Source organism: Macrotis lagotis, chromosome 8 (assembly GCF_037893015.1).
Source record: "Macrotis lagotis isolate mMagLag1 chromosome 8, bilby.v1.9.chrom.fasta, whole genome shotgun sequence".
Taxonomy (NCBI): domain Eukaryota; kingdom Metazoa; phylum Chordata; class Mammalia; order Peramelemorphia; family Peramelidae; genus Macrotis; species Macrotis lagotis.
In genome coordinates, this window is record NC_133665.1 from 137,831,886 (window position 1) to 138,120,243 (window position 288,358).

The 288,358-nt window shown below is 39.2% G+C and overlaps 1 protein-coding gene across 1 annotated transcript; it reads right to left on the reverse strand.

The window, feature by feature from the left end:
- Positions 1-8,727: 8,727 nt before the first annotated feature.
- GRIP2 (glutamate receptor interacting protein 2) lies at positions 8,728-189,375 on the reverse strand. The gene is made up of 24 exons (XM_074196104.1): positions 189,279-189,375; positions 133,448-133,528; positions 117,622-117,757; positions 114,152-114,297; positions 111,723-111,809; positions 111,333-111,408; positions 105,570-105,715; positions 97,979-98,126; positions 97,174-97,343; positions 92,215-92,340; positions 89,440-89,592; positions 86,769-86,955; positions 80,715-80,860; positions 77,720-77,800; positions 61,990-62,056; positions 61,754-61,899; positions 60,322-60,466; positions 50,689-50,828; positions 47,807-47,986; positions 38,435-38,672; positions 33,147-33,309; positions 28,417-28,659; positions 21,685-21,831; positions 8,728-14,327 (listed from the first exon to the last, which is right to left on the reverse strand). Exons 1-24 carry the CDS (start codon positions 189,316-189,318, stop codon positions 14,130-14,132), a joined length of 3,390 nt encoding a protein of 1,129 aa, XP_074052205.1. The 5' UTR covers positions 189,319-189,375; the 3' UTR covers positions 8,728-14,129.
- Between the last annotated feature and the right edge of the window lie 98,983 nt (positions 189,376-288,358).

Consider the following 288,358-nt stretch of genomic DNA (forward strand, 5'->3'; position numbering starts at 1 on the left):
TTTAAATTAAAAAAATCCACAAGAGACTGTTCCGAACAGGAATATTTGTATTTGAACAAGAATTTTGGCATGTAATTCAGTCCTACAGTATACAAGCTTTGTGTATAAATGTTTGATGATATGAATCTTTGTTTGTACTTGGCAGGTTTTTTTTTCTGTTTTGCTTTTTAGATAATATGTATATCGATATTTTTAAGTCATCTTTGCTTTTCTTTTTTTTAGAGAAGTTTGTAATCACCTTATAACAGATAAAAATAAACCTTTCCTTTATAAATCCAATGAATCTTACAGTTATTTTTTTTAATGACAGAGTTTACTTTCACTGAAAATCGGATTTTTAATAAGATAGCTATCCCCAGAACTATAACTGGGGCAGGATAATTGGGGCTTTGCTCTAAGATGCTAATATTTAGAGGCTATTCACAGTATTTTCAGCCTTTCCCATTTATTTGTTTGATATAAGGATCTACTTTCTTCTGGAAGCAGCCCATTAAATGAGATTCCCCTCCTTTCTCCTTATCACTCTCCCTCCATTTCTCCCAATGCAATGTCTTATTGTAATAATTCCTAGCTCAAGGCCTTTTTTTTTTTTTTGCACAGAATCTTAGCCTAGGGAGGCAGCCTACTCCTCTGGTTGTTCTAGAACCACCAGAAACTTGAGAATCATAAGATGAATCCTACCTTAGCCACTTAAACTGATTTTACAACTCATTAAACTTTCATAAGGAAAGTAAAAAAAAACTTAACCTCCTCAGGACTCAGTTTCTTCTGAATAGTGAGAGTCTTGGGACTCCTTTTGAGACTCCATTCCTTTGACTATAATAATCTACAGTGTCTTAAGGTTTACAAAACATCCCTGTGATTTAGGTAAGATTTGGGGAGTGTTTAACCTGACCTTTACAGAAGAGGAAATTGACTTGCCCAAAGCCACACAGTAAGTCGACAGAGACCCAAACCCAATGATCTTTGGGACACGCTACCATTCTCAACTTTTGATGGGTGATGAATTAATAATTGTACATGCTTAAACAATTTTCTAAAAAAAAAATGGAATTGTTTTCATTTTGAGCCAAAGCCTCTTGATGGATCTAGTTTATATTAGGGACAGAAGGTTGTCATTTAGGAACTACAGCAGTGTGTATTCATGTATCTGTTTTGTTTATTCCAATGAAGCATTTTGGAAACCCGAGGCCACAGGATGTAGACTGATGTAACCCAGAAGCTGCCAATCTGCAAAAATAACACAGACTCCCATTTCTTTGCAGTCGTGTTCCTCCCCAAACTCCTCCTTAGTAGGTAGGACAAACTTCCCAATTGATGGATGAGGAAGCTGGGGCTTCCAGATCAGGGTCACAGCTAGTCAGGAGTTGGAGCCAGGATGCCTGCCCATGTCCAGTATCCTTTCCGTTACACTGAGCTCCCAAAGGCATCATGCCAATAATTGGGAAGAGCTTTCATACAATGGAAAATTATAATCTTGGTACATAAGCACACACCCACATCATCTTGCAGTGGCAATCAGATTGTCTTATAGGGACTACTAGGAGAAAGTAGACACAGCCATACAGTCCCAGGAGTGAGGGTCCAGGAGGGGGGAGAAGGCAGAGGGGGAGGAATTCTTACTCCTCTTGGTAATGGGGAGCATTCTAAGGGTAAGTGACTTAACCATGCTGTTCCTGCTTCTTCCCCTCCCCCCTAATTTATCTGTGAAACAGTGGAAAGACTATTTCTATAGTCAGGACTCGAGTTCAAATGCTAGACTAATCTGTTTTGACTTGATGGAATCCATTTAATTTTAGTGATTGCTGCTTCTGCTTCTGCCTTAGTCCCTTAGTTTCTCAGGACCTCAGTTTCCTCCAAAGGATTAGATATCTATTTTGAAGCTCTCTTCCAGAGCCAAAAATATGTCTTTCATAATTGATATTTCTAAAGGCACTTTAAGTTTGTAAATTGCTTTATATATTCATTTGAGCCACTAATCCTATGTGATAGGTCAATTTTTTTAACCAGAATGATGATTTCATTGCAATGAGGAAATTAATAATACACATATTATTCCGATTTTATATTGAAGAAACCGAGGCTGAGGTTAACTGAAATGTTTGTCACATATCTAGTAAGGATATGAGACAGAATTTGAAGCCAGATCTTCATGTTGTCAAATAATGACTGCCATCAATAAGACCCCTGTTGAGTCTTCAACAGTGCTGCTTGCAACCTGTAAAACCCTTAATATCAGCGGTTTATCATTTCCTTCTCTAGCTCATTTTTTAAATGAATCTACTAGGGTCAGCTAGGTGGTGCAGTGGAAGAACATTGGTCTTGGAGTCAGGAGGATGGGAGTTAGAATCCAGCCTCAGACATTTGATTCTTACTAGCTATATGACCGTGGGCAAGTCATTTAACCTTAATTGCATCCCAACCAGGGCTATCTCCTGTCATCTTGATTTACAACTGACCACTGGACCCAGATGACTCTGGGCTAGTGACTTAGTTCAGCCCCTCTCACTCAAATCTAATTCATGTGCTTGTCATGGTGTCACCTCCTTGATGTCATGGTCTTTGAAAATGAAGGACAAATATTATTATTAGATGAAGCAAACAGGGTTAAGTGATTGCCCAGAGTCACAAAGCTAGTATCTGCAGCCAGATTTGAACTCAGGAAGATAATTTAAAAAGACCAAGGTCTCCCACAGCATCCAGGGTCATCTCTAGGCATTCTGATCCATATCTATTCATCGGACCCAGTTGACTCTGGAAGAGAAAGAGAGGCTGGTGACTTTGCACAGCTAGCTCTCATTCTAAGTCCAGTTCACTTGCATGTCATGACATCATCTTCCTGATGTCATGGTCCTCTTAGAGAGTGAAGGACAAACCCTAACACTATATCCAAAGACTGCCTGTTCTAGAATTACTCTGATCCATCTTCTTTCTCTTCTTAATGTTGCTAATATCACTTTCTCTCCTTGAGACCTGGTGTCACTACTGAATATCTCAGTCCTTCCTAGCCCCCAACAATGTTGGCTTTCTTGGGAAAACTTGGGCATCACCTATACCACAATGCCTTGGACCTAGCCAAAAGTTCAGCTGTCAAAGCCACAATGACCTGAGAGTCATTATCTGCAAAGTAAGAATGAATAGCCATAAATAAGGATAAAGGGAGGCCTGGTCAGCTATTTCTGAAAGGTTGCCAAAGGTAGACTAGAACTTTGGGGGCCCTCGGGGACTCTAATTCCTTGATTCAGAGGAAAGAGCCTTTAAGAAGCAAAAGACCAGAGATAAAATGTTGACTCTCTACAAGGCCTCAGTCACACCATTTAGCCCAGGGATTTTTAGACTTTCTTCAATTCTGGACCCCTGTGGTCATCAGTCTGGTGAAGATTATAGACCCATTAGGTTTTTAGGTTGTTTTTTTTTTTTTGCAAGGCAAGCGGGGTTAAGTGGCTTGCCCAAGGCCACACAGCTAGGTAATTATTAAGTGTCTGAGACCGGATTTGAACCCAGGTACTCCTGACTCCGGGGCCGGTGCTTTATCCACTACACCACCTAGCTGCCCCTCATTAGGTTTTTAAATGCATAAAATATAAAAGATTGCAAAAAATTATATTGAATTAAGACTATCAAAATGGTGGGGCGGCTAGGTGGTACAGTGGATAGAGTACCAGCCCCAGAGTCAGGAGTACCTGGGTTCAAATCCGGCCTCAGACACTTAATAATTACCTAGCTGTGTGGTCTTGGACAAGCCACTTTAACCCTATTTGCCTTGCAAAAACCTAAAAAAAACCCCAAAAAAACCTTTTAAAAAGACTATCAAAATGTTAATAAAAAGGCAGGTCCACAGATCTCAAGTTAAAAAGACCTAGTCTTCTCTGATTTTCATAGAATGTCAGAGAAGGTACTTCAAAGGTACCTTCTAATTCATTCTAATTCATCCCTGCAAAACTCCCCACAACCACACATCTGATTTAATGGTTACCCTTTCTGATAATACTGACCTCTCTTTTTCTTGGTATCCTAAGATCTCTGTCCCACCCCATAGAGTAATGTCCTAGACTTAAAAACTTCTAGCAAGAGGCTATCTATGACCACTTGAAACATCCATTTCACTTTTGGATAGCTCTTCTTATTTCGAAGTTTTCCCTGATGTCAAACTTAAATTTGCCCCTCTGCAACTTGTGTCCATTGCATTTATTTCTGACTTCTCGGCCAAAGAGAAAAAAAATGGATCCCTCCTCTATGTGACAACAACTATTAGATCATTCCTTTATCTCCCTAATCTCCTATTCTCCAGGCTAAGCATCCGTGGTTCCTTCAACTAGTCTTCGCAGGACATGGATTCAAGGACCTTTGCTAACCTTCCTCTGAGCTTTCCTCAAGACGTTTTATAACAACATTTTATCAATAACATTTTTAAACTATGATGCCCAGAATGAAATATGGTACCCAAGATATGGTCTGATTAGTGGAAAGAGACTACTGACCCTTTGCCCCTAGTCTTAATCATTCCCTTCTAAATTGCTCACATTTTGCTGTGGGGTAGAATCTGGGTGGGAACATGAAGAGGATGAGCACAGGACCAGAGTGGAAGGACAGAGGAGTTCTTTTACTTCTTTTCCAGAATTATGATACCAGCATTTGTTGTTTGGGAAATGCTTCCCTTCACACACAGAAAGGAGTAAGGACTTTTCTCAAATGGTAACACTAAGCTTTCCCTTTATGAGATAATTTGGGGGGGGGGAGAAGGGTAGGAGAGAATGACATTCTGGAAGGTCTCTTCCAACTTTAATGGGAAATACCAAGTCTTTGTTTAATCCCTTACCTCAAATGCAGGATTACTGCTGTATTCCACCCTGGACTATCCAACATCCCATCATCTTACAGTAATATTAATGTCAGTAACAACAATAATTTTTATATTAGTGATAATCTCATTGAACCTTCAACATAATCTTGGAGGGAGGTGCTGTTATTCTCCCCATTTCACAGATGATCAGGGATTTACAAATTTATGGGATTCATAGATTTGATGATCAGATGTACAGATTACAGAAATCATAGATTTTTGAGCTCAAATGCCTTGTCGTTTGATCACCACATTTTATAGATGAAGAAACTGAGGTCTATGGGGCAGCTAGGTGGCACAGTGGATAAAGTACTGGCCCTGGAATCAGGAGTACCTGGGTTCAAATCCTGTCTCAGACACTTAATAATTAACTAGCTGTGTGGGCTTGGGCAAGCCACTTAACCCCCATTTGCCTTGCAAAAACCTAAAAAAAAAAAGGAAAAGAAACTGAGGTCTGGTGGAGGGGTGGGGATTTGTATAAGGTCATCCTGTTGACCCTTCACTGCTAGCACTCAGATTCATTTGACTTCCAATCCTGGTCTCTTTCCCCTACACTATGCCTCCTCAAGAAGTTGAGGTTGAGTGAGGACAGTCTCCATTGCAGTGGGTTCCTGGTACCCTGAGGTCTGTCTCACCCTCCCCAATTCCATCTAAAGTTGTCTTTTGTATCTCTTGCCCCAGAGTCGACATCTAATGAGAAATGGTTGTTGGCATGAAACATTTAGCAAGTCTTCTAGCAGGAATCTCCAACCTCTTCATGAGGAGGCTCTTTGGAAGCCCTCCTGCCCAACTACTGCAGGTATTAATGGACTGAATGGTGTGAAGGTGTGGACAACAGACTTGCTACTTCCAGAAGTTTTTGATCCAAGATTCCACTCCAACTGAAATATCTAGGGACATCTAGGGATACAATGGCGGGGAGTATGACCAAAAGCTAGCTGTCTGCTAGTCATTCAGCCACCTAACTTTTATGAACCACTTTTATGTATCAGATTCTGTGCTAAGGGCTGGCTCAAAGACAGTCCTTGTTCTCAAGGATCTCTTAGTCTCATGGAGGAGACAAGATACATAGAGGAGAAAATGGCAAAAATTCATGAGGGAAGGTGCTAAGATTAAAGATGACTAGGAAAGGCTTTGTGCAGAAAGTGGGATGTTAGCAGACACTTGAAGGAAACCAGGGAAGTCAGAAGGCGGAGATGAGGAGGGAGAGAGTGTTCCAGGCATGGGAAATAATCAGCAGAGAGGCTTGGAATATGGCACTATGTGCAAGGAATAGCATGGAGGTCAGTGTCACCAGATTCTACCACACTTGGGACCACAATGGATCACCATGGTGTCCACAATTGACACTGGGATCCATGATCAATGCAAGTCTGTTGATGTCTGTTCTTGCCCAGTTTGTCTCAGAAACTATGACTCAAGTTAGACAGTATGGGACAAGGCAACATTGGCAATGAAAGGTATGGTAGGAAGATCTGTGGATAAAAAGAGGGTCTGAATTCAAATCCTGACTTTGCCACTTTTGTGTTACTTCCATCTTTCTTCTATAAAACATGATTTTTGAATGAGAAACTGGTTGTCCACCTAAACTCTAAATCTTATTAAGTGGCTCCCCCTGCTGGTGTCATAGAAGACTTGAATTCCTACACTTAAAGTCAGCCTTTGACTTTGTCCTCTGGTGGGACTTTTTGTCCTTGCTCAGTTGATCTTTTATGCCTTCTTTCCTGCATAAGGTTAGCTTTGGCGTTTTCTTTAAATCTGATTTTATTGGAAGATATACATTATTGGTAAATATGTATCATAGTGGAAAGAGCACTGGATCTAGAACTCAGAGACCTGGGTTTGAATCCTGCTTCAGACATTTGACCCTAGACAAGTCACTTAACCTCTCTTTGCTTCTGTTTCCTCAAGTGAAAAATAGAAAATAAGAGTAGCATGTATATCTACATGCCAGGAGACCAAATGAGATAGCCTATGTAAAGCACTTTGAATAATTCACATATATGAATATACAAATGCTGTTCAAGGTTCCAAGATCTCTCCTAGCTTCAAGGTTCTAAGGTTCTTTCCAGCTTTAGCATTTCAGGTTCTAGGGCTCCATCTGGCTCAAACATTCTGGGTTCTAACACTGAATATGCTAAAATAACTTCCAATTTTAATATTCTAGATTCCAAGTATGGACTGCAGAGGATGGGACATGAGTATGCTGGCATTTAATATTGACCCTTCCACTGCTAGCACACTTCCTACATGATGCATGCCCAATGGTCACCACATTTTATATTCTAAGGCCTCTTCCAGCCCAGGCTTTCTAGATTTTAATGTCTCTTCCACCACTAAAGTTCTAGCTTCCAAGGTCCATCCTACACTAATATTCTAGGTTCTAAAATTAAGTTTTCTCAGATTCCTTCCAGTTCTTAGATTTTACAGGTTTAAATCTAAAACCTCCCAAATCTGGATGACACTGCTTCTTTGGTTTAGATCTGTCCTGGTTCTTCCCTCCACAAAGTTCAAATGATTAGTGCTTTTTTAATGTCCTGGAGCCTCAGGGATGTGCTTCTGAGAGCACAAGGACAGTACAAATCAGACTCTTGAGTGCTAGAGAGAAGCAGATCTGTAACTGGAAATTTTTCATCTGAAACAAGCAAGGACCCAAAGATGTGGCTACAGATAGAAGCACGGGTTGTGTTCTCCAGTGAGTAGGTGAGAAGAGAGAGGAGAGGGGAATTCAGGCCTTGGAATACAAAGTCCTAAGAGAGAAATACTTGGAAGACCACACAGAGAGGAAATCACTGGGGTGTAGTGACTGGGAGGAAACGTACCATCTCATTTTGTACCTTTGTATTTTAAATGATTATGTTTGCTTATTAGAGGGTACAAGGTTTCATTGTTCTGTTTCCTAAAGGAGTACAAGTGATATAGCATAGATATAGATATAGATAGTGTCCTATAAATGTTTGCAACTCAAGGCAAAGCTGAGATGACCCTACCCTAGTTATGTCTCTGGAAAGAAAACTCACTTAACGTACTGAGTAGTGGTCCATCTGCTCACTTTGGTGGCCCCCTCACTACCTCACTGCTCCCTGAAGAGCTAAAGCAGATTATTAGAGTCCTTTGGAGTATTTCTTAAACTTTAAGGTATCATGTAAGTATAACAGTAATGATCAGGGCAACCTCTTGTTATAAGTGTTGAGTTGATTATTCTTGTTCTTTGTTTTTTTGTTCTCTTTTGTTTTGGGGTAAGGCAATGGAGTTAAGTGACTTGCCCAAGGTCACACAGCTAGGTGAATTGTTAGATGTCTGAGGTCAGATTTGAACTCATGCCCTCCTGAATCCGGGATCAGTGCTCTATCCGTGGTCAATTATCCTTTCCTCAGTTACTGGTCCAGAAAATTGAAGGCCAGAGGGCAAGCAGTCTATGAACCATGTGCCTCAGCTGAAAGATAAACCCAAGTTAGAATGTGAACTCCTTCAGCACAAGGATCATATTTTTGTTTTTCTTCAATATCCCAAGTACTTAGCAAACAGTTTCAATACACAGTAAGTTCTTGATTGACTTCTGCCTCCATCTTGGTGGTCTTTCCACTGGCCTGCATGGCATAGGGAAACCCGATTGCTGAGTCCCAACTCTCTTCTGTTTTCCCTTACTCCCAGAGAAGCTATCCTGTGTAAGGAAGCCTGTAAGATTTATAAACCAGGGATCAGCTGCCAGGCTCCTTTGTTTGTTCTCTATTGGGCTCTGGAAGACCCTGCTCACTGGAAGAAGAAACCACCAACACCTAGGTCCACATTCATGATTTTATTTTATTTAAAAAAGAAAACCCAAACAAACTGATATTTTTCTCCCCTACCCCCACCCTTCCCCAAACTCCAAAGTCATGGCAGTCCCCTTTCAAGATTTACAAACTGGTTCAAAACAGAGCTAAAATTGCCTTGGTATCCCTGTCCCTTTAAAGTTTGTGCTTTCGGAGCGCTATAAGAAAACCCAACATAGAAAAATACTTTACAAGGAGTACACTCTACTCTTCTATGGATAAAAATACACATTTGAATAACTGCATTTCATTGGGACCTTATTCAAAATGCATAGGAAGGGAGAAGGAGGACAGATTTTTTGTTTGTTTTTAAAGCCTTTCATAAAACCCCAACCAGAAGCCACAGTGAACTGTCTACTGCCATGAATATTGCATATAAAAAGCCTCTGACCCCAGGTCAGGGCTGCCTGGACATCCCAGGCAAACCAAAGGGCAGCTGACTGGGGATAGTGGATTGCATACATTGGAGAAAAATGGCAGCAGCTTCGGTTAGCTGGATGGGATGGCAGATGATCACATCTCCCCCTTCATGCCCAAGGATGGGCTCTAGCTTCCAATTCCCCCCTCACTTTGAGGGAGCATCAAAATGGATGGGGAGCCCTCAAATTATTCCAGGTTGAAGTTCCAGACTCATAAAAAAATTCTAATTCTGGGAAGGACCTTAAAGATTAGGTAGTCCAACCCCTTCATTTTAGAGAGTAGAAACTGGGACCCAGATCAGACACCAAGTCATTGGTAGATTTGGGACTGGAGCTTTGGTCTCCTGATTCCCCAGTCCAAGGCTCTCTTGGGTCTTGACTTCAGTTCCTGAAACCTGAAATTTGGAGACATTTGGAGCCAATGCAAACACTCAGGCATCTTCTGATGGATCAGAAGGGTAAAGAAAAGGAAATACTAGGAGAGAATGCTAAATAATCCCTCCCCTTCTAAGAGAAACCCCAATGGAAAGTTACAAAGAGGAACCTAAATAAACAAAGCAACCACCAAACCTCCAGCCTCAACCAAAATAAAGTGCTACTCAAATTAGACCAGGTAAGGAGGGTGGTGGTCATTTGTTTGGTAAATTCATGGAAATCCCAAGGGGTGATTGTGTGACTGGCATTCTGGGGGGAGACTTCCTGGCTTTAGCTGTAGTTCTTGGTGTAGGCAAATCACAGAAACAAAAGAACAGATGGTCATGTGAATGGCTAGACCTTCATTTGAGAGGGTCATGATGGCAGTGAGAAGGGAGACCAAGAGGCTCCTGGAGGGGTTGGGCAAAAAGATCAGAAGGCATCCTGCTTACAAGCAATGGGGCAACCAGTCACCCAGAACCCACCAGGGGTAGATTCAACAAGTCTCAGGCAGAAGGGAGAGGTCCAATTCTTGTAATGGATTGTAAAGACCTTAAGTCTAGCAGAGATCTGAGGGGATCTGTTGTGCGGATGGTAGAAAGAATTTCACCTCTGGCCCTGGTTGATGAGGTCTGTGTTTGAATGGTCCCTTTCTGAGGCCATCCTATGATATCAATGAAAAGCAAAGTCAAAAGAGCAGCTTAGTCCCCTTCCCACCCTTTACCTCCAGTCTTCAGTGAGTGCAACCTATAAGGGGACAGAGATGGAGAGAATGGAGATAAGAAGAGGAGAGAAGGCTAGGAGGAATCAACCAAAAAATGAGAAAGGAAAATGGGATGAGAGCTAAGGGTTGGGGGGAAGCAGGAGGGTGAAAGTGGAAGAAGGGAAGAAAAATGGAGATTTAATTTTTGGACTTTGCCTATTAGGGACAAAATGATTGGGAACTGGGCCAAGATTTTTCCTATTTTCCTCCCACAGTGTTTAGCTCCAGGTTAGGCACATTGTAGGCACTCAGTACTTCTTGAGGAAAGAAGAGAGAAAGAGGAGGGCAGAAAGAAGGGAGGGAAGAAAAAAGGGCAAGAGAAAGGGCAGGAGGAAAAGAGGAAAAGGACAGAAGAAAAGGAAGGAGGAAAGAAAGAAAGAAAGAAGTGATAGGAGAAAAGAGGGATGGAGTAAGGGATGGAAGGCAGGAGGAAGAGAGAAAATGGGGCAGAAGGAAAGGTAGGGTAAGAAGAAAGGGATGAGAATAGGAGAGAGAGAGAGAGAGAGAGAGAGAGAGAGAGAGAGAGCAAAGACCACTCAGGTAGCTTGAATAATAAAATCAAAATGGGAAAAGGTGAGAGGTCTCTCTCTTCTGGAGAATTATTCATTTATAGCAGAGGTGGGGAGTCTTTAATCTGGAGGAATAGGGAAAATATTTGTCCACCTCAAAAAAAATCTACCAATATTAGTAAATGAGTTTGATTTCAGGGGTCTTGTCTCTCTTCACCCATTTGCCTTTTGTCTTCTCATACCCCATCTTCTCTCTCTGCTTCTCCTCCCTCTCTCTCTCTTTCCCTTTATTGGCCATGATGTAAGACTGAGGTAAATCTTAAAATATTTATTGATTAGAGTTTATGGCCTAAGTGAAGGCAAAATAACCCATTTACAACATCGAACATATAACATTTATCTCTCTCAAAAATAATAAATTTTCTTTTTTACTTATATGGCACTTGACTGACTCCCAACTTCTACTCCTCCAGTAACTCTAAAATTAAAACAAACAAACAAAAACCTTCTCCATCCTTATGACAAGTTGATCAAAGAAAGTTCTTTCTGAATTAACCAAGATTAACCACAGCCTTTAAGCTTCAGGGCAGTGCCACCTTTCAGAACACATAAGTAGATTGTAAACTCCTTGAGGGTAGGGAGTGTTTTGTTTCTTTTTCTTTTTTTTTGTCTTTTGTATTCCCAGTGCCTGGTAACTAGTAGAAGATAGGAAGTTTGGGCTAGGTCTTAACACAGAAGACTCAGTCTGTCCCTGATAATGGCGCAGAGGTCTCATCTATTACATTGGTTCCCAAAGGTGGCATTGGAACTTTGATGGGGGGAAAGTGGCTGAGGAATGCCAAGAGCCATCATATGTGACTATCTGACCAGTCCAAGGGGAACTACATCCTCATCTTCATATTTTTAATTGAATTCAAACTATAGAAACATAGACTCAATCCTAGACTCTTAAAGCCTATGAAATAGGTCCCAGAAGTCTCCTAGTTTTAACTTTTTAAAACTAGTTCAGAATCCCCACCAGAGGTTTTCTATCTTTTCCCCTAATTTTACTACATCCCTGACAGATAAATGGTTATCCAGTCTCTGTTCGAATACTCCCACTAATGAAAAATTTATTTCCTTAAGATATAACTAAAATTCTTATTGAATTGATTCAAGACCCTCCCTTGTTTAAGTAGCTCTGATTATAGGGAAGTTCTTCCTTATTTTGAACTGAAATTTGTCTCTAACTTTCACACATTGATCTTGTGTCTATCTTCTGCAGCTAAACCATGTTGAAACTCTTTTCATAGAAAGGTACTTCAGATATTTTAAGCCCCATCCTTACTTCCCTCCCCTGTTCCCCAGTCTTCTTCCCTTAATTGTGCTTGTGGTGTGGTTTCTACACCTTCTGCCATCTTGGACAAATTCTATGCCAGTTTGTCAATGTCTGTCTGAAACCTAGATCTAAGAGCTCCAACACCATGTTTTTTGGAAATAGAAGGGGCTCTTAGTCTGACCTCTAGAGAGCTGGCTGCTTTCCTAAAACCTTAAGCAACCAGGGCAACCAGATTAGGAAGATGATTATTTCAAAGACTTCAAATGACATCATTTCATTAAATCTGGAAATAAAAAAGAAGCTGGAGTGGGGGGAGTCACAGTTTAGAAGCTAGATCTGGTATTGAAGTATAAGGTCTGAGGTCCATATACTTATGTACCTTATACTTAAAGCAACCCTTTTCCCCTCAATTCCTAAACTTTTCTCCAGAACTTGGAGATGACTGTGACTAAAGACTCCACTAATTCCATTCCTTCCTTTTATTTCTTCCTTTCATTTCAAAACACAGAATCTCAGAGTTGAAAGGACTCTCAGAGATCAACTGATTCTTGCCTCAGTGTAAAGTCCCCCTACAATCTGCCTATCTTATCGAGCCTCTAAGTGAAGACTCTTTCACTGGAGTCCCAGACCTTAGGAAGACTATTTCACTCTTGAATGCTTGCAAGTATTGAAAGTTGAAATGAACTCTGATCAAGCAAAGGTCTATTGCCTCCTTCACCTACTAATCCTTCAAATACTTAAAGATGGTCATCATTTCCACCCCACCCTCACCCAAAAACCTTCTCTTCTAACAGGCTACACATTCCACATCCTATCAAATGATCCTTCTGTGGAATGGTTTTCACCTCTGGTTGATGAATAGGGACAGTGGGTGAGAACTGGGACCAAATAGCCTGTTCTGTTCATATCCTGCCCTTCACCTTGATGTGTTTAAAGTCAGACTGATTTTTCAACTATCCAGGCATCTTGTATTGTGTCTAGATGTCTTTTCAACAAGAGAGACAAGATTTTTCATACTCATTGACCAGTGTCTTTTTTCATCTTATCCTGGAGATATTACACAGAATGAAAAGACATTTCTGAGTGAGAGATAGCCAGAAATGAAAGCTTCCTTCACTTTCTCCTCCTGTACCTTGCTCAACTCTACTTAAAGAAAGGAACAAAAGTGCACAGATTGGCACCCATAGATAACTAGAACTCTTGCAATACTTGATAGCAGACTTCACATATAGTGAAAAGAAGGATGGGCTTGAGAGTTGGAATGTACTATCTGTGTGACCTTGGGTAAATAATTCCCCTTCTCTCAGATTCATTTCTAGATGATCTCTAAGTTTCCTTCCTCCAACTCTACCATTTTTAAGATCACTAACACTTCCAATATTTTACTATCTAATGTGGCTCTGATATTCTATATTTGAAGGTCCCTTTCATCTTTAATGCTCTAAGGCTGCACAACATGAAGACCCCAACACAATCCCTTAGCAAATAGAGTAGCCTTTGTTGCCAAAAAAGACAGGCCCCAGGAATAGGGAATATGGGAAGGGGGTTCAGGTCAGGCCACATTGGATGAAGGTGTTCAAATGACTGTTGATGCAGGGGAGGGAAAGAAAGGAGTCTGATGTCATGGCTACCTTGGAAATGACAAAGTAAGATCTTCACACAAATGCTGTCCGAGAAATATAGCACCGTGTGTGTATGAGTGTGTATGAGTGCAAATGCACATCTGGAGAGTGTGCAGACCCTCTGAGATGGGGTCAGAGGGGGAATGGACACTTCTACTCGATACCAGCTGGAGGGCATCCTGGGCAGAGGCAGGAAAGATGAATGGAGAGCCTAGGTCCTGAGCTTGGCTACTTCCCAGAAGCCCAGGGACCCAAGATATGGCTGAGGGGCCAGAAGGAACCATTTGGAGTGGTCTGACCTCTTTCAGAACCTTGACCCCTGCCTTCTCTTGCCCCAATTCCAACACTGGAGTGCAGAGGCACGGTCATGTTGAATGTCTCCAGTGCCTCTGTTGTAAGGGAGACTTTCAGGTTCAAGGTTGGGTTTCAGAGCATACGGGTGTTGTCCCTCATCTCCAGGCCCACAGAGGATGAACTGGGCATTACTCTGTTCTCTTCCTGCTGAGGGTTGTTGGAAATTGCCAAGGGGTTCCGGCTTATGACGAGGTCCAGCTTGTCTCCAGCCTCAGAGATGAGTGGCACAGTCAGACAGCAGTCAAAATCTCGAGTTCGGATGTGATTTACCTAAAGAGGAAGGAAGGAAAAATAAATTTAACCAGTGTTAAGCTAGGCTTTGAGTTTGGAGTAAAATTTCCCCAACAAATAACCCTAAACAGAAATAGCACTAGTTTCTTTCAAAAGAAGACCAGAGCTGCTTACTAAGTACATTTTCCAAAAAAAAAAAATGTATTAATGCTTTTTTGTTTTTTAAATCACATAATTGGTAGCAAAGCCAAGATGGTAGAGTAAAGGCAGAGAGTCCCACTAGCTCTTTTCCAAAGCACTTCAAATACCTTCAAGTAATGATCCCAACAAAATTCTAGAATGACAAAACCCACAAAAGGACTGAATGGCAAAATTTTCCAACCTAAGACAACTTGGAAGATGAGTGCAAAGGGTCTAACGCAACAGGGTCAAGAAGGATCCACAGTGTAGCCCTGGCTGAGTAGGCAGCTCCAGCCATCCAGGAATAGATCTCAGGGGCCTGGTCCCCTGAGGGTACCTGGGTCCATGGGAATGGTCTTGGTTTCCAGACCTCTCAGTCCAGGGATTGCCAAGGACAATTGGCAAGGTCAGCAGGAAATCTCTGTTACACCAGTGAGAGTGAGCCCAGTCCAGTGCAGGCCTTAATGTAGACCTAGCCCCAGGGATCAGGAGAAGAACTAGGGAGCCATCCATCAAGGAGCCACCCAGCAACTTCTTTCAGAGCACTGAGCCCACAGATGGCAAGGGGTCAGAAGAGAATGCAGAACTCTCTGCACTATTCTCGAGGCAGGACTCTGTTGCTTCACCTACACTCAGATCCAGATCACAGTCTGGGACCCCAGTCTCAGGAAAAGGAACAAAAACACAACAGAGTTTACTACTTGAAATAGAGCAGGGATTCCCCCCCAATGGTTCCAGGGCAGAAAGGCTTGTGGTCATTCAGACCTAGCACAGGATAGGAGAATAGACATAGCTTCTCATAAGACCTTGGAGGAATTGAGAATTTTCAGGTCCCTGAAGGGTATCTCTAAAAACAGCTGCAAAGCTTGGGACAGTGAGTCCTCCACCCTGGAAGAAGAGCCCCAGTTTAACAGAGTTAAAATCAAGTCATAGATTGGGAAAAAGAGCAAGCAACAGAAGGGGAAAAAATCTGATCAAAGACAATAATTTTGGTCCTATGGAGGATCAAAATAAATACTAAGAAAAAAGATTAAGTCCTGCATCCAATTCTACCAAGTAAAAATATGAATTTGTCAAAGACCATGGAAGAGCTCAAAAAAAGATTTTGAAAATCAAGTAAGGTGGGTAGAGGAAAAATTGGAAAGAGAAATGAGAGTGATGCAGGAAAATCATGAAAACTAAATCAGCAGCTTAGTGAAGGAGATGCGAAAAATATTGAAGAAAATAATAGCTTAAAAACAAGTTTGGATCAAATGGATAAATGGTCAATGAGAAGAATGCCTTAAAAAGCAGAATTGACCAAATGGAAAAGGAGATACAAAACCTCTCTGAATAAAATCATTCTTTAAAATGTAGACTGGGACTGGACCTAAGGAAAGCTGATGACTTTGTGAGAAATCAAGAAACAATAAAACAAAACCAAAAGAATGAAAAACTAGAAGAATGGAATATCTCATCAGAAAAATGACTGATCTGGAAAACAGATCAAGAAGAGAAAATTAAAAAATTATTGGACTACAAGAGTCATGACCAAAAGGAGCCTAGACATCATTTTTCAGGAAATTATCCAGGAAAACTGCCTTGATATCCTAGAAGAGGGTAAAATAGAAATCAAAAGAATCCACTGATCAACTCCTGAAAAAAGATACCCAAATGAAAACTGCCAGGAATTTCAGAGCTCCCTAGTTAAGGAGAAAATATTACAAGCACCCAGAAAGAAACAATTCAAACATTATGGAGCTACAATCAGCATAATACAAGATTTAGCAACTTCTACATTAAAGGATCATAGTACTTGGAATATGATATTGCAGAAGGCAAAAGAGCTTGGATTACAACAAAGAATCAACTACCCACTAAACTGAATGTACTCTTTCAGGGAAAAAGATGAACATTCACTGAAATAGGAAATTTTCAAACTTTCCTGATGAAACAACCAGAGCCCAACAGAAAGTTTGATCTTTAAGTATAAGACTCCATGAAACATAGAGAGGGTGGACAGGAAGGGCAAACCATGAAGGACTTAATGATGTTGAACTGCTTGCATTTCTACTTGGGAAGATGATACTAATAACTCATATGAACCTCATTTATTAGGGTAGTTAAAAAGAGCATATGTGGACAAGACACAGGAGGAAGCTAAATTTGAATATATAATATAATATATAATGCATACATAATTAATTATAATATAATATAATTAATATAATATATTGAATATATAATATATTGAAAAGATGGATTTAATAGGGGAGAAAGGAATATACTAGATAGAATGGGGTAATTTATTTTGGATAAAAGGGGCAAAAAAATCTTTTGTAGTGGAGTAGAAGAGGAGGAAGGTAAGGGGGAATGAGTGAACCTTTCTCATATCAGAATTGACTGGGAGAGGGGATAACATATACAGGCAATTGGATATAGGAATCTATCTCCTAGAGGAAAATAGGAGAGGAAGGAGGGGATGGGGATGTCAGCAATAGAAGGGAGGGAAAGTCGTGCAGAGTGTATTCAGATGCACCACATTTTTGAGGAAGGGCAAGGTAAAGGGAGAGAGAGAATAGAATAAATGGGGATGGGGGAACAGGATGGAGGAAATACAGATAGCAATAGCAACTATGGGAAAAATATTGGAACAAGTTACTCTGATAAAGACCTCATTTCACTAACAGAAATCTGAGTCAAATTTACAAAAAAATAAAAACCATTCCCCAGTTGATAAATGATCAAGAGATATGAAGAGTTTTCAGATGTGGTTATCAATATTATCTGTTTAATTATATTTTTAAATGTCCTACTTCACTATTGATAGGAGAAATACAATTTGAAACAATTCTGAGGTACTACCTTATACCAATTGAATTGATTAACAGAAGGAGAAAAAGACAACTGTTGGAAGGGATGTAGGAAATTCCGACATTGATACATTATAGGAGTTCTGCAATGATTCAACAGTTCTTTAGAGCAATTTGAAACTTTACCCAAAGGGCTAGAAAACCATGCTGACTTTTCAGTCTAGCAGTGCCACTTCTAGGTTTATGTTCCAGAAGAGATGAAATATGGGAAAAAAAGAATCTATATGTATAGGGATATTTATAGTATTTTTTTCCTCTGGTGGTGGGGAGTTGGAGATTGAGGGGATGCCCAGCAGTTGGGGAATGAACAAATTGTATATGTGATTCAGATGAAATGCTGTGTTTTTTTATGGGAAATGATGAACAGGATGCTCTCAGTTAAAAAAAAAACCCAAACCCCAAAACTTACATGAGCAGATGCAGTGGGAAATGTGCATTATACAAGGTAACAGCAATAAGGATGATCAGCTGTGAATGACCTACCTTTTCTCAGCAGTGCTGTGACCCAAGAGAACTCTGAAAGACTTATGATAAAGAATACCATCCATCCCAAAGACCAAGCTGATGGTGTCTGAATACAGACTAAAACAATATTTCTTTCTTCTTTCTTTCACTTTATTTTTCTTGAAGTTTTCTTTTTTTGTATGTGGGGGGTTATTTTTACAATATGACTATTACAGGAATATTTTTTCATCGCTACACATTTTTAACCCACACCAAGTAGCTTGCTTTCTAAATGAGAGGGAGTGGGGTGGGAGGAAGGGAGAGTATTTGAAACTCAAGGTTTTGCAAGTAAATGTTGAAACTTGTTTTTGCATATAGCTGGGAGGGAGAATTTAAAAATAAAACTACATTAAAGAAAAAAAGAGACAATAAAAATAAAATAAAATCTTAAAAATCACATAATCATAGTCATTTCTAGGTATACTATTTTCTCCCCCCCATCCTCCTTATAACACCTTCATTTATAACAACAATAAAAAATTAAGCAAAACAACCAACATACCAATTGTGCATGATAGTGTATACAATAATAAAAAGAGGGATTTCTTCATCTTTCTTTCTGGAGCCCTGATTTTTCATTACAATGCCACAGAATTTGACTTAATTTTGTTTAAAAATACATTTTGCAAAATGCTTTTCTCAAAGCAATCTGGTGAGGTAAGTAGCCTATTATTACTCTCATTTTACATATAAGAAGACTGTAATGGGGTGGCTAGGTGGTGCAATGGATAGAGCACCAGCCCTGGAGCCAGGAGCACCTGAGTTCAAATTCGACCTCAGACACTTAATAATGACCTAGCTGTGTGGCCTTGGGCAAGCCACTGAACCCCATTGCCGTGCAAAAAAAAAAACAACCCCCAAAAAAAAGACTGTAATTCAGGCAAGGGCACTGACATGCTCCCAGTAACAATAAGTAAGTAAGGTTCAGGGATAGGAATTGAATCTGACCTCTAGACCCCAGTGCCCATGCTTTTTCTCTCCTGTATATATTGACTGTCTATGAAGTTGACATGATGGAGAAGATGGGTTGACATACTATCACACTCAAAGAAATTACCCCACAGGTCTGAGTCACAGGGATATTCGCATCCTTTCCCTATCTGGTGGCATTTCTTTATAGAATTTTTGGAAGCTAATGACACCACAAGGAGGGGAGGAGTCTTTCATCAGCTGCCTGGATTCTCTCCCTTCTGGTCTCTGCCCTTTTCTTTATCCCAACTCTGCCAGCTTTCCCTGGATTCCAAATGAGGGTAGTAAAGAGGGAGGTTCTTCCTGCTAGGATTGACCCATCCCTGAGGACATTAAAGGCTGAATTTTCAGTCCTCTCAAAAGCCAACAAGAAAGACCAAGAGTCTAGCTTCCATGGAGATTGGTTTAATTGGTATAGCTTACTAAGCAGGACAGCAGTGACTTGAACTTCTTTATAAGAAAATAGGGAACAGAAGGGCATACTGGAAGATAGTCGTCAATTTATATTTCATGGTGGAGTTGGAGAAGGGTTCAAAATTCAGGTGCTTATTGTCTGGATGATATCAGGCAAGTTACTTAAGAGGGACAAAGAGGACAAACATTTATTAAGTAGCTACAAGGTACCAATCACTGTGTTGAGTGGTTTACAAAGAATTTGATCTTCACAACCACCCTGGGAAGTGGATTCTATTATTATCCTTATTTTATGATTGAGGGAAACTGAGGCAAACAGAACTCAGGAAGTCTCTGAGAACAGATTTGAATTCGAGTTTTCCTGACTCCAGCTTCATTGCTCTAATGAGTCACTTTTGTCTCAGTTTCTTCCTTTTGAAAAATGAGCAGGTTGAACTGTATGACCTCTAAGCTCTCTTCTAGTTCTGTGTCTAAGATCCTATGACCTCTCTGAGCCTTGATTTCCCCATTTAGAAAATGGAGATTGTAATAGACCTATTATAGAGAATTGTTGTGAGAAAAGTGTCCTGTCATTTTGCTATTTTTTATTCTGAACTTACAAATAACAAATGAAATGCAGATCTCCATAAACCAAATAGAACAGAAAAAAGGAAAATTCATGAAACTGTAGATCTGTTTTATATAGCTTACTTTTTCTTTTTAAATATAATAAATTCGACATGTAACTCTCAAAGCTGTCCTGCTTGTCTGCAGTTCTTCTGGCTTTCCTTCTGTTCTTTCCTGTGCATTTTCTGTTATTTGTAAAATATCACATAATCACATAATCTCAGGTTTGGATGGGGACTTAGGAAGCCATCTGGCCCAAGCTGAATCTAAACAGGAATCCCCATGACAACGTCCTTGATATCTGCTTATCCAGTTCCTGTGATGGGGAACATGCTACCTTCTGACATAGCTCTTGGTACTTTCCATTTCTGGACAGACAGGTTTGATTGTTAGGAAGGTTTTTGTTACATTGAGTTGACATCTATTCTTCAAATTTTCTCCATCATTCCTTGTTCTGTCTCCTTGGGAACCAAGAAAAATAAGCCTAATTCTTCTACATGTCAACCCTTCAAATACAAGAAAGCTAGCAGTTCCTCAAGGTAGTGGACTGTGTCAGTCCTGGAATAAAGAAGACTCATCTTTATGAGTTCGAATCTGGCCTCAGACATTACTAGTTGTGTGACCCTGGACAAGTCACCTAACCCTGTTTGCTTCAATTTTCTCATCTAGAAAATAGACTGGAGAATGAAATAGTAAAGCATTCCAGTATCTTTGTCAAGAAAACCCTAATGAGGTCATAAAGTGTCAGACACAACTGAAACAATAGAACATCAACCCACAATCTAAGGAGCCAACATCTTGAATGGGCCAAGAGATCCAAATACCAACCCTAGATCTTCGGGTTTGATATCTCCTTCTTTGGGCATTATTTGGGGGGGGGGGAGTGAATGAATAACCACAACATGACTTTCTCTCTGGAATGGTGATGTAAGGCAACTCTTTTCCTGTTGTCTACAGGAGGATACCTTTGTTCTGAGGCGATCCTCAATCTATCTTTTTTCTATTTTGTTTGTACATAATTGTTTGCATGCTGTCTGCCCCCTTTAGATTCCTGTGAGCTTCTTGAGATCAAGGGTTGGTTATTTTTTTTTAGGTTTTTTTTGCAAGGCAATGGGGTTAAGTGGCTTGCCCAACACCACACAGCTAGGTAATTATTAAGTATCTGAGGTCAGATTTGAACTCAGGTCCTCCTGACTCCAGGGCTGGTGCTCTATCCGCTGCGCCACCTAGCCACCCAAGGATTAGTTATTTTTGTTTTTATTTTTTGCCTTTCTTTGTAGCACAATGTGTGACAATTTGTAGGTGTTTAATAAATGATAGTTGACTAATCATGGACTCTGCAATCATTCCAAATTGCCCTACTTGCCCTTCCCTATACTAGAAATTCCATTTCATATTTTTATGACTTTGAAAAACCTGTTTCCTATGCCTGGAATGTTAACCTTCTTTACTACCCACCTCTTAGCTGTCTTTCAAGGCTCATCTCGAGGGCTATCTCCTACAGAAGGTCTTTCATTGATTTCTCCCAGTTTTTATGGGATAATAGATTTCCAGATCTATGTTATTAATTTCCCTCCTTGAAACTGTATTTATTTTGCTCTTTTCTGTATATCATGTTGTATCTGATATGTTTGTATGGCAATAAATTTCACTCATTAATCTCTAATGGCTTGAAGGAAGCACACAACCATCTCCCCTCTTCAGTAAAGGTGAGAGAGAGAGAGAGAGAGAGAGAGAGAGAGAGAGAGAGAGAGAGAGAGAAGGGAGGATGAAGAGAGTAGAGGAGAATGAGGGACAGAAATAGGAGAAATAGTGTCATATTTTTGTACCCTACTCCTAGGCCTCTGAGGGTCTGGACTGGGGAATATTACCTGAAGGACTCGGTCAAATGGCTTGAGGCCACAGTGATCAGCAGGTCCACCCGGGCGGATCATGTTGACATAAACACCCTTCTCTAATAAGCCATCAGAGACGCTGAAGCCAAAATCTTCACTCACTGGGTCCTTCCAAAGAGTCAACTAAAAAGAAATGAGAGTGGCAACCCAGGGATCAATCAAGTTCTGCTACAAGGAAAGATGGACGCTAATTTAGAGTTTCTATCCTAAATCTCACTGAATACAAAATATTATTTCCCCCTCCCTGTTCAAAAAGCTTTCGATGGCTCCGATTTATTAGAGAATAAAGTCGTTTTCTCTATTTTCTCCAAGCTGGTCTTAATTTCAAGGCTCGGTTTTCTATCCTGTTGTTCCTCAACAAGAATTTTCTGTTCTAGCATTGCCTCTTAATGAAACTTATTTTTGACCTCTGCGAGTTGGTTCATATAACCCGCGCCAGAACTTATTATCGCTAGCTAATTGTTGTTGTTGAGTCATTTTTTTTTTTCATTTGCATTTGACTCTTCATGATCCCTTTGCTGATTTTCTTGGAAAAGATACTGATTGGGGAAGTTAGGTGGCGGAGTGCATAGAGCACACTGGTCATGGAGTCAGGAGGACCTGAGTTCAAATCCGGCTTCAGACGCTTAATCATTACCTAGCTGTGTGACCTTAGTCCCACTGCCTTGCAAAAGAAAAAAAAAAGAAAAAAGAAAAGATACTGAAGTAGTTTGACATTTCTTTCTCCAGGTCATTTTCCAGATGGGGAAACTGAGATAAACAAGATTAGGTGATTTACACAGTGTCACACATCTAAGTGTGAAGTCAGATTTGAATTCAGGAAGATGAATCTTTCTGACTTCAGACCCTGCACACTATTCACATGCCATCTAGCTGTCCATCACTATCTAGATTATCAGCAATTTCAGAGTCTGGCACTAGAAGCTTGCCTTTTGCTATTCTCCACACTCTCAATAGGTGTAATTAGTCACTGCTGGATATCAATGAGCAATCTATCCATTGACCTGTTGTAATTTTCTACTTTTAGTAGGGGAAAGGTATTATACCATCACTACTTTGGACTGTAGTTCCTACTTACTGCCACTACTACAGTAGATGGTATGCATCCATTTTTTTTTTTTTAGGATTTTGGAAGGCAAATGGGGTTATGTGGCTTACCCAAGGCCACACAGCTAAGTCATTATTAAGCGTCTGAGTCCGGATTTGAACTCAGGTACTCCTGATTCCGGGACTGGTGCTCTATCCACTGTGCCACCTAGCCACCCCATGTATCCATTTTTTTAGAGGACCAACTCTCTAATTCCATCTATATAGAGACAAACCTCTATTATTTTTATAATTCAAAAAAATCTTTGATATTCTTAAGACTTCTTGACCATAGACCTTATACAATAAGCTTATTGGAAGAGGATTAGGGAGGAATTGGGAACTTCTCTTATCAAACTGTTCAAGTGTCCTCAATTTCAGAGCTCTTTTATTTAGGAGCCTCTTTCTTCAAATCCATGAAAACTTATGGTTACTTGCTCATGTCCCTAGCACTTGGGTGGCATAGTTCAGTTCATATAAGTGCCCTCCCATCTGATATTTTCCCAACCATTCTTCTCCATGTATTACACAAAATGGTTGGGTTAGTCATTCTCACTATCTAGAAGTAGGCTGACACCATACGATCATAGGACTAGACTGTATTTTATCATCTAGGAAACTAAGGATAGGAGAAATCAAATGACTTGCTATTTCAGCATTAGAAATGAAACTGGAGCCCAGGTTCCTTATCAGGACTCATCATTATTTTTGAATACTTAGTCTTCAATCTGATGTTAGAGGGAAGGAACTGTCCTCCAGCATATTTCTAGCCCCATTTCTGGGCCTGTTGACAATTGAGGTTGAATAATTCTGTTTCCTTTCTGTACAGCTCCATATGTGACCTTCCCTTGGGACCTCCAATGATGAATTAACAAGCAAAAAGAAGACTGCTTCTGGATTTATTCTTCTCTGTTCATGAAAGGATGAGTCTGCCCAGGCAGCTTTTTACATCCTCTTACAACCTATTCAAAATCAATTTATTTTTCATATAAATTTTGAATTGAGTTATATCCAAGACCCAGTTTTTAGACTTTCCTATACTCTATCTTTTGCTTTTTTATAAGAGTCTAATTCCCCTAGAGGTAAAAAGTAGTTTTGAGTTATCATCTTTGTAGGGTCTTGTTCATAACTATGGCAGTCTAATCTTCTAATTACTTGAATCAGGGTAACTTTCCAAAAGTTCATTGTGTTCTTTTTTTCCATAGAGATGAAGCTTTCATAGCAGGACACTATTTCCCGGGTTGGAATTATATCTGTTTCTCTCTAGACCTTTTTGGGCTAAATCCAAAAGAAGGCAGTAAGCCTTGGCCAAATGGCTCACATACAATTATGTTTCTCCAGACCTTCTCCTTCACTTAAAATGACAGGTCATTCTGAACTCCAGATTCTTGCCTAAATATCAATCTGTAAAGAGTAAAGAATTTATTAAGTGTCTACTCTGTGACTGACAGCAAGTTGGTACAATGGATAGAGCACCTTCCCTGGACTCAGGAAGACTCTTTCTTTTTTTCTTAGTTTTTTGTAAGACAATGGGGTTAAGTGGCTTGCCCAAGGCCATACTGCTAGGTCATTATTAAGTATCTGAGGTCATATTTGAACTCAGGTCCTCCTGACTCCAGGGTCGGTGCTCTATCCACTGTGCCTCCTAGCCGCCCCTAGACTCTTCTTCTTGAGTTCAAATTCAGCCTCAGACACTTACTGGCTGCATGACTTTGAACAAGTCACTGTTTGCCTCAGTTTCCTCCTCTGTAAAATGAATTAGAGAAGGAAATATCAAACCACTCCAATATTTTTGCCAAGAAAATTCCATATGGGATCATGAAAGTTGGATATGACTGGAAAAACCACTGAATAAGAAAACAAGTTAATAAGAGAAATTACTAATAAAAGAAAGGAAAACAATGATGAATTCACTGGAACATGTCTGTCTTTTCTTCCTTCCCATTCACATGAGCTTTTTTTGGTATCATTTTTAGAAGAGGTCTCTTTCCACCACTGACCTTGAATTTCTTTGGTCCTTAAGTATGACTGTAACTGAATGGTAATCTGAAGGAGAATTGTCATATCTCACATATGTTTAAGATCTGCCTTGTCTTAATCAGCCTCATTTTTGGTATCACTTGTGTATACCCTAGTGAATCACTCAGGACCCCATTGCATTGAATTCCCATTAGTTTTAACAACTTTCTGATGGTATATACCCTAACTGTGGTATTGGAGAAAGATCAAGAAATATGGAATTCCAGGACTTGGGTTTAAATGCTAACTTTGCTCTTTACAACATGCATGACCTTGGACAAGTCACTGTTTCTTCTGACCTCAGTGTCCTTTTCTGTAGAATGAGAGGTTTGGCCTATATGACCTCTAATTTCCATTTTCCATATCTCAGTCTATGATCTTAACCAAGGGAGTATTCATGTTCAGTCAGTCATAGCTACCGCAAGAACAAACAGATCAACATGTAGTTGTCTTGAGGACATGAGCCAGTCACTACCCCTTTGATCATTGCTTTTTTTTCCAATATCTTCCCTAATCTTTGTACAAAACTAGCGACCCTCTCACCCATTTGGGAAACAGAAAAGAATGAATGTGTCTTCAGGGATCTCTGTCCCACATGAAAAGGTACCGGCAAATATTAGAATACAACTATAGCAAGTATATCAAAGCATCTAGGACATCAAGTGTAGGTGGTTCCCTGAGGTTTTTCTAATAGACACCTCAGTTTTTCTAAATTGAGCACAAGTAAATTTTGAAAGCTCTCTGCAGCATGTTCTATTCACGGCTCAAAGGATAATATGAGAGAGTTTTTATTCAGGAAGTGGTCACTTTGCATTTCAATATGTAGCTCCTAGATAGCTGCAGTACCTCTGGCCCATTCTCCGGGGGAACAGCTTCTGGTAACTAGCTTCTAGATCTTTCCCTCCCCACATGAACTAACCCTATTTGTTTAGTGACCCAGGAAAATTCGGCAAACATTTTCAGGTAGCTTAGGCATTGGCAGCAGCAGCCTTAATTTCTCTTCAATGTTATACCCATTCCAAAGTCCACAGTAATTACTAAAAGTAATCTAGTCACAGTTCCCCTCTCCCATATTAATGAAGAAGTCTTGTCTATTAGTAAGCTGCCATTATGACTCACTCTCAACCTCAAGCATATACTAACAAGTTAAGTTCTTAGATTTGCTTTCCTTGTTGTTTCCAAGCAATGCTGGAACCTTTACTTTCTCCCCATCCCTCCTAAATTTAACCTTTGTATTAGTCTCCTTCTTGATGTGAGGAAACTGAATACCCCACAGGGATGATCTGAGGAATTTAATATCTTGCACTGTCCATAGGCACCAACTCCCCTTAAAAGCACATGGGCTCAAAATGCTTGGGATGCCATTTTATTCATAAGTTAATAAATAAATAAAGATTGGCAGTTAAATTTGCAAAAATGCATTATTTCCCTCCTCTGCCCTTTCCTTTAGGGTCCAGATCATTCCTTTCCCATATGAGTAAAAATTCTCTTTTGGAACTTAGAGTCTGGTAAAATTCCTTCCCTAATTTCCCCTATGTCCTGTTAGGATAGCTGGGATGGGTCTAGAAAGGAGAAGAAATGGTACCATGTAATTCCAGTTGTGTTGCTCTGATGCTGTTATCCTCATATCACATTCCCACATCCAAAGAATACTCTTCACCTATCCAAATCCTTTAAAACTCAGCTCAAACCCTTCTCCATCCATTGACAAAGTGTTTTGTATGCATCTCATTTGATCACCTAGATCAGCTCACTCATTTTACAGACAAGGACACTGAGGTCCATGAAATTACATGGCTTGCCTGTGTAGTATATGAGAGACTGGGATTTGAACCCAGTTTTCCTCATTACAAATCCATTCCTCCTATCATTACACTATGACTATTCTCGGAGTTCTTATAAGACTTACTATTTCATTTGTCATAAACGTGTGCTAATCTTAGTTTCATGTGACTTCAGACCTATTTCTCCAAGCAGGCTGGTGGTTCCCTGGGTAAAAGAATGAGATTTCATACTTTTCTGTTTCCTAGCTTTGGGACAAGCACATTGTCTGTGTCTAGAGTTCCAGAATCTCAGAGATGGGCAGGGTCCCAGAAGCTGCCTAACCTAACTCATACTTGGGCAACAAGCCCCTCTCTGACATGCCCAACAAGTGGTCATTCAAAATTTGCTTGAGTTGTCCAGAAGCAAGGAACCCCAGAACTCCTGAGGTAACCCATCTCACTCCTAGATCACCCTAATTTTAGGAAGTTTTTCATCATAGCATGTCTACATTTCCACCACTTCCATACATTGATCCTAGTTCAACCCTCTAGGGCCAAGCAAAAGAAGCTGCTCTAATACCCTCTTCCATACCACTGCCTTCAGTAAACTTGAAGATATCTATCATGTTTTCCTTTTTCTTGGACTAAGCTTTCTCAATTACTTTGGACAATTCTCATATGACATGGTTTAGGGGACCCTTTATTATTCTGGAGTGCCTCCTTTTGTTGCTCACCAACTTACCAATCTCCTTCCTATAATATGATCCTCAAATGAGGAAGCAATACTTTAGAGATGATCTAACCAGGACAGCATATGGTATTATATAGCAGATAGAATAATCCATTTCCTAGACCTGGGCACCATAACTCATTTGAGCCTAATATAGCAGCATTTTTTTGACTTCCACATAAAGCTGGTAGTTGGTAAAGTGAATAGAGTGTTGATCCTGGAGTCACAAAGACTTGAGATCAAATTTGGACTTAAGACCCTGAACTAACTGTGTGACCCTAGGCAAGTCATTTAACTTCTGCTAGAAGAACAGATACTAGAAGAACCTGATACCATTTCTTCTCCTTTCTAGACCCATCCCAGCTACCATAACAGAACAGAGGGGGAAATTAGGGAAGGAATTTTGTCAGACTCTAAGGTCCAACAGAGAATGTTGACCCAAATGGGAAATATTGAGATCAATTAATAAATTTTTCCTCCTTCTTCTGGACTCATGCTGAATTTATAGTCAATCAAAATTCCTAGGTCTTTTTCAGATTAATTACTATATAGCTATATCAATTTGTACTTGGTATATTGAATTTTTTTGAACTCTACATTAAGACTCTATATTTATTTCCTATTAAATTTTATCTTAATCTTGACCATAGGGTCTATTCCAGTCTATTGAGATTATTTTGAACCCTGACTCTGTCATCCAATGCATTAACCTCTCCTTCTATCTTAGAGTCATTACTTGTTTTACCTGGTGGTAGCTATTTTTTAATTCTCTTCCTGTTCCATCCTTGTTGGGTATTTTTTACTCTTCAGAGTATTCCATAGAAGTTCTGGTTGGAGTTTGAACTCAGATAACAACAAAAAAAGTGCTTCACAAATGCACTCTCATTTGATCCTCACAACAAGCTTAGGAGATACGTGGTGTTATCATTATCCTAATTTTACAGATGAGGAAACTGAGGCAAAAGGTTAAGTGACTACTTGCCCAGGGTCACACAGTTGGGAAGTGTCTGAGGTTGTAATTGAATTCAGGTCTTCCTGATTCCAGTCCAATATTCTACCCACTGTGTCATCTCAGTACCTGATGAATCTATACCAGGCCTAGAGACTCACCTTGTATAATTCGAGAGGAGTTGGTGACATGATTTCCAGAATTTCTTCCTTGACTGCTTGCATTTTCAAGCCTTCCTCAGCTGTCTTGGTGGGAACCACGTGGCCCTCACTTGGATCCCGGGTCCCCTGCTGGAAAGTTCCTTTCCACCAAGGGCTTCGTCCAGTTGACCCTGACGATGGGTCCAAGGTCACAGGGCTGCCATCTAAGCCCAAACTGTGCACATTCCCTGTCATGATCGAAGCCTGTAATAAGATAAGTGATATTGGAATAGTGTAAGTGACTGTACTGGGATATATCCAGATAGGGCAAAATGCAACTGAGGATTAGGGAGGAATGGGAAGGAATTCTTTGGAAAAAATAAGGGTGTCACTCAAAAGCTATGTGACCTTGGACAAGTCACCTTTCTAGGAATCAATTTCTACTCTTGTAAAATTATGGGGTTGAATAAATAATCTCTATGGTCCATTCCTGCTCTTGTATTCTGTTTTTTTTTTTTGTTTTTGTTTTTTAGGTTTTTGCAAGGCAATGGGGTTAAGTGACTTGCCCAAGGCCACACAGCTAGGTGATTATTAAGTGTCTGAGGCTGGATTTGAACTCATGTACTCCTGACTCCAGGGCCAGTGCTCTATCCACTACACCACCTAGCCACCTCCTGCTCTTGTATTCTGTGTCCAAAGTCTTAGAGAATAAATTCAGATATATTTACATTAGAAATATTGGTCAAGTTAATTAATACCAGATTCAGGACTTGTCTGAAGTATTCAAAGTATTTAGTCCCAAGTTTTGTGATTGAATGACCATTTGAAAAGTCCTCTGCCCAATAAGTTCTGCCTCCAAGTGCCCGCTATATTCTGCCTGGAGAGTTTCATTCATTTAGGGCCTTCAGGATTTTCAAACCATAATTAAGGGAACAATGAAATGATATCTGGAATTGAATTTTGTTTCTTTTTCTTACTACACAGAAGACCTTAGACAATAACTATCACATTACATAACCAACGCATTCACTTAATCCCTGGGACAACCCTGTGAAGAAATCATAATCATTATCCCTGTTTTACAGATTAAAAAAAAACCCAAAACAAAACAAAACAAAAAAAGAGGCACAGAGAATTTAAGTGACTTGCCTAGCAACACACAACTAGTAAGTATTTGAGGAAAGATTTGAACTTGGGTCTTCCTGGCTCTAAATCCAATGCTCTAGCTATTGGATTTCCCAGTTGTCCTTTAAATTCTGTTTGCTCATCTCTTACATAAAGGATTGGACTAAAAATTCCCCAAAGACCTTTGCAGTTTCAATAATCTGAGAATTGAAAATATAGCTCTCCCTGCTAGGAAAAAGTCTTTAAATTATTGTCAGTATTTAACCCCCTTAGCAGGTCAAGTTCTTCAGGGAATGAGAGTCTAGATGGGAAATAGGGGAACCCAAGGGTTCCTCATATTCCCTTCTCTTGACCACAAGATGGGTCCCAGAGGAGGTGATAATATGACTCACAGTAACCTGGAGAAGATGATTCACAGATCTAATCTGAGACTTGGCGCCATTCTGACAAATGTTTTTTGAGCCTCAGCATAGCCTCCATCCTCAAATAACCTTGATGAGTGAGTGCCCAGAAAGTTATAGCTAGATCTAGTCAGAGGAAACTCAGACTGAATTGCTGTAAGGCCAGTTCTCAACATGAGAAGCATGGCGTAGTGAATCCTTGGATCCAAGAAGTCACCTGAATTAAGCCCTGTCTCTAACTTGTCCTGATTGTATGACTTTGGGCCCAGAGTATAAGTAGTATTGGTAGAGAGGAGTTTCCCAACTGGAAATCACTATTCTGTTCTCTTCTAGTTCTAAGCCATCCTTCATGACTCACCTGACATCCTATTTTCCCCCTCAAAAATTTCTTTGGTGGCTACAGTCTACACTAATGTCCATTACCTTTGAATTGCATTTGTATTTGTAGTCTGCCTAGCACACTTAACTGGCCCCTAATATATGTGCTGGGGAAGCTAGATGGTGCAGAGGATAGAATGCAGGGCTTTAAGTCAGAAAGACTCATCTAGTCAGGAAGACTCATCTTTGTAAGTCCAAATCTGTCTTCAAATACTTACTAGTTGTAAGACCCTGGACAAGTCACTTAATCCTGGTTGCCTCAACCTTCTTATTTGTAAAATAAACTAGAGAAGGAAATGACAAATCACTCCAATATCTCTACCAAGAAAATCACAAATGGGATCACCAAGAGTTAGAAATGATTAAACAACAGCAACAAATATGTGTTATTCCCCCAGGAAAAGTATAATAATAAAAATAACTCTCATTTATGCAGTCTTAAGGTTGCAGTCCTCTTTATTCACAACAACTTTATGAGGTAGATAGCAAAAATATCATCGCCATTTCTCAGATGAGGAAATAGAGGTTCTTAGAGGTTGAGTGATTTGCCCAGGGTCACATAGCTAGTGAATGAGAAGTCATATTTGAAGTCAGTTTTCCTGACTCCAAGTCCAGTACTCTATCCAATGGACCAGCCCTCAGTCTTGAAATTCACTTGTTTCTTGGCTTTCATATCACTTCCTTCCCTCTTGGTTCGCTGTACATTAATGACCACTCTTCTGTTTTCTTTAATATCACATCTTCTACTTATCCCCTTAAATGTGAATGTTTCCGCAAGACTATGCCAACATTACGGTCTTCTCTCTCTTTCCAAGCCTCTTTTGAAAATTTTCATTTTCATGTTTTCAACATTCATTGGCAAAAGGTTTCCATATCTGGGTCACTGATCCTGTCCATCAACCTTCTATTTCCAACTTCTTTTGGGGCATCTCCTTTTGGATGTCTTGTAGTCACCTCAAACTCAACATAATGTAACCCAAACTCACCAACTTACCCCTAGAAATGAAATTTATTACTTTAATCTCTTTTAGCTGACCTACATCTGTCAATAGTATCACTACTCCTTACTTCCATTACACAAACTATATACATTGATTTTTAACTAGATATGGAGTATGAAGAAAGATTCAATCACCACATCACTAGTAACTGTTTTCAGGGCCAATTTAAAATTCCTTCCTCTCCAAAAAACTAGGGTCATTGCTTCATGGTCAAAACTTTCTTGGACCAAACTTAGAATTCTCCAGTTGGACCTTCGACTTTAGTCACAAGATTCAGCCCTGAATGGATTTGGTTCTCTGAAAAATAATTAAATCCACCCTCTAGGGGTTAAATTTGCTACTACTGGGAAAATTGAAAAGGATCATAAGATTTATAACTACCAAGGACCTTAGAGAGCAGGTATTTCAACAGTTTCATTTTATATATGTACCACAATAGAGGCTTAGAGATGTGAAGAGATTTGCTGAAAGGATGTAAGTAAGAGCTGGGAATCTAACCTAGATCTTCCAGTCCTAAAGCCCATTGGCCAGCTCACTGGCCACTATACCACACTGAACACTGAAGATTCTGAGAGATTGCCCATAACAGGAGGTCTCTCTATGGCTCAGGTGTCTCCTAAGGGTGATGGCACTTGGGAGAAAACAAAAGTTCTCATCTGCCCATATAAAGTTTAGCAGATCAAGTCACTTTTACCTAAAGTGTGTTTGTGTTGGGAGTGTGTTTATGCTTTAGTTCTATGGAACTTTAAAGAGCTATATTGCACACACACACACACACACACACACACACACACACACACACACACACACACACACACACACACACAGACCTGCACATGCTCATGCACCATCTTAGGTTTTAAAAGTGCAAATTACTTTCTTGAGAGATCATCTGAGCCTGAATTCCTCATTTCATAGAGGACAAAATTGAGGTCCAAACAGATAAGTACAAAAGTGATTGAAATCACAGTTTCAATCCAGTCTCTGCCCATTCTCTCCTTATGAGACCTAAAGTCAGTTAGGACTTGCTTCAGAATTCCCAGGTTGGACTAGAGGGTCATTGAGATCTCTTCTTGTTTTAAATTCTATAATTATATGTGTGTGTGTGTGTGTGTGTGTGTGTGTGTGTGTGTGTGTGTGTGTGTAATACTGCTCCCTCAGGATAAATCTATGGTGTGTTACATTAAATGACTTCCCAAGACCCTTCTAAACTCTGTGTCTATGTTCCTATGATCACACTGGTAACTAAAATGTGAATGCAGGCCTTCTGGGTTCCAATTCCAATTTTCTTTCTTCTTTTTTATTTCATTTTCTTTTTTATTCATTTGTTTATTGGTATTATATCTTGATTATATTTATTTATTGTTAACAAAGATCAAATTAAGTATTTCTAAGCACAAGGTTAGAACTGTATATGAAATTGTAAATCTGTTATATATTCCTTATTTTTCTTTTGAGTATATTGTTCTATATCACCTTGTTATTTATCTCCCTGACAATTGAAACTGCTTCCCTGAGGTTCACAATAACATCCTCATCACCAAATTTTCTTTATCCCTAGCTTCTTAGACTCTTAGGATCCTAGATCTAGACCAAGAAGGGATTTCAGAGGCAAATTTCTGACTTTTCTGCCATATAAAACATTCAACATACAACTTTCAAAGCTGTCCTGCTCATATATGCTCCCTTCTACCATCTTTTCCAGTGTTCTTTCCATGGTGTTATATAGCACCCACTTGTCTGTGATGTGTACTAATCCATCAATTCTTCCCCAGAGGACTCAGGTAGATCACCAGCCCATCACCTTTCGGCCCTCTGATGCCAGCTGTTAAATGCTCTGACTTACCTCAATCTCCCTCAGAAGCTCTGACTGGCCGCATGTTTCCAAGTCCTCCAGAGCTTCTCCAAAAACACGCCAAAAATTATCCTCGTGAGCAGGCTCCGGGCCGTTGTGGCGGCCGGGGAATCTGTTGTAACGTAGGAACCAAAGATTGTCAGCGCTCGCTCTTCTCGGGGAGGATGGAAGCCAGAAAGCCTAGCTCGCGGGGACCGCCAGCAAAGCAGAGACTTGAGGAGTCTTCATATACAAAAGCAAACAACATGAACTTTTCATCAGGCAAGGGAGTCCCAAATACAAAACCTTCATGCATTTACTACCAGGGCAACCGGCCCCTTCAGAGGATGCCTGAAGTTGGTGTGTAGCAATGTCAAGTTCAAGAGGGAAAAAAACAAAAATATGCCTGAAGGAACACTGGAGGTTTGGGAAGACGCTTTTTGGTGAAATAGAGAAGTGAAAAGGAAAAAAATGATGCATTATGGGTGAACCAGGAGCTTCAGAGACTGGTTAGTACAAGGGCGGATGAGACAGGGCTGAGAGCTGAGACACAGAACACCTGAGAAGAGAGAGAGAGAGAAAAACACAGAGGATACAGACAGGGTGAGAAAAATGGTAACTACATAGTAGGTCTCCAGACTCAATAACAGAAAAGATGTAATAGAAAATGGCGGTCTTTGACCGGACACACAAATTCTGAGTGTTTCAATAAAATGTATTCACAATGTGACTTAGACTCATAGAATGTAAAGGAGCCTTAGAACACAGTATGTCAGAGCTGAAATGGACCTTCAGAGCTAGAAGGGACCTTAGAACATAAAATGTCAGAGCTGGAAGGGGCCTTAGAACAGAGAATGTCAAGGTTGAAAGGGAGAACATAGAACACCAAAACTTCAAGGGATTTTAGAATATAGATAAAAACTGGATGGGACCTCAGAACACAAAATGTTAGAATTGGGAGGGACCCTAGAACGTATAGTATAAGGGCTAAAAATAAACTTTGAATACAGAATAGTAGAACTTGGAATGTTGGAGCTGGAAGGAACTTTAGAAATCATTTGGTCTAGCCTCTTCATTTTATAGATGGCTAAACATGAAATTCTCTGGAAATGAGAAATGATTTGTTCAATGTCAGGTTTTGGGGAAGTCAGGCTAGGACCCAAGTTTTTTAATTCTCAGTCCATCCCTCCTTCAACTACACCTTGCAAATACACATGGAAATTTAACCACCATCGTCCAGACTGTCATAGGGTAAGACCACTAGTTGGTTCTTTGTCTTGAGGGGCTGTCACATGATTACACTGTCTACAAAGTGAATTAAAAAAGAATTGAAGTTCAAAATTTCAGGAATCTTCTGGAGATTTTATAGTTTGAAACATGGAGGATATGACTGAAGACATGAAGACACTGGAGTCATGAACTTGAAGCTGAACTATAATATGTGTTTCATGGTTCTGTGATAATTATGTCGGAGGGATCCATGAGTGGGATGAAGAGAACGATCACTGAAGACCCATTTTGATGCCCAGGATAGGAACTAGTCACTTTAGTCCCAAGATAAACAGTACTAAATTTACCTGAGACAAATATACCATCAAATTAATTTTTTAAAGGGAAACTACATGGAAGGGAGTGGCAAGACATCATTTCATGGCAGAGAGATAAAGACCTAGAGACCTCCAGAGAAGAGACCATGGGATACTATAAATGAGATCAGGGAGCAACTCACCTTGGGTGTGGGAAGGTTATCATTGCCAGGGGTGACTTTCTGTTTTATCTGATTAACAGTATTTGACATCCTATAATAAAGTTCTGTTTGCTGTACCCTAGTTATATGCATCTTATGTCAAGGAGGTCTCAATGATGCATGAACTCTGCAAGTCTTTGAATAATTTTTAATATGAACTCAGTTTGGCATCAGCCTCATTAATCTTACGGTCTCACACCAAAAAGCTAGCCATTGGGTAATGAATGAATTCTTCTGGTCATGTTTACTCATTAGGACTGACATATACCCAGGTTATGATTTATGGGTGGAGGTGTTCTCATGCTGATGAAATCACAAATCTTTCAGAGTACTGAAATATTGCAAAAGTACTCCAGGATAAAGCACAAGTGTGTTGGGCTGCATGTTGTCTGAGTCATGACTAGGAGATCATGGCAAATATTTAAACATTTACATTTTAAGACACATACAGCAAATTAATATTATCATGAAATTGGTTACTAAAGTTATGAAAGCATGTATCTAGTTTATTGAAACATCCTGTCTATTTCTAATTCTATTTAGAATCAATAGTAGTAATGCCCATTGACTAAATTCCCTGGGAAATATTTTGGCCAAAAGTTGGATAGCATTGTCAACAAGGATAGCATGAATCTAGTCATGAGGAAGTTTGCTTCTGCCTCATGTTTTTATTTGTTATAAAGAAAGTTACTTCCTTAATCACCCTTGGGTTCTAGGTACTAGGTTCATTTTTCTCTAGGGGTACTGGAAGCAGGAGGTAGTAGTTTGGTGCTTTGAGGTCATGGATTCTACATTAGGAGGGACATTAAGCCAAAGGTCTCATTCTTGAGAAATTACTCATCAGGGACCTTTCCATCCACATGAAAAAATAAACAAGCCAAAAAACAACTATAAGAAAGGAATTGCCTTCTGTGACCGCTACTCCTGTAGGAAGCTGCTGAAGGAGCTTTCTTGGTTGAGGTGGCCAAAGGGACTTATCTTTCCCTCTCTGGTGCTAAACCCTGGGTCAAATTTCATTTCACTTTCAAAACATATAAGCTCTGCTTACACATATACTCTTTGTTCATTATGAAAGCTGCCAGGAGTTAGTCCTTCCTTGAGGTAACAGCTGGGTCTCATCAGATACCTAAAGGACACCAGAGGGTCCTGGCAACATCCATAATTAAGTTTCTGGTCCCAGATTTCTGGAAGAGAAACAACTTAGACTGGAGAAGCCAAAAATCAATCCCTTAGTGAAATAACATCTGGTTTGTGTTTTTCTATGGCTTTCACACAGCTCTTGGGAGGCATTGGTAGGACACTGCAGTGAACTGAAGGTGAACTTCCACCAGTCACTCTGTCCTGGAGTCATAATGGACACCTATTTCTTCTCTCTTAAAGTATGTATGTAGTGGGTACAAGGTGGCTGGCTTAGACTAACTTAGTCATCATCATGACTAAGGACTGTTTCATGCTATGAAACAATTATATTTTCATAGTGCTTTACAAAGCATTTGCCTCTCAATACAGTGGTGGAGGTAAAGAAGGAAGAGAAAGAAGGGTAGGTAGTGCAAATGTTTTATTGAAAAGGTAAACTGAGGCTTGACATGTAATCGCAGTTTCAGAATGTTTTGAAGGGGGTCTTAGCACAGGGAGCGTCAGCTCATCTGGTAAAATTCTCTCCTGAAATATGGAATAATTAAGGTCTTGTTGATACCAATAGTCATTGGTTTGTTTATGCATTTACCTCCCCCTGTTAATCCAATCATTTCTCCCTTCTTAACAAATAATAATTGGTCTGAATGGCACAGAGTTGGATGAAATAAAGCTGATATTTCCTTTTGGGGGAGGTAGTCTCTCTCTTATTCTTTTTATCAGGAAATAGGCTCAGATCTTATTAAAATCAAGAATTCTAGAAAGAAAGCTATCAGAGCCCCAAGGTTCGAGAACATGCTTGTCCCAAGAGAAGTCCCAGGCTGCCCAAATAAGGTTTTTTCATAAAGGGGAACACATACCCAAAGGACCTTACTTTTGATAGATGAGAATAAAAGGACACAAAATGAGAGTGATAGAGTCCTGGGGTGGAGGTGAGGGTGAAAGGAAAGGAAAGGAGCAGGAGATGGTCTGCCAACAGATGGGCTCCTACTGCTCTCAAAACAGGGAGAAGAGAAAGCCTTCCCATTGGAGATGCTGAAGTGTGAGTTTGGATCTCACATTTCTTCCTTGGTTTCCTATTCCATGTTGTGACTTTTTTTTGGAAACAACTTTTTAATTCAGTCAAACTTAACATCTGCACATGTCTAGTTTTCTTAGAGCAATGTGGTTTTTAACTTGGCGTCCATGAACCCTTTTTATTAAGTTCCTTTATTAAAAAAATCAATTTTTTATTTACTTGTAATTGTTCATTTTTTAACACAAAACATTTCCATTATGAACTTTTAAAAATATTTTAGCAGCTATTTTTCAATACAATTTATTTTCTTTGTAATCCTATGTATTTAAAAACATTATTCTGAGAAGAGATCTAAGTTCTGGTACAGTGGTACAGTGGGCCTGGGGTTAGGGAGACCTGAATTCAAATGGGCTGTGTGAGACCTGAGATAACAGAGTCTGTCTTTCAAGGTTATTGTGAGGTTCAGATGAGATAATATTTGCCCACCTTTAACTGATATATAAGTGCTAATACTAGCCAGCTAGCATTTTATACAATGCTTTAATAATAAGAATAATAACTCAATAAGTTCTTTTCAATTATTATCTCATTTGATCTTTATACCCACCCTGGGAGGTAAATGCTGCTATTATCCCTATTTTAGAGAAAAGGAAATTGAGGCAAATAGTTTAAATGACTTGTCTGAGAATCACAAAGCTAGTAAGTGTCTGGGGCAGGATTTGAACTGAGGTCTACCAGACTCCAGGTCCATTGCATTATCTACCTGCCTTTACTAATAGGGGCTAGTTATAATTAAAGGGCTCTAGGATACAAAACAAACAAACTCAGTTCTAGGGCAAAAAGATCGGAATGATGGTTCAAATCATGGAGGCCGTTTCCTCCTTCAATCTGGATCTATTCTTAGAAGGAAGCTAGCTTGAGTTGTTACAGTTCTTAACACAGACCTGACCTGGCTCTGGGACTGAGGCTATCAGCAGGTGAGGCTATCGGTAGCCTTCCTTACATCCCTCTCCTCTGAGTCATGGGGCACAAGGAAGCTGGAGGGTAGGGATGCCTCAGTGCCATCCTATCCCCAATAATGGTAAAATGCCCTCAAGGCAGTGGATTGGACCGCTAACAAGGAGCACACTTCATTCTTACTTCTCTGGTGGAGGAGTAATGGTTGTGTGGGGGAAGGGGGTGGGATACTAGAATTTGGAGGTCTAGACACTCAAGCCTTGGCAAGTAGGAGGGGAGAGGGAAGAAGGAGCAGAGGGAAGAGGGAACAGGGCTGGGTGACATCTTGCCACCCAAGTGGCCGAGTTTCCTGATGGAGGCTTTGGTGCTTCTTACACATAGGAGCATGGGGCTTGGAATTTGGACAGGAAAGAAAGAAACCTGTGCTCTTCTGCTTCATCCCACCCTCCCCCTGGCCTAATCCTAAGCAGACCCAAGAGAGTCAACGTCGATTTTCGCCCTCCCACTGTCTCATCCCCTACAGACCTAGTGGGTTTGTCCCATTCATCCTCAGGGAAGCTCCCATCCGGGTAGGGGTAGCTGGTCTTTCTGGGCTCCCCAGGAGGGGGGCTGCTCTTCACCCTGCTGGGCCGCCACTCCTGGGGGTGCAGGCTGATTCCTACAGCTGGAGGTACATACGTGCCTGTGGAGCGAGCAGAGAAAGGAAAAGCCGACAGCTCACGAGGCCTCTGGGATGGGGGGGGTGTCAGAGAACCCCAGCAAGTTTGCATCTCTATTTTTATTTATCCCCCTTCTTCTCCCTATCGGCCACCAGACCTACTCATTGGAAGTCCCCACTTTACACTAGATTGGCTCCCAATTTGAGATCTTTATCCTGGTTTTTCTGTTCTTCACCCACTCTCTTGGTTGTGCTGTCTTCACTGGTCCAATATCCGTTCATCTAGGGAGCCTTTCCTGCCTACCCTGGTCCACAGGAATCTGTCTCTCACTAGTTTCCTGCAGCATCTAAAATATATATGTATCACATGATTTAGTTTGGCTATGGCTCAGACATTCTATCCAGAGTGTCTTTTAGTAGCAATTAATGGTAATTATGCCTGGTGAGTGTGCTAGTTGTGCATCTGGGTGCTTACTTTTCTTCACAGATAGCCCTCTATTCCCGCATGGCTGGCTTCCCTATCTCTGACTCTTAGGAAAAACACACACACATGTGCTCATGAACACACACGTGCATGTGTGCATGCCACAAATGCAATATATGCATGCCTGCAAATACATGTACATACACACATGCATGGATGTCTCATGCGAAATGTATGGACATGTGTGTGATCATGCACACACCCAACACAGGTGATATACACACAGATACACCTTATATAATATAGTGTCTACACACTATATATTATATTTGCATATGCATAGGACATGGCTTTATGCCTACATGTGCACAGGTATAAACATATATGTGCAAATACAGGTGGCTTGTATAACATATAGATGACACATGCATGCATGCACACTGTACATTATGTATGTCTGTGTGCTTAGTGTATTTCTATACATGCATACACACATGTATAGATGTATAGATGCTTGATATAATGTGTGCAGGCATACAAACACATATGCTATATAGATGATGTATGTGTGTGCATGCACATGTATCTATGCATGTATACATGCATGTATGTGCACACTAAATAGAATATACACATTATGTTATATATTATATGCATACATTAAACATTACATATTATGTGTGTGTATACATAGTATCTCTATAAGCATTCACACATGCATATTTGCTGTGTGTGTGTGTGTGTATATATATAGGAGCAGCATATATAATATATGTGTATATTTATATATGCACAAATAGTATATGGGTGATATGTGCAGAGACACACAATCTGCCATGTGGCATATATACACTGTATATTAGATGTGTGCATGCAGTGTGACTATGTGTGCATGTATGTGCACTCACAGGTATAATGAATCCAACATGTGTGTAGACATGCACATGCATAATGTACAAGTGATGAGGTAATATATAGATCTATATCTATGCATATATGTATGACTATATATCTATACACTTTATATGTGTGTGGTATACTTCTCTGTGTGTGTGCAAGCATGTATATATGTATATATACATATATGTGTGTGTGTGTATATATATATATATATATATATCTGGCTTCCCTATATATATGCATTTATATATATGCGCATATATATATATATATATATATATATATATATATATATATATATATATATATATATATATATATATATATATATATATGATATATGTGCCTGGAACAGAGTGAGGGAGGGCTTCATTGATGCCCGTTGATGGATTACTTTCCTAAATATAATTTGTTAAGGTAAGCCCTATGCTATTATCCTCATTTCAAAAGAGAAAAGTGAGGCAGCTATTTGTTGGGGAGTCTATCTTTAACAAATCATACAACAGACCCGCCATTTAAGCTTAGGTTTTCTGACTCATAAGGGCTAGCCTTGTCTTTCCAACTAGAATTCTTCATTTTGATCCAATATAAATTAGGCACTTAATATGTGGAATACAGCACAGTACTAGGTCCTAGGATAAAAATTAATCCGTTCCTATCCCTCAGGAAGCTTTTAATTTAATTGAGGGATGAGTGTGTGCATATGTATGGGGGGGGAGGAGATCTAACACACCCATGGATAAACAAATAAAAATTCAGATAGGATCTGGGTTCTGATCAATATGAATAATGACTCCTATGAAGTGGTCACTTCTTTTCAACTTTCATTACATATTTCTATTAGGCTAGAACCAATGACCATATTTTACACAATTATACTTCAACTAATGCAAGTTCGAATAAAAGCACCATTTCACTATCTACACTGGGGTGAATAATTGAGGTCTCCTGTAATTTCAGGGGGGGAAAAAGCACTAATAACTAGAGATTGGGAAGGGCAATTGAGTGATGCAATGGATAGAGCATTGGGCTTGGAATTAGGAAAACTTCTCTTCCCGAGTTCAAATCTGGCATGTCACTTACTAATTGTATGGCTCTGAGCAAATCATTTAATCGTGTTTGCCTCAGTTTCCTCATCTGTAAAATGAGCTGGAGAAAGAAATAGCAAAACACTGCAGGATTTCTGTGAAGAAAGCCCCAAATGGGATCATGAAGATTCAAACACAACTGAAATGACTCAACAACAAAGGACTTCATGGAACAGGTAGTACCTGCACTGAGTTTTAAAGGAAATTTTTTAGAGATAGAGGCAAAGGAGCACATTCCAGACATGATGGAGTACCTATACAAAGGTATGAAGCTGGAAGACAAAGCTCTAAATTTGGGGAACGGGTTAGTTGATCAATTGTGCTGAAGAAGTCACAAAAAGAGCTAGTATGAAATCACTTTCTAAAGGTGGGTAGGCCCTATATTGTAGAGAACTTTAAGTGGCACTCTGAGGACTCTGGGTTTTTTCTTAGAGGTGATAAGGAGCTAGTGACAATTTTAAACAAGTAAGTGTCATGGTTAGATTTGTGTCTTAGGAACATGACCAATTGGAGAGGAATGGACTGGAAGCTAGAAGACCAAAATGGAGGCTAATGGACAAGAGATCTCAAGGGCCTGAATTAGGAAAGTAATTATGAAGATGGGGAAAAGGAATTGGAAAGAAATGATAGAATTAAGAGAACTTGATACCTGACTAGATGTAGGAGGTGAGAGTGAGGTAAGAGTCAAGGATAAGTCTCAGATGTGAACCTGAGGATCTGGAAGGGTGGAGGAACCTTGAAAAAAGTAGGCCAGATTTCAGCAGCAGTGACTTACAGAAGGGAAGATAATGACATCTATTTTGGACATGCTGACTCTGAGATACCAATGGAACATCCAAGGGGAGATGTCGAGCAGAAAGATACTGATATGGGACAGCTTTAGACAGAAATTAAGGCAGGAGAGTCATTTTCTTAGAGATGACAAGTGAACCCCTAAGTCCTGATAAGATCACCAGACACAGAAGAGAAAGGATCAGGGGAAAAAAGCCTTGTAGGCCACTTGATGAGCAAAAGGTAGATGCTGATCAACAGAAACGTTTGAGAAGTTATGGTCAGAGAACCAGGAGAGAATAGTGTCGTGCAGACCAAGAAAGTGAACTACAATGTCAAAAGGTCAGGTAGAATGAGGACTGAGAGAATGTCACTGAATTTATCTGTTGAGGGATTGATGGAACCTTGGAGAGAAAAAATGTTATTTGGGAAATATGCTAAGTCAGACTGAAAAGAGAAATAGGGTAGAAGCAAGTGAGGAAATGGAGTCAAACAAGTAAGCATGCTTCTTTCCAGGTTTGACTGGGAAAGGAATAGGAGATGAAATGAAGAGGTGGAAGAAGGGATTGAAGGGACAGCAGGGTGAAGGATAAGAAGATCTCTATATGTCTATGGCAACAGGAAAGAACCAATGGATACAAATATATAAAATGACAGAGAAACAGAGACAGAGAAAGAGAGATCAAGAAGATGTGCTCTCAGAGGGGAGAGAAGAAGGGTCAAGAGTAGGGAATAAGGATGGAATAATTTGACTTTGGCTTTTTCTTCAAGAATGGAGCAAAGAAAGAGGATAAAGGATAACTAAGAAGGCATTTGACTGAAGTATAAGAATAGAGGCAAGAGGCAACTAATGACCAATAGCCTCATTTTCTCAACAAGAGAAAGGATGAATTAGTTTTAGTTAGGTGATTGAGGTTGGATATTTGCAATGGGCCCAGTTGGCATGGTTGTGTGACGTTTTTTGTTGTTTCAGAATGCTGTTTCTCAACATTCAATAGAAGCAGAGTAGCCAGGTAACCCAGGCTAGATTTTAACTTAGCATGATCAATGATAGGGCAAGTAGCAAGAAATTCACAGGCAGAGAGGATGAGCTAGTCAATCATAGAGTCAAAATTGTGAATGGTAGAAAGTGAGTCCAGAAAAATAAGGAGGAAAGGATGGATTGGATATCATAGTGAGAATGAAAAATAGATTTAGGAGGAATGAGACAGAGGGAGAGATGGAAAGAGAGGAGGTTATGATTAGAGAAAATAATTTCAAGATTCTAGGTCATGGTGCTATGTTAGCTATAGGAGATGGTGCTAACCAATGTATGACCATCTCAAAGAGCAGCTGAAGAAGAATGAAGACTTAGTGGATGAAATGGGAGGTCCAAATATTCAAGGAAACATAAATGTATATGTCTAAGTCCCCAAATGGGAAGACAGAGGCTAGGATGGAGAGGAATACTGTGAGTTAGGTACTGAATTTCTTGAGAAGAGTTGATAACTTGGAGACTGTCAGGTGACTGAAACAAGACTTAGGCTTGATGATAGTAAGGGATGAGGACCACCTCAAAGGGAACATTATTGAATGAGGAGGGCAATGAGATAGCATGGAAGTGGCAAGGAGGAGCAACACATACCCCATCCTCCCCCTCTTTGCTTAGAGGGTTGGGGAGAACAAGAAAGAAAGCCTGGGGCATTGGACATGGGAGCTAAGGACTCAATATCCTTCTTGGGGAGACTGCTTGCAGAAAGATGGAAATTGTGATTTGAAGAGATCTAGGATGAAAGGAAATTTGTTATCACCGTTGGTAGTGGGGTTAAGGATAGTTCCTGGTCTAAGGAAACCAGGTGGTCTAGTGAATGGAGTGCTGGACCTGGAGTCAGGAAGATCTGAGTGTGAATCTGATCTCAGACATTCCTAGCTATATGTCTCTGGGTAAGTCATTTACTTTCTCTAGACTTTCATTTCTTCATCTGTAAAATGAGAGAGTCGGATCCAATGACGTTTAAGGTACCTTCTAACTTTCAATCTATGATCATTTGCATCACAATGGAATAGTAGGATAAAGGGGGATTAGAGATGTATTGTTGAGGCAGATAGGAATGAAGGTGTGGGGAGAGGGGTGGGTGGAGGGATGGAGAAGCTTCCAATGTAGATCAGGAGGTTGGAAGAAAACTTAGACCACAGAATCACAGCGCCACTTGGCAGAGACTAGAGATGACCTAGCCTTACCTTTCCATTTTGCAGATGACAAAAATAAGAGCCAGAGAAGGGAAGCTATTTGTACAATGAATGTCCGTTCTAGGCCAGACCTGTACTAGAACTCAAGCTTCAAAGGTAGGCTTTCCATGGTACGACGCTGCCTCCTGAAGGAACTGTTCTTTCAAGGAGAGGAGAGGAAAGGGAATCTTTTCCCTGGCAGGGTTTCCTCTACAGACAAAAGGAAATTATAACTCCTGGGAACAGACCAGGAAGGAGCCAATCCACTGAAGGGGGCCTGGAAAATGCCTGGAAAGCAATGAGAACCAGGGAGGTGGCGACATTCCCTCAAAGAAACCACAGAGGGGCTATTTGCAGAGCTGTCTGCAGAGGAAATCAGCCAACTCCCTCAGCCCAGGCTAAGCCTCCTCAGAGCCCCCCATTTCAGAGAAATCTCTGCAGCTCTTCCCAGAATTAAAAAAAAACAGAGGAAAGTATCACACACACATACACACTGCCATGTCTTCGCCATTGGAGTGACAGGAAGAGGTCAGACAGCATTTGATTACAAGCTCTCGACCTTCCTGGGAAAGGCTAAGCTAATAGCCCATGGTAGAAATGCCTGTGGACAATGCCATTCTTTGAAAATGTCAAGGTCTCCTTTTTTGCTCCCTCCCAGCCTGGGGCCTAGGCAGCTTCTCCAATGTTTCAAAGGTTAAAGAGTCCATCAGACACTCGGGAAGAGGGCCAGGCGCCCTGAAACAGATGGGATCAGTACCAGGCCTGGGAGGAAGGCCAAACCACTTTTCTCAGTCTTCCTCCTTAGGAGAAGAAATCCACAGAGGCTCTTAGGGACCTGGGAGGAGGAGGGGTATTACAACTGGTGAGGGGGTTGGGGGTTAGAAAGGGTGGAATGCATGCATTTCTTTCCAGGATCTCAAACGTTATTTGGAAGGGTTGAGAGGAAAGGAAGGTGGTCTAGGAATAAAAATTATTATTAGCATTATTGTTATGCATCCATTTCTATCTGGATATTCAAACTTAGTTGGAGGGGGTTCAGACAAAAGGCCCATTAGAGAGGACTGTGGTGGTCTAGAAATAATAATGATAATAATAATTATCATGTTTACTATTAACATCTAAATTATTAAAATAAGGATAATAAAAATAATGATCATTATTATGATTAACTAACAGAATATGTCTCCCATCTGATACATAACTGTTTATGTGGTCTCTGACATTCACTGTCTATATGAGCCTAGACAAGTCTCATCGTTATTATTTCTAGACCACCTTCCTTTCCTAGGTAACTCAGAGTTTCTTTTTTTTTTTTAGGTTGTTGCAAGGCAAATGGGGTTAAGTGGCTTGCCCAAGGCCACACAGCTAGGTAATTATTAAGTGTCTAGACTAGATTTGAACCCAGGTACTCCTGACTCCAGAGCCAGTGCTTTATCCACGGAGCCACCTAGCCGCCCCTACTCCCTACTCAGAGTTTCTTAACCTTAAACCATGGACAAGGGGTCAGTAGATCAATTTCAAGAGTGGTATATGAACCTGGATAGGAATTATATATATATATATATATATATATATATATATATATATATATTATATATATATATATATATATATATATATATTTCCTAACTTCTAACTGAAATTTAACATTTCATGTTATTTTATTTTATACATTAAAAAGAAAAATTGTAAAATTCAAAATAAATAAAATTTTTCTCAAAAAAAATTAAATTATAAGGAATCTATAGGTTTTTCCCGATGGCCAAAGGCGTCCACAGTCACCTAAAAGGGTCAGAACACCTATTTTCCTGCAGTGAAGACAGGGACCAATCTGAGCAGAAGGAAGTTCGCCCCCACATCCATAAAATCCCAAGTCTTGTCTCCCCAACCTTCTTATTTTATAGATGAGAAGCTGGGGCTCAGGGAAGATAAATGAGTAAATGACTTGGCCAGGGTCACTGTTTTTGACCCAGTCTTTTTTAAGTATTTACTATATAAGTGGCAGGGATTATGTTCTAAGTGCTGGAAAAATAGCAAAGGGCAAAATCAGCTCCTTTCCTCTAGGAGTTCACTTTTTTAATGTGTAGATAATCCCTGAATTCACAGAGGGGGGAAATCCTCTGAGGTCCAGGGAGTTTGGGTGATTTGTCCAACATCATAAAGTTAGCAATAATCATGGCTGAGACTTGATCCTCCTTATCCTTTGTCAGGAGATCCAAACCAGTTTTCTTCCCCTTTTATCCAGCACATTATTGCTAGAAATGGTAACTAACTAGCAGACCCTAAAGTGGTTAGGTGGCTTGATGAAGAAAGCACTGGGTTTTGGAGTCAGCAGGACCTGAGTTCAAATTCACCTCAGACACTTACTAGCTATGAGACCCTGGGCAAATCATTTAATCCTGTTTGCCTCAGTTTCTTCATCTGAAGAATGAGCTGAAGAAGGAAATGACAGAACCTCTCCATTATCTTTGCCAAGAAAACCTTACATGGAGTCCTGAAGACTTGGACAAGCTTCAACAACCACAAAGCAGCCCCTGAAAAGTCTAGGATTTCAGAGGATCATTAGTTAAGAATCAAAAAGGATAGTAAGGGTTATTTAATCCCTTCATTTTACAGATAAGGAAACACAGTGGCAGAGAGGTTCAATTCAATCAATAAACATTAATTAAGTGCCTACTATGTTTCCGGTTAAGTTCTGGTTAAGTGACACTCACCAAGTGTCTGAAGTAGGATTAGAAACCCAAGTCTTCCTGAAACCAAGTATATTGTTCTATCAGCTATAATCCAGGAAGATTATTTACTAGGAAGATCCCAATTTGACTCTAGGGAGAGAATGTTCCCAAGATGGAATCACGGATCTGTGGTCAAAATGAATAATACCAAAACCTTTTCACCCTTGCATGGTGATTTGGTAGTTCTCAGAAGTCTTTCTCATGCTTCATTTTATTTGAACCTCACAGCTCTGGGAAGCAATCTATCATCTCTATTTTATTGTACTAGCGTCAGAATTGAGGAAGTGTCATGACCCAAATGATCCAATTATGGTGGAACTGGGATTTGAACCCAGTTTATTGCTCTTTCATCTGCACTGATGAACAAATGACAGACTGCCACCACTACCTCTAGGTGCCATCAAACACAGTCTCAATTGGTGCATGGGTAGAGCTAAGGATCATCCTTGAATTCTATGATGCTCAATGGCTCTGGATATGAAAGAAATCTAAGTGATCATTTTGGCCAATTCATTTCAAAGACTAGGTCTAAGAAGTCTAAGTGGTTTGTTCATCACATTAGGAGGGATTTGAACACTCTTCCTCCTCCTCTTGTTCTTTCTCCTTCTCTTCTTCCTCTAGGGTCATTCCTCTCTGCTGTACAGAGCTGCCTAAAACTAGAACCCAGGGCCCCTTGATCCCAAGTAAATATTTTTTCCACTATATTGCAGTGTCAACTGTTCACCCTTGCATTTCTGGGAAGTGATTAGAAAATTCTAAAGCTGTCTATTGAGATTTATGAAAAACTCTAAATGTCTAATGACACCACATTGCTTTGTGATGAGTATTTCTACTTAGGGGTATCAGCAATCCCAAAGTGGCACGGTCCTATCCTTGTGCCCTCCACCCTTTAAATTCTTTCCCCTTTCTCATCCTCCCACAAGTAGGCAATTTTAATGTGAAACTAAAGGAAAAGGCTTCAAGCGACATTGTAGAGCAGGTTAGGGAGGAGGGGAGCCAGCACCCACTCAAGCACCCCAACTCAAGTAGCTTTACCTTGGCTCCCGTAGCCGCCCTCTGCCCCAGAGCCATCCCATGACTCCATGGCACTATCAATGCTGGGCACAGTGGTGGCGTAGATCTCAGCCAGTTTGCCAGGTTTCTGCACCTCACTAAGATCTTCTTCTGTGTCACTGGCTTCATTCAATCCTCCTGCCTTCTTAGGGTAGGAACCTCCTGAAAAATGAGAGAACAAGTTAGTCCTGCTGAAATTCAGGGGTTAATGAGGTCTTTGTCTGGACAAAAAAAGATCTCCCTATCTCCCCAACTTCTGCTAAATGCTGTAAAAATAAAGAGGAGAAGGGAGAAGGTGAAGAAGGAGAAAGAGGAGGAGGAAGCAAAAAACGAGGAAAAGAGGAAGAAGGAGGAGAAAGAGGAGAAGAAGAAGGAGGAGAAGAAGAAGGAGGAGGAGGAGGAAGAGGAGGAGGAGGAGGAGGAGAAGAAGAAGAAGAAGAAGAAGAAGAAGAAAGAAGGAGGAGGAGGAGGAGAAGAGGAGGATGGAAAGAATGAAAGGAAAGAAGAGAGAGAAAGGAAGGCTGGATGGAAGGAAAGGAAAAGGAAAAAAGAGAAGAGAAGAAAGGAGAGGAGGGAAGGAGGTGAGGGGAGGGGAGGGGAGGAGAGGAGAAGTAACTCAGGACGTCACACATCCAGATGGAGTCTGCTGCCTTCACACTCATGCCTCTCATAGGCCATGCCTGTTCAAATGAAGCTATCATCATCAATCTCACTTTTAATAGATAGAACCCTATAGAAGGGACCTTAGAGCATAGAATTACAGAAAGTCAGGGCTGGCAGGCCCATTAACTTGTAGTATGTTAGAGCTGGAAGGAACCTTATCATAGACTATTAGCTTAGCATGGAGCTATTCTTTATAATCCATATTAGTAGGGAGACTGAGACTGAAAGGTGAACCAGAAGTTCCAAGTGGCAGTAAAATAAATTGATTGGGTTTCTATACTAAATCTGGTATCAATATAGTAAAAGCCTAGGAGTGGGGGTAGGCAGGGGGGTGGTGGAGGGAAGGCATATGATTGCCTAAGGAGGAATGTCAGCTCTGGTCAAAGAGATTGTAGCCCTTTCATTCTGGATGAGATAGGAGACCCAGGCTTCAACTTCCTTTCTTTCCCTTTCCTTCCCCTCCCCATCCCATCTCATTCCTCCCTTCTCCAAAAAGAAAAAAAGAACACAGATTATTAAAATATCAAATCATTGAAAAACAAAGGGCATAGAACACAGGATTTTAGGTTTTGGAAGAATCACAGAGATCATTTTGTCCAACCTTGCACTATTGATGACAAAATTGAAGCAAAGAGAGGGGAGCTGAGGCCAGATTACATTCTAGATTCAGAGTCCCAGGACAATTAAATTCTTTTATACATGCACACACACAGGCATGTACACATATGTCACCTATATTAAAGATCTTATGACTTTCCTATGCTCCCCAAACCCAACTGCTAACACAATGAGGGAGTCAAGTCAGTTGATCTAGGTGTTCTCTTCCTCTTCCCCATCAAAGATAGTAGCTGATGCATACAACCCACAGAAAGGCTCCAGTTTCTCTTCAAGCCTTAACTGACTTCCCAGAGAAAACAGATAAAAGCAGGACTGGCTAATCTGAGCTGGTGGTAATTTAGCTGTGATTTTTGAAGGCTCATGAGCTGTCAGACAGGGGAGAACTTGATGTTAAGGGTCAGATTTCTTTGAGCTCTCCTGTATTGTGTGGCTAACTAGGAAAGTCAGAAGTCACTAAGAGAGGACCGCTCGGCCTCAGCACATCCTTCCTTATTTTCTCAAGTCCTCCTGTCTCAGAGTTGAACAGGCTCTGACAGAGTAGAAAAGAAATCTTCTGATTTAGAAGTTGCTAAATTCTATAGTTTTTTCTCAAGCCCAGTGGTGTGCTAAAACCATCTCAAATATGCTTACAAAAGCTGGTTGTGAAATTTTTTGTGTGAACATCTATACTTTAGAAATAGAAAACCATTGCAAATCAAGGCTTGAGTGATTATTTCGTTGATGTTTTTCGGGAAGAAAATTGATGCAGAAAAATCATATGGATTAAAGTTAAAAGTAGATCATACATATAATTTTTCCCTTAGGGGAGTTTATTGTTAAACATTTACCAACACATTTTTGTTTTAGCTCTTCTATTTACCAATGTAGTAGGCTTTGGATAGGAATCATTCTTTCCATTTTACAGATGGTACAACTGAGGCATAGGAAGATTAAGCAACTAGTCTAGAACCCCGTAGCAAGTCATTGTCATGGTCAAGATTATAACTTTTTTCTCCCTCTGGTATCTTTGCTAACTTCCATCTCTGCTTTAGAATAATCATGATTCTTTTTTAGATTTGTTCCTAGAAGGTCATTATAGTACCAGGCATAGGATGTATTGCCAGCATGCAAATGTTAGCATTTTACAGATGAGGAAAACATGACAAGGACAACGGAAAAGATTTGTCCCGGCTCACATACCAGTATTGGAATCAAATTAAAAATTAAGTCATCTCAATATAAACAAGAAATGACTTCTAGGGAACTGTGCAATGGTACTTCAATCCTCCCAGGAGTTTGTGGACTCATCCACGCCTGCCCATTTTATGTGATCCTTTTTTACGTGATAACATTTTATGCTTTCCTATACATTCATCAAAGGGACTGTCATTACCCCCACTCCCTTCCAGTCAAGCATGTTGGAAATCTTCCGGCACATTCCAAATGAGAGATGGAGTGCCTGGGTATGTGATAAAATTGAATGTGAATGGAAAGTAGGGAGTGTCTTTAATGTAGTAAATATCCCATTTCTAACTCCTAACCTTTGCCCTGAGCCCAGAAACCTCAACTACTTTTTACTTCGAGAGATATGTAGATATACTCACGCTCCATTTGCTTTTTGATCTTTAGGGTGACTGTCTCTCCTGCCATTTGGAGGAGGTGGATGGCTTCACTGAGGGGCTTGCCCTTAAGGCTCACATTATTGATGGCTAAGATCCGATCACCGATGTGGATGGCTCCCGTCCTGAGGAGATGGCACAAAGATACAGGGGCTGACATTAGATGCAGGAAACTGTCTCTGAGAGCCCATAGAGGATGAAGTATGAAAGGTCAGACTGATATCTTGCTTGTTATTCAAGGTCTCCCAATCTGGATAGGTAATCAGGAACCTGGCAGAGGCAAAAGTTTATCACTCTTGCTCAGGCTCAAGGTCCTATCTCTTACCTCTATGCCTTTGCATAAATGTTCTCCCATATCTGAAATGCATTTTCACTCCTATTTCTATAAAGTCTATATCTGTAAGATATATAAAATCTATATGATAGAATATATGGACTCTATATAAATAGCATATGAATAGAGAATACATATCCACAGAATATAGATAGAGAATATGTAGTAGTATCTATATAAATAGAATATAGAGAATATGTAGAATCTGTCAATAGATCACAGAGATATATAGAATCTATATCAATAGAATATTGTTGTTGTTTGTCCTTTAGAAAAGTGTAAGCTCCCTGAAGGAGCAGTTTCATTTTTTTCCTTCCTATTCCTAGTACCCAGAACAACAGGTACTCTAAATAATGTTTGCTCAATTGTTGAATTAAAGGATTCTCTTTGTATTAGAGTCTTCTCTTCCCATATTCCCTATTCTCTTCCTTCTCCTGGCTCACCCAGTCAACCACATTTGGGATAGTTCTTTGCACTCTCCCTCTTATGACTCTCCATTCCTCTTTCACAAGCATGGTCTTCTCTCTGCCTACTGCAACCCCACCCATCCTTTAAGGGGCATCATAAAGTACCAGTTTTTCCATGATAGCTTCCCCAGACCATTCCAGGTATCATATGAAAGGATATATTGGAATGTTCCCAGACAGCTTTTCAGATAATTAAAAACAGAACTTTATGTTATTTCCTGTATATAAGTTTTATCTAATGAGCTGTTAGACCAAATTATGTAAGGACTATGTAGTTCATTTTATCTGCAACCCCTGGGTGGCCAAAGACCTAGATCTTCTGTCTCAAGGTTTTCTTGGTCATTCCTTTTTTTTCTCTGATAAAGTTAACTAACCTTTGGCTATGAGTAGAGAACCTAAATGTGAAAGACTGCAGATTTTAGAAGCCAGAGCTGGAAGAGACTAGGGAATATGAAATGCTAGAACTCAGAAATCAGTTCCTTCTGCTTCTTTCCTTTATAGCTTAGGACTCTGAAGCCCTGAGGAGGGAAAGGTAAGTTGCCTGAAGTCACAAAGACAGATAGTGGAAATGTTGGGAAAGAAATAAGTTCTCCCAACTCAATGAACCATAATATTTTTTCTGTAGTATTCTGGAAAGAGTTCTAAATATGAAGGAAGAAGATGGGACATCACAGTCCAGGTCTGCCTCAGGTCTTGGCCACATAGAGTACATTGGGTAGGTGAAATGACCCTCATTTCAGGTCCCCTTTGGTCTTATGATCTCCCATACTGTTTCCCTAAACACCAAATCCTCAGCTGTTTCAGAACCATTCATCGATTCCTTCTCTTCCCAGAAGATACAGAATCTTGGCATTTTGGATCTGTCTGCACACAGGGGTCACCTGGCCCAAACCATCACTAAAAACAATTCTTTCTTCACAACACCGGACTCTTGATCATTTAGCCTTTGCCTGAAGTTTTCACAGAAGGGCGTCTCTGGTCCCTTCCACAGGCAGCCCATTCTGTTTTGGGGAAGAATGGATCTAATGATCTCTAATGAGATAGCTGATAACATGCAGCCTAAGTCAATCTCTTCAGTTTTCTTCCACTGCTCCTTGTTCTTCCTTGGGGGGAGATAAGCAGAATGAACCTAATGCCTCCCTTCATGGGATAGTCTTTAAATACATGAAGCTCTGTAAGGCTTCTCTGTTCTAGATTCCCTTGACCAGTCCTCATATATCAGAAACTCAAGGACTTTCACCATTTCCTAGCTGCCAACCAGATACTCCTCCATTTTTCAATGTGTTTCCTAAACTCTGGAACCCCAGACTCATCACAGATGGGATCTGATCAGGGCAGAATGGAGAAGTCTATGAGATCTCGCCTCCTAGACAAGATGCCTCTTAGGAGACCACCAGGTGGCACCATCGTGAAGGCATCCTGGACAGCAGCCGCCAAGGAGCTCCATTTCAGCTTCAGGTACTTTGAACTGTAGGAGCAAGTTATTTCAGCTGTCTGACCCAGTTTACTCACCTGTGAAAGGGGGACAGTAATAGGCATTAACCTCCCAGGGGTTGTGGTGAGGATCAAATAAGATACCATGTCAAGTGCTTTGGCATTTAATGCTCTATTCTCAAGTCCTTTCTTTCTGTTAGCTCTAACCTACCTTTTTTTTCTGAGATCACTTCCAGTCCTGTTATTATTTATCCTAAGGGGTGCTCCTGTGTCTTATATACTTTGTCCTATGATCCCTCCTTTTTCTGATTGATACAGAGTGAAATGAAAGAAACCCGGAGGATTTATGTTCTATTATCATATTAAAGAAATAATTTTAAAGACTTAAGAACTCTGATAGCAATGTTTGGGCACAATTTCAAAGGACTGATCATGAAAAGTGCTTCCGCTTCTCAATAGAGTAATGGACATACATTTTTGGACATGGCTAATAGTGCTTAACTATGATTATTTTTTAAACGTGTTTTATTTTTGTTTAGTGGTTAGGATTAAAAATATTAAAAATCGGGAGAAAATTGGACAATGAAATTTAACTAAGAATAAAATGAGAAATTAGATTAGATAATCTGTAAGGTCCTTTCAAATCTAAATATGTGATCTGTGATGATCTACCTCAGTCTGTTCTTGAATGATGTTTTCTATGGACTTCTAGGCATAATTCTGAACTATAGAAAAGGCATATTTTAAAGAATCATGAATCTTGAACTTGAAGAACCTCTGAGTCCAACACTCTCATTTTAAAGAGGCAAAGAGAAATCAGTGACCTGCCCAAGGTCATACAAATAATAAGTTGGAGAGATCTCACCTCTGACTCTAGAGACTAACCTTAAAGGCAGAACGAAGTAGCTGCAATGCTGCAAGTGTCCACTAGGGGCCAGCACTGTCTTCCCTGTTCCTCCCCAGCCTTCTACAAAAGTCATAAGGGAAATCCATCCCACTCAACAGAGAATGTTTCTCTTTTAAAGAATCATTTGTGGGGTTTTATGAAGCTAATGGCAGAACCCATCTGGCTCCAAAGTGGTCAATTAACTCTGAGAAGTTTCAAGGCTGACATTTTTCTTGCTCTTGCTGTTTAACTAGACTGGTTACCATGATAGAACAAAAGGAAATAACTAATTGATTTCTCTCCTTCATATAGCTTATTTACATTCCAACTCTCCAGTGAGAAGAACATGGAACTAGGAGGCAGGAGTCCCGAGTTCATCCCAACTTTGCAACCATGTCACTATTTATTCCTCTAAGTTTCTGGGAGCTAGAACTCAGGAAAACCAACATGTATCCAAGATTTACTTTGGTGCTACTAATGAAGACATGGACAGGGCAAGCAAGATAATAAAAGGCATGTTCAACTTATTCAAGAGAAAAATATTTTCCATTCCTTCAGCAACATCCACTACTATGTAGAAATATGAATATAGTAACTGTAGACCACCCACAACTCTTCACTGGAGCAACGTGCTTAGGGGTGTCTATTTGAAAATATGTGGTTTTCATAGAGTCACAGCTGGAAGTGTTCTCAATGGCCAACTTGTCCAATCCATAATGGAAAACAAATTTCTCTACAAGATAAATGAAAAGTGGCCATCCATCCTCTTTCAGAATATCTACTAGGAAGCAAAAGTCATTGCTTCTCAATATAACCCACTCCTTACTTTGAGATCTACTTGCTTTGATTTTTTTCCTTTCATCAAACTTAAATTCCTCCTTGCAATTTTCACCCACTGTGAACCAAATAAATCTAATTCTTCTCATGACATTCCTTCATAAAACTTAAAGATAGCGCTCATATTTCTCTATCTCTCTTCAGCCCAAAATCTAGGCTGCAAGAATCCTTTGGAATCTTGACTGTCTCCTCCAGGGAGGTGATTATTCCTCCTAGCTTTATGTCATCTTCAGATTTGAAAAGGAAGTCATCCTATACTTTTATCTACCCCCACAACACAACCCAAGAGAGCTCCAATAATGACTGCTCCTTGGATCTGGCCCTTCAAATTAACTCTATGTACAGCATACTGTCTAGCACCTAAAGTCCATTAGGTGGTGCAGTGGATTGAGTGCTGACTATGGAGTCAGAAAGACTTGAATTCAAAACCTGTCTGAGACTTTTCTAGTTGTGTGACCCTGGATAAGTCACCTAACTACTCTTGGTTTCAGCATCTTCTTCTGTAAAATGGGGATAAATAACAGTAGCTATATTTTAGAATTGAGTAAAACACTTTGTAATCCTTATGCTATTTTGTTGAGAGGAAGTTTGGCATTCTGAATAATTTAAATGAATGAAAAATGATTTATTATTTACTGTGAATAAGTGGAAGGAGGATTGGACCTAAAATCAAAAAAGCCCTTTGTTTTAATTCTGCCTTAAATACTTACTAGTTGTGTGACCGTGGGCAAGTCATTTAATTCTATAAACCCCAGTTTCCCCATCTGTCAAAAAGGGGATCTCTTCCCAGGAGTGTTGTGAGGCTCAAATAAGATATAAACAATAAGTACTTTGCAAAAACCTTAAAGTACTCTATAAATGCCAGTTATGATGATATTATTAATTGTTAATACTAGTATTATTAGCCTCCAGTCTGGTGATGGCTTCATTCCTGAGGTTCCTTTTGTATTCCTACTGAATCGAGACACTCTTCAAAGAGCAATGCTTCAGTCATGTGGCATCCTTGTTTGTATGGAACCCTAGGAACTGTTAGCAGGACTTTTAAATGTGACCCAGGGTCACTCAAAAAAGATGGACTTTTGTCACACACACACACACAAAAGTAAAACCAAGTCAAGAAGAAGCACAATGAAAAATGGCTGGGTGTGACAGCCCATTGAGCTAGCCCATGAACTCATACATCTGGGCCAGATGCAGAAGGACAAGAACTAGGCATAGAATTGAGTGGAAAGAAGGGAAGGGAGATGACTTGAATCTGGGAAATGACACAGGGTTTTCAGCCCTCCCCACCTAAGCTTTTGTTTTTGGTATCAATTTTTGGCACCATGTGACATGTCTTTTTTTGTATCCCCAGAGCTCAGCATCAGGACTGGTATACAGTAAGCACTTAATACATGCTTCCTGACTGCGAGTCATGGAATTCTGTGATCTCCCAATACTTCCAAAGGTTCACAGATGAACCTGAAAGTCATCAGAGAAAGAGGCATAGGGTGTCTAAGTCAGCTGCTGCATACTGCCAATGATAACTTACAAGAAATGGCTTATAAGGAACCATGAATGGTGGCAAAAGGAGGTGGGCTGGTTCTGTATCCAAAGACTGAGAAAGAATTGGGTAGCCTAGTGCTTTTTTTTATCTGAAAAATCATTAAAAGAATCAGAGAAAAGTCTTCAGCATAGGTAGGACATTCTCTGTGGAGGATTTAGGGAAAACTTTGGGCATGGAGATGTCTGGGTGGAGACAAAGACAAATCCCAGAGTAAAGAGTGGACACATTGACGTGGGTAAAGGTGTGTGGCTGGAGTTGTGTGTCTCCAGGCCCTTTCAGGACATCTCCAGCCATGCACCTTCACCTGGACCAATGTCTCCACTCTGCCCTCTGGACTTTGGTCTTGTCTCCAAACCCTCCCAGACAGCTTCAGCCTTGCCACTCCACATGTACATTGTATCCCCTTCATTTTCCATTCCACTGTATTTGTCTTTCTTATTAGAATGTAAACTCCTAGAGGGCAGAGACTATCTTTCTTTTAGCTTATAATGCATTTGTATTCTCACTACCTATTACATAGTACTGGTACATAGTAAACACTTAATAAATGTCTCTATGTCTGTCCTGTGAAGCACATAAAAGGTTGGAAAAGATTTCAGAGGCCATCCAGCACAACTCTACCAATTTTGGCTGTTTCTCTCTCTCTCTCTCTCTCTCTCTCTCTCTCTCTCTCTCTCTCTCTCTCTCTCTCTCTCTCTCTCTCTCCCCCTCCCTCTCTCTCTCTCCCTCTCTCTCTCCTCCATCTTCCTAATCAATTTTGTCTATTTGAACTGGACCAAAACTGAAGACCAGAGAAGGGAAATGATTTGCCTTAGGTTCCTTAGTAAGTTAGAGACAGTTTCAGAATTAGGACCTAGATCTCCAGACTCCAGGTCAGTTCTCCTTTCATTGCAACAGAGCTGTCTTTGGGGACTCAAACTCACTAACAAAACTTATTACGTGATCTACTAAGAAGAAAAAAGCTACAACCAAACACTAGATTTGGAATCAAATGACTTAACTTCAAATCTTAACTCTGATACTCTATGGATGACCCTGAGAAAGTTTCTTAACTTCCCAGATGCTGAGTTTAATCATCTATCACAGGAGGGGCTTAGACTACTGAGGGTCCTTCCAGTTCTAGAACCATGATCTCATGGAAAGTTCCTTCAGGATGTAAGAGACTTATTTCACCTCCCAGTGTACCAGTGTGTAAGCTCTGAGTGCTGGTCAGAGGAGATAAAAAAAGAGGTTAGAATAGATGCCTCTTTCTTCCCTCCTTTGGTCAGTGCCCTTTCCAGGTCATTCATTCATTCTAAAGAAAACCAGCAGCTAGGTGGTGCAGTGGACAGAGCACTGGCCCTGGAGTCAGGAGGACCTGAGTTCAAATGTACCCTTAAACCCTTAATAATTTTTTAACTGTGTGGCCTTGGGCAAGTCACTTAAGCCCATTGCTTTACCAACTGCCCTCCAAAAAAAAAAACAAACACAAAAAAAGAAAACCAACATTTAGAAGGATATTATTCAAAGGATCAGATGGGACTGAAGTTTAGATATCTATAAACTATAACAAAGCCATAGACTCATAAAGGGAATCTATGCCACCTGGGCAACACAGAAACCCTCTTTCCAACACTCCCCCCATATCTGCTTGAATAGGTGTTAGTAGGAAGAATGCTGATTTTGGAACTGGAAAACCTGGGCTCAAATTCCACTCCTGATGATCCATATACCATCGGGCAAATCATATCATTTCTCTGGGCCTCAACTTCCTCATCTGGAAAAAGTTCCCTTCCAGCTCTAGATGTGTGATCTTATGTCTTCCAATAATGGGGATCCATTCACTACAAAGGCACTTGGTTCCTTTGTGGGTTAGATGTTGTATTTAAGATACACTTGCTTCTGTTGTTTTGATTTGTCTTTCCATGCAAAGCTCCTCGGGTTTTTTCCTTAAAGAGCTATGAAGATAAAAGTACTTGTCACACATGGCTACTCTCTGGATAATTGGAGAGATCATGCACTCATTATATTCTCTTACACTATCTGAATATACCCAAGTCTTTTGAAGCAACTCATATTTCTTATTCACTTACTATGGGCTTTCCCAGTGGAAGAGACTAAATCTATAACACACTTTGCAAAAGAATTCAGGGAAGCCTCAAGATCTGGAGCTCCCATTTGTCACACTACTCCATATCCTCACCACTAGTCAAAAGAAGACTTGCCACTCTGTGGTCCAAGTTCCTATAAATAATATGTATCAGAAATAAGGATTTGATTCCAAGACAGTATTAAAATCCATCAACACTTTACTGATAGCATATCCCTTCTCCCATGTTCCACCAATAAAATCAGTAAAATGCACAGAATTTTGGAGAGAATATAACCATCTCAAGAATGTCTTTAGGGAACAGATAGTTGAGAATGTATCCCTTCACAGGAATGTCTAGAAATTCTCTTCAGCAAATAGAATGAATATCCGGAGGTGGAACCTTCTTGAGTACCAATCATTTGGAGAAAATGTATGAAATAAATATGAAATAAAATGAATTTAAAATAAATGGGAATTTGAGCTACCTAGAATCTATCCATTGAAAAAGCTTTATTCGTTGCCTTCTCCTCACACTCATTAACTGAAGGCTGTTTTTTCAGGTGATGGCAATTTCCATGAATACAACATATTTTGCATATTGTCAACACCTGTATTTTTGCAGAAAGCTCAGACTGATTGATGGTCACTCATGATGTCTCAATGGTAAAAAGAACCAGTCCAACTACCAAACTCCAGGACTGTCTCCATTAAGCGAACTCATCTCAAAAATGGAAAGACACCTTGGTTTCATCTACTTTTGGATCCAAAGCTTTTGATACTCAAGATAAGAGAGGATCTGATGCCAGAGAATGTCATGTATGTATTTTGTAGGAGATGTGCCCACATCCCTTAGCACTTCAGAGAGAATCTTCTCCGTAAATTTTAGGTTTTACAATCTGAGATCTTAGATTAATGAAATCTCAATGTGTACTTTAGAATTGAAAAGGACCTTGGTGATGACTTGATCCAACTTGAGTTGAGTCCCTGCTTCCCATTTCTGTTCCCTTTTACAAGTTGTATGACTTTGAATGAGCTAAAAGAAAGAAAAGTAAATACATATATACTTTGATCCTGAGATTCCACTGTTAAGGCATCATGAGAAGATCACTGGACCTGGAATCAGAAGACCTGATATGTGTGTTACCTTATTGTGTCACTTGACCTTTGCCTCAATTTCCTCAACCATAAATAAAGTTAAAAAAAACACCTACCTACCTAGAATTATTCTGAGGATCAAATGTTAAGTATTTATCATTGTGCTTGGCATACAGTAGGCACTTAATAATTGCTTAAGTCCTTGTTTTCTTTCACAAGGAGGTCAATGACAGAAAAGAAAATTTCATCCACAAATACACCAAAATATTGACGGCAGCTCAAATTTTTTAAAAAAGAACTAGGAAACAACAAAAATTCCTGTTGATTGGGAAATGTTTAAACAAGTTGTGGTAAATGAATGCAAGTGTATTACTGTGCTGTTAGACATAGTGAATATGATGAATGCAGAAAAGCATGGAAAGACATAATGATGCAAATTAAAGTAAGCAGAGTTGCACAAACAACAGACACAATGAGTATAGTGATGGGAATGGAAAGAACACAGTAAGTCAGTCAAAATAAAATGCTGCAAAATTCTGATGACCAAGTTTCAGTCCAAGGAAGAGATACAAAAAGGCAGCACCTCTCCTTGTATTCTTACAGAAGTGGAGGGTGAAGAACTTGGAAAATGTCATGTAAGGTCAGAATTTCTCAGTGTATTGGTATGATTTTCCTCTTCTTTTTTCCCCATGTCATTATGAATTGATCTTGGGGAGGGTAGGTATCATCTATACTGGAAAATATAGATGAATATAAAAACAGTAATAAAATTTTACTTGAAAAGTTTTAAAATTATAGATGAGAATTATTATTATTATTATCATCATCATCATCATCATCATCATCACTACTACTACCCATCTCTACCCCAAGCAACTCCTCATTCTGCTATCCTTTAAATCACCTGCTCTCCCAGATCTCTGGACCTGAGTGGGGCCCAGACCTCACCTCTCTGCCAGTCCTCGTTTGGTCAATCCTGAGATGACAATTGGATCGAAAGGCTCCTCGGTCCCTGAGATAGTTATACCCAGTGGGCCCCCGTACCTCTTCAACTCCACTGTGTAAATGATGGCGCCTGTTGTTTCCTGTTCATCTGAAATGAGAAGAGGGAGGGAAGCTCTAGAGAAATAGACTCATTGGGAGGAGGTGATGAGGGAGGTGGAGATAGGAAGGAGGGGGGAAGGCAGTCAGTTTTGGAAGCAGAAATTTCAGGCACATAATGAATGCTGACCTTGAAAGAGGACATCTGTCCTCTTGCTGAATTGGGAATCAAAGGAAAGGTGTCATAGCTCTATAACTGGGGGGGGGGGGGTTGACACAGTAGGTGTGCCAGCTGCTGAAGGTTTCTTTATCAGCCACTATAAAGTAGCAGTTGGCTCTGGAGTCAGGGAACCTGGGTTCAAATCCTCTCTCTCATTTCTTGTGTGACCTTGGAAAAGTCACTTAACATTTTAGGGTTCTGTTTCCTTAAATATAAAAAGAGGGGGTTTGACTCAATGGCTTGTGAGGTTCCTTCCAGGTCTATGATGCCAGATGAATATAGTTACTACTCAGAATGTATTGTATTTAGTTGAAACATTTGAAAAACCCTATATAATTCATTGAGTTAAATTGAATCAATTTGTCAAAAAAAGAAAAAATATATTTGCACAATTTTAGAATAACTTTTTTCTTTGTACCTTTGATGCCCATTATAGAATAGTATACATACTAGGTGCTTAATAAATGCTTTCTGATTGATTGACAGATACCCTAACTTTTTTTTCTTTTTTCCTGTTTGCATACATTCTGGTCATCATACTCATCTCTCCTCATTGCAACTTTGGATTCAGCTCTAGGATTACCTGAATGATAACCAATGCTCTGTCATTCCATGTATACCATTCCTTCTCCCATAATTAATGAATTAATGAATGCATGTATGTTAGAATGTAAGTCCTCCACTGAGTGGTGGTTGTCTTGCTTGCTTACTGGTGCTTAACACAGTGCCTGGCCCACATGTTCACTTAATGTAATGCTTCATCTATTTATAAATCAATCTGTTCTGATTCTATGATATTGTATCTTTAGCTCTTCTGAAACTCTCCAAACCCCAAGCCCTCCCCATGATCAGCCAGACTGTGGAAGCTGTTTGGCAGAAATAACACCAATTCATAGAAGTTCAGACCAAACTAGGTCCCTCTAAACTTTATATACAGTGAATTTTCCTTCAGAGACCAAGGAGGAAATAGTTCACTTGCATGTGTGTATGTGTATGTAACATTGAATCTACCCAGGCATCACCTAGCTGACATACCAAGACCCCTGTCAAAGCTCTGGGCACATTTGTGACCTGCGATCAGGGCCAGAGACTAGAATGCTTTAGGGAACAATTGCTTACCTGAGTTGTCCTCATCCTTCCTAATCTTCAGTTTCACCAGGTCTTCACATTGCCTCAGAATCTGCACAGCATCCTCCATGGAGCAGTTGTCCAGTCGGATGTTGTCAATGGCCAGCAGCTTGTCCCCTGGCTCCAGTGTACCTGTCCTGATGGGGAAGAAAAGGTCGATATGAAGGGAGCAAGGACATGGGAGCTGGTCATCCTTCCTCCTGTCCCTGGGGCCCCAGTACACTAACCTGTGTGCCACGCTTCCCTTCTTGATGTCAGAGATAATCAATGGCTCTCCAGGCTTCCTGCTTGCAGCTAGGGTTGGGGTGTAAGGAAGAGAGGAAAGTAGAATGGATCAGGCTTCTTCAGTCTACTACAAGAAAATCAGAAGCTATAAAGAGAACGGTCATTCTAAAGGGAAAAAAAAAAAAACAAGTGAAAGCATCCCTGGTCAAGATGGCATTCTCTTCTACAGCTTCCTGACCTTTCATTCTAAAGGGTTGACCTTTAATGTTGGTCTTCATGGTATGATTTTTTAAATATTTTATTTGAATTTTACAATTTTCCCCCAATCTTACTTCCCTCCCCCACCCCCCACCCCCACAGAAGGCAATCTATCACTCTTTATTTTGTTTTCATGTTGTACATTAATCCAAATTGAGTGTGATGAGAGAGAAATCACATCCTTAAGGAAGAAACAAAAGGCATAAGAGATAACAAGATCAGACAATAAGATACCTGTTTTTTTCCCTAAATTAAAGGGAATAGTCCTTGAACTTTGTTCAAACTCCACAGTTCTTTATCTGGATACAGATGGTATTCTTCATTGCAGACAGCCCAAAATTGTCCCTGGTTGTTGCATGGATGGAACATGCAAGTCCATTAAGGTTGAATATCACCCTCATGATATGATTTTTTTTTTAGGTTTTTGCAAGGCAAATGGGGTTAAGTGGCTTGCCCAAGGCCACACAGCTAGGTAATTATTAAGTGTCTGAGACTGGATTTGAACCCAGGTACTCCTGACTCCAGGGCCAGTGCTTTATCCACTATGCCACCTAGCCACCCCTCACGGTATGATTTTTGAGGGTATTAGAAAGGCTTTCCTGGTTCCTATATTTTCTCCCAACTCCTGCCTGGTGACTGAAATTCTAACATTAAAACGTTTTGTTTTAATTTACTTTTTTTTTACAGTGAACTTAACAATGCAACAGTCACAGACATTTTAAGATATACAAAAAAAAACCCCAAGAGAGATGAGTATTTAAAAAATAATTTTTCCTAGGTCTAATTGCAGAGAGCAAGCCTTAAAGGCCCAAAGGCTATAAGTGAAGATTTTCAGTGAAAACTCCAGAAATTATATTTAATTAAAAAAACAGATGATTAAAAATAATATTGACTATCTTAAGTCACTTTGAAAAGGAGATATACACAAGCACTGGAATTTTAGAAAGTTGTCTTTGAGTCTGATGATCTGAATCCAACTGGGAGACTAATTATATCAAAACAAGAGTCATTAAAAATGTTGATAGGTGCTATAATCATCATGACTAGATGCATTCTCATGTGGTATTTGAAAGAAAAGAGAACTTTTCAAGACCTTCATACAATACTATTCACTTTGCTGTTGTAAAAACCATAGGAGGAAGCTTTTAGGGAATCCCCCAAAGATAAGCATCAAGCACTACTCTGGCAAAAGTACCTTGGGACAGCTTTTGGCTAACCATAGAAGGACCTGATAAGAGTGGGACTCAACTCTTTTCAATAACATGAATTCTTTGGGCAATCTGGTGAAGCCTATGAACCCCTTTTCAGAATACAGTTCTCAAATATACAACAAAACCCATAGGATTACAAAGGAAATCAATCATAATAAATACATATATATTTATATAGAAATATGTATCTGTGCATAAATGAATGGGGGTAAAAGTGAAGTTTATATATGAAGTGTATGTATGTATGTATTATATGAAGTATCTGTGTGATTTCACACACACATACATACGGGCAAGTCCTTATATCCAAGTTTAAGAGCTCCTGTGTTAAAAGATACCTAAATGGTTCAATGGATAGAACTTGGAGTCAGAAAAATCTAAGTTAAAAAAAAAAATCTTACTTCACACTTATTAGCTATGCAATTCTGGGCACTTAATCTCTCTGGGCATTTAATTGGTTTCCTAATCTGTAAATGAGAACAAAAATGGTAACTACCCCCACAGTATTGTTGTGAGGATTATCATATAAAGCATGTAGTAAATCTTAAAATGCTCTATAAATGCTATTAGCTCTCTCTCTCTCTCTCTCTCTCTCTCTCTATATATATATATATATATATATATATAATTGGAATAGTAAGAAAAGAAAAAAATCACATCATACCATCAGATTATGTCAGTCATCTATCATCTCATCTCATAATACCATACCATAATATACATTTTTATTATTATTATTACTATTATTATTTTATTATTATTATTGCTCTTGTTTTCAGACAGCATCTTGGTGGTCCATATAGCAGAAATTGAAGAAAAGTGTCTAGAAAGCAAAAGGCTATACAGATTTCTGATTCCCCTAATCAGCAACTGAAAGCAAAAGAGCAAAAGGATGAGGCGATAGGAAGTAACACAAAAAATAACAAAAGCAATTTAACATCCATCACAAGACTCCAAAGGTTTGAGCTGCAAAAGTGAGGAAGAACTGTCAAAGAAGGAGGATGTAGAAAAATTCTGGTTATCTCTATGGTTAAATGAACAAAAGAATGAACATTTATCAAGTGTTTAATGTGCAAAGCACTATGTATAACTAAGCTTTGGGAATATAAAGAGAAAAGTCAGACAGTCTTTGCTTCCCAGGAGTTCCTATTCTAATGGTGAACACAAGACCAAGGGAAGTTTCATCTACAAACAAGATGGAAAAGTCTAGTACTTAGGAGGAAGCTACAAAGCAGATGATAATGCTTCTTCTTTACTGTCATTTCCACTGGTAAAATTAGATCAGTTTTTGATGTTGAGCCATTGGACAGCGCCAAGGACTTTAGTGATAAGAGCTTTCTTTTCTGGGTGTTTTAATAGCTGTATTGTGCCAGGCTGCACTGCTGTTCCCAAGACAGTTGGGGTCAGGATCCTGGGCTGTCTTCATTAAGGTTGAAAGAACAACAAAATGAACAACACAACAAAAATGAAGGTTGGATGAAATGGCAAACAGAATGTGGGGATCCTGTCAATATAATGAAAGAGAGAACGGTTGCATCTAGTAAGGTAACCAAAATTCCAGCTTCTCTGCAAAATGGAAGAAGATGGGACTATATAAGAAACATTTTTGTCAAAATGTTTCACAGTAGTACATTAATTACTAGCAAAGTACTTTACCCATTTCTTATCAATCTCATGCCAGATCCCACCTTTCCCAAACACAAGGTATGAATGTATTTATTACTAAAAGATGAGATTAGTGATCTCTCCAATTAGAAACTGTATACATGCTGTTATACTTTTTATATATAGTTTTTACAGCATGTATCACTAAATTAATTTATAAGCACTTATAAACAAATAATTTATTCTCTGAGAAGTCAAAAAGAGCAGGCCAAAAAGTTCCAGGCAGATAAAGAACAATTTATCAACTTGGTAGTTATTAAGTAAGCTGCTCCAAAATGATATAATGTTTGTGCTGCCTTTGATGATTATCTCAAAGTCTTTGACTCAATTCTGTACTCATGGCTTATTCATGTACTGCGGATATTATGAAAACACAATAATGTCAAGAATAATTGGTAAACAGAGCATTTTGTTCATGCACACAGTTTGGTCTTTTTGTGATTCCGCTTAGGCTTAAAGTCATTATTATCTTTCCTAAATGGAACTAAGCACAGTTTCCAAAACAATGCACTAACCACTTCTTGTACATGGATGATGTCAAGCTATATAACTTTACAGAAAAACACATTAAGCAGTGCTTTCTTCTTATAGAAACTCTGCAGTGCTATAAAGTACCATTTGGACTTGGTAAATGTATACTTCTTAATGTATGAAGATTTAGGCTTGACTTAAGATTCTGAACTTGAATTCAGAAATTATACTGAGCCAATGAATAAAGGTGATACCTAAAAATATCTTGGACTCTTCCAGTCAAGTTTCAATAAACATAAAAATATCAATGGAAAGGTTGTGTCTGAATATGTTAAGAGACTTATCAGTATCCTGAAAACAAAATTGTGAAGTAAAGAACAGGTTTAAGCCAATTAACATGTATATAATATGTCTTTATATACTATTCCAGAAGAATAGGTTACAATAATAGGTTACAAAGTAGCCTAGACAAAACCTCCAAAAAGAAGGAAAAGGACTGCTAACCATTCTTAGACTACAAGAAAAACAAATAAAAAAACTCACAAAAATACTTTTGGAACAAATAGATATCATTTCACCAATAAACAATAAAAGTCAATGAATCGTCTATACCATTGGATATGTTGAATGAAACCAAAAAGTGATTTCCCTTTATATGAAATCTTTGAAACTGTCAGGTTTTATGAATGGGATCCATTTGCATGGGTAACATCTTCTTGATGTTACTTGATGAACTTGACCAACAATATGTTGTCAATGAAACATCAATCAAATGACTGAAGCATGCATCTGTGTTTGTGGAAACAGAGGGTAAATATAATGGTAAGTCATAACATGATCGCTGTCAGAAAGTATTGAAGAATTAAACTTATGGAATCCAGATTCAGTTGCTTATGTTAGGAAATGGTAGAATTTGTGTAAAACAATGCTATAGGCTACAAAAAATAAACATCTAACAAAAGTCTAGCAAGATACATTAGAAGTGAAGATGGTGGCGTGGAGGCAGGAATTCCCAGATGTTCTCTTCAAGAACACTCTAAATATCTTAAAATTATGACTCTGACCAAATTCTAGAGTGGCAGAACCCATAGAAAGATAAAGTGAAACAATTTATTGAGCCCAAGATAACTTGAGAGATCCACAGGAAGTCTCTGTTCCACTAGGTTGGAAGGGACAGCAGTGCAACTAGGGTTATGCCAAGCCAGGGCAAATGAGTTCCAGCCATGGACCATCTGGGTCCTTGGGAATGCCTGGGTTTGAGGAAGCTGGGGCAGTTTCCAGAATTCCAAACTTAGGAATCACCAAGGACAACTTGGAAGGTCAGAAGGAAAACCCTGACAGAGTGAGCACAGAGCCCAGTGCAGCCCTTGGTGCAGCCCTGGCCAGGAACCCAAAGCAGACCTGTGGAGTCACCCAGCAGGGAACCACACTGCTTCTAGAATGCTCAGCCTACTGACATTAAGGAGATGGGGAGAGATTGTTGAGGTCTCTATGCTATCCCTGGGACAGGACTCTGTTGCCTTGTATATACTCAGATTCTGTTCAGTCTGGGGCCACCTATTGCCATAGTGGAGCAGGGACCCTCCTTACAGATCCAGGGCAGAGGGGAATGCTTGTGGTCATCCACAGACTAGAGCACAGGCAGGAGAGCAGTCAGAGCCTTTCATAAAACCTTGAAGAAATTGAAGTCCTTGGGGGGTGGGGTGTCTCCAAAAACACTCAAAAACTTGGAAAGTACATTAAAACCAGATCATAGATTGGGGAGATGAGTAAACAAAAAAAATCTGACTATGGATAATTACTTCGGTGCCATGGCGGATCAAAACACACACTCAGAAGATGACAAAGTCAAAGTTTCTACATCCAAAACCTCAAGAAAAATAAGAATTGGTCTTAGACTATGGAAGAACTCAAAAGAGATGTTGAAAATCAATTAAGGGAGGGAGAGGAAAAATTGGGAAGAGAACTCAGAGTGATGTGGGAAAATCATGAAAACCAAGTCAGCAGTTTGGTCAAGGGGATACCAAAAATTACCAAAGAAAGCAATGTCTTAAAAACCAGTTTAGGTCAAATAGAAAAAGCAGTCCAAAAAAATCAATGAGGAGAAGAATGCCTTAAAAAGCAGAACTGACCAGATGGAAAAGGAAATAAGAAAACTCTTTGAAAAAAAAATAACTCCTTCAAATGTAGAATGGAGCTAAAGGAAGCTGATGAATTTGTGAGAAATCAAGAAACAATAAAACAAAACCAAAAGAATGAAAAACTAAAAGAAAATGTGAAATGTCTCATTGGATAAACAACTGCCCTGGAAGAGAGATCCAAGAGATATAATTTTAAAATTACTGAGCTACTTGAAAACTATGACCAGGAAAAGAGCCTAGACTTCATTTTTAAAGAATTTTTCCTAGGCAATTTGCCCTGACATCCTAAAAATAGAGGGTAAGATAGAAATTGAGGGAATCTACCAATTACCTCCTAAAAAGATTCCCCCTCCCCCCAGAAAAACTTCTTGGGATTATTATAGCCAAGTCAAATAGTCAAGTCAACAAGAAAATATTACAAGCAGCCAGAAAGAAGCAATACAAATATCATGGTGCTACAGTCAGGATTACACAGGACTTAGCAGCATCTACACTAAGGGCTTGTATAGCTTGGAATATGATATTCCAGAAGGCAAAAGAGCTTGGATTCTAATAAAAAATCAACTACCCAGTAAAACTGAACATCCTCTTTAGGGGAAAAGATGGACACTCAATGAAATAGGGGAATTTCAAACTTTCCTATTGAAACAAAACAACCAGAGCTGAACAGAAAGTTTGATCACCAAGTATAGGACTCAGGTGAAGCATAGAGAGAGGGTGAACTGGAAGGACAAATTAGGAGAGATTTAATAATGTTGACCTCCTGGTATTCCTGCAAGGAAAAATTATACTAATAACTCATATGAAGCTTCTCATTTATTAGAGGAGTTAGAAAGAGTATACATAAGACAAGGCACAGGAGTGAGCTGAATATGATGGTCTAATATAAAGATGGAGTCAATGGGTGAAAAAGGAATGTACAGGGGGAAAAGGAAAGGAGAGGTAGTATGGGCTAAGACATTTCATGTAAAAGAGTCAAGGAAATGTTTTTGGAATGGAATGGAAGGGGGGAAGGTGTGGGGGAATGAGTGAGTCTTCATTCTCCTTGAAAATGGCTCAGAGAAGAAACAACATACACATTCAATAGGTTTAGAAATCTATTTTACCCTAGAGGAAAAAGGAGAGGAAGGAGATGGGAGAAAGGAGAAAGGGGGAGGAGATGAGAGGGATAGAGGAGAGGAAAGACCACAGGAGTGCTAGTCAAATACAATACCCTTCTTTTGCAAGGTGGTAGGATTGGGTGGCTTGCTCAGGGTCACACAACTGGGTAATTGTTGGGTTCAGGTCCTTCTAGTTCCAGGGCTGGTGCTCTGTCCACTGAGCCACTTGACCACCCCACAACATACTTTTGAGGACAGACAAAGTGAAAGGAGAGGGAGAATAGAATAAATGGGAGTGGGGAGGAGTAGAGTGAAGGAAATACAGTTAGCAATAGCAACTGTGGGAAAAAAATGTTGAAGTAACTTCTCTGAAGGACTTCTGTTGGAGAATGTGATCCATCCCAGATTCAGGGCTGATAATTCTGAACACAGACTGAAGTACATTTTTTTCCTCTTTTTCTCTCACTGTATTTTTCGTGAGGTTTCTCTATCTTTGTGGGGGGGGGTAGGGGAGTTATGTTTACTTTTTACAACAAAACTATTGTAGTAATATGTAAATAAATAAATTTTTAAAAAGATACATCAGAACTCACTGTCCTTCATGGATCATCATTTGACAAATAAGCACACTACAAATACAGATCTCTAAATAATGATAGAGGACTCAATCAATAAAGGGTACTGAATCTGAACCATTATCACAGATTGAAATGTTGTTTGCATTCAAACATAACATTGATCCACAAAAATTTTTCTTGGAAAGACTTGCATGAACTGATGCTGAGTGAAGTGAGCAGAACCAGAAGAACATTATACACATGAACAGCAACATTGTGTGATGATCAACTGTGATGCATTTACTCATCTCAGCAGTAAAGCAGTACAATAATCAAAGACAATTCTAAAAGACTTGTGATGGAAAATACCATCCACATCCAGAGAAGGAAATAAAGAGTCTGAATGTAGACCAAAGGTTATTATTTTCAATTTTTTTTAGTTTTGCTAGGCAGTGGGGTTAAGTGGCTTACCCAAGGCCACAGAGCTACATAATTATTAAGTGTCTGAGACTGGATTTGAACCCAGGTACTCCTGACTCCAGGGCCAGTGCTTTATCCACTGCACCACCTAGCCACCCCTTTCAATAGGCTTTTATAGGGAAGGGACTATAGCTATCACCAAAGTAGTCAAATCTGTCTAACAAGGACACTGGGCATTGCTTCTCTGAATTCTCCATGCTACCTTGAAACATCCCACAGTTTTAGAATTATTAAGGGGAGAGAGTTGTGTTTCTTTTCCACTGCATGTTAATTATATGTTGAGAAAGTAGTGATTTAAAAACCAATTTAAAAGTTCCCAGATGTGCAAACATTTAGTAATCGATAGTTCTACAATCCATAATTGCTCTATTACCTTTAAAGCTAATATTGCAGATGAGATTTGGGAAAGGAGTAATAAAGGGTAGGTAAAAGAATTGTATTACAGTGGAAAGAAGGTCAAATTAAGGTTCTTTCTGATGTTGCCAAGTTATATGACTTTCAGCAAATTAATCTTCTCATCACTTTCTTTCACTGTAAAAATGAAGGATTTCTTTTAGTTAAAGAGGAAATTGGGGTTAAGTGACTTGCCCAGGGTCACACAGCTATTAAGTGTCTGATGCATTTGAACTCAGGTCTTCCTGACTCCAGGGCTTTGTTCTATCTACTGCACCCAATGCCCCCCAAAATGAAGGATTTCAAATAGATGATCTCTAACACTCCTCATAGCTCTGATATTCCATATTCCAAGGTATCTCACAGCTATAAAATTCAATGTCCTAAGGGACTTTCCAGCCCTGACCATCTATTAGTCTATGATTCTCAAACTGTTCCATTATGCTAAGACAGCTGACACAGTAAATAGAATACTGGGTCTAGAGACAAAAAATCTGAATTCAAATCCAGTGTCAAACATTTCCTGAATATGTGATTCTGGGCAAGTCACCTAGCCTGTTTGCCTTGGTTTTTCAATTTTAAAATGGGAATACAAATAATAATGCCTACCTCCCAAGATTGTTGTGAGGAACAGTTAAGAGATATTATTTGTGTAGTGCTTGATACATTTCCTGAGGTGTTAAGTGAGATGCTTATTTCCTTTATGCTTTTTTTTTTATGCTGAAGTCAGGAAAAGATAACAGAATATCATGCGTAATAGACAGAATAGGTGCATAGAATAAAGCCTTATTCATATGGAGTTGACTGATTAGAGATTTGAGATTCATTCTAGGAGGATAATTTCATTTTGAGCCAGGAGCTCTTAACTTTTTTGTAGGCTTTAAACCCCTTTGAAAGTCAATTATAGTGAAAAGCAATAATCAAAGTATTTTTTTTAATCCAGCAACCAAGTTCAAGGTCTCCTTGGGAAAAACTGTTATTCTGCTGTCTTTGGGAGGAAAAGAAGTTTACTAAGAAAATCCATAATAGAAGGTTAATTCTATGATATGTATAATCTCCTAAAGAACATAAAAGCATTTTCAAATATAATGATCACTATTTGCAGATAAGGAATCATAAAGCTTATTAAAAATTAATTCTTTCTCCTCATTAAAATAGATCCAACTACCATTCTATGATGGCGGAATGGCCATACATTTCTTTTTTATTCTATTGACTGATATGTGACCTCAAGTAAGTCACTCCATTACTCAGACTCAAGACTTTCTTATCAATAAATTGGGTTGAACAATTTCTGTCCTAACAATGATAATAAAATGTAATCTATAATGCTCTACTTGTAAGGAGAAAGGACCAAGTGATGGACATCATGGTTACTTTGTGGTTTCCAGAATACCCACTTTATTTTTTTCTTGACATATATATATTTCCAACTCTAGATAGTTTTCAATAATCATTCTTTTGTAAGGTTTTGAGTTTTATATTTTTCTCCCTCCTTCCCTTCCTCCTTCCCTGACAGAAATCAATCTAATATAAATTATATGTATATAATTATGTTAAACCTATACCATATTAATCATGTTGTAGCACACCCATTTAAAAAGGGCAATGGGAATCTATAGAATGAAGTGAGAGGTGGAAACCATAGGATGAACCAGGGGTCCCAGAAAGGAAGTTAATGTTATGAATGGGGGAGCTGCCAATTTATTCATTCATTCATTAGTTTGTTTGTTTATTCATTCATTCATTTGTTTGCTTATTTGTTTGTTTGTTTATTTATTCATTCATTTATTTGTTTGTTTATTTTAGGTTTTTGCAAGGCAAATGGGGTTAAGTGGCTTGCCCAAGGCCACTCAGCTAGGTAATTATTAAGTGTCTGAGGCCGGATTTGAACCCAGGTACTCCTGACTCCAGGGCTGGTGTTTTATCCACTATGCCACCTAGCTGCCCCATGAGCTGTCAATTTAAAAGGAATATTTGATGGCATGACAAGTAGCCAGACTCTGGAGGAGGGAGTCAGAGAAAGCACCACCACCCTGGTCCTAATCTTCAGAGGTCTTTGTTTGAGTACACAAACTTTGCTTAGGTATTAGAGGGCACAACCTGTAGATTCTGTTCAAACATTTTGTTATTGGTCTTGGAGCAACAGATTGTGGTTTCCCCTTAGACAATGGAACTTCAAATATCAGTATCATGTCAAGAAATCTTGGAGGATGCTCATACTTTTATTTGGGAGACAGCCCTTAACCGAGTAGAAACAACACATTTTTAAGAAATGTGGAAATATGGGGAAAAGACATTCATTTCATTTCCATCTTTTTTCTGGGTCATTGGCTTCAGCTCTCCATGTCATAGGTCTCTTCCATACTGCCAGCTGTCCCTCTCATTACACTGGTTTCCTCTTCCAAAATCATATTCTTTTCCTTCTAACAATTCAAACTTTTTCTAACAATTCAAACTTTTCCCTGAGAGATTCCTCTCCTATTACTCTCCCCGCTCCTGTAGGAGCTCCATCAGTGAGCGTGATAGGTTCACTTACTTATGTCCAGGCTTCTGGGGAGGCAGGGGTGGGAAGATATAGTTTCTCTTTCTTTCTTTCTTTCTTTCTTTCTTTCTTTCTTTCTTTCTTTCTTTCTTTCTTTCTTTCTTTCTTTCTTTTTTTGCAAGGCAAATGGGGTTAAGTGGCTTGCCCAAGGCCATACAGCTAAGTAATTATTAAGTGTCTGAGGCTGGATTTGAACTCAGGTACTCTTGACTCCAGGGCCAGTGCTCTATCCACTGTGCCACCTAGCTGCCCTGAAGATATAGTTTCTAAAATTAAAGACAGCATCTTTCCATGGAAGTGTCACTTAAAACCTTTTATTTATGCTTTTACCAAGCATTCTCATATTCTGCGTTCTGTTGGATTTGTAGCCACATAATGCAACCACTTACTGGATTAAAAACTCCATGAGGGCAGGGATCATGATGACTTTTATCTTTGTATACTCCACTGTGCCTTTCACAGACTCTTGTATATAATTTCTATATATAGTTACTAAATCAAACTCAGTTATATTTTAGAAACAATCATAAATCAGTACTTGTTAAGAGGGGAGAAAGTCATACTTGAGGAATGTGTGGGTTGGCAGGATGGTGGTGGACAGACCAAAGATGAACAATGCCACCATTTACTCTTTCTAAATTGCTTCCCAGCTCATCACCCCATCCTATTTGAGATCTGGATGCCCTCTGAATGGCACCATGATGGATGAAGGAATTCCAAAGGCCAATCTGTTTGGGGACTTTAATTGGAAGCCTAGTGTCAGCAACAGAGAAATTATTTTCCTCAGAGGAGTTACATACCACAATTCATTTGCACCAATGATTCTGTGGGTACAGAAGTATCTCTTTATTGATTGAGATAAAGCATTTGGCTGAAATGTAATTAAGGCAAATACTCTAAAACCCGACTCACAAAAGTAAACATTTCTAAGAGAGAGTGAGAACAATTCTTCTGAGCCAGGAGGATGACAAAGGATTCACTTCACAAACAAAGAGGAGAATTGGATTGGCAACTGATGACATCTATACCAAAGGTGGTATTCAGATTGAATCTTAGTGGCATGGACCACTTGGTTCTACCACATCCTTCCACCTGCTCATACCTGTGAACATTGTCACTTCACCTAATAGAATTGGCACTGTAGTATTTCCCCACCTATCCCATCCCCCTCTTTATCATGTTGATGACTCCAGAAATGGTCTTAGAAGGAACCTTAAAGAACATTTTACAGAAGGATGCCCTCAGTTTACAGAAAATAAAAAAAAACCGTCCACAGAGGGTGAAATGAGTTGGCCAAGGTTTTAGAGGGTAGGCTTTATTCCCAGATTTGTCTATTCCAAATCCAGAGTTTTTACCCCACACCATATGGCTTCCCTTTCAAGTCATGCCATGTAGATTCTTCCAGAATTATTTTTTCATCTATTCCCAAGTAAACATGTAGCATCATAGAAAGAGGACTCATTTTAGAATTTAAAGATCTCAGATAGAAGACCCTTTCTTTTTTCCTTACAATTCTCAGGATCTCCCCACCACTATAAAATAAAAGGACTGGTGAAAAAAAAAAAAGGGACCTCAAAAATCCTGTCCCTACTAACCTGTATCTAGGCAATTCTGTCCTCAATGGGGCTGTAGAGGTTTTGCAAAGGGAGTGGCTTGTTTTGACCACTGCATTGCAAAAGATGACTCTGGCATCTGTGTGGAGGGTGATTTGCAGAAGAAAGAAACTGGAAATAGGGTTACAATTATGGAAGGCTTTCATGATGCTCTAGACAAGAGGGGATGAAAGCCTGAACTAGGATTGTGACCAGTGTGAGTAGAGCAGAGAAATATTATGGATATAAAATCAATTAATAATTAATATAACAATAAAAATAATAATGTAATAATAAAACAGTTGAAAATAAAATTGGCAACTAGTTAGATATAGAGAGGGAGAGAGAGGAATCTAAGTTAAGATCTCATTTGATCCTTACAACAACCTAGGGAAATAGGTGCTGCTATGAGTCCCATTTGGATAGACTGAGACAGAAAGAGGTTAAGTGACTTGCCCAGAATAATACAGCTAGTAAACTTCTGAGACCAGATTTGGACTTTGGCCTGACTTGGGCTTTGTGGTCCCATCTAGCTGCTTCAAAGGGTCAAAGGTATTGGAGAGATTTTAATTCTAAGATGCTATCCACACAAAGGAAGAAGTTAGGAGGAAGGTAGTTTTTGAAGGGAAGACCATGACTACAGATTCAGATAGGTTAAAAAGAAAATGGCACAGTGCAATGAAGATTTCCTGTGGAATTAGAAGATCTGAGTTCAAATCCTCTTTGGGTCTCTGTCTCTTCATTTGAAAAACAAGGAGCTTTGAGCTTATGAGTCTCCTTATTGGATCTAAAAAAGCAAAGAAATCTTGGAGGATGCTCATACTTTTATTTGGGAGACAGCCCTTAACAGAGTAGAAACAACCCATTTTTTAAGAAATGTGGAAATATGGGGAAAAAAGACATTCATTTCTAGAAACATAAATCCTTATAATCACACATGGTAGGCAACAACCTGATACTGGAGGAAGAGATAGAAAAACTACAAAAATCAAACTCAAATATAAAAGCATTGTAACCTGGGGCTACTTAAGTCAGTGCTCATCTCAGCAGTAAATCCTAGTTCAATCACTGAAGTGCCTAACAAATGACTAGGAGTTCTTCAGAAAAAAAATGTTTCATTATGGTCAATATCCTCTGCAATTAATGATGATGATGACGACAACTAACAGTTAAACAGCTCTTTTTATATGCCTGCATTTTGCTAAGTGCTTTATAATTATGATCTCATTTGATCCCCAATAATAGTAGGAAGATAGATAGATTATTATCCCCATTTTACAGTTGAGGAGACTTGAGGAAAAGAGAGGTCAAGTGACTCATCCAGGGTCACACAGTTGGTAAATGTTTGAAACTAGATTTGAGCTCAGGTCTTCCTGACTGCAAAGTCTATCACTCCATCTATTGTGTCACATAGCTATTCTAATGATGATTTATGAAGTTTGTTTCAACTCTATGGAATGAAATGTCACTGTCCTTGTGCATTAAGGTGAACCCACATTCCGAATGTCATCTTTAATAAGCGAATCTCATAACTGGTCCTTGGCTCCTCTGACCCATGAAATCTGAATGAGGAAAACAAACTCCTCTATCTGATCAGTCATTCCTCTGGCTCAGAGTGAAGTTAATAAATTTTCTGCAGACTGGATATTGACTCTGAGATATAATGGGGAGATCATTTGATTTTGTCAGAGTTCTGCTGCTTGAACCAAGTCAGGAAATGGGGAGGGGGAGGAGGGCTGCTACATGGAAGGTAGCCCAATTCCATTGCAAGACTTTTCTAAGGCCTAGGGATACTCTAGGTCAACCTGGGTAGGACCCATGAACTTTTGTTTTAATATTTTGATTACCACATTTAATATGATTTGTTTTACTCTTCCATCTTATGTTTTTAATTTTCTGCATTTAAAAATATCCTGAGAAAGGTTTATTAGGCTTCAGCAGGCTGTCAATGAGATCCATGATATGAAAAAGGTTAAAAACCCTTGCATCACAGGAAAAGCTATTAGCAGCTGAGGGGGGGCAGGGTATGGACCTGGGAATAGACTCCTTCAGAAGGTATTGTTTGAGCTGAGTCTTGAAAAAAGCCAGAAATTCTAAAAGAGAACATTCTAGGCACCATGCCTTGGCCTGTCAGACCAAAGACACAGATTATGGGAGAAGGAGAGTTCATTCATTCATTCATTCATTCAAACATACATACATACATACATTTATTTTAAGAATCTAGTGAGGATTAAGTGCTGACTTAGGCACTGGAAAAAAATAAAAATATTGGATGGTCCCTATCGTTGCGGAGTTTACATAAGGCAGGTTGTACCCAGGAGAACTGAAAGAAATAAGGAGATTAGGAAAGACAGCAAGTTTCCAACAAGAAACAGGGTTGGGGGCAAGCCAGGGAAGGGACTGAATCTCTCCTCTTCCTCCTGCCTCCCGAATTGCCACATCCTAGTCCTGCCATTGCTGCTGCACCTGGAGTGCAGCACCTCTCTGCTTTCCTGAATCCAATGAAGTCTTTCCCTTTCCTTTGATAAAACAGGAGGTAGGGGACTTGCTTTCTGTGTGAGTTCATAGTCTCTAAGGAGGAAAAAAATCAATCAAGGGACAAGCTTAAGAGTTTTTAATGCAAGTTTGGGGACAGGTTTGAAGGGATTTCTTTTTCTCCCTTTCTACTGAAAATAATAAATGATTTAACTCATCAAAACCCTAAGAAATTTAAAATGGTCCTTCAAGGATATTACCAATACTTTAAGAAATATTACTTTTCAACATCATGGCTGGTCAGGGCAGAGAATAAATGAGCAAACGAAGGCAGTGGAAGGGGAAGGGGAAAGGAAAGAAGTAGAGAGAAATACCTAGTGAGAAGGGAAGAGATATAGGCTTAGGGAGAGGAAAGAGAAAAGAGAGAGACTAAAATAGAGAGAGGCAGATACATGAGACAAAAAAAGGAAAAATGAAAGAAAAGAAGAGGGGACAATAGAGGGAGAGAGGTAGAGTGAAAGAAAGAGAGAGGTAAAGGAAAAAAAAATACCGGGAGATGAAAGGAGGTTGAGATTCTGGAGTAAATTCTCTTTTTTATATTCTGATGAACATCCACAATCTTCCAAGTGGATTGTCATTCCTGTCTATTGAAATTCTAATTTGCTGATTGTTTTTCTGGCAGTTTTCCAACTTCTTTTTATCCCTGAATCTTTCAGAAGTTTTGAATGAGATAACTAAAGAATCCTTTCAAGAAGCTAGATTTAGTCTTTTGAAAAGAGGTAACTGACTCCAGTTTATATCAAACCACTTCTGTAGGGAAAAAAGGATAAGTGATACTCACAACTTATGGTTATCCCCAGCTCTACACCTCTCTTCTTGGGTAGCTTTACATGAAATGTGCCACTACTTGGGATAACTGATTCTGGAAAACAAAGACACAGATGCATCTATGTGTCAGAACAATTTGAATGCTCATTAAAAATCATTTGGGACCAGTGTTGACCTCTGCTAGTAAGATCCCTTTATCCCTTCTATTCAATATTTCAGCCTTTGGGTGTGAGGACTCTGAAAATAGAATGTAGGAGTCATAAACTATTTCCATCTCCTTTCCTTCAATCCCATCCAATACCAATCCCATCCCAAATCCAGTGAATCTGAACTGGATATTCTAGATCCTTCTCCCAAGTTGTCTGACCTACATTGACACTGCTATAGATCTACAGATATAATACTACTAGAATCACCCATAACTAATTGAAAATTTCCTCCACCTTAACTCCAGCTAGTGACCATCCTGTCTTTGCTTACAGACCACTATAAAAACCATTCATTTTATCACTGGACAAATCTGATTACTAGGAAGTTTAAGCTAAAATCTGTCTCCCTGTCATTCTTTTTCTGCACCTAATCATCTTGGTTCCATCTTTTGTAACTACATAGATAAAAATGCTCCCACTACCATATTTTAAGACAGGAACCAGACTTTACCAAGAAGTTTTATCTTCTCTAGTCAAATAATTCTTCCCTCTTGTAGTTTTCAGATTCCTCACTTTCCTTCTAATATTTCCTTTTCTTATGGTATATATAGCCTTGCACTTTTTGTTCATTTAGGGTTAGGAAAGCAACTGCCAGTAATACTGGGACAATTAATATTCATAAGAAGATTAATGGTAAACACATGGGCTTTATTTCTTTGTCAATATCTTTTTCAGAATATAGTCTTAGAGCAGGACATACTAATCAGAAAACATGACACCAGTGAAGAGCACAGTGGGGCAACATTATATGGTTAGCCTAAGATGGATTTAGTTTTTTTAAAAAGTTAAGTATCTACCTCACACAATAGCTGATACTGAAACTGTGGGCAACTAAAATCCCTAAATCCTTTTTTCCACATGAATTGTTATCAAACCATATTTCTGACCTTCTATGATTGAACAAATTGATTTCTTGAGCCCAAATGTAGGAGTTTACATTTATTCTGACTAAATTTCAGTTTATTGTTTTGGAGTCCATCTTTCTAAAAATCTCAGAATCAAAGAATTTCAGAAGGGAAGAAGGATTTCAGTAGCCATTTAATTTAATTCATAAGTCTCAAAGAATCTCCTTTTACATACCTAAAAAGTGACCACCCAGTCTCTCTCTGAAAATTTCCAATGATGGATAATCTATTATTGTGTGGCCACCCATTTAGCTCCTTGATCACTTTCAAGATTAGGAAGTTTTTGCTTATAATCTATCATCCTTTCTCATATATTCTCTCTAATTGTTGTCATTTGCATATATGGCATATTCTCTGAAGGAGGGGAAACTTTGGGTTTACCCCACTCTAGATTCATGGAGAATATACCACATTCTTTGTGGGAAGAAATTCGTATTTTAGTCAAACTGTTCTGTTCATTGTCTCTGTACAGGACATTCTATCTTCCATCTGTATGCCTTACAAAGATAATGCTCCTTACTTCATATTCATCTCTTGGAATCCTTAACTACTTTCAGATCTCAGCTCCAACACCGCTTATCCTGATAGTCCTCCTCTCCCCATTGCTAATCTTCTCCTTGTACTTCATATAAAATAAACTTTGCATTTATCTGTATATGCGCTGTTTCCTACTTAAGTAGACTATAAGTTGCTTGAGGAAAGACTATTTAATTTTGTTTTTGTATCTCCATATCTAGAACAATACATGATACATAGTAAATACATATAAATTTTTGCTAAATGAATGAATGAAAGTTGGAGTATTAGAGAGCTCAAAGGTCCTTCAAGGTTCACCTATAGGTAAGGCCCTCATCTACTCCCTCAAGATATTTACAGGTATACTAACATGCAGGCTAGTGACCCCTCTGTGGCCATAAGATGGCCCACCGTTTCCTAGTTATCAAGTGATCCCAAGGGAACTGAGCTGACACGGAATCTACCCAGCCTAATAATAACCACTCAGAGGCCTCACCAGCTGTTAGGTTAAGAGGCTATATTAAGCCCTGGAAGGCTGGGGTCTAGAATGCTATGAGCATCAAGAATGTATCTTCAACTCAAGGGAGAGCACCACCCCAAGAGGATGACAGTATGATTTGGCATGGCTCTTCAACAGATAAGATGTTCAACACCTCTTTTTCTAACACTCCCTTTTGTACAGAAATGGTCTTATTTTATGTAACAGAGTAGAACTATAAATACTCCTTTGGGCTAGACAGCTAGATGGCTCAGTGGCTAGAAAGCTAGACCTGAAGTCAGGAAGACCTAAGTTCAAATCTAACTTCAGATACTTCCTCACTTTGTAACCCTTGAAAATCATTTAACCTCTCTTCACCTCAGTTTTCTTATCTGTCAAATGGAGATAATAACAGTACCTTCCACATAAGGTTGTTGTGAGGATGAAGTGAGAAAATATTTGTGTAGCAATTAGCACACACACTGCCTGAAAGATAGTAGGCACTAAATAATGCTTATTCTCCCCATTCCTGCCATTTTCTTAGATCAGTTCACATTTATTTCTAATGTACTTTCACATTCATTATTACTAGGGAGTTAGACAGGCAGAATTTGCTTATCCCTAATTTACAGATGAGGAAAGTTAAGTTCAAAGAGATTTTGTGATATGTCCAAAGTCAACTGGATAGCAAGTAACAGAGCTAGAAACTAGAATGTAGTTTTCTTAGCTACTCTTTTATTATTTTTTTTTATTATACCATGGTCTCCTTTTGGGGAATACCTGAGAGCACTTTTGGAGGCATCATGGAATGAGGAAAAGGAAAATTGTATCCTCCTTCTGAATTCTAATCTAGTAGGCCTACTTTTGGAAGCATGCTTAAAGTATAAAGGGTCTGGTTACCTGCTACATCAAACTCAATCTCTAGGGAGACTTTGTTTGAGAGAGCTGCATCCCGCAGGAGCTGGTTGGTTTCCTCCATGGTGCCATCTTCCGTGGCAATGCTGTTGATGGACAGTACTCTGTCTCCAACCTGCAGCAGGCCACATCTGGAATCCCAAAGAGAAGGATGGGGGCATTCAGGGTTGGGGAAAAGGAGAGTAGGGAAGGGGGGAGACAAAGAACATGGGATGGGATCAACTTTTCACAGCTGGAAAAGACTCAAGAGGTCCTTCCATTCCAACCCCATATTGTGACTAGGATCCAGCTGAAGTCCAGGAAGGGGCCTTTATGGGGGCAAAATATAGGTACACAACCATGCAGAATATGGACGAGAGTTGGATTGAGAAGTCAGGACTCCCACATCCCAGCCCAGGGCTTTCTCCAACTATGGGCTCCTAAGACAACATTTCAGTCCATAAAAAGTTACTGAGAAAGAATGTACAATGAGGATAATAAGAACATTTAGTCATAAATCAAATTTGGTTTTGACTCTCAAGAGCACATAACTCTGTGGGGCAATGAAACCCAGAGACAAATACAAAGCATAAGAATTTGACAACTACCCAAGACAGATATGGACCTTAACTGGAATTCAGAGGGGCAAGTAACCACTGTGAGCTGAGAAGGTTAGTGAAAATTCATACACTTGGACTGGGTATAATAAAATAATAATGATGATGATGATGATGATGATGATAATAATAAATTAATAATAATAGCCAGTATTAGGGTTATCAGAAGCAGAATTAGAATTAGGATATCATTTGGTATTACAATAAGTTTGTGGGATCAGTGATAATATCTGCATTTTTTAAAGTTTTTTTTTTGCAAGGCAAATGGGGTTAAGTGGCTTGCCCAAGGCCACATGGCTAGGTAATTATTAAGTGTCTGAGACCGGATTTGAACCCAGGTACTCCTGACTCCAGGGCTGGTGCTTTATTCACTGCACCACCTAGCTGCCCCGATAATATCTACATTTTACAGATGAGAAAATTGAGGTTGGGATAGATGAAGTGACTTGCCCAGGGTTACATAGCTAAAAAAGTATCTAAGGTGGAATTTGAATTCAGAACTTCCTGATTTCAATCTGAGCAATCTAGTCACCACCCCATTTAATTAATGGCCTTTAGAACTTGAAGGATCAATAAGAATTCAATTCAAATGGGGAAGAGGGAAATTTGGGAAAGGCAAAAATGTGAGTGAAAATTCAGAGGTATTATGAAAGATCAAAGGATAACAGATTTAGAATGAGAAGGGAGGCCATTAAGCCAACCTTGCTCGTTTTCTAGGAAATTGATATTCAGAATATCTAGAGAGCTCCCCCAGGAACCCAGGGAGGCCCCAGGTCCTCTGACTCCAGAATAATTTCTCTTCTTACTGTTCCATGCTAGCTTTTATCAAAATACGTTAGGAAGAAGTTGAAAAGATAGTGTGGAGAAAAGTCATCTTATTCACATTTAGATAATTCCCATTGGCTTATATCTCTACTTTGATTGATGATAAGTTTTGTCTTGATACACAGTTAACAACTGCAGTTGGGATGATGTCAGTCAAATAACATTTATTAAATGCCTACTATGAGCCAGCTTTGTACTAAGTGCTGAGGATGCAAAAAAAAAAAAACAGTTGTCATTCTCAAGGAGTCACAGTCTAATAGCTGGTAGTGGGCAATCAGTCCTGATGATCTTCCCTCAAAGACTAGACGATTTCTCAAGCAGAGAACATTTCCAGATTAAATGGCCTCTGAAATTCTTCAACCATAAGACTTGATTGGAACAGGACAAATGCTGATGTCAAAGGTTGACTAGACCCATCAGGTCATGTTGGTTTGGGGTTTCTCTATGACAGTTATCTGAGCCTGGAAAATGAGATCACTGTTATTGCTGTTTTTTGTTTTTTGTTTTTTTTTGCAAGGCAATGGGGTTAAGTGACTTTCCCAAGGCCACATAGCTAGGTATTGTCTGAGGCCGAATTTGAAATCAGGTACTCCTGACTCCAGGGCCGGTGCTCTATCCACTGCACAACCTAGCTGCCCCTATTTCTGTTTTTAAAGTGTCCTTTTCTTTTTCTTTTTTTAAGAGTTGTAAAGGATCTTAAAGACAATGTAGTCCAACCATTTTAATGATGAGGAAACTGAGTCCTGGGGTGGTGAAGTGATCTGCTCTAGGATCATACAGACTGAAAGATAATGGCAGGACTTAAACTCATATCCTCTCCCTATCAAGCTTGTACTACTTTCACTGTGTACAAACCAAATTTAGGGCATGTTTTAAGGGTCACAGAACAAAGACAATGGAGAAAACATATGCCCGGCCTTTCTGGCACATTGATGCTTAACAGAGTGTTGGGTCAGTTCCCTTTGTGACTTGAGGATCAGGGGAGGATTGTGACATTCTGGCTTGTTACCATGGACAAGAGAGACAAAACAATTTTCAGTCTATAGGCCCCTGTTCTTCTTAATACCAACAAAGCTGAAAAGATTTGAAAAATAGATCTAGTGACCAGTCATGTATCTCTTCCTAGGACAGGTTGGCTAGGTTTGGAGAGGATTCTTACCATCTTGGCTGCAGGATATGAACTGCTTTGGTAATGGTAACTGCGGACTCTCTATTGAATTACTGAAGATTTGAGATCTCCAGGACTAAAGGGAGATTCAATGAATGAAATTACAGATTGCTGAAGAATCCAAGCCTGAAGACCAGGACATCATCATACTAGGAGGAAACTTGGCCTATCATAAAATAGGGATCATAATAGAACTTACCTCACAAAGTTGTTTTGAACCTCAAATGAATCAGGATATGCAAATTGTTTTGTAAATCTTAAAACAATATATGAATCCTAGCTATCATCAACATCATCATCATCTGGGGTAAATCATTTAGCTTCTCAGTTCTTTAATTTCTTCCTATATAAAATGAGGGTAATAAAAGCCCTCACTTCCCTTAAGCCAGATAATAAATATAAAGCACGTTGCAGATCTTGAAGTATGACATTAATGTTATCTAGTGTAGCCCTTTACTTCATTTTTACTTTCCTACTTTAGATCTGGAAGAAACATTGGTGGGCATCATCCAAATTCTCCATTTTTCATATAAGGAAATTGAGACAAGAGAAGAAACTTAGTTCTGTCAAAAGTATCCAGTCCTGTAGGTCTCCTGATTGTTTTTTTTTTTTAACAAAGCTATTCCTTTTCAAAATAATTTTTTTCATTTATTTAAGGCAATGGGGTTAAGTGACTTGCCCAAGGTCACACAGCAAGACAATTATTAAGTGTCTGAGGTTAGAATTGAATTCAGGTCCTCCTTACTCTAGGACTGGTGCTCCATCCATTGTCCCACCTAACTGCCCCCTGACTGTGTGGTTAATTCCCTTTTCATTATTGTACTCTTGAAAACAAGACCCTTCCTCAATACTTTTTAATGCATCATGGTCTGCAATAAAGATCCAGGAGCTCAGACTCTTACATGTCCATGTCAGATAGTAACTCAATGGGTCCTCTTTAAATGATATCCAACATCTAGTGGTTAGAGTAAAAAGTCTTAAACTTCTAAAGGTAATTTCTTTTCCCTACCTCCCAACCACACACACACACACACACACACACACACACACACACTCAAAAAGACCTAGATTCCCTAAAGGTTCAGGGGTCCCAGAAATAGACTATTTGGCCCATTGGACTCCACCTGCAATCATGAAAGTCAAAGACTTGGACTCAATAACTTCCAAGGGATTTCTTTCAGGTTTAAATCTATGACTTTAAGGCCCTAGAGTATAGAAGAGTACTAGCATTCAGAATAGATCATTTTGCCCAATACCCATGCTTTACAAGTTAGGAAACTGAGGATTCCCCCAAACACTCCCCCCCAAAGAGGAAATGACTTGCCTAGGAATCATACACGTAGCACCAGAATTTGAAATCAAGTCTTTTGATTCACATGTTAGAGATTGGAGACAGTCAAGTGCCCTTCTGCAGTATCGCAGAGGCTTCTCAGAATTGTCCTAAGTTAGCTCTCACAGTAAGTCTGATTTCCTACACTGCCTGGAGAATTTGATATCTTTATGTGCAGCCTGTATGGTGTGGCATATTGGTAATAGGTCACATCTTTCAGGGTAATGACCCATGAGTCTGCAGAGATGGAATAGGTCTAACATAACCTAGTATAAGTATAGCGCCAGCCCTCATCTGTTTAGTCTTGGACTTAGCATAGTTCCCTCATCTTTCACGATTTTTAGTATTTTGTCATGGTCCTTTGGGTACCGATCTGGAGAAGAGTGTGGCTTCCTCCCAGAGTTCCTCACTGCTGCAGTGACTTCACAGCAAGGTATTTGGCATATTGCATGGAAAAAAGGGCCATGGTGCAGGAGGACTTGCCAAGTCTCAGTTATACTCTCTTAGGGAGGTGACTGCTGTAAACAGGAAGACATAAATCCCCAAAGTCCTGGTCTCTGGCATAACTCCTTTAGCTTCTTCAAAAATTCAAAAGATGACAACTGGTTAAGACTGAAGAGGGACAGCTAGGTGGTACAGTAGATAGAGCACTGACCTGGAGTCAGACAGACCTGAGTTCAAATCCAACCTCAGACACTTGATAATTACTTAGCTGTTTGACCTTGGGCAAGTCACTTAACCCCATTGCCTTGCAAAAACAAACAAACAAAGACTGAAGAACTAAGTCCTGACCTGGATTTCAAGTCCTTCCATAATCTGTCTGGTCAATCTCTAGACTATCAGAGACACAGACATCAGAGGCAAACAGACTTACCAACAGACACACTCAGAAGCACACCAAAAAAAGTATACAGTACAAACAGGCATATTTTTACAAACACAGACACAGACCTCCCTTTTCTCTGGCAAGTTAACTTAATAATTCTATCTTACAGACTGACTTGCCCCAAGAACTTGGGGAGTTGACATTCCCCAATAGAAAACATCTCTGAAAGATTTTGGGACCTCCTTCATGTAGTATAATTTTTTTTATTCATTGAAAGAGAAAAACTCATTATAATTACAAATTAGAGCTAAAACCAAAAGACTTCCTATAGCTTAAGTTTTTGTTTTAGTGAATCTTGCTGGCAGGGTTGTGGTGTGAAGAAAGGCCTGGCTCTTTAGTACTTACTGGGCCAAGCCCCAAATTCTCACTCAAAGTTCTGAACTAAATCTGTCTCTCTTTGGAGGCAACTGGCACTAAGTGTCTTGCTTTGATTTCAAGGCTGTTGCTCTATCTCCTATGCCACCTAGATGCCCCTTCAAACCTATTTAACTTAATTATCTCTCAATTACCCTATATCCATCCTCTGCTCCAATCTGGATGGTTTCCACGCAGATCTATAACTATTTCTCACATCCATACCTTTGCTCAGATCATTAGTCTTATCTATTGTGCCTTTCCTTCTTCTCCATCTAATTAAATTCTAGGCAGTATTAAAGGCCCAACTGGAGAATTTCCTCCTTCAGGAAACTTTCACTGCCTACTTCAGGCCACATTGATTTCTGAACTTCCTGCAGTAGGGAGGGAGCATGCCTGTGAAGTACAGGCTGGGGCTGTACTTATCCTAGGTTGTGTTGGACTTATGCCATCTCTGCAGACTCATGGGTCAGACTCCAGGGTCAGCCCCAGGAAGACCAGGACCAAAGTACTCTTCTGATGCATATTGACTACATGACCCTGGGCAAGTCATTTATCCTCTAAATACTTCAGGAATACCTAGAACTTTTGAGTTCTAAATGAAGGTGCCAACCTACTTTATAGTGGAGAAATTTTTTATATCATTAAGATTATGGGTACAGTTCTGACTCTGATCTCTCAAATGGACATCTGATTATATGTTATCTCTATTTGATACTTGACTGACTAGATTCAATACCATCTAAAGATGGGGCTTGGAATTCTAGTACCTTCTTTTTCTTTTCTTTCTTTTAGACTCTAATAGCAGGACTGGGTCTGGAGAAATAGTCAGTGTGTCCAACAGTCGGATTGCTTCTGGTTCCTGAGGAATAGATCTTACCTTTCAGCAGGGCTGTCGGGCTCAATGAAGCGGATGAGAGGTGGGGAGGACAGGGTTTCTGTGGCGAAGATTCCACCTTGGAGTTGGAGCCCAAAGCCATTCAGGGGGTCACCCCTAAGGACCACTTCTGTTGTTTCTGTATGCACAATTTGGCCACCAGGCCCCACGGTGCTGGAGGCAAGGGACACTGAGAGAAGAGAAAAATGGATTAGGTTAGCACCTGGAATCCAGGACACTGATGGGGGTTTTTTTCCACAGCTCTGAGTCTTTCCCAGCTTATTATAAGGCATCTAGACACTAGGTCTGACTTTCCCTTTGTTACATTAGTGATTTCTTCCCAGTAAATATTCCTTCCTAAAATGAAACATCCTCAATGAATGCTTTTATCCTTTGGGAGACTGCTAGGTGCAGTAGCGGATAGAGTGCTGGGCCTAGTGTCAGGAAGATGTGACTTAAGTCTGGTCTCAGATATGTACTAGTTATGTGACTCTGGGAAAGTCATTTAACTTCAATTTGCCGCAGTATGCTCAACTATCAAATGGGGATGATAATAATAGCAAATACCTCATAGGGTTGTGAGGTTCAAGTGAGAAAATATTTGTGAAGAGCTTAGCACATGACCTGGATACTAAATAAATGTCTATTCTCTTTCTCTTACCTTTCTCTGTCACTCAGAAGGATAATGATGGGTAGAGTGAGGTAAGGAGGGCAGCCTTAGAGTCAGCAGATCTTAGAACCTCAGAATTGGAGGGACTTTTGGAGTCATCTAATTCAATCACAATCTAAAGCAAGAATTCCTTTTCCATGTAAGTCTCCCAATCTGAGCAAAACATAGTGAGTATCATAGATCTAGAGTTAAAAGAGACTAAAGTCATATCAATCAAGCCCTTCCTTTTACTGACAAAGAAACTGAGACTCAGGAAGGTTTTCCAAAGGTCATAAAATTGTAAATGTCAGAGGTCAAATTCCAACCCAGGTCTTCTGAATCCAAGGTCAAAACTCTTTTCCCTGCATCTTGCTGCCTGAAATTTGGGCTACCATACATTATCCTACAGGGACAACGTATTCAGAGTCACATTGGAAAAGCAGTGAATGGATGCATGGTCCCATACAAAATGAAGACTTCATCTTCACCTATAACTTGTTTATTTGAATAGCCACTGTTTAAATCATGAGGGTTCCTTAAACAATTATAATCACTTCTGCTTTGAAGGTTTGCGCAACACAGTGCTTACAACTCTAAGGTAGTTAGGACAGGAAAATTGAAGCTCAGAGAAATGAAATAACTTCCCAAGAGTCATACAGCTAGTGCATATCAGGGTCTCTGGAGTTCCTGGCTCCAAGTTCAGTTCTCTCTCCTATCCCATGGTACACTGATTTCTCTGTCACATAATCCCAATATAGACAGGGGTCTGCTAGAGTCCACTCATACCACCTCAAGACAACAAACTGTTAAATTCTTAGTGAAAGTATTCACACCTCAGAAATTGCCAAATATTACAAATCAAAGTTTGATTTATTGTTCTCCTGATTTCAAGACTTAAGAAGGGGTCAAAGAAATTAATGATATAGATTATACTTAAATGGTGTCATGCAAATGTGCTGTTTTGTTTTTTCCCCCCAGAGCTGGTTGTTAAAAGTTTTTCCAGCATATTTCTGTTTATAAAGTATCCTAGAGGTTGTCTGATCTGACCTCCTAGTCATGGAGTCATCTATCCTCTGCTCAGACATTTCTGGTAATAAGGATCTCAATTTTTTTTTAGGTATCTCTAGTCTGTGATTGCACAACATCCACCATGAGGAAGTTCTTCCTTATTATGAAACAAAATATTTGCCTTTCTATGACTATGCACATCTCTCACTGGTCCTGGTTTGGCCTTCTCAAACATCTACTCTGGGTCCTACAGCAAAGTGCTTGTCTTCAGAGTCTATTTTAGGGAAAGTAAATGTCATAGATAGATAGGGAAGAGAAAAATACATGTTTCTGGCATCCCTCTCTGGACCTTAGAATGCATTTTCCTAATGACACTAAGTTATAAATGGAACTAGGATATTTTGAGCCAAATTCAATGTCCAATCATAATCATTTCCTCTCAGGTGCTTCTCCAGTGATGACTTATGGTTGACATAACCCCACATAGTCTTAGCTTGGATTATGTTTAAGCTTGCAAGATTCAAAAAATCCTTTTTTTTAACAACAGGGTGAAAAAAGTAATAATAATAATAAATTCTAAAAAAAAAAAAAAACAGATCCAGATTCTACCATAGGGGTGACAGTCAAGGAATACAAAAAAGGATCTGAGGGGTTAGCCTAATCAGCAGAGAAAAGTGGAGAGAGGGCTATATTCATAGGATATCATAGCAGAACAGAGTATCTGAACTATAAAGAACATTAATGTATACAATGTTAGTAAAGATAGAAGAGATCTTAGAACACAAAATGCCAGTCCTGGAAAAGGACTTAAAACACCGAATGTTCAAGAGATAAAAGAAATGTTATAAGGCAAAATTCAAAAGAAAAAAAGAGACTTTTGAACATAATTTGTTGGAAATTAGAAAGACTTCTTAGACAATATCTAGGTCAATCCTCTTATTGTAGAGATAGAGAAACTGAGACCAGAGAGGATAATTGATCTAAAGACACAAGTTTATTCAGAGTCAGTTTCCTTACATGAACTTTTGTACTCCTTTTTTCTTTGTCTTCTCCTCATCATAGTTGCCCGGGGGCTCATGGGTTGGGTGCTCCGAGGTAGTGTACTCGAGTTTGGGCAAGAGAAGCCATGAGCATTCAGCATCGGTGAGGAGAAAGGGGCTGCAGATAAGGCTGGGGAGAAAGTTAACCACAGTTGAATGATATAGCAATATTCAAGTCTGCGCCAACTCTGTAACCCCTCTAAGTTTTATATTTCAAGAGTTTAAAAGGGAACCATTCACTTAAAAAAAGAACTAGAACTTAGGTTGTTCACAATTTGTTAAAAATATTTCCCTTTGAGCAGAACCAAAAGAACCATTATACACATTAACAGCAACATTGTGAGTTGAATGACTTTGATGGATACAGCTCCTCTCAGCAGTTCAGAAAGCTAGGACCACCCTGGAAGACATATTATGGACAATACTATTCACATCCAGTCAAAGAAAAAACAAAACAAAACAAACAAAAATGCTTACAGAATCTGAATGAACACCATGTTCACTTTTGAAAAATTTCTCTTATATTTTTTCCTTTCATTCTCATTGTTTTCTTTCTTTTCCCTTTGTCCTAATTCTTCATACAGAAAATGACTAATATGTAAACATGTTAAACACAAATGGACAAGAACAATGATCATTAGACTGTTCACTGCTGAAGTGGGGGAATGGAAGAAAAATTCTGTAACATAAATATGCATATGGATGAATAATGAAAAACTTTCATAACATGGAACTGGAAAAATAAAATAAAATATGAATTTTTAAAAATTTCCCTTTTTTCCTGACTTTCATCTAAGTAGTATTACAACATCAAATCCCAGATGTGTCTATACTTTTTCTTCCTGACATAATGTGACATGTCACCGTGCACCATGTTTTGTTATTGTAGGTTTACCATAAGAATTGAGCTGATGTTGAACCCCTTTCTCCCTCTTGTTCTTAAAGCAGTGATTTCATTTTTTTGAAAATAAGATGAACTGCCTGGCTTTTACTGTCTCTAAAATTTCTATCCAGATTTTAAAATCTAGTTCAAATGGAAATGCCATTTCCTGCATTAAGTCTTTTTTGATCATACATCATGAATGACCTTTCCTTCCTGAGGCTTTGCAATCTTTTTTTTGTTTAACCTCTTCTATGCACACATTATGACTGAACTATAAGCCCCATGAGGACTAGAACTACTAAATTTGGTATTTCTCTAAGGGTTTGGTACTCATTGAACCAGAGATTCTCCACTTGGAATCTATGAGCTTGTAATTTTTAATAATCAGATAATTGTATTTCAACATAATTGGATGTATTTTCTTCATGCAAAAACATGACTCTGCAGGTCCATAGGTTTCATTAGATTGCCAAAGGAAGTACAGGGACCAAAAAAAGATTAAGAATCTTTGGTTCACAGAAAAACATTGTACACCCTAACAGCAACATGGGGGCGATGATAAGCCTCGATGGACTTGCTTATCCCTTCAGTGCAACAATCAGGGACAATTTTGGGCTATCTGCATCTCTATCCAGAGAAAGAACTGTGGACTTTGAACAAAGACCAAAGACTATTACTGTCAAATTAGAAAAAAAAAGTTATCTTATTATGTAATTTTACTATCTCATACTTTAGTTTTCTTTCTTAAGGGTATGATTTCTCTGTGATCACATACAACTGAGATCAATGTATAACATGGAACCAAAGTTAAGACTAACAGAATGCCTTCTCTAGGGGGTGGAGGGAGGGAAGCAAGAATGGGGGGGGGGAATTGTAAAACTCAAAATAAGTAAAATCTTTCTTAAAAAAAGACTCTTTGGTTCACTTTGAGAAAAGTAGAGAGAATTCTAGGTCTGGAGTCAAGAAGACCTAGAAGACAACTGTAGCCCTGGACAATCATTTAACTTCTATTTCTCATCTGTAAAAAGAGGATAATTGTACCAACCTCTCTCTCTCTCTCTCTCTCTCTCTCTCTCTCTCTCTCTCTCTCTCACACACACACACACACACACACATATATATAAAGTGTTTTGCAGTCTTGTTATGTATTAGTGATCCTATTTTTGATGTTCTAATTATTATTAGTGGAATGAATTGAATTATAGTGTTCTATTTGAATTACAGCTATGTGCAGATGGGTCATGCCCTTTTATGAGACTATATGTTCCTCTAGGACAGGAATTATATTGTTTTAAATTTGTCTAGCCCCAGCTCCTACCACAGTTCCTTACATAGAATAAAGTTCTTCATGATGATTAAAATTGCCAAAGGCACAAGTGACTGACTTAAGATGGCAGTGTAGTGAAGGGGAAATAAAACTGGTTAGACTTGGGTTCAAATCCTGTTTATATCTGTGTGTGGATCTATGATCCTTTACTACATTCCTATATTATACTTATCTGTGTATGTTTTACCAATCAATTCATCAGCAAGCATTTATTAAGGACCTGCATTAAATGCTAGGAAAGTCAAGACAAAAGCATAACAGTCCCTACCCTCAAGGAACCTACTTCTAATAGGGAAGAAAGGAGGTCTTTGTGATGTCATAGTCTTATTGAAGAATGAAGGACAAATATCAACAATCTAGTACAGTGCCTTACACAGTAAGGATTTAATAAATGTTACTTAATTGACCTAAATCATGACTGTTTCCGAAAGGATGAATATACCATTTTTTAAATCCAGGCTCATTGCTTGGGGCAGAGAAGGGAATGGGAGGAGGAGAAAAATTATGAGATTGCTACAGTTCTGATTGGCCCAAACTCTTACGTTTGCAGTAATCCTGGCTGGAGGGCTGATTCCAGGTGGGTGTCTTGCAATGGCTGGAATGGTGGCTGGGGCAATAGTTGACACAGGGGTCCCAACAGTGGTGATGGTCACTCTTCTGCACCTTCACTGTGTCCAGACCACAGGCAACCCAAGATAGAAAAGAGAGGCCCAAAAGGAAGAGTGGAGAAAGAAGAGAAAGAGATGGCATGGGCATTAGGGGCAGCACAATCTGAAGGAAAGCCAGGCAAAGAGAGCACAAGAGACTATCCCAAATGACAATGCACCATGAAGCTATTGCTTTGGGTCTCTGAGGATTGATGAACAAAGGATGGGTCAGAGGACTTGTATCCTTCATTTGCCCCTATCCCACCCTTTTGCAAATAACTACTTGGAAGGGATGGGCAGTTTGGGGACTTTTTCCTGACTCCTGAGTATCAAACTTCTCAGACAAACATAACTCCTTCCAGGAAGGTGTAGTGGTAAGTACCTTAGATTTGGAGACAGAGGACCTGGTTTGACTCTCATTTTTGCTATCTACTACCTACATTACTTCAAGTAAGTTAATTCCCCTCTCTATTCCTCTATAAAAGTCATCTCTATAAGAGGAAATTGGACTTGGGGTTCTCCAACGCTCCTTCCAACTCTAGCAGTCTAGGATTCTATCACGTGCTTTCCTCTTTGCTGATCCAATGAGACATTTGTACATCCTATGTAAGGTCTGACAACTGTGTGCCCCTCCTCCCTTGAATCTTCTTCAGGCCATGTTATATATGAAGCAAGAAAGAGCCTCAGAGTTAATTGTAGGCCACCCCCAAGGAAACTGAGGAAACTGAGACTCCAAGAAGTTGGGCCTTGTAACATAGGCAATGAATGTCAAAGGTAACAGCATCCTTGTCCTTCTGAATCCTGGGATAGCTCACTTGTTCTATCCAAAGACCTCTCAAAAGACTCTGTTAGATCACAGAATCAAAGACTTTAGAGCTGAGGGAAAACAGATATCATCCAATTCAATTCAATAATCTTCCAGGTGATGAACCTAAGACTCAGAAAGCTCAAGATTTTTAATCATATATATATATAACCCTGCTATATTGAACTATGGTCAAGAAAGATAAAAATAGATTTTCCTACACTCTTATACTCCCTGGAAAGTGTGTTACCTAAAGTGAGTTTATTATTGCATGAATCTCTCATCATTATTGGGCTGCCTGCCCCTTTCTGAAGAAAAATTCAATAGAGAACAGCATTTTTGAAAATTATATGTATTATTATGTATGGATAGTGGAGTAACGAGATATGGATATGGAGCTCTCGATATGAAGTCCGAAGACCTAGGTTCAGGTCTCTGTTTTAATCATTGAATCTCATTTTCCTCATCTCTAAAATAGGAATAAATACTTGCACTACTTTCTTCACAGGGTGAGAGATATTAGCTGTTATTTTCCTTGTTCCTTTTCTTATTTTCCTTCTGTTTTCACTAGGTCAAAGCCACAGGTGATTTTCATTTCAACTCAACCACAAATGACGCCTGGGTTTCTCTTGAGGAGAGGAGATTCTGCAATTTATTATCTTGAATACCTTCCTTCCAGCCAGGATATGTCAGAGGATAGACTGGAGAACAAGTCTTCCTGACTGTGAAGTAAGCGCCCTCTCTCTTACTATACATCTAGGAGTCCCATTTTATGGCTATCAAAGCTGAGTCACAGGGAATTATCTTTATCAAAGTGCTTTATAAACTGAGGCAAAACCAAGAGTGGTCACAAGCTCTGTCTTCTAATCTAGGGCTTGTTCTTTTGCTTCCCATTGACCCAGAGAATTACAAAACTAGGCTACAGTTAGTAACAGATGATCTATGGGAGCCTCAATGAAAAGATGATTTGCAACAGGCTTTTCCTCTGCATTCCTTGGGAATAACAGTTAAAATCTACATTGCCATGTAGGATTTACAAATTGCTTGGCATTTTATACATAGCCATATATGTATATTTACATATTTAAGTAGCTTAAAACCGCACTGAGATGTTGGGACACCTTATAATTGTGTGTGTGTGTGTGTGTGTGTGTGTGTGTGTGTGCATACACACAGCTATTTATGCATATAATATCTATATACTATAATTTCATTTGATGGTCTCAACAAACTCTGTAATGTAGATACTATAATTATTCCCACTTTATAGATAAGGAAATTTACAGATAAGAAAATAACAGAGGTTAAATGAATTCCCTAGGATTACAGAGCTAGTAAACATCTGTGGAGGGATTTAAATGGATGTCTTTTGGTCTCCAGGTCCACTGTCCTATCTACTGTACCATAATGCCTTCCAAATGTAACATGCCCATAGGTCCCATGGACCATCAGGCTTCTCTTAATCTTTTACCAAGATCAAGGACCAGTCTTCACAGCTGGCGCCATCTCAAGAAACTGAACTTTCAGTAAACAACTAGGGATCACAGAATATTAGAGTTGAAAGAGATCTTGTCCAACTCATTTATTTTAAAGATGGGAAAACTGAGTCACAGAAAAGTTAAATGATTTACCCACGTTTACATAGCTAGCATGTTGTGGAGTCAGGATTCTAAGTCAGGTCCTCTGCCTTTAAATCAAGACTCTTTCCACTGATCTTTCTCTACCTTATCCATTTCTGAACTGAAAGTTCTATGGGAGCAGAATTGGAGTGCCAATCCTCTCTGGATATCCCTCAATCCTAAACATAAACATTTTTCAGTCTAAACTCTAGGGTAGAAGTGTCAAACAGACATTTCCAAAAGAGTTCTGAACCAGATTAAAATGTAATTGGGGAAATATTTAACAAAATAAATAAAAATACAATAGACCATAGACTAAATATTACTTTTTCAAACTAAGACAACCTGAAACCTGTAGAAAATTTACCTATGATTTCATGGCTTCTGTTTCTCTTTGAATTTGACACCTTGCTCTAAGGTACTCAAATATTTGTCAGATGTAAGGATGGAAGAGTGAAGAGAAAGAAAGGCTAAGGTCAATGGAATTTGAGAAGATCTAGGGGAGAAAATCATAGCTTAGTTTATCTCCAGCTCCCCTAATGGCTTCTGACCAAGACTAGGAAAAGACTTGACTTTGATCATTCCCCTACCAAACCTCCCCTCTAAACCCTGCCCCTTTCTTTTTTTCTTTCTTCTAATTCTGGGATCTATACAGTATGCTGAAATTCCCAGAAAAGATCCAAAGTCCATGAGAGGGCAAATACCAAATCAGAGCAGGCCTGTAACCAAATTCCTTTCTATCCTTCCTCTTCCTATATATCTGCTCCTAGAAGTACATTAACTCCTAGATCATTCTATTGGTTCAAGCAGCTGGTGAGTTGTAGGTTTAAGTTAATTATTATTAGTGTGCCATTGAAAGATGAATCCCAGACAACACCACATTCCTTCTTGCCTTGCTCAGCTGCTCCTGTGAATTCCTTTCTCCTTTGTGGAGAGAAACCACAGATACTATTTACATCCCGCTCAGGAATGGTATGAGGGATGCATATGAGATGGAGAGGTCAATTTGAATTTCTGTTAATTCTCCAAGTTGTGCTTAGAGCTTGCAGGCTTCTGCCTGGTACCTTTTCCATTTGGGGTTCTAATTATATGAGCTGAAAGGGAATTATTTGGGAGTTGGGGAACACTAGGACTCCTCATGTCCCTCTCCTACCCAAAGTCTCTGGCTATTATTGGTTTACCTGACCCTTTCTGAAGAAACATCCTTCCTGCTTCCCTCTCCTTATCTTCTTTCATCTACTTCCCTGCCCTCTTTCCCACCTTGTGTGGCAGACAGAGTTTGGCAATCAAGAGGCCAAGAGATCTGGCTCAAAAAATAATTTTACCATCTAATTTGTCACTTTTTCTTTGGGCCTTGGGTTCTTTCTTCTACAAAGCCAGAGAGCACAGATTGTTTCCTTTTCTAGAGTTCCCTATACCAATGGAAACATAGATCCAGATCAAACAAAAAAGATTATGATTATGATGATAGATAAGACATAAGATATGGTGTTAACCCTCAAAGATCTTAGAATAAATAAGAGTAGTCAGTCAATAAACATTTATTAAACACTTATTATGTGCCAACAAGCATTTATTAAACACCTACTATGTGCCAATAGACTTTTATTAAACACTTATATGTGCCAACAGACATTTATTAAATATATACTATGTGGCAGGCACTGTCCTAGGATTAGAGACACAAAGATAGACAAAATATCTATGCAGTCCCTGTTCCTAAGGACCCCACAGTCTAATTGGGGAGATAACATAAGCAACTAAAGATATGCATAAAACAACTCTTGTATAAGGCAGAGTATATGAGAGGCACCAAATGAGACAATTGAATTGGGAGTTAGTAGACAACTTGTCCCAGACCTACAACTGGTTCTGGAATTTTAGGACTTGGGTTCAGATCCTGCCTCCACTGTTCACTTATCCTCCTAGTCCTCAGTTTCCTCATCTGTCAATGAAGGAGTTGGACTAGAGGGGACCCTGAGATCCCTCCCAGTTCTAAATCTGTGATCCTGTTTCTTTGCCCAGCTGGACTCTTAATGGTTCTTCTACTTCCCAGTGCAGTTGGAAGTGGGAAGAACACTGGATTGGAGTTCAGAAGATCCAAGTTCTAATCTTAATTCTACCACTTACTAGTATAATATTAAGCAAATGAATTCTCCATGGGCTTCAGTTTCCAAACTTGTCCCCATGAAGGGGTTGGGTTGAATGAGTTCTAAAGGCCCTCTGAGTTCATGGCAGGCACCATGTTCTCAAAATGTTTTACCTTCCTTTTGTCCTTCCATTCCCACCCAGGGTCAGGTACAGGGGCTTGAATACTCAGTTGTTGAGTTTAGAGAAATAGCTCCAGGTATCTTGAGGAAGCAAGAGGGCAAGCTTTGTCCATGGTACTAGAAGGTTGCCCAATCTGTCTTGCCATTGGGTCCAACCCACCTGCATCAGGAGGCTTCAGGGGGAGCCTGCTCTGGTGGGCCGGTAGGATCTCCAACTTGACATTCTCTGTGGTACTGGCTAACAGCTGCATTGCCTCTAGAACAGAACAGTGCTCGGTGCTGGTGCCATCGATGGACAGGATGTGGTCACCAATGTGCAGGGCCCCACACCTGCAGAGAAGAGCAGAGATAGGCTGGTGCAACCCCCAGGGCCACAAGAGGGAGAAGAAGGTAATGGGCTGACTCTGGCAGTGAGTTCCTGTGTTTTAGGGGAGAGCAGCAGGGAGGCAAATGGCAGCTGGAAGAGTCAGATGCAGCTCTTGGGGAAATTAGGTATTGAGTTTGGCTTCTGACTTGTACACATGGGAGACTTCCAATCTTATAATAATAGAATTATTGATTTAGAGATGGAAGGAAGGGAGCTCAGAAGTCACTGACCAAACCCATCACTTCACAGATGAGGAAACTGACGTCTAAAGAGAGAAAGCAACTAGCCCATGGGTATTCAGAGGCAGAACTGGGATTTGAACCCATATTTTCTGACTCCAAATCCAAAGCTCTTTTCACCACCCTTGCCCTAATTTTTTGATTGACCAATTTCTTATTCCCAATTTTGAGGAAGGGAGTAGGAAGGAATAGGGCCTGTTCCTCTCAACAGCATTGATTCTGAAGACAGGAATTTAAGATGGAGATGGAAATTATGAAGAAAGAGAGTGCTGGAAGTCTTTCCTAAGGCCCTGGTGCAGGGGCCCAATGGCTATGCCCAGTGTCTCCTCCTGAGTGCTCCTGTGGGATACCTGCCATACCTGTCTACCACGCTGGCCGGCTTGATCTTGTCAATCACAATGACCTGTTTGTTCCTGTGGGTGCCAGAGGTGAGAGAGATTCCGAGAGTAGAGCCCGGCGTCTTGGCTATTTCCACTAATAAAGGACCTGAGGCGTTGGCTACTGTATCTGGGAAGGGGAATAGGGTGTGTTTGAGAGGACAAAAAAGAGAGAAATGGAACATCAGTCAGTATGAACTTAGGAGCTGCCTAGGTAGGAAGGAGTCTTGGCTATTGCTTCCCTTTACTTCAGAAAGAAGAAAGAAAATGAAGAATGAGATCCTCTTATAAGAGATGTACCATAGAGGCAAGAAAGTCAGCCTTTTTTCATTGTTCTCCCCCTATTCTAGGTCCCCTTAAAGCTAGACTAATCTAACTTCTGTTACCAACAGAATGGATAGAATCATAAAAACATAAAATATTTTTCAGGGAAAACAACTAATCCAGGAATTCCCAACTTTTTTGGTCTCTGCATCCTTTGGATTTCAGTAAACTTTACTATAATCTTTATTTAATATGATAAAAAAAATCAACTATAGATTTTACCATGAATATAAGAAATAAAAGATTCACTATAACTTTTGTCACTTAGTTGATTGGAAATTAATTCTAAAAAGAAATGTTTCATGTTTCCCCTTGATAAGCTTCTTATATACTCTAGGACAATGTGTATCCTAGATTGGAAATGCCTAATCTAAGATAACCATATGATTTTACAGATGAGGAAACTGAGACCATAGCATAGAGGGTCATACAATGAACCCAGACTCTTGACTTCTAGTCAAATGTTCTTTGTATTGTGTCCTATTGCTTCTATAAGAACCCTACCTGGACCTGGACCCCACCTCTCTTCCTTCCTCCCCCTTACTCAGTCAAGCCTTCTTCTGTATTAGAGATCACAGCATAGAAACCCATCCAAAATATGAAGTGGTAAGATCTCTCTTTACCATGCCCCAAATCCCTCAAATACAACACCCCTAGTACACTCAATCTGTTCTCAGACTCCCCCTCACATGAATACCTTGTAGTATGACTTCTGACCACACCAACTCCTCTGGATGATCAACATCAAGAGAACATTCTAGTGTTCTCTTTTAAGTGATATTAAGTTACTTTGGACAACTTCTCTCTTTCTGCCATTTCTCTGTCACCTCTTTGGAGTCTATTGGTTAGAGCTAGAGGAGCCTTCAGAGATTATCTGCTCCAATCTCTTCACTTTGCTATTGCTCAGGAGGGTCTTACTCTTTGTGACCCTATTTGGATTTTTCTTGGCAAAGATGCGGAAATGGTATTCCATTTCCTTCTAATCGTTTTACAGATGTGGAAACTGAAGCAAACAGGGTAAGTGACCTTGGGTCACACTGCTAGTAAGCATCTGAGGTTAGATTTGAACTTGGGAAGCTGAGTCTTTCTGATTCCAAGTCCTGTGTCTATTCATTGTTTCACCTATTTGCCCCTCATTTTAGAAATGAGGAATTTAAGACTCAGAGTAGAAGTGATGTGTTCAAGATTACATAGCAGGCTAGAGTCACAGTCAGAATCAGTCAGAGTCATTCCCCTAAGTTCCCCTAGGGAGATGCTGCCATCTTTATTATCTATAACCAAAGTTTTTGTGATGTCAGCATCTTAACTGAAAGTGGGGGGAGGAATTTTTTTTAGGTTTTTTTTTTGCAAGGTAAATGGGGTTAAGTGGCTTGCCCAAGGTCACACAGCTAGGTAATTATTAAGTGTCTGAGATCACATTTGAACCCAGGTACTCCTGACTCCAAGGCTGGTGCTTTATCCACTATGCCACCTAGCTGCCTGGGGGGAGGAATTTGAATGAGCAGAATGTCTGCCCTGATCACCCCAGGATGGTTTACCTTTTCCTTCTTATTTCTTATCTCCCTTTCTTTTCTGGCCTCTTTTCTCACTCTTGAGATAGCATTTTAAGGGTAACTTTGTGGTCTTCTCTTCATACCTTTCTCCTTTGAACCTTTTGAAATTTCTTGGGGTGTTTCTTTAAGGTGTTTGGGATGGAAAGAACAGGAATAAGGTGGTACAGTGGGTAGAGCAGTGGTCTTGGAGTTGGGAGGAATGCAGTTTCAGACACTTGAAATTTACTAACTGTGTGACTTTGAACAAGTCACTTAACAAACCCTATTGCCTCACATTCATGATCATCTCCAATAATCTTGATCTATATCTGACCACTGGACCCAGGTGGCTCTGGAGGAGAAAGTGAGGTTGGTGACTTAGCACAACACCCCTTCACTCAAATCTAATTCATGTCCTTGTCATGGCATCCCCTCCCCGAGGTCATGGTCTTCTTTGAGAATGAAGGACAAACATCATCATTAGGGGAGGCAATAGGTAAATGGAGATTAAAGGGCAAGAGTGCATGTCCTGGCTTTGTCAATTAATTGCTATTGGACCATGGGTAAATCATTGAACTTCTAAGACTTAGTTTTCTCATCTATAAAATAATGGATTTGGATTAAGGGATTAAACAACCATCAATAATTTGTTAAATTCCTACCATATCCATGTTAGGCAATGAAAGTCCTTTGGAGCCTATACTGAGCCTGAGGGTGCCAGGTGACTGAGGGAGAAGGGTGGGACAGGTGCAGCAAAGGAGGTTAGAGCAATTTGAAGATTAGTGCTGGAGAGGGCCTTACCCAAGACTGATTCCATCCATTTTATAAAAAGTTAGACTTGCCTAAGGCCACCTGTATTGTTAAGTCATAGGATTATAGATCAGGAAGAGGACTTAGAGGTCATTTGGTCAGCAAAGGAAGATAATGAGACCTGAGTCCAAGGACACACTGGTGATGTCAGAGTAGGGATTTGAACCCAGGTACTATGCTCTTTCTCCCCAAGGCATTTCTGTTATCAACTATCTGGCTTTAAGAGGTCTTAGGAGTACTAGCAGGGTCAGTGCTGGGGGTGGCATTTGATTACTTTGGGGAGTTATTTTCTTTAGTGTGTTAGAGAGGGGGAAAAGATAAGATGATTTAATCACAATGGTAATTCTTATGTGTTTTAGGCAGTTCAGTTGTAGATTGCTGAGGGTTGCAGTAGGTGGAGCACCAGACCTAAAGTCAGAAAGACCTGAATTCAAATCCAGTCTCAGTCCCTTACAGTTGTGACCCTGGGCAAGTCACTTAATCTTGTTTGCCTCAGTTTCCTCATCTGTAAAATGAGTTAGAGAAGGAAATCGCAAGCTACTCTAGTATCTTTGTCAAGAAAATCCCAAATGAGGTCATGAAGAGTCTGACACAACCAACAAGAGTTGTAAACTTAGAATTCTAGTCTGAGCTTCCCCTGGGTCATGAAATACATGTAGAAGAAATGCCATCTTTGGAAAGGGAACAGAAACCTTTCTTACCCATTGAGGAATGGTTTGATTTGGTAAACAAGGGTCAGAGGCTTGTAGTTTAGCAAAATTAGGAGGAGAGTTAGAACAGGGCTTGTCGTGTTCACAGTGATTTTAAAATGATTCAAGTAAGCCCAAGACAAAATACATGCTTAACAGATGTTAACGCTCAGAATTTTCACCTCTAGATCAACATTTATTAAGTGCCTATTATATGCCAGCCACTATTAGGCAATTAAAGACAAAAATGTCTTTCATCTAAAGGAAAATAGATGCTATAGAACAAAGAAACAAAGTGTTAAGAATCAAAATCTGATTTTGGGAAAAACATCCATGAACCTAATTCAGGTAAGAAATTCTCCACTAGGGAGAAACAAAAATAGGCTGTTAGCTAGTCTTGATTTCTGTTTACTTCCACCACTTTGGTGCTCAGTGTATAATATAACCAGTTTTAAAACCATAAACACAATAACAAAACCAGTTCCATGGTACCCCAGATCTTCTAAAGTCTCCTCCATTTTTTTTTCATTACTCTACAAAACACAAAAATTAAATGAGTCTCCCAAGACCTATGAACAGGCTATTCTACAGACTAGGCAAGCTCTTCTGAGCTCCATGCCACTGGTACTGTGGACAGAGCTCCTATATAAAGTCTTTAGTCTGGCTTCATCCTGCCCTTATCTCCAATGACTGCCCCCACACACAGGTTGCTTTGATCTCACTAGTTTCCTGCCAAGAAAGCAACAATTCACACATTGATGTGTCTATCTAAAGGGAGGGTTTGCTAGTGGAAATCCTTAACAACACTGATGGGATTTTCTGTAAATGGTGTCAGTCCATCAATCTCTACCCTATTCCCCTTAATTCTTTTCCAGGGTTTTAGAAATCATCTGAACCCAGTCACACTCTTTCCTTGGCATTACCAAGTCCCTCCATTCTAATGATGCTTTGTATTGGTACAAAGGTCCATAGGATGAACAATTTGGTTTATATAACCTTTCTTTCCTTATAAGTTTATCCAGATACCTGTGTAATTTAAAGACTCACCAAAATACTCTGCTTACCCAAGATATCTCCTCCCCTGACTAATTTGGGAAATAAAAGTTCCCTTGCTGATGACTGGTATGGGTGAGCCATGCCAGGATTAAGGAAGTGGTCTTTTATCATAGACACAGAGCGGGATCCTCAATAATCAATACTTTAAACTTTGAGGAGGCAGATCAATCTCTGTTCATGTAATCAATAAGCATTTATTAAGTGCCTATTCTGCATTAGACACTGGAGATAGAAATTTAAAAGGGAAATAGTTCCTGCCCTCAAATAGCTTAAAATCTCAGAATATAACCTTTATCTCCTTGGGTATTCCCCAAATAGGTGCCAAATAGATATAAGGCAAATTTTTTCAGGGGACTGAGAAGAGAGAAGGACTGGAAGCTGGTGAGGAAATCAAGGAAGACCTTGTCTACATAGAAGGTCATGCTTAAATTGAGCCATAAGGGAAATCTGAGATCCTAGGAAGCAGAAGGGAGGAAGAAGAATATTGTAGGCATGGGGGACTGCCAGGACAAAGGTTTGGAGATGAGAAATGGAGTATTGTATATGAGAAACAGAGAGAAGGCCAGTTTGCCTGAATTGTACCATGCTCAAAGGGGAGTAAAGTATAAAACGTCTGAAAAGGTAGGTTGGAACTAGACAGAGAAGGATATTGAATGTCAAACAAAGGAGTTTCCATTTGATTCCAGAGGCAATAGGGAGCCAGTAGAGATATTCAAGAAGAGGAGTAACATGGTCAGACCTGTGCCTGAGGAAAATCATTTTAGTAGCTAGGTGGAGAATGAATTGGAGAGGGCCAAGGTTGGAGGCAGAGATCCCACAATTAGACTTGCTGACCTGGTGAGTGTATATGAGCCAAAAGCATGACTGGTTTCTCTCTCTCCTTTCCCCTATCCCTCCCTCTCCCTTTTCCTTCCTTCCACTCTTTCCTTACATTCTTTTCTTTCTTTTCCTCCCTTTTCCCCTCTCAGTCTCCCTCACTCTCTCCTTCCCTTTCCTCACATCTTCCTCTCTCCCTCCTGCTCCCTATCTTCTCTTCTCCATTTCCTTTCTCTCATCCTCTCTTTTCTAGGGCTTACAAACATGTTTATCTCAAGTCCTCAAAGGCCCTGCTAGGTTTAGGACACTAAACCCATCTCCATATTCTTTATAAGAATAATTGTTTTATACATTTAGAATTATTATACCAAAAATGTATTTTAAGCCAAATGGCAGAGGGAAATAGAGCATTGGACTTGGAGTCAGGAAGACGAGTTCAAATATTGCCTCAGATACTTAGTAATTCTGGGACTGGAGCAAGTCACTTGTTGCCTCTGCAAAACAGAGTCAAAAAATAGTATCTACTTCATGAGAGTGTTGTGAGGATCAAATAAGATGATATATTGCTTTGTTTGGAAAAATCGGGGGAGGGCAGCAACCTTAAGTGATCTCTCTCTCTCTCTCTCTCTCTCTCTCTCTCTCTCTCTCTCTCTATCTATCTAAATGCTAGCTGATAAAACCCATTATTGATGGATGTTTATATTTGCATCAACTGACAGGTCTTTATTAAGAATCTACAATATACCAGTCAGTGTGGGCAACAAGCAGGAAAGTTAGTTTGGCTGATGTTTGATTGCCATCCTTACAGGGGATGATGTTTAAGAAGAATGGAAAGGTAGGAAGGGGCCGGGTTGTAAAGGGCTGATGTGGCAAAAAGAGGACTTTGTAGTTGATCTTGGGCTAATGGAGCTGACTATTCCTCTTGACGGTCCATCCAACCACCACAATCACTACAAGCACTTATTATAAATGCAGGCACTGTGCTGCTCAAGTATCTTCATTTCTGAGCTAATGATTTTCCTACCAGATAATTGATCTCCCCTTAGAGAAAAACAGTTATTTTTGTGGTTTCAGCTTTTCTGGTGCTCAAAGACAAAGTAAGAAGATTCTGGGGGTTCTGACACCCCCAGTAGATTTAGGGATGCAGCCTATTTAAAAGCTGTTAGAAGTCTGGAGGTTCTCTCCATCTCCCAGTCCAACAGGATTATTCACAACAATCTGATAAAGTAGGTGACAGAAGTATTATCTCCACTTTTCAGAAAAGAAAACTGAAACCTAGGGATGGCATTTTTCCAAGGCTGAACAGAAATAAGAAATAGAAAGGGAGGGTTAAAACCCAGGTGATTTGATACTCAGTCTTGTCCTTTCCACTCTACCAAGCAGTCAAGATCTTTAATTCAATGGTTTTACTTTAATTGCTTTTTATAAAAAACTAAGAATCTTCCTACTTACTGTGAAAATTTCATTTGCTGCATGGGAGGGAAGACTGATTCCCTAAAGGAAAGCATTTGAGATCAAAGGAAGCTATCCCACAGGACCTGAAAGCATGCAGTTTTGGAGGTACCCAGCATAGGATGGGGGTTCCCACACACCACCCTCTATCACCTCAGCTGACACTCAAATGCACCTGCCCCTTTAGGCTAATATTTTCCCTCCTGGAATGTTATTTTCAGAAGCAAGGCTGCTGAGAAGGAGTCAAGGTCAGAAATGAGCATCACATCCACCATCTCTTTCTGGTTCAGGATCAAAGGATCAAAAGAACATTTTGTAGAATTTCAGAGGATTGAGATCTAGAAGAGATTCCAGAGAATATCTTGGCCTACACCCTCATTTTAGCGTGGAGAAAGCAGAGAAGGTAAATTAAGGCTTCAGCTCCTGGGCTGAGTCCATGGCACTGAGTAACCTACTAGGTCAAAGAACAAGTCCTGGTTTTAGGAAAGATTCTTTTAGGGTCTGATTAGACTTTGTCTAGACCTAAGCATTTAGGAATGATGAAGATGGGGGGGAGGGCTAATATAGAAAACAAAGCTCTGGATTTAAAATTTAAGGAAAATTATGTCTCAGACCCTGCCACCACCTTATGGTATGACCCTGGGGCAGTGTGCACCTCAGATTCCTCATCTCTTAGATGGGAGTAATAATAAAAACTTATGAGAACAAAAAGAGAAAGTTTGGGAGTTTCAAAAAATATGAGACAATATTGTCATCACTACCTATGCCTCCTTTCCCTCCCCTAACATATTGCTGGCTTGGGCAGAATCATGACTAGGGGCCTACACACTGAGCTCATGTTGCTCCTAACCTCATTTCAATGGGTGCTCTCTTAGAGGGACTGTGTGTCCTTACCCATGATGGAGACGTCATATTCAATCTGGAAGAGGGCCTCCTGGCTGCATTGTCGAAGGATGTTGAGAGCATCTGCATGGGTCAGGTTGTGAAGTGGAATACCATCCACACTGAGCAGCCTGTCTCCAATTCTCAGGGATCCCTCCCTGTGGGGAAACCAAGTCACAGAACTTTATAAGCCAAGAAAGTCAGAGCTAGAAAATATTAAAAAAAAAGAATGTCAGAACTAAGGAAGGCCCTTAAAAACAGAAAACATCAGAGCAGGAAGGGAACTTAGAACAGAGATTATCAGAGCTGGACCTTACAACAGAGAATATCAGAACTGTGAGAGACTATAGAACCCAGAATGTTAGAGCTAGGAAGGATCTTAGGACATAGTATGTGAGAGGTGGAAGGGTCTTTAAGAGTATTTATTACTGGAGTTGGGAGGGACCTTAGGATGTAAAACATGAGAACTTTAGAACACTGAATATTGGAGCTGGGAATAAATTTAAAAAATTTAAAAATTTAAAAAAAAGCTAAACCTGATGTGGTTCCATTAAAAGCTAAACCTCAAAGCTGAATGATAGGTCATTTAGATTCTCTTTGGAGGAATTATAATTTTCTCTTTCAGTAGTTTGAACAATATGGTTGATCCTAGTTCAAAGTAACTCATTAGATGTTCACTTAAAAAGAAAACAAAACAAAAATATTACTGGTTTGGAGAATGAAAAGCAAAATCATACTAGGATTTGGCCAGGTTCAGGATTCAGCCTATCACTGCTGTGAGCCGCAGACTTTGGTTCAGTCTTGGCAAGTGACTTTAAACCAGCAGAGAACTCTGTGGGGGCAGTTTTATTTTAACTGTGGCCAAGAGCTATTAATAGAGAGAGCTATTAATAAACTTATCCAGGGCCATTCTAAGAATCACTGATACAGATATCTGGACAAAGTTGAGTATGAAGAGTGCCTGAATATAACTCAGAATTCCTTGGTTGGCATGAATGCTATGGGGGCCCACAAACGTTTAAAGGGATGGAGCAATTTGATGAACTAGGAATCAGAATTTTGACTTGAAATCAGAGGACCTGGCTTTGAGTCTTGGTTTAGCTACTAACTCTCTTAGACATCCCTGCATTTCCCTCTTCCTCAGTTTCCTCCCAAGTAAAATGAGGGGGTTGGACAACTATAAAGTCTAGCTCTAAAAGTCTGCTCCTAATTCAGTCTTTTTGGTGGGACTGATCTGGGGTCCATAAGGGGAAGGTCTAGTCCATAAAAGCACTAACTTCAGACTTGTACAGTAAGGGACTATAGGAAGTTTACCACTAGTTTGTTTTTAAAGATCTCTCTTTTTTTTTTTTTTTTTAAGGTTTTTGCCAGGCAATGGGGTTAAGTGGCTTGCCCAAGGCCACACAGCTAGGTAATTATTAAGTGTCTGAGACCAGATTTGAACCCAGGTACTCCTGACTCTAGGGCCAGTGCTCTATCCACTGTGCCACCTAGCCGCCCCCTAAGATCTCTTTTAATATAAATTTAACAAACTCAAACTTTTTCAATATAGAAGGAACAAAAAGAGCTGTCTACATAAAACTGTGAGCTTCTTTTATATTCAGCTTGCTTTTTTAAAGTTGCACATTTGGGGTGGCTAGGTGGCGCAGTGGATAGAGCACTGGCCCTAGAGTCAGGAGTACCTGAGTTCAAATCCGGTCTCTGACACTTAATAATTACCTAACGGTGAGGCCTTGGGCAAGCCACTTAACCCCATTGCCTGGCAAAAACTAAAAAAAAAAAAAAGTTGTACATTTAATTTAATCAGGTGTTAACAATAATCCCACTGATTTTCCTGAATGCCCTTAGAAGTGATTCATGGGAGTGGGAGAAGGGCTATTCACAGCAGCCAACTGTCCAAATGGTCAAGAGTATTCCATTTTTGCCAAGTTATCCTATTTCTTTCTGCTGTATTATTCTGGGCTGGTTTGGAACTTTTTGTGTAATTTAAGTTTGGTTTATAGAGATATTAAAACTAAGTTTAGTAAGTGATGGACTAGGAAAACTCATCTCCAGAGGAAAGAGCATGGGATTTGGAGTCAAAAGACCTGGGTTTGAGTTGTGTCTCTGCCACCATGGCCAAGACATTTATTCTTTGTGGCCCTCCATTTACTCATCTATAGAATAATGGGATTGGACCAAATGGACTAAAACATTTCTTCCAGTTCTGAATTTCACAAGTTAGTAATTTAGTCTTTCCTTTTCCCTCTGTCCTTGAAACCTCTTGACCTTGGAGTTTCCCTCTATCCTTGTGGCCTCCCCACCTTTGTCAACTGGTGAGTTCCTATAAGGGCCTCCATTTTTGGGAGGGTCCTAGGTCAAACATCCTTCATTCCTTTCCTTCTAAACCTCTAGACTTTCCCCCATGTTGATTTCCTCTCCCAAATCAAATTTTTTTTTGGTAAGGCAATGGGGTTAAGTGATTTGCCCAAGGCCACACAACTAGGTAATTATTAAGTGTCTGAGGCTGGATTTGAACTCAGACCCTCCTGACTCCAGGGTCTGTGCTGTATTCATTGTGCCACCTAGCTGCACAGTCTCCTGTTTAACTCCCTTTTATGTGTTATCCTTCTACTTTAGAATGTAAGCACCTTGAGGGCTGGGAGTATTTTTCTTTTTGCTTGGATTTGTACTTTGGATGTTGCTTGGCACAGAATTAATTCTTAATAAATACTTATTGACTGACTATTTGATCCAACGGTCCATGATCTGTTGAGGAAGGCAGGTAATGTCAATGAATTTGGATAGGAAAAAGTTACATCATTATTTTCAATAACCTCTATCTGAAATATAGTCTTTCCTTCAATTATGATTCTAAGTAACAAGCCACAGAAGTATTAGACTTCACTGAAATGAATTCTCACTAGCAAAATAACAGATCATTCTAGAAGAAAGTCTGATAGAGAAAAAGTCACCACAGATTTGGAATAAAAAATTTGGGTGGGTTTAAATTCTGCTTTTATGTACAAAAAGCTCATAGCAGCCCTGTTTGTGGTAGCAAAGAATTGGAAATTAAGTGAATGTTCTTCAATTGGGGAATGACTTCACAAATGTGATATATGCATGTTATGGAACACTATTTATTGTTCTATTAGAAACCAGGAGAGATGGGAATTCAGGGAAGCTTGGAAGGATTTGCATGAACTGATGCTGAGTGAGATGAGCAGAACCAGAAAAACATTGTTCACACTAATAGCAACATGGGGGTGATGATCAACGTTGATGGACTCACTCATTCCATCAGTGCAGCAATCAGGCACAATTTTGGAATATCTGTGATGGAGAATAGCATCTGTATCCAGAGAAAGAATTGTGGAGTTTGAACAAAGATCAAAGTTAGATGGCAGAGTGGTCTTGGAATCAGGAGGACAGGAGTTCAAAATAAATAAATTCTTAAAAAAATAAATAAATAAATTCTGCCTTTGTCCCTAAGTACATGTGAGATATGGGTGGGTGACATTTCTCTGAACCTCAGTTTCCTTTGCCTGTACATAGAGGGCAATGGATTACTAGTTGAACTAGAAAGTTCTAACTTTAACTAGTTATGACTAGGCTATGATGATCTTACATTATTTTGGAGCAGGTAGGAGTGGTTTTAGAATGTGACATTCCCAACATACTTGTCTAAGAATCCCTACTGACAGGGAAATGAATGAAAATTATTGGCAGATGTAAAGACATAAGAGAGGCAGCTGTCCTATGGTTAAATGTCCAAACAAAGAAATGAAAACAATCTGAGGCAGCTCAAGGTCTCCATTCTCAAAGAGTTTGGTAGTGTGAAAGAAAGGGTCAATGTTTTTCTCAGTATGCACAGTAGGCAGAATTAGCATCACTTAAGGAAAAATTATAGGGAGGAAGATTTCAATCTAAGATAAGGAAGAATTTTTGAACTACAGTAAAACAGACATTAAGATATCGGGGGGGGGGGGGTGTTTTTGATTGTGATTTTTGGTTTTTGCAAAGCAAAGGGGTTAAATAACTTGCCCAAGGTCAGACAGAGATCAGGGTTCTAATCCCAACTCCACTAGTAGCTAATGGCATAATCTTAAGACAAATCACTTTTCCTTCCTGGAACTCAGTTTCCTTATCAGTAAAATGAGTTGTACAAGTTGACCTTTTATTTCTGAAATTCATTGATTTGGTGAATTGTATCTACTATGAGCCAGATTCTCAAAGTGCTTACATTTTATTGAAATCTATAATTTTTAAATAGAGCTCTTCAATCATGGAACCTGTTGACTGCCATGATAGGTAGTGAAACTCTCCTCAAAGGAAGTACTCAAAGAGAAGTGAATGGGGCATTTGTCAGGGATTCTGGGGAGGGTGGTTGGAAAAGATCATTTGAACCTTGAACAGTTCCCATCTCTGCACCTCAGTTTTCAAGATAAGAAAAGATGATTTCTATTTCAGTTCTGAAATTCAATAGCTATGAAAGCTAAGTCATTTGAGTGTGAGAAATGATGCATTTTATTCTTCTGATCAAGCTTTTTCTAAGGGAGTTGGAGTGATGGACTGCCTCATCACATTTGACTTGGAATCGAAGGAGGGGGCAGAAAAAATTGGGAGCTAATTTGGACACGGCATAATTCTTTATGCTATCTACCATTCAATAACTTTTTATATCCCAAAATAATAATCAGGACCTTAAATGGACCTTCCAGAAGTCATTCTTCTAAGTGACTATTAAAAAGCCCAGGCCTCTGGGAGAGGGAGGAGAAAAATAAGCCAACATAGACAGGATTCTTCAAAGTCATATGTGTGTACATAATTGTTTGCTATTCATTCTCAAAGAAGACCATGACATTATGGAGGTGATGTCATGAAAGGCACATGAATTGAATTTGAGTGAGGGGGAGCTGTGCTAAGACACCAGCCTTACTTTCTCCTCCAGAGCCATCTGGGTCCAGAAGCCAGATATGGATCAGGACAACTGGAGATAGACCTGGATATGAGGCAATCAGTTAAGTGACTTGCCCAAGGTCACACAGCTAGTGTCAGAGGCTAGATTTGAACTCCTGTCCTCCTGATTCCAAGACCACTCTGCCATCTAACTTTCCCTTGTGTATATAAAGTACATATCTGAACATACCTGCACCTAAAACCCACATATACAGATTGATGAGAACATACATGCATATATTTATAGATGGATAGTTGTATGTGTGTGTGTGTGTATGTGTGTGTGTGTGTGTGTGTGTGTGTGTGTGTGTGTGTGAGAGAGAGAGAGAGAGAGAGAGAGAGAGAGAGAGAGAGAGAGAGAGAGAGAGAGAGAGAGATCATAACCTAGCACTGGCACACTGGCAGGATTAGACCCTGAAAATCTATCATACCATAGGAAAGGTTCTGCCTCTACCACAGAAGTGGTCATATAAATACCACTGAAAGTTCAATTTTAAAGGACCTCTAATCTAGTCTCTTTAATTTAGAGAAGAGAAAATTAACATCTAGAAAGGTTCAGTGCCTTATAATTAATAGTGGCAGGACCAGGACTGAAACCTATGTCTCCTGACTCCAGTGCATTCCAACACCAGCATGTTGCTTCTTGGTTAACTCTTAAACTGAGTTTACAGAAGAGTTGAGGGGTTGTGGAATTGCAGGGTATCTGAAATCTAGAGAAAGCTCGAGGGATCAGGGAGGACCTAGGTCACTTTCTTAGAAAAACTGTCCTTTATCTCTGCCAGGGAGGTGAACAGCTCAGGTGCTGAACCTGCACCTCCTTCTCAAGGTAGTGGTTACCTGTCAGCTGGGCCCCCTGGCCTTACATAGGTGAATACGAGTGGTCTGGATTTGTGCCAGTCTTCATGGGCTCCCCCTGAAACACAGGCCAAGACCATCCATGAATAAAACCTCATCCATCTTCCTCCACCCTACCCCACATGTTTTCTGTTTTTTTTTTCCCATTACCATTGGAAGGTACACTTCCCACAAAGTCCAGACCTGGGCCAGTGATTGCCTACCCTGCTAAAAATCCCATTGGGATCTCTGATATTGAGGTCCCATCATCCTAAACCCTGTGGGTCAGAAAGACCACTCACAGTCTGGCAGACAGAAACCAGAGTTAGCCCTGAGCCCAGAACTCACCCAGATGTCAAGTTGCTGCTTACCTGGGGAGGGGAAGGTACTGACCTCTGAGTACAAAGCCAAAGCTATTGCCTTCTTTATACAGGGAGACCTCAATGGTCTTTGGAATAATTCCTAAGCTGTTCTCGGGGGCTGTAGGAGAAACAGAAAAGTATTCTTTTACTCCACTGGCCTCTTCTTAAGACTGCTGCCTTTGAAACAAGCGCCCTTCAAACTATGGTTGAATTGCAAAATCTTTAAGTCAGAAACAAGTTTAATCTTAGCCCCCTTTCCTACTAAACAGGATAGGAAGTAAGACCTTGAGGACTTAAGTTTCCTGTCCAGTGTTGTAAGTAAAGCTAGGCAAATAAGGATTTTTCTTCAATGTAGAGGGTACTGACACACTTGCACCAACTAATAGAAAAAATTGTTTGGTACCTTTAGCAAGAACAATGTGGTTCTCTCCCCAGAATTTGGGATATTCAAGAATATCAGTTCTACACAAGAGGACTGGTGATGCTATACCCAGATCGCTGTTATTATTCAATAGATCAATATTGTGTCTCAAGACTTGAGGTCTCTTTGTCCTCTTCCTTTTATATTAGTCCATACACATTCTGAGATGTTTTGTGCTAAGCTATGTTCTTGGAGGACTCTTGATGACCCTAGGTAAATGACTTAACCTTGAATGAATCTCAGTTTCCTCATCTGTAAAATGAAGGAGTTAGACTCAAACATCACCCTTCTAATTCTAAATTTGTGAGAATTGATTACAAATTCCGAATTTCTCTGCTTTAGCCAAGGTATGTTCATTACTCGTGTAGATAAGGGCAGAATGATCCCACTTGTATGTGTTCTCCCACCAAGTAGAACATGGTTAGCTAATTTATAGGATGAGAAGGCAAAGAATAAAGTGGGAATAATACAGAATTACAAGAAGAATGGAGGAGACTACAATGTTGGCAGAAGGAAATAAAAAGTTAAGGGCATGGGACACAGTGACCGAGTGGTGAAAATTCTAGGAATATTGCCCCAAGTCCAATAGGCACTAACCATTGTTCTGCCTAGGGACAGCTACATGGGAACAAACTCATTTTTTCCATAGATCCTTCAAGTTAGCAATATCTGGTCTACCTATGAACCTTTTCAGTGACATCAATCTGTCTAGAAGTGCAACTGAGATAGTCCTGGGTTACTGTTTCTGCAGCAGAGAGTTCCATTTTATCTCTGCTTCTCCAGAGGCTACTCTAGCATACAGTAGGTACTTAATGTTTGCTGAATGATTGACCACATCCTGGATCTTCTCTTTTTTATTTTTATTTTTTTGCAAAGCAATGGGGTTAAGTGGCTTTCCCAAGGCCACACAACTAGGTAATTAAGTGTCTGAAGTTGGATTTGAACTCAGGTCCTCCTGACTCCAGGGCTGGTGCTCTATCCACTGTGCACCTAGCCACCCCCTACCTCAGGTCTTCTCAATCTCTTAAATTACTATTTGTTGATGAAACAAAGGCAGGATGTCTTAATGATTTCAGGGCATCTTCTAACTAGAAACAGGAAGGAAGAAAGGTCAGGAATATAAGAAGCATGCAGAGGGAATGATTTTTATTAATGCATGAACAAGGCTGAAGAATAATAATAGTTAAGATTTATTTGGATATATATATATACATATATATATATATATATGTATATATATATATCCAGGCATTGGCCTAATAAAAATATTATCTCATTTGATCCTCACAACAACCCTGGAGGCAGGTACTGTTATCCCACTTTAGAGATGAGGAAATTGAGGCAGACAAAAGCTAAGTGAGTTGCTTAGGGTTATACTAGCTAGGAAGAACCCAAGACTGAGGTTTCTGACTCCATTCATGGAGGCTGTTTAACAGGTCTTCCTGACTCCAAGTCCATACCAAGTCCACACCATCCATACCAAGATAACTTGCTCATTATTCACAGCCCAGCCCAAAGGCTACCTGCCTCACTAAGCTTTCCTGATTCCCTCTTTGGCTGACTCTGAACTCAATTCTTGCTGAACATAATCTTTCCTTCATCTAAGCTGGAATCTTTTATATTCCTATGTACGTCTGTATCAGAGACAGGATTTGGACTTGGGTCTTTCTGACTCCACCCATGGAGGCTGTTTAAGGGGACCTTAGCCTTGTCAATCTAGAGCTGGACAGATCTTCAGAAGGCCAAGGGAAATCTAGTGACTTACCAAGATCAGACAGATAGAAAGTATTTCAGATAGCATCATAGATTAAGACCTGGAAAGGATCACAGAGGCTATCTAAGCCACCCCTCATTTTACAAATGAGGAAACTGAGACCTGAACAGGTTAAAGAACTTGTCCAAGGAAGTGGTCATATTTGAACTCAGATTCTCTATTGACCACACAAACACCCATATTTTAACTCTGGTTTTGCCACTGTCCACATGCTTGACTCTAACAAACATCCCAAAGCCAAGGGAGTCACCAGGAAGGTACCCACCAGCAGGGGGGAGCTCATACTCCACCTCAAGTACCACCCGCTCCCCAACATTCTTCAGCAGGCTGATGATTTCATCATGGCGCAGCTTTGTCAGGTGGATCCCATTCACGGATGTGATGTAATCCCCCACATTTAACTGGTCGCTTCTGGAAATAAAGCACAGCAACATTTGAATTATGCAAGGCCCCTCAATTAAAATCATAGCTAGCATGCTATACTGTTTCAAAATTTACTTTACTCCTGTGATCTTCTTTGATTCTCACAACAACCTGGAGTGAGGGAACTATTTGGGGTTACCATTTCACAGATGAGAAAACTGATGTTGAGTCAGGTTAAGTGACTTGGTCAGGGTCACACAGTTAGGTAGGATCCAAGTCAGGATGTAGATTGTGTTGCATGTAGATTGTTGTACATCAATAAGATAAGGCTGGGTGATCACTTGTCTAGGGTGTCAGAGAAAGCATTTTTATTCATCAAGAGGGCAAAATGTGGATTCTTTTAACTTTGAAATTCTATGATTTTGCAAAAGCACAATGGGAACCATAGATGTCTACCAATGACTTTTCTGCTTCATCAGGGGCTCATTGGTCCACAGCAACTACATAATTATGAAAGTGTGTGTGTGTGTGTGTGTGTGTGTGTGTGTGTGTGTGTGTGTGTGTGTGTGGTGTATAAGAAAGACAGAGACAGAAAGACAGACAGACAGAGATGGGAGAAAGACAGAGGGAGGGGAGAAATAGAAAATGTGGGGGTAAATGAAATAATTAACTAATGATCAGAAATTGGACATGAGTGATAGTCATTTCTATGCTCTTCTCCTAGACTCCAAGGCCTCCCTTGTCCCAGCCCCTTGTCCACTGCTCTCCTGTTGCTGTGATTTTTACCATAGTTTTAGAAGAGAATTATGAGAAACCCTGGTGGGGTTTCATCAGTCTCCCATTTGTCCTCATTTTGTGTATTTGTAGCTTTGCTTATTAGGTGACAATGTTAATTTGGTGTCCCATCTTTCCAAACCAATTTTACCCCCGTGGCTGTCATGAATTCTGGGTAAGACTAGATTAAGTGTTCAATGACCCCCAGAGCCTGCCTGGTTCAATGGAAATGCTCTGGACTAGAAGAGCCATTTCTCAATAGTTATTTGATGATTCAATCATAGAAAACTTGGGTTCTTGCTCCAGTTCTGCCATGGACTTGCTATGTGACTTGGGGCCAGGCCAGTCTTTTCTTCTAGTCTTATGTCCTCCTCTGTAAAATGGTCAGGAGGGGGACCAGATGGTTTCTAAAGTAAGGTCCAGCTTGAACATTTGATGATTCTCTGTGTAGTTTAGTATCTCAGGAGTCTGTATTGATAGTGGTCACTCTTGGGAAGATGGAAAAGATGAAGTCATCCGGATACAAAGTAATTAAATTCAAAGGGTGGAACAAGAGGATCCCTTACATTGATGGGTTAATTATTGTTTTAGGAACTCTAGGATCACCTAGAACACATTTCTTTGGATTCCACTGTGTACTTGCATACTACTAGGTAAAGAATGCCTAACATCTACATATGGAGGCAGTCTATTTCCTTGCTGGACAATTCTTAGTTCAGAAGCTTTTTCTTGTGTTGAAATATGTCTAGGGGTCCGCAGATGTTGTCTGCTCCCTCTGTCACAAGACACGCCTTCAGAGATGGATCCATGTCACATGCACCCTACCAAGGTTTCTCAGAGTTTTCTTCTAAAACTATGGTAGAAATGACAACAGCAGGGGAGCAGTGGGCAAGGGACTGGGTCATACAAGGTAGCCCATGGAGTCCAGAAGAAGAGCATAATGCTGACCAAGCCCGATTTCACCATCTTCACCACTTTGCCAAGGGATCTGACTTCTGCAAAGTTAAAGAGTTTATTTATCTTGGTGACAAAGAGAACTGGGAGCTCCCTGCAAGGCAGGATGGAGCTCTAGCTTGGCCAAGCACTCATCCACTGTTCTTGTGCTCAAATTTCAAAGGCTTAGCAGAATGTCTGGCACATGGTAAGAACTAAATAAATGTTTACTGACTTTACTAAGGGAATTTGGAAGACAATTCCTGGTCCTTAGTTTTCCCATCATAAAAAGAACTCTCTCTCTCTCTCTCTCTCTCTCTCTCTCTCTCTCTCTCTCTCTCTCTCTCTCTATTTCCCTCCCTTTCCTTTTCTCTCTCCCTCATCTGTCCATCTCTTTATCTCTGACTCTTTCTCTCTCTCTTTCCCCTCCTTTTCTCCCTCACTCTTTCCCCTCCCTTTCCTTTTTTCTCTCCCTCATTTGTCTGTCTCTCTATCTCAGTGTCTCTCTGTTTCTGTCTCTGTCTCTCTCTGTCTCTCTCTCATACACACACACACACACACACACACACACACACACACACACACACACACACACATACCTCCTTCAATCTCCCCTCTATCTCTCTTTCTGACTTTTCCCTACCCCAGACCCCTCCAAGGAGGAACAAACACAATATTATGTGCATGACTACAGAACTACCTAGGTCTAAGAAGTCTCTTCAAATATAATTTCTTCTCAAGGCAAATGGGGTTAAGTGGCTTGCCCAAGGCCACACAGCTAAGTAATTATTAAGTGTCTGAGGTTGGATTTGAACCCAGGTACTCCTGACTTCAGGGCTGGTGCTCTATCCACTGCACCACCTAGCTGCCCCTCAAATACAAATTTAACAAGATGCATAAAAGCAAACAAGAAAACAAAATCTATTCTTTTGGAGAAATTTATTTTCGAGTTATATCTCCTTGGAGTTAGGAAGACCTGTGTTCAAATTCAGCCTCAGATACTTACTAGTCTGACACTTTACTTTTTTCCATCTCAGATTCTTCTGTTCTCAAAATGAGGATGACCATTCTACTTGACTGATAGATTTGTGAGTATCAAATGAGATAACTTATGTAAAGTTCTTTGCAAGTCTTAAAGGCCTATCTAAATGTTAAGCATTATATTTCCCCTCTTGCCCAAGGAAAATATCAAAGTGTATTGAAAGAAATGTAGTCAGAAACCCTTGCTTCTAAACATCAACTCTTGTGGAATTTGGACAAGACACAGCCCTTCTAATAGCCCCAGTTTTCTCATCTGGAAAAGAATGGAGTTGACCTAGATGATCTTTAGGGTCACTTTCAGTTCTTCTGTTTTAAGATTCCTTCCAGGTCTGACATCCCATGTCCCAAGATCTTTTCCATTTCTAACATTCTATGTTCCAAGATCCAATTGCTTGCCGCCACCTCAGCGCTAACATTTTATGTTCTAAGTTCTCTTCCAAGTCTCACAATTCATGCTCAAAGATTTCTCCCATTTCTAACATTTTACATCCCATCTAGTTCTAATATTCTGTGATGTGGTAAATGATATATTGTTGAGACTTAACCCATCCTCTACCTGTCTTTTTCTTTCTGTCTCTCCCCACCTTCCTTTGATCATGCCCAATAGCAGTTGCATCCTCTTACCTGGCTGCTAGTCCACCAGGTCTCAGGTTGGAGACTCTAGGCTTCCCATCTTTGTCCGTGCCACCGGAGATGGTCAGCCCCAAGGTACTCCCCTCCTTCTTGATTAGCTCCACAATGGTGACCCCTCGGAACTCCTCTGGAAATAAAGAGGCATTAAGGTGGTGTGGGTGGAACAAATCCACTGATGAGAAAAGTTCACCACAAATAGGGATAGATTCCTGAACTGGAAAAGACCAAAAAGTCAATGGGGACAAACCATGGCCTTGTATGAAATAAGCAAAGTGGAAAGATAGCCAAGGAGAGGGGAGGGAAAGGGAATTCAATTTGTCTAAAAAGCTCATGAAATACCTAATATATGTAGGGCCTTAAACAATAGGGAAGTAAACCTTATAATATTCATGTAAGGAGTACCCCACCTTATCCATTCTTTCTCTCCAACAGATCTTCTTGGAAAAATCAAAAGAAGTCTCTCCTGGCTGAGTTCCTACTGGCAGCTATCATCATTAGCACTGCCCATATTCTAGCAACAAAGAAGGCTTAAATACATATAAACTCAAGTACTCTCATACCTCTGACCAAATATGATATGAGAAGAAGGTAGTAATGAACCAAGGGCCTCAGGAGATTGGAGGGAGAACTACTTCTCTATAAATTTCATTTGGGATCCTGACAAAAAAAAAGCCTCTCCTTCCTCAAGGCTTAATGATAATAGCTTTCATTTGCATATTGCTTCAATATTTTCAAAATGCTTTTCAGTACATTAGAAAGCCTCCTGCCTGGGTTACTGTGATGACCCCCTAGCTGCTTCTTCCAGCCTCTTCAGTCTATCCCTCATAACCTGCTGCCAGATTAATTCAATTCATTCAATATTAATTAAATGTCCTGATATCCAAGGTCTTCTACAAATTGGACCCATCTTATATTTCCAGTCTCATGGCCTTTAATTTTCCAATATGAATCCTCCACTCTTTGGCCAGGGTGGTCTCTATCATTTCTCCCATTCATTGACCATTCCTGCTTACATCTTTGCCTCTATAGAGAGCCTGGATTTACAATTAAAAGGTTTTAGCTCATATTCCAGTTCTACTATTCACTATTTAAGTGACCAGGATCAGATTGCTTAGCCTTCTGGGGGGGGGGGTCTCAATTAACTCCTCTGTAAATTGTGTTCAATGACTCAAACATCCTTTCATTTCTAAGTCCTATGATCTTCCGGCTCCCCTCTATTCTATTTTAAATCTTTCTATTTTTCTAAATACAGCTGTAGTTTCACCTCTTCTATGAAGATTTCTTTCACTACACTAATTCCCATTGATCTCTTTTATAATTCTTCCTTTACCATCCCAAATGGATATCTCATATGCTAGGATTTGATCATTCAAAGTCCATAACCATTTCCTGATTGCTGCCTGTGCATTGATTCTGCCTTCACAAAACATATCCTCAGTGACTTATATCATTCTCAGCATAGAAAACAGTAGGCAATCAATAAACACTTATAGATTGATTCCCTTGTGATATCGGAGTGGTGTAGTACAAAAAAAATTGGATTTTTGAGTTTAAGCATTTGGGTTTGAATTCTGGCTCTACCTCTTACTACTTGGGACCTTGGTCAGATCAACCCATTTGGGCTCGTTTCCTCAGTATGAAATGAGGGGATAGATGATCCTTAAGGCTACTCACAACCATAAAAATGCTGACATTTTCATTTGAATTCTTAGGATTTAGAGTTTCACAGGAGTTTAGAGAGTAGTTTATCAGGGGTTCCTGGGATCCCTAATCTCTTACAATATATAGATAGATAAGTAGGTAGGTAGGTAGGTATGTAGGTACATAGGTAGACCACATTTCAATATAGTTTCCCTTGTAAATCTATTTATTTTATTTATGCATTTATCTTGAGAAAGAGCCTACCTATAGATTTCATCAGATTGTCAAAGAAGTCCATGATTAAGGTTAAGAAGGCCTGAACTAGTTTAACTTCTTCATTAAACAATGGTCAAACTGAGGCCTAGAAAGATAAAGTGACTTGCCTAAAGTCATGTAGCTAGTTAATAGCAGACACAGGATTAAAATCAAATGCTTTGACTCAAAGCACTATACTCTTTCTGCTGCATGTGTCACTCACCATAGTAGAAAATAGAATCATCTCTATGTAGATGTGTTTCAAATCTATATATCTTATCTCAATCTATTTTCTGAATTGAAATATTGTAAAGACAGATGCCTCAACTCAAATTCACTTTGTCTAAAAAAAGAACTCAGTAAAGTGACCTCATAAACCCATCCTTCTTCCAAATTTCCCCATTTCTGTTTTGTGCTCTGGCATCTTTCCAATTTCCCAAGTTTATAACCCTGGAATCATCAGCTCAATCTTTTATCTCCAAATCTTGTCATTTCTTTATTTTTTAAAATATTTCATCTGTTTTAATCAACCAAGATCCTCCTTCTTACCCTCCTCCCCAATCCCCCTCATTCAAATGAGAACACAAGAAAAACAAAATTTATACACATCTATAATAAATCAAAACAAATATCCACTTTGGTTGTGACCAAAAACAAACAAAACCTGTCTCATTTTGCACTCTGATTCTTTCATTTCTCTGTCAAGATATGGGTAACATTTCCTTTGTCCTCTGGAATCCTGGTTGGCCCTCATGATGACAAATATGAGTATTCCATCATATTTATATACCATAAGTTGTTCATTCATTACCCAATTTATGAGTGTTAGAATTCCATTCTTCACCACCTCAAAAAAGAGGTATTCCATATCTTTATAGTTTGTTCTGCTTAGTATTAATCCTTTCCTCAATTTACCCTTAATTCACCCCCTCCTTTTCCCCTTCGCTTTATTTGTTGAGTGAATTGTATTTCCAAGCCTAATTCTTGGCGTTTTCTTCCTACTTTTGACCGGTTCAGAAGAGAATGAAATTCAAGTGTCAGTAGAAACCCCTACCTTCTCCTCCTTGTTTGTTTATGTTTTCTTGTGTACCTTCATTACATGAGATAATTTCCTTAACCATTTCCCCCTCCTCCACTTTTGGTGTATTCTTCTTCCTCTCTCTTTCTTTTTTTAAAGTTAGGACATGGCAGGACTACTCTCAGGTCATAGACTCCTTCTATGAACTCTGATATTGATATTTATCATCTCCTCCTCTTTGAATAGAAACAGTTTATTTTTCTTTAGTCCTTTATTTTTTTTTTATCGTTGCTTATCTTTCTTTGATTCTCTTTACTCCTGCATTTGAACTTTAAAATATCTCTGCAGCTCTGCTTTTTTTCACTAACAGTACTGGAATATTCTTTATTCTATTAAAAATCTTTCTATCTATGCTATTATATCAGATTTTCTGGTTGAGTTATTCTCATCTGTAATTCAATATCCTATTCTAAAATATTCTAATATTCTAAAATATTCTATTCCAAGCTTTCCACTCCTTTATATTTTGGTTGTTAAATTATGCATGATTTTGATTATACTTTCTTGGTATTTGAATTCTTTCTGATTATTTCCAGTATTTTTATTTTGACCTGATAACTCTGGTTTTCAACTGTTACATTTCTAAAAGTTTTCATTTCAAGGTTTATTTTAGGAGGTGATCTGTGGATTCTTTCCATTTTTGCTCCCCCCCCAATTCTAAGAGGTCTGGGAAATTTTTAGAGTTTTTGAAATATTATGTGTAGGCTGAATACCATTTTATGGTGTTCAGATAGTCCAAAGATCTTACATTTTTTTACCTGATTGATTTTCCAGATCAGTTGTTTTTGATATGAGTCACTGAGTTATGGAGTCACTGCTTTCTGTTTGCTTCATTCTACATTTCAAGAAGTTTGTTGCTTGGGCAAAGTTTTGTACTTCTTATACAAAATTTCTTTTTTCAATTTCCTTCCATAAGTCCCATTTTTTCCTAATTAAGTGCTCTTATTTCATTTATTAAAGCTTTTTATGACAAGAGGGATGATTTCAGAAAAATCTAGCAAGACTTACATAAACTGATGCAAAGTGAAGTGAACAGAATCAGGAGAACATTGTACACAGTAACAGTAATATTGTATGATGAAGAACTATGAATGACTTAGTTATTCTCAGCAATATAGTGATCCAAAACAATCCCAAAGGACTCATGATGAAACATACTATCCACTTTCAGAGAAAAAACTGATATCTGAATACAGACTGTAACATATTATTTTGACTCTTTCCCTTCTCTCTCTCTCTCTCTCTCTCTCTCTCTCTCTCTCTCTCTCTCTCTCTCTCTCTCTCTCTGCAATCAGAATTAAATGACTTGCCCAAAGCCACACAACTAATAAGTGTCAAGTGTCTGATACTGGATTTGAACTCAGGTCCTGCAGAGTCCAGAGCTCTGCTCTATCCACTGTGTCTCCTAGCTGCCCTGATTGGTTCATTTTCGAGATCAGTTTGGAGGAGTTTATGGATGGGAGCTGACTATAGAGCTTCCTTTTATTCTAACATTTTGGTTTCCAATCATAGCTCCATAATATATCTCACATCTTTCCTCTTTACTCCACTTACAAAGCCACTACCCTGGTTCAGGTCTCATTGACTTTCTTTTTTTTTTATTGTCTTGAGAATAATATTTATTTATTTATTTTTTATTCTCATTTTGTTAATTAATTAATTTGTTAATTAATAAAATATACTTGTTTACAAGTAAACAAAATACCCCTCCCCCCATGAATACAGATAGACTTGCTTGGGCAAAAAAGTAAAGGGGAGAGAAAAAAAATTAAAATTAAAAAAAATAATAGTAATAATTGTAGGTATGGCCAGGTGGCACAATGGACGAAGCACCAGCCCTGGAGCCACGAGCACCCGAGTCCATATTCAGCCTCGTAAACCCAGTAATCACCCAGCCATGTGACATGCAAGCCACCCGATCCCCACTGCCTTGCAAAAACCAAAAAGAAGAAAAAAAAAGACCCAAAATAAAATAAAATAGTAATGATAGTAGGGGTGGCTGGGTGGCAGACAGAGCACTGGCCCTTGAGCCAGGAGCACCTGGGTCCGAATCCAGGCCCAGACACCCAAAGATCACCCTGCTATGTGGCCCCAGGCAGGCCACCCAGCCCCACTTGCCCTGCACCCTCCCCCAAATAATAATAACAAAAAATGTGCTTCAGTCTTTGTTCCAACACCATCAACTCTGTCGTGAGTGGATCACATTCTTTATGATAAGTCCATCACAAGTTACTTCCATATTTTTCCAACATTGCCATTGCTGATCGCAACTCCCTCCTTCCTTATTTCTCCACTACCATGTACTATATTTTCTCTCTCCTTTCACTCTGACTCTGCTGTAGGGTCGCTGAGTGGTGCAGCAGACAGATCCCTGGTCCTGGGGCCAAGAAGCCCTGAGTCCCCATACCACCCCTTAGGCCCAGAATCCACCTGGCCCTGTGGTCCTGGGAAGGCCATCCAATCCCAGCCCCCTTGCAAGAAGTAAAAAAGAAAATGTGTTATATCTGACCACTCTCCCCCCATGGTCCATCCTCTCCTTTATTCACATCCCTACCCCTTCCCCTTGCTCTCCCCTCCTTCTTACTCCAGATGTCTATACCCCATTGAGTATATTTGCTGTTTCCTCTCCTAGCCATCTCTGATGAGAGCAAAGGTTCCCTCATTCCCCCTTGCCTCTCCCCTTCCATATCATTGCAATAGCTCATTGTAATAAAAAAAAAATCTTATTATGTGAAATAGCTTGGACTATTCCCCCTCTCCTTTTTCTTTCTCCCATTCCATTTCCCTTTTATTCTTATTGACTCCATTTTTACACCATATTTTATCTTCAAATTCAGCTTTCTCCTGTGCTTCAACTATAAAAGCTCCCTCTACCTGCTCTATTAACTGAGATGATTCATATGAATATTATCAGTATCATTTTTCTATACATGCAGTTCATCCTCATTAAGTCCCTCATATTTCCCCCCTCTCCTCCAATCTCCATGCTTCACCTGAGTCCTGCATCTGAAGATCAAACCTTCTGTTCAGCTCTGGCCATTCCAAAAGGAACCTTTGAAATTCCCCTGGTTCATTGAAAGTCCATCTTTTTCCCTGGAAGAGGACATTCAGCCTTCCTGGGCAGTTCATTCTTGGCTGCATTCTAAGCTCTTTTGCCTTCCAGTATATTGTATTCCAAGCCCTATGAGCTTCCAATGTAGCTGCTGCTAAGTCCTGTGTGATCCTGACTGCAGCTCCATGATATTTGAACTGTGTCCTTCTGGCTGCTTGTAATATTTTCTCTTTGACTTGGGAGTTCTGGAACTTGGCTATAACATTCCTGGGGGTTGGTTTTTTGGGGATCTCTTTCTCGGGGGATAGGTGGATTCTCTCCATTTCTATCTTGCCCTCTGCCTCTAAAATATCAGGGCCATTTTCCTGTAGTAATTATTTGAAAATGATGTCAAGGCTCTTTTCCTGATCATGGCTTTCAGGTATTCCAATAATTTTCAAATTATCTTTCCTAAGTCTGTTTTCCATATCAGTTGTTTTTTTTCAATGAGATATTTCACATTTTCTTCTAATTTTTCATTTTTTTTGGTTTTGAAGTATTGATTCCTGATTTCTGGTAAATTCATCAATCTCCCTGAATTCTATTCTTTGTCTGAAGGATTTGTTCTCCTCAGAGAGTTTTCTTATCTTTTTTCCCATCTGGTCAATTTTGCTTTTTAAAGCATTCTTCTCCTTAATAACTTTTTGAACTGTTTTATCCATTTGACCTAAGCTGTTTTTTAGCATGCTATTTTCTTCAGCATTTTTTTGGATTTCCTTGACTAAGCTGCTGACTTCATTTCCATGTTTTTCCTGCATCTCTCTCCTTTCTTTTCCCAGTTTTTCTTCCAACTGCCTCATTTGATTTTCAGTTCTTTTTGAGCTCTATCATAGCCTGAGCCCAATTTCTGTTTTTCTTGGAGTCTTTAGATGCATGAGCTTGTGCTTCCTCATCTTCAGACTGAGTATTTTGATCCTTCTTGGCCTCATTTGCAAAGTATTTCTCAATGGTCTTCCTCTTGTTTCTTTGCTTGCTCATTTTCCCAGCCTAAGCCTGTTTTTTGGGGTGCTTCCTGAGTTTTTGGGACACTCCCACAAGGGTCTCAGTGTGTGAGGTTCTGTCCTCCCTCCTGGTCTGTGAATGAACATAAGCGTCCCCCTCTGCCACGGGGCCAAGGTGGGGGGGGCCCTGTTGTTCTATGCGGGGGGCCTAGACTGGGATCAGGATCTGAATGTGGTCAGAGCCCCAGAGTCCTGTTCCAGGGGCAGAGGACAGAGCTCAGCAGTCTCTCTCTCTTCACTCCCCTCCCTCAGCTCAATGGTCTCATTGACTTTCAACCAAATTATTGCAATGACCTCTTATCTGGTCTCTCTACCTCACTTTGCCAGTCCTTCTTCCCCATAGTTGCCAAATTACTTTTTTTCTAAGACACAAATCTGCTCATGCTACTCAGAAAAACATCTTCAGGAACTCCTCTAGGATAAAACTCAGTCTGACATTTAGATGTCTTCTCAATCCAACCTCTCCCTATAACTTTCCAGTCTTATTTCCAAGTATTTCCTTTCAATCACATGCTATTCTCTGTACATCTTTATTCTTCAAGTTGTTTGCCTTTCTTTAGCTTAGTACCTGTCATACAGCATGTGCTAAGTAAGTGCTTAGTGCCTGACAACGATTTTACACAAGTTGTCTTCCATATCAGAAATGCACTCCTTTCTCCCCTATACTTCCTAAGATATACTTACTTCCTCCAAAAACCATTTCAGTTGACACTTTCTAACAAGGCCTTGATAGATTCCCCCCAGTGACTATCATTCACTCGTTTTTGAAATTACCTTGTATTAATGTCATAAGATTATAGATTCATAGTCAGAATGGACCTTAGTCCATAAATGAGGAAATTGAAGCCGAGAGCTTGACAAGGGTCAAGATCATGTAAATCATAAACATCAGAATTGGTATTTCAACTTACACAAAATATGTATTTCTTCATTTATATAGTTGGTATCCTTATGCCATATCCCTAGTCACAATAGAATTTAAGCTCCCTGAAGGCAGACACTGGTTTTGGTATATGCTTTTATTTTTGTATTCCTAACATAGGACTTTGCAGGTCCAAGGTGCTGAATAAATGTTTGTTGGTCTGAAATTGAATTAAGGTAGGTCCCAGCGAAATAAAGCATGCAGATGCAAGCAGGCAGTTTGAAGTCTAGCCAACTATACTGAGGTCTCCGGCAGCCAAGACCATTAGTCTAATTTGCCTTGAGTAGTAAATTCCCTTGCAAAGAAAACGAGCTGTCACCTTATGCTAAAGGCAGAATTACCTGGTGTCAGAGCCAAAGGATGGAAGGTATTGATTTTGGCCCTCAATAGAGCATTTCCCAGAGAGGATGGGGGTCACCTGCCAGAGAGCTAAATCTTTCCTGTCTCAAGGAAATAGTCAGCAGTTTGTACTCTGGTGGGGAGTGGGGTGGGCATACTGGCCTCCAAGAATTGTCTGTTGTGGTACTTTTCAGAGTTCTCAGCTGAGCCCCATCTTTGATTGAGACTGCAAAGACTATTCAGTAAGCTTTTGATTTCTACCTTTCAGGTTCAAAACTGAAGATATGTGTGTGTGTGTGTGTGTGTGTGTGTGTGTGAAGTCTGTAGTCACATGCTCCCTACTCCTACCACGTACCCCAATATAGGCCATGAGGAGCTTAACCTGGACCACTTGCATTGGTGACCATAGTGATTTCATAGGCTCTAATCCCTGGCCACATATATTCTCCATGTGGCTATCCTTGTATCCCTGATCATACATAATCCATACAAGTGGATTTCTTCTTGGATGCCCCTAATATATTTCCACTCTTCCATCTGACTCATGGGATGGTGAGTCCAAAGTTTATAGAGCCTTTTTATTGGCATTATATTTCTTATTCTGTAATTTCTTGAAATACCTTTGTGTCATTTGACTGACTATTAAAAGTAAGCATGTTGGTGGGGGCTCATTATCTGTTATAGATGATATGCACCCATAGTGCACTTTGAACTTGGGGCTAGTTAACCACTAATGTACCTGGCTCTACCAGATGCATTGAATCAAAGAACTCAGTCTCCAAACCTCAAGTCTCACTTCTAATATTTACTATCTTTGTGTTATTGGAAAAGTCATTTAATTTCTCTGTCCCCCCCCCCCCCTAAAATGAAGGGAGGTGGTTTTGAGGGTCTCTAAGGTGGCTTCTAGCTCTAAACTCCATGATTCTCTTGTTAACCTGTAGTCCATCTGACTCCCTGTCTTGGTACCCCCAGATTATCTATCCCTTTCTGTCCTATTCCAGTACCTATTCCCTTTTTCCTATCCCTCTACTGCTACTCACTTTGCACCAATAAGAATTATTAACAAGGAATTATTTCTGTTAAATATTCTTATTCTTCTAGGAATTATTAACAAGGGACCTCCACCAAAGTTCCATTCTAGTGCCTCATCATAGTTTGAAAGTGATCTGGGGTCCTTAAGGAGATGTATACACAAATAAAAGACACACACATTTACATCCTTGTAATTATACAAAAGTACAGTCGTCTTCAGTTATACCTACATGCATTTATATACAGAAACATACAAATATACAAAGGCACACACATGCTATCTTTCATAAGACTCATCTTACTAGCTTTTCTGTATCTACCCTTGTGAGTATGACTGAGAAATCAGTGGTTGTGACCAAAGCTATGGAAATGGGTCTGCTTTTCTCTCCCTCCTTGGCCCTCCCATGATGTAAAATAGGCCCCAGGGACCCTGTTGATATCCCATCTGAGAAGTCCATAACCCTCACCCAGGGGTTCTGATGCACTGCCAAGTTCAGGAACTATATAAATAAAAAAAAATACAAAAATCTAAAGTACAAAAATCTAGTCTTAATCCTTAAGCCAGACACTTGTCCATGCTCCTGGCTGGGTTAAAGACAATGATACTACCAATCACCAAAACTGTTGGCTGTTTAAACAAAATGGTGCCCACTTCCTACCCATCCCCCTGAGGGAGGTTAGTAGTCCCTTAGTGGGTTTCACTTCAGGCCTCAAAGAGCATATACAAAGAGAATTTTTCTCACCTGAGAAGAAGGGATCCATCTCCAAACTTCTTCAAAAACATTGAAAAGGAAGGGATAGGGACTCTTACTCTGGAGGAAGTGTACTCTAATTGAGGCTCAAATCCCTTGCTAATTCCTCTTTATTTATTTAGGTAATTATTACTCCATGGTTTGTGCTCAACTGAGTAAGGCTCTTACTATTAAATACTCAATTCCCAATGATCTGTGTTCAAGGAGGCCATCTCACTGAATTCCAAACCCATTATCTGTTTGCTGCAAATGTATATCTCAATAAACTCAAAGTTACTCAATACCTATAATGGGCAAACCTTAAATGAGTATGAGATAGGGTGCAGGTAGGATTGATGTTGAATCCCTGTCCTAAGGACCATATATGGCCTAATGATGGAAACAGAAACAGCCCAAAACAGTGATGGAGGCCCAAAATATATAAGTAACAACCTAAGGAAAGATGTCACAAGGTCAAACAGAAGTCACTGCCCAATAAATAGGTAGTAACTAATAAGAGGTAATAGGTAATAGAAAGAGTTGAGTGAGGGGAGATCTCAGTATGGACTAGGGTAGTTGGATGAGCTTCATTTGGACAGGTAGTAATTACTTCCACATCTACAACCGACCATCCTTGCACCTTGCCATTTTCACCCAAAGAATTAGGTTGACTAGAGTCAGGATATCTGAGTTTTGATCTATACTAACTAAAATTATGGGCAAATCACTTAACCCTTTGGAGACTCAGCTTTCTCATCTGTAAAATGGAAGAAAGAACACTTAAATTTCTCACTTCATGGGATTATTGAGAGAGTTAAATGAAATAATGAATGGAAAGTTTTATAAATAATAAAATATTACATAAAAGTTAAAATAGATGCATGAAAGTTAATTACAGAAAATATTACATTTTATAAAATAAAAGAGTAATTCAAAGATCTGATATTATTGAGAATAAGGAGTGTGCATGTCCAATAAGTACCCTTTTCAGATAACTAAAGATATTGCTATTTTAACCATCTAAGATGAAAATCTTTAGAAAATTTATTGCACATTATCTGACTACTATTCTAGTTTAAGGTGTCATTGCCAATTAAATTAATGGAAACTAGAAATCCTAAAGTAAGCCATGAGAGAAAATGACATTCTCGACATAGAAGAAAGTCTATTCAAAGACATGGAGTATGCTTAATTTAGGGAACAGGTAGGGAAATTTGGATGGAATATAGAGTGAGGGGGAAAAGGTGGTATACAATTAGCCTAGAAAGATGAGACTAGATTGTAAAGGACTCTTAAATATATAACCAAAGAGTTTGAACTCTATCCTAGAGACTAAATCCTATAACTGTTTCTTGAATGTGGCATAAAATGGTTCGATGTTAGGAAGATGATCTTGGCAGCTATATAGAATTTTTGCTATAGGCAGCTATTTGATTCAGTGGATAAAGTGCCTGGCCTGAAGTTAGGAAGACTCATCTTCATGAGTTCCAGTGTGTAGACACTTACCAGCTTATCTGGGCAGGACATTTAACCTTATTTGCCTCAGTTTCCTTATCTGCAAAAGGAGGTGGAGACAGAAATGTCAAACCACTTCATTATCTTTACCAAGAAAACCTTCAAAGGGGTCATGGAGAGTCAGATCTGAATGAAAAAAATGACAATAGCAAAATAATTTTTACTGGAAAAGGAGAGACTAGAAACTTGAGCCTAATTAATTTATAAGGTGTTCCAGTAGCCCTGGTGAGAATTGAACTTGGGTAGTAACAATGTGAGAAAAGAAGGGATAGATGAAAAGATGTGTTCTTAAGGTAGAACTGATGATTTGGCAATTGACTGGACATGCGAATGAGGGAAAAGGAAGAACGTAGAGTGACTTGGAGGCTGCAAATATAGGGATCTCCAGAAAAATAATGTGTTCTGGAGGAAGGTTGGATTTAGCGGGAAACATAATGAATTCCATTTGGAGCATCGAGTATGGCTGTTAGTTATAATACCCAAGGCTCCTCCTTTATTCCCCTTTTATTCTCCATCAGTCTTACACTATGGTCAACCTGAGAGTTCTCCTCCCTGGGTAATTATCACCATTTTCTTTCACTTTTTTGCTCTGAGTTTCCAAGCATCATGGACAAAAATCATCGTATAATGCTACATCTACCACAAATTCACGCTATAAAATTCCAAATAGATAATTGCTATTCTTCAGTGATCCTTCCCTTCAGTGATCCTTCCAATTCTCTAATGATTATTTCAAGCGTTTTATCTTCTTTTATCTAATAGTTAACCTTCTGCCTTCCATCCTACACATACTCTCTCTCTCTCTCTCTCACACACACACACACACACACACACACACACACACACACACACACACACACACACACACACACACTCCAATTTATCTCTTCCCCAAACCCTTCATACTGTCTCTCACTCCATCAGGGTAGATGGAGCATGGAGATAGTGCATGGAGCAACTGGACTTGGAGTCAGGACAATCTGAATTCAAATATGGTCTCAGACATTTATTAGCTGTGTCACCCTGGGCAAGTCATTAAACCCTTATTTGTCTTAATTCATTGAAAAAGGAAATGACAGAGCACTCCAGTATCTTTGCCAAGAAAATCCCAGGACAGTGCTGATAAGCTACAATCTATGGGATCACAAAGAGTCAGACACAAGTCAAAACAGTAGCAACCACCTCCCTCACCGTCCTGATTAGACACCATAGGGAAGGCATGGAGAAGATTCTCTTCTAGGCCCTGCTCTCAGAAGCTGCCCTATAGGTACTGAATTGCATGGCATTTCCTTTCACCTGTCTTCTGGTCTCTCCAAAATGAGGCAGATACCAAAATGAATGAGCTTTAATGGTGTAGGATCAGCTGTTGTAAATGAAATCTAGGCTAGTTGTTTTTCTCTGGTGTTTTGTCCTGTCCTACCCTCTCCTGTATCCATTCCTTTTAGTAAAAGAGCTCCTCATACCTGGAAATACCTCCCTCTTAGCTCTCCCATATCCCTGCCCATTGAGGTATTCCTCAAATATTACCTCTTCCAAGAAACGCCACTTGATCCCCACATCTAGAAAGGATACTTCTATACTCCAACAGATCATGCTAACCATCCTACTCCACTTTTCCAGACTAGACCTGAAATTTCATCCTGTGTAGGTAGCTCCACTCAGGAAATACCCTCTCTCAATGTAGAGATATGCAACTCTCATCAAATTTAAAGTCTTAGAAAGTTGACTAGAGGCACCAAGAAATTAAGTGATCTAGCCAGTCACATAACCAGTATGTCAGAAGCAAAATTTGAACCCAGGTCTTCCTGACTTGGAGACTGGTTTTCCATATGCTATACTATACTGTTTCTTCTTCGACACATGCATTCACACACATAAACATATATTTAATATATATATCTGTGTGTGTTCATATGTACAAATATACAAGATTAAACATGTTACATGTAATATGTACATTATAGATATATGTTTGCAAAAGGGCAGCTAAGTGGTCTAACTGATAAGAGTATTGGACTCTGTGATTCTCAGCAAGTCATTTAACTTCTCAGTCTTAGTTGGCTGGAAAATGGATATAATAATAATACTTCACAGAATATTAGAGCAGGAGTTCAACAAGGACAGATGAAGAATAGGACCTAGCATCAGGATTACTCTTTATATCTAATCATACTTCTAATTCCAACTGGGTTAATCTCAGTTACTTCAATTCCACTTCCAAGGTCTGGTTAGTCACATCCCCATAATATGACCATTGAAAGGTAGGGAAGTTTTGTGAGATTACTGAATTTGGAGGCAGAGGACCTAAATTCATACTTTAACTCTGCTCCTTCCTCCCCATGTGACCTGGGGCAAAACATTGAATGTTCTGGGCTTTGGTTTCCTTGAATGTAAAATGAGAGGTTGAACTGGCTGATCTGACTGATCCCTCTGACTTAATTCTTACAATCCTGTGATGCTAGCATAACAGGAAGTATATATATATATATATATATATATATATATATATATATATATATATATATATATATATATATAAAGAAACTGAGAGAAGAGTGGCCACCAGTTTAAGGTCCTCTTTTCTATGGTTTTTGAATTCTTATCTTGTTTCAATCCATCTTTCAGCTTCAACCTTTGCATACTCCCAAACTATTATGTGCCAGGGTCCAATGAGCTCTGATTAAAGTTCCTAAGGCAGAAGTCTATGAGAAAAGAATAGAAAATATCATTAACAACAATAATGGTTGCAACTCCTTGCAGGAGTTCAGAGATCCAGGACAATCTGAAAGACCTGCTATAGACAATGTCATCCACATCCAGAAGAAATAACTGGAGTCTGAATGCAGAGCAAAGCATACCATGTTCACTTTTTTAAAACTTCTTTTAGGTTTTTCTCTTTCTAATGTTTTTTCTTTCCCCTTAGTCCTATTTCTTTCACATCATGACTAATATGAAAATACGTTAAACATAAATCTATATGTTCAGCTTTTACCAATCTGTTCACCACCATGGAGAGGGTAGAGAAAAGTGAGGAAAGGTGGTAGAAAAATGTGGAATTCATAAATTTGTAAGTGCATAAATACTGAAAAATTATCTTTTCAAGTAACTGGAAAAATAAAATTTCAATTAAAAAAGAAAGAAAATATCATCAACTCAGTGCTTTTTGCTGACCTAGGGAAAGAATCATCATTACCCAAATCTGTGGTGTTCTCAGTGACCAAAACCTCAGGAAGCATGGCAGCAGCCCAGCCCACAAGGCTTCCACAGTCACGCCACAGTTCATCTATTCAGTCTGTGCCTAAATGAGTCAGGTACTGCGCTATAAACTGGGGATATATAGAAATGCAGAAGTCAGACTCCTGCTTTCAAGGAGCTTACAGTCTAATGGGCAAACAACATGCAAGTAGCTACGTGCAAATAAGTTGCATGTAGGAAAAATAGGAAATAATCCACAGGAGGAAGACTTTAGAATAAAGAAGGATTGGGAAAAGCTTCCTGTAAAAGGCAGGATTGTAGGTGGGACTTGAAGGAAGCCAAGAGGTGAGGAGGAGGAGGAGGAGGAGGAAGAGGAGGAGAAAAGGAGGGTGAGAGAAGAAGGATGAAGATCAGAAGGAGGAGGACAAGGAGGAAGGGGAGAGGAAGGAGGAAGAGAATAGAAAGGGGAGGGGAGGGGGAGGATGAAGAGGAAGAAGAGGAGGAGAGAGAGCATTCCAAGCTAAGGAACAGTCATTGAGAAAACAGGGACACACAGGGAAAGTGAGTCACTTCAAAGCCATATAGCTCTAGTAGAGAGAAATCATACAAGTCTCACCATCTCTTTGTCTTTCTTGGGTTATTGACTCTACAACTGACGCACTGTGAGACAAACTGTTAATCACCAATCAAGGGTTCGAATTCCTGCTCTCATCTACTATTCTCAGTCTCAGAATGGGTGGAAAGGTTGCTGATTTCCTCATGGATAGTTAACTGATGGTTGCTACCTTCTCATCCCCACAGTTTGGCTGTCCTGGATTTCTCTATGTGGTTGCACTAGCCTGGCTTTGTACCCATCGTTCAACCTTTGACTGTCAAGAGTTATGTATTTACTCAATCTCCAACCTACTCATTTCTCCACCTTGGGTCTTCATTCTGTGATATTTCTTGGACCAATTAATTCTACAAAAACTCACTGATGAAAGAAATGAAGGTAAACAGAATGAAGGGACTCATTACCTGGAATACTTTGCCTTCGGCAGACCAGGGCTGTGTCTGCGCCACCTGAATCTTTACTTCCCTTTGAATAAGGGCCATCATCTATAAAAGAGAAAGAGGGAAAATGGGTTGAATACAACTTTCATTTCTATCTGGGTTATCCTCTCCTTTGAAAAAGTCATTGTGTTCCATGTCTATGTGACCTCAGAATGCATTATTTCATGCCACAGTTTCAGTCTGGTCCTTAGAAGAGATGGAGGATTATAACAGATTTATTTCCTTCACATTTAATTCTCCTAGAAAGAGTCAAATTGGCCATCCTTTAAATCAGGTGAAATGAGGAAAAGATGGAAGACCATCCCTGGAGTAAGATATGCCAAAAACAGCACCAGATTGAGATATGAGAGACTCAAGTTTGAATTAGGGTCCTGAAACTAATTTACTGAGTTATTTGGGTGTGGGGAATAAATAAATGGCCACAAAACTCATCAGGGTCAGTTTTTTCCCCTTGGGACCTCAGTTTCCTGTTCTGCAAAATGATGGGGCTGACTTAAGGGATCTTTAAAGACCCTATTTAAGAAACTAGGTGGCAAAATGGGTAGAATCCTGAGCTTGGAATCTGTAAAATTCATCTTTCTAAGTTTAAATCTGGTATCAGATCCCTGGACAAGCTATTTAACTCTGTCTCAGTTCCTCATCTGTAAAAAGAACTAAAGAAGGAAATGTCAAGCTACTCCAGTGTTTTGTCAAAAAACTCCAAATGGTGTCGTGAAGAGTTTGAAATGAGTGAACAATAACAAAGGTCTGATATTGTGTGATTCCATTTGAGTTTTAAGCCCATCATTATGGTTATGGGCTTAAAGATGAACAGGTCATGGGTCATTTTCATGTCCAGTTTCATGTATAGACCCAATAGGTGGCAGCCTATGTAGTGTCTTGAGGAGCCTCAGAAAGTCTCCTTGTCCAGAGATACTTTCCCTTCTTTTCTCCCATGATGCCTAAAATTTCAATACCAGTGGAAAATTAATTCCTCTGGATCTCTAGCACATTCAAATTAAACAAACATTTATAAGGTAGCTGCCACGTGGAAGGAACTTTGATGTTAACTAGGGATATGAATGTTTCCACAGGGTTTGTCCTCAGGAAGCTAAGGGAAGAGCAGGGGTTGCTATTTCTGCCACCAGCTGATATTTGTGTAGAAATCTGAAGTTTACAAAAGGCTCTACTATACAGACATCATCTTGTTTCTATTTCCAACCTGCCCTTGGATGTAGGTGCTTTTATTACCTTCATTTTATAGATAAGGTTAAAATGATTTGCCCAGAAACATGGCAACTAGTTAAGAATCAGAGGTAGGATTCACACCCAGTTCTCTCACTCCAATTCTAGGCATCTTTCCAAGACATCACACTACACATATATAGTTAATAAGAATACAAGATAAAGAGTGATAGGGTCAAAGGATACAAAAGATTTTCTGGAAAAAATATGAACTGGAGAATATTGTTGACTGGACAGATAACTTACTGGTGGGAGTGGAAATTGAGCTGAACCTTGAAGGAAGAGCAAGATTCCAACAGAGAGTGAAAAGGAAGGAATGCATTCCAGGTATGGGAGATGGTATTTTCCCTTCCCAGAGCTCCCTAAATATATGAATTCTGCTAGGAGAGGAAGTACCTTCAGTTCATTATAAATTTCTAGAGTAGTTAGGAGTAGCTGACATTTACCTATGAACAAGACCCTAGGAAGATGAGAAGCAGAAAATGTTTAAGGGTCACAAGTCAATGAGAAAGGAGTGTGCCCAAGACAAACCCTTCCCATGCTTCTTGTTGACACTATTTTAATTTTTTTGAGTCTATGTCTCCCAATATCACCCAGGCTGGAAATGCTATGGTCACTGATGGATGAACCTACTTCTGATCAGCATAGAAACTTTGAACTTGCTCCCCTACCACTCTTGGAAGATCACATATATTGGTTCCATAATCTCAGTTAGTTTTATCCCTACTGAAGCTTAGAACTACTGTGCTCAATTTATCCACTAGCCTCACTCTCTGCGGGTACCAAATCATGTCCCTAGGCTGTCATATTCAGTTGACACTAACTTCTGTTTGAAAAATCTTTTATTATGCAATTTTTTCATTTGTCATTTATGGCACCAAAAAAAGCCCCTACAACTTTTTCCTTGTAGCAAAGAAATATAATTCATAGGATCATAAACTAAGAACTGAAAGGGACCTAAGACCCCCTCTCTTTTACAGATGAGGAGGACTACTAGAGAAGTGACCTTTGCCAAGGTCACATGGGTTGTAAGATCATATGGGATGTGAAGGGATATGGGATTTTACCAGGTCAAATTCAGCACACTTATCCCATCATACCACATTGCCTCTTATGCAATGGATTCAATGCACTGACCATATAGGAAGATGCATGTCATATTCCAGAGCAATAGTCCATGACCTCTCTAAAGGGAAGAAGACATGACTCACCAGATATGCATTTGTGAGGAAAACATGTGGATTTACTTTCTAATGATAAGGGTCTTTTGGAAAGAGTGTTGTCTAGGACTGAAGACCTGGATTCAATACTCACCAGCTCAATGATCAGGACAAGTCATATTATTTCTTTTATTCTCAGTTTTCTCAGCTGTAAAATGGGGATAATAATGCTTGTACTTCTTACCTCACAGTGTTACTGTGAGGAAAGGTACTAAATAAACCATAGTTTACACCAAAGATGAGAGCTTTCCCTATTGATGACTCCTTGGATACCATCTGCACTAAACTGGATAATAGGCAGTGGATAGATCAGATAAAGACCAGTCTTCATCTGCTATTTCTGGATATAGCAATAATTTCTCATATGTCTAAAGCAAGTCAAAAGGCTTCTCCTCTAGGGTACTTTCCCCTTATCAAAGAAAAGTTATTATCTCAATAATAACTCATGATCATAATTTGAAGATAACACATTATCCCATTGCCTTTGTAGAGAGAGTCTTTTTAAATGTGTTCAAGATGCTTTCTCATCCATTTTCTACTGGGATGCTTACAACATGGGATGAAGACAAGGTAAGGATGATCAGCCCCATTTTACAAATAAGGAAACTGAGAACCAGAGAAGCTATGAACTGCCTTGTTCATGGTCACACCAGTAATGAGAGTCAGAGTCAACACTGGTCCTCATACTCCTCATCCAGCAACTAGTCCCTTTCTGTGGCTTCAGTCCCTCCATATCACTTTAGTGAGGCAAGATCACCTATGCTGAAGTATTGTCCAGTCCAAGGCAATTCCTTGATTCAGACAGACCTCAGGAAAAATCAATAGGTGTTTAGGCATGCCTGAGACACAGCAAACATCTTCTAGGAAGTCCAAGACACCTATGGATTACTGCTTAGCATGGTCGCCATGGTGAGTCTCCAATCTAGGCTAAAGTGAGGAGAGTAGAATTTATAGGGGGGAGAGAACACTGAGTTTGGAGTCTGAAGAACTGGATTCAAATCCTGCTTCTGCCACTGAATCACCTGGCCAAATTACTTAATTTGTTAAGTCTCAGTTTCTTAATCTATAAAATGGAGGATATAGAGAGATAAAGGAAAAGGTATCTTCCACTTCCAAAATCTATGACCTTATGATCTTAAGTCTGTCAAGTTGAAAAGATTTCAGAGATGGACCCTTCCAGTGATAAATCCAGTGGGATGTCACATGGGAAAAAGGAAGTGTTACCCTGGTAACAGATAGCACAGATATGCAAAAAAAAATCCAAAGGGATATCTATAACTTTTTAGTTCAAATTCAAATACTTAACAGGAAATGGAAGTGGCAAGTTTTGTATGTGGCTGAATCACTGTTGAGTTTTCTTGAAGAGGAAGAGAGAGAGAGAGAGAGAGAGAGAGAGAGAGAGAGAGAGAGAGAGAGAGAGAAGCTGCTGAGTTTCATAGAGCTACATTATCTGATGATTTCTTGACTAGATTGTTTAAGGGAGGAGTGGGCCAATTGATCAGGGGCTTCTATGCTTCAATATCTATGGATGTATAAAGTAATAAGCTCTTCCCTTTTTAGCAAACTCACCCTGGTCTAACTTCACAATATTCTCTGTTCTGCATCTTTTATTCTGAATGGCCCCCTGTTCTTGTCTCTCCTATGTGACATTCCACTTTACCTTTAACCAGGTAGGCCCCCATGACAGAGATGCTGTCCCTTCTCTCTGTTGCATGGCAGAATCTCTGGTTTCCTTAAAACACAGCTTAAACTCTTCCCCTCACAAAAATTTACTAGGTTTTTAGTTTGTACATTTTTCATATTCTGATCTCCATTCTTGTTCTCAAGTCTTAAGTGAGTAAATATTTATTAAGGACCTACTAAGCTCTAAGCACCATGCTAATTAGCCCTGGAGACACAAAGAATGGCAAAAACAATCCCTGTCCTCAAGGAACCCACAGTCTAATGGAAGTCCTCAGCTATTACAAGCAAGATGTACTCAGGATAACTTGGAGATAAATCTCAGAGACAAGGGCACTAAGAATGCAAACTCTTTGGGGGCAAGACCTACGTCATTTCTATCTCTAGCACCTAGCACTGAAATGGAAACAGGGAAGTCATGCTTAGAACTGAATTAAATTCAATTTAGAGCAAAATCTTTGGGAAGGCCAAGAGATTCTTGCACAATACCCAACTGACCTGAGTGACTATTTTTTAATACTTGCCTAACTTTTAACCCTTTACTTCCTTCAGATCTAAATATGGCTCTAGAACAGGGGCTCTTGGCATTTTTTTGTGTTATGAACCTGGTGGACAAAGTCCAACCTTCAATGCAACCACCTAGAAAGGGATAAAGAGGAGGCAGGGGTCACTAAATTCCAAACAGAAGAGTTTAATTTTGGTCCTAAGAGGGAGCCATTGGAGTTTGTCGAATAGAGTATTTGCTAAAAAATGACATATAGAACTGCTGCCCTAAAACTTCATCCCAAATCATGGGTCTCTCACATGGGTATTCAGGACACCTGTTTCTCCTCCTCATCTTTCTTCTCTTCTTCTACTCTCATCTTGCTCTGGAAGTCTCCCATATGGAATCCCAAAGCTCCCACTCCTCTTCCTGCTCAGTTGCCCCTGACAACTCTTTTCTCTCCCTTACAATTGACCTCAGAGAATGTTTGAAATGTGACCTTCTTTCTTCTCATCCTGAGTATAAGAACAATGCAAAAACCTGAGACCTATCAGTCACACCCTCTACTTCCAACTTGGGTTTCCTTCTTCATCACCGAATAGATGGGGATTCAGAAACTTCCTCTCTTTCCTTTCAAAAGTCCCATTTATGGCAATTTGGGTCTGAGAAGAAATTGGGAAAAGTCATTTGGGACCATACTGCTGGTTGACCACACTTCTCAAGTCTCCAATAAATTCTATCCTGTAACTGCTGGAAAGGGAGAATTTTTAATATTAATTTTAGAACTTTTAATTCTGAACTTAATATACATAAAAATAATGAACATCTGTATATACATAATCATATGTTCATACATAAAATCAAGAGTTCACATGAAACTTCAGGTCTCTACTATGTATAGCTTACTTAATAACCTATAAATTTCATATTTGTGGATTTCAAAGCAATCCTGCTTGTCTGATCTTCTTTCTGTTCTTTTCACTCCATTAAAGATGTCTCAGTGGCTACCTCTGAAAGACTTGTCTTTCAACTGTGGACTTTTTCAGACAAGGATTGTCTTTTTAGGCTTTTTTTGTAAGGCAAATGGGGTTAAGTGGCTTGCCCAAGGTCACACAGCTAGGTAATTATTAAGTGTCTGAGACCAGATTTGAACCCAGGTACTCCTGACTCCAGAGCCGGTGCTTTATCCACTGCGCCAACTAGCTGCCCCAAGGATTGTCTTTTGCCTTTTCTTTTTTTGAGTATCCTCAGCACTTAGCATAGTGACTGGAATTTAGTAAACACTTATTAACTTTTATTAACTTTAACTTCAAACATATCAGTGGAATAAATATGAGAGGAGAGTATATGGTACAGGTTCAGAATTACAGAGGGAACTTTATGGCAGGGTTAGCTCTTGGCAATATTGTGAAGTTGTCAAAGTATGTCTTTAATCTTCCCATTTGTTTTCCCCTTTTGATGGATTTTCCTTTTCCCAGGATGTCTAGGATTCTCTGGTTTCATGTTCTCTCCTTTTCAGATCATTGATCCATCCTGAGATGAAATAATTCATGACAACTTGGGTACTCCCAGAGGTCCTGATGCTTCTATAGACATCAACTCTCAACCCTAATTAGATAAAGTATTAATGAGGAAATACCTGGCATCCCCCAGAGGAAGATAAGGGATTTAGAGGGAATAAGTTTTCTAGTCATTTTTAGCATATTCACATATGATATATATATATATATATATATATGTATATATGATCAAGCATTGGCTAGGCCCTTTTATGAATATTATTTCATTTTATCCCAATAATCCTTCGAGGTTGGTACTGTTACTGTTGGTACTGTTACATTTTTCAGGAAACTGAAGCAAACAAATTACATATCTTTCCCAGGGTCATTAGAGTGGGGAAGGGACCTGAAATCAGAGCACAAATTTCACTTACATCTAAAGCTAGGTCCACTTGAGAGGGGTTTTACTCTCTCTTACACTTTTGAGATCAGCTCTGCAGATAACTGAGTGGAAAGAGAAGGGCTATAGAAAATGTCACCTCAGGGAAATGTTCAGAGATGTATGATATTGAAACTATGGGGGGAGGGGATAAAAGTGGGGGAACAAAGGACCTTAGATTTAAAACTAGAAGAGGTCACCTAACCCAATCCCTTCATTTTATATATGAGTAAAGTAAGACGAAAAAACATTGCCCCAAGCTCCCACAAGTAGCCAGGGTTCAAATCCAGATTTTCTGACTCCAAATCCAATATGCACTCCATTTTGCTAGAGGGAAAGTAAATAGCTACTGTCCAGAGTTCTAATAAGGATATCCATCTCTCTCTTCCACCCCAAAACTGCATACAGATCCTCATAAACAAAAGACAAAAAAGGATCCTCTGAATTGGGGTTGATGCTGGTGTATTAGAAATTGGGGGACAGGGTCTTTGTAGATGAGCAATGGGGCTTTGGTTCTCTAGCTGGCTCATCATGGCCTCTGTGTTTATCTTTTTCTCCTTGAAGTGGCAAATAAAAGAGCTGGTGCAATTGGTTTTATTGTCCATCCAAAGACAAGAGATATAGTTTTATGGGATATTTGGTCATGTCACATTGTTATGCTCATGATAAGTAGTCACAAATAAGAGATCACAAAAATGGGGCAGCTAGGTGGTGCAGTGGCCCTTGAATCAGGGGGACCTGAGTTCAAATTCTACCTCAGACACTTACTAAGCACCTAGCTGTATGACCTTGAAGATATTGTTCAGGAGGAAGGAATGAGAGAAACCAAAGACATAAACTATATATAGACGTATCACATCTATATACAGTATAACCACTTTTTTCTTAAGAATATTTAGAAATCAAAAGATAAGGTGAACACAAAATAATGAAGTCAATTATATTTTAATAGACAAGAAAAGAGAGATCACTGAGAAAGGACTCATTTCTAAATGTTATGTAATAAGGTCACCAACTTTTTAGGGCAAGGCATGAAAATGAATCCCAAAGTAGAAGAATAAAAACCAAGAAATATATGTTACATAATGTAAACAACTCTAACTTGACCTTTTCAATCAAGTTATTAATAGTGAAAAAATTGGGAAACGTGAAAAGGAAAGGGCATCAGTACTAGCTACAACAATTTTGTTTTGTTTTGTTTTAGGTTTTTGTAAGGCAAATGGGGTTAAGTGGCTTGCCCGAGGCCACACAGCTAGGTCAGCATTAAGTGTCTGAGACCAGATTTGAACCCAGGTACTCCTGACTCCAGGGCTGGTGCTCTATCCGCTGTGCCACCTAGCCACCCCTAGTTACAACAATTTTGTACTAAAGTTTAACCATTGGAAATCAATCACTCAAACAAGGAAACTTCTTTAACAAAGAATGCATTTGCTCAGGGAGCAAAGAGATAAGCCACTTCAAGATAAAAGTGCTTTAAAATATGACTTTAACTGTAAAAATCTGCAGAAGATGGTGTAAAAGTATGCCTCACAAAAACATCAAGAAGTAGTGAAGAATAAAATGAGTTTAATGAAAGCTTACAAGACTACCCAACAAAGCAAAAGAAGCCTAAGGACATTTACAGTTGTAAATGAATTTTTATAACAAACTCTTTTTTAACATCAAAGAAAGTAAAGTTACTATATTTGGTTTTTGATGTCACAGCCCAGATATGTTTATAGGAAAAAAGAAAATGACATCAAAGAAAAAGAAAAATGAAAAAAAAGATCAACTATATATGTATACCAAAAATACACTCATGCTATGTATCTATACAAATATGATCTGTGCCCAATGGCATTGTTTGTCAACATATCTGATGGAGGAAGTAACACCAAATTGGGACAAGAATCCAAGTCTCCTTTTCTCTCAATCCAGTAATTTTAGTCATCCTTAGCTACAGTGACAACTGGAAAAGGTTTCAGGGAGAAGTCAAAGCTCAAATTTGCCCAAAGGAAAAAAATCTCAGACCTTATTAATGTAAAAAAAATGTTTACTAGAGAATTATATACTATTGACCTACATACCTATTTTCTGTATATAGAAAATTTGTATGAAATGATTTATACATGCATTGATAACATGAAAGGATTTAAATGTAAACTACCATGCTTTTATAAGTGAAATTCCATAAAAAACATATCTTTACTATTATACTATTAACTAAAAGTTATATGGAATATAAAAATCTACTATGCTTATTTTTTGTAGATGAGGAAAAAAATCATCTTATTTAGCAGCCTTAAAAGTTCTCCTCCAACATGGTGTCTGCTATGCACTTGTTGCCATTATAAAATATCTCCCCCAGAGATTACCTTTTTTTGAGGTTTTCCTAATGATTAATATCAAGCAAGACATAAAAACAATCCAACATGATGAAGGATATCTAAGCCAGGGCCTAAGTCAAAGAAGGATGGCTTACATATGATGAAATCCTTCAGATGCTTCTGTTTGTAAATGTCATTAGGGTGATTTCATCAAGCTCTTGAATATTGTAAAATTTCCTAAAATGAGCCACTCAAAAGTATGTTTTAGCTATTCACATATAGAAAAATCAAATACATTAAAAGTGCTCATAGTCTAGACAATACCAGGAAATTATGAAGTTGAAAGGGCAATGTAGAGGACATCTACTCCATCCATATCTATTTATCCATTTATCTCTACCTTTCTATAATTTCATCAATTTATATCACTACCTATACCTAGCAATCATAGATACTGCAAATAGGCAATAAGTTGAATGGATAACCTATAAAGTCTATTCATTAATGCATATTTAAATTTGTAGGAATGTATTATATATTGTATAAATACAAATCTATCATCTATCTATCTAATTCCTAAGTACAAAAAAATGGTCAATGTGTTGTTTGAGACCTGAATAAGAGGAAAATGGGCTAGAAGGTCCTTGGAAAGGAAATGACTCAAGTTCTCTCTGAAATAAAGAATCTCTTTTTAACGCCAGTATTCTTCTAATAGATTTGTATAGTTGTGAGTCATGCAACACCGCTGTCTCCAAAGAATTAATGTTGAACATAACCCAAAAGAAAATGGAGGAGTGGTTAAGCATGTGAAAAGGCTGCAACACATTTCAAAAAAGGATTAAAAAAGAGAAGCAGTTTTATTAAAAAAGTCACTTAGAATGTATTATGGAAAAGGTCATAGATTTTTAAGTTGTGAGAGGAAAGGGGATCCTGATGGACAGTCCACGTGCTCAACAGAGATACTTGAGACATAGAGGGACTCATCCAAAGTCATTGTTAGTTGATAGTTGAATCAAGACAAGAACCTAATCTCCTTTTCTCCTAATCTAGTAATCTTGGAAATAACTCACTCAGAGTAACAACTGAAAAAGACTGCAGTAAGAAGCAAGAGTTCAACTATCCTAGTCCCAATGCATAAGCCTTCTTCCCTTCCCTGGGCAATTAACTCAATAATGAATAGCTGGGTACCCTATTGAAATTTTCAAAAAATACATATCATTAATTCTGCTACGATATGTCCTGCTGTTCAAATGAGCTCACTCCCTGCACTCTCCCCTTCCCTGCTTTGTCTGGGGGCCAATGATGAGCAGTGGGGTTTCTGCTCAGTCCTTTAGCAGTTATATTTGATTAATCAAAGAGTTAGCTAAGAAAAGATATCCTGGAAGTTACTGAAATGTCAATTTTCTCTTATTACTCTTTAGAAGTGGATTCTTTGGTGCCATGGAGACTTGGTGGCTCCCCAAATGCTTCCCAAAACTGATAGTAGGATCTTATGGCCAGAAGTGACCTTGGTGGATAGAATAAGGACAGCTGAAATGTAAATTATAGACAGCGTGTTCTCTAAATTTCATCTTGTTTGAAGGAGAGGTCTTATTGCCTTACAGATGAAATGTGATCTAGCTAAGGTATTTGTTCAGGGTGACACAGTAAATAATACAGGTGGGATTTGACCCCTGACCTCCTCGAATACCTTAGTAAAGACAAAGGGATGAGAAGGAACTTGGTTGAATGGAAGGTATATAAGAGGATCAGGGAAGAGAGCTGGGAAATATGAATTGAATGTGTTTGCTTAATACTTTTGACCTTCCAGTAAAACCTGGGCTTCAGTATCTTTCTTCATTAATAGGAAAAAACATTGAATTCCCTGCCTAAAAGTCTTACTTTCATGAAGGGAGCCCTCTGATTTTTGGTTAACACTATGAAGAGCACAGATGTGAAATCCTTTAAAAATTAGAAACTTCATTCCAACTTATTGTATTATTCTTTACTTCTTTACTGAAAGGGGCATTTTTTGGGGAAAAATATTTTTTGCTAATTCTTGAAAAACACATTTCCTTATATCAGTAAACATGATTCTCTCTCTCTCTCTCTCTCTCTCTCTCTCTCTCTCTCTCTCTCTCTTTCAGAAAAGGAAGAGTAATGGTAGGCCTGGTGGCTTGGTTTTCATGGCCATGCCCCCAAATGGTATCACATAATGCATTGGAAAAAGAATTCAACTAGACTGAACTTCAAGAGACATGAATTCTAGTTTGGGCTCCAACACTTCTTCGTTATGTGACCTTGGTCAAGTCTGCCCCCTCATTGAGCTTCAGTATCTCTGGAAAATAAGGGGATTGAGCTGAGTGTGGTGGCACATGCCTGACAACTTTGCTACTGGGGAGATGAGACTGATCATTTCAGTTCAGGAATTCTAAGATAGAGTGGACCAAACTGATTAGTAATCTGTATTAAGTTCCAAATCAAAATGATAAACCTCCCTGTAAGAGTGAGGTATTTTGTGGGGTGGAGGAGAGAAGCACCCTGTTCAAAGAGGGGGCAAGCTGGAAAAGATAAGAAATGGAGTAAGTAGGTCAAATCTCCTGTGCTGATCATCAGTCTAATGAGATAGTAAGGAAGGAAGGAAAAAAGAAAGTAAGGAAGAGAGGGAGAAAGGAAGGAAGGAAAGAGGGAGGGAGGGAGGAAAGGAAAGCAAGGTTTGTCTAGATCAAGGGTTCCTCAGGGATCTGTGAATTTTTTTTAGTATTTTGATAACCCTATTTCAATATAAATGGTTTCCTCATAATCAGATGTATTTTATTTCATGCATGTAAAAACCTTATTCTGAGAAAGGAATCATAAGTTTTCATCACTCATTGCCAAGGCGAATACATGGAAGATAAAATGTTAAGAGGCCCCCATTTAGATGATTTCTGATGTCCCTCCATCTATAAATTTTATATCCTCATTATTCTTTGAGAGAATCCTACAGCTCATGGATATCACTATAAAGAGAAACTACCCATCAATGGAATAACTTATGCTAGAACAGTCAAACATTTGAGTATTGCCCTCATGACTCTAATTCTGGTCTAGTCTCTTGGCCCTGCTACATGATTGGCCAGTAGCAAGAACTGGTTCACAAGTGTGGCAACTCTCCTTGAGGTAACTGTTTTTCTAATCTATTGATAGCAAGGTTTGTGCTAAGTACCTGGATTGAAGAATTGAGTACATAAGCTTAAATACCAAGTAGTTTATCTTAAATTGATCCATAGTATTCTCTCTGGCTCAAAGACTTAGGGCACAAAGACAGGGAGCAAGTAGAAAGGTCATAGAATACTAGTGGAGGAAGGCTATCAGAACATAAACTGTTAGAAGATGGTGGTTACTCTCTTTGTCCTTTGCTCTCAAAGAGAATCATGACATCAGGGAGATGATACCCTGATTTGCAAATGAATTGGATTTTAAGTGAGGGAAGGCTGTGCAAAGTCACCTGCCACTTTTTCCTCTGGGTCCAGCGACAAGATATGGATCGGGATGACTGGAGATGACCCCAGATGCAGTGGAAGACCTTGGTGTTTTTAATAGGTCTCAATTTGACTGAGGCAATGTCCATGCATGATTAAGGTTCGGTAAGATTCGAGGCCCCTTTTGTATAGCCAAAAAACCCCCAAACCAAAACCAAAACCAAAACCCAAAACAAAAACAATCTGGGGAGGAAGAAACCTCAGAGTTTTTGGCTAAAACAGAAACAATTACTATTTACATTAACTCTGAGCAATCAGGACTGAAACAATGATCAGATGAGTCTTGGGCTGGAACCTATTACTGGTTCAATCAAGGAGAGCTAGAGTCACTTGAGTTTAAGGCATAATCCTTGAAAAATTCATACATAAAATCCAACTCCCTCAGTTTTAAAGGAGAGGGGACTGAGACCCTAGAGGAAAATGATCTCCTAATCACCTATAGCAGATTAGTTGCAGAACTAGGTTTAAAATTCATTTCTCCTGCCTTTCAGTTCAATGCTCCTTCCCTGCCATGGGAGTTTTAAGGAAGATAATAAGAAAATGTCAGATGTACATTTCAAGAACCAACAATTCCATATATATGAAGCAAAAAGCTCAATAATTGCCTTTTACCACATGGACAAAAACTCAGTCAGGAACAAGGTACATGAATTCCTACAGCTCATGGATATCACTATAAAGAGAAACTACCCATCAATGGAATAACTTAAAGAAAAATGTCTTATATTGGCAAAGTAGGCCTTTCTTGAGAGTTATCCAAGTGAATGACCCCTCAGAGTGAAGAATGACCAATAAAAACTAAACAATCATTTCAAGGGAAGAATGGCTTTGAAGATATTGTCGACTCTATTAATCAAAGGAATGAGTGACCATAAATCCAAGCAGGAGGGAAATGAGAATCTTCATAGAGAGTGACTCCATTTTTATTAGTTTTCTGAAGACGGGTGTTATCAACAGTAGAAAGTGAAAAAAATGCTGGTATGATCAGAAGCAGCCAAGAGAAGCTGAGGGTTTTTATTAGGGAGGCCACAACTCTAGCTATAATATATAGTGTCTTTCCATCTGTGCTACAAGGCCGTGGGAAATGGGGCAGAGAGGCTGGAATTCTGGGGGTCGGCCAGGGGACCTCGAAGCTGGTGGTCGATTGGGAGCCTGTGGGGGAGGAGCAGTGGACTTAGAGGCTGGTGATCAGGAGCCAGGATTCAGGAGCTGGGCAGGAAAAGTGATTGGAGACAATCAGACCATGATGCTGAAGGGGGCTATCTGATCTAGCTGTCAGGCATGAAACATTCTCAGTCCTAAGCACTGTTTTAAAGGTTTCAGGGACACATTTCTCCCTCCTCTTGCCCACACTGGTTTTCCCTTGCAACTACATGATCCTTGTTGCCATACTGATGATATCTTATATTATGCTTATGGATAAGATGGAAAGATAGGCTAGTGAGCATATGGAAATTAAATAGATTTAGAGCTGGGGGTGTGGTAAGTTCAAAAGTTCAGAGATGTTATCTGTGTTTCTCTGTGTCACAAACACACTCACATTCACACGCACACATACACACCCTCACACACACAGAGCAGTCCATCTCTCATCTTCATGTCTTTGAACTAGCCATCCCACATGGCCTAGAATGCACTTACTCCTTCTATCACACTTCTAGCTCAGAACCTTTCTCTTTCTATGCATGAAGCTTTTCTCAACTCTACTCTTGAACCCCCATAACTGATATTGCCTTTCTTGCTTGGAATTAATTCCTATACACAAATTTGCATTTATTTACTTTATATTTATGCTGTATATATTTATATATGTAATTGTTTATTCCTTTCAGATGTACATCCTCTGGGAATAGGTATCATTTCATTCTTTTGATTCATTACAGGTACAATGTTTTCTTTACAGGTACAGGCACAACCTGCAGTTAGGAAGACCTGTGATGGATTTGCTCTGTGACCCACAGTATGACACTTAACCTCTGTTTACCTCACTTATCTATAAAATGGAACTAATAATAGTATCTATCTCCCAGGGTTGTCATAAGGTTAAAATGAGATATTTATAAGGGGCTTTGTAAACATTAAATAACATAAAGTATATAAATTTATATAAATTAACACACATTATTATTATTACTATCTAGGACCTAGAATAGTGCCTGGAACAGGAATTCTTAATTTTTTTTGATGTGTTGGACCCCTTTCACAGTCTGATGAAGCCTAATGAATCCTTTCTCAGAATAATGTTTTTATGTCATTGAGGGAAATTTGAAATTTTAGCTATATGCTATGAAAATGGAGTTGTAATTTTTTTTTCTCATTCAAATTCATGGACTCCATGAAATCTATCTATGGACTTCCATGGACATCCTGTTAAGAACCCCTGGTCTGGCACATAGTAGGCATATAATTGAAAATTGTAGATTGATTGAGGATGGATCAATACTTATAAGCCAGTCTCCAGTGGAGCAACATAAGGATCTATCATTTGAACCTATGTCTTTCAATATTTTTTTTTTAGATTTTTTCAAGGCAATGGGGTTAAATGGCTTGCCCAAGCCCACATGGCTAGGTAATTATTAAGTGTCTGAGGTTGGATTTGAACCCAGGTACTCCTGACTCCAAGGCTCTATTCACTGCACCACCTAGCTGCCCCCTTCAACATTTTTTCAATAACTTAGATAAGGATATAGACTCCATGCTTGTCAACTTTGCGGATGTCATAAAGCTTGGAGAGTTGGCTAATGTAATGGATGACATTCAGATTCTAAAAAGAATGAACTGAACCAAAAAATGAAAATAGAGAGAAATGTAAAAAATCCAAATTTGGGTTTGGAAAATCAACTCTCCAAATAGAGTAGGTAAGAGATGTGGTTTTCACAATCAATGTGAAAAAGACCTTTGGATCTGAGTGGGCCACAATTTCACTGTAGGTTAGTAATGCCATATGGAAGTGATAAGTCTGTATTATCCCAGGCTATATTAAGGGAGGCATGGCATCTAGAATGAGGAAGGTGATAGAAATGCTTTACTCTGTCCTGGTCAGACCCCATCTGGAAAATAATGTTTAGTGCCAGATCCATAGATACAGAATAGTTTGTCAAAGATAAGCTAGAGTATGTCCAGAGGAGAAGCATAAATATGATGAGGGGACTGGAAATAATCTCATACAAAAATTTTTGGGCTGGAGGAGAATCTGGACAGGACATAATAGTCACCTTCAAGCAAGTGAAGGATTATCAGATGAAAAAGGAATTTGGCTTGCTCTGGTCCTCTACTGAGGGAAGTCAGTCGAAGTTATAAAGGGAAAATTTAGGGATGACATAGGGACAAAAAAGCCAAAATACTAACATTAGAACTAGCCCTAAGTGAAAAGTGATGCCTTACAATGGAGTGGGTTTACCCTCATCGGAGGGGTTCAGAAACTGGAAGATGACCACTCACTGGTCATGTTGTAGAGAGGTATTCTGCTCAGAAATGGATGGAACACATGACCTCTGATGTTCCTCTCAACTTTGAGACTGGGATTTCCTACATTAAAACTAGCATGCCTCTCATGACACATTCTGGGTGGATGCTCTCAGTTCTTACATCTGAGTCAGGAGGGAACAATAATAGTGGTTTTAAGAATGAGTGGTCAAACACATGATATAAATTATAGTTTTCTCCTGTGAGAAAGGAGGGTCAGCTTTTCCCAATATTGCTTTATAGATGGGAAAATAGATTCAGGGAAATGAAAGTGATTGTTCCTATGGTCCCACAGCTAATTATGGAAAGAGCCAATCCTGAAGTCAAGAACAGATTCTTTTTCCATTTCCATCCTTTTGGAGATGCTCAGGAAAGGTTCTCATGTCCAATGGGACCAGATTGGATCTCAGAGCACAGGAAGCCTAGGGTAGCCTCCAAAGCTCTTTATTCATTGGTGAAGTTTGTCTTCCCCAACCCTAAATAAGGAGGCTTACAGGAGTTCAACGTTGAAAGAACTACAGTTTCAATATTCTCCTTGTTTCTTTTCTTATGAATGAACATTAATTCACAATGGAGAATACAATGCTTCTCACATATCCAAAAGGACCTCATGAAACAACAGGAAACACACAATCACAATGTGATTTCATAAACTGCAGTGCCCATAATAGAGGAGCATGGGAATTGTAATTAAAAGACCTGAGTTCAAAGTTGATTTCAGACATTTACTAACTAGGTGATGCAAGTGAGTCACTTAAACCTCTTGGCTTCTTCATTTGTAAAATGGTATAAATAACAAATAATGATAAAATAATGAAGAAATAATTATTATTAATATACTATGGTTTCTGATAAAGTTATTGTGATGATCAAATGAGGTCATGCATGACTAGAGTTTAAAAACATTCAAATAAAACAATTGTGAAATAGTGGGAGGAGGTCCTTTCTCTTTGAGTCACAGGGACTGTCTTTCTTGGGTTTTTTGAAAGTCCTTGGAGAACATTGGAGAAATTTTCAGGGTTAATTTTCATGATTTTGTCCATTTGTCTGGAGGAATATAGGAGGTAAAAAGGCAAATAGAAAATGGGGTCCCAAATACTCAGTAAGAGGGACTAATCAAAGGAGAGGTGAAAAGACTAGAGATCCCCCAAAAAAGAACATGAGTTGGGTCTGCCCAAATTCAATCATGAGTGGAAAACAGAGACTCAAAGAGGATGAATAGAAAGTGATGTCCACTGTCTCCTGTGGAGACCCTTTGCATGGAATGAAAGAATGTGTAACCTGGAAGACCCATGAAGGAATTGTAGCATGATCAGTTTGGATCCCAGTCCTGCTCACCACTTTCTTCAAGTCTTCTCTGCTTCTGAATTGACACTATTTCCCAGGCAGAGCACAGGAAGCCTAGGGTGGAGGAGATGAACAGCAGTGACTTCTGAACTTGAACAGGGAAGAGTGGGAAGGACCCACAATTCCTGCTGAGAATCAAGAACAATGGTATCGGGACCACTAGGAAAGGTCAATGAACAAGGAAGCAAGGAGTCAAAAAGAAGAGATCAAAGAAGGAGGGACTGCTGGGGAGCAGCAACCAGAGGAGAGACTTTTGAAAGAGTGTTTGGAAGCTCTGAACTTCAACTAAAAGGATGAAATAAATCTGCCTTTTTCTTGGGTTCCAATCCAGGAAACTACTCAAATCATTTAATATGTCCCTGGGGAGGAGTAAGGGAAGGAAGGTCTCCATTATTTGTGGGTTTCTCTACCCTTTTACTATGTAAATAAAGCTTTCCAGCATCTAGTCATGCGGCTAAGTGTGACCTTTGGGGGAGGCAGGATGATAGACTTCTGGGTTCTATCCCCAGGTCATAAATAAGCCAGAGAAATAAGAAATAATAAAGTACACCCAAGCTCTTGTGTCAAGAAGAAACCTCAGAGACCAGGGCAACAAGAATCCAATAGAGTGATTATTCTTGGTTATTTCTTGACCATCTTTTCAGGTTGGTAGGTCTTGCAACCCCAGTTGAATGGCAAACTCTTTTAGATCACCATGGCATGAGAGCATGGCATCACTGGGGTTCAGGATTCTTATCTCATCTCCCATCTATGTGGGATGGGTTACACACTAGGCAGATGGCAAGAAGGTAATACTTGACTCAGTAGGTCATCAACAAATTGACTTACTTTTGCTGCTGCCTTCCCTTTCCAATATCTCTCTATTGTGTCAACTCATCTTATAACTTGTCTGATGGGAGGAATCAGAGAGGAGCACATATGGGGGAGGGAAAGCTAAGCCCCACATTTTGAGCATCAAATCAAATCATGTCAACTCAATTTAACTCAAGTATGAATGGAATCGTAGGATGCCACTAGAGAGACTGGGATTGTATTTCTGGTTCTGCCATTTGTCAACTGTGTGACCCTTCTCTATACCTCATTTTCTGTGCTAATTTTATGTAAAATAAATGAGGTGAACTAGATTCAATTTAATTAAAGAGGCATTTATTTAAGAGCCCCCAGTGAGGGCCAGATCCTGAAAAGTCAAATAAATGAAAAAGGGCCCTCACTTTAAGGAGTTTACATTCCAGATGAGATTAAAATGGAATGATGGATCTAAAGCTAGAAGGGACCTTTGGGGTTATGTAGTCTAATCCTCAGCTTTTGCCAAACCTGGAATCAGGAAGACCTGAGTTCAAATCTGGCCTTAGATACTTCCTAGTTGTGTGTCCCTGAGTAAGTCACTTAACTTTGTTTGATTCAGTTTTTCTCATCTGTAAAATGAGTCAAAATGGTAAAAATTAAATGGTCACAAAGAGTCAGACATGATTGAAAAATGACTGAAGAATAAAGATAATTATTTTCTAAAAAATAGGAATCATGATACTTAGACTATCTCATAGAGTAGCCATAAGAAAAATACTTTGGTAGAGAGCATAATTGTCATTATTAAAATTATTAATTATTAATTTAAAAGTTATTCAATTACTTTTGCTATTAAACATTATCAAGTACTCTATGGCATAGGCAGTAGATGCTAGGGGAGATCAAGAAAAGAAGAGATCCCTTGGGGGCTGGCATAGGGAGGAAAAATTTGGGTGAGCAAAAAAGAGAAAACAGGAAATAGAAGACGAAGATGCTGTCATCTAAATAAATACTCCAAGAAAGATGTTATGATGCAATAAAAGAATACTAGATTCAGAGTCAAAAGGCTTCTGTGATTTGGGGCAAATTGCAACCTCTCTAGGCACTCATTTCCTCACATGAGTTATGGAGGGATAACTTAAAAGATTTCTAAGTCCCTTCCACCTTAAAATCCACAAATCCTGAATTTCTTCCTTGTTTTTGGAGACAGAGGGAAGAGAGAGAGAGAAATGTGTGTTCGTGAAAGGAATACATGATCTCGCTCCCTGCCAGATGGAGGCCAACAGGAAATCACATTCTTGATGAAGCTGATGTCTCCAGGCAGCCAGAGATTGTGTTGCTGCCCAAGGTCCTTATCAGCATGACCCACTCTATCAGTGGTTGAAGTAATGAAAGTCTAAGAGAAATCTGCCCAGAGCTCAGTCTTATTGATGCTGTTGATTGTTGGAGCCTGGGGAGGTATAGAAGTGGTGAAGGGGACCCCCTGTGGAAGCTTCTAACCCTCTGGGTGCTGAGTCAACAGAAAAGGGAGTTGTCTGCTTAGCCTCCCAGCCAAACAAACTACTGACTCACAGAATCTGAGAGGGAGAGAAACTTTACAAGTAATCGAAACCCATCCTCCTAACACAGGAAGAATTTTGACAGCATCCCTAAAAAATGGTCATCTAGTTCCTGCTTGAATATACTCCAGTGAGTGGGAACTCACTGCCCCCCCATACTATCTCATGTTTTATGATACAGTAAAAACAGTACAAGTTATAGGGCATGAGTGTACTCCCTGTTACTTATTACCAGATAAAGTATTACACTTACTGTGTGACTCCTGGGAAAGTCATTTATTTTCCTTCAGGCTCAGTTTCCTCTTTTGTAAATTGGAATTAAGAATATTAATTACCTTTCAGGTTATTGTGAAGTTTAAATGAGATAACATAAGTGCATTGAAAAATTTAAAGTACTGCATAAATATTAGCTACCACCACCACCACCACCACCATCATCATCATTGCGTTAAGAGCCTGGACAAGTCACCTCACCTCTTATATATGTACATATACATATGCATAATATTTCTATTTATAAAATTTGTAAAATGAGAGTTAGACTAGTTGCCCTGAAGTCCTTTCCAGCTCTGCAACTGTGGTCTTATTCAGTCCTCCAGAAGGTTCCCACCATAATCCCCTGAGGTAGGTATCATGATCCCTGTTTTACAGATGTGGAAACTCGGGTCTCTATTAGTTTAGCAATTTTTTGATTGACGGTCGCAATAGTAATAAGAGATGTCAGGGTTATAATCAGAGTGATCGTTGGATAATTCTAATTATTTGAAAAGCCTCCTCTATGTGAAATTGAAATCTGCATTCTTAGGACTTCCCTCATTGGTCCTGGTTACATCCTCTAGAGAAACAGAGAATGAGAGGCAAAATTATAGAATTTTTGGAGATGTAAGGATCCATGAGGCCATTTAGCTCAACCCATACCCAATCAAGAACCCCTCATGCACCATTTCTAATAAATGACAACTTATTATTATTCAATCTTTGCTTAATGACATCAAATGGAATAGCTCTAATTAAGGGGAATTTTGTTCTCTACCATAAGACAGACAAATATCATGAATGAATGAATGAATAGTGCTAATTAAATGCTTATTTTGCTTCAGTTATTATGCAAACTGTAGGGGACATACAAAAAAAAGCAAGCAAGGTAGTGCTTTATCTCAAGAAGCTTACATTCTAATAGGGAAGATAACTCATCAAAAATGAAAAGTAGAGTGGAGATGAGAGTGTGAAATCAGTCGTATGACTTGCAGATGGATGGGAAGTGGGTAGTCAGACCAGTGACCCAGTTAGATAATGAGTTCACTAATGAGAACTTAGAACCATATAGTGGGAGTCGATTTCTGGTGGGAGGAAGCATGCAGGTAACATGGTTTGAAGATGTCTGGGAAGTATGTAGCAATGATCTCCTTGACCTTTCCTCTTTCAAGTTTTTTTTTCTCCAGGTTAAACATTCTATTTTCTCCAAATACTCTTCATATTGCAGTTTCTAAGCAATTCTAGTCACCATCCTTCAAATGTGTTCTAGCTTGAAAATGTCTCCCTCACAATATGGTACCTACCATTAACCCAGTCTGATCAATATAAAATATTAGTTCTCTTTTGCCTGCAATTATTCTGATCCATATGGAAACATTTCCAATCTTGGTTTAGGATTAAGTGATCAAAGATGTAGTTGTTGGGACTTTAGAGATCACCTTGCCCAATCTTTGTATTTTACGGATCAGGAAACTGAATCCCAGAGTAGAGAAGAAATCTGCCCAATACCACACAGCTTCTAGTTGGCAGCATTTATTTGTGTTTGTATCTAGTCTTGCTAACTCTTAAGTTACATTATATTTTACCATACTTTTCAGTTGTAAAAATAGGAAGGGAAAGGATATTTGAATTGAAAGAGTCCCAATTGCTAAAATGTATTCTTCACAAGATGAATGCCATTGGTAAACTGGTGTATGGGTGAGGAGGCAAAAGGCCTTTTAATGAACATTTAGTGCAGGTCTGATGACTGAGACCCATAACTCTACAGGGGCACCTGAATCAGAATGGAACACAACTATCAACCTATAACTAATAAATGATGATATATTTGATTAAGATAGGGGCAAGGGATGCACTATTCTGATGTGGAAGAGCAAATCTTAGAGGGGACAGATAGCATTAGACTAATGGTCATCTCAATGACCTGATCTCTAAGTTTCAACTTCTCAGGCTAAGATTCTTATTTCAGAACATAGAATCTTTGGAGTCTGACATCACCAAGAATTCTTGATTGCTGAGCTAGCTTAACCTACTAGGGTTCATAATCTTGCTTGTTTGTTGAAATGGACTCAACTCTGGGGGGTGTTGATAAATTTTTTTAACAACTGGCTCTGCAAAAAATTAACATATGACACATATTTAAGATTTAATATGGATTATTGGCATGTTCTTCATTACTTTTTAAAGTGTTTGTTAAAATTAGAGAATTACAAAGCTCCACAGTGAATCAACCTCTCATTTGAAACCTTTGCAGATTTCTAAAATGTAAATGCTCATAATGAAAATGTAACAACCAAGCCTGTTGGAGCTGGCTCCAGCTTGCCTTTCATTTTATCCTTCTTTCCCTGAGGATGGAGGCACCTATCAACCCCCTAGCATGGGGTATGGAAGATGACTCACCTAATAGGAGAAAAAGAGGCAAACTGGATGCATATGTCATTGGGAAAAGTCCAATTACTATGGCAAACCTCTCACATAAGTAAATGAAAAATCTTGAAATCCAGCAGTTAATTAGTTTCCTCTTGACTTATGAAATGACAGTGAAAAACTTGAGTTTCATTTTTTCCATACCCATTACCCTGTATATCCCTTATACCAATAGATAGAATAACATTGTGGCACAGAGGGAATATCACTGGACTGGAAGGTAAGAACCTGAATTTACACTTGACTCTGCCACTTTTCTATCTCATTTCCTAGGGCAACTTAGCTTCCCTTCCTGAGTCTTAGTTTCCTCCTATGTGAATGAGGTAAGTTGTACTAAATATTATCCAAGATCCTTTCCAGTTGTAAAATTATTTTCTATGACTAAAAAGTACTCTTGAAGATGTCCTAAGATCAAGTTGTTTGACCAATGCTCCCTTGAGATAATTTCAGTTTAATCAGACAATCACACTCTCTGAAAGTCAAGTGTTCGAGAGCAAAGTCTGGTGTTTCAATCGAATAATTTTAACACATTTAATGATAAGCACAATAATAAATATGCATCAGGGTAACTGGGAATAAGTGAGTGGCAGTTCACACAAATGACTATAATTACTATCATCCACAGGTAGCCCCAAACAACAAAAAAACTTTATTTTCTAGTTTTCTCTGTTTGCATGTAAGTTCTCCATTGGTATTTAAAGTTAGAGAGCTTCAAGGCTTATATACTTCGGACTTCCATTACCTCATTTGACCTTCATAACAATCAGTAAAATAGCTATTACTTTAACATTTTCCCAGGATTTGGGAATCCTAAATCCCCTTTCCTATGCTTTTCAGATCCCATTCTCTTTTATTTTAAAATCTGAACAACATATAGCCTTTTCTTATTCTTTAAAATCTTTGAAATATCACTAAAAGTTCAGTAATTACATCAGTCAGTTCTTTCAGTGTCTGAAAATGACTTCAAGCTTCCCTGCTTTCTTCTTATTTATCTTGAATATTATCAGCCTTTTATGTTTTTTTTCTTACCATACTAAAATTATTTCTTCTTGGCAGAGAAGACATATATTAAATAAGAGTTGAGTAGTTCTGCCTTCTCTCTGTCAATAGTTATTACAATTACTTTGAGCAAAGAGATAGTCTTTACTTTAAATATCTCCTTTTCTCCCTAACACGACTACCTCTAAATCCTCTTCAGGTCCCCTATCTCAGATCATTCTCATTGGTAATACTCCTGAAACTATTCTGAAAGGATCATGGCTCACTTTTGTAGTTTTTCTCTGTGAACTTCTCTTCCTTGTTTCTGTACATGTATATTCTTTTTTATTTTTAATCTTTTAATATTTTCCCAATTAAATGTAAAAATAATTTCTAACCTTTGTTGTTGTTGGCTTACAATTTTGAATAACCTTCTGCTATTCTCTCATTCTCCTTACTGAGAAGGCAAGAAATTACATAAAGGCCATACATGTGCATGTATACTCTTAAAATCAAAACTAATGGGTCAGTTAGATGAGTCAATGGATAGAACACCAACCCTGGAGTCAGAAGTTAAAATCTTAATAATTACTTAGCTGTGTGACCTTGGGCAAGTCCCTTAACCTCACTGCCTTGTAAAAACAAAGCAAAAATCAAAACTAATTTAATGAATTCTCAGCATATCCATGATGGGACAACTCCCACCTTTCCTCTTTATTGGAATTGTTTCCCTTTGAATTTTTAGAAATTTATTCTTGAACATTTCCCATCCCTCCTGGAAAGATCATCTTTACCAAATTTTGGATCCTATCTCTTCTCCAAATCCTTTGAGATGTGCTCCCATAAAATTCAGGGTAAACATTAAACTATATATGGCCTTCCTCAAGTCTAGGAGGTCAGTGTTTGTAGAGAGTGTGTCAGTATGTTGCCAGGGTTAAAGAAGTCTAAAACATATGGTCAGAGTTGGGGTAGAGTCAAAGTCAATGTATAGCAGAGAAAGAAGTCAAATTGGCCAATACCTGTGATCTTGGCCTCAATAGCACAGGACTCTGACTACTGTCATTTTTGTATGTCCTGGACCCTTTGCAGTCTTGTAAAGCCTTTGAACCACTTTTCAGAATCATATTCTTAAATGTACAAAATACAATACATGGGATTATGAGGAAAACAAATATAAAAATTCTGTTATCTCTATCATCTATCTCTTTTTTTGTCTGTATCTATCTCTATTTCTATCACTAACTCTTTATATCTATAGTTTATGTCTTTACCTATCTATATCTATCTCTCTCTCTGTCATCTACTATCTCTTACCCATCTATATCTCTATCTCACTATCATTTAACTCTTTATCTCTCTCTTTCTATATCTCTTTACCTATCTATATCTGTCTCTCTCTTTAACTCTCTGCCTCTCTATCTATATCTCTATCATCTAACTTTATCCTTATATAAACTCTCTCTACCTATCTACATTTATCTATCATCTCTCTTTATCTACCTACTTATCCTTCTATCTTTACTTGTATAGAAAATATATATATATACATATATATACATATATATATGTGTGTATATACACACATATGTATATATCCATGAAGCCCAGGTTTAGAATACCTGTTCAAGGAGAAGATGACATGGTAAGAAGAAGTCTTTAAGAATTATAGATTCAAAAATTCAACTCCTTCATGTGACAGATGAGGAAATGAGGGTCCAGAGAGGTTAAAATACCTTGTCCAAGGTCATACAGTAAGTACAGGCTGGCTCTAGAATCACCAGTGTTCAGAGGTCTGGAGATGGAAGGGACTCCAGGAGCTATTTTGTCCAAAATCTCTCATTTTACAGAAGAGGAAAGGAGATTAAGTCAAGGACCTAATGTTACCTGTAGAATAAACAATGTAGGTGGAATATGAAGCCAAGTCTTCTGACCCCAAACCCAGGTATTCTTTCCACCATGTCATTGATTAGTTTTGTCAAGATTAGTAGTAATAATGCTATACTTGGGTCTTAGTTGAACAATTTTAGCTACAAAGTGCTACCATGAGAAAGGGAGAATGAAAGCAGTATTATTGTCTGTATTTAGTAGAGAAATTTCACAAGACTTTAGAGATCATCTAGCTCAGTCTTGACTGATGAGGAAGTTGAGGCCCACATGTTGGGAAATGACTTGACCAAGGCCACACAAGTATAGGGTATAGGTGAAACTCAAACACAAGGTCTTTGGACATTGAGTCCTCTGGTCTTTCTGCTCATTCACATTGCTTATGAATTCAGGGCATCTGGGAATGGACATTTAAAGCCCACTCTCAGGCTCAACCACAAAAGGCACTCCCTCAGCTCTCAGAATGCCTTTCATTCACATTACATTTTTAGCGATCCCCACCACACACCATTAAGTGTAATGCTTTCAATTATGGTTCCCAAATACGCATTTAATTTCAATTCAACAAGATGGTTCCAAGTTAATAAAATTAAAAACAGCAAGTTCATCAACTGTGTAATAGTTAACGTCTCCAGTACTGAACAGAGGCAATGCTGGAATTAACAGCTGTCTTATCACATGCAAATTAAATTCAGCCCCGGAAACTTCATCTCTTTCCTGGGCCCACCTGGGAAGATCAGGGCTGAGCTTGCCGGTCCTGGTTTTATGAAGATATGCATGGGAGAATATCATTTGGGACCAGAGGAAAGGAGGACGATTCACTCTGAGATTTAAAAGAAGAGCTGGGAGAGGATGGGGGAAGGTAAGAAAATCCACTCAATCTACGAGTTCAGAATCAGAACTTCCTCTCTGAGAAGGGTCAGAGAATCAGAGATTGAGAGCTTTAAGCGTACTTAGAGCTCTCTCATTTTACAGATGAGGAAACAGAGGCATGGTTATTTAATAATATTGACTGACGTTACATATAGATATAACCATAAAAAAATGAAATAATCTCTGTGGTTGAATCCAGGGTTGCCAAATCCAGTGCCCTCTCATCTAAACATCTTAGGTAAAAAGGCAAAAGCAGAACATGGTTACAGACCCCAAGAAAGGAGTGATGAGAATGATAATAACCCATATCTAGAATCTTAGATGTGGAGATTGAGGAATCTATCTGGGTTAGACTCCAGACTCTCCCCATCACCTGTTATTTGACCTTGGGCAAATCATTCAATTTGCCTGAGTCTACATTTTGTGGTCTATAAAGGGGAAGAGAAAGGGAATAAACATTTATATAAGTCCAGTTATATTCCAGTTTAAGTATTGTGCTTAGTTAGTATTTTTGTAAATATTTTCTCATTTGAGACTGGCAATAATACCACAAGACATCATCTAGTTCAATTTTGACAGATGAGGAAGTTGAGGCCCAAATTTTGGGAATGACTTGGCCAAGGTCACACAAATATAGGCTGAAATTCAAACCCAAGGTGTTTGGACATTGAGTCCTTTGTTCTCTCTGCTCAGTTTTTTGGTTTATGCAGTTGAGGAAACTGAGGGAAAGAGAAGGTAAGTGACTTGCCACAACTAGTACATGATTGAGGACAAACCAGGCATTCTCTCTATAGCAACACAGTGGTAGATGAACTCAGGTCTTCTGAAGTTGAAGCTCATTCATGCTCATCTCATTGCCCTGAAGCAGTCCCAGAGAGAGGAAGACATGTTTTGGAAATGCATTAGCCCTAGAATCAAGATGATCTGAATTCCAAAACATCCTCAGACCCATGGACAAGTCACTTAAGTCTACTTCAGCTTTCTCAACAGTAAAATGGGGATAATAATTGCATCCACCTTCCAGAATTGTGATGATCAGTTATAAAACATTTAGCACAGTATCTTGCATATAATAGTAGCTTAATAAATTCTTGTTCCTTTTCCTTCCTTCCCCCTTTCTATTCATTCTATTATGTTACTTCTCATACAAAATAACAGCATCCATATCACCAAAAGCTTTGGAAACCTTAAAAAATGACACATATATATTTTATTATTTATTTATCATTTATAATTATTCTTACCAGGACTCATGGAATGTCAGCATGTAAAGGAAATATCAAGGCTTCTAGCCTAACCTCTATTTACAGATAAGGAAACTGGGGCACAGTGAAGCTATCACAGTTGTTTGGTGGAAGTAGAGGGATTAAACTGAGGGTCTCAAAATGTAGTCCTAATTAACTTCCATTGTATCTGAAGAAAAATCCACTACACTATAAGCAAGTGATGGCAGGAAATATAATTTATTTAAATTTTAAATTTCTACTGAGTTTCCCCTGGTGTTCTACACACAGCAAAGTCTTAAAAATTCAAACACTTGGGAAACTGAATACTTGGTGATCTCATCAGTTTCCACGAGTTCAATGATCATCTCTAAGCCACCAATGATTCCCAAATCCAAATTCTAAATCTCTTTGCTAAGCTTCAGCTCTACAGTACCAACTGTCTATGGGACATTTGGAATTAGGGATTCCATAGGTATCATCCTTCCAGTTATACAGACTTGCAAATACTCTGGGGCTCAATGAGGGGTTTGGGAAGCACCATGGTAACATGGAAGAAGCTCTAACCCTAAAATTGATCAATCAGCCAGAATTTATTAAGTACTTTTTGTATGCCAGATACTCTTTTAAGCAGATAGGGAAGGGGGCAGACACAGTACAAAGGAGATGGGAGAGACAATTGTGAAAAATAGCTAGACAAACTGTATGGTTGAATCACAGACTACTTGGGTGAGAAATAAAGTATAAAAAGAATAGAAAAGAGCTTTAAATGCCAAATGAAAGACTTTCTACTTGATCCAAAAGGTAATAGAGAGCCACTGTATTTTATTGAGGAAGGGACGCGATGTGGTCAGACCTATACTTTAGGAAAATCACTTTGACAATTGAGTCATGGAGGAACTGAAGCAGAGAAAGATTGAAGTACTGACTGATTAGAAAGCTATTGAAATGGTAAAAGTAAGAGATGATAACAATCTGTAGAAGGATGATGGCTGTTTGACTAGAGAGGAGGGGAATAAAGGTGAGATTTGAGGGTAAAAAGGACAAGTTATGTCTACAGATCTGATACAAAGGTTGAGGCAGAGCAAAGTGGAAGATAGAACCAAAGTGATAAATCTGAGTAACTGGAAGATGTTCTCAATAGGGAAACATAGTTAAGAAGAGAGGGATGTTTTGAGAGGAAAGATAATGAGGTTTGATATGGATATAGTGAGTTTGAGATGCCTTGAGGATGCACAATTCAATCACAGAGGCAATTGGTGATAGGAGACTGGAGTTTGGGAGAGAAATTCGTGTTTGATATATGAATCTAAGAATCATCTGCATAGTCCTTATCGTTGAACCCAAGAGAGCTTTTGTGACTTCCCAATTATAGTTAGCATAGAGAGAAAAGACTAAATGAGCCAAGAGAGAAATCTGGTTTGTGGGGGGAGGTAGGGGAAGGAAAGATCAGTGGTCATAAACTGGATGAAAAGCCAGTGAAGGACTGGTCAAATACATGGAGCAATATCCTAAAAACTTGGAGAGATAAAAGTATGCAGGAGCAAAGGGTCCAAGAAGGATGAAGCTAAAACAAAGGCCATGCTTATCGGCAATTAAGAAATCACTGGATACTTTGGACAGAGTGGTTTCAGTTGAATGACATTGGAAGTTAGATTGTAGAGGCTTTAGAAATCAGAGAGAAGCTGGGAAGAGGAGCCACCTAGTGCTTTGGGGGGGGGTCTTTGAAATTTCTTTTGGTCCTAGGTCTGTGATCTTAAAAACAGGAGATCTCCAACATTTCTTCTAAATGTTATGAACCTATGAATTGGGTTAAATTATTATGATTTGTTGCTGAGTTGTTTTCAACTCTTTTTTGGCCTTATTTGGAGTTTTCTTGGCAAAAATCCTGGAGTGGTTGTCATTTCCTTCTCCAGTTCATTTTACAGATGAAGAAACTGAGGCAAACAGGCTTAAGTGACTTATCCAGAGTCACACAGTTAATGACTGAAGACAGATTTGAACTCAGGTCTTCCTGTTTCCAGGCCCAGTATTCTATCCACTGTGTAGCCTCGCTGGCCCTGGGTTAAATTAAAATATTCCACAAATCACCTTTTTACCTTACTCTAGGCACCTGAGAATCAGAGGTACATTCATGCTTGATGGATATCATTACAAATATTGGGAAAAATCACTTATTCATCCTCCTTCTACTCTCTCTAGATTAGATTAGAGCATTAACACTTTGAATTGTAAGATGATGAAATGGGAAAAGCACTAGGTCTGACTTCAAATCTCAGACCAACCACTTTATAGCATCTATGTGACCTAAAGGTCTTAGTGCCTTAATTTTCTTATCTATAAAATGAGTGGGTTGAATTAGATGACATTTAAATTTAGGGTTCTATTGGTCAACTGGAATGACTTCATTTAAGCCAGGGGTGGGGAACCTTTTTACTTCCAATGATCATTTGGAGATTTATAGCATCTCTTGCTATATTTAGTCAAACATTTAATTAGTTCACCCCTAAAAAGTTCCTAGATTTATTGAATTTTGAGTCCCATCTGTGGTTGCCATGGCAGTGTCAGACCACATGATTTCACCAGTCTTATTACAGCCCACAAGTAAGATGGTCTCCACTCCTGATTTGAACCAAAACTAGATAGCCACATGTTTGGAACATAGGTGAGGAGTGGGGCGAAGAGATTGGGGGTTGTTAAGGCTGGGAATTCTGTTTAACTGCTTTGAAATAGACGATCTACATCTTATCCAATACTGAGATTCTATGATTATCTAACCCAATATCATAGATCTCTAAGGAAGACAGACTATTGATTCTCCATTTTACAAAGGGGGAAATTGAGGAACAGAGAAGAATCTTAAGAGCTAATAAATGTGAGTAGACAACTAAGTGGTTTCATAGAGCACTGGGCTTGAAATCAAGACTATTTTTCTGAGTTCATATCTGATCTCAGACATTTAATAACTGTGTGACCCTGAATAAGTCATTTATCCCTGCTTGCCTCAGTTCCTCATCTATAATGAAGTCTTTCATTCTTGAAGAGAAGTATGACATCAGGGAGCTGATGCCATGACATACATGTGAATTGAATTTGAGTGAGGGGGTGCTGTGCTAAGTCACCAGCCTCACTTTCTCCTCCAGAGCCATCTGGGTCTAGTGGTTGGATATGGATCCTGGGCTAGAGAAGTAAATAGCAAACCACGCCAGTACCCATGCCAAGAAAATCCCAAATAGGGTCACAGAAAGTCAGACACAACTGAAACAATTCAACAACAACAAAAAGTATCTGAGGTGGCATCTGAACTCTATCATCTGGTCCAAGTCCAGTGCCCTATCCACTACACCATATAGTCAACTCAGGTTAATTCTCAGTATTGCATGAGATCAGAGCAATAACTATCAATTCTAGTGCCTAGGTCAAGTCAGTGAAGAGAAATAAGGGAAGAAAGACCATGAGATCCCTCATCAGCTGCTGGAAAGGCTGCCACCTTCAGAAAGAACAGGGTAGAGTAGACCGAGGAGAGTTCACCTGGGATTAGCTGGCTGGGTGGAGAAAGCTACCAATTGGTAGCTTCCTAAGTTAACTAATAATTCTTGCTAACCAGGTGCTAAACCCAAATGTTTTAACCTGTTGAAGAAATTCAAGTTTTCTCAGTATCCCCTAGATTTAAGCATCTTGGGACCAAAGCCTTATTTGTCTTATTCTGATTTTTGGCTCTGCCTTATACACTAATACTAGGGCCCCAATATATCCTGATCATTCCCAAACCCTGCCTCTCAGGGTTAGAGTCTGACATTTCATGGCATCCCTGTATACAGGCAAAGTAACTCTCTCCGCCCACCCAGATCAAATGGGCACTTAACTCATTGTACTGGTGGACTATGGCAACCGCAGTGATTGCAGTTTAAAGCCTCAATAGCTGAGGTACCTGCTGAGTTCCACTTACCTTTCCTGCATTGCTCAATAGAAATGAACAATTGGGAACTGATCTATTACAAGGCAGGTTTGTAAGGGTCCAACCTTCTTTCCATTTTGACAAAGCTCAATTGCATCATCAAAACCATTTTAGGAATCAGGATAATAAAAGCAAATTAGCAATGATTTCAAAAGGGGGGGCTTTCCTCCCCACACCCCACCAGTTCAACCTTTTTCATGGTTACCAGGTGTACAAAACAATTTCCATACAGCAATTTCCACTGTCGCTGCTCACCCCCCCAGCACTGCCCCAACACCACACACATGCACATACACACATACACACTCATACCACACACCACACATACACACACAGAAAGATATATACACACTTTGAAAAATGTCTGCATCCGCCAAAGGCTTTGGCATAGGCAAGGAAATGAATTTCCCTCCGAAGCACATTCTTACAGAATGAATTGACTGAAGGCAAGAACTCATAATTGCCCATTACTGAAAAAAAATGCAGATAAAAATATCTCCCAGTTTTCATCCACGTTTCCAACTGAAAATTGCTGGGAAAGATGTTTTTGAAAAGCCTTCATCGCTAAGCATATAATTACCAGGTCCCTGAACAAAAAAGAGAAAGAATGAACGAACATTCTACTCTGTAGGGGAGAAGGACCATGTTGCTAACCCCCGTGGTATTTCTATAAATAATATTACCCTATATGTGCTCTTATCCCCAGGTCAAATGCAAAGCCCAAATGAAACTATTGGAACCCTACAATGTGAGTACTGGAAGAGACCAGAGAGTATAGAATGCTAAAGCAGGAAGGACTCTTAGGGCGCAGAATGTCAAAGCCAGGAAGGACTTACAGGGCATGGAATGTCAGCCATAGAAGGGGCCATGAAGAGAATGGAAAGGAAGGACTTGAAGAGATTTTAAAGCATGGAAAATTAAGACTGAGAGGGACCTCAGAGCATTCAATGTCAGAGCCAGAAGGGATCTTAGATCACAGATTATCAAAAGTGGAAGGGATCTCGGAGCATCTGCTAACAGCTGTAGCAAAACCAAAGGGGAATTGAGAACATAGTCAGAATTGGTTCAGATCTTTCTTAGAACATGAAGTAAGGGAACCAGAGACTTCTTTTCAGATCTTTCAACATGAAATCTGAAAAAAAAATCTTTGCCCAGAGGAAGCCAAACTTGGACTGGATTCTAGAGTATAGAAACCACACAAGTTCAGGGTTGGAAGAGACCCTCCTCAGTAGTCATGTCATCCAACTCAGTTGGAAAAAGAATTCCAACTGCAATAGTTGATCTAAGATCCTTTCTGGTTCTGTTTCTGCTTAAAGCTTTCCAATAAGGGAGGTATTTACAATACCTCCTGAAACAGCTCATTCTTCTTATTTTATTCTATTCTAATTATATTATTATTAATATTCTAATTATTTTAAAAATGTTTATCTGACAATAAACCTACATTTGTCCCTTTATAACTTCTACCCACTGTTCCTGGTTCTACTCTCTAGGCTCAAGAACAAGACCAGTCTAGTGTTTCTTCCTCATGAAATTACAGATTTAGAGATGGAAGGGACCCTTGAGATTAGATTATCCAAAGTACCTTTTCCCTCAAAAGGGTCATTTGTCTAAGACTCTCCTCATTGGTGGAGACTGACTACTTGATGCTCTGAGACTTCTTGAGGAGTGAAAGTTGGCAAGAGCCTAAGAGAAGAAAGCTAGTTTTCTGGCTTCCAATTTCAAGAGAGAAGAGATTTAGTCTTCCTCAAGTCCCTAAAGGAAGACAAAGACTCTAGGAAGAAGCTCTCTTAATCAGAATCTCTCTCGGTACTTCTTGAACTGAACTGAACTTGAACTGAAAACATGTCCCTCTCCCCTAACTTCTCTTCTCCATGCTAAAATTTCCTGGTTCCTTAAAAGTATAGCTTGCAATGGGATAGGTAGTTGGTTAAATTCATCAGGGAGGTAATAAATTAAGGGGTAATTAGGAAATAGAAAGACATCTCACAAGCTGATGTTTAAAAAAAATGCATTTTCTCTCTTTCACCCTGTCCCTCCTTAAATAAATGAGAGTGAGGAGGAATCGGATAGAGGAAATACAGTTAGTAATAGCAAATTGGAGAAAACAATTGAAATAATTTTTCTGATGGACTTATGATAAAGAATGCTATCCATCTCAAAGACAGAGCTGATGGTATCTGAATATAGACTAAAGCACACTTTTTTTTTCTCTCCCTTTGTTTTTCTTGTGGGGGGAGTGAGGATTATGTTTACTTTTACAACAAGACTGTTATAGTAATGTGTAAATAAACAGATAAAATGGGAAACAATTTGAAGACTAGCCTTTTCCCTCCCATCTCTAAGACAAATTGGGTAGACCTTTCCCCTTCTACCCTCCCTCTCAGGTAACCCTTTAACAGGTTATTTTCCCCCTTCTAGTTATCTTAAATGTACACTTAGAGAAATTTGCATTTTTATGTGGACTTGTGGAAAGTTTCAAAGCTTTCAGAACCCAAAGCCTAATGGTGGGATTTCAGATTTAGCCACTGAGATTTCTCTTAAGTTCTTCAAATCACAGCTGATCTTAACAAACTTTCCTTTCTCTGGTTTTTCTTCCTTGGCTTTCCGTACCAGCCATACAGGCTACTGAGGCTGTACAAAGGACCACTTCTGATTTGTGGGCTCTCTCCCTACTCCCATCCCTATAGTGCTCAAATTTTGACTTTGTTTAACTGCAACCAATAGCTGGCACTCCTTATAGATCTAAAACGTTTTTCTTTGACAGAGTCACATCTATGGGGGTGGACAGAGTGAACTCAGTGACATAAACTTCCTGCCCATGTCTGTTTTCTGTTATTCCACAGCAGTGTGACTGCTTCTTGTTCTCTCACTTTTTCCAGCATCTACCTAAATTAGCCCTGTTCCCTCTTTCCTTCTCTGTTGCCTACTACCTACTCCTCTATTTTCTGGGAGGGAGGGGAGAGACTGGGGAATCAGAGACAAATTTTCACTGTGGGCCAGACACTCTGAGGAATAGGAGAACCCCATCCCACAAGCTAATTGCACTAGAGATCCAGGGATGAGGAGGTCATAGACTAATGGTCCTTCCTGGAGCATGGTGGACCTTTCTTCCTTCTTGAGCAGACCCTTTTTTTCTGTCAGTGGTCATTTGGATATTTAAAGCATCATTCAAGGGCCATACAAAATTATCAACTTAAAAATTAGCCAACCATTTTGGGTCAAATATCTAATTCACCCCTTAAAAGCTTCTAGCATTTATCTAATTTTGAGCCTAGTCTGAATTGGTTTGGCAGCACTAGACCAAATGATAGTGCTCACCCCTATTCTAGAATAAGAATACCCTAAGACAAACATGTTCTCCATACCATCACCATCACTATCACCTTTTCATTCCATAGTATCTCTAAATCATGTTATCCCCTTGTTCTTGTCCCACTGGTGAGTTTCTTCTAGGCTTCCATTTTTGAGGATGGACCCAGTCTTGGCTAAGCTTCAATCATGGGTCTTTTTGACTCTCTGGACTTTAATACTATGCTCTAAGACAGGTGCTTTCTTTTCTTCTTTCTCACTATCCTCCCTTTCAACTCTCTGTTCCCCATTAGAAGGCAAGCTACTTGTGGTCAGGAATTATCTTTCTTTTTGTTTCTATGTGTATTTCCAGCACTTTGCTCTGTGTCACTTGATAGTTCTTACTGACTGCCTTTCAGTTTTCATCTCACCTGTTATCAGAATTCCTACCTTCAGGAGCATCTAGGTGACACAGTGAATAGAGCACTGGCCCTGGAGTCAGGAATAACTGAGTTCAAATCTGACCTCAGACACTTAATAATTACCTAGCTGTGTGGCCTTGGGCAAGTCATTTAACCCCATTTGCCTTGCAAAAACCTTAAAGAATTCCTACCTTCAACTTTGGACAGAGGAACAAAAAGAAGCTAGGGATACAGAGAAAGGTCCCTTGGAATTCCCAGGGAAAGTTAAAAAAAATGCCTATTTCCCCTTCACAGTCTGCACAGCTTAGGTTTCCTTTATAATCCAATATATTTTATTTTGTATATTAAAACAACCTTTTTCTGAGAATGGTTCCCCAGGTTTCAGACAGCTACCCATGGGGCCCATGACACAGACATAAAAAGATTAAGAAGCCCTTCTCCAAAGCCTTTTCAGTTCTAAACACGGATGCTGTGAGGTCCTGCCCAGCTCTAACATTCTATGATGCCCCTGTCAGTCCTAATTCCAGAACCTTTTTTTAACTGCTTGCTTGCAGATGCCCTTCTGGGATATACAGAGATGTAGATCAGCCTGTTTAGGGCAGCCAGTCAAGATTCCCTGGCATTGAAAAGTACTCCCTGGGCTTTTCTCAGGATGATGGGTCAAGACCTGCTTGAATGCCTGTCTCTAGTCAGCTGATTCTGCTTGTCCCCTCAGTCTGGCTCACCCTGTGACCCTGATTCTGGTTCAAAGGCAAAAGGTACTCTATTGGTCTGGATAGAAGTCTAATCTTCCCTACAAATCTGGATTATATAAAATCTGAGCAGAATCTATAATCAGTGATATTTTCCATTACATGAAAAATATAATAATATTATTATACAATAATATAATACATTTTTTTCCTCTTAAAAACAAGAGAAGCAGGAAGACTTGGGTTCAAGTCTAGTCTCCAACACAAACTGTATCTGACACATCCATATGACCCTGGACATATCAGTTACCTCTCAATGCTCTAAGCAACTTTCTAAGACCCTAAAGTGAAGAGAGGGTGTCCTCCTGAATTGGTGGAGGGACTTTCATCATCTAGAAGTTCCTCAGACTAATGAAGTCACCTTACCCCTTCAAAGATGGACTAAGAAACAGCAATGCTATAGTGCCAAGGGGGCTGGATTTGGAGTTAGAGGATCTGGGTTCCAATCTCACCTCTACCACTTTGTGCCAGTATGACCTTGGAAAAGCCACTCCACATTTCTTTCCTAATCTATAAAGTGAGAGGATTGAATTGGATGACTTGTATGGTTTCTTACAAATCTGGGATTCACCTGACTCTGTTTGGCCAATATGGCATTGTCTTCTATGCTATATATTTTTTCTTCTTAACTTCAGAAGATAAAGTCAGCTCAGGTACAGTTTCTTCCATTAAAAGCTTCCCTGATCTGTACAAATGGAAGCAGTCATCCAGTTCTTTTGAATAGTTCCTTTGCCCTCAACATACTCTACCTTGCATTATACCTATACATTGACATGTCCTGTTTTTTTCCTCCACTTCCTTCCCCAGCATATTTTAAGCCCTAGGAGAACAGGAATTATGTTATTTATCAACTTTTATACATAGCAGCAATACAATGCCTCACAAACAGGAGGTATTTTAACAATAGTTTGTTGAATTGAAAGTCATTGATACTACTGATCCCTCTACCAGCTGTCCAGATATTATTCCTTAGTCCCATCTTAATCTCTCTATGCTCAGGTTCCTGAATTAAAAATTAACATCTTCCCTGGGTCTTTGCTTACTTCCCCAACCCTAAATTGGTACTGATTTTCTGAATGATAACTTATTCTGCCTGCAAGGAAACCAGGTATCTCCTGATTCTGCCATGTTCTTGTTGCTACCTTCCCTAAAGATTCCCCAGCCCTTCCTAATATATGACCAAATAGAGATCAAAAGACTCACTCTCCCCACATCAGAAAGGAAGACTTTTCATCCATGATATTTGAGAGGTTCACAATATCAAACAAATTTCATGGCAGTTAGTGACCACTGAAATGGTTCCCACAGAGGGTAGACTTAATGGATGGCCTCTTCTTTGATCAAGAAACTCTGCCTAGAACAACTGATATTATATGGCTATAACAGAACATCTTTGTACCATAAGAAATGATGAAAGATGTAGTTTCAGAGAAATCTGGGAAGACATCAATTGATGCAGAAGTGAGAAGAATAAAAAAATTATAAAATAACAACACTGAAAAAGACAAATAGTTTTAAGACTTAAGTATTCTTATCAATATAATGACCAAGTATAATTCCATAAAACTGATAATTAAAAATGCTACCCACCTCCTGATGAAGAAATTGTGCACTTTGGAATGCAAAATAAGATATACATATGTATATATATATATATACATATAAATGATATAATATTTTTACATGGTCAATGTGAGAATTTGTTTTGCTTGACTATGCATCTTTCTTGCAAAAGTTTTGTTTTTCTCTTCTTTTTCCCCAATAGAAGAGTTAAATGGAGAAAGAAAAGAAATTTTTGTGAACTGAAAAAAAATAGCAAAGATAATGCACTGCCATATGGAAAATAAAGATCTTTTGCTTTGTATCAGACAGCAACCCCAAAGGGGATCTTGATCATACTGTGGTTAAGGTCAGTAGAATGAATTGCCCATCGATCACAAGGTTTTCCCAAGTCATTGACCTTCTTTGGTTGACCACCATTCCTTGTCCCAAAACTGCCCAAATCCAGTATGACAAACTCAGAATTTGACAACTTTGAACATTAAAAATCAAAAGATCATTCTCAATGCTGTTTGAATGAATGAATGGATGGATGAGATCAGCTTACTAGAACTGTTCTTTGCTAACTGACTAGCCTAGACTCAAGATCTTCTCAAATTTAGCACAGGACTTGACCCATGGTAGGTACTTGTTGACAGCCTGCCTACAACTATAATAAAACCCTGTTGCTCCCCAATACAGCTGCCTTCTCTTGGTTTTGCCTTTGGTAATTTGGGATATTTTCCATCTGACTTCTTGAAGTATCATGCTGCTTAGTGAAACACCTGGTCCGAGACCAGATCTGGTTGCTACCCATGCCCCAGTGTGATAGTCTCCAAATACACCATGGGCAAAATCTCTGCTTGAGTCCAACTACAAATGCTTTTCACTTTGCAGTCTAAGAGCACAACTCTATGTCCTACTGATAAGTGATCAGTTCAGTACTCAGCAAGGAGCTAGCCCAGGGGCCCCTGGTGCATTGATAGCTGGAGAGGTAGCAGTTTTATTGAAGTCCACAGGGAACTTAACCTTAATGAATAGAGAAGAATAGCTTGTAATTAGCATATTGATTTCCCCCACATGATGAGTACCTCTAAAGGATGTGAAAATGGCCGATTTTCCTAACTATTTTGAGCTTTTTTCCCTTTGGATTTGTGTTTGCACTCTTAATTTGCACTCTGAAGGACTGGTTTGTTAAGGAAACCAAAACCATTTTCTGTTTAAGTCTGCTTCTCCTTCTGGCTTTCTACTAATAGCACCACTACTTACCCAGTCACTCAGGCTTGAAACCTTAGAGTCATCTGGGGCTTCCTTCTCCCTCCCCTTGTCTTCATCCCATCAGCCAGGACTTGTGGCTTTTCCTTACAGTTTATCTCTTGTATCTTTCTCCTTTTCTCCATTCCCATTGCTCACTCTGGTCCAAACCTTCATGACTTCCCTCCCAAACTACTGCAGTAGCCTGCTCTGCAGTCTCTGCTCCCAATCTCTACCCACTCCAATTCATCCTGTGCAAACGACTAGAATTCATCTTCCTAAAATACCAATTTAACCCTTTCATTCCGGAGCCTTCAAAAGATTCCTAATGTCTGCAAACAACTCCTTAGTTTGGCATTTCCCATCTTGCATTCCCTAACCTCATCCTACATTTCTGATCCTCTATTGCCTCCATGTATAAACTTGCTGGACTATCCATTATTCCCTGAGCATATCTCATCCTTTCATGCCTCCAAGCCTTTGATCATCCTGTTTTCTCTACTTGGAATACTTCTAACCCAGAATCTATGTGTTCCTGGATTTCAAGACTCAGTGTAAATGAGCCTTTGATGAGTTTTTGAAAGAACTCAAATGAATTCTTCTATGAAGCATTCTAGGATTCCCCCAACAAGATAGATATAGTCTCCCCTTCTTCTGAACTTCTGGAGGACCTTGTCTTTACCTTTCCTGTGCTACTAACCATTCTCTATATTACTCAGTTACTTGTATATTTATCAAATTTTTACTATGTGAAAAGGATGGAGTTAGAAACTGAGAGATAGTGCTTGATTCTATAGAGCTTTGTGATGGCAAGGCCCTCCTACAGACTATTCATTTGAGCCTCATAGAGCTCAAGGAAGGAAAGATTGGTATGATTATTTCCATTTCACAGATAAGGAACCAGGTTCAGAAGGATTAAGTTACTTACTGAGAGTCTCCTTGCCTACTGATCCCAGTATTCTGTCTTACCCTGTTCAGAAGTATTTACAATTCAAAAGAGGACATTGACAACCTATGAAACTCCAGATAGTAAAATTTCCAGACCAGTGATACATTTTGTTGTTTAAAAGACCAAAGACATCATGATGCCTTGACTTTTGCAAGAATTTAAGTATGACAGAGTTACACAAAATTATCAGCCTCAGTCTCTCTTCCAGAGCCATTGAAGTCCAGTGGCAAGACAGAAGTCAGGATGACTGGTGATGGCCCAAAATGCAAGTCTTCAATGACTGACCAAGCTCCAAGCATTTCACAGCATCTGCTATAGACATCTTTGTGATAATTAGAATAAATTGCTCTTAGACATGCTTATCTTCTTCCCTTTCTCTTCCCCCATATTAGATCACTTGACTGTTCTCTCCTGTGTATAATTGATCCTCCAAATCTGGAATTTATTTCCTGCTTATATCTGCTTTTAGACAATCACTAGCTTATTTCAAAGCACAGCTCAAGGGCCACTTCTTCATGAGCTCTCTTCTGATTTCCCTATTTATTAGCTCTTTTCCCCTTTTAAAATGATCATTTATTACTCACACGTCTCCCCCAAAGAACATAAGCTCTTTTAGGGCAGGGACTATTTCACTGATGCTTTGAATCTTCAGTGCCTACACCCCAGATAGTAACTGAATTGAATTAAATCACTCACTCACAAGTCTCAAGGTTAATTTATGAGTCCGGAAGAGGCCTTTCTATACCCTCCTTATAGGAGCTCACTATTAATGCTGATTTTACACTTTTCCTCATTAGGAGAGAACAATTTAAAAGACATTTCCTAACATCAGTCCATTCCTTAGTAGTAATTACTGTTACACTATCAGGTGTAGATTCTCTTCCATTAGACCCTTTCAGATCTAATCTTATCTCCAAAATCCTTCCCCAGGTGGCTCTTCCACCATTGCCATTTCTGTTGCAATTACAATCACATCCCACATGCAATTGAAAGTAAAATAAATAATCCTCTTTCCCACTATAAGTGACCTATGAGATACTTGTTCATTGACAATCTCCAAGAAAAAGAAAAAATATATAAAGAGTTCAAGCAGAAGCTCCCTTTCAACTCCCTAGATTTTATGATAAATCACCATCATCTTCACTTTATCACCTCTGTACCTTTGCTCACACTGTGCCTACTTTGTAGAATATGCTTTTTCTCCCTTTTTCCTTCATTCCTGCCCCCATATCATTTCTGTATGTTGAGATTCTACTTATCAAACAAGTCCCAGATCAGATGCTACCATCACTGCAGAGTTTCCTTGATCTCTCCTACTCTTCTTTAAAATTTATAGGACTTTATACCCTTCCCACCCCACCTATTCCACCCCCTACCATAGATACCTTGCATTCAAGGAAACTAGGTAGTAAAGTGGATAGAGTATTGAGATGGCAATAAGGAAGACCTGAGTTCAATTCAGGCCTCAGTTACTCCTCAACTGTATTGACCTGGGCAATTTTTGCTCTACCTCAGTTTCTTTATCTGTAACATGGGTAACAATACCATCTACCTCTTAGGGTTGCTGTGAGAATTAGAGGAGAAAGCATTTGTGAAGCACTTTCCAAACCTTAAAGGGTGCTATAAATGCCAGTAATTATTATTTTAATATTTATGAGAAGCAGTTGGGATGCAGTGGTAAGAATATTCATCTTCAGGTCAGATGATTTGGGTTCAGTTTCTAGTTCTGCCACTTATGAGTCATGTGACCTTGGGCAAGTCATGTCACTCTCTAACACTGTAATTCTATTAACTCATCTATAAAATGGGAGGGGGGAGGGTCATATTATTGGCCTACACTTGCTACTTCATAGTACTGTTTTAGGAATGTACTCTAAAACTTATAATGATATTGAATTATTAGCTCTTATAAATTACCACACACATACTCATTCCCAACTGAGTGCAATTCAACAAGGACTGAGCTTGTTAGATTGATCTCTATATTTTCCAGAAAGCCTATCACAGGGCTTTCCTCAGATAAGTAGGTAATATTTGTTGAATGAATGATTGAAGTGCATTACTATGGATGGGCAAGGTTAGCTCACTTTGAGAACTAGGACTAAGAAGGGAAATGACACCTTGATGCTGCAATGATGGTAGCTGATGAAAACTTACAGAGTGAATATGGGAGCAGGTTGGAAGTGGCATTAAATGCCAGCATGAAGGAAACTTCAACATAGTGCACTCAATTAACTACATGGTTATTATTGATCTCAAATCAAAGACTCATTGAAGATTAATTCAATCAATAGAAAGAGCCCAGATCTGGGAATCAGAGGTGAATGGTTCAAAGACTCAATTGGGACAAAGATGTAGGACCTTGGGTAGGATCACTTCAACTCTATAGGTCTCAGTTTTCTCTTTTGTAATGGGAAACCAATGGACTAGATAGTCTCTAAAGTTCCTTTCTAGGCCTCAGTGAGTCTAACCCCTCAAACTGAGGAAATCATAGAAGGTTTCATAGAGGGCTCAGGCCTTAATCATCCAGATGAGAGAAGAGCAGTGGTGGGGTAGGGGGGTGGGCATTTCAAGCCAGCAGTTCAAGATATGAGCAAAGACCCTGAGACAAGAATGTGCATGGCCTCATTTGGTTGACCAAAGAAGCATGGGACTGTCAAGGAAATAAAGGAAATAAGACTAGAGGGGCATTGCAGGAGCATGGGTAGTATACAGAGTGCTGGATCCATAACTCTTTCATATTAGGTATGTGAGCAGAGACAAATGACTTCAACTTTCTGAAGCTTAGTTTCCCTATCTATAGTATGGGTATAATAATGACACTCACCACAAAGGAAACCCCCTTTCAGATCCCCATTGGGAGGTTCAAATAAGATTGTGTGTGTGTGTGTGTGTGTGTGTGTGTGTGTGTGTGTGTATGTGTGTGTATGAAGCTCAGTAAATCTCATTTAGGTTTAATTGTTTTTCAGTCATTTAAGGCATGTCTCATTCTTTGTGACAATTGGGAATTTTCTCAGTAAAGATATTGGAGTGCTTTGCAATTTTCATCTTCAGTTCATTTTACAGATGAAGAATTTGAAGCAAATAGATGTTGAGTGATTTGTCCAGGGTCGCACAGTTAATAAGTGTTTGAGACTGGATTTGAACTTATGAAGATGAATCTTCCTGACTCTAGGTCCAACACTCGATGTACTCTGGCATCAGCTAGCTGGCCCACTTCCAGAGGTTTGATAAGCTTTATTAGGGTTAATAGTATTAGATAGGAGAATCAGATCACAGAAGACCTTGAATGCCAAGTGGAAAGATTTGAATTTAAATCTGGAGGACAGAGAGCCATTGATAGGAGGAACCACAAGATGGGAAGACAATATTTTAGAAAGATAAGTCTAGCAATGAGTCACACTGTAACATTTACAAACTCTTTCAAAGCTTGATTTTCATCCCCTTCCAAACAAGCCTGAATGGAATTATCATAATCCTCAAGCTACTGAATGATTGCCCAGGTGCTCACCTATCATAAGTAGGGTTTTAGTAGTCACAGGCAAGGGCAGTGGAACTCAAACTGTTCTTTTTTTTTCCTTTTCTAATGACCAAAGGGGCCCACCTGCCAGCTTCCCAGAAACCAAAGCCTTTGGGTTCCAAGGTGGAGTATGGTTACAGGCCTGAGAGGAAAAGTCCATACTGATGCTTAGACCATCTCGAGGTCGGCTGGGATATTCGATGTTGTCACCAATTTGTCTCTAGAAAATAACATGCTGACTTTTTACCCAACATTACTGGAGCACTAGCTGATAGGGGAGGGAATCATAGCCATAAGACCAAGGACTCCCATGGCATCCAGTCATTACCTGAAGAACAAAAGGTGGAATGGTCCTGGATGAGCAGTATGCCTTTGCCCAGCACTCCCTTCACTATACAAATATAATGTACTAGTCAAGTCATTATATATATATATATGTATATATATATACATATATATATATACATATATATATACATATATATATATATATAATGACATGGTTTTCTTCGATTATGAAGGATAACCACTAATTAACTAGCTTCCCTCTGTGTCAGAACTGAAGGGACCCTTCCACCCTCCACTCACAGAGGATTACAGACCCTCTTCAGTCAGAACCCTAGGCTTGCTGAGTACTGAGTGCCACTTCATCATTTGCTATCAATAGGTCTGTCGCAAAGGCTCACACAATCATGATGTTAACAGAGCAGCAGTAACCTGACTGACCATTTTACGGATGGGTTATTTTGACCATTTTAATGATTAAGTCCATTGATTCTGCTGACTGACTGGATTGATCAGCTCATCCCTTCAGCCATGTGAACCACAGGCTGGGATGCTTCATCTTATCATCCCCATGAGCCCAGCTTTGAGGTCTTCAACACAACAGTGCAAGTGACTTTTCTCCCCCACTAACCCACCATCCTTACTTTTCTCCATAGGCAGAATGTATAGTGGGGTAGCATGTCAGACTTGGATTCAGGGAGAGCTAGATTTCCATCCTGCACTGAAATTTTCCAGTACAATGGCTCCAGGCAATTCAATTCAATTCAACAAGCATTTATTGCCAGGGACTGTGCTTAGTGATCAGAATACTATATTTTATAAACATAGTCCCTCCCCTCCCAGAACTTATCTACAGTCATCCTTTCCAAATTTCGGTTTCCTCATTAATAAAATGGGGATGATAATATCTCTAATACCTACCACCCAGGATTATCATGAGGTGCTTTGCAAACTTCAACTACTTGGAATTCTTTATGCTGTGACAATCACTGAAGACATGCCTGGGATGAGCTCTATGACAGCAGGGACTGGACATGGGCCAGACTTCACATTTTTTCCAGTCTGGAGACTCTGCACCCAAGACTGAGATAGAGATGGACATTGGACATCATCCAGTCAACTTTGACCATTTCAAAGACAAGGAAAGTAAGATGCAGAGAGGACAGGTGTATGGCTCAATACATTAAGAGTAACAAAGTCGATCAAATTACAATGAAGCAGAATTAATTTCCAGATTGAGCAGGTAAGGTCATCAGTGACTAGGGAAATCAGGGAAGGCTTCCTAGAAGAGACAGCAGTTAAGCTTTCTTATTTAGCAATCTCATGTTAAGATCCTAGGATTTGATCCTGGAAAAGATCTTATGGATCATCTATTTCCAGTCCAATTTAAGTAAAGGAAGAACATAGAACCAGAAAGGTCGAGAGATTTGCCCCAAACACTGGAGTTGGAGATTTGAACTCAGTTCCTCTGACCCCAAAGATCAGTGTTCTATCCCATGCATATAAATGCCTCTTACACTGGCAACCAACCTATGGGACAGTCTCATCTTCATTTAACCCAGAAGGGGAAGCAGATTGTGCAGAATAGAAACTTAATTGCTTTTGTTTCTAGTTTGCTATTTTATGCATTAGGCTAAGTTGCAGACCCTTGAAAGGACTATGGAAGGTGGAGGAGGATATTTTGAATGAAATTTATGAAATCTCTTTTTCTAATGATTTTTAAGGAAAAAAGTAACCAATGAGCACCTTCTCCTCCAGTAAACCACAGTATCCCAGATCTTGAAAATTGGGTTGTCTAGTCTATCCCATACCTGCCAAGAAATTTCATCTACAGCTAGGTTGTATAATGAATATGGTATCAGACTTGATTTCAGTGGATATAGTCTCAGACTTGACTTCAGAAAGATCTTCCTTCAGATCCTGGCTCAATCAACATGGAAATTTACTGTGCTTCACCATACATAGTTAGTTAATGTAATGTGGTGGACCTGAAATCTCTTTCTCCTACATAGGACCAAATGTGGCCACAAGCAGATGACTTCATCTCTCTCTGAGTCTTGCTTTAAAGAAAAAAAAGAACCAGATAATGATCTGAGTTCAAATGTGACCTTAGGAACTTACTGTGTAACTCTGGGTAAGTCACTTAATCTGTGTTTGCTTCAGCTTCCTCAACTGTAAAATGGGGATTCTAGAGAAGAATATGAAAAAACCACTTTGCTAAGAAAACTTCATAAATGGAGTCATGAAGTCAGATACAACTTAACAGTAAAAATATATTTTCTTTTCTTGTGAGTAGGGATGTGGGAGAGAAAGAAAGCAGATTTTCACTCACTGAAAAAAATTAATTTAAAAACTTCACTCAAACATTTAGGAGCTGGTTAAATGGTTAAATGACTTAAATGCTACCTGCCTGCCTCAGTTTCCTCATCTATAGTGGGGAAAATTACAGCACCTATTTTCTGGAGAAGAATGTGAATCTGGCAACTTAGAATATTTTCCAGGATTGTTATGAAGACCAAATGACATAAGATGTGTAAAATGCCTTGAAAATCTTAAAGGACTATTTAAATGCTAGCTATTATTAAATTCCTAAGTAATGTATGTAAAGGTTACAGTGCCATCAGCTCTAGAGAACATTTATTTCCTCTGGTGTTGAAATATTTAAATTGCTAAAGTGAGTTGCAGGTTTATCTGCATTGGAAGGTCCCTAGACACTGAAAAATGCTCCAACTTGTTTCCTTTCCCCCAGCACCCACTGTACTATAGTCTCTGGAAGACAACAGGACCTTAAGGAAGAAAACCCCATATCCTAAGGCACAGGTCACAAGTGAGCAGTTGTTATCAAGGAGCGCTCATAAGAAGATCCCTGTTATGTAGTTGGAATGCAGAAGCAGGACCCCCATCTTGGATTGGAATGCCAGACAGAAACTAAGGCAGTTACATAAGCACCAACAGGACAAAAGAGGGACCCAGGAATTAGAGCATCTATTGAATGTCCTTCTTTTCAACTTCCAAGAAAAAAACACAATAACATTTTTTTTCAAAAGCTCACAAAACAAAAACTTTGGCTGGACAATATGAAGGAATAGGGAATAATGATTCACATTAGAAAAGGTTTTGGAAAAGGTGGAAGGTGGGATATCTTTCCCAGAACAAGCACCAGAATTGGATGGCCAAGTTATTTTCTCCCTCTTAACTGGTTTTCTAATCTATAAAATAGACACAATAACATTTCCATTGTCTACCCATAAGGTCTCTTAACCTTTTGGTATCATAGAATCATGAGAAATGTGAGTCACCATGATTGCAACCTCTGTGACCTTGAGCAAGTCAATTCCCATCTCTAGGACTAATTTTTTCCTCAGTAGAACACAGGACAAACATTTTCAGGCACACAGAAAGAGACTATTCTTGCCTTTTCCTATACCTGGCTTGTCCTCCGAACCTGTCAGTCCCATCAAGTCCATTAGATATATTTAGTCCAACCCCTTCATTTTATGGATGAGGAAACTGAGGCCCAGGGAAATCAAGTGAATGATCCAAACAAATACAGAATGGACTAGATGACCTCTAAAGCTGCTATTGTCAATACCCCAATCCTATTATCCTAATGTATTTCTAGCTACTTGATAATATTTAATCATATTTGAACCTTTCCCTCCTCTGAACTTTCACTACACTCATTTATTGTCCAAAGTTCTCCTTTGGCATTTACCTAATACTGCCTGGTATTTTTACTTAGTCTTACAGGATCATAGATTTTTGAGCTGTGGCGGATGCTAGAAATTATCTGACTCTTTTTTTTCTTTAAAAGCAAGACCCAGAGAGAGATGAAGTCATTTGCTTGTGAGCACACTGCTACTATGTAGGAGAAATGGGTTTGACTCCATCTCCTATGACTCCAAATTCAGCTCCAAAGAAGCCTAATTGGTACTCATGTATTCAAATTGTAATGAACAAAGCTATATACTCTGGGGAGGAACCATATGAGAAGGGACTCCATTCTCTTCTCTTTTTTTTCTCCCAACCTGCCCTAATCCTTATCATTTGTCACAGGGCTAAGAACAAAGTAGACAGGGGTGATGAAGAAGATGATGATGATGTTTGTCCTTTATCCTTAAAGAAGACCATCAGGGGAGGTGTTGTCATGATAAGCACATGAATTAGATTTGAGGGGGGATATTCTAAGTCACCAGATTCACATTCTTCTCTGGAGCCATCCAGGTTCAGTTAGAAAGATGTGAATCATGATGACTGGAGATGGCCCTGGACATAAGGCAATCAGGATTAAATGACTTGCCCAAGGTCACACAGCTAGGAAATGTCAAGTATCTGAGGCTGGATTCTAACTTCTGTTCTGACTCCATGATCAGAGCCAAGCATGAATTATACAATGGTAAGAACAACAGAACTGAAATCAGAAGTCCTGGATCAAGACTCAGCTTTCTAATAATTGCCTTCAGTTAATTCCTCTTTAGAAAGGAGAAAATGCCTGCCCTAACAAGGTTATTAGGGGGATCAAAAGAGATAATGGCCTGGAAAGAGCTATGAGAATTCTGTAGTGTCCTACACATCCACAAGCATTATTTGATTACTATTCTAGAAGAAATGCAAATAAAGGTCTTGGGTAAACAAAAGATGTTTTAATTACAAAAGCTTCCTAAGTCACTATTTCAGCAAGGATTCCTTGTTTCCTGACATTGTGAGGAGCTCCTTCCAATATTAACCCTTGGTTGGTTTTTCTTTCCCTTTCCCTTTCCTCAGTCTGCTTTGGCTGGTTGGCAGGTTGCTTTTTTCTCCTTTGGTCAAATTTTGGCTTTTCCTGACAGTTGGGAAGAAGATAAGCTTGTGTAGCCAATCTAATCTACTGCAGGGAGGAACCTCTTGTGTTTATAATTGGGTTTCAAACCTTCTAGCTTCACTGTCCTCATCCATTTGAAAAATGAGGAGATTGGAGCAAATGGTCTCCAAGGTCCCCTTCAGATCTCCATTTTATATTTCAGGGCCCCTTCAGTTGTTTCCTTTGATGTTTGAGGATTCCTCCCACCTGGCATGTTTGATATTCTAAAGATGATATTCTATATTCCAGGGCCTTCTCAAATCTGCCTTTTTTGTGTCCTAAGTTCCCTTATTATTCTGACATTCTTTGATTTAAAGTCCCTTCCAGTTCTAACATGCTGTGCTCTCAGGTCCCTTCCAACTTTGATATCCTGTTTTCTATGGTTCATTCCAACACTGACAGTCTCTTTTCGAAAGTCCCTTCCTGCTCTGACACCCCATGTTCTAAGGTCTCTTCTAGTCTTGACATCCTGTATTCTAAGGTCTCATTCAGCTCTGACATTCTGTGTGTTCAGGTCTCTTCCTACTCTGACATTCTGTGTTCTAAAATCTCTACTAGTTCTGACATTCTATACTCTCAGGTCTCTTCCTATCCTAACATTCTGGGTTCTAAGATCCATTCCAACACTATTCTAGATCTCTTCCAGCTCTGACATTCTGTACTCTCAGGCCCCTTTCTACTCTAACGTCCTATGTTCTAAGGTCCATCCCAACAATGATAGTCTTTTTTTCCAGTCTATTCCAGCCCTGAAATCCTATGTTCTAAGATCTCTTCCAGTCCTGACTTCCTGTGTCTTCTTACCCTAACATCCTATGTTCTAAGGTCCATCCCAACACTGACATTCTCTTTTCTAAAGTCCCTCCCAGCTCTGATATTCTCTTTTCTAATTTTCTACATTATGTTATCTCTAGGACAGCTGATTTCATGGACTAAGCCCCAACCCCTACTGAATAATTTGTGGATTGGACAAAAGAGCCAGAGGAAATGCTTCTGAAGATTTAACTGCTTTTTGATCTCAATGACACTGGAATGGCTCTAGATAGACAAGGGTACCTAACCACTGCAATGCCAAACCCCATCCTTTTCCTTAAAGGTAGTGCTCACTTTAGCTGACTCATAGAAGCTTTTTGTTCTTCTGGGAACTGCTTCATTTGTAACCCTGCACCTGAAAATCCAACTGGGGCAAAAGCTTGGTTTGTCCAGCCATCTATCAGTTTGTGCTTTCCATTAAGGAAACATCTCACATGGTCACAGCAAAAAAGAGGACCAAGATTCAGAATGACATTTGAGGTCCTATAAGTTCAAGAGGTGCCTTTGGGATCATAAAAAAATAGATCCAATCTTGTTCAGGACAGTTTCATGTCCATATAGAGTATTGTTAGGGTCCTTATTCATATAATATTATTGACTTTTTTGTACTATATGATTTTACATTTTGTACTATAGATATTTTCTTAAAACCTGTCCCTCACCTCCACCCTTCTTTTATCACCAAGGAAAAACTGAAACTGTTGCAAAATGGATCAATATCAGACAGTGTATGCAGCATTCTGGACCTATAGCCCTTAGTCTCTCTCTGTCAAGACCAGGGGAGTATGCTGCATCTTCTATTCTCTATCCTTGCAATTATCTGAGTCTAGTTGTCCATCCATACTCATTTACTTTACTATAGGCATTGTGTATAGTGTATTCATTGGAGTTACTTGTTTGAGTAAATGTTGTTTTCCCCTAAGAGAATGTAAACTCACTGAAGGCAGGAAATATTTTTCTAATATAATGTTATTATAACATAGTGCAGTGTGATAATATGATATATAATAGTATAATTAACAATATAATATAATATAGCAGAATATTATATGATACAATGGAATATAAAGATAAAATCTTTTAGGTTTTCAAAGGGCTTTACAAAATTTATCTCTTTTGATTCTGACAAGGGTCCTGGTGAAGTACAATAACTAGATTTGTATAATCCCTATACAGGTGTCTTTGACACCTTTCTGGACCTCAAGAAGCTCCTCAGAAATATAACTTTGGCTAGGCACCTTTGGGCCTGAAAATAATCTGATAGGACCCAAATGCTTGACTTTGGGGGGTCACACATATACTATAAATTTGTCTAAGATTCACAAAGCACCCTTGTTAGACTAATTATCTTGCTGCATCTGTAAAATTCCTGCTTCCTCCCAGGACTGCCTCCCCTTTCCCAAGATGTGGCTGGTACTATAAGATAATAAATTCCACTCACCTTGAACCTGAGGGAAGCCCTGGAATATGTGACTCCCTCCATCTCAGGAACCATGTTCAGACATAACACAAAGACCCTGACCCTTTCCCACTCTGTCTAGGCCCCTATCTATACTGAGCCATATGTTTACATATGTTTGAAGTAGTATAAAAAGAAAATATATCAAATTGCTGTCTTTGCTTCTGCATCCTGCTTGTTCTCAGTACCCCTCCCCCCAAAACCACTATAAAATCCCTATGCCCTGAACACTCAGGTACTGTCTGATTTGGCTACTCCTCATCCCCAGGAAGTCCCTGGGAAATTAAAGATCTCCAAACTTATCAAATTCTGGTCTCCATCTCGCTCTTTGGGTTCAGCACTGGGAAGTCAGTGATCATTATTATGGGAAAACTGAGGCAGAGAGAACTTAACTTACTTGACCAGAATCACACTCCCAGTCAAGACCTGAAGGCAAATTTGAACCCGGTCCAGGACCTTTTCTGTTGTGTCACCTAGCTACCTCTTTTTTGTTTGTGTATGTATCCTTGTACTTAGCATGGTCCCTGGAGCACAGTGGGTATTCAATAAATGCTTACTGAATTGTTGAAACTTAATTCATGAAATCTTGACCTAATTCATGCTATCTTGAACTAAAGATAGTGTAGCACTTCTCTTTTAGACTCACTCCTTGACTATACTTGATAGCAACTGTACCCCTCATAATTTCATAGAAGTACCTGAAATCAAATACCTCTGGAAGAAAGAAAACGTGAAGATTCTCTAATCATAGAGCATTCTAATAGTGTACAGCAATATAGGGGTTTTCAAGGTGCTGTCTGGGGAAAGGGCATTGGATTAGTGATCATTTGGGCTGAAGTCTTAGCTCTGGTACTGAACTGACCCACAGGCTCCTTTGCCACTCTTTACTTCAATTTCTTCATCTGAAAAATTGAGATATCAGTTGGACCTTCCCCCTTTAACATCCCAGGCTGCACTAGGCATCTATTGACATCCCAAACATGACAACACTTTGAAAGAAACAGGGCTACAAGGACACTATATATTGTTAATAAAATTTAAAATTCAAACTTTATATATCTGGCAACTCTCTGTAAGTACATTTAGTCAATTAAGCCTCTAGGAAAACTTCTACTCCTGAGGTTTTCCCTCATCATGACTCAACACCCTGGGTCTCTCCCTGCCAATAGAACACTAGCTCTGGCAATTTCAACCAAACTGGGAGGGAGTGAAAATATGTTGCAATAGAGGGTTTGTTTTTGCCTCTTTCTATTTATGTGACTTTGGGCATGCATTCCTCTGAAAATCAGTTTCCTCTTCTGTAAGATGAGGGAGTTGGAGTAAAGCAAAGGTTCTTAAACCTAGGATCTGGGAATTTGACTTTTAAAAATATTGTTGATAATTTTACTTCAATATACTTGGATTTCTTGTTAATTCTATACATTTTGTTTTATACATTTAAGAACATTATTCAGAGAAAAGGACCATAGATTTCACCAGACTTCCCAAGGGGAGCAGGAAAAATAAAAGATTAAAACCCCCTCTGACTACATGCTTTACAAGCAGGATATGGGGTACAGTGGAAGAGGGCAGAGGTTCTGGAGTCAACTTCAAATCTCACCTTTGGTACTCACTACTTCATTGGGCAAATCATAGTTCCTCTGGGTCTCAGGTTCCTTATTTATAAGATGAAAGGACTGACCTGAGGTAAAGACTCTTTTGAGGCCCTGGGGATTAAAGCAATGACCTCCTGTTGCTATGATATAAATCTACATCTCAAATGTAGGTTCATAACTATGAATTTTAATGACAGACTGCTTGATTAGGTTTGGATAAATCCAACCCCAGAATGACTGCAGAGTGAGGACCATTTTGACCTTAGTAATTCTCCAACATCACTTGACCAGGCTCAGCCTTGTTACCACCCAGACCAAAATTCCAGATCCCTGAAGTAACTGATTCAACAAAATCCCTTCCAGCTTCTGACCCTACTTTACCAATTGTGCTGGAGAGGAGGGAGGCTTTTTAATGTAAAGACAAAAGAAGCCACATTCTAAACTTCAGGGAAGGAGTGGAGGACAAGGGAGGGGGAGGGCTGAAAGGAAAAGAAGTGAGAAGGGGCAACAGGAGGCTTAGAGTTCCTCCTCACTCAAAGAAATGAGGCAGTCAGAGACGCTTCATCCACAGGTATTTTCAGGTAAGCAGATACCAGTTTACCTTAATATAAATACCCCATATCCTTCCATCTCATTTGATTCTCACAACTACCCTTTGAGGTAGGAATAGATTATTGTTTCCAATATAGAGAGATGGAAACTGACAGAGAGATTAAAATCTTATTAAAGTAGAGGTTGAAATGACTTGGGGGACAGCTAGATGTGGAAGTGTATAGAGCACCACCCCTGGAGTCAAAAGGACCTGAGTTTAAATTCAATCTCAAGACGTTTACTAGCTGTGTGACCTTTGGCAAGTCACAAACCAAATTACCTACCCAAAAAGAAATAAATAGATAAATGAATGGTTGGATGAATAGATGAATGAATAAACAATGGGATGAATGAATGAATGAATTGGACTTGGCCCAGGTCACACAGTTAACAAGCAGCATAGCCAGAATTCAAACCCAGGTCTTCTGACTCCCACTCTGGAGCTCTTTCTACTAAACCATAATGTTTATAGTTTTAATTCCACCACCCTGTCTCATCCCTAGCCCCCCACCAAAAAAGGAAGTGGGAGGATTTTTACTCTTTCCCTCCCCTCCCCAGCATCAGGCAGACAGTTAAAGTCACATCCAAATGATAAGGACCTCTTTGCAGCAGCAGGGGATCTGCAGAAAACAGCAATCAATTTGTAGAAAGCTTGATTCCCTATTCTTCAAGATTTGAGCATCTGCTATGTGGGGATATCACAAAAAGAGAAATAACATTCCTTTCTTTCAAAGAGCCTTTCGAGTCTATTGGGGGGGGGGAGGCAGGACTCACACAGCACATTACAGAGCAATGAGACAGTAAGGGTACCCAGAAGCAGTGAAGTATGATGGTGTTGGACAGTAAGGCCTAGGTTCAGATACTACCTAATTCTCACACTCATTAGTTGTGTAATTAGAGGAAAATAACTACCCCTCTGAGCCTTAGAAAAACTCTCTGAAACTTGTGGTCCTTTTAGAAGATCCTGGGGTGGGGGGAGAGAGAGAGAGAGAGAGAGAGAGAGAGAGAGAGAGAGAGAGAGAGAGAGAGAGAGAGAGACAGAGAGAGAGACAGAGAGAGAGACAGAGAGAGAGACAGAGAGACAGAGAGACAGAGAGAGAGAGAGAGAGAGAAAGGGTGTGGGGGGGAAATTCAGTTGGAAGAATTAGATTGTAGGATTTCAACAGGTATACAGAAGGGCAAACGGCACAGCATGAGTAAAGATCCAGAGGCAAGAATAGGTATGAGATATCTGAGGGACAGTGAAGAGACCAACCTGGCTGGAGCAAAGGGTATGTAGGCAAATGATGGGAAATGATTGGATTGGAAAAGTTAGTTCAGCTCCTAGAGGGCTTTACATATCTGAATGGATGACTCAGTTTCCTTTCCCTTAAGTGAGGGACACCTGAAGATGAGAAACTAAATACCATATTTTTAGACCATATGGAACTACTTTTTCTGGAAGTGTGTGTGAGGGGCTGGGGTAGAGAAGACAATAATATATATATATATATATATGTATATGTACATATACATATATATATATATATATATATTGTTTTTGCAAGGTAATGGGATTAAGTGATTTGATCAAGGTCACACAGCTAGATAATTATTAAGTGTCTGAGGTGCATTTGAACTCAGGTCCTCCTGACTGCTCTATTCACCATATCACCTAGCTACCCTGACAATAACATCTTTAGATTAAATTCTTCTCATTTGGATTATCTGTTCCCCCCCCCCTTCATTTTTGAAGAAGACCACAACATCAGGGAGGTGATATAATGACAAGCACATGAATCGGATATGAGTGGGGGAGGGCTGGGCTAAGTCACCAGCCTCACTTTCTCCTCCAGAGTCATCTAGGTTCAGTGGCCCGCTAGGAATCAGGATGATGGCCCTGGATGGGAGGCAATCAGGGTTAAGAGACTGGCCCAAGATCACACAGCTAGTAACAATCAAGTGATGGAGAATGGATTTGAGCACCCGTCCTCCTGACTCCAAGGCCAGTGCTCCCTCCACTGTGCCACTGCTGACCTCCATGGTATGGACCATATTTGAGGAAAAACCTTCCACCCTGCCCCAGATCATCAGGGAGGTGACAGCTGAGTAGATAGTTGAGCACAGGGGAAAGGAGGTAAAGCCACTAAAGAGAGGCTCTAATCTAATCCAAACCGGAGCTGCTCGCAGCTCCCCATCCCCACAGCTTTAGCACCTATAGAAGAGCATGGCTCACTCCAAGCCCGCCCTCTGGTCCTCCAGATAATTCTGCCACTGTCCTCCATGGCCGGTCGAGGTGTTTCAAGTGGCCAGCTTCTAAGTGGGTGTGGCCTTGAAAGCAAGGTGTTGAAAGCCCGCTAGCTCCTGCGAGCCTCCTTCCCTAGCTTCCCTGCAGTCTGCAGGGAAAACCAGAGCATCTTAGGCTATGGTTCAAGGGCCCTTCCAAGTCCTGAGGTCTAACCTTCCGCACCCAGTCCAGATAGCCCCACTGCAGCATCTCTCCCCGGGGGTATTGGCCGACCGGCTGGGATCCTGCCGGTGACAGGGAGATCATTATCTCTCGCGGCATGGGTGGACAGCTCTCATTGTTAGAAGTTCCTGGTCTTCCAGAGCCAGGAGCCGCCTCCTCATCCCTCATCCCGTCATCAGGACCAGCTCTGCCTCGGGGATCACAAAGACCAAGTCTGCACTTGGCTTGCCCGAAGAGCCTTTGACAGTGGTCACGACTCCCCTCCCCAGGATGCTCTTCTCCCGGTCATCTCCCGGCTCCTCCCGGGCTCCTTGGCAGCCTCCGCGCCTTCCCTCCCCAGTCCTAAAGCCCAGGGCAGAAGCAGGGGATGGGGAGCGAGCTGCGGCAAAGGTGCTCCCTCTCCCTCCGGAGGAGGCATCGCTCCCATGGCCAGCTCTGCCCATCCCGGGGAAAGCCTCTTCCCCCCGCTCTCCCTCTCACCCCATTCTTGGCTCCCTCCTAACTCCAACCCGAACTCGTCCCATTCACAAAGCACCCCAGGTTCCCACCGGGGGGGGGGGGGCTCGGGACTTGGGTGGAGTGGGCCGGGGCACCCAAGCCCTCCCGGTGGTGCCCGCGGACACCAGACCCAGTCTCCACCCCTCACCCGGGGGGCCACGGATCGGACCGGGGCCCGAAGGCACCGGTCGGGCAGGAGCAGCCGGGCAGCGGGCACTGCCCGCGGGCACATCTGGGGGACTCCGGTGGGAGGGGCTCCCCAGGCTGGCTGCCCCGTCCCTCTAGCCAAACAGCAAGCGGGCGCCTTTGGGTACAACTGCCCGCAGGGGGGAGGGGCGGGGGGCCATGCCGCCCACTGGGAAAGTCAAGTCCGAGGGAAGAGTCTGCGGCGGCCGGGCGGGAGGACTCGGGAGTCGGCGGGGAGCACTCACCCAGGTCCGCCTGCGAGTCCTTTTTCAGGCCGCAGAGCATGTCGGCTATTGTCTCTCAAGGCATCCGGCTAATTGCGCTCCCCGCGCCCGTGCCCGCTCTCTCCCTGGCTCCGGCTCGCTTTCCCCTCCCTCCTCCCCTCCCTCCCGGCGGCTCCAGTCACTCACTTCGCAGCAGCGAGCTCGCTGGCTGCCTCCGGCCGAGCTGCTGGGGGGCCCCCGCCCGCTGCCCCTTAAAGGGGACCAAGTCCCCAGCCTCGGGAGGGGGGTCTCACTGCGCCCTGCAGTCGGGGGGTGGGAAGGCAGAGGAAACCCCACCGCTGCTCCGGACTGAAGACTGGGGCCACTGGCTAAAGTAAAGAAGCGGCCCCCTCCCCAATGTAAGCCCCTTGAAGAATGGGGCCACTCGTTAAAGTAAAAAAGCCCTCCCCCCCCATGTAAGCCCCTTGAGGACAGGCCAAAGTTAAAAAGCTCCCCCTCCCAACACCAGTGTAAGCACTTTAAGGACTGGGGTCACTCGCTAAAGTACAACCCCCCACCCCGACCCCAATGTAAACCTCTTCTAGCAGGGCCAGCTAAGGCCAGTCCTGAATGAAAGCCTCCAGAGGGGTTCAGGTAGCTCGCTCAGTTGAAAGTGGGCATTGGAGAACTAACAAACCACCAGTAGTGAGATGGAGAGGAAAAAGTGAAAGAGCTGGGCTCAGTGGAGGGAGGAGGGCAGGAGTTTGAATCCAACTTCAGACATTTGCCACTTACTCTCTCTGTGACCTTGGGCAAGTCACTTAACCCTGACTGCCTCACCTCCAGGGCCATCTCCAGTTGTCCTGACCCCATATCTGGCCATTGCAATCAGGTGGCTCTAGAGGAGAAAGGGAGGCTGGTGACTTAGCACAGCCCCTCACTCAAATCCCAATCCAATGTCAATGCTTGTCAAGGCATCACCTCCCTGGTCTTCTTAGAAAATGAAGGACAATATCAGCATCAGCATCACTGATGAAGGGAACTGGGGAGTGAGGAACTGCCCTGTTCCCATATGGGCTGACACCTCTGCAACTTAGTCTTAAAGCTAGAGTTCTTGAGGTTTTTTTGGTTTGTTTTAGCATTTTGTTGAAGCCTATGGGCCTTTTATCAGAGTAACAACTTTAAACAAGCTGAAAAATGTCAGTGAGTGAGTAAAAATAAAGGTATTTCCCCCATAGAAGTTCATCAGACCACAGATATCTATCAATAATCCCCAACTGAAGAACCCTTGTCTCAGTGAGTTGCGTATGACTTCCCAGGCTTCCTTCAAGTCTCAACTTAAATTTTATCATTTGCAGGTCTTTCTTGGGTATCCCCCAACCCCAACTCCATCCCAATGCTCTCATCTAGGATTATGGCCCTCTGATTTTATACATCTATATCTATATATCTATATCTCTATTTTTTAATTTTTAAAAATATTTTATCTTGCTTCCCTCCCCTCATTTCCCACAGAAGGCAGTTTGCTAATCTTTACATAATTCCCATCTACTACTAGAAATAAATGCAACTTCAGCAAAGTTGCAGGATATAAAATAAACCCTCATAAATCCTCAATTTTTCTATATATATACTAACAAGATACAGCAGAAACAGCTAGAAAAAGAAATTCCATTCAAAGTAACCTCAGACAATATAAAATACCTGGGAGTCTATCTGCCAAGGCAGATTCAGAAACTTTTTGAAAACACTTCTCGCACAAATAAAATTAGATTTATATAACTGGGCAAATATCAATTGCTCATGGATAGGCAGAGCTAATATAATAAAAATGACAATTCTACCAAAATTAAACTACTTATTTAGTGCCCTAGCAATCAAAATTCCAAAAAAATTACTTTAACAAAGTTAGAAAAAGTTGTAAGTAAATTCATAGGAAGAAATAAAAAGTTGAGAATCTCCAGGGATTTAATGAAAAAAAGTGCAAAAGAAGGTGGCTTAGCCCTACCTGATCTAAAATTATATTATAAAGCATCAGTCATCAAAACTGTCTGTTACTGGCTAAGAAATAAGAGTGGTGGATCAGTGGAATAGACTAGGTGCAGTAGCAAGAAATGATTCTATCTCTCTATATACATATATTTATAAATACATATACATAATTCCATATACATGAATAGAGACAGACAAAAAGAAAGAGGGGAGAGAGAGGAGAGTTGTTTGCATGTCACCTTCCCCATTAGGGTAGTTGGTGGGGAAGTGGATAAAGCACTGGTCTTAGATTCAGGAGGACTGGAGTTCCAATCCTATCTCAGACGCTTGCCACTTATTAACTGTGTGATCTTGGGCAAGTCACTTCACCCTGATTGCCTCAAATCCAGGGTCATCTCCAGTCATCCTGATTCATATCTGGCCACTGGACCCAGGTGGCTCTGGAGGAGAAGGTGACTTAGGGCAGCAATTCAGTTGCTTGTATTGGCATCACTTCCCTGACATGGTCTTTTTCAAGAATGAACATCAGATTGGGAGCTCCTGGAGGGCAGGGAATATCCTTTGCCTTTCTTTATATTCCTAGCACTTAGTTCTGAGTCTAGAACATAGTGAGGACTTAGTACGCATTTGTCGATACACTGATTATGATTTGCCAAGGATCACAGCAAGTATTTGTGGGAGGTTGGATCTGAACCCATGGATTATAAATTCTTGAAGATTGATTGATTGATTAAAGACAACACCAGGTCTTGAACATAACAAACGCCTTGACCTGACCTTATAAAGGGTGTCCCCAAAATCTTAGTGTAGGTCTCCCAAGGTTGGGAGACTGGAGACCTGAATTCTTGTGGAGCTCTGTCATTTATAAGATTTGCAACACTGGACCAGTCCTTTCCCTTTTATGGGTCTTAGTTTCTTCCTCTATACAGTGGAAAAGTGGATTATATTGTCACTTTTAAGTACTTTTCCTTTTCTGTCATTCAAAGTTGACCAAAATTTTTAACTTCCAAATTGTGGGGGAGTCCCATTCAAAGGAGTCCTTGGCTCTTTAAAAATAAGTGAAGGCTCTGAGCCCTGGTTCTTCCAGGGAGAGGGAAAGACCCCAGTGGCCCCAAAGTGAAGAAGAGAATGATTAAAAGGAACAGCTGGTTGTGAATGACAAACAGTCCCTCTCAACTTGCTGGAGAGGCAGGCTCTGGGACATTAAAATTCACATTCCTGTGCTGTCCCTCCCCCTTCCCCCAGCCCTTGTAGACATGGGATATTTTTTTGGTTTTATTTAGCTATGTATTTGCTCTCATGAGCACTGTGAGAAGTTGTGGAGTACCAGGGGAGGGGGGAGGTGCAGGATTCTTTCTGGATGTCCCCCTCCTCTCCCTGTCCCTTAGTCCCTAAAACAACTTCTGCAACCAGACCTTCCAGGGTCGGCTGTCACAAAAACCCAGAGACTTGCCAGGTGCTAACTGGGCAGAGAGAGGCTGGCTGGGGTTGCCCTGGAGAGGATCCCAGGAGACTAAAACTCGACTGCCCTTGAAGTCTCCAGGATCTTACAGAACACACTTATCAGTAGCAGGTCCACCAAAGGAAATTTCTGTGGCCTTATGCCAGTCACAACTTTTCCTTCAAATTCAGTAACCCCATTTTCAGACACATCTAGTCTAACATACCCAGAGAGTTTCAGAAGGTTGTTCAAAATCACACAGGGGCTAAGTGGCAGAGCCAGGTGGTCTGACTTTAAAAGTAGTGCTTATTTCAAAAAATCAGTTCTGCCCTCAAGCCTTCAAAGGCCAACTCATTCCCAACCAACAAATATGAAGGTCTGGAGTGTCAGGAGCACTGTCCTAGGTGCTAAAGAAGACAAACTGCTTAGATAAGGAAAGGAGGAGGGGTAATGAGGAGTCTGACACCCCAGAAGAACTGGACTCCTCCTTTCTTAATCTCTCATGCTTCTCTGAATTTATTGTAATTTAACTCATGGCATTGTTCAACTCTAACTACTGCAGACCCCTGGAAGACAGGGAATTTTTCTCAGCTAAATTTTGGAACAATGTTTTGAACAAAATAGGCATTTAATATAAGAATAGTTGTCAAAACAATTATATATATATGTATATGTGTGTATCTATCACATCCATCCATCCATCCATCCATCCATCCATCCATCCATCCATCCATCCATCTATGTATCTAGCCATGTATCTATGTATGTATATATCTACCTACCCACCTACACATCTATCTATATATCTATCTATCACATTCATCCATTCATCTGTCACATCTATCTATGTATATGTATACATATATGTATACATATATGTATGTGTATATGTATATCTCTGTCTCTATCTCTTTATGTATGTGTATATGTATATGCACGTGTATGTGTATGTGTATGTATGTGTCTGTGTATGTGTGTCTCTGTCTCTATGTCTATGTACATCTACATCTACATACCTAATCTATATCTATATCTATAATTATCTCTATCTCTATATCTCTTTCTCTATCTCTGTCTCTATCATCTCTATCTCCCTATCTGTATCTGTATCTGTATCTCTATCATCTCTCTCTCTCTCTATCTCTCTATCTCATCTATTTCTATATCCATATCTATATCAATATCTATATCTATGCTGCTATGCTAAACTTCTCGAAGGCAGATTTTTTGTCTTCAACAGTATCTCACAAAGTAGACTAATTTGATGAGCTGAATCACCTTGGGTCTGAGCATTGTCCCTGCTACCTTCCCTCTTCCTTTTTTTTAAAGACCACACAGAACTTGAAGTAAGAAAAGGAAGATGATTCAGGTATGGTTTCCTTTGGAACAACAAATATGAATGAATCAATGAATGAGCATTTCTTATACACCTACTGTGACCCAGGTCCTGGGCTGGATGTTAGAGACACAAACAGAAAGTGAGTTAGACCTTACCATTCTAACTGGGGAGACTTCACAGAGGATGGCATGGAGGTGATGTTAGTTCTGATCAGATTACTTTCTAAGAGCAAGAACAAAAAAGCTGCAGGGCCTTCAATGGGGAAGGGTACAAGAAGTTATAGAGAACCTACTAAGTACCAGTGACTGTGGCAAACACCTTACAATTAAGGAAATTGAGACGGGTCGAGGTTAAATGACTTACCTAAGATCACATGGCTCTCTTTTCTGACACCTCATCTAACTGTCTCTTGATAAGGATAGGAAAGGAGAACAGATGGCAAGATGTTTGGGGAAAGTAGGCCCTGGTACCTTGTAGGTCAGAGTGTGAGGCATGGTTCAGCACTAGCTAGACTGGTAGGTGAGGAAAGTTTTCAGTCCCAGTCAATTAATCAGGACAAGCTCAGTCTTAGAATAAAGTCTCAGAGTTGAAAGAATAAAATTCTCTAGAGGTTGGAGGAGGGAAGTGGAGCTTACTCATGGGAGGATCATGCTATATGGCAGGTAGAAAGATGGGAGTTGGGATTGGGGGCAACAGCTTTGAGGTAGATAGCAAGATGACCTTCTGGCTAGGCAGGCCCAAGTTTCCTGATGGATGACTTGATGGTCTGGGTTAAAAGAAAGGAAGTATATTCACCCTTTCAGGTAGTTTTAGAGCACTGATCCTTCAAGTTATGAAAATGTATTAAACTCCTACACCCTTCCCCTGCCTTCCAAGCCCCAGGAGAATAGAAGGCCTGGATCCCTTCCTGATGTTGGGGATCCTGTTCCCCACCCCACTCTTTTACCCATCTCAATAGAATGAAACTTAAATTAGCCAACACCTAAGTGTGGTGGGGGAAACCCGTTAAAATGCCCTTTCAACATGATAAACGGAAGGAGCATGTATGAGAGAAATTACAGCTGTCGACTTCTCTTAAGGAAATATTTGGCAAGAATACAAATGCACTTAAATTAGGAAGTAAGATTTATAATTAGGAAACCTTTCTACTCTGTTCCCCCTTCTCTCTTCATTGAGGGAGGAGGGGAGAAATTCTGTCAGTGGAAGGAAAAGCTTTGAAGGTTATGCCAGGCCCTACTTAAAGGTTTTTCAGAGTTTGAAGAAAATGACCAATAGTTGATCAGAAAAGGAAGTCTCTGTCTTCAGAGTAAATGAGGGGACAATCTCTGAGAGGTATCATAGCATAATGAATAAGTCCCTGGCTTGGGAATCAAATAGATGCAATTTTACATGTCACCTCATATACTTATTAGCTGTGTGACCCCTGGAAAGTCCTTGATGCCTTCGTGCCTTGTTTTCTTTATCTGTAAAATGAGGTGGCCATAAAGATCCAACCAAGCTCTCTCTCTATGATTTATTCTGGAGTACCCATTCTGCTGGATAGCAAGTGCTTTTGTGTTGTTTTTTAAAAGGTCAGACCCTGAGTTGAGAAAAGTAGGTACTGAATTAGCTGAATGAGACTTCCTTCTCCCAGTACCCACTCCTAAAAGATGTCAGAATTGGAGTGTGAGGGAATAGACAGATGGCAGGTATGTGAACCCAGCCAGCAGACACAAACATTCCTCCTGCTAGAGATTCCAAGGGACAATATTTTGCTGTGGGAGACAACAGCTTGTGTCTCTGGCGAGGCTTTTTTAAAAAAGATAATCCACACACAATGAGGCAAATTAAACAGCCAGAAACTATATTTTATGACACCAAAATATATGGGTGCCATAAAAAGTTACTAGAACGAATCAATCAACAGATGGCAGGAGCTTCCTGCCAAGGAAACATCACTGCTCACTTTTCTCACTTCCTACCTGGCCGTTTTGAGGCCTAAGAGTGATGATAATAGATTCCACGTGTCTATGTGTCTATCCATTATCTCAATTGATCCTCCAAACCACCTTGTGGAATGGATAGGAGGAATGTGTTTAGAGGGTTAGACTAGGAGAAAAGAAGACCTGTGTCTGTATCTTGCCTCAGATGCTATCTGTGTGATCCTGAGCAAGTCACTTAAACGTTCTCAGCCTTAGTTTACTTATTTGTAAAATGGGGATGATAAATATCTATTTCACTGGGCTGTCCTGAGGATTAAATGAGAACATTTGTGTAAATGTATGTATATATATATATATATAAAAGGTTTGTAAAACAATATATATAGTGTATGTTTTGCAAACCTTTTAAGTACAACATAAAGTTTAGCAATTATTATTAATTTTATTGATAATAATAATATTATTTTTCTCATTTAACTGATTGGGAAACAGTCAGAGGACTTGCTTCTAAGTCCTTTCATGAGCCAAGGAGAGCTGCAGGTCTAGGTCTCTTCAGTCCTTATGCAGGGATTTTTCCATCCCATCATGTATCTTGTAGATACAAATGTTTCCCTTCTATTCCAGATAGAGAGTGGTTGGATATGCAAACCCTCTCCTCTCTCCTTCCCCTAGAAGGATGAGTAATTTGAATGACTTCACTTTGCTCTCCTAGGGAAAATAATAGCCAGTGGACTAAGATACAACTGAGGAGATCATAGATTTTTTAACCTAGATCAGACAGGGGCCTGGGTCAGTTTAATTCAAATCCTTTGCTTTAAAGATGGACAACTGAAACAAAGAGGAAGGAAGGGTGGCAGAAGGGAAGGAAGAAAGAAAGATCCATAGGGAAGACTGTGGCAGTGAGGAAGGAGACTATCTGGGGACTTGGAGAAAGGGGATTCATATATATATATATATATTGAGACATACCAAGATCCAAAAGTGAAAGGGAGAGAACTGTAGACTTGTTTGTAACATTCAAGGTAAAGCTGGTTCCTTTAGTTCCTAAGGAGTTGGTGTGTGTGTGTGTGTGTGTGTGTGTGTGTGTGTGTGTGTGTGTGTGTGTGTGACACACAAAAAGAGAGAGAGACAGAGAGAGACAGAGAGAGAAGAGAAAAACAGAAAGGAGACAGACAGAGAGAGAGAGACAGAGATCAGAGAAACAGATTGTGTGTATGGGAGTCAGAGAATGGGAAGGGAATGAGTGATTAGAAACCAAATAATTAAAACAAAAGAAAGATGAAGTCCTCTGGGCTGGAGGTGTGTTTGAATTGTGAACACACTCTGCCAGGCAGAGTCTGGGATGATTTTTTCTCTGGTGGGCTATGATAGAAGGTTGATAATCCCCTGAGTAAATAAATTATTGCTATCTTCTATGAGCAAAAGAGAACTTTGGGTGGAGAGACAGGCAAGATGGATTCCAAATAGAAGTATATGGTACCATCCTCTAGGGACTAAGAAAGGTTGTAGGCTTTGCCATGCAGGATTACAAAAGGGGCCCTGAAAGAGAACCTCATATAACTATAACTATAACTATATAACTACATATATTTAACAAATATACAAATGTGTATAAAAGAAATGCACACATCTAAATACATACATAAATGCATTCATGCTCATGTGTATATATGGGCACATATATATTATAGTACAGACAAGCAACTGGAGAAGGAGCCACATTCAGGCACATGGAGGACAAACAGTACCTGCTATTAGATGATGATGTTTTCCCTTTATTCTCAAAGAAAACCATGACATCAGGGGAGGTGATGCTAAATGAATTGGATCCAAATGAATTGGATTTGAGTGAGAGGAGCTGTGTTAAGCCACCAGCCTCACTTTCTCCTCTGGAGACATCTGTCATGGGCCAGATATGAATCAGGATGACTGGAGAACAGCCCAGGATGTGAGGCAATCAGGGTGAAGTGACTTGTTTAAGGTCGCACAGCTAGTATCTGAAGCTGGATTTGAACTCCCATCCTCCTTGGTGCTGAGAACAAATGAAATTATCCACAGTTTTGAAGGAACTGTCTTCTCTGGTTGATAAAATTATTTTTTATGGGCTTAATGTTCAGAGTCCTGTTAGTTTCTTTTTATCTTTAACTTCATCTGTTCATGTTTTGTATCTTTTAACCCTATGTTCTTGAAAGGGGGTGCTTGTGTGGGTGGGCTTAAGTTCCCATAGGGCTTAGGAAAGGGCAGTGAGCCAGAAAAGTGAGTTATCGCCTAAAGGGTTCCCAGGCCCTTCATGTCAGAAGGGAGCCTCTGACACAAGGATTATATAAAACTCTGTTTCTGCCCAAGTCAAGAGTTAGTTGGCAGGAAGCCTCTCCAGGTGTTGCTTCTTTTCTGGTTCACACAAAAGAACTTTCGAAACTCCAGGATCCCTACACCATTCATTTTGCTGATTCAGAATCTTCAGGCCCTCTGTGATCCAGCCTCAGACCACATGAACACAGGAAAGGGAGGAACTGAAGACAAAAAAAGACAGTTGCTCCACCTGGCCTATGCTGCAGGGGAAAGGATCTAGGGGGTCTCTGGGTAACCTTACCAGCTCAAGGGAAAATTGGAATGACTAAGTAGGGAATGACAGAAAGAGTTCTGGCTCTGGGGTCAGAGGACCTGAGTTCAAATCCAAGTTATAGCTCTTACTACCAGCACAACCTTGACCAAATTTTAATCTTCCCTGGTCTTTAGTTTTCTCCATTATAAAATGAGAGGGATCTGTGGTCTTTTATGGTTCTAGATCAATGATTCTGAAATCTGAGACAAATAGGCTCTTGAGCTCAGGGAATCAGGATGAAAATGGTGGGCCAGAGTTGAGGTCAAGGGGAGGGTGTGTGGGCAGTCATTATGGAAACTCACCATTGGTAAGGAGCTCTCCAAGGCTATATATACCCGGATAAATCAGATTAACTAAAACTATTTTAAAAGTCTGTTGGATGAATGTAGCTAAATGTATTCCCAGGAAATCTCAGTCTTTTGGTTGAATTCATTCATTCATCAAACAATTAAGAGATATCTGCTATGTTTTCTCCAAACTTGTACATCATTGAGATTTTGATGAGAATGAAATATATAGAATTCTATACAAAAAATAGATTACATGAATGTAGTGCTTGGCAGATACTATCTTATCTGGTCCTCACAATGAGCTAGGATTTGTTTTGTTTTTTTAACAGGTTTGCGGGTGGGAAAACTGAGTATGAGAATCATACAGCTAGTAGGCATCTGAGCAAGCTCTTCCAAGTCTGTATATGTATCAACTATATATAGTTATATATAGTTATAGTTATATGAGGCATTCTATGGCTAAATAAGGGGGTACTTTTTTGTATGTCAGGAAATTCTTCATCAGATTGGTAAAACCTATGAATTCCTTCTCAAAATCATGTAGCATAGAAGAATAAAGATATCTGCTTCAGAGAAAGAATTGACAAAGAGGTCTGTATAAAATAATTATATAGATGTGTGTGTGTGTTCACATGCACAGATATACCTTTTTATATCTAATAGTAGCTATCTCTAAGACAGGGAAGAGGGAAGGAAAGAAAAAAGGGAAAAGAAGAAATTTACATGACTTTTATATATTTAAAAGGAACAGCAAGTTGTATATAATATTCGCAGTTTCATGTACAATTGTCTTTTTTATTATGCTGCTATGGAAATAATTATTTTATTACATAAATTAAAATAAAATAAAGACAGGGGGAAGAATTAAATGCTTACAGACTGATTGAAATTAAATAACCAAATGAATCGATAAATAAATAATTGATCCAAAATGATTCATTTTAGCTAGGGATCAATGAAAATAAAGTTGTGGAGTTTTGCCCCCATCTAAATTCACCCCCCCCCCAAGAAATTCTTCTGGTTAAGAACCACCGCTTTAAACAAAGGGCTTACCTATATATGAAGACCAATCACTCTCCAGGGCTTGACAGCTTGCAAGAGCTTTGTAATTGCTCATTTGTTCATTTATTTGTTTCTCTTTATAGCCAGACTCTCTATTATCTAGAGGAAAAGCTCCAAATTTCCCAGGAGAGTATTCAAGGTCTTTCAGGATCTCATCCTCATTCTACATTTCTAACTGCATTTACCATTCCCCAACCCAAACTCTACAGTCCAATAGAGAAAGATTCCTCATTTCCTGAACACACCTTGTTCTTTCCCTCCATCACAGTTTTGTTCATACCATTATCCTTACTAATCTCTGCTCTTTGACTTCCCAAATCATATGCAACCTTCAGCACCTGTTTCCTCCTTGAAGCTTTCTCCATACCAGTCACAGATATCTCTCATCTCTCAGCTCTCATGGAGCTTCTGTTTTACCTTTTCAGGAGCACTAATAATACACTTTTGTCTCTTCATGTCCCAGTTTGCTAAAACTAGAATATAAGAATATGAGAACAAAGAAGAGAGAATGGCAAAGTTGAAAGGGACATTAAAAGCTATCCAGCCAAACTCATTTTACAGAAAATGAAGGGAAAGTCCTCAGAGGACAGATGGCATGGTTGATGTCACACGACAAGTTAGTGGGAAGCCAACTTTTCTGACTCCTGGTCAGTGCTTTTTCTGCTGCCCTATACTATCTCCTGATTTGGATTGCTGAACTTCCAACCAGACAAGGAGTTCCATAGGGACAGAGGTCATGTCTTATATTCCTTTGCTTTGACTGGTAGGGTATTTTTTTATTTTTAAGTTCTCAATGGAAAGAAACACATAGTCAAAGACAAGATATAAATCAATATTGTGAACTGGCAGTCAAAATCTAAGTCTGGGTGAAAAGCCTTATATGTGTCTTGAAAACCAGACTAGGGAGATTGGGCTACAATAAATATCCAAAGAAAGAAGATAACCAATCATATGTTCAGGATTGTATCACTAGTACTCTGTGATAAGAAATGCTAAATAAATGTTTATTTGGGATAATAAATTGGGATAGATAACAAGGGATAGCGAGGTGGCACAATGAGTAGAACATTGAGCCTGGGGTCAGGAATACTTGAGTTCAAATCTGACCTTAGATACTTACTAGTTTTGTATCCTGGGCAAGTCACTTAACCCTATTTGCCTCAGTTTCCTGATCTATAAAATGATCTGAATAAAGAAATGGCAAGTCACTCCAGTGTCTTTGCCAAGAAAACCCCAAATGGGATCATGAAGAGGGACACTATGCAAAAATGATTCACCCAGCAACTTTTAATGCCAACCCCTCCTCCTCTAATCCTTTACCACCTGGCAGCATCCCCTTCTTACCTTATCCTCTGCCAACCACACATGTTTCCTCTCCTAGATTCTATTTCTTTTGAGATGAGTGACTAAACTTTTATCAATAAATTCTTGTTGGAATGTGTTTTGATATCTTCCATTTCTACAAAGTATTTATATTTCTACAGAGAACTCCTGGGAGACTCAATTCCTTATCCCATAGACTGTGATTTTCTTCTGGTGGCATCATCTATTAACTCCTCCACACCTCCAATCCTCACCTTGTCTAAGTTTAGCTGTCCCTGCTTTGAACTCATGAGTCAAGGGTATGGGAATGTGTGCCCTCTACTGCCATGGAGAGACAAGGGTCCTGTTCTTACTGGTTCACTTGACCCCCAACCTTGACTGAACTATGTGGATGAGGTAGGAGGAAGAAGTTAGATTGGTGATTTCTTCCCAATTCACTGTCACAGAGGATGATGACTCAACAGCAGATGTGCTCAGAATAATGGATCCTCATTGCAAAGCTCCCCTGTCTGGAAATCTCTTGTAAACAGGGAGATTTCAAGGGCTCCTGCCTGTCCTTCAAGACAGCTGGCTTGCCATAGAAGAAAGAACATGGATTTAGAGTCAGAATATCTGAATTTGGACTGCTAAGTGACTTAGTGAATAGAATACTGGGCTTGGAATCAGGAAGATTCATCTTCATGAGTTCAAATCTGGCCTCGTTGTATGACCCTGAGTAAATCACTTACTCCTGTTTGTCTCACATCTCTAAAATTATCTGAAGAAGGAAATAGCAAGTTACTCCACTATCTTACAAGGAATCCCCAAATGGATTTACAAAGAGTCAGACACAATCGAGCAACAACCAAAAACAATACCTGAATTAACATCCCAATTCTTACTAGTTACATGACCTTGGTCAAATTGCTCCATTTCTTTGTTCAGGGTCTATAAAATGAGAAGATTGTATTAGACTAATGGCACCCTTAGTTCAGCCATCAGAATGAGGCTCTCCTCTTCCTGTCATAACATCTCTATGACATATGAAATATCTATTTTCATCTTCATGAGTATTGTGGTGCTATTTCTTTTTAAATTGTTTCATCAAACAACTGTGCTAGAGTCTGGGAATAATCTACAAAAATGAGACATGCTCTGCCCTCAAGGAACTTACAGTCTAATAAAGGTTCATCAGTGGTATCACAGATATAGATGTCCTCCAGGGGACCAACCTTCTGGTGATGAGCATCTCACAGATCAGCCAGGCAAATTGTCTAATGACAGATGAATCCATTTCTGTTGCTAGGTCTTTTTACCTTAATAGGACCCTTTATCTGTGTAACACATATTTACTGTGCTAAGCTCTGGATAGATATGCTGAATCACAGAATGTTAGCACCCCCTCACAATAAGACCCTGTGTCCTGAGGGGTCTGTTCTAAGCTGGTTCATAGGCTTCTAGAGAGAAGAGGTTTTAGTAGTCATCCTAGAATCTCAGGAGTCATTTTACCCAGGAGGAAACACCATAGGTGTGATGCCCAAGGTCACATGGGATAGTGAGTGGGGAAACAAAGATTGGAATCCAGGTGTTCTAAGCCCCAAACTGGTCCTATTTTCTTTATATTACAGTACCTCTTTTCTTAGAGTGGTTGGAGTTTCAATATAGGCAGTTATACTGGTTTGAGAAGTTCCTAAGTTCAAAGAGGACTTTATATGGAATTTGGGGTCAGAATTTTTTAATCAGACTATTCCCTGCCTTGGACAAGCCACCTCCTCTAACCCTCCATCTCTGTCTCTTTCTCTTTCTAAATGTGGCCACTCTGGTCTAAGGTGACCACTTCATCCTAAGAGAGATATTGATATGATAAGGGAGTGCCCAGAAGAGAATGACCAAGATGCCGGAGTCAGTTAATGGATAAGAATTTATGATGTTTGTAATAAATATATTATATACAATGTATAGCAAACATATATAATACATGTATTATAGAAATATATTACAATATAAATAAATATATAACTGTAATACATGTATTCTATAGCTATAAATATATATAAATATATTAAAATAAATACATACACATATAAATATATCACATATAAACATGTAATAAATGTTTATATAAATATATGTATTATAAAAAATATGTAATGAATATATATTGTTATACAGTTCTACTAATTCTATAATGAAGTTTATAGTATATTTATTTACTTTGTGTATAGTATTTTTCTTTTTATAAAAAACATTTTATAGTATATGTACTATTTAATAAAGAACATATGATAGCTTCTATATTTTATAATAAGCATGTTATTAGTCTTTTACCATATTTTATAATGAACATGCTATATTCATTTACTATATTTTATAATGAACATGTTATTATATATATGTATATATGTGTATATATATATATGTGTATATATATATATATATTGTTCTGGGCACTGTGCTATAAACCCTGGAGATACAAAGAAAAGGAAGACGGTACCAAGTCTCTCTCCTCAGGGAGCTCACATTCATTTAATGAGTGAGACAACGTGTAAACAGCTAGAAATACATAGAAAATCCACAGCCTCTTTAGAGGCTGATCTCTTAGGGGAAGAGGGCCCTGCAGAAGGACGGATCTGAATTGAGTCTTGAAGGAAACCAGGGAAAGAGAGATGGAGATGAGTAGGGATAAGGTACAGGGTTCTGAAAGTCTCTTTCAAGGCACAAAGGAGAAAATGTGTTGGGTATGGTTGAGAATAGGAAACCAGGCTGCCCCAGAGTTCCTGGAAGAGAGTGAAGTACACTAAGTCTGGAAAAGTGTAAAGGGGTTATATTGTAAAGAACTTTCAATGATAGAGAGAACTTTCCACTTGATCCTGAATATAGTAGAGAGTCACTAAAGTTCATTGAATGGGGAAGTAGGTGACAGAGGCTAAACTAGGCTTATGGAAAAACCTTTTGCCAGCTTAGTAGAGGATGAATTGGAGAGGCAAGACTTGCATCAGGAATGCAATAAGATGAGGGTCTGGATTGGTGGGTGACTGGGGTGAATGAAGAGAAGGGAACATTTCCAAGTCCAGGTTCTCAAGTTCATGTCCCATGAGGGCCAAGTGACTGTTCAGTCATGAGCCAGGTGATGTTTACTCTGGAGCAGAGAAGATTGGGGGGGCAGGGTGCAGGGAACAGCATTATGTCTGTCCTCAAGGGATCCAGAGGTCAGTCAATGGATGAGGTCTAGGTTAGGTCTGCTCTGCTTGGCTCCAGAGAGCAAATTAAGAATGAAGGGCAAAAGTTAAAAGGGGGCAAATCTCATTCTGATGGAACCAAAAACTCCCTAGCAATTAGACAGAAGCAAAAGTGTAGTAGGTTGCCTCTCCAGGGAGGGAATACACTTTAACTGGATGAATTTGAGCAGAGGTTGGATGACCATTCTCAGTCCGTGAGGCCCCTTCTAAGTCTGAAATTCTGTGATTTAGGTCCCTCCTAGCTTTAAATCATTCGATACACCAGAGACCTTTAGTTTGACATCATCATTTGACAGACTGGAGTACAAAGAGAGCTGTTACTTTACCCAAGGTCATACAAAAAATACCTGGCAGAACTGGGACCAGAAAAACCCAATCTTTTGACTTATATACTCTGCTCTATAACCTGTTGCCTGAAAGGTGATTTTAAATACTTTGAAAGAGTTGAGTCTTAATTACTGACTGATTGGGGAAGTCTTGGATAGGCTGGGGAGATCACAGAGTAGTTTAATCTTGAACTTTCCCTGCCAAGTGAATCTGGGGCATGGGAGAAGCAGCCAGGGTTAATTAGGTAAACTTGCCCAGATTCCCTGGGGTGCCAGGAGGCCAAGCTTCATGTGATAAAGAATGAACCAAAAGTCAACAAAATCATATTGTACTTCCCTCTTCCTCATCTTAACTTTTTTGGGGGAAATAAATAGCAATGTAATCTTCTCTGGTCCTATGTTTGATGTATACTTGCCAGATCTTCCTTTGATATCCAGGAAATTCAGAATGAACTTGAGACCTCCCTTTCTTTTTCTCTTTCATGGATAAACAGAGACACCATCTGCTTTGGAGGTCATTGCAGGGTCTGAGAGGACAGTGTGGGGTCCCTCTGGCCTCCCACAGCATGAATAGAAGCCTGTGAATTTGGTTTTCTGGAATTCCTCAGAAGATTTGTTTGCCTGGACATGCTTTTTCAGACTATTTGAAAAAGCACCATTGAACCCAGTCACACCCAGATTAACGTGGGTAATTAGTTCTGGGAAAAAGAGAAGTTCAGTGACTTGGAGACAGTAGGCAGATAACTGAATTTGGCAAGAGTAATTTTATAGAAGAATTTGATTGTAATATGTTAAGGATATTATTTTAAAACAAAGTTGAGGTATAGTCCCATGGAAGCCACCTCTTACAAACCCCTCTTTCATTCAGTGTTCCACAATAGGGACAAAAAAAAACAAGGTTTATAGTTAGGGGTTCTGGATTTAGATTCTGGCTTTATCACTTATTACCTGTGGGCAAATAAAGATACTTGGTGTCAGGAAGTCCTGAGTTCAAATCCATCCTCAGATATTAATTAGTTGTCTGAACCTGGGCAAATTAATTAAATTCTCTTTGCCTCAGTTTCCTCATCCATAAAGTGGAGATAATAATACCTCTCAGGGATGTTGTGAGGATCAAATGAGATATTTGCAAAATGCTTATTATAGAACCTAGTCCTGTTTTATAAAATGTTAGTTCATTATTATTGACAATGGTGTTGTAGTTTATGATAATTATATTATTTCTGTGTGGGCCCATCCTGCCTGCCTCTCCACCTAGAGTTCCAGGTATATTGTTGTAGGATACTGGACATAGATATTGCATTTTATCCAACTCTTAGGGTTGAATTCCACCTTACATGCTTATTAGATATGGCCTAAGGAAGTCATACTTTTATGCCTTTTTACCCATCTACACATCAGAAGGCATCACAATGACATCACAACAGCACATAAGCTACTTTGAAATATCAGAGGAATGAGCTGTACTGGCCACATGTTTGTTCTGGTCACAAGTCCCTCTGTGATCTCCATGCATGTGCCCATAACTATATGGATGCCTCTTCATGAACATTATCTGTATGATGTACATAGCCTCCAGTGTCATTATTCTTTGGCAGTTGTGCCTGTGTGGGGGACAATCTTTTCTAATTGATTTTCTAGGCTGTTAGATTTAACATCATTTCCTTTAAGTCAATCCTGGTAGATTTTGCAAAAGTAATCACATTGGTGATTGGCTCATATGCTGTGGTTTTGATGGGATTCTGATCCACAAAATGCCACACATCTGAAGTAGCTTTTTTAGGTGTCTAATTGTGTTTGGTTGCCATACAATGTGTGCAAAACACTTTATAACTATAAATTTCCTCATAACTACTGATAAGGTGCTACAGCCAGTTTCCATTTTAAACTGGATCCATACACCAGCACCATCTTCTCTTACAAAGTATATTTTTAAAAGCCAAAAATCTATTTGATCCTATCTGCCTCTTACCTATCTTATCTCAGTCTTGCCCTCAGCTTTGAAAGTTGTATTTGGGAGGGGAGAGTCACCAAGTCACCAAAGCCCTATGACTTTGTCAAAGTCACCTATTACTAAGGTGAGCCAAATAACATGTGGCTTCCTCTTTCATCTTACTCTTTTCAGAACATTTTCCAAGAACATGCCCTGATCCCAGTCAAGGGTCATGAAGAGACAGGTAAAAGAAAGACATAATCACTAAAGAAGATTGTTGGATTGGGACAGAAGACCTCTTTTCTAGTTCCAGCCCTGTCAAGACCTAATTGCATGAACTTGGGCAAGTCAAAGCAACAACTTTATGAACTACTATAAATCAGAAAGTGGTAAGCAACAGATAAGTCATTTTTATTCTTTTGACTCTGGTTTTTCCACTTTTAAAAATGGGGTCTGACTTAGATAATTTATAAGATTTCTTCCAGTTCTAAATTTCTATGATTCTATACTTCTTCATTTTGTTCTTCCCCCATCTGAAACAATGAAGCCCTGGGTAGTGACCCCCTTCAGTCCAATAAAAACCTTGATCCCAACCCTGCTAATTCCCTATGTGAAGGCTGCCGGAGTTCGACCATCCAAAGGTCAGTCTTATATCCAAGGACACAGCTGCTGACATCCCATTGTGTTCAGGGCCAACCAATTTGGTTGCTGTTCCCAGCCTCCTCCTGGCTTATCAGAGCACACTGGGCTCTGGAGAGATTTTGTGTGTTGTATAATCAGTAATACAACTAGTACCCTGGGCTGCTTTAAAAAAAAAGTCATCATAGCTTTTACTTGGACAGAATCCCAAATATTATGGGAATGGATTAGTGAAGGGAACTGAGAGGATGATAATAATAATAACATGATGATGATGATAACTCACATTTACCAAACATTCAGCCTTAAAATTATAGAATATTCATGCTGGAAAGGACCATAAAAGATATCTACTCTAATTTGCTCATTTTGCAGATTAAGGAAAGTGACTTGCCCAAGGTCACATAGTATTCCAAGAGCAGAGACTAGATTAAGAGCCAGGTCTCTAGACTACTAGGTCAAAGATCCTTTAAGAAGGATCCAATCAAGAGATGGGATTCTCTCCTCAGTTGCTTGGTCCTTATCTGGAAGGTATTCCACACTAACTGTCATGAACATCCAACATGACCCCAGAACTAAGGACAAGGAAGCTTATGAGCTTCAATGGACATTTTCCCATTTGCTAGCAAATGAAAACTAAAGAGGTGACTCTTTTCTGACATATTTCCTCAGATCCCTGCTTCATAGAAACTTATGGTCATCCCAGATGATAGATTTAGAACTATAAACCATTAGTGAGGTCATGTAGGTCAAACCGCTCATTTTATGGTTGAAGAAACTGAGGCTAGAAAAACTGAAGCGCCTTTACTTAAATGAAGGTCACCCTTCATTTAAGTAGGTAGAGGGGTAGAGGTGGGGGTGAGTTACAGAGCCAGGTTATGAATTGAGGTCTTCTGACTCCAAGTCCAATCCTCATGGCAAGACTGTGAGGATGATTCTGCTGACTTGGAATAATAATGAGAGCAGAAAGAATAAGAGAGTCAGCATGGTGCTTCAAGGATAACAATGCTCAGTGAACATAAAGCATTCATGGAAGTCTGGAACTTTAGAGATGGGAGGGACCAAAAATGTGTTGGTATTTGGTTGTTTCAGTCATGTCTGACTCTTCATGAGCTCATTTAAGGTTTTCGTAGTGAAGATACTAAGTAGTTTGTTATTTTCTTCTCCAGATCATTTTACAGATGGGGAAACTGAAGCATACAGGATTCAGTGACTTGTCCAGAGATACAGCTTGGATCTGAGGTCATATTTGAACTCAGATATTCCTGATTCTAGGGTTGGCACTGTATCCACTGTGCCACCTAGATGTCCCATAGATTTTTCTAATCTCATTCCCTTATTTTATAGCTGAAGAAAATGAGGTCTAAAGAGGGAAAAGTCCTTGTCTAAGGACATATAGCTAGTTATTATCAGTTCTAGTACTGGAATCCAGGTCTTCTGACTCTTAGCCTTAATTTAACTAAATCCATCAGATTGAGCCTTGCTTTATGGTTGAAATTAATTTCCCAGTTACTATGTTTGTAAAGTCTGACCCTAGTTATGATAATCTCTAAATTGGCAAAGACGGGTCTTAGGCTGACTTTTTTTTTCCTGTGGATTGAATTAGTAAATATGATCTTTGCAAATTACATTTTGTATATATCCTGACTGCTCATTTCAAAATTTGTTTCATGATATTAAAAAGTGGCACTTCAGTAAAAAGTTATTATGCATATCATATCATCCCTTAAAATGTAAGATTAAATATCAATATTCATACCAAGCTATTTGAAAAAGTATGGTTAGGGTGCAGGGTATGCATTGGGTGTGCATTGGAGTCAGAAAGACCTGAGTTCAAGTCACCTTGGAAAAGTCACTTAATCCTATTTGCCTCAGTTTCCTCATCTGTCAAATAAGCTGAACAAAACCCCAAATAGAGTTGGACATGACTAAAAATGACTAAACCCTAGCAACAACAAATTTGAAATAGGACCATTCTTGTAGAAAATCATAATTGTATGATAAAGCATACAGACAGAATTCTGACTCAATAACAATGCCTGTTCGGACTATGGCCAAAGAGCTACACTGCACCTTAATAGAATTGCTGACAAAAGACCCAGAAAGAGTTGGCCTCAGTGCAACTAGCCCTGTAAACCCAAATTCATATCTTGATGGAAACTTCTGAAATCAAACACTTAGCAGTCTCAGTCCAGTAAAGTTTATATTCAATTGATTACTAATTAAATTAAAGTGAATGCACATGCTATGTGACTTATAGACACCATGTTAGGCACTGGGGCTTCAGAGAGAATACCAAAACAGTCCCTGGCTTTAAGGAGCTTACATTCTGCTGTGGTGAAATAACACATATACAGATATAAAACTGAATTAAATATCATTTTAGGAAGACCAATCACAACTCAAGGGATTTGGGTGAGACTGCTTAAGCCAAACCAAATAATTCAAAGACCCAGGTTGAAAAGGAGGAACCTTCCAGTAATGGCAGACAGTCTAGATAAAGGCACTGAGGTTGGAGGTGAAATAATGTAAATGTAAGTAGACCAAGTTGGCTAGGATTTAGAATATATGAAGAGGAATAACATGAAATCTATCTGGAAAGACAGTTTGGAGTTAGATGGTGAAGAGTATTAAATACAAAGAAAGAAGTTTGTATTTGAATTGCGGAAACACTGAAGTTTCTTAAGATGTAGCGTGGCATGGTCAGACTCCTGCTTTAGGAAGATTTATTCTATGAAAAGGGGTGGCTAATGCTAAGAATAAACAATAATGCTTCTACCACTTTGGGGAAATTATTTGACTCTGTGTTCCTCATTCTCCTCATCTGCAAAATAAGTTTAATAATCTTTATTTTGCTTTGCCTTCTTCATAAGGTTATTGTGAGGATTAAATGAGAGAAAGTATACTGAAAAGCTTTGAAAATTATAAAGTGCTGCATAAATATGAGCTATTATCATTACTGATGTTGTCCATGGACTAGAAAGTGGCTTGGGGCAGCCTAGCTTTGGATGACTTGGAGTTGCTTTTTCAGTTAAGTCACCCATCCATAGTGCACATTGTTCATTTGCATACTGTAACCCATGATGCTTTGCACTTTCTATTTTATTCTCCTTCCCCCACCTCCTATCCTGCATACAAATTTGAGTTGGAATTTAATAGCTGAGAAGCAACTTTGAATTGCTCACGATCTGCTTAATGAAGACACCTCACATTCTGGAACTCCCCAGCAGGCGCCTTCTTCGGGAGGTGCAACACCCACTACTAGATGTGTGAGTTTTGGGGGAGGGGGTGCAATGCTCATCTGTCAATGGATTTCCATGTTCCTTCCTCCCCTTTTAAGTCTTCCTTATGAACAGAGACTTTTTGGCTACACTTCTGAAGCTAGAAGACTTAAGAGGGGGCAGAAGAAACCTTAGAGTTGATTTGGTCCTCCTCATTTATTTTATGGCTGAGGAAACTGAGGCATAAAGAGATCTGGTGGCTTGCCATTCTGAGACTGTTCAAGAGACTTGGAGCCAGGAAGATCAGGTCTAAATTTCACTTCTAACTTTTAGACCACTCTAGAACATAGACAGAGTACTTAACTTCTCTGACACTCAGTTTCCTCATCTGAAAATGGAAGCAATAATATCTGTAGCATCAATCTCTCAGCATTGAGAGGGCCACCTGACAATGAATTGAAGCATTCTAAAAACCTTAAAATTGGTTGTCATTGTTATTGCTGCTGCTCAAGGTCACATAACTAATTCAGTGAGGGAAACTCAGCTTCACAGTACAGAAAAAAAGAGCTCTGGATATGAAATCACAAAACCAAAGTACCATACTTGCCTCTGAGCCTTCCTTATTAATTGTTTGACCTTGGGCAAGTCACTTAACCTCACTTCTTTATCTGTAAAATGAAGGAGTTAGAATAGATGGTTTCTAAGATTCCTAAATCTAAAATCCTATGATCCCTGATTATCTGATGCCAAGACTTATGTGATGGCTGAAATATTTAAATGTGACCTTGGTCAAATCACTTCATCTCCTCCTTTGGGCTCATTTTTTTTCACTTGTAAAATGAAGATAATAGCAATAGTTTTGAGAGTTGTGTATACAATGTGAAAATATTTGTAAAGCATTTAGCAAATCTTAAAGCACTACATAAATGCTTATTATTATTCTAATTATCATCATCATCATCATCATCATCATCATCATCATCATGGTAGTAGTCTCAAAAGTCAGTCAGTCAGTCAGAGGATGGTACAGGCAGTCCAAGAATAAGACTCTGGACTCAGTGGGAGTCAGATATAGAATGGGTGAGCAGACAGCAACCTCATCATGGAAATGGAAGGCAGTTCAGATGGTAAGAATGTGTGCATGTGTATATGTTTTAAATGTGTTTATTAGATTGTCCTTTGTTCTCAAAGAAGGCCATGACATGGAAGAGGTGGTGCCATGACAAGCACATGAACTAGATTTAAATGAGGGGGTGCTGTACTAAGTCATCTGCCTTACTTTCTCCTTCAGAGCCATCTGACCCCAGTGATCAGATATGAATCAGGATAACTGAAAATGGCCCTGGATGTGAGACAATCAGGATTAAGTGATTTACCTAAGGTCATACAACTAATGTCAAGTGTCTGAGGTTGCATTCAAACTCCTATCCTCCTGTCTCCAAGATCAGTATCTATCCACTATACCACCTAGATACCCTCCTCATATGATCATAAATTATTTGAAAATTTCTTTCACCACTTTTTATACTCCCAGTGTCTGTCACATATTGCTATTGCTCCCATTCAGATGATTTGATCATGTCTCACTCTTTGTGACTCCAAGGAGCCTACTAACCATGGGGTTTTCTTGACAAAGTTACTGGGGTGATTTGTCATTTCCTTCTGAAGTGAGGTCAGGTGATTTGCTCGGGTTCACAAAGCTAGTGTCTGAGGCCAGATTTGAATCTGCAGAAAGAAGTCTTCCTGACTCTAGTCCCAACACTGAGCCATCTAGCTGCCCCATCTCTGACACATAGTAGTCACTTGCTAAATGATTATTGATTGACTATTAGGGGTGGAGAAAGGAGGACTGAAAGAAAAACTGAAAAATGATAGAGTAAAAAATGGAGTTCAGTTGAAAGTCAAGACCTGAAGAATATATTGGGTCAGGGAAGCAAGTCAATAACGAACAATATCAAATTATGTTATTGATCCTCTAATTCCCCTACTCAGAACCCTCCAATGGCTCCCCACTTTCTTCAGGTTGAAGTCTGAACTCTTAAGTCTATCATTCAAGGTCCAACATCTGGTTCTAACATGCTTTTGCATTATTTTCTCACACTAATGCTTTGCATTCCTTAACTCAATTAATCATGGAACCCAATTGTCCCACCTCTATTGTATTAGAAACAATAATGGGTATGGATCAGAGTGGCTGAACTCCTTCTATACAAATCATATTATCTCTCTGGGTTGTGGTTTCTTTTTTTTTTAATCTTTACTTATTTAAGGCAATGGGGTTAAGTGACTTGTTCAAGGTCACACAACCAGGTAATTCTTAAGTATTTGAGGTCAGATTTGAATTCAGGTCCTCCTGACTCCAGGAATGGTGCTCTATCCACTGTGCCACCTAGCTACCTGGCTGTGGTTTCTTTATACTCATAATTATGACATGGAAGGAAGAAGAAAAAGTTTGTCAAATCAGAGATCATCTAGTCTAATACCCTCATTTTACACAGGAAGGCACTTAAGGTCAACTAAGACAAAGTAGTCAGAGACGTAGAACGAGAACCAGGACCAGTTGAAAGGAGAGCTCTATCTTGGTATAATGGTAGATGCTACTCAGAATTCAAGCAGGATGAAGACTGAGAGAATTTGGTGTCCTTTGGCTATGTCTCCAATGACTCCCAAAAGAATTATCTTTGGTAGATACCTATTTTCCAAGACTAGATGAAAAGAAAGTAGAGACACAGATTGTAACAATTTATTTCAATCCCTGGGTACCTTTTTTCTCATTTCTACTTTAATTTCTAGCAGTGGAAGGAAACATAATAATATGGGTGCATGGAGGGAATTTGGGGAGGGTTCCCAGTAAGGAGAAGGGACAGATTGCCTATTGGGGTGGGACTGTATCTCTACAAGGGAAAGGACAAGGGAAAATGGGTGAAGGCATCACAGCATAATGTTACATATTATTCATTAATATGAAGTAAAACCCTGTAACTAGTGTTAAGAGTGGGAATTTTGGAGAGGTGGAGGATAGATACAGGACCCATGTTCTGATGGTTGGTTTAGGAAGAATCAAAGGATGAGAAATAACCCTCTGGGATTTTTTATTTAAGTTTTATTTAAGTTTAAGTTTCCATATATATATATATATGTACATATATATATTCACTTTAACTATACATATATTCACTTTCAATATATATGCATATATATATATATATATATATATATATATATATATATATATATATATCTGTGGGGAAAACTAAAGCTATTATCTCTAGCTGCAAAGCTTTAATTGAAACTGAGTAATCTTGCCACAAGTCCCGAATGAATTTGGACACCTCATTTTTCCAGAGATACTTTCCCTTGTCTGTTCTCGGGGATCAGCACCACTTTCTGTAAATGGAGTGGAGAGGGGAGGAAGGGAGGACAGATGTGCAGACTTGGGGCTGGTGGGCCCAGCCCAGCTGTTGTTTGATGGTGATCCTTGGAAGCACCAGTCTGAGTGTGGCAAGGGGGGCTCCTGGATGCTGTAACCACAGGCTGAACACCACAGTCAGTGTCAGCAAAGTGTTGGTTGCATTGCATTTTTTATGATGCTCCCTTGCTAGACAGGAGAGGATGTTAGGAGAAGCGGGAGGGAAGAAATCACTCAAGCAAAAATAGGAAGTAGAACCTGCAGGCAAAGACAGCTTTACATGTAGGTAGATGTCTTTGGTGATGGTAAGGAGATATCATGATCACTTTCTCATTTGAAATTATACTTTAGCACTTCAACTTGACTTGGATTTCTGATTAATAATACTAGCTGTGATTTAAATAGAACTTTGGAGACCTTTTGCTTGGTTTTTGGATCCCAGAACCTACTACGTGTCCTGGCCCAAAATAAATGTTTTTTGATTCATTATCTTATTTGAGTCTTATAACAGTCCTGTGAAGGGGACACTGTAGATATAACACTCTTCCCATTTTTAGATGAGGAAACTGAAATAATGATGTTAAATGATTTACTTCTGGAACCCTAAGTATTAAAAGCTAAATCGAATGAAGGCTCTGAGAGCAGGTGTTGATAGGTGGGGGAAAAGCAGAGGGGGAAAGGGAGAGACAGACAGAGACAGAAAGAGAGAACCTGAAAGTCTGAGAAAATGGGAGGGGAAAGAGACACAAAGGCAAAGGCTAGGACAAGTTTTTTTTTTCCTTTCCAGTCTCAATTTCCTTATCTGTAAAACAAGGGAGTTGGTCTAAATGATATCTAAGATTCCTTTCAGCTCTACATCTAGCCTAAAGACAAATCACCTATTTAACAATTTTCTTAAGGTTTAATCCTGTGTGTGAAGTTACTAATACATTTTTTAAGGAATGGTAAGTCATAGTTAGTACTTAAATAGAACTATATGGTTTACAAAAGACTTTAATATGTTATCTCATTTGACCCTCATAATGATCCTAGGAGGTAGGTATTATTATTATTATCATCCCCATTTTACATTTGAGGAAACTAAAGTAGACAGAGGTTAAATGACTTGCCCAAGATCACACAACTAGGTCATGTCGAAGACTGTATTATAAATGGCTCATGAATACTTAGTTCAGAGTGATTAAAATGTTTTTTTATTAAGATATCTTAACAAAATGGCATACCTCTCTCAAGGTGGTAAAGAGAATGGGGTGAGGAATCCCAGAAATGGAAGTCTTTTATGCAATTTGAAAGACTTTGTTCCTGCCCCTTCATGCCAATCACAGGCTGGAGTCACAATCTAACAAAGGAAGGAAATGGCAAACTAATCTTGTGTCTTTGTCAAGAAAACCCCAAATGGGGTCATGATACATTGGTCTCCATACATCTTCCCCACCCTGCTCATTATACTAATGAGCAAGAACAGTTCTCTCCTCGAACATGCAAAAAGGAGAAGGTCAAGACGCTAGGTTAATCTAGGCACACTCTGCCTAAACTCAGTTTTTGATCAGATTGAGGCAGTCTTTTGACTTTAACTCAGTACCTGTCCATAGACAGACCCAGTCTTGGTAATGTAAATTAACAATTCTCCCTTCCCATTCTTGTGGAACCTAAATACCTGCATATTCTTCACAACTGGATTGGAGACTCTATTGACTGAGCAACCTAATTGTTCTAGATCTCCCTAGGAGACCCAAGGAACACCACTTCCTATGTTCCCATCACTCAGAGAGTATCTCTGTGCAGTAGAGGAGATTTGAGAGAGGGAAACCAGTATTACAGACCATCTTCCTGGCTCAGCACTACCTCTGATGGTAATAGCAGAGTCTGACATAGTGAGGAGGGTCCAAAGTCATTTCCCACCATAAGATGATTCTCTCTGAGACCTGAGAAGGCTGTCAGCTTTGCTCCCATAGAATGGGTGATCAGACAATATTCTCTTCCCCTTGGGTGTGTTACTCCCAACACAAATATACAAAAAATTCCCATTGATTTTGCAGAACTCATAGGAATGGAAACAGAATTAACCCCAAGACCATCACTGATAATGGCTCTCAATGGATTCAGTCTTCCAAGTCATCATAAACCCAGTATAAAAACCAGCTTTCTCAGGACTAAATCAACCAGTATGATATCACTAGGTCCTAGTCTGTTTGAAATAACTCTGCTCAAAATGAGCTATGCTGCCCATTAATTAATAACAGCTATCCCAGAGGTGGCTGGTACCTTGGCCAATTCCAGATACATCTACTACCTGGTATCTGGAGACAAAGCAGCCCTGCCTCCAACACTAACTTAGCCATGGAACCTTCCCCCCCCCCCTCCTTCCCCTCTGCCCCTCCCCACCACCATTCATTGCATCCCTGAGAAAGGAAATGACAGTTCAATACCTGACTCCTTCACAAAGACTTCCCTGTGTGGATCAGCCCACACTGAGATCTATTATTTCTGGCCTCCCATTGCACTCAGAGTCACAAAGCACAGCTGAACAGCTAACTGCTGAAATTACATTGTATTTGGAGTCAGAGGGACTCAGTTCAAATTATGGCTCTGTAATTGCCATTGGTGTGACCTTCATCTTTCTGGGCCTTAGTTTCTTCCTCTGTAAATAAGTCGATTGGGTTAAGTTGATCTCACTGGTCCTTTCCAGTTCTTTTTATTTTTTTTTAATTTTTTAAATTTTTAAATTTTATTTTTTTAATTTATTTTTTTCTCATTTTGTACAAATGTTTTTCTTTACATTAATAAAATATACTTGTTTACAAGTAAACAAAATACCCCTCCCCCCATGAATATAGACAGACTTGCTTGGGCAAAAAAGTAAAGGGAGGAGAAAAAAATTAAAATTAAAAAAAAATAATAGTAATAATTGTAGCTATGGCCAGGTGGTGTAATGGACGAAGCACCAGCCCTGGAGTCACGAGCACCCGAGTCCATATCCAGCCCCATACACCCAACAATCACCCAGCTGTGTGATATGTAAGCCACCCGATCCCCACTGCACTGCAAAAACCAAAAAGAAGAAAAAAAAAGACCCAAAATAAAATAAAATAGTAATAATAGTAGGGGTGGCTGGGTGGCAGACAGAGCATTAGCCCTTGAGCCAGGAGCACCTAGGTCCAAATCCAGCCCCAGACAGCCAGTGATCACCCTGCTATGTGGAACCAGGCAGGCCACCCAGCCCCACTTGCCCTGCACCCTCCCCCAAATAATAATAACAAAAAATGTGCTTCAGTCTTTGTTCCAACACCATCAACTCTGTCGTGAGTGGATCACATTCTTTATGATAAGTCCATCACAAAAGTTACTTTCATATATTTCCAACGTTGCCATTGTTGATCGTAACTCCCTCCTTTCTTATTTCTCCACTACCATGTACTATATTTTCTCTCTCCTTTCACTCTGACTCTGCTGTAGGGTTGCTGAGTGGCGCAGCAGACAGATCCCTGGTCCTGGGGCCAAGAAGCCCTGAGCCCCCATACCACCCCTTAGGCCCAGAATCCACCTGGCCCTATGGTCCTGGGAAGGCCATCCAATCCCAGCCCCTTGCAAGAAGTAAAAAAAGAAAATGTGTTATATCTGACCACTGTCCCCCCATGGTCCATCCACTCCTCCTTTATTCACATCCCCACCCCTTCCCCCTGCTCCCCCCTCCTTCTTACTCCAGTTGTCTATACCCCATTGAGTATATTTGCTGTTTCCTCTCCTAGCCATCTCTAATGAGAGCAAAGGTTCCCTCATTTCCCCTTGCCTCCCCCCTTCCATATCATTGCAATAGCTCATTGTAATAAAAAAATCTTATTATGTGAAATAGCTTGGACTATTCCCCCTCTCCTTTTTCTTTCTCCCATTCCATTTCCCTTTTTTTCTTATTGACTCCATTTTTACACCATATTTTATCTTCGAATTCAGCTTTCTCCTGTGCTTCAACTATAAAAGCTCCCTCTACCTGCTCTATTAACTGAGATGTTCATATGAATATTATCAGTATCATTTTTCTATACATGCAGTTCATCCTCATTAAGTCCCTCATATTTCGCCCCTCTCCTCCAATCTCCATGCTTCACCTGAGTCCTGCATCTGAAGATCAACCCTTCTGTTCAGCCCTGGCCATTCCAAAAGGAACCTTTGAAATCCCCCTGGTTCATTGAAAGTCCATCTTTTTCCCTGGAAGAGGACATTCAGCCTTGCTGGGTAGTTCATTCTTGGCTGCATTCTAAGCTCTTTTGCCTTCCAGTATATTGTATTCCAAGCCCTACGAGTTTCCAATGTAGCTGCTGCTAAGTCCTGTGTGATCCTGACTGCAGCTCCACGATATTTGAACTGTGTCCTTCTGGCTGCTTGTAATATTTTCTCTTTGACTTGGGAGTTCTGGAACTTGGCTATAATATTCCTGGGGGTTGGTTTTTTTGGGATCTCTTTCTCGGGGGCATCGGTGGATTCTCTCCATTTCTATTTTGCCCTCTGCTTCTAGAATATCAGGGCAATTTTCCTGTAGTAATTCTTTGAAAATGATGTCAAGGCTCTTTTCCTGATCAGGTATTCCAATAATTTTCAAATTATCTTTCCTAAGTCTGTTTTCCATATCAGTTGTTTTTTCAATGAGATATTTCACATTTTCCTCTAATTTTTCATTTTTTTTGGTTTTGAAGTATTGATTCCTGATTTCTGGTAAATTCATCAATCTCCCTGAATTCTATTCTTTGTCTGAAGGATTTATTCTCCTCAGAGAGTTTTCTTATCTCGTTTTCCATCTGGCCAGTTTTGTTTTTTAAAGCATTCTTCTCCTCAATAACTTTTTGAACTGTTTTATCCATTTGACCTAAGCTGTTTTTTAGCATGCTATTTTCTTCAGCATTTTTTTGAATTTCCTTGACTAAGCTGCTGACTTCATTTTCATGTTTTTCCCTGCATCTCTCTCCTTTCTTTTCCCAGTTTTTCTTCTAACTCTCTCATTTGATTTTCAAAGTCTTTTTTGAGCTCTATCATAGCCTGAGCCCAATTTTTGTTTTTCTTGGAGTCTTTAGATGCAGGAGCTTGCGCTTCCTCATCTTCAGACTGAGTATTTTGATCCTTCTTGGGCTCATTTGCAAAATATTTCTCAATGGTCTTCCTCTTGTTTCTTTGTTCATTTTCCCAGCTTAAGCCTATTTTTGGGGTGCTTCCTGAGCTTTTGGGACACTCCCACAAGGGTGTCAGTGTGTGAGGTTCTGTCCTCCCTCCTGGTCTGTGAATGACCATAAGCGCCCCCCTCTGCCACGGAGCTGAGGTGGGGGGGGGCCCTGCTGTTCTATGGGGGGGCCTAGACTGTGATCAGGATCTGAATGTGGTCAGAGCCCCAGAGTCCTGTTCCAGAGGCAGAGGACAGAGCTCTGCAGTCTCTCTTCACTCCCCTCCCTCAGCTCAATGGGCTCATGCCCTGGGGGCTCCTGCTTACAGGCTCAGCCTGCTTCTGTTTCCGGGTCTAGGCTGCCCAAAGACCAGGCTGCTGGCTGTGTGCCCTGAGGGCTGGGCTCCACATGCTCACTCTGGCAGAGGTCCCCCATTGTTCCCCCACTTTGTGCCGGTGCTCCCCGGGGTGCAGCTCAGGAGACTCCCCCGCTGCTGTGAGCTGATGTTCTCAGCGCCCTGGGGCTGCCTTCGGGAGGCTGAAGTTCTTTGGATCTGGTGGGCCACCCCTCTGGCGGACCACCCCTCTGGCCCCAGGGAGCAGAGCCTTTCTGTTCTTTTCCAGGTTACCTTGAGTAGGAGAACTGCCTCACTGGGTCCCTTTGTGGGTTCTGTCTCTCGAAAGTTTAGTTAGAGTCCTTAGTTTATGAGTTTTTATCAGAGAGCTCCTAAGACTCGATCCCTTCATGTCACCATCTTGGCTCCGCCCTGCCCCCTTTCCAGTTCTAAATCTGTGTGTGATGACATAGATCTGGGATGACCCGAAGTTTTTATAAAGCAAAGATCTGTGGTCTCCATACCACAGATGGGAGAGGAAGACATGAAATGTCAGAAGAAACCAGTTATTTTCATCTCTCTTATCTCACACCAAATCAAAGTAGAAGCAGCAACAGTAAAAGGAACAATTCCCAGTGAAGCCTTCTGATGAGCCTTCCATCCTTAGCTCAATGTTCATGCTGGGGTAGCAAAAGCAGTTTGTGAGGATATCTCTCAGAAGGGGCATATAGCTCTGTCCCATGGCTCCTTCTCAAAGGATCTCTGGCCTAGTAATCTGGAAACCTGGGTCCTAAGCTATGTCTTGATATTGAAATGTTCTGTGACCTTGGTAACTAAGTGACCTTGGTAACTAATTTGCCCTTTCTTAGTTCTGCAAAATGAGCAGATTTAGATTACCCCACTTTTATGGTCCCTTCTATCTCTAAGTCATGTTCTTCTGACATTTCTCTGTTTCAGAAGTATAAACCTTGATTCTTCAGCTATTCCATAGCTCCTCAAGTGCTGGCCAGTCTTTAACCCCTAGGGGGTCTAGCCCCTAGGTATCCAGAAGATGATGCAAATAGGAGTGTTGTGTGAGTGATGGAACTGACTCCAGTTTCTACCACTTAATAGACCAATGACCTTGAACAAAAGTCCTTTACTTCTCTTGCCTTGTTTCTTGGATGAGGTTTTCATTGACCTCTCAGTCCCTTCCACTATTGGCAACAGAGACAAGAAGAGTTGGGGGGGGGGGAAGCCACACCCGTTGCTCAATTCTTATATGACAAGAATTCTGCTGGCAGAGTTTCTGGGTGCAGTCATGATGAAGATGCTGATTGATTCTCTGGAGAACAGGGTGTCATTATTACTAATTAGGATAATAAATATTAAGGAATCAGCATTTGGTAAATCAGCTTAACTAAGCAAGATTCCTTGAAAGGATCAAGCATTTATCCAATTCAATACATTGAAGCCTGATGTTGCTGAGGGTAGAGGGTAGGGTTCCAAGAAGTTTCTAATATCTTGACAAACTGAGGACCTAACAGAATAGATCTACCACATCTCAGGATTAGAAGGGCATTCAGTACAACTCCTCCCTGTGATTCTGAGGTCACTTCTAACTCTGAGATATATTTATTAAAATTCAAGTGCTAAGATCTGAGGATACAAATAGAAAAGACAAACTACTTGCTCTCAAGGACCTCCCATTCTAATAGAGGAGACATATCATACAGAAGCTTTCAGCAGCAAATGACTTGGAAAAATATTATGGTCCTGTCATTGAGCTGAAATTTGCTCAGTGTGTCTCAAAGTCTTTGCTTTCAGGAGTCATACAACATGTGAAATGCAGTTCTTGTATCATCTAAGTGGCCAAATCCTACCCATCCTTCAAGACTCAGGTCAAGGTTTACATCTCCTAGTGAGCCTTCTTTGATTAACCCAACCCATAGTGATCTACGTGTGTGTGTGTGTGTGTGTGTGTGTGTGTGTGTGTGTGTGTGTGATATGTTTGAGTTTGTGCTCTCTCTAAATGAAACACATATTTTGTAGGGATCATGTTTTATTATTATTTTTAAAAATCTCCCCTAATGATTCACACAAGCATAATATGTGTTCAGTTAATGTCTGTTCATTGACTAATATCTCGGGGTTGCCTACAGAGAAATAATGGCAGTATAATAGATCTTAGATGATATTTGACTTGGATGATCTTATTTTAGACCTTTGAAATTGTATAGTATTATTATCCCTATGTCATAGATGAGAAAATTGAGGCCAATGGAGGATAAGCAACTTGTCCAAAGCCACAATCAGTTACCAAGTTAGGAGTAGTATTAAAATTTGAAATTATTTTAGTCTTTAAGGTTTAAAGTACAGTATCTTCACCAACAACTCTAAAGTAGATAATAGGAATAGGGACTGGGTCTCTGATTTTACTGGTCTCCAAGTGGAGAAAGTTCTTCTATCATTGTACATGGCCATCATCTTTGTGACATCTATCCTTAAGAGAGTTGCCAAGAACACTAAATGACTTGTAAAGGGTCACACAGCCAATATGTGGCAGAAGAGGGACTTGAACTCCCAGCTTGAAGATCAGCTTTCTTCACTTATTGTTCTTCTACTCTTATGGTTGTTCAATCATTTTTCAGTTGTGTCCTGGTCTTCATGATCCTGTTTGGGGTTTTCCTGCCAAAGATGCTGGAGTGGTTTTTCATTTCCTTCTCTATCTCATTTGACAGATGAGAAAATTGACAGTTAAGTAACTTGTTCGGGGTCACATATCTGGTCAGTGTCTGAGAATGGATTTGAACTCAGGCAATTAACTGTTCTCTCTTCTATCCCTTGTTACAAGTATTATCCCCATTTTGCAGATGGCAAAAAAATGAGATGCCTCTGTGGAAATTCCTTGAAGTCAGAAGCATTCAAGATTGGAGCTCAAAACGAACTTGATGTTTTTATTAAGAAACAATATAGTCTGCCAACACAGAATTTGGACTTGTCTAAATATTCCAAGACCCACTATGACCCCATCCCATCTTTTGTTGTTCAAAAATTGGTAGAAGATAGAACATTATGATAGAGTTGAGATTTGAATCCAAGCTTTCATATGCTAAGGTCCTTTTGTGATGCCTTTCTCACCTTTTTCAAGGAATTATATTTTCTCCTGGAAAATACTGGAGGACTGTTGATTAGCCATTTTCCCTCCTCAAGATAGAAGATGCAAATAAAAGATACACGATGGATGGGAAAGTATCCCCAGCCCTCGACAGTCTATAGAAGTCTTACATTGTTCTTAATGTGACTGGTTTTTTTTTCAGAATTATATATGTGTTACTAGTCCATTAGAGTGGAGGTAGAATAGAGTAGCAATATTTTCTTCTTTCAACTGAAAGAAGTTTCTGTTTAGCTGAGGTTTTATTAGGACTTGTATCAAAAACTTGTATCAATAACTACCTTATTGACCTAGGAAATATTATACACAGAGTACCTTGTAAATGTCATTGTCTCAATGAGAAAAAAATCCATGTTCTTCAGGTACCTATAAAAGAGAAATATGTGCCATTCTTACCTTTGGATCTCTCTCAAAGAACTTATAATCAGACTACCATAAGGCAAAAATCATTGGAAATGGTCCCCCCAAGACTAAACCATGGTCTAGTCTTGGTTGTATAACCACAAGTTAATCACTTATACTTAGAGCCTACAGTTAGTCACTTAAACTCTCTGGGTTCCTTCTCTGTAAAAGGAGAGGGCCAAACTAATAAGGTCTCTTCTAGTTCAGGCAGTCTTTCTTATTGAACTTCTTCCAGCTTAGGCAGTGTATATTTTACAAGGCTCTTTTCCATTATGATATTTTGTCAGAGGTCCTTCCTAGCACCAACACTCAACATTCTAATATCCTTTCTAGTTCTTTTGTTTGTTTTGATTGACTTTTTTTGCTTATTTTAACTGCATTTCCCTCTCTTTCAGACTTGAAGTACAATGGTCAGTCACAAACCAATGCCAATATTGTTCGACACAAAATCTTTTATCAATTGTTTTACTGATGTGCGCCAGTTACCCCTCTTTTTTTTTTTTTTTTAGGTTTTTGCAAGGCAAACAAGGTTAAGTGGCTTGCCCAAGGCCACAAAGCTAGGTAATTATTAAGTGTCTGAGGCCAGATTTGAACTCAGGTACTCCTGACTCCAGGGTCAGTGCTCTATCCACTGTGCCACCTAGCCGCCCTAGTTATCCCTCCTTAGGCAGTTTTTTGACCCTCTAATTTCAGATGTTTGCCATAATGGCACCAGTCTTTGGGTAGAAACCCAATAGACTTTTAGATTTAATATATCTCAAAACTCTTGAACTATCCATTGGCCTTAGAACTCCCCAATATCAAGGACTGAAAAACTTGTGCTATCATGCCTGATGATTCTTTCTGTTCCTTCTAGCCCTGGCATTCTTTCCTAATATCTTTCCCAGCTCTGAAATTCTGTGTTAAAGTCTCTTCCAGTTCCAACATTTTCTATCTCGAACATGCTGCCATCTCTAACTCCTTGCAATTCTAACCTTTTGTGTTCTAATGCTTCTTCTGTCTCTGATGTTCTGTTCGAAGGTTTTTTTCCCCTCTCAATTCTCCCATTCTAAGTTCCCTTCTAGCTCATATATTCTGTGTTTTCAGAATCTAGAATATCCTGGTTCCATGCCTACCAAACCCTGTTTTGATCCTTATCATTAAACAACAATAAGCAAAAAGTGCAGTTGGGCAGCGCCCCCTCTGTTCATTGGGTACCAATTAACAGACAAATCCCAAGAATCAGTAAAAAAGCTGAACTAACAAACAGCTCCTAAACCTCATAGAGAAGACATGCATGATATGATATCAGGTGGGCTAGTGCCTCCAAAGACAGTTCAGTGCTGGGCAGATGGTGCCCAGGCTTAATTGAGTTTAGTAATGACTGTACATTTTCCCTAATTTGCCCTCATAACTGTTGGCAGGTTTATTTGGCAAAAGCTTTGCTTCCTCTTAGGTCTAAGGGCCTTCTGCCATGATTAAAGGTCTCTGAACTAGCAGCCAGCTGGCAATTGGTGCAGTGGAAATAGTCCTAATTCTGCTACTCAGTTTGCCTCAGTTTCTCCCTCTATATATAAAAATGGAGTTGAATGGGTGATGGTAGTAATAACTCATATTTATATAATACCTGTCAAAGTGATGTTCTTTCAATGGTACAGTGTAGTATCCTGGAAAGACCCTGAACTTGGAGTACAGAGACTCAAGTCCACTAGCAAGTCACTTAATCTCTGTGAACCTCAGTTTATCTATCTGTAAGTAAAATGGGGGAATTAAATAAGATGAACTCTTAAGATCTTCTTCAGTTTCAAATCTATGATTCCCTTTGACAGTGGCAGTATAAATTCTATGATCTCAGTTTTATAAAAGAGGCAACTGTCTCAGAGAGGTTAATAGAGTTGCCTGATCACTCATTTCTGATTCTGAAACCAGGACCTTTCCCACTATTTTACACTGCATCTCAATGACCTCTCAAGTACCTTTAAGACTTAACTTTCTGTGATTTTGTGATTATAATTCCTAGCTCATTGAGGGACCTTTTGAGGATTTCCAGGAATTGCTATCTTAGGGAAAAAAGACCTTGTAACATGAATAAAAAAAGTTTACTTGAATATGGTAGTTAAGCTGCCATGGTTACTGTGAGTTATATTGATTTAAAAATAAGAGGTGATATGAAAATAACATAAAAGAAGTAGTAATGTGAAAATTATTGCTGTCACGTTGTCTCCTTTCCTCCAAGCTCTGCTGCAGAGATTCTGGTGTCTCTCTTGGTATAGTCCTGGGCCAGGCAGAAGAAAACCTGAGGTCTAGTTGTGTTGCTTCTCAATCAGAATGTGACTTTGGTCAAGATTCTTCTTTACTGGGTCTCATTGAATCACAGAATCTTAGAGTTAAAAGAAATGTTAATGATCATCTGGTCTGGGCTATGAGAGGGGAGGGATGGGGGTGTTGGGAGAGTCCAGCCTTTGCTTGTGGGTCTGGGGCAAGGGGAATCTATTCTCTATCTCCATACTCTACCCCAAGGTCAACCATTCTACTTTTGGACAGCTCTAATTTTTAGGGCAAAGGGCAAATATAAGAAGGAAGAAGAGGTATACCAAAATGGAGGCTCCTATAGGCAAACTCCATCTTTTCTCTGACTTTCATTTCCCTTATAAAAACTAACTCTTCATTGGAAATGCTTTCTCCCTACTATTTCATTTGCCCTTCTTATTTGTACTTCTCATATTACTTTTATATACATCCTCTTTCTGTCCTAGACTTTAAGTAGGCTGAGAACAGCCATTCTCTTATTTCTTATATCTCTCCCAGAGCCCTTCACAGGATGCCTAGGGGGATCTTCATGAATGTTTGTTGAACTGAAATTCAGAGATGGACTGCTATCTATCCCCATTTTCTAACAACTTTCTGTCCCCTTCCTCCCCTCCCCACCTCTCCCCAAAGCCAGAAGCCAGGGAATAGATAACTTGGAAGCCATGAATTAAACAGACCTTGGTTGTAGCCTATGCTTCAGTCCCTATGGTCTCTGCATTGAAATATCAATTCCTTTGTTTAACTTTTAAGGACCTTCACAATACGGCTCCCCCCATATGGCTCCAGATGACTGGAGATGACTCTGGATGCAGTGGAAGACCTTGGCCTTTTTAACTAAAGTCTTTCCCAGATCACAGTGACTTCCTTCCTCACCTCTATCTCCTGGAATTCCTAGTGCCCTTGAACATGTTAAATGGAGTTGAATCTCAGCTTTGTTATTTAAAGTCACAGGATTACTGACTGACATTGTGGATAATGGGTGTCAGAGGTGGAATTTAAGCTCAGGTCTTCTGACATCTATTCATTCTGCTTCTAAATTTTCTCTACCAATCCCAGGAGGTTCTCCAAATTCAGCTCTGACCTGGTATAATTGGAAACAATTTCTACTTTCGAATGAACTTTCTCTCTCAGGAATCACTGGACATAGCAGAACAGAAATGTGATCATGTAGGCTCAGGGAGGAAGCATTATTGGGGATCAAGAAGAGGTTGAGGTGAAATTATTAGGATTTGGATATGAAATTCAAGAAAGAAGTCTACAGGCAAAATGTGTACCTGAGTCAAGGCAGATGGAAGAAGTTTGCCTCCTCCTGGGTGCAACTGTTGAGGAAGCCTACCCCAGGACCCCTCAAGATTACAAAACTGATGAAGAACCAGACACTAATTGGGAGAAGAGGGCTAAAGGTTCAGTCACTAGGGGGAAATAAAGCATATCCTAAAATGTTGGCACCTTTTAATATCCTTCCTTGGAGCAAAGCTCCCACAGTCCCACCCTAGTTAAGTTTCCCTAGTTAAACTATAGCAAAAAGTGTTCAAATTTTAGCTGACAGCAGATGAGCAGCCTTGTTGGCACCTCTGACAATTTAATAATAGAGCTGTCATAATCACAGGCATTTGCTAACTTCATAGTCATTTTCAGCTGCATTTCTGCATCATCAGACTGCTACTACAATCCTTGACTGTCTTGCTTTACTGAGGAGATGAAAGAAAGGGGGCTAGGGAAAGATAATAAAACTAATAGCTCCCCTTTTCATTGCACTTGAAGATATACAGAATACCTTCCTCAAATCTCTGCTTTATCCTAGATTGATTGTATATCATTGTCTGCATTCTGTTTCCCCATTAGAGGGTGAGCTCCTTGAGGGCAGGAACTGAGTTTTGCTTTTCTTTGCAAAGAAATAATGATGCCTCTTAATAAATGTTTATTGACTGATTTCTATTCTACAATGTTTATGGCAATTCTCATTTTATTTGGTGTTTAAATTCAGAATAAAAAGGAAATATAATGGAAAAATGTATCTCTCCAGGAGAAAATAAGCCCTTTGAAGGCAGCTAGCTTTTTTTCATTTTGTCTTTAAAGCTCCAGCACTCAATACCTAATGCTTTGTAGGTGGTATATAGCTAATAAATGCTTCCTAAATGAGTTCATTGTTGGATTATTATGCTCATTCTCCAGAGGAGAGAACTGAGATTCTAGAGGTGAACTAACTCACTCAGGATCACATAGAAAGTGACACAGCCAGGGATCCAGACAGAGAACAGAAGTCTTTCCATGATACCATATTGTCTCTGATGCAAATTGCATGGAATAGAATCAGTGCCTCTCTAACTATGCAAACCCCAGCACAGTGCTCCAGGCTCTCAGACCCTGGTTCTGATCAGATTGTGGCTCCCATAGACTTTCTCAAAGCCATTGGGTTGGGCCCATGTCAGTGCTGTGGCTTTCAGTCCCCTGCTGAATGGGCAAGATGGGCACTGGCAGAAAGACAGAAATCATAGATGCCTTCTTGCTGGGTTAATCTCACCCATGAGTTGTAATAAGGATTAATGTCGGAGCTGTCCAGGGTAGCCCTCACAACAAGCAGAACAGATTTTGAACATGATTTTTCTTTGAGCTAGTCAATCAACAGATTATCTATGTGCTGAATGCCTCTTGTGTAGTCACCCCGAGCTAGAGGAAAGAGGAAGATGGAAGAGGAAGAGGAAGATGAGGAGGAGGAGAGGCCAGGGGCCTTGTTCTTGATGACCTTATAGTCTAGTCTGAGGGCTAAGACTCATAGCAACTGCTTAATATATACTTGTTGATTGATTGATTGCATATGAAGTAGAGGACAACGAAGAGCTGGAGTAGTATAGTGTTATCAGTGCCATAGTCATGCAGAGGGGAGGGAGGTAGCAATAGAAAGAGACAGAGGCAGAGACAGATAGACTGACACAGAGACAGAGACAGAGAAAGGGGGGGTAGACAGACAGAGACAGAGATAGTGACAGAGAGACACACATACCCAGAGGTCACTAAGAATCGTTGTGGTCAAGGAAGGTGTCCTAGAAGAGACAGTCTTTGAAAGATGAATATATTCACTATTCTTAATGCTAATATCAATAATAATAACTGCATTACAGAATCACAAATTTAGAACTAGAAGGGACCTTGGAAGACATGTCATTTCTCTCTCTTCTCTCATTATTTGTAAAGGAAGCTGAGGTCCAGAGAATGTAGGTCTTACCCAAGATCTTAAGGGAAACTTGAATATCTGGAAACTCCTTTCCTCTCTGAAATCCAGGCTTCCATCCATTACTCAAGCAGCCCCCTAAGCCTGAATGAACTTTCCTTTCAAGTCTTTCTTTTTATGATTCTCTAGCTTTCATCAAAGCCCAGCTAAGGCTTCATCTTTGGAAGCTCATGATCCTCACTCTTACTAGACTCTCCCTTCTCAAATATTCCCCCAGCAGGTGGTCTGAGTTTCCCTTGACCCTTCCTTCACTCCCTACCTCATTTTATGCTTATCTGTGACAGGAAATCCCCAGTAGAATGGAAGCCCCTTATTCCAGATCAGAGGGCAGTCATTTATGGGGTCTTGAAAATCTCTCAACTCTTGAGATTTAGCAATGGAATGATATGCCCCTGTGTTATCTTGAATCTGCCTCATTCTCAAACTAATTGTATAACAGAGCACATAACCTTTCTGAACTTCAGTTTTCTCACTTATGAAATAATAGCTAGCATTTATTTGATGTCACTATATGCTAAGCAATTTATTAACATTTCTCATTAGGGTTTTATAATAACCTGGAGAGGTTGAGGGTAGGTACTAATTATCATTCCCATTTTAAAGTTGGGGAAACTGAGACAAACAGTGGTTAAGTGACTTGTCTAGGGTTATTAGCTAGTCAGTATCTGAGGTTGGATTTGAACTCTTCTTCCTCTATTCAAGTCTTACACTTTATCCACTGTATCACCCAGCTGCTTCTAAAAAGAGATGAAAACAACCCCTCTACCTCACAGGTATTTTGTATTTATAATATAAATAGTATAATATTATAATTTCAGCATAATGATAGACCATATTTATGTTATGCAGAATATAATTTATTATGTATAAGATATTATAATTATATCATCTCAGTTTAAAGTATTTTGTAAACTTTAAAGTATCCTATGACTGTCAATAAGGAAGATGATACACATATCTGACTGTTACCTCACAGTCCCTGGCTGCCTTAGCCTCCCCACAGGCTTAATGATTTTCCAGCTGTGCTGACAACACTCCACCAGCCCCTCCATTTTCTGATCCCTAGAGAACTCTCTCTTAAAGAGGTGCAGAAGACAGACAGACAGCCTACTTGGAACCCAGGAAGCAGCAGGAGCCTTTTCAAAGCTTTGTCTCAATTTTAGTAGACCACTCTTTGAGGATCTGAAAGTGGGGTTGAAGATTGGAAGGCTGGCCTTATTACACCATTTTTTCTCCAATATTTTCTTAAGGAGAATGATCCCTAGGGCTCAGCTATTTCAAAGGGAAAGTGGGAAAATGAGAAACATGAGTTTTTGAATGGTCCCTGCTTAGTTGAGGCCAAATATCAGTGGAAGGAACAAATGTAACTTCAAACTGAGTCATCCATCCAACAGACGGCTGGGAGCCAGGGTTGGGCATCTGGGAAGATGGGGATTCCACTGTAGTGGAGGGAGTTGTTCTCTTTTCTAAATGAATTCTAACTGTCTGTGTTTTAAAGCCAACTGGGAACAAAGTGGCTACACATTTTGTATCTTTTTTTTCAAATGCAACATCATTTGTCCAGCCATTCAAATAATAATGATAGTGATCATTGTAAATTTTGCCAGGAAATAGTAGAAAATGCATGATGCAACACTGCAGGCAATAAAAATTTAACACTCACAAAATATCTAGGAAGACAGGACTGGATAGCAAAAATTATTCCTCAAAAAATTGCTTTCTTTCACAGAAGAAAGATGACAAAGCCCCATTGCATAAATACAGATCTCTATGTTCTAGAGAATGCAGTCAATAAACTGTACTAGAAATGAACCATTACTTCAGAACAAAACATTGTGGATAATTGCCTGAACATAACAATGACCCATAAGTAATTAAGAATATTGTTTTTAGTAGATGTCTCCATTTCACATATTCATAATCACCAAGTTATATGGAATGAAAAAACCCCAAGGAAGGGGTTTCTGAGGCCCTTTTTAATACTGAGATTTTGTGATTCTGTTCAACCCAGCTCTAGTTAGCTATCATGGGGGAGAAAGAAAAGATGTAGATACAGTATCATTCAACTCAGTTAATCAATTAATCAGGAGAGTTCTAGTCCAAGTGGTAAGCCAAGCCATACACATGTAAATATTGACTTTAAACATAAAAGAAAAATATTAATACAAGAGTATAGTACGAGTGAAGAAATCAATTACCACTGACAAGCTGTTTCCTTGGATAAATTGTTTCCCTGAACCTCAGTTTCCTTATCTATACAATATGGGGGTTGCATTAGCTAAGGGTTCCTCAGTCTTTCACAGAGGAAGATATCTATTCCATTAATTATGACTATCACTGGGGTCAGGATGTGGGGGTGGGAGGAATTTATCTTGAGTTTAAGAAGTAGGGAAAGGGGGCGGCTAGGTGGCACAGTGGATGGAGCACTGGCCCTGGAGTCAGGAGTACCTGAGTTCAAATACGACCTCAGACACTTAACAATTACCAAACTAGGTGGCCTTGGGCAAGCCACTTAACCTCATTTGCCTTGCAAAAACAAAACAAAACAAAACAAAAAGGTAAGGAAAGGAGTAAAGAGGTATTGCCCTAATTATTTACATTAAACTAGCCTAGAAAGATTCTATCCCATGGAAAATGTTTATAAGTTGTAAAACTTAGCCTGTAACAATGAAGCAACAAGCATTTATTAAGTTCCTACTATGTGACAGACAGTGAACTAATCACCAGGTAAACAAAGGCAAAATAGAAGCAGTCCCTGACCTCAAAGATCTTACATTCTCTTAAAGAAAACATACAAATATTATATCCAATAACATCATAATATGCTACATTATATTACTTTGCTATATCAGTATTATGTATGACTGTATATGCAGAATACATCTCTACAGTATACCTGTAGATATAATAAGAGAATAACAAGATAATCAGTTATCTGAAGCTTCCAGCTTCTAATACATATGGTTGTCTTGAAGACTGAGCAGTCATTTAAGATCAGCCACTAGAACACCACAGGATGATGCTGTTCAGGGTCTTTTCGGCTCTAAAATTGTAAAATTCCAAGACAGAATACAAAACATGTCATTAACTTCTACAGAAAAAGAGTCAGATCACTGTGCAAAGACTCCCCAGAAAAGGTGGCATTGATTTCTAGCCTTGCTATCCTTGTATAAGTTGCTCCATCTCCTGATTCTATGCCTTTGCCATGGTGGTTCCCCTCATCACCAATGTTTCTTGGTTTTCTTGGCTTCTTTTGAGACTCATTCAAGCATCACCTTCTGTAGGAGCCACTTCCAGGTCCCCCCACCTCCCTTCCTTCCCTCAGCATCACCTTCCATTTATAATGTCTCTCCCATTAGAACATGACCTCCTTGTGCTTTTTTTGTGCAGTAAGAGATTAAGAAATGCTTCCTGACTAATGGATTAACTGAGTTGAACCTAAATATTTGGACAGGAGTTGGTTAAAGGCAGAGATGCAACTTTAGTCCATGGTCTGGACTTGTTTTCTTTGAGAAACTCTGGTATGAGTGCCTTCCCTGAAAAGTCCACTAGGGAGCAATGTGGCTCTGAGTTTCAAAATGAGCCCTCCAGCTCTCCCTTTTCAGAAGGCCAACTGTCCTTTATAGAGAAAGATTTATTCTCCAAATATAGTTTATTGCCAGATTAAAGCATGGAAAGAAATCTGTCATCCCTCAATGTCTTTCTGCTGCAACTTTCCATGGTCAGGACATACGTATATATATACTGATACTATGTAGCCAAAGACAGAAATCCCACAATTCTCAGCATACTGAGTGGGCAGGTCTGGCTAGAGACCCTCGGATGTCATCCCAGAAGAGCTTCTGGGTTAATATATACAATGACTGACACTTTCCCAATTCCCTACCTTCGGTTTTACCTCCATCTTCCTCTCCAATGCACAACCTCTGTTCCAGCAAGGCTGAGGGATATGTCTCTGTCACTTATTATATGGGTAAAAGCTACATATCCACCTATGACTATGATATTATTCCCTTACACTTTTAATTCTGACTCTTAAGGTTTTAGACTCAAAGTTGGTTAGACTCTCTGGGCTTCATCTGTCAAGAGATAATGGCAATCTTTACCCGTGCCCTCTAGGGTTTAGGAACCTTTGAAGCAGCATGGTTTACCAGAAAGAGGAATGAAATTGGAGCTATAAGGCCTGGGTTTGAATCTAAGTTTGGATACTTCCTATGTAATCTTGGATACGTTTTCCTCTACAAAATGAGAGTTAGGATGAGATTGTCTTTGAGGGTCACTTCATGCTCCAAATCTATCACCCTATGTATGTGAAAATGTCTTTAAAAAGTAAAGTTTTACAAACGTTATCAGTGTTATCAGTAACAGAAGAGTTATAATTTTGGCAGAGTCACAAATGCAATGTGTAAACTTGGACAATAAACAGAATGTTTCTCCTTCTATTACCCTTGAAGACTTATAGAACATTTTCCTCTCAACAAACTTGAGGGGTAAGTATTGAAAATACTATTATTTTCATTTATTACATGAAGAAATTAAAGTTCAGAAAAGGTAAGCAGATAGTCCACAGTCACCAAGCTAGAAATTTGAGCCTGGACTCAAATCTAGAGCTTTGTGATTCCCAATCCAGTGCTATTTTCTTTTTAAGGATTATGAAAATCATTCCCCTCTACTGGGCTTTAGATTCCTTATCTAAAAATTGAGGGGGGGGGTGGGTTGGGCTAAATAATCTCAAAGATTTTTTTCTTGTTCCCACACTCTGTGTTCTAAAATTACTTTCAGCTCTGACATTTTATGATCTAATGACCCATTCAGCAAAGGTCCCAACCAGCTCTGAATTCTGTTTTAGGATAATGGTATCAAATGCAAATCAAAACCAGAGCCACAAATCCAGAAATAAGGATCCTGTAGACAGCTTGAACCTAAAAATTAATTTTTTTAGACTAACAATATGTAGTAGGGAAAAGAAAAATATAATTCTAATCTGGTTGCCTTTCTCTGAGAACAGAGTGGCCAGTTTCTGGAATCAATCTCCAGCTTCCTTTCTTGGTAGGAATCAGTATCCCTTGGAGAAGGGTAGATGGAGGAGACTAGAATGATATCTGTTCAGGATTCCCTGCAAGTCACAGCTAAACAGGTCCAAAGTACACAGATGTAACTTAGATAAACAGCACAAATACTCCCTACGTATTGACATAAAGATGTCATTTTTTTCACATCCAAGTTAATGGATCCCTGAAATTTATCCACTATGGATTCTAGGTTAAGAACACCTGTTCTCATCTAGCAGAAATGCTAGTGCAATCAACCACTCTTCACTCAAATCATCTGCTTCCTCCCACCCTCCAACAGTAGTAGGAGTATCTCAAAGCAATCTCTCATTCACTGACTGTGGAGGCAGCTGATGACTCCTTTATAGGTCATAGGAGCATAGATGGAGAGTTGGAATTGATGTAAGAATTGTTTGAGATCTAAGGAAATTGTGACTTGCCCAAGTCAGGTAGGCAGCAATCATCAGATCCAGGATTTTGAACTCAAGTCCCCTGATTTCAGACCCAAGGATATTTCTGCTGTACCATAGTGTTCCTCAGCTAGCAGCATCCCATTCTCCTCCAGGCTCTGTAACTGAATTGGCAGACATAATCACTGCCCTCTGTAACATTATACTGTGTGGCAGATGCTGCCACCTAGATTTCCTTTTCAAGGAGATACAAATACGTAATTGGTACAGAATATTCAGCAAGGCACCCTGAGGGAGAAATAGGAAGTATCATGTGCCTGGTGAATCAAATCACAATCACCACCTCAGATGCCAGAGGAGACAGCCTGGGATTTTGAACCCAATAGTCCTGGGAAGTGGTCCTCAGACCCTTGACCCTGGTTTTTAGTGTGGCCCCCAAAGTCATCTATGAATGGAACAATCCAAAGGCCCCAGAGCCTTGAGAATGACAGCTCTCCTCCTACCTGAGCACTGGTTCTGCTTCCAGTCCAGTCTAAGCCCTGAAGTCATCATCTAGGGAATCAATCTTTGTGCCACCTGTTGTTTGCTTCAGCAGATACAGGACTAAAGACCCAGAGAACAAAGTTCTTGCCACTAAAGTCCTTGGCACTGTCAAATGAGTCAGAATCAGAAATAGGATTTTATAGTGGAAATGGCTTCAAACAAGATGCATGGCCATCTGCGGTAAGGATCACGGGATCTTTCTATCTGACTTGAAGTAGACACCTCTTCCATTATCATTGATTATTATTCCATTATCATTCCAAGCCCGAAATGCTCCCCCCTCCTCATTTCCCCCTCCTGGCTTCCCTGACTTTTTTCAAGTAACAATTAAAATCCAAGTTTTCTAAGAAGCCTTTCCCAACTTCCCTTAAGGCTAGTGTCTTCTCTCTGTTGGTGAATAAATCTCTAATTTGTTGTTTATATTTTGGGGTCTTTTTGCCTAATGGTTTGCATATTATCTTCCCATTGGACTGTGAACTCCCCGAGAATAATTTTTGCCTTTTTGGGGGGTTTTTTAATTACCAGCTCATAATATGGTACCTAGAATATAGCTAGCAGGTATTGAATATGTTTTTGACTATTGACTGAATGCATTGTCTTCCCATTAGAATTTGAGCATCTTAAGAATAAGAACTGTTTCTGTTTTCTGATTGTATTTCCATTACTTAGCACAGTGCTTTTCATAAGGCAAGAGTATGATTTTTCATCCATCCACCCACCCATCCATCCATTTACTATGCTGATGAATGGACCCATCACTCTCCAATGAAGGTGTCCATCCCACTTCTGCATTTACTTTCCATTTTCAAGCTGTCATCCCTTCTTTGCTTTTCCATCCAGTCCTAGAGCAAAAGAAAACCTTAGGTAGGATTAAACTCAATTTCCCAGTTGGGTTAGTTATTGCTGAGAGACTTTGGACAGATCTCTTGCCCTCTCCCAGTCATAGCTTCCTTTTCTGCAAAAAGGGAGAGAGTTGAACTCGATGATCCCCATCTTACTCTCAGTCTTGGGTTCCTCTGAGTTAGTTCCCTCCCTGCCAGGGCTCATACCTCTGACACCTCCTCACCATTCACAGAAGAACTCTGCATTGAGGGAGAGGCTGGCTTTTTTTTCCCCATGCAGTGGTGGGATCTGAGTGCTGTGCCTTTCTCATAAAGCTAAAAATAGCACACCTGCTTCCAGTTGACAATCTTCCAAGAAAAATTTCTCAAACTGAAATAGTGCCAAGCCTGAGGTCTCTGTGCATGAATGTGACAGCAAGATTTCCCTCTCTGGAGGGGAGAGGCAGAAGATCCATTTGTGTAAGACAAACTGATGTACCCTATTTGGGCCAATAGGCAAGGCAGATGGTGTCAGGTTACTCCAGGGGGCAGTGAATGATTTAATCAAAATCCTTGGTTTTAAAAATCTGTCAAAATACCTTAATTTCAATAACATCCCCCCAAGGCCTGAGATTCTTCAGAGCCCTTCATCTTTCTACTTGACCCTGGGGACCAGCTCTAGTCTTTTTTTAAATATATTGTTGTTCCATCTGAGATGCCCTTCTCCTTTTCTCTACCTCTCAAAACCTATGCTTCCTTCAAATACTAACTTGTCTCATCTCTAGCCCAGAGTAATCTCTCTGATCTAAATTTCTCAAATAGGGTCATTGTCACCCAACTTAGCATCTGATCACATACTTCTTAGTTTTGTTTTCCTTTATAGCATCTTGTCTTCCCCTTAAAGATGGAAGCTCCTTGAGGGCAGACATGGTACCATTCTTTGCATGACAGTATATTAAAGTGAAGGGATGGTAAGATTGTAGATTTAGAGCTGGAAGAAATTTTAGACAGCCTTTGGTATAATCCATTTATTTTATGGAAATTAAAGTCTGGAGAAATTAAAATAAATACCCAAGGTGACACAAATAGACCTGGGGTAGAGAGGACTCAGGTCCTCTGTCTCCTCTACTCCGCCTTGTTGCTAATGATCAACTGTGTTGAGTATAGGTGTAGAGGACTTCAATCAATCAATGAATCAACCAATCAATCAAATAAGTATCAATTAAGCATCTATCATGGACCAGATCAGCTAGGGTTTGGGATACAGAGACAAAAAATGAAAATCTCTGCCTTCAAGCAATCGATAAATACCTGCTCCAGGTCTGAGAGCCAGCCAGTCAACCCATTCATCTCTCAGCACAAGGTCCAAATGTATTTGTTAGGAGAGTTTCACAGTTCCAGTTGCCAAATACCCCTTCAAAGGGCAGCATCCTCCCAGCAATGCTCCTCTCTGGCTAAAGTCTGACATCTGAGCCATACATACAACATCATCCAAAAGCTCCATGGCCCCAGATTAAGCCGCTCTGTTTCCCTCTCTAGCAATTAGTCAAGACCAAGCATGAGCCAACAATACCCAGTGCTACCCAGAGGTTGAATTCAGACAGCAGAAGCCAACTGTAGGATGTGCCTGCCAACAAAGCCCCAGGCTGCCTTAACTGCCTGTCCAAAGCTAGGGAGATTGAGGTTACTTTGCTCTCTATGGAGCTAACACCCCATATCAAAGCACTGTGTTCTGTCCATCACTTTGTAAGAGACACTTACAAGGGCATCCAGAAGGGAGTGACAACAAAGGTAAGAGAACTAGAAACCGAATCTTGTGAGGTCAGTTGAAGGTGGTTAGCCTACAGAAGAAAAGATTCATGGATGTATAATGGGGTAGGGCCATGTGGGATAAAGGAACTGTCTGCAAATATTTGAAGGGCTGTCCTATAGGAAAGGAAATAGACATTATAGATATCAAAAAATATTTTTATCTTGAAAAAGAACTTCCTAATAATTAGAACTGCCTAACAATGGAATAGGCTGCCTTCTGAGGTAATGAGCTCCATCATTGAAGGTAATAAAACAGAGGTGAAATGACCACTTGGCAGACAGTATTATAGAGGAAATTTCTGAATTGGAAACAAACTGAATTGTTTTTTCTGCTGTTCATTCAGCAATCAATTTTTAAATTTTTTTTTAAAAATTATTTATGGGGCAGCTAGGTGGTGCAGTGCATAGAGCACCAGCCCTGGAGTCAGGAGTACCTGAGTTCAAATCCAACCTCAGACATTTAATGATTACCGAGCTGTGTGGCCTTGGGCAAGCCACTTAACCCCGTTTGCCTTGCAAAAAAAACTAATAAAAATAAAAAAAATCATTTATTTTGAACTTAGGAAATAAGACTAGCAATTACAGAGCATGGTAGAATGGGGGGAAGATGATTGTACATGAAACTGCAAATGTTTGCTTTTCCTTTTAAATATATAAAAATATTCCTTTTAAATATAAACATCTTTTAAATGCTTATTATGTACAAAACAAGGAGGTAGATAGAGAAACTAAATTGGTCTTCCATTTAAGTATTCCTCCAAAATACACTGGTAGTCCTGGACAAGTCACTTAACCTCTTTCTTCATTAAGATTGGAGATTGCTAGATTCTAATATGCATTGGGAGGTGGACTTTGCTCAACAATAAGTTCTTAAATCAGTGAAATGACAGTTCTAATGATTATACTATTGCTGGACCCCAAAAAGATCTGAGAGCATAGTAGCTATTCTTGTGGCCAGAGAAAACTAGCAACTGGGGGGGGGCAACAAAATTGCATATTCTTTGATCCAGCATTACTACTTCTAAGCCTGTATCCCAAAGAGATCATAAAATGGGAGATCAACCATTATGTGCAAAAATATTTATAGCAGTCCTTTTCATTGTGGCAAAATACTGGAAATTGAGGAGATACTCATCAATTGAGAATGACTGAACAAACTGTTGTATATGAATGTAATGGAATACTATTATGCAGTAAGAAATAATGAGCAGGTAGGTTTCTGAAAAAACCTGGAAATATTTATAAGAACTGATGTAAAGTGAAATGAGCAGAACTAGGAATGCACCATACACAGTATCAGCAACATCATGTGATGGTCAACATTAAATGACTTAGCTATTCTTAGCAACACAATGATTTGAGACAAATACAAAGGACTCATAATGGAAAAAGCTATCCACATCCAGATAAAGAACTGATAGATTCAGAATGTATATTTTCTGGTGGTTCCCCCCCCCCTTTTGATTTATTTCTTCTTTTACAACCATGACTAATATGGAAATATATCTTATATAATTATACATACATAACTTATTTCAAGTTGCCTGTGTTTTGGAAAGAGGAGGGGGGAGAGAGGTTGAAAAATTTTGAATTCAAAAGTTTGTAAAAATGAATGCTAAAAATATTCTTGGCATATAATTGTGAAAAATAAAATACTATTTAAAAAGAAATGATAAAGATGATTTCAGAAAAACCTAGGAAGTGTAAACTAATGAACTAATACAGAGTGAAGAAAACAGAACTAGGTGTGGAGTGCAGCCAAGATGGCAACAGGAGAAGAACCTCTCCTAGGTGTTCTCTCTATAATATTTCAAAAATCTTAAAGTTATGACTCTAAATTTTCAAGAGCCAGAGACCACAGAAAGATCCAGTGAGGCAATTCTCCAGATCAAGGTAACCTGGAAAATAGTGGAAAGACTCCACTCCACAGGGTTAGTGGTAGCCCTGCCAGAGTGAAGAAACTTCAGCCTCCTGGAAAGAGCCCCAGGGTGCCTGGGAGCCATAGCTCCCACAGTAGAAGCAATTTACTGACCTGTACCCCTGGGGCACACCATGCACAACTTGGAGGATCAGAGAGGGGACCTCCACCAGATTGAACCTGAAACCCAGGCCTCAGGAAACTCAGCTCAGTTGCTGCCCTGGCAGCCCAGATCCAGGAAATGGAAGCAGGCATGGAGCAGGCAAGCAGGAGCCTCCAGGCAACTGAACCCTGAATACTCAACACACTAGAGGTAGGGGAGGAAGACTTCCGAGGTCTGTCCTCTGTACCTGGAACAGGAATCTGGGTCTCTAACCACATTCAGATACTGATCACATAGGCCCCCCATAGAACAGGACCCCTCACACACACACTTCAACCCCATGGCAGAGGTGTGCGCTTGTGGTCTTTCACAGACCAGGAAAGCAGTCAGAGCTTCACATATTGAGATCTTTGGGGGGCGGTGTCCCAGTAATACTCAAAAGCTCAGGAAGCACCCCAAAACCAGGCACAGGCTGGAGAAATTAGTAAAAAAGAGAAAAAAGAGGAACATCATTGAGAAATACTTTGTCTATGATCCCAAGAAGGATCAAAATACTTAATCTGAAGATGAGGAAGTACAAATTCCTGCATCTAAAGATTCCAAGAAAAATGGAAGTTGGGCTCAGGTTATGAGAGAGCTCAAACAAGATTTTGAAAATCAAGTAAGGGATATAGAAGAAAAATTGGGAGAAGAAATAAGAAAATATGCAGGAAAAACATGAAAAAGAAGTCAGCAGCTTAGTCAAGGAGATCCAAAAAAAAATGCTGAAGAAAATAACATGTTAACAGCTTAAGTCAAATGGATAAAACAGTTCAAAAAAGTTATTGAGGAGAAGAATGCTTTAAAAGGCAGAATTAGAAAGATGGAAAAGGAGATAAGAAAGCTCTCTGAGGAAAACAAATCTTTCAGATGTAGAATGGAGTTTAAAGAAGCTGATGACTTTACGAGAAGTCAAGATGTTGAAGTCAATACTTCAACACCAAAAGGATGAAAATTTAGAAGACAATGTGAAACATCTCATTGAAAAAACAACTGATCTGGAAAACAGATTCAGGAAAGATAATTTAAAAATTATTGGGATACCTGAAAGTCATGATCAGGAAAAGAGCCTTGACCTCATTTTTAAAGAATTCCTAAAGGAAAATTGCCCTGATATCCTAGAAGCAGAGGGCAAAGTAGAAATTGAGAGAATCCACTGATCTCCTCCAGAAAGTAATCCAAAAAAAACCCAATCCCCAAGAATATTTTAGCTAAGTTCCAGAACTCCCAAGTCAAAGAGAAAATATTACAAGCATCCAGAAGGACACAATTCAAATATCATGAAACTGCAGTCAGGATCACATAGGACTTAGCAGCAACTAAATTAAGGGCTCATAGGGCTTGGAATATAATATTCTGGAAGGCAAAATAGCTTGGAATGCAATTGAGAAACAACCACCCAGAAAAAACTGAACATCTTCTTCCAGGAGAAAAAGATAGACTTTCAATGAACCAGGAGAATTTCAAATGTTCCTGTTGAAATGACCAGAGCTGAACAGAAAGTTTGATCTTCAAGTACAGGACTTAGGTGAAGCATAGAGAGTGGAGGAGAAGGGTCAAATATGAGAAACTTAATGATGATGAACTTCATGTATTCCTACATAGAAAAATGATACTGGTAATACTCATATCAACCTTCTCATTTAATAGAGCAGATAGAAGGAGCTTTTATAGATGAAGCACAGAGAGAGCTGAATTTGAAGATAGAGTATATTGTAAAAATGGAAGTCAATGGCTAAAAGGGAAATGTACTGGGAGTAAGAGAAAGGAGAGGTGGAATAGGCTAAGATATTTCATATAACATATATATATATATATATATATATATATGTATATGACATGGAAGGAGGGAAGGCGAGGGTGGATAAGAAAGCCTTCACTCTCATCAGAAATGGCTCAGAGAAGAAACAGCATGCATACTCAATAGGGTATAGAAATTTGGAGTAAAAAAGGAGAGAAGGGGGAAAGGGGGAAGGGGGGAATGTGGGTGATAGAGGAGAGGGTAGATCATAGGAGAGAACAGTCAGATTTAACACATTTTCTTTTTTACTTTTACCAGGGGATCTGGGATTGGATGGCCTTTCCGGGACCACAGGGTCAGGTGGTTGCTGGGTCTCAGGGGTGGTATGTGGACTCTGGGTCTCTTGGCCCCAGAGCCAGTGATCAGTCCACTGTGCCACTCAGCTACCTTACATTTTAGAAGAGGGACAGAGTGAAAGGAAAGAGAAAATATAATAGATGGTAGTGGGGAGATATGGATGGAGGGAATTACAATCAGCAACAGCAACAGTGGAAAAATATGGAAGTAACTTTTGTGATGGACTTATCATAAAGAATGTGATCCACTTGAAACAGAGCTGATGGTATCAGAACGCAAACTGAAACATTTTTTTTCTCTTTCTTTTACTTTATTTCTCATGAGGGTCTATTTTTTGGGGGGGAGGGAGGATTATGTTTACTCTTAAACAAGAATATTTTAGCAATGTATAAAAAATCACTTGTACAAAAATTTAGAAAAGCATATGTAGGAGAAGATAATGCTATACAGGAATAATAACATTTTAAGGATGAATAACTATGGAAGACTTAGATACAATGAGGAAGGCAATGATCTAAGTCAGTTCCAAAGAACCCATGATGAAAAATGCTATCCAGATCCAGAGAGAGAGAACTGATGAATTCTTAGTGCATATTGAAGTATAGTTTTCACTTTTTTATTTTTTGTGACATAACTAAACACATTTTGCATGATTTTACATGTGTAATTGTTATCAGATTTCTTGAAAGTGAGAGAATTTGGAACTCAAAATTTTAATAAATGTATGTTTAAAAATAAATATTTTTAAAAGAGTATATTGACTTTTTCAGGCATCATATATCATTGTAAATACATTTTGAATTTGTGGTCCATGAAAAACTTTTTCATATACACTACTAATATCTAGTCTTAAATTAATAACCTTATACCTTTAAAAAAAGGATTTAAAAACAACAAAATGACTATATCAAAAAAGAAAAACAGAAACTGAAAACCAAGGTAGTGACCATCTGATTGACAATGGTAGAGCAAATCATGGAATGCAATGGAATGCTGTTTTGCTAAATTAAATGAAGGAAAAGATTGATTCAAAGAAACATGGAAGTGCTTGTATGAACTGATACAGAATAAGTAAGTAGAACCAGGAGAAATATTTGTACTAAAAAAGTCAATATAGAAGATAAAAACATGAAAGACTCGAGAACTCTGATCAATCACATTATTAGCCATGATTTCCTTCCTCCCTCTCTCCTTTCCTTCCCTCTCTTTCTTTCATTCCCTCCCTTCCTTCCTCCCTCCCTCTTTCCCTCCTCCCCTCCCTCCCTCCCTCCCTCCCTCCCTCCCTCCTTCCTTCCTTCCTTCCTTCCTTCCTTCCTTCCTTCCTTCCTTCCTTCCTTCCTTCCTTCCTTCCCTTCCTTCCTTCCTTCCTTCCTTCCTTCTTTTCTTCTTTCTTTCCTGACTTCTTTTCCCTATTTCTTTCTTTGGAAGTAGATGAAGAAGGATAAGAGTGGAAAAAAAAAGAATGTTTAATTATAGAAAAAAAAACAATGGGCAAAGGGAATAAACCTTTATTAAGAATACATTACGGGGCAGGCTAGGTGGCATAGTGGATAAAGCACCAGCCTTGGAGTTAGGAGTACCTGGGTTCAAATCTGGTCTCAGACACTTAAAAATTACCTAGCTGTGGCCTTGGGCAAACTACTTAACCCCATTTGCCTTGCAAAAAAAAAACCTAAAAAAAAAAAAGAATATACTACATGCCAAGCAATATGCTAAGCCCTTTACCGATACTGAGTCATTTGATCCTCAAAACAGCCCTAAAAGGTAGATGCTTTTTAGAATCTTTATTTTATAGTTGAGAAAACTGAGAAAGAGTTTAAGGGACTTGCCCAGGCTCACACAACTAGTAAAAGACTGAGGTTAGAGTTAAACTCAGGACTTTCTGATAAGGAAGAGAAGGAATAAATAAGGAGGGAGGGAATTTCAGGCATGGGCAACAGACTGTAATAATGCAGAATTGATATGGTGTGTCTTGTTCATGGAACAGTAAGGGGGTTAGATGGTTGCCTTCTCTATTTTTCTTGTCATTTAAAGAAGAAAAAGAAAGCCCAGTGGTGATGCTAGAGGGAGGGGAGTGGGATTTTAAGATTCCCCACCTTGTCCAAGCCCTTCTCAGATGGTTGGAAAATCAGATCTAAAGCCGCTTCTAGACACACCTGTTTTTGCATTTTTTTTATCCTGAAATGTTTTCCATGGGGTCCTAATTTGCTAGAAATAAGATTTAAAGATAAAAGATCAAAATGCACTGGAAGATATTATATAGGGCTAATTTACCTTAAACATGTAAGGTAAATTCTGGCTTCTGTGCCTTAATTCACTCCCCTTCCTTCAGAGCTCATCTTAATTCTGGACTCTACTATGAAAGCTTCCTTGTAACAATGGAATCATAGGCCCCTATTGTTCCCTCTCTCTATTATTATTATTATTATTATTATTATAGGGCAAAGGAAATAGATGAAGAGAGAAAAATACTTTCAGCTGAAAGTGAAGGAAGAGATCAGGGAAGGCTTCAGTAACTGTCTGTACTTCAAATAAAATTAGCTCTACTATGTCAGTGTTCAGATTTTATTTATATTGATATAGTTTACTGCCTAGGCCTTCAAATAATGCAAACTCATCAAAGTTAATGTTTCTTGCCATTGTATGTTTATTGAAGAACAGGAACCTATACAGGGCTATCAGGATGATTTGGTGTCATTTGTAATTAGTTTTCTCCAGTCCTGGTTCTCCAGGGCTTTGTCCTCCTTGGGTTTGGTCCATTTATCCTTGGTTTGGAACATTATTAGCAGAACAGTCAACAAGAGAGCCTCAAACAGGGGAGTGTGAAGACAGAAAGTAAGGCCTTAGAAAGGGGAGGTGAGTAGAAGTCATTTAAGTGCAAGAATTTTGAATTTTGAGCCTAAAGCTTTGGTTTTAAAACCCCAGTGACACCATTTTGTGACTGTATGACATTGGACAAAACATGGCCTCTCTGGGTCTTCTTTTTTTCACTTCTATAAAATGAAGGGATTGAACCAGATGGTCTCAAAGGGGCTTTCTAAGTATAAAATTCTTAGGTTCTGATGACCACATGAAAATTGAGGAGCAACCCAAGGAAAGGTACCAAGGCATGTAATTAACAGAGCTAGAGTTCAAAAGAAAGTAGATCTTTTGGGAAACTATCACAGATCACAGGGAAGGATATGGTAACATCTCAATAGCTACTGTTTTAAGTACCTACTATGTACACTATTTGAATTTGCACTGTGCATTTCCATTGGACTGGAACTAATTTCCATATTTTAAACAATTATATCTTCTCATAATAAGAATTCAAATAAATTCAGCCACTTCATGGGATTAATTATCCTCTCTAACTAGAATCTAGCTGTGCAGATATTTTTGAGATAGATACTAGGGGAAGAATATAATATATAATATTAATAAGATATGAGTTCTACTGTAATACAAGAGATAAGGGTCACAAATTATAATATATAAAGCACAATACTGTACATAGAAAAAGGAATAAAGAAATGCTATTGTGATTTAGACAGGGGAAAGATCCCTTATAGTTGGGGGCTTGGAAGAAACTTAATAGGATGGGAAGAACTTTTATGGCATATGGAAGTAAAATCCTTGTAGGGATAGGGGAATTCATGAGGAAAGGCATAGAGTCTGAGATGAGTTTGAGAAACTCATAGTAGTCCAGGCTAGTTTGAGCATAGCACAGAATACCTGTGGGGAAGGAGCTTGAGCTAAGTTTAGGTTTTGTTTATTTTTTGCGAGGCAAACGGGGTTAAGTGGCTTACCCAAGGCCACACAGCTAGGTAATTATTAAGTGTCTGAGACCAGATTTGAACCCAGGTACTCCTGACTCCGAGGCCGGTGCTTTCTCCACTATGCCACCTAGCCACCCCTTGAGCTAAGTTTAGTTGGGAAGATTGGACCCAGGTCTGCAAGGACTTTTGATGATAAAGGGTAGAGGATTTTGGACTTTATCCTGCAGTAAGTCAGATGCCATTGACAGGTTTGGAGATAAGCATGATATGATGAGAGCTGACCTTAGAAAAAATAAATATCCTGGCATTGAAAGTATGATGGACTGGAAGCAAGACATATTGGAAGTAAGGAGACATGTTTGCAGCAGATTTTTAATTAATTGGTAGTGTAGAAAGACAGCTGGAAAGGAAGTGAGTAAACAGTGGGGCAGTATGAAAGAAGTGAATCTAATGAAGATACAAGAGAGAATGGAAGATGATGGATAGTAGAGGGAGCGGCATGAGAAGAGGTAGAAAAGTGAATTACTAACCCAAGATATGATATTTACCCATATTCATTATTAAGAAGTAGTGTGGCATAATGACTAAAAATCTGTCACCGGAGTGAAGATGACATGGGTTCAAGTTCAGGCTCTGATATATGCTAGCTATGTATTTCTTAAGCTCTAAGTTCCCTAGGGAATTCTTTTATTTTTAATTTAAAAATATTTTTTTATTGATTCTTTTTGCTATTGCATTATTTTTTAAACATTTTCAAAGTCTGAGTTCCAAATTCTATCCCTCTCTACCTGCCTTCTCTTTGAAATGGTAAGCAATCAGGTACAGGTTATATAATGTGAAATTATGTAAAATATTTCCATATTAGTCATTTTGTGTAAGATTCAAATAAAAGAAAGAAATGAAAGAAAGCAAGAAAGTGAAAATAGCATGCTTCAGCCTGTATTCAAACAATATCTGTTCTTTTTCTGGGAGCACATATTCTTCATCATTAGCCCTTTGGGATTGTCTTTTAGGTCATTATATTTCTGACATTGTTGTTACTCTTGATAACATTTTCCTGATTGTGTTCACTTCACTATGCATCCGATCATTTAAGTCTTTCCAGGTTTTTCTGAAATCATTCTGCTTCTCTTTTCTATAGCACAATAAGATTCTATTACAATCATATCCCACAGTTTATTTAGAAATTCCCAATTAATGGGCATTCCTTTGATTTCCAAAAGCTACTATAAATATTTTTTGTATAAATAGATAATTTCTCTTTCTTTAGATGTCTTTGGGATAAAAACCTATCTGGATCAAAGGGTATACATATTTTTATAGTTCTTTGGGCATAGTTCCAAACTGATCTCCAGAATAGTTGAATCAGTTCACAACTTCAGCAGCAGTGCATCAGTATACCAGTTTTCCCATAACCCCTCCAACATCTAATATTTTCCTTTTTGTTATATTAGCCAATCTGATAATGTGTGAGGTGGCATCTCAGAGTTATTTAAATTTGTATTTCTTTGATCAATAGTAATTTAGAGTGTTTTTTCATAGGACTACAGATATCTTTTATTTCTTTGTCTGAAAACTGTCCGGGCTCTTAAACTTTAATTTTAGTTGTCACTATCTGCATTGATGTATAAATTTACTATACCAGAAAAATCCCCAAACTAATGAAATTACAATCTTTTAGTCTTCCTCCCAAAATTATTATCAATGTGAAGGATTGTTATAATAATCTTCTACACTATAAAAGTATCTTTCACATTCATTAACATTCTGTAGCCTTTCTTTTTGAAGTATTTCTAGAATCCCACTCTTTCCCTCTGCCTTTGACTTACATAAATGCATAAGATGTGGTACAATAAAAAAGAGTTTTGCATAGTGAGTAAAAAGACCTGGGTTTTAGTCCTGGTTTTGTCATTACCTCATTGTATGGTCTAGGTAAATCCTCCTTCATTGTCTCAATTTACCCATCTATCAGATGGTTAACAAAGAACTGAAAGTCACAAGTGAAATATGAAGTGTCTCCAGTGCATTGAAGTCATCAGATTTCAAAATTGAAAGGGCAATCATGTGAACAATGAATTCAATTTATTTTGCTTGACCTTGAAAGGAAGAACTAACACCAAAGGGGGAGTTTTGTCCAGTGGGCTAGAAAGGGTATTACTAAATTGAATCTGGGTTCAAATTCAGACTCTGCAATTTACTACTCACATAAGCTTGACCAATTCCCTTCACCTCTCTGTGAAGTGAGAAATGAGAGGGCAGAGGATTGGAGGATCCTTAAGATACTTCCACATTCTAAATGTTCTGATACAAAAAGTAGAAATTACAGCAATTTCCTAACAATTATTTGCATTAATGTATCAATACATTTCCTAACAATTACAGTTATTCAAAAATAAGCTTGTAAGATAGTGGATATTTTGTCACTAGTGATCATAAGTCAGAGGCAAAATGATAACTTGCTGGTGATGTGGTCAAAAGGGATTTATGAACTGGGTAATAGATTGGACTAAATCAGTGTCTGACCTCTGGTGAAAGTTGTTGGGTTTTTTCCTTCTTTTAAAAGAAAAATTGTTATTCCTTGGAAAATCTTCAATAATTACGAGCATTTTCACAATCAAAGAAAGAATGAAAAAAGATCATATTTATAAAAGTATGAATCTATCAATATGGTTTTTAAATACATACATACACACATATGTATATATAAAAATTTTAACATGGCAATACCATCCTTGTCCAGCCAGACTCTGTTCCTATCTGAATATATTTTTGCTTTTTTCTGAATATTTAAAAGTTTTCATTGATGTTCTTTTCTCATCACTATCAAGCAAAGAAAGCCAAACTTTCCCTGTCTCTGACTCAACCTCCCAACAAAGTATTCCCTTTAACTCACTAAATATAGTTAACCAAAACAAATTTTCTGAGGCAGAACCAAGATAAGAATGTGGAGGCAGGAATTCTCAGAAGCTCTCCTCCAGAATACTTCAATGCCTTAAAAGTATAAATCTAACCAAATTCTACAGTGGTAGAACCCACAGGAAGACCAAATGCAATAACTTGGAAATTCTACAGGAAGGGTCTGTTTCACTAAGGTTGGAAATGGCCACAGTGAAGCCTGAGCCATGTGCCAGAACAAACCAGTTCCATTCTTCCAGGAATAGCCTACAAGGAGCCCAGGTCACTGGGGGGCATCTGGGTCTCAGGCAGTGGGAATGGTTTCCAGGGATCTGGAAACTCTCTCTGCCCAGGGATCACCAGGGACAACTTGGAAGGTCAGCAAGCAAATTCTACCACACCAGAGCCTTGTGCAGCTCAGACCTCAATGCAGACACTGAAACCCAAGAACTGGAAGCAGGCCTGTGGAGCTGCCTCACAACTGCTTCCAGAGTGCCCAACTCATGGACAGTAAGGGGCTCAGGGGAGACTGTTGAGGTCTCTCCACTATACCTAGGACAAGACTCTGTTGTTCTGCCCAAGCTCAAATACAGGTCAGAGGCTGGGGTCCCATATTGCATAGCAGAGCAGGGACCCTCCTCACAGCTCCAGGATCAAAGAGAGTGCTTATGATCATCCACAGACCAGAGCACAAACCAGGGGAGTAGTCAGAGTCTCCCATAAGACCTTAAAGGAATTGAGGTCCCTGAAGAGGTATCCCCATTAAAGGGTCAAGAAAACTGCAATGGAGTGGAAAGGGGGAAGGTAAGGGGGAATGAGTGAGCCTTCACTCTCATCAGAAGTGACTCAGAGAGGGAGGAAGAACAAGGTGAAAGGAAAGAGATAATAGAATAAATGGGAGTGGGGAGGAATAAAATAGAGGGTAATACAGTTAGCAACTGTGGGAAAAAAAATTAAAGTAGCTTCTCTGATGGACTTATGATAAAGAATGTGATCCATCCCAGAATCAGAGCTAATGGTAGTTGATGGTATCTGAACACAGACTGAAGTACCTTTTTTTTCTCTCATTTAATTTTTCTTGAGATTTTATATCACTTTTTTTAGGTTTTTGCAAGGCAATGGGGTTAAGTGGCTTGCCCAAAGCCAAACAGATAGGTAATTATTAAATGTTTGAGGGCTGATTTGAACTCAGGTACTCCTGACTCCAGGGCTGGTGCTCTATCCACTGTGCCACCTAGCCCCTCTTGAGGTTTTATATCATTGTGGAGGGAGGAGGGATTATGTTTACTTTTTCAACAAGACTATTGTAGTAATGTGAAAATAAATAATTAAATAAAAGATAAACTAATTATCATTGTACTAGTTGTATCTTATTTCTTCGTCTCTTCCTCCTCTTCTTTCTTCCATTTCTCTATTTTACCATGGCTAGAAGAATGGGGGCTGCACATGGATTTGATTCCACTCCTAGTCAAACTGGAATTTTTAACTGCTTGATTTCTGACTTGTCCACTACAGAGCATAATTCTATGGTCCAAGAACTCTACCATCCTCAGGCTTCATAGTGGGTGGAATAATAGGTGTGGACTCCTACAAACAACCAAACAAGTTTTTCAAGTTTCTCTGAATCTAATGCTTTTGCCATTTATCATCATTCAACACTGGAACAATGATATATCATAATTTGTCCAACCCTTCCACAATAGTTGGCATCTACTTTCAATCCAGTTTTGCACCAACAAAAAAGAATTTTGAATAGTTTTAAACAAATGTGACCTTTCTCTCTATCTTTGAACTCTTTGTAGTATTGACTCAGTTTTATCAACTCTGGATCAAAGGACAAGCAGAGTTTACTGTCAGTTGGAGTATAGTGGCAGATTATTTTCCAGAATGGCTGCACTAATTCACCATTACATTAGCAATTATTAAGTTTCCTTTTTAGTCATCTTTGTCAATATGATTGGTATGAGATAGAAGCTCACAGTGTGAGCAACTAGGTGACACAATGGATAAGAGTACTAGTCCTGGAGTCAGGAAGACTCATCTTCCTGAGTCTAAATATGGCCTCAGATATTTATGTGACCCTGGATAAATCACTTAATTCCATTTGCCTCAGTTTCCCTATCTGGAAAATAGGCTGGAGAAGGAAATGACAAATCATTCCATTATCTTTATTAAGAAAACCCTAAATAGTTATAAAAGTTTGACATGACTAAAAATAACTGATCTATAAAAAAGTAGAACTCAATAATTATTATAATTTATATTTATCTTATTTAGTGATTTAGAGTATTTTATTTCATATCATTATTGATATTCTGGATTTTTTTCTTTGAGAATTGCCTGTTCATATTCTTTGTCTATCTATTAGGGAATATTTCATGTTCTTACATATGAATAAAAATTTTCTATATATTTTGCATACCAAACACTTAGAGAGATTTGATGAAAAGATTTTTTCCTCATAAATCCCTTCTAATTCTAATTGTCTTGTTTATTTTTCTGAAAAACCATATTCCTTGTAATCAAAATTGTCAATTTTATGTTCTCTGAAGGTTTCCCTAGTTTCATCAGCAATTATTCTTTTATTCATAGTTCTTCAAGGTAAACCTTTTAATCTATTTGCAATATAATTTTTCTTTAATGTCTAAATTGTGCATTTTTTTGAAATTAATTATGGTATATACTGTGATGTGGCAATCTAAACTTAATTTCTCACAGATTGATTTCTAATTTTCCCAGTGGTTGTCTCAAAAAGTGAATCTTTACCCCAATAGTTTATGTCCTCGGTTTTATTGTATATTACATTATTTTGTTTGATAGCTTCTGGATTTTGTAACTTTTTTTTTTCTTTTTGCAAGGCAATGGGGTTAAGTGGCTTACCCAAGGCCACACAGCTAGGTAATTATTGTCTGAGGCTGGATTTGAACTCAGGTCCTCCTGACTCCAGAGCTGGTGCTCCATCCATTGTACCACCTAGTTGCCCCATGTAATTTTTTTCAATGAGAATTTTTCTACTTTTTAGTCAGTACCAAAAAGTTTTGCTAATTGTGACTTTTTTATCATTTCGCTTGATATTATTTATCTTTTGTTCCTTCAGATGAGTGTTAAAATTTTATCTGACTCTATCATGTAATTTCATTGATATGACCCTGAATCTTTAAGATAATTTAGTCGAGTCGTTTAATTATATTGGCACAACTGTGAATAATTAATTACTAAAAAATATTCACTTTTCTTTATTTCTATAAATAATTGTTTATAGTTTTGAGATAGTTCCTGCGTGTGCCTAGGTAAATGGACTTCCAAAAATATTATACGTTCTCTAGTAACTTCAAATACAATTTAATGTACTATCTCTTTTTGTTGGGTTTTGTTGGCAAACTGAAAATCTGGGTTTTTTCAGATTTACTTTATATTATGTTACTTTATTAAATCCTCATCTTTCAATTAATTGCAGCTGAATCTGTAAGTTTTGTAAGGAAATCATCATATCATCTGCAAAAAGAATTTGTTTCTTTTTTGCCTTAGCTTCTCTGAATTCTTTTCTTTTATAATTGATAAAACCATTATTTCTAGAAATGCATGAAATAATAGTAATGATGATGGCCGATGTTGCTTTACCCCTATTATTACTGGAAAGACTTACAGAGTTTTTTCCAAAATATAAATGATGTCAGCTCTTGCTTCAAACTAAAGGCTGTTTATTGTCAAATGGTGTTTTTTTGCCTCTACGATATAGATTTTTTCTTAATATGTCATGTTACATTCATATTTTCCTAATATTGACTTACCTTTTCATTCCTAGTATAAATTCTCAGTTTTAATCTTTTCAAAATTTTACTGTCACCTTTGAAAATATTTTATTTAATATTTTAACACTGATATTATTAAATATTGATCCACAGTTTTCTTTCTCTGACATTGATAATCTTTTCTAGCTGCTATCAATAGTCTTTAATCCTTTTCCAAAAACAGAGGTAGGAAAATTTTACTGCCAAGAGCCATTTGAATATTTATAACATCATTCATAGACTATAGTTGGTCAAACATTTATTTCATTCATTCCTAAAAAAACTTCTAGATTTATTGAATTTCAAATCCCCTGCTTCTGGTTGCCTTGGCAATACATACCATATAGCCCATGGATCCAGAGGTTCCTCTCCCCTGAACTAAGTGATAAGGAAACAGAGATACTTGAAGAGTTCCATACTTTTCTGTTCTCCAAGTCTCCCTGGTCCCTCAGAGGAACAGAAGATCTTATGAAATCAAACCCAGAAATGTGTAGACTGGTATTTTTTAAATACTATGGGAAGCCCAGACAGGATCACATTTAACCTAGAGGAATGAAGATATGGGAAAGAAATAGCAGGGAAACAATAGAGAGGAAATTAGACTTGAAGTTGGGAGACCTGAATTCTCGTCCTAGATTTTCTCAGATTCACTTTGTAACCACCAGAAAGATATTTCCATCTGCCTGCACCATTTAGAGACTTCACGGACTTCATCACTATGCCTCAGGATTCTCATTATGAAGGAACACCTCATCATTCTGTAAATTAGAATCAACCTTGATAGTCCCAAGTCATCACAACCCGATGCCTCCCTGATTGGAGAACAGAGCCAACAGATGTCCAAGACCTCCATTTAAGGAAGGAACTCAGAACAGATATCTCCTCATTTCCCATATGACAGAATTACTTTGGGACTTCTCTGACTTCTTCACCATGGCTCCAAATCAGGTTACCCCTGTCTTCCCCCACTAGACTGTGATCACCTTGATGACAGAGACTGTCTTCTTTTCCATAGTAGTGCCCTCTATGATTAGCAGTTTTTGCACATAGTAACTATTTAATAAATGTTTGTTGTTATTGCTATCATTATCATTATTTTCACTTTTTTTGACCCCAGTTTTCTCATCTGTAAAATGTAGATAAAAAAGGACCTATCTCCCATGATTGTTGTGAGGATCAAATGCTATGATATGTATAAAGTGCACAGAACAGTATCTGCCACATAGCAGACAGTGTTAACTATCACCACTGTCATCATCATCATCATCATATTATTATTATGGGTATTACTATTAGTAACCATTGATGGTAAGAATCATTAATATCAATGAGATCATCAGTCTATAGAAGTACAAGACTAAGGGTTGAAGGTGGCCACCTAGTTAATCTGGCAAAGAGAATACTTTAATCATCAAAATGCCTGAGCAGACCAAGGGATGAGATTCTGCCTCCTGCTTCAGAGACACATACACAAACTTAGTAATAAGGAAATACAGATGGAGAGATTACACATTTAAGAGTAATTATAGCAAGTGCCCCCCTGGCTAGATAATGAAACTAACAAGGGTAATTTATAGATCTCTGGGAGTAAGACAGACATGGGCTTTTTTCCATCTTCTTAAAATTGCCTGAATGGATGTAATCCTGAGTAAGAAAACACATAGTGAGGACAACTTGAGAAAGGAGGCAGTCATTTAACCTCTTTCTGTCTCATTTTCCTTAGCTGTTAAATAGGAATAAAAATACTATCTAAGTTCCAGGGTTATTGTTGGAATGAACTAAGAGAATATTTGGACAGTGCTATATAAATGTTGACTTCTATCATTGTTAATTTCATTATAATTTTTTATAAGTTTTGGATAAGTTTCATTCAGTCAAAAAATCTTATCCTTTTTTCACCTTGTCTTTGCTGTCTGAAATTCTACAGAGGGCCTAATTCCTCTTCTAACACTCGATCAACAAGCTTTTCTTAGGAACTTGCTAGCTTCCTGTACTGTGCTAAGCTCTGGAGATATAAAAAACAAAAATGCAATCACTGCCCTCAGGGAGCTTGCATTCTGACCACAAGTCATTAGCTAGGTATATACAAGATTCATAAAGAGTAGATGTGAAGGGGCAGCTAGGTGGCACAGTGGATAGAGGCACCGGCCCTGGAGTCAGGAGTCCCTGAGTTCAAATCTGGCCTCAGACACTTAATAATTACCTAACTGTGTGGCCATGGGCAAGCCACTTAACCCCATTGCCTTGCAAAAACCTAAAAAAAAGAGTAGATGCGAAGAAACCTTAAAGGAGAAGGCCCTAGAAAGTGGGGTACCTCTGAAAAGAATAAATGAAATAACCAAAGTCTGTGACTGACACCTTGCTAAGAATCAAACAACCAGCAAATATTTATTAATTGCCTTCTGTGTGCTAGGCACTGTGCTTCTAAGTCCTGGAAATACAAAAACAATCCTTGTCCTCAAAGAGCTTACATTCTAACAGAATTGATTTATTATTGCTGAGCTGTTTCGGTTATGTTCAATTGCTTATAACCCCATTTGGGGTTTTCTTAACAAAGATACTGGAGTGGTTTCTTATTTCCTTCTCCAATTCATTTTACAGATCAGGAAACTGAAGCAAATAGGGTGAAGTGACTTGCCCAAGGTCACACAACCAATAAGTTCCTGAGGCTGGATTTGAACTTAAGTCTTCCTGACTCTAGTAGACCTGGTGCTCCAGCCACTGTACCACCTAGCTGCTCAAAACTTAGGAAATTAAGAAGAGGACTCTTTGCAGAATAATTTGAGTAGAATCTGACAGGATCAACTAGGAAAGATGATGAATTTATAGGATATAGAACTGAAAGGACCCTTAGAGATGATCTTGTCTGATCCCTTCATTTTATATCTGAGGAAAATGAGTTCTAAAGAAATTTAATGAATTTCCCATCCCCCATCCTTTCACAGGACAAATTTTTCAGTTGTATTTTCACACACACACACACACACACACACACACACACACACACAAAAACACACACCCTAGGAATTCTGAAGAACACAGTATTATTACACCTGCTTCTTCTCAAGGATCAACCTTTGTTCTCTTCTTAGTCATACCCATCCCTCTGCTGTCTGTCCTTGTTGAGGGTTCCATATTTTCAACTTCTCTCTTGGTGGCCCCTCTCTGCCTTTAGGAACAGGTGCATCCAGCCCAAAGTTCTCCCTGCTCTAGGAACCCTCAGTTTGCTGCATTTCCTCTGCTGTGCTCTCTGAATAAGCAATTAGCATGAATAATAAGAGTGCCAGTTAAAACACCCAGCTACCTGACGGGAGGAGAAAACTATAATTAACTCTTTCTTGGGGATCTCACAGTCTTATTTAGTAGACTCCAGGGATTCCTCTCAGTTCCCACAGAGCTTTGGAGAAGATGAAGTGGAAGGGGCAGACAACACCTTCCTATTAAAGGAAAGTTAGTGCGCCAATTAGTGGCTGGTGAAACACAGACTCCCAAATGAAATAGTGTCTCTGACAGAGGCTCTATTTAACCAGGACCCAGAAGGGGAGGTGGGAGACAGAGGAAAGAATCTGAGTTCTAGTCCCCATTCTTCCACTAAGGTACCATTTGACCTTGGGTAAGTCAGTCTTTGGATGTCAGGTTTCCTATCTGTCAGATGAGAATGATGGAGAAGATGAACTCTAAGATTGCTTTTTAAATTTTATGTTCCTGTGATTTCTTGAGATTCTTGGGAGAAAAAGGTCTTTTGGAAGTGCTACTTCCCATGATAGTGGGTCAATTCATCTTTCATCAACTTCCCCTCTCAAAAAAGCAACCAGCTTTATAAGAAATAGCATCCAGATGTTCCAGGGGAAATGGAGTAGTCCTGATCATTTGCCTTGCAATCTCAATAGTTGACAGTAATATCATCTGGCACCAGGGGTTGTGCAGGAGTATCTCACACCAGCTAGCTAGTAAGGGTTGGTAGTTAAATGTTCAGAGTGAATATTTACACCACAGACATTGGCAGACATATAAATCAAGACTTGATTGATTGCTTAAGTAAAGCAATGGAGGAGGACAGTATGTGTATGTATGTAATGTATATACATGTAACATGTGCATGTGAAGAACCCTGTGCATGTATGTATACATATGTGCCTAGTATATATGCATTCATACACATATGTTTACAAACAAATTTAAGTCAAGGTAGTTTGGAAGTGGGGGAGATGCAGAACACAATGGCTTTAAGGGTGATGTATTTGTTGTTTTGGTGAGGAGAGAATGAGATGGGAAGCATTTAAATATATTTTATTGATTTCAAAGCATCCTTTTGGTGTTGTTTCTACTTTTCTCTTAAATCTAGAGCAGAGAGGTAGGGTGTTTTGAACCCTGGTCCTGAAGTCAGAAAGATCTGAGTTCAAATCTAGTCTCAGTTTCTTACTCCCTGTGCAAATTGTTTATACTCTGTTCCAGTTTCCTCAAATGTCAAACAAAGACAATAGCATTACCTTCCAAGGTTGTCATGAAGATAAAATGAGATAATTTTTGTAAAAGTCTTGGTACATAGTAGATAATAAATGCTTCTTTCCTTTGTCTGAATGAGTGAAAGTAATCATCCAAGTTGTATCAGGTCAGAGTGGATAATGTGAATAGATACAGAAATAAGGGATAAAAGAAAATAGGTAAAGAAAAGGGTATCCCTCCCCACTTCCTTACTTTCCTGTTGAGGCCCCCATCTGCCCAGTCCCTTAGGTTCACAATTCAGGTGTCATCCTTGGACTTTTTACTCTCTTCCCCCCCATTCCCAATCTTTTATCGAATGCTTGATGGTTTTACCTTGGGAGCATTTCTCCTATATCCTCTCTTCTGTTCTCTGCCATTGCCACCACCATGGTGCAAGTCCTCATCACCTGGAGTATTGCTGAACTATTTATTGTTCCTGGTGGATCTGCCTGTCTCAAATCTCTCCCCAACTCCAATTGACCCTCCATTCAACTGCCAAAGTGATATTTTTTTAAAGTACATGCCTCTTATTCAAAAACTGTGTTCTTGATCAACTCTAAGATCAAATATAAAATCCTTCTACTAGAAACTTTTCCTGATTCCTCTTTCCCTTTGTTGCTTCTTTCTAGTTTGAGTAAATTTATGTATTGCTTTTCCTACAATCATTCATCTTTTTCAAAGAAGCAGTATTCAAATGCTTCACCCAAAGAAAGAATAAGAATGGTGGTATTTTTGGCTCTGAGGAACCCCAGGGGGACGGGGTTAGGGATGATAATTTTGTACAGGAGGCCATGCTTGCCACTGCTCTCATCACATCATGTAGGCAATCATCTAATCTGCCTACAAATGAGACTAGCCTTAATTGTAAGACCTGGAAAAATGCTAATAATATGAGTTTAGCTGGAGAGCTGTTACTAAGGGATACTAATGTATGGTCAAACAAGGAATAACTGCAAGCAAAGTGCAGCTTTTGACCACGAGATTTTAGAGGCAAATGTCTTTGACTGGCTGACAAATGAACCATCCGTGTGTTTAAAGGCCCCTTAGGCACTCATTAAGGAAGGAACAGTGAAGATGCAGGAGGTCAGCAATCAGATTCAAAAATAGCATCCTAATTGGGGCTTATCCAGTAAGTGGGAGCTGTTTCCTAGCATACAATATTAGAGTTGGAAGGGGCTTCGGAATAAAGAATGTTCAGACTTAGAACACTGAATATTAGAACTGGTAAGTGTCCCTAGAAGATAGGTTGTTAAAGCTAAAAGAGACCTTTGAAGATTAAATGGCAGAACTAGAAGGGACTTTAGAACAGAGAATGTCAGGGTTGGAAGAGACCAGAGAACAGAAAATAGATTGGAAAAGGATGTTAGAAGAGAATGTCAGAATAGTGAGGAGGAGAGGAATAGCAGAACTTGAAGAAACTATAGAATCTAATCCTACCCCCTAATTGTACAGAAGAGGAAATTCAGGAACAGTAAAGGAAGTAAGTGGCAGTAGAAAGATTCAGACCTAGATCTCTTGACTCTTAGTCAAATGACTTTTTCATTGTACTTCAGAGTCCTTCCCATCTTTACTTGCTGATTTCAAATATGTAAAAACTATTTCAAATTTATAAAAATTATTGGTATCTTTCATTTTCATAATACCTTTACTTCCGAGTGAATCCCCTTCCAATAATGAAATATTAATATCAAGATACTCAAATAGTTTGTGCAAATCATTCATATAAAGTAGCTAGCATTAATTGGCCAATGGATTCAAAGTATCTTTAGTTTAATTATTCAGCTTGTACGAGGTTCAGTTTGGTTAAACTGTGTGTGTGTGTGTGTGTGTGTGTGTGTGTGTGTGTGTGTGTGTGTGTTCAAATACAGTTTTATAAATTTCTTGTCACATTCCTGGACATTTGTTTCTGAGCCAATCACTAGCTATCAGTAGTTTACACATCAATTGTATTTTCTTTCCCAGGTACAGGTATAAATAGGAAAATTTTCAACTGGGGCAGCACCAGTTTTGTTGGGGAGACGTGCTAGTGAAAGAGACAAAGGGATGGGGTTGTGGGTCAGCAGTATTAATAGTCTATTGGCAAATACATTCTTATATCACCCCACAGCCTTGTCCCCTTATCCTGTTCTAAAGTAAAACTCTCAAAAGAGCTTTGCTAATGTTGTTCATTCATTTTTCAGTTATATCTGACGCTTCATGACCCATTTGATTTTTCATTGCAAAGATGCTGGAGTAGTCTGTCCTTTCCTCCTTCAACTCATTTTGCAGATAAGGAAACTGAGGCAAACAGGGTAAAGTGACTTGCCCAGGGTCACACAGTTGGTAAATGTCTGAGGCTGAATTTGAACTCATGAAGTTCCTACTAGGTTCTATCTATATTCTTATTTCTTCTATCTTCTCTCTCTCTCTCTCTCTCTCTCTCTCTCTCTCTCTCTCTCTCTCTCTTTCTCTCTCTCTCTCTGTCTCTGTCTCTCTCTGCCTCTCTCTATCTCTGTCTCTCTCTCACTTCTGTGAGAGTTTTATAATTTCCAAGTCACGCTGGTCTTTAGACCTACCCACTTGGTTCATTTTGAATATCCAGTGAGTGTGACTCATTAGCAGATTGTATAATCTGAAAATTTATAACAAACAAAATCTACCTTACACATTCAAGTGAGGCTCACTGAAGCCATCCCTTGGCTTGGGTGCATAGGTATGCCTTAAGGGAGTTCCTTTTTTGATATTGCCTTCAGCAGTTGTCAAGGATTATATTAACGGTTGTCAGGTAGATCTGGTTTGGGGGAACAGTTCAAATCATTTGGGAACAAGTCTGGCAAATAAGGAGATATATCTAATAAGAGAATATTAAGACATAGAGTGAGAACTAGAAGAAACCTTAGAAATTATCTATCTGACCTCTCCTCTCATTTTATAGCCCAGAGAAGGAAAGTGATTTACCTAAGGTCATCTAATATAACATTAAAAAAGTAACATAATTGAGATTAGAATCCAGGTGCCTTGAGTTCCTTTCAATTAAGCTTTGGTCTTAGAATGAGGAGATCTGTATTTAATTTCTTACTTAGATACTGACTAATCATGGACCATGGGTAAATAAATTAATCTCTCTGGACATCAGTTTTCTAATCTGTAAAATGGAAATGTTGTTTGTTATACACAGCACTACAAAGTTGTTCTGTGAATACTTTACAAGTCACAAAACACTATATAAATGTGCGTTATTTCACTTATACGATGCTGTCTTGTAGAGAAAAACGGGGAGAGGGTATAGGGAAGACACATTTTGCAAATTAATCTGATTGACTAAAATAGACTGATGCCACAGTCAGATCATTCCAGTTCTAAAATTTTACCTTGAGGTCTGAATGATCTGGTTTAGTGATAGCTATTGATAGAATATGAAAAATATAACAAAGACCTTGAGTCTAAAGGGAACCAATAACATGTTTGCATTTATAGAGGCACAGTATCTAAAACATTGACAATAAAAGTCCCACTGAACTTTGTCCTCATAAGGTCACATCAGGAGAATTAAGTTCGGTTTTAAAAACCATTTTTAGAGAGCACATTGACAAATTGGAACATAACCAGAAGTGTATAACCAGTTTGACATATCTAACAGCCACCTGGAGATGCAAGACTGGAACTCAACAGAGAGATTTGGGCTGGATAAGTTGACTTGAGGATCATCAGCATAGAGATAATAATTGAGTTCATAGGAGCTGATGAGATCACCAAGAAAAATAATGCAGAGGAAGAAGAGAAAACAGAAAGAATGCTACTGAGAAATTTCTGCTATGGAGTAGGCAGGGGAATGAAATGACTTGCAAGGGCCCTTCCACCTCTGAAATTCAATCATAGGAGAATAAACAAATCATTCTATCACTGAATGATACATTGAAAACAATGATCAAAATATCTGTCAGAGGCATAGCTCAACTATAAATTACAAATAAATAAAAATGCAGTTGTAAAGATTTGCAACAATAGCAAATCAACATAGTGTCACAAATTCATGAGCAAAATGAGATAAAAGAAACTCCATATCAGTATTAATGACTAAAAATGCTTATAATTACACATTGGATGATACAAATAGATAATAATATAAGCAGAAGCTACAATCCAATTACACATCACAAGTCACAAAAATCACAGTCACAATTTTCAGGCATACAAAAAGTCACCAGATAATAAAAAGGAAATCAATAAAGCTATATAAATATCAATGTTAAATAAATGAAAGCATAAATATGCCAATATTATTCAAATAAACAAAGATGAACAGGAATAGTGGTCACAAGTTTAAAAAATCCTTAAATAAAAAGAGAGAAGATTGGCATTCTAGTATATTATGATTAGACTCCCATTCCAGATCTTTCTGAACTGTGGGACCACCCATGAGTCTCTTACCCTCACTGAATTTCAGTGGGCTCAACTGATAGCATCACTTCCCTGATGTCATGGTCTTCTTTGAAAATGAAGGACAAACATTATTATTATTATTAAGATAAGGTTAATAACATTACAAGGATGTCGTGAAGGTCCAAATGACGTGTATGTAAAACATTTTGAAAATCTTAAAGCACTATAGATATGATAGTTAATAATAAAACTAATAACTATTAATAGCAAAAGTTGATATTGGTATCTATTACTATTATTATTAGCAATAATAATAATAATTGTTGAATTATGACCACCTTCTCCTTCTTAAGGCACTGATCCAGTCTGGAGTCTCGATTCTGGGATTAACTGTTCAGTGCCGGACAGACAGATCATTCCAAGAATTCAATTCTGCTTTGCTAAACTGCTTTGCCCACAATCAGAGTCCCAGGAAACTACAGCCTAGTGTTTGGTGTCAGCTTCTCAACTACTTTCCACACTCAGACATAAGCTCTCTGTTGCCTCAAGGAGTCAACAGCCTCAGGCAACTGGCATAGCAATGAGCTGGGGTTTAAGTACAGGAAAGGGGGGGATGGGAAGAGGCTGATGATCACCTAGGGTTTGTCCCTCTAATAGTCTAAACTGGGTGCTGGAGCCTGTAGTATTTCTGCCTATAGATAGGCCATTGTCCTGGGGCTGGGAGGAGTAAAGTGAAGAGCCACCAACCTCAGCAGAATGGAAAACTGATCTGCTCCTCCATTACCAAGGGGAAGGAGTAAATAATTAATCACAAAAGCAAGTGAGTGTTAACAAGTAGAGGCAGATCAAACTACATGAAAGATGCAGGAAAGCCTATCTCTTCCCATTCCCCTGACAAGTCTCAGACGAATAACTTCGAAGAGTCCTGAGGACATAAACAAAGCATGGAATCTGCCCATTCCTCTTAGCTTACTGCTCACTGGTGAAATTAGAATAAGTTCATCCTGCTCTCATATGACCATAGGCAGGGCCTGACCAGAATCAAAGGACAGGGAGGGATGAAGAAATCCAAAACACAAATTTGGAAGAAGCCTGGGTCATAGAATATCCAAAATGGGAAAAACCGAGAACATAGAATGTCAGATCTGGAAGAAACCTAGTAAACACTATCAGAGTGGGAAGAATCTGAGGATATAGAATGTCAGAGCTGGGAAAATCCTAGAAAACAATATTAAAGTGGAAAGAAACCTAGAACATAAAATGTCAGAAATGGAAAGGGACCCAGGACATAGAAGTCAGAGTTGGAAGAAATCTACTAAATATCAGAATGGAAAGAAACCTAGAACATGGAATGTCAGGACTGGGAAAATTCTAGAACATGATATCAAAGTGTGAAGAAACCTAGAACATAGAATGTGAGCAATGGAAAAGTACCTAGGATAGAATGTCAGAGAGGGAAAACCTAGGACACAGAATGTCAGATCTGGAAGAAACCTAGTAAACACTAGCAGAGAGGGAAGAATCTGAGAACATGGAATGTCAGAGCTGGAAAAATTCTTGAAAACAACATTAAAGTGGAAAGAAACTTAGAACATAGAATGTCAGCAATGCAAAGAGACTTAGGGCATAGAATGTCAGAGTCAGAAGAAATCTACTAAATATTAGAGTGGAAAGAAACCCAGAACATGGAATGTCAGCAATGGAAAAGTACCTAGAACATAGAATGCCAGAGAGGGAAAACCTAGGACACAGAATGTCAGAGCTAGAAGAAATTTAGTACACACTATCAGAGTGTGGAGAAACCTAGAATACAATGTCAGACCTTGATGAATCATAGAAAAATAGAAGGTTAGCAAAAAAAGAGACCTAGAACACAGACTATCAGACCTTGAAGAAACTTAGGACAGATTGTCAAAGATGGAAAGGGACCTAAAAACAGTATATCAGAGATAGTTAGAGATGTAGAACACATAATATCAGAGATGGAAAGACCCTTAGAATGTACTAAGAGCAGGAAAAGTCCTTTGCCTATAGATTTTCAGAGTTGGAAGGAACCTTAGAATAGAGTATATCAAACTTGGAAGAGGACTTAGAACAAATATTAGAATGGGGGGAAGGAATACCTTAGAATATGCAATGCCTTGATCAATATGGAAATACAGTTAATATGATCATGCATGTATAACTGCCTGCTGTCTTGGTAATGGGGGAAGGAAAGGAGAAAATTTTACAAAAATGAAAGTTGAAAACTATACATGTATTTGGAAAAAATAAATAAAAAAAATAATATGTAATGCTTAATTTATAAAAGAACTCATGCTTTTGGCATATATCTACCTGTCCCACACTCCCCCAAACAATCAGTACCCTCCTACCTTCAACACTTTGTTTGGGGTGCCCTCCCCCCCATCCTCACCTCCTGAATTCCTATCCATTGGTAAAAGCTCATATCAAAAGCCATGCCTTCCATGAAGTCTTCCCTCATTGATCTCTCCCAATCCTGTGACAACTTTCTCCTTCAGACTTCATTTAAGGTGACTTCATTTATATCTCCTGAACACACTAATCATATAATATTAGTATCTCTGTTGGTAACAACCCTCTAATAGTAAATTTCATGAGTGAAGGAAATGGATCTCATCTAAAATATATATCTTCTCCCTGTCTCCTTGCTCAGCCCATTTTGGGTCCAAATCTGTCATTTCCAAATCTGTTACTCTACTACTTCTGAAATTTCTGGTCTTGAATGAAAGTTGCTTGGGACACTGAGAGGTGAGGGCAACATTAATTAGGCACTTACTGTAAACCAAGTACTATATTAATATTAGGGTCTGGTAGAGAGTACATAGCAAAGGACTTGCTTAGGATCTGGTAGAGAGTCTTTTATGAACTAAGTCCAGGTTGCCTTTCCCATATCACCGATGTAATAAGTATTTAATAAATCTTTATTGTTGCTCCATTTTCTGTGATATCAAATTTTCTGTCTTCTTGCTAGTTTAGGATAGCAAGAGTTTAAAAAAATCAGTTGGAAAATATTGAGTTCAAATGAAGGATGAGACAAGAAACTTGAGATTCTTCTAAATGTAGCTCTGCAATGGGCAGGAATGGACAGTCATTGAACCCTGCAATAACATACTGGACACCCTCCTGGGGAGGGGAATGAATAAGGATTAGTTGTGCATAATAATTTTGATTTACTCTATTGGCATCTTAAGAATTTACCCTGTCTAATGAGGGAAGTGTGACCAACTCTCCCAGTAAGATGAACGCCGACCTGAGGACATTGTCAACATTATTTCCATATGAGATCTTTGAAAGGCATTTGTTGAGACACATAGAGCACTCCTCTCCTTCCCTGCCCCTTGCCCCAGGTCATTAGGTCATGGATAGGCAGCTGTTTGGATAGGTCCAGGCTTCTGCTTAGAATGCAAATCTATCACCAATTGGCTTCATCCTGCCCTTCCATCTGTTTAAATGCCACATGGTCTACTTGTGGGCCTTGGTCCCCAGTGCTCTGGCACTCATAAACAGCAGATCCCTTAGACCTGGGAACACATTCAGGTCTCATTTCTAGTAGGCTTGCAGCTGCCTCTTTTGAGCTCAAGAGACCCTTCAGTTCATTCTCTCTAGCCTCAGAGGAAAGAGATCCCCCTTGCAACCCTGTCCCAATTTCCCTCTGCATTAAGTAAATTAATTCACAGTCTATTTGTGGACCAATCACTTTTCCTTCTCTGGACTGAGCTTCACAAAATTCCAGAGTTGGAATACCTAACTGATATACATTAGCAAAGTTCAGAGGTAGGAAGGAGATGGTCATGGACATGGAATGTCATCCAGTTTGGCTAAAGTGTTGGCTGAACTGAAGGAAGTTGTAGGAAATAGATCTTAAAGGTACTTTGCGTATACATTTTCGGGGGGAACCTTGAATATCAAGCAAAGTAGCTTGAGCAGGATTCGACTGGACATAGTTGACTTGGCCAAGGTCACACAGTTAGTTAATTGTTGCTCTACTGATACCTTGGCCATGTAATTTCTCTGTTAGACTGGCTGGTTTTTAAAGTCCCTTCCAGCTTTGAAAATCTATGGTTCTGAATCATCAAGTCTATTATTTAGTTGTAGAATCATCTTGATTTCAGGGCCTCATAGCATGATCAATATATCTTATTTATGCAGACAATGTCTGAAGAACCAAGACTGAGAGATCACCTTGGTCCTGAGGAGAAAGGGGAAATCAGAGAGATCAAATGAGCCAGTGCCATGGTTGGAATGACTAGTTCCATTCTCTCTCTTGGGCACCTGGAGGCCTCCCTCCATATGTCAGAGAATATAACTCTTCAGAGTTAACTTTTCTGACAGCCTAAATACTCTGTTCTTGAGACTGAGGGCAACTGAACTTCTGGCATTATGGCAAAAAGTTTAATCCAGGGGTCAGGAGACAATACAATTTATTACAATCCCATTGATACTTACAAGACCCTACTGTTTGAACTTGGCTTATAAAGAGTAAAAGAAAAGACAAAATCAAAACAAGAAATTATCTCTATCCTCAAGAATCTTACAGTCTAAGACACAAGCCCAGAGAGTTATAATACACAGTGTAAATATGATAAGTATACTACTGAGGGAAATTGAGAACAGACTGCTAAAAAAATTGAACTGAGAAACTCTTGGGGAGAGAAAAAGGGAGTCAAAGTGAAAACTTCTTTAAGACATTTTCTTATGAGTTAGGTTTTAAAGGAAGTAGTTAGAGTTCAAAGATGGGGAGAGAACAAAATTAATGTTGAATTCTTTGGACCAATTAATCTATTTATTCTATAGAAGCATACACTTGAGGAATGGATAGCTCCAGGAATTTCAAATGTGAAGCTTTCCTACAAGTGGTGCTACTGCCCTAATAACACTTACAAACAAAAAGACACTTTAATCTCAAATAAAAGGATGCTAATAAAAATCACCAAAGAAATCTGAGTTCAATCCTGGCTTTACCACTAACTTATTGTGTGTCTTTAGACAGTTTCCTTCTTCTTTCTAGTCTTCAGTATTTTTTCCTTCATAAAATGAGAGTTGGACTAGATAATCCCTAAAATCCCTTTTAGCTCTTATATGCTTCTTATAGCTGTCTCTTTTTTAATAGATGCTTTATGTGATCAGCCTTCAATCAAAGGGAGTAGGCATGAATTATTTCTATTCCCTTTCCACTGTCAACTGCATTTTCTGATTAAAGTTGGTCCCATGATTATTTCTTGTCCTTATATCCATGTGGTTTTTGCTTACATATCCCCTGCCTATATCCAGAAGAGGTCATCATCTGTGTGAGATAGAAGCCAGTTTTCATTACATTTTGAATCAGGGTCACCCTTGCCTATAAGTGGAGTAGACACTTGGCTATATAGAGTTGCTTATTTCAATACATTCCTTATATTCAGTGTCTTTACAACCTCATCATCCACTCATTTCTCAACCCTTTGTTGTCTGGCTTCTGATTTCATCTTTAATGAGAAACTATTCTCTCTAAGGTTACTAATGAAGTTTAAAAAAACACCCAATTAGTAATTTTGATGGCTCAGCCAATAAAGTTCTCAGAATCTATGCCTTCAAGACTCAACTTAGTTGGTTTTTCCATAAAACTCTCCCTGATCATCACCATCCCTCCTCCCTTGGTCCCTTCTCAAATGACCTTACATTCTCTCTTTACCCCAGTGGAATATAAACTCCTTGTGGGCATTGACTGTGTTGTTTATCATCATTGTATTCCCAGTTATTTGCACATAGTGAGAACCTATTTAAATATTTCAAGGTTCATTAGCTTTCTGGGTATGGATACTACTCTCACAGACACAGATCATAACCCCTTTACAACTTGGTAGATGAACTTCAATATTTATGGAAACTCAACCATGCATCACTCTTGGGTCAACCAAGTGGTAAATCTCTTTGAATTTAGTTATGTCTTCCCATGGCAGATATCAGTCATGCTTTATTGAGTTAATTAAGCTAAAAGATTCACTTTCCAGATTAATGAAGTGAGAAAAACAACTGGCCTGGGTTTGGAGTCCAATTCTTTTGAGCCTGAACAATCAGCAAATCAGTCAATCAATCAATCAATCATTTACTAAGCACCTACTGTGTGAAGCATTGTATTAGGCTCTAGGGATACAAAGACAAAACAATAAAATCCTTTATTTCCAAATAATTTACATTTCATCTGGTGAGACAGCCTAAGTAAGCTGAGTTCCAACCTCTCTCTATGCCTGTTTCCAGTCTATAACAATGAGGAGGGTCTGTTATCTTCCTTCCAGCTCTAATATTCTATGGTCTAGATCTGTCTAAGTAGGACATTCGGGGAAATAAATTGTTTTTTACAGGAGGAACAAGAATTGCTATGATGCAAGATGTTCTGACAGCTGTATCCATTTTTCCCCCACGCTATGGAAATACCTCATATAAATATGGAATGGTGCAGATCCAGGATGCCAATCTGTCAAAATTCTGACCTTTACTGATCTTTTCTTATTCTGACATTTCGATGCCGTGATAATTTGGATGGCCATTTAGATATATTTGACTCTCCCGTATCACTTTCCATTAGTTTTGTGGCTGAAGATCTTGTTCATCCTTTAAAATAAGCTCTCTGAGAGTAGGAATCAGGGACCTCACCTTCCCCACAATGCTATCCCCAGAGCAGGACCCACACTAACACCCCAATAAACAGTCAACTTAATCTTGTCAATTTGATAAGCAGGACATTTATTAAACTAGATAACTGACTTGTCATTTAGACTTAGAAACGAGATATCTTAGTGAAGCAAGGACACAACAAGACATAGACTTTACATGTCACAGGGTGGCCTAGCTATGGTCTATCCAAAATGTTTGGCTCATGTTCTTCTTGCTGAAGAAGCCTAGAATGCTCTAATCTGCAGCTCTGGCCAGAACACATTTCACTTGTTAGGGAAGAAGTTGGCCCAGAGATGGGAAGTAACTTACCCAAGGTCACAAGTTAGTTAATGGCAGCACCAGTAGTAGAACTCAGTTGTAATCTCAGAGTTTACATCTGAGAAGCATGTAGGAAACCTAAGTCTCAGATAAAATTGATCAGAAGAGGGAAGCTGACCTGTTCATTCTTCCCAGACATGACTGTTTCCATGTTGGCTCCTCACTGGAGACTATAAGCTTTCTTTGCACTCCTAACACTGCACAATACCTGTGAAACAGTTGACACTTGACAAATGTGTGTTTACTTGGCTTGGCCCACAGATAAAGGGACTTTGAAAGGATCCAGACAGAACATCAAGATGCTTGAAAAGAGAGATTCTTCTTCACTCATTTATTTTTTTAGGATTTTGCAAGGCAAATGGGGTTAAGTGGCTTGCCCACGGCCACACAGCTAAGTAATCATTAAGTGTCTGAGATATGATTTGAACTCAGGTCCTCCAGACTCCAGGGCTGGTGCTCTATCCACTGCACAACCTAGCTGCCCCTTCTTCACTCATTTCTAAAAGTATTGGTTGGTGGTTGTAGAGCTTGAAGACACCTTAGACATTCCTCATAAGTGTTTGCTATTGTTTATTCTTTTTTTTTTTACAGTTTTTTCTGATTCTTTGTGACTCCTTTGGGGGGTTTCTTGGCAAAGATCCTAGAGTAACTTGCCATTTCCTTCTTCAGTTCATTTTATAAAGAAACTGAGACAGTGACTTGCCCAGGGTTATACAGCTAGTAAAGATCTGAGATTGGATTTGAACTCAGGTCTTCTTGACTCCAGATTCAGTATGCTGTCAACTGCTTCACGGGTTATAAAGAGAAGTAGGATCAAAATCTTGCCCAAGATTTTGGATGCTTTGTTCAAGGTCATACCGTGAACCCAGTTCTTGACCTATAGATATACTATTTTTTCCCAGCGAACTACTGTTGTTTTTGTTCAGTTATGTCTGACTCTCCATGACCCCATTTGAGGCTTTCTTGGCAGAGATATTGTAACGACCTGTCATTTTCTTCTCTAGTTCATTTGACAAATGAGGAAACTGAGACAAATAGGATTAACTGACTTGCTCAAGGTCACACAACTAGTAAGTAGCTGAGGTCTTCCTGGCTCTAAGTCTGGCACTCTAATTACTGTACAACCTAGCTGCCCATACTACACAACTTCTCCCTTATTGATCTTGAATTGCCTTCTGATCTCTATTCACAGAAGATACTCCATCTTCCATCTCCATGTGTTTGCAACAACTGTAATCCATGCCTGTAATGTACTTCCTACTTGCCTTCACTTCATAGAGTCACTTTGAAGCTTCAACTCAATCATCATCTTCTACATGGAGCTTTTCATGATGTCCTCAACTTCTGGTGTTCTCCTTCCCAAACTCCCTTGTATTTAACTTTTCTTTTCTTTTCTTTTCTTTTCTTTTCTTTTCTTTTCTTTTCTTTTCTTTTCTTTTCTTTTCTTTTCTTTTCTTTTCTTTTCTTTCTTTCTTTCTTTCTTTCTTTCTTTCTTTCTTTCTTTCTTTCTTTCTTTCTTTCTTTCTTTCTTTCTTTCTTTCTTTCCCTATCTACCTGCCTATTTATCTATCTGCCTGTCTGTCTATCTATCTCTTTATCATCTATCTGTCTATCATCTATTTATCTATCTATCTATCTTGATTAATTGGAGTGGATTGGATTGGACTGGTTAACTAAAGTTGAGATTTTAGGTTATTATTTACATGATTTAAAACAAAAATCATCTGACTTTTCTAATAATGAATGTGAAGCTTACATGATCCAAAAGCAATGATAACAATAATAATAATAATAATATCTAACCTTTTTATCTCCATATAAATTGCATTGTAAAAGAAGAATCAGAACAAAAAAGTAAATCCCAAAAAAGCATAAACAAAATAATTTTAAGTGAAAACAGTTTACTTCAATATGCATTCAAACTCTATTGTTCTTTCTCTGGATGTGGATGACAATTCTTTTTCTTAATTGATATTTTAATCTTTTTTTTTCCAGTTATGTGTTATGAAAGTTTTTCATCATCCAAACACAGGCATTTTTATAAGTTACAGAATTTCCTTTCACCCTCTCTTCTTACCCCCCCTCCCCTCATTGGCAAACAGTCTAGTGAACATTATATATGTACATATGTGGTTAACATGCTTGCATATTAGTCTTTTTCTGGATGAGGAATTGGGACTTAGGAAAAAGAAAAAAAAGAGAAATTTTTAAAAAGTAAACATAGTGTTCATTCAGATTTGTAGTTTTGGGGATTTTTTTCTTCATCTGAATATGGATAGCATTGTCCATAACAGATCTCCTAGGATTGTCCCAGTTCTCTGAGTGGATGGCATTTCCCATCTTAGTTCTTTTAGTATTATCTTTAGTCACAGTATTACTGAGAAGAGTCAGGTTATACCTATCACTATCTAGCATCTATCATGTGCCAGACATTGTGTTAAATATTTTACCAATATTACCTCATTTGATCCTCTCAACAACTCTTTGAAATGGGTGTTATTATTATTCCCACTTTCCAGATAGAGAAACTGAGGCAAATATTGGTCAAGTGATTTGCTCAGGGTCAGAGAGGTAATCAGTGTCTGATGCTGAATTTTAACTCAAACTTTCCTGCTGCCAGGTCCAGCAATCTATCATCTGCCCCATACAACTGCCCCTAAGTGGTGTCAGTAAGAATCAGGAAATCAAGTTTTCATTCTGATTGTTCCAATAATTAATTCACTGTGTGACCTTGGGTTAATTATTTGACTCTCTATTGACTCTCAATTGATCTATCTATAAAATTCCAGGGATGAGCCAAGTGGTCTTTAAAGTTGCTGGAGGTACATTGAATAAAACACTGAACCTGGAGTAAGGAAGACTAGCTATATGAACTGAGGTAAGTCACTTACCTTGTCTACCTCATGTCTCACAGAATTGTAGTGAGGAACTAATGATTAGAAAAGTGCTTAGTACATATATTTAATAAATGTGAGAAGAATTTGTTAATTATATTTAATAAATTTAATTAATTTATTGTGTTTATATTTAATAAATTTGATTTATTATACTTATATTTAATACATTCATTTTATTTAATAAATACTTTGATAAATACTTTTTTCTTCCCTTCAGACCTTTTCAATTCAGAACTTGTGTACATAAGATCTTCTGGAAGCTACCCTGACTGGAAACAGTATCTTATCTGAGGGAGTCAGTCAATCCTCCCTGATAGAGTGTATCTTATTTATTTTTTGCTCTGGGTTTCTCACTTTCAGAAATAGCAACACAATTTCGATTCTTTAAGCACTCAGAATCTTGTCACCATCAATTCATATTTTGTGAAAGCTTAAATGATAGAACATTCAGCAAGACATGCTCTTTACCCCTGGGGAATTAAGAGTCTATGGACAGTGAGACACAGATAAGCCTTCTCTTCTTCTACTTGCTCTCTTCTTCTCTATCTACCTCTACTCTACAACAGAGAAGGGTTCCATCTCATTGATCCAAAGTTGAGGTGAAACTGATTTCGTTGCTCTTATGGAACCAAAGAGGGAATGATCTATCCATCAAATCAACAAACATTGGTGCATCACCATAGAGAGGGCACCAGGCTGAGTCCCAAGATCCCCTGTGCCAGTTTTGGCACCATGTCCTGCACCATGACTTTGATTTCACTGTTGTTTCAGGTGTCAATGCCCTTTTCTGAATTAGGGGAGGCTAAATTAGGCAAACTTTAAGGTCTTTCTGGATTAAACACTCTGACAGTTTAGGTGGATTATTCATTATTCAATTCATAGATCTCAAACTAATAATAATATAACATTTACTACATATTATATCATTTTTATATGATATATAATATTGATACTATGTTAGTGTATAATAACATAATAACAAAAATAGCATTTATAGGACACTTTAAGGTGAACTCTTTTGATCAACATGACAGGAGGCTATTTTACAAAGGTAAAACTGAAAGAGGTTAAGTGACTCACCTAGGGCTACATAGCTAATAAGTGTTTGATATAAGATTTGAACCCAAATCTTTCTGACTTCAAGTCCTGAAATCTATTCATGAGGCCACCCAGCATACAAGGATTGGTTGGAGGAAATGGAGGTATTTACCTTAGAGGTTGCCTAAGCAAGATGTGATAGCTGTCTGCAAGTATTTAAAGGCAATCATATGAAAATGACTAAATTTGTTCTATTTAGCCCCAGGAGGTGGCAATGGTTAGATATTTCAAAGAAACAAATTTAATCTAGAAATAAGAAAAGTTTCCTAATCACTAAGCACTCTCAAAGGGGATGGGGCTATCTTGGGAGATAGTGGAATGGTTTCAGGCAAAGACTTGATGATGATTTGTCATAGAGAGGATTTTAAGTAGATAAGACTTGGACAGATAGGGCTGATAAGGTCTTTTCAAGCTCTGAGATCTGGTGGTTAGAGTTGGAAAGGACCTTAATAAACCAAGCAATTCAATGACTCATTTTCCTGAGAAGGAGACTGAGATTTGGAGAAATGAACTCAACACAAAAGAAATTCAATAAATATATAACAAAGTCAGGAGTTAATTCATTCAAAATCTATACACCTTTATTAAAGGATAAAGACAGAAACTGGGATGGGATATCTATGCAACTAACCATAATAGAAAATAAAATGTGGTAAATTAAATTATAGAAGTGAAAAATAAAACAAACAAAAGAGATCTTTATCCACAAGGGTAAATAAGAAATACCCAAATATTTGTTAAGTGCCTATAATGAGCAAGGCATTGCAGATGCAAAGATAACAAACAATGCAATCTTTATCCTAAGGAGGTTGCTTTCTAGGGAGGACAGATAGCATAGGGGACAGAGTACTGAAACTGAAGTCAGGAAGATCTGAGTTCAAATCCTTTATCAGATTCTTCCTAGTGTGTGACCCTAAGAAAATCCTCCACCTTTTCCTGCTTCTCCTTCCTCCTCTTTCTATTCCTCTTCTACTCCTCTTTTTTCTACTCTTCCTCTTTTTTCTTCCTCTTCCTCCTTCTCCTCCTCTTCTTCCTTTTCATTCTCTTCCTCCTCCTCCTCCTCCTCTCCCTCCTTCTCCATCATGAATAACTAAGACTTGCTTGAACTTCAGGGTATCCTGACATACCCAGATAATTGAAGCAAATGAGTTTTCCCTGACTTTCATGATCAGGAATGCTAGCTCAGTTCTCCATTCTGGAATTCGTGTGGAAAAAATAGAATCAGAACCATGATTGAAAAGGACCTGAATTCAAAGGATGTATCTCCAAATCTCACCTCTGATAGTTACTCCCTGTATAATATGAAAAAGCCACCCAACTTCCTGATCAGCAAACCCTTCCTGCCTCCTATACTCATGTAATCCAACCTTTAACCCAAGACAGAAATTCCTTCTGCCCTATCTGTAACAGGTAGTCATCCAATCTCTTCTTGAATGCTCTCATTTAAGTGAAACACTATATCTCAGGAGCAACCCATTCTACTATTGGACAGCTCTGAATGCTAGACAAATCTTTTCTCTATTAAGGTGAAATATGCCTCCCTATAACTTTGGCCCTGCCCTTTCCTCCCACCCAAAGTGGTCCTAATTCTTCCCACTAGGGCAAAACAGAAAATGGCACCTCTCTCTTTTTCATGATAACTTTAATCAACAGATACATGGAAAAATAAAGATCCTTCTTGGGGTGTAAGTGCTTAATAGATGGGCTTACCTTTATCTAATACACTTCACTCTGTTTACCATGTAAATCACCAGAAAGTCACTAGACTTTGAAAGATTAAAAAAATAAATTTTCCCAATAAAAGTCCTCTCTGAAAGTGAGCTGGAAATGTCCTTAATCATGAGTGTAAATCATCACATGGGTTTCATTCCTATGACAGCTTTTAGTTAAAGGGTCCCTGGGCATGGGAAATGTAATTAGGATCAAAGATTTGTAGTGGAATGAAAATTTAGAGATCATCTGCTACCCCTATATTTTACAGCTAGGGACATTGAGGGCCAGAGAGGTTATGTGACTGTGGCTCTTGATTTCAGAATGAGGACAGTCTATTTTAGGTTGACCCTTTGGTATTTTGTTCATCTCAGACTGATCAGTGTAATCTCCTATACTTATATTCATCCATCTACAGCTGCCCGGTGTGTGAATGCAGTTGAGTACAGGCTAGAGGTCGTGAAACTGGGAGTTAAGTTGAATTAGCTCAAATGCCTCTTGCTCCATTAAGATTTCTCTGATTATTCCAGTTGAATTTGGAATCAGAATATGACAGGATCAGAGATTTAGATTTGGAAGGGACTATGGAAGTCATCCTAGTCAATTCTTTCAGTTTGTGGATGAGGAAATTGAGGCTAAGAGAAGTTAAGTGACTTGTCTAAGACCATACAAGAAGTGGCAGAATCAAAATTTGTTCACAAGTCCCTTGACTTTAGAATGAATGGTCTTCAGAATGTTCCAAGGAATGTCTCCTTAGAATGCCTTCCTTCCCTGGCTCCTTCCCTCCTTCCTCCAATTCTCTCTCTCTCTCTCTCTCTCTCTCTCTCTCTCTCTCTCTCTCTCTCTCTCTCTCTCTCTCTCTCCCTCCCTCCCTTCCTCCCTCCCTCCCTTCTTTCCTTCCTTCCTTCCTCTGTCACTTTCTCCATTTCTAAGTCTCTGCCTCTATCTCTGCCTGTGTCTATCTCTTTTAAACACACACACACACACACACACACACACACACACACACACACACACACACACTAATGATTAAAATCTAATTGCTTTAGAATGCCTCCAGGACCTGAAGCTAGCCTATGTTTGCAGTCTCATCTCATCTGCCTAACAAACCACTCAGTACTTCCCACCCTTTTCTGCTTTGGTTCATTCAGGGCCTATTCTAACACGTCCCATCCCAGTACTCCCTCCTATGCCACACTCTCTCTTTTAATCTTCCTAAGATTGCGGTACATGCAGAGGAGATAATGTTTACAAAGTTATTAGTAATCCATAAATCACCCCAGAGATTTCAGTGCTTATTATTATTATTTGAGTTCTAGTAAATGCTGCTTGAATGATGAAAGGAAGTCAAGTGAGTAGGACTGTGGTGAATACTTAGGAGACTAACTAAGACTCTTTCCCTATATCACACTAGCTATTAGTCCCCACTGTCTCTTTGCAGTTAGAGGTCACTAAAAGCACGGCCCCAGAAAGACTGAATTACTTCCACCTGGAAAGCTAAACAAGGTTGGTACTTTCAGAAAACCTCTCTGAATTAGGGGATAGGGAGTGATCTAGCCTCTCTTGCAGCCAGCAGTCCCAGCTCTAAACCCTGAGTCCAATTCCTGTACGGCACCTTTGCCCTGCCATTTACTGGAAGTTCCATGCCCCATGTTTTGAGTCATTGGGCCTTGTCAACCAATGGATAGTGTCTCCTTGCCTGTGAGATCAGAAACAGAAAATGAATCAGGCATGGCTGAGTGAAAACTGCCTCAGTCTATAAAATACATGGCCCTCCCTAGTGTCATCGAGCTGCTATAACATGGACATGAGTGAGGAAGGATCCAGGTCTCCCCCATAGTGAACAAAGAGAAATGACAAGAGCTTGGCATTTTCTGGGTTTGCAAAGGCAAAGTCTAGAGAGAGACATCTCATAGGACTACCATTGACCTCCTCTTTTTTTACTGACATAGCCTTGAACTCAGGGTTCCAAGGACTTTTTTGATTGCATTTCTTGATTGTTCCTGCTCCTTCCCCTGCCAGTACAATAGTCAGGACATTGAAATAGCCTTTGGCCTTCTTATATATGAGTTTTATATGAGTTAAAAACTGCCAAATAAAGTCTTTGTACTTTGTACTTTCAGCTTTGACTGACCAATCTGTCTCTTTTGTGAAAACCTCCCCAATGTCCTCAAATGACTAAGACAACAAGCCACTATGGCAGAGAAGAGGACAAGTTTCTTTTCTCACTATTTGTATCCCCTCCCTCTTGGACATCAGTTTCCTCCCATATTAAGATGAAGGGGCTGTATCTACATTACAATCTCAGTTGTCCCATCTCTCAACACATTGATCCTATGTGTGAGTCCTGACTCCCTGGTGGTCAGTAGTCTCTCCATTAGGCCATACTAATTTCCCTCCTCTGCAGTCTTGCCCTAGGCCAATTCTGCCCCACCATGCCCCAACTACCAGTTTCAAAATGACAATATTAACTGAAGGGAGTCAGGATGGGAATTGCTCAGAGTGGATTTAGGACCTAAAATTCCCACATAGAAAGTGCCACAGAATCTAATGTATTTTTACTATGAATAAATGACCCAGGGAACATTAAAATTCTATCTGAAATCATAAAACATCAGAGAGGATTTTTCTGCCACCACCTGGAAGGTCTTTTTTTTTTTCATTTCAAAGATTAAGTGAAATGAGGAAATCATCTGCTTTTTCCCTCTTCTCTGGTAAAAGAAGAATTATAGGTGACTATTGGTTTATCCTGGGTTATATTTGGACAGGGGCAATGTGTGGTTTTAATTTTTTAAAATAAGATCATAAATCTAGAGCAGGAAGGAATCATGGACGTCATTCCATCCAACTCCAGGTCAAAAGACATAATGACAATAACATAATATTAATAACAATAATATTATCTACACAATATCAACAATATCAAAAACAATGATGGCACGAATAAGATTTATCTTGTGCTTAAAGGTTTGCAAAATGCTTTACGGATTATTTGTTTTATGAGCAGGTGCTAATGTTATCTTCATTTTATAAGCAAAGAAACAGACTGAGACAGATTAAATTTTTAACTCAGGATCACAGAGTATCTGAGGCAGGCTTTTGTTTTTGTTGTTTTGGGGCACCTGGGATTAAGTGACTGCCCAGTTAGTATCTGAGCTCAAATTTGAATTCAGGTTCTCCTGACTCCAGAGTTGCTACTCTCTCTACTGTGCCTCCCAACTGACCCTGAAGCAAAATTGGAATTCAGGTCTTGCAGATTACAAATCGAATACTCCTTTACAATGCACCACCTGGTTACCTATATGAGTTTGTCCACCTTGACTCTTCAGGAAAAAAAGGGGAGGTTTGATGAGAGGACCTCTCAGATCTCTTCTAGCTCTAACTCTGTGTATCACATACATGCCCATAAGAAAGTGAAACCAGAGAGAAAGCACAGGAGACTTGAGGGTTGCCTCCCTCAGAGCACCCTCATAAGCCCCGATCCCTTGTGGAAGCCAACTCTGTGCCAGTAGAGTAGGAGTCCTAGTTATCCATCCCTGGCAGGGAAATCCTGCCTCATTCCATAACTGGCTCCAGTTCCTACATTCATTCTATACAGTTTCCTTGTCACCCATGTTGTACTTAGAACAATGCAGAAAGAGAACATCTGGGGATCAGAAAAGCTGGGATGGAATTCTGGCTCGGCCATATGTTACAGGCATATCTGTAAACAGAAGAATTTGGGTATGATGTTGGTGAAGGTTCATTCCATCCCTAAATCATTCAATCCCCAATTTGCCTTTTGAGGCATCACTATGCTCTATCCCAGCCTTCCCTTCTGGAGGATGCCCTGGAAGCCCATTAACAAGTATTTATCTAGTTCTGACTATGGACTCAGTACTGGAGATTCAAAGAAGGGCAAAAAAGGTCCCTGCCCTCAAGGAGCTTACATTCTAATGGTGGGGAAACAACACAAGGAATTGTACTTATATATATTCACAGCACAAATATAAGGTAAATTACTCTATGACACTGCAATATAATTGTCTGCTTATCTTGTGTCTCTGTAACTGTTGTGTCCTCCCAGGAGAAGACAAAATCCTTGAGGGTAGTGGCTATTTAATATGTGCCTTTGTTGCCCTCATCAACCTGCATCAAATGTTTCTGATATCCTGGGCCACAAATAGAATATATTGCTTCATCTAGAAAAGTATTCTAAAACCTCTTACTTCAAAGGATCCTAAAGTAGATCTTAGAGACAAATCTCTAGTCCACAATTTCTTCTCCTTCCCACAATTTTCCTGCATTTTTCACTAAGGTTCTTGACCATTCAGTATCATGATCCTAGGCTACAAGCTCTTTCTACCTTATAACATTCTTTTGGATACGATATTTCCATTCCTGCTTCATACCTGAAAACACTAAAACACAGAAGAGGTCAATGAAGTGCTCAAGGACTTTTAGGATATCAGCAGCAAAGCTAACATCTAAATATTGACCCAGGACTTCAAATCCAATAGTCATTACCATTACAGGCCATACTGTAATAGGAAGCCTAGCCAATCTCAGTTTCAGTCCATTCTCCAGACATGATCATAATATTAATTTGTTGCTATTGTTCATTCATCTCAGTCATGACTGGCTAATCATGCTCCCATTTGAGGTTTTCAAAGATACTGACAGTTCCTTCTCCAGGTCATTTTAGAGAAAAGGAAACTGAGGGTTAAATGACTTGCCCAGAGTCACACAGTTAAGAAGTGGTAGAGACCAGATTCAAATTCAGTTCCTCCTCATTCCAGGTCCAGCATTCTATCTCCTGAGTCACTTAGCTGGTCCAATAATAATAGTTTCTGTTGTTTGGTCATTTCAGTCATGTCCGACTCCTTGCGATACAATTAGAAGTTTTCAAAGCAAAGGTTGATCATTTTCTTCTCCAGCTCATAAGATAAGAAAAGTAAGGCAAATGGGGTTAATCTCAAGGTCATATAGCTGGTAAGTATCTAACTCAATAAGTATCTAACTCTAACTCAGATCTTCCTGATGCCAGGCTCAGAGCTCTGTGAACTATGGCACCACCTAACTACCCCAATAATAATAATAGCTAAATTTATATAGTGCTTTAAGATTTCCAGGAACTTTACAAATATTATCTCATTTGATGCTTAAAGCAAAATTTTTATTATCCCCATTCCTAAGGAATTTATTCAGGGTCATATAACTAGTAGTCTGATTTGAACTCAGGTCTTCCTGACTTCAGGTCTAGATCTCTATCCAGTATACTGACTCTAGGTAAAGGAAAATGCTGATGCTCAATGGGTCATCAGAGGATAAAAGAAATATAAGCATCATTTTTGTGCTATTTCAGTGTCCTGCCTATTATACTGTCAACTACATTAAAATATAAATGTTATTTGTGGACTCTGGATGTTTAGAATTATACAATCTTATCATCTGAGTTGAAAGGTAAATTAGAACACTGACTATTAGAGTATAGAAGGTAAGAGCTGTAAGGACCCTTAGAATATAGAATATTAGGGCATAGAATGTTGGTATATAGGATGTTAGACTTTTAAGGGTCCTAACAGAATGTTAGAATGCAGAATATCAGAACTGGAAGGGTCTTGAGAATCTTGAGTGTTAGAACTGAAAGGAACATTGGAGATCACCCAGTCTGGTCTCCTAGTCTTACAGAAGATGGAAACAAGTCCCCTAGAGAGCAGACTAGGATGTGTCTTTCCCTGTTGGAATAGAGGTGAAAAGAACACAGTCTAAATCTTTATTAGGAATGTCTGAACCTGGTAGTCAAGTGTGACCTATATAGAGTACCTTCTTGAAGGATCTGCAATATACTCTGGGACTTTTCATTGTAAGTTCACCCATTGCTCAAACTGTTGGCAGCTTATCATTATTTATTTTTCTGAATTGTGAATAGAGTGAATGGCTTGATGCCTTCTACTCAGATCCCAGAGAAAATATATCTGAAAAGCAAGCCTGTGCCCATAGACCTTACCAAATATTATTAATGTGTTGCCCGAGTGGACAGATTAGAAAAGATGTAGTATAGCCTAGAGGAAAGAAGTTTGAAACTACTCTCAAAGGAGCTGAGTTCAAATCCCTGCTCTGCGCCTCTCTTTTCTTTACCTTAAAAAATGAATGGTATGGATTAGATGATCTCTAGTGATCCATGATCTATGTGCCTCAAATTTAGTTTAAAAAACATTCTTCAGGGTGGCTAGGTGGTGTAGTGGATAAAGCACTGGCCTTGGAGTCAGGAGTACCTGGGTTCAAATCTGGTCTCAGACACTTAATAATTACCTAGCTGTGTGGCCTTGGGTAAGCCACTTAACCCCATTTGCCTTGCAAAAACCTAAAAAAAACCATTCTTCTAAGAAGTATATAGCCACTGGAACCTAGTAGAGTCTTGGGGATTGTTCAGTTCTATATTGGACAATCTCTCCTGAGTTGGATGGGGCCAAGATGCCCTTTATGTGCCATGTTATGGAAGACGGATTGTAGGATTCTGTGAGTTTGACAGGAAGGGACAGAACTGTGTAGTCCCTTACATTCTTTGAGGGAACAATGGATTCAAACAAAATGTTTAGTTCAAATTGGAGAGTATTTTAATAGTCTGATTCTGCCCTAGTTCAAGCCCTCTCACTAGTGATTCTATTTGTCTGTTTGAAAAGCAAGCTTTGAGTTGTCTCCAGATTCAACAAGCCATTCTCTGACTCCTCCCAAAAAACAAACCAAAAAACCCCACCAAAACCTGGATTTTGTCCTTGTACAGCTGTGCCAAGGTTAAAATTTGTGGTTTGATTTAGTTCAATGAGTATTAATCCTAGAGTCAGAATGGATTCCTGCTCCCAACTCCACCACTCATTTGGTGAATGACATCCAACAAGTGATCCCACTTCCTCAAACTTCATTTTCCACATCTCTAAATCTCTAAATCAAAGGGTTTCCCCCCACCCCAGTCCTCATCCTTGACTTCTCTGAAGTATGTGCCATTGTTGGCTGCCAACTCCTCTTGGGTCCTCTCTCCTTCCTAAAGGTGGCACAGTGGAGAGAGCACTGGCTTTGGAATCAGGAGGATGGGAGTTTGAATCCAGTCTCAGACACAAGACTCTTACTAGATGTGTGACCTTGGGAAGGTGACTTAATCCTGACTGCTTCATCCAGGACCATCTCCAGTGTCCTGATTCATATCTGGCCTCTAGACCTAGATGGTTCTGGAGGAGAAAGTGAGATTGCTGACTTAGCACTCAAATCCAATTCATATGCTTGGCATGGCATCATTTCCCTGATGTTATGATCTTCTTTGAAAATGAAGGACAAATATTTGCCCAATTTCCTTGATATTGTTTTCTCCTGGTTCTTGTATCTGACTATTCTCACTCTCCTTTGATAGATCATCATCAACATCTACCCCTTTCTCCAAAGGATTTCCTTGGCCAGTCTTTTTCCTTCTCTTCTCTACATTCTTTTTCTTGACTATTTGATCAGTTGTGCTGCCTATTCAAAAGCCTCTAGTTGGATATCCTCTCAGATACTGCATCTAAAACAGAACTCACTATTCTCAGCCCTCTTGAAATCTATCCTTCCTCCAAACTTCTCTATTTCCATTAAGAGAACCACTGTTCTATTCCTAACTCTCCTTCATCCCCAATCTTCAATCTGTTGACAAGCATTGTTAATTCCATTCTTTTCAATCTTTTTTTTAGTTTTTTTTTTGCAAGGCAAATGGGGTTAAGTGGCTTGCCCAAAGCCACACAGCTAGGTAATTATTAAATGTCTGAGATCCGATTTGAACTCAGGTACTCTTGACTCAGGGCAGGTGCTCTATCCACTGTGCCACCTAGCTACCCCTCTTTTTAATCTTAATAGAGGCTTTTATCATCTCTTATCCAAATCATTTCTACAGCTTCTTTACTGGAGTTCCACTTCAGGTTTCTGCCTTTTCTAATTCATCATCTTGTTGCCAAAATGATCTTAAAGTATAAGTCTGATCAGGGTACTTTCCTACTCAAGCAGCTTATATAGTTCCCTATTGCCTGTAAAATAAAACACAATATCCTTAATTTGGCATTGAAAGATCTTGACACTTTGGCTTAACAATGTAGGCTTAACTTGACATCAGTGTGTGCCTACTTCTTATTCTCTAGTCTGGGTTTTGGCACTACCACCTCCCAACCTCTGCTCACATAAATGGTCTCCTACATAAGGAAGACTCCCTACTCACCTCCTTTTAGGATCCCTAGCTTCCTTCAAGGTTCAAATCCTATTGCTAGCTTTTTTTCATTCCATTCCTTTCTTGTCATTAGTGCTTTCTCCTTCCTCCTTAAATTATTTTGCATTTATTTTATATCTCTTTAAAAGTTACATCCTATCAGGAGAAGGCAAAATCTATGAGGCCAGGGACTGTTTGATTTATGTCTTTGCTTTCCTAGAAACTAGCTCATCATAGTTTCTACGGTGCTTTAACATTTTACTTGAATCTTACAATTCATCTATGAGATAATAAGGGAAGGGATTTTTATCCTCATTTTACATAGGTAGAAAATATGCTTCAGAGAGAGAAAACTTTTTGCCTAAAGCCACTGAGTAAGGACAAGATAGTTTAAATCATTGTTGAGATCTTTTTTTCTAATACTTGAATCCAACCTGAATGATTAGGCAATCATATTGGTTCTACCATGAATGGAAATGATGAGAAGAAGGAGAGGAAAAATCCCAGCCCCATCTTCTTTCAGAGGCTGAAGATGTTCCAATCCAAAACTGAAAACTGAAATCTATGAATGTCCCAGTTGTAAAACAGAGTGTGGCGAAATTAGCCCATAATGTGGTTAGCTTCAGTTATCTGGAAAGTTAAATCATTTGGAATACATTTCCTCCCACAGTGATCTATTCTTGGATTGTGATCTAAATGCATCACTATGAAGTCCCAACTTTCCCTCAGTTGAGAAGTTGACAGCTGCAGACAGGCATAAAGGGATAAATGGGAAGTTCTACATTTGCATTCAGATAATCAATAATTCAAGTGCAGCTTGAAAGAAGATTGGCTACACCACAGATTTTTTTATGTGGGAAAAATCAGGGATGTGTAAATCTCTGTCTCTCTGTCTCTGTCTCTGTCTCTGTCTCTGTCTCTCTCTGTGTGTGTGTGTGTGTGTCTGTCTCTCTGTCTCTCTCTGTCTCTGTCTCTGTTTCTCTGTCTCTCTTTGTAGTCTCTCTCTCTCTCTCTCTCTCTCTCTCTCTCTCTCTCTCTCTCTCTCTCTGTGTGTGTGTCTCTCTGTCTATGTCTCTTTCCTGCTCCCCCTCCCTCTCTCCTTCTCTGTCTCTTTCTGTCTCTGTAAACTGTCTTTGTCTCTTTGTCTGTCTCTGTCTCTCTCCCTCTCTCTATCATATGCCCACACAGACAGACAGACAGACAGACAGACACACACACACACACACACACACACACACACACACACACATCCACACACCAGAAGAACATTAGAACATTTACAAGATAGTGTCCATAAAAGATGGCTAGGATAATGAAAGGACTGAACATCATACCATATAAAGATCAGTTGAAGGAATATAAAATATTTAAAGACTTGTGGGACCATGATAACTCTATTCAAATATTTAAAGGATTGTTTGTTGGTAGGAGGATTCTAGATTCAATGGATAGAAGCTGTATAGGGGTAGATTTTGGTTTAATGTAAGGAAAAATTTTAACAATGAAAGCTGCCCCACAAGTTGAATGACCTGTCTGATGAGGTGGTGAGTTCTCCATTATGGGTAGCTTAAATTGGTGGCTGGAGGATAGCTTATTCAGGATATATGGAAGAGATTACTATTCAGGAATGAGTTGAACTAGATGAACTCTGGAGTTCTTTCTGGCTCTGAGATTCTGTGATTCTGCAAATGCAATTCTGGCTTTCATTAATCCATGATCAAAGCAGTATAATTAAGCACTGGATTAAAGCAGTTTGTGTTTAGAGCTTCCACTGGGAGAAGGGGGTGATGAAGGCCAGCTTTCTTCTGAATCTGACGGACTCCGACACTTCTCTTACAATAGTGGAGTGATATAGAGTGTTAGCATAGGGGACTCGGCTTCCCTCAAACACTACTTTTCATAGGCAAGTGGGGACACATCTCAATTCTCCTTTCTTTACCTTAAGTATAGCATATATACTCCTTAAAGTCAGGAATGGTTTCTTTTCATCTTTTGTATCTCTAGAATTTGATAGAGGGTTTGGTACAGAGGAGAAACTTAAGATATCCTTGTTGATTGCATGGATTATTAATTCATGTACCTGTGATTTCAAAGCTCCTAGCAATCTTGTTTAGAAAAGGGACCATGATATGAGAGGAATTGTTTGGCTTGGAAAGCAAAAAAAAATAATTAAATTAGACTTTAGAGATCATCTGCCCAAATTTCTCATTTTATAGAGGAGAAAAGTGAGGTATAAAGAGATTATTGAAGTTGTTCAAGGTCGCACAGGTTCTAGTCCTGGCTGTGCCAATAACTAACTGTAGGACACTGAGTGAGTCACTCCCCCTCTTGAACCCAGATTGTTTCTAACATTCTAGCTCTAATATTCTTTAAATCTGGATTTTCTTGGTCAGTTCCAATCAAATTGGATAGTTAGTGCTTGTAACTAGACACATCACTCCCCTAAAGGTGGTCTTCAGTTAGGGCAGGATTTGGTCAGTAATTTACTATTTTACAGAGATGTGGGAAAGCGCTCTGTCTCCATTGCCTACCTATAAAAAGGAATCATGACATATTAGATTGATTTTTGGACTTGGAGTGAGGAAGACTTGAATTCATATCCCATAACATATATGCTAAGTGTATGACCTCAGTTGATCATTTAACTTTTCTGAATCCCTTTCTCCTCATCTGTAAAATGTTGAAGTTAGCCAAGATTGCCTCAGAGGTCCCTCTCATAACTAAATCTATGACCCCATTCCAAGCATATATTTACTGTCAACCTGGATTTTTAGTGAAGAAAAGAAATATTTTAGAGGAAAAAAAGAGCAATGAGTATATAATCACATGTTAAAGGCTGGAAGAAAAAAAGGAAAAAAGGAAAATATAGCAAGGGAAATATTTGTTTCCATCTAGGAGTTTTGTGGACTCTTTTAAAGACTAATAAGATGGGGGAAATTCCAGAAATGCTCCAAACTTTCACATCTCTAAATACACCAAATCCAATTGTTCTATGAGTAAACCAAATTACATGTAATACATTTTTATTTCCCTAGGGTACTTAAAGTTATTTTAGATCAACAAAAACTGCTAAAAGTACTGCATTTATCTCAATTTCCCCTCAAATTTCATCACTCCTTAAATACTGATTTCTACTACTCTATTCCATACCAAGACTTCAAAATTTCTATCAGAAAAGTAGCCTTTGAATATTTTGATATGAGAGGGACAGTCTTGCCAAGAATAGTGTATTTTATTATTAGCACTATTTATGTTTATTTATATTTTTATATTTACACATATATAATTTTTATATATAAATATTTTTATAAATTTTATAAATTAATTTATATATTTTATATTTATATGTTCCCCAAATATATATGTATATATATGTATGTATATCACATTTGATACAATCTTAATATACTTTTTAAAGCGATACAAAGAAAGCAAAACTCAGAAGCACCAAGTATCAATTATAAAATGGTGTAATCGATTTTAGTTATTTTCCAATATAGGATTAGAGTGTTGTAAAGAATAGCATCTATGGGAGAGTCACAAAAAATTTAAGCTGCTTAGTTTAAGCTCATCCTATGTAAGAAAATGAAAATAATGTGACCTTTGATGAAAGCATCATATGGTTTCTTCAAAATAATTCATATATTCTACATAAATGTACTTTAAAGTAATGAAGGAAAAATTAAACTAAAATGAAGGAAATAAATTAGATTTAAAAAGAATGATAATAACAGAAGTTCTGAGAAAGGGACAAAATTGTACTTATAGGTTCGTGTATGTGTTAAATTTTATTCTACTATTTGTACTACTTTCTCTTTTTTTTTAAACTCTAAATGAATGTTTATGTTTTAAATGTTTTTTTTTGTTTGATTTTTAGGTTTTTGGGTTAAGTGGCTTGCCCAAGGCGACATAGTGTCTGAAGTCAGATTTGAACTCAGGTATTCCTGACTCCAGGACCAGTGCTCTATCCACTGCACCACCTAGCCGCCCCTCAAATTTTTTTTTTTATTAAAAGTATTTTTAATTTTGCTTTTTTAATCTCTTCTGATGTTCTCTTTCATTTTGAGGGGTGAGTTCATCCCATTTACATTCAGAGTTATGAACATTTATTGTGTCACTTTTTCTAATTAGCAATTAGAAATTATGTAATTGTTATTTTAGTAAAAACATTATATTACAGAAAAATATCATTCAATAGACTTAAGTATTTAATCTGTGATGTCAGTTATTCATAGCCAAGGGAGCAATAGTCATTTAGTCTCCATAAGTGTGAGTTTACATTTATACAGCACTCTGACTTTTATCACTTCCTTATAGAATATATGCTCTTTGTGAGTAAAGATTGTTTTATTTCATGCATTTGTACCCCTAAAATCCAACACATCTGGCACATAATCAGTGCTTAATAAATGTTTGTTGATTAATTGATTTAGCCTCACAATAATCTTGTGATGTAAATAATGCAAGTTTCATTATTTCCATTTTTTTTTAGGTTTTTGCAAGGCAGTGGGGTTAAGTGGCTTGGCTAAGGCCACACAGCTACGTAATTATTAAGTGTCTGAGGTGTCTGAGATTGCATTTGAACTCAGGTACTCCTGACTCCAGGGCCAGTGCTCTATCCACTGCGTCACCTAGCCACCCCATTATTTCCATTTTAAGATGAGGAAACTGAGGATCAGATTTCCTCAATGTCACCCAGAAGTTTAATAACAGAACAAGGAATGATACCTGATCTCCAACTTGATCTTCAATCATTATTTCTATACAGTACCTCCTTTCACCTAGTAGCATCTATATACATTGCAGGCATAGTGCCTACAAAACCAAAAACAACTTATGAAGAGACCTTAGAACCCAAGGTACTGGAGTTGGAGAAATCCTTTGACATCCTCTAGTCCAGGCATCCCTAACCTGCATTCTATAGACCCAAAGGATCTGTAAATAGATTTCAGAAGCTCTGTGAATTTGAATGGGAAGAAAATACAGCATTATTTCAATATAACTGTTTTCCTTTGTAATCTCATGTATTTTATTTTATGTATTTAAAAATTATTCAAAGAAGAGATCCAAGGGTTTCACTGAATTGCCGAATGATCCTGTAATGCCAAAAGACCAAGGTGGAGGAGGAGGAGAAAAATTAAGAAAAGGCAGAGAAAAAGAAAGAGGAAGAGGAAAAATAAAGGTTTATATCTCCAGACCAGTTTGATTCAGTCTTCTCATTTTACAGAGGAGGACACCTGAGTGATTTACCCCTAATCACAACTGTAGTGAGTGAAAGAGCTGAGATTTTAACTCAGGTTCTATTAGTCAGAATTCAAATCCAAATCTAAAAAGTTCACCCCTAAGATATAGCTCCTCCTCAGCTGGGACTGCAGTGAGTCCTAGAGAGCTGTGGCTATAAGATGAGTACCAGTGAGCACATTCTGCTCCAATGCCCTATGCCTAATGTAGCCCGCTCTGCTACCAAGAGGCATGCTGCCCTAGATTTCTAAGAGTCCAATTAGATCAGGGAGTTTTTCCTATGCACATAAAATCAGACTTTATTCTTTAAGTTCTGAAGATAGTCTATGTATAAAACTGTACCATCTTTGAACTTTAGTTGAGTCTTTAAAACTGACTTTGGGAACAGCCTGGGGGTGAGGGTAAGCAAGGTCCGACAAAGCTCATATAAAACATCAGGGAATTAATCCAAACTGGAACAAACCAACTTCCCATTTTTACTTTCCACACCTGCTGAAGGGAAAGATGATTTTTTTTAGAGCTACTGACATTTTCAACTTCCCAACTATGAAAACAAAAGTGTGTGTTCATCCATGCATAACCTGAATGGTATTTCAGAACTGATGCTTGTTTCCCCCCTTGGGAACTGATGGTGGACTTAGGAAGGAAGGGCTAGACCAGCTCAGTGTCAGTGATGAGTTGGAGGTGGCTTTTGATGTAGGACAGGCTTTTAGGGGACAGGATGATTGGCTCAAGGCTTGAAGGATAGGGCAAATCTCAGGGGTCATTGTAAACAGCATGTTCTTATCCAGCAAAGTAGCCTGGCTGATTCAAGAAAGAAGGGTCACTAATGTACCTGGAGAAATGACAAAAAAAGATCAGGACCTATACATAGAGACTGAGCCTCTGGGAAGAGGGGAAGGTCAAGGGGCCAAGCAGGGAAACTGAGCATTAGAAAAAAAAGCAACATTATCAAGAGAGGAACTTAATAGCTGAAGTACTACTTTGCCACAGCTTGGGTACCTTTATATGCTTTCTGGTAGGGAAAAAAGTCAGTCCTCAAATCTGACTTGTCCCAGGTCTTATAGGAAAAGATACATGGTAATGGCTAACTGCAGTAATAGTAAGGGGAAGGAGAAAGAAGACAAATGGAAAGACCAAGAGAACACAATTTGCTTTTCCACCATGTCTCAAGCAAAGAAGTAAAGGCAATGGTCTAAGATTCAGAAGATCTGGGTTCTTATTCTGCTTCTGCCCTGAGTAGCTTTGTCATTTCCTATCTCTTCCTCATGTATAAAAGAAAGAAGATTGGATCACCTGGTCTCCAAATGAACTCCAAGCTCTGAAAGTTCTATCCAGCTTTGAAATTTGATGCTTTAATATTCTATATTCTTATGTCCTTCCAACTCATACATTTTAAGTTCTCAAATCTATTTCAGCTCTAAATTCTGTGTTTTCTAATCCCTTCCAGCTCCAATATTATAAATTCTAAAGTCCTTCTGAGTGACATATTATGATTTCTGGGAAGATCTGGAGTTCAATTCAGATGTTGCTGACACTACTTAGGAAAGGTGGACTAGTCTCTGACAACAATCCACTTCTGGCAGATTTCATTCCAAAAGGTG

What these genes read in the sequence shown, in the direction of transcription:
- GRIP2 (XM_074196104.1), bottom strand. Translation starts at nt 189,318, where the DNA reads ATGCTCTGCGGCCTGAAAAAGGACTCGCAGGCGGACCTGG. An exon ending in CTTTGGCTTTGTACTCAGAG is followed by an intron (nt 111,409 to 111,722) that starts GTCAGTACCTTC and finishes CCTGTGTTTCAG; the next exon opens with GGGGAGCCCATGAAGACTGG. An exon ending in CCAGGGGGCCCAGCTGACAG is followed by an intron (nt 105,716 to 111,332) that starts GTAACCACTACC and finishes GTTTCCCCACAG; the next exon opens with GGAGGGATCCCTGAGAATTG.